This window comes from Neovison vison, chromosome 1, assembly GCF_020171115.1.
Source record: "Neovison vison isolate M4711 chromosome 1, ASM_NN_V1, whole genome shotgun sequence".
NCBI classification, from domain to species: Eukaryota; Metazoa; Chordata; class Mammalia; order Carnivora; family Mustelidae; genus Neogale; species Neogale vison.
In genome coordinates, this window is record NC_058091.1 from 304,889,987 (window position 1) to 305,178,344 (window position 288,358).

The window sequence follows — 288,358 nt, forward strand, 5'->3', positions numbered from 1 at the left end:
TAAGTCCTTAAGTGTTAAAGATTTTTGCAGAGCTGAAAAAGAATAAGAACTCAGGCAATGACATCCTCAGTATCAATGACATCTTAGTATCTTAGGTCATTAATGCCCTTTAAGAGAACACCTATGTAGAAAATTTGGGTTTAGAAAACATATTACAAAGCATAGGAGAGAAAATTGGAGTAGAAGAAGTGATACGCATTGTTATTATTTTAGAATATTTTCTCTACACTTTTTTTCCTCTCTTACAAACAAATGTTTTGCTTTTAAGAATTATATAAATATATATATAATATATATAAATGTATATATATAAACATATATAAAGATATGTTTATGTCACTAAAAATTCTTTGAAAATACTATTTTGGGTGCATCTAGGTAGCTCAGTCAGTTGAGCATCTGAATCTTGATTTCAGCTCAGGTCATGATCTCAAGCTTGTGTGTAAGCCCTGCCTTAGGATTACACACTGAGCTCTCTCTCTCCCTCTGCCCTTTCCCTCCCCCACCACTCAAGTACACTCTCCATCTCTAAAAACAAAAAGAAAAAGAAAATACTGAATTTGGGTAAATTGGAAGGGGAGGTGAACCATGAGAGACTATGGACTCTGAAAAACAATCTGAGGGGTTTGAAGTGGCAGGGGGGTGGGAGGTTGGGGTACCAGGTGGTGGGTATTATAGAGGGCACGGCTTGCATGGAGCACTGGGTGTGGTGAAAAAATAATGAATAATGTTTTTCTGAAAATAAATAAATTGAAAAAAAAAAGAAAAAAGAAAATACTATTTTGTTTGCAAATATGGTATCTCTTTATATATGTGTTAAAAAAAAACTCATTGCAATATTTCCATATGGTAGGAAATTTAGATTCTTTTTGTCCCATTAATGTGTAAAATACTGTCATATGTATCATATTAAAAATAATAGTATTTAATAATATTTCTATCATTTCTTTAGGAAATATCCCTGGAAAAGAAATTTGATCCAAGTTCATGAATTTGCAGAAGATTCAACACATATTGTAAAATTTCTGAGCCAATTTAAACCCCTACCAGTAGAAGGCTGCAAGCATCACCTTGTTATTTCCATGCATTTTCAACTTCAAATGTTGGATTATTTGACATATAAAAATCAAACTTATTTTTTGTAACTCATTTTGATTACATTTCTTTCTAAATTTTATATAAGTATTTATTTATTGGCTTTTAAAATTTCTTTTTTGCTAATTGTCTGTGTTTTTTATCCATTTCTTCACTGAAGAGTAAGGAAATGTTTTTCAATGATTAATAAAATAAACTGTGTGTATATGAGAGATATCCACTCATCATATTTTGAATCAGTGTATTTATCTCTATTACACAATTCCAACATTCAGTAGCTCACAACAAGCATTTGTTTCCTGCATGTAATTGTGCACATAAGCTGTCTCTGCTGAGCTCAGCTGTGACTGGCTGGACCTGTTCTAGGCTGAAAGATGGACTCAAACATGCTCCGCTTGTCTCTGCATTTTCTTTGGACCCATGGCGACACAAGAGGTCTTCTCAAGACAAATGAGAGGAATGCAAAAGATAGAGACAACCAATGCAAGCACATTTAAAGATCTTTGCCACCTCCCTCCAAACCTTTGGCTAAGTGTACTGATTAGTTATTGTTGCAATAATGTTGAATAACAAATAACCCAGGACTCGGTGGCTCACCTATTCCTTGTATGTTGGGCTGCTGGCAGGTTATGATGCTGTTCATTTCACATCTGCTAGCATCCTATTGGCAAAGTGAACTTATAAGCAAGCTCAATATTAATGAGGCAAGGAAATATACTCTGTGTACTCCAGTGAGAGGTACTACAAAGTCACATGGCAAAGTGTATGTATATTTAATTCTGTAATGAGAATGGAATGAAAAATTGGGAGGATCTGATCTGCCACATCAAGATTTTTGAATTTGTGTTTGGGGTTCCAATTCTTGAGTGTTAACATTTTAATGAAGTCAATCTATTATAATTTCTTTCATGAATTCATCCATAAAGTTTAGCATGAATATGTTTAAATGAAATGTTTCCTCTAATATTCTAAAAAAGAAGGTTATGCATTTAATTTCTCTTTAAAATAGTATTTACTAAATGTAGAAGCATATAGAAATTTCCAAGTTGGTGGGTATTTTTATTAATTTCTGGTGTTAATGCAGTCAACATATACTGTTGAGTCAGAGTAAGAGCATGTAGCATATATAATTTATGCAATGTGGAATTAGTTCCTATTAAGGTTTTATTTGTAGAGTATTATATGAGAAAATTATAACTTTATTATACATATTTGATAAAAGTAAGTGATTCCCACAGAATAAAATGTTAGATCTATGCTTATCTCTTTCACTCTTTAAATAGCTTTATTCAAATCTCATATTCATTTGAGTCCCTTGATCTTCTCTAGAAAACTTTTTGTTTTATCAGTTTTGTCATTGTAATGTATTTTTATTTATATTTTTATGCTACATTTACTACACTAATAATTTTTAACTATTACTTCTTTGTTTCGTTTATCACTTGAGGGAACATTTTGAGTCTTCTAAATTTCGCTTAGACATCTACTTTGAAATTAATCCTTCTCCCTGATTTCTTCTAACTGCTTATGCCTGAAATGATCTACACTGCAGACTGCTTGAGCAGTGTCCCCTTGGCCCCTTTTCTAATGTGCCTTCCTATAAGTGGATTCATTCATGCAAAACTTGGAAAAATGGCAATAAGCCAAACGAGACTCCAGCTATGTAGGAAATCGGCTCTTCTGAAATGCAAGGCGAGAAAGAGTTCCATCCTTATGGTTTACCATAAGGGAATGTCTGCAGCATCTTAGGAGTATACACTGTGGAGCAGTGACGTTGTCTCCAGAAGAGTCTTGAAATTTTGTTGGGTTTCCACAGGTCGTGTTTGCAACTGGGTAAATGTTGCTGGGTATAAAATTCTTGAGTCACAACATGCTTCCTTTAATCCTCTGTAGATGTTGCTCTATCATCCTTAACATTCGGGGCTGCCAAGAAAAATCACGAGCCCAGTTTCCTGTTGGGAAACAGGAAGTCCCTTTTAGGGAAGTCACTCTTTCAAAGTGAGTGGGTACCAGCTGGATGGTCACAGGATTCTTTTTCTTTATTTTGAAGATTAATTCTAGGGAACATGAGATAAGGTGGTACAAGCTAGGGTGCCAATGCCACAACTTGGAATTCAAACAGTTTGGTTTTTAAGTAAAGTTACATTTTTCATCTAGTCTCTATAGCTTGTCTTCTGGGCAGGGAAGGTATTATTATTTAAAACTTCATTTTGGAATACAGAATTGCTTGGGTGTTGCCAGGCAATCTCCCTATCATTTGTCTTGCTCACCCTCATGATCCTAATGATTTGTTTTTACTCTTAGGTACTGTTTATAAAAGAGATTTGTATGGGGTTTGTCTAGTTGCAGAATCGATTTCATCATACAGATTGCATATTTTCAGTGTCAGACAACACCTTTATTCCCATTTAATATCTTTCACTCATGTGGCTCATTTGAAATTTCTAGTAATATCATGGGATCAGTATAATTATCTGTATATTACTGATGAGAAAATTAAGGACATTAAGGACATCAGGACATTAAGGCTCAGAAAATTAAGGCTAAGTAACTTGCCAAAATTTGCTTCTGTGTGCCCTCCATCTCCCATAGTGCCATATAGCTCAGTGTCACCAGTGTGACATCAGGTAAGCCATCTCATTCGTGGACACTTGATTGGTCTGATTCATATAGTTAAGCAAATAAATAAGCAAATAAAACCCGTAGAGCCATCCGCCACTTACTGCCTGACAAAGGAAAGATATTCAAACACTTTTGCAGAGGTCTATATTTCCCTAGGAACTAAGGTAAAAAAAAACATGGATGCCTTTTTGAGGGACGCCAAATGATAGATAGCAACTTTAAACAGCAGATATGTAAAACAGGCAGAAATTCTGATCAACTGCTTGCTTCTCAATTTGTCATTTTCACAAGCTGTGCACAGAATTACTTAGTTTTTACTCAGTCTGAACACTTATTGAGGAGTCCAAGTATTTACTTTGAGTGATTTATGGAGTCATTTATGGATAGTACTTGGAATATCTGGAAAATAACTTCTTAAATATCCAGATTATTATGTGAGTAACTACAGAAGTTGATTGACCCTCTCGTGATGGATTTTTCTAGTGTATTTATAGTGTCTGTGGTTAAAGGATACTCTATGCTTTCAATGTCATAGGTAGTAGAGGAAAATTTCCATGGCTCTTAAATTATAGGTGTTCAGTGTCTGTTCTCATTCCCCGTAGGCCCACCCAACTCACATCAGCAGCAGTACCAGCACCTGAAGGAATTTGTTAAATAGTTGAAGTTTAAAATCACAAAGTAGAACATTGCATTAGTAGATCTCAGTCCATGATAACAATTATTCCTCTTTTATGTGGGAAATCCGATGTCAAAAGCAGAATAAAAGTAAAAATTGCCATTTTCTCTCACAAAATTAAAAGGATGTTTTAACTGGTCTACACCCCTTGCAAAGATGCCACAGACAAAATCCCCTCAAATGGTGCATTGGCTTTGGCTGTCTTAGCATCTCTAGTTCAAATGAGGTGTCTGTATGAGGCAATCCTATTCATCTGCTGAAATGTTTTCTAAACATGAAGTATGATTATATTATTTTGACATTTTCTCAGCAATATGTTTAGCATACATACAAGTGAGGGAATATTTTTAAGTCAATTCTCATAAGTTATATCACTAATAACATTTTTTTCCACATTTAGCGTATCTGGAGAGTATCAGCTCCAACATACTTCGTCTACTGAAATAATAAATAAAGCTCACCCCAACGTAACCATGCTGTGCTAACCAAACATTTTGACTCCTCTAGTTTATTCTGCATTAGATTTCCTCTCTTAGAGTTAGAAATCTTTTTCTTTCCTCTTCCAATGGCGAAGTCTTGATTGTAGAACTTGTTTGGATCCTTTGCCTGTCAGTCTACTCTCAAATTTCTGACTTCCTGAATTAAAATTGCATTTTAAAAAGTTCTCAGAGAAATGTGTCCCTCTCCGATACCTCCTCTTGTGCACAAAAATGAGACAGGCTTTTTTGCCTAGTCCTTGATTTATACGGAAGGAACAGGAAGAGTTTAGACTCAATGGCACCATCTATTGGAGTTTCCTTGTATGCTATTTTGTGCTGGTCTGTTTTTTTTCCATAGGGAGGGACTGTTACAGTACAAATTTCTGGTATCCAGTTTGGAAACAGATGCAAACTGGAATGGAAATATTAAATAATCCATTGACAAATTTTAAGATGTCTTAGAAGGGAGGCAAGCAAGAATTTTGCTTCTGTGCTCTTGGCCATGGAATGAGTATCTGGGTCCCCTCAAAATTCATATGTTGAAATCTTACCCCCAATGTTATGGTGTTAGGAGGAGAGGTCTTTGGGAGGTTGAGTAGGTGATGAGGGTGGAGTCCTCCTGAATGAGATTGGTGCCCTCAAAAAGAGGTTCCAGCGAGATCCTTAGCCCGCTTTTACCAGGTAAGGGTAAGATAAGAAGTCTGCAACCCAGTAGAGGGCCCTCCCCCCACCAGGCTGGCACCCTGATCTCAGACTTCTGGCCTCCAGAACTGTGAGAAATAAATGTCTGTTGTTTTGGGGCCACCCAGTTTATAGTGTTTTACAAAACACTAATTGACTAAGACTAGTATCTTCCCAGGATGGGCATGTCACCAGCATGTCTTAGCACCTCCTCATGTATGCTACAGAGACTGAATCCCAGATGAGTGCAACTGGAGGGATTCCTTCTTACACAAACACCCGCTAACAAGATGGAGGCTCAACCTCAGGCATGGCATGCTGAGAATACTGAGATCCTCATTCTCTCGCCCCAGCTTATTCGTAGAGTGACGGTCCAATGCCTGGAGAGGCAAGCCAGGAATCCCAGAGGCCCCTCCACTTATCCAGCACCTTGGTCTTCATGCAAGATTCTGAGAGAAGTGGGCAACAACCCCTGCCCTCAGATTAGAGCCCTGGCTCAGAAATTTTGCCTGAAGCGAACAACAGCCATAGAACAGAATGTTCCAGAAATGTCCCCAAATGAACTGACCTTTTTGGAACAGAGTATGAGAAAGTTCAAGCCTCATAGTGCTTTCCAGCAATGGTGACTTGGGTGCTAAACAATTAAGACGAGGTTGGTAGCTTCATAAAAGTTATAAGCTAAACCATAGGCCTGTTGGTTGGTCAGTGAGAAGCAGGGAAGGAGGCAGCTAAGAAGAGCACTCTTAGGGTCAGACATAGACTTAAAAACTATTTAATTGGATCAGTCTGTGGAGCAATGTATTCTCCAGGGCATGGCCAAAAACAAAAGGGCAATCATCTGGAATTTAGTAGAGCTTAACAGCTGGGTGCAATCAGGGAAAGAAAGTCAGTGAGAGCTTGGCTAAACCCACTGTCCTCAGTGGGTGTGTGCATGCCCCAAGGCTGCACTTGGGAGCAAAGACATCAGAAGCTTCCATTGCAAAGTAAATAGAATTCACTAGAATAGTCCAGCCAGTCACTAAACAGATATTAAATCTCATGGTTTTTAGTAGATCCTGTTGGAATTTTTTATATAAAAATAGGACTTCTACAAAGAGATTATTTTACTTATTTGTACATAAATAGACAAAAAGTAGAGAAGCATGCAGTTGTCTCAGTAGGAGAGAAAACACTTGACAGAATATTTCACTCACAGTAAAAGTCTTAGCAATGAAATGACACAGAAATGAAGTTCTACAACCCAATGAAGAGATCTATAAAATCTGTGGTGTACATCATAATTAATGGTAAAATATTAAACTTCCCCCTCAGATGAGGAGCAAAGCCACTGCAATATAACAACTACAAAAACAAAGATACAAATGAGAAAAGAAAAAGTAAAACCATTATTATTTTTCTTCACAAATAACCTTCTGGTTTATGTGAAAATCCTAAAGGATCTAAAAATTTAACTACTAGACATAAAACTTAGCAAGGTCATAGAGTAGAAGGCTAATATACAAATGTTAATTGTGCTTTCATATACCAGCAAAAAATAACTAGAAAATTAATTTTAAAGTACCATTTAAAAGAGCATCAGGAAGGTTTCCAGGAGTACTAGGTGTCATGCACAGATTCCACAAAGGTTTTTTGCTGGGGTAGCAGGAAGCTAGTGTCTCGTAACCTGCAGGACCAGGCAGGGCTGGAGGGGTTGGTGGTAACATCTGCCAGCGCACCCCAGCAAGGAACATTTACCCTTGGAGAAGTTTCTGTGAGTCACGCGCTTGGAGGGCTTTTTGAACCCCAGCTCCCAGTGGAACAAGACCATTGACAAGAATTTGGGGACAGAAATATACTGTTGTTTTGAGTAGTAAATAAGGAAGTGATGAATAATTTATATTTTGCCCACCCATGCAGAAATGCAAGGACGCAGACCAGCTCACCATGGCTAGGCTCACACTGCCTCTTTGTCTTATTGGTCTTCCCTAGCTTCTTTTGCAAATTTCAAAACCGTCCTTAGTTGCTCCACCTGGACAGAAAAGTCAAACTGTCAACTTAAGCACAAAGCTGCAACCTCTATTGTTACCACCAAACCTGCTTGATCTTTCTATGTCATGTGTTAGCCCCATTCAGCATCATACATTTAATCACTGAGGGTACTTAAGTGTTCAACATCAGAGTCTTGATTTGGAAAGATAAATTAAGTTGGAGAGTGAGGAGACATTTCAAATATTAATACAGGTTCATTTATATGTACATGACTTATTTTCACCATTTCTGTCAAGTTCATTTTTGATGGGTTAGTATGAAGCATATATATGATATATATATATAATGTACAAATTATACATATGAGATATATATACACATATACATATATATGAGATATATATATGTACAAATGGTATATATATGTGTGTGTGTATATATATATCTATATATCTCATTTTGTTAGTGGAAAAGGTGGAATTACATCAATGTAGAATTACATTTCAAAATTTAAACACTGTCCAACAAGTAAACTTTTTCTTAAAATTTATTTGAATGCAAGTGACACAGAAATCTTGGAATAAAACAGTAGGATTTTGCTGCCTCATCAAAAAAATATAACAACAAAAATATAATAGTTAGAAATAAATTTAGCAAAAAAATACATGCTATCTTTACTGAAAATAACAAAACATTGCTAAGGGAAATAAAGAAGGTTTAAATGAATAGAGAGACAAATCCATGTTCATAGATTGGAAAATAATATTGTTCAGATGTCATTGTCCTGAAATTGATTTATAGAGTCCATCAATTTCATGGTACAATTTAACAAGCAGATTAAGAAATTTTTATAGAAATGGAAAGGACCTAAAATAGGAAAAAATTATCTTAAAAAGACAAGAACACAATTGCAGGACTTACGCCTACTTGATTTAAAGACTTGACCTTAAAGCTAAAGGAAGAATGACTTTAGCAAGCTGATAGATCGATAGGGCAGAATAGAGTCCAGAAATATATAGATCCACATATATAAAATGAATTGACTTTCAAGAATAATGTGAAATCTGCTAAGTGGGGAAAGAAATTTTTCAATAAATAATGTTGGAACAATTGGATGATTACATGGACAAACGATTAAGGTCAAGTCCCACCTCACACCATTCAAAAAATTAAGATCAAAAATGGGCCTAACCTTTAAAACAAAAACTATAAAATTTCTCAGAGAAAACACCGAAATATATCTTCATGATCTTGGAGTAGGCAAAGATTTCTAGGAGACCCAAAAAGCACAAATCATAATATGGAAAAATGGATAAATTGCACTTCATCAAAAGTTAATGCTTTTACTTTTTAAGAAATACTAGGAAGATAATGAAAAGACAAGACATCTTTTGGATGGAAATTTATCTCTATCTATGTATCATTTATCATCTGTCCATCTACTCACCTATTTATCTGAAAAAGGACTTGTATGTATCCAGAAATTATTAAAAAAAAAAACTCTTGCAACTCAATAATAAAAAGCCAGTTACAGATACAGAGTATAGAATCTATACCCTCTGTAGCTTCTAATGTACTTGAGAAGGACTCACCACAATGGTGCTGCTGTTTCATGAAAGCGATGAAATGCTAACAGGCAAGAAGCCAGCTGAAAAATTAGAGGCTACTGTAGCTATTTGAATGCCTAAAGGTACTTTTCTTCAATTATTTTTAAAGTGTGAATGATGTCCCCAAGGATGTAAGGAGTATTACAGAACAAATATTTAGAAAATGAACCACAATCCCTTCCAGCAAAATTCCAAATTTGCCAGGAATGAAGCAGTAGAAATGGAAGTGGAACAGAAAAAGCTGAGGCACTTGTGTTCTAGGACCAGCCCCATTGCTATTTTACTGTGTAAATTTGGCCCAAAAAAGCTTCCCTGAGCCTCATTTTCCTTGTGTAAAACATTGAATTTAGAGAGTAGAGCCCCTAATATTCCTTCCACATCTAAAATCCTGTGGTTTCTTCATCCACCTGTTTATTTCATTTATTTGCCTACCATTTTTTGTTGGTATCGACAATCAACACTTGCTAAGCACCATTCATACATAGATGAATAAAATAATCTTTACATTTACTGAACTCAATTGAAGAGATGCACCTAAGTAACTAAAGACATTGTACGCTGCTAAAGGGATTCAGATCCAAGCAGGAGCTACAAGTATTGATATGTTGAGAAGAAGCAAACAGCCCCACATGGACGCACAGGGGTGTGTGCCTGTCCATAGGGCCATAGAGCATCATTGGAAGGCAGTAGTGGCCAATGGTGATGGGATCTGCCAAAGAGCCTGGAATTTATTTTCTAAAGTCTTTTGAGAATATGCAATGTTTCTTTTTTCCTTATTTTTTTTAAACAAATGCCTATTACTAAAAAATTGTTTAGAAATAGACTACATTGATTATAAATTGTTTGTTAGTTTTTTTTAACCACTATCTTCTTTAAAACATTATTTTGAAATTTTTTTCCATAATGAATCTACCTCATTTTGGAATACTTTGTTTCTATCCTAGAATTAACTCTTTTTCATTCTTTTAAATCTGCATGGTCTCCCTCAAAGAACATTGACACACCATTCAAAATACAAAGTCTTTCCAGGCAGCTTGACTAACGGACATGGAGGAGAGTTAGTTTGTGTAACTAAAAGAAAAAATAAATACAGTCTTCACTGATGAAAGTAGCTGTCACTCTTATTTTCTTCCCCTTCTGTAACACAGAAGAAGATGGAGTTCAAGTGAGATAGAAAAAAAATTAAAATAATGTTTTCAAAATGCATATGGTTGGATCTGCAATGAGTTTCACACAACTAAACCTGTTCTTCTATTCCCATTTATGTTGGCAAACTCACAGTCAGTTAAACTGGCAGAAAATTCAGCAGTGTAATATTTTGGGACACCAACATAATAAATATGAGTTGGCTGAATATTCAAGCAAGCCAGTTAAATCTCGGCTGTTTCTATTTTGGCTGAACCCCTTGAGCTGTATTTTACAACATATATTTACAAATATTCCATCTATGAACTCTCTTTGTAGTTTTAGACAATGCTGCAGATAAACACTGATTTAGGCATGCATTTTATGAGAATATATTTTCAATGTTCACATTGCAGTCTTATAAAGTCTTCATAGTAGTCAGGCCAAATATAGGAGTAAAGATACAGTCCATGCATCCATCCAAACTTGTTGAGAAAGATAGAGACTACTCTGGTATTTTAAGCATCAAGGGAGTATAACACAGGGGATTAAAGTCTTACACAAATACTGCAAAATCTAAGAAGCTAAAAATAGCCTTCAACAATCAGAAAGTAGAAGAATTCCAATAAACCTCTACCAATGATCAATGCTGCTTATAGCATTGCCAAAGGATACCTAAAAGCCACTGGCAAAACCCCATATCTGCCATCTGCAGATGTCCAGCTGCTCCTGGAGAATAATAGCTACTATACACACCTTCCATTCCCAGATCTTGCACAAATGCTTTTCATTGGCAGAATATAAACCAAATCCCTATTGGCCAGTAAATCTGATCAGTGCAGCTTCCAACCTGTCTTGCCCCATATCACATGATAGAGTTTAAAAGAATAGGGATTGTCCTGCAAATCAAGACACAATACCTAGTTTGGTTCTCCATACATACATCTTTGAAATCCCAAACAACAATATTATGCTTTTGATTGTCCCGTTGCAACTATCCTTCAGTTTAATGAAGATATGTTCTCCTTCTCCCTCAAATTGCAAGACTCAAAAACCCAAGTGTTACTCTACCCATCACTGGATATTCATTCATTTTCAGGTAAGTCAACAATACTTATTTGATATCCTGTAATTTCCAGAGTAAGGTATAAATTTAAGCAACATCAATACTTACATAAACTAGGAAAGGAAGGTGATAACTAATTTGGCTCATATAATATGCACACAATAGAACAAGGAAGAATATAAGCATAGTTGCTATTGTTCTTTCTTCAACAGATCATAAAGTTATAAATGTTTGGAACTTCCTTCTTTTATTATGCATTCCATATTCACTTTTCCCATAGGTAGCCGCTCAGGTGGATGTGGGATTTTGCCTCTCAGAACAACCCTAAACCTCATTCCTGAGTCATCCAAGCCACTAGTAGTTTTGCCTCTATGAGGTAGATATGATTTTCCATAAACAGTATTAGAAGTATTAAAAGGCACACTCAGACAATGTCTGCATTTTCTGCATGCTTCTGCCTCTCTAGTGGTACTCCTTTGATAATCAAGATGAGTCACCTCAGTCCATACAGTATTTCCCTTTTTTTGTCATTATTTCAATGGCATTGGAAATTCAATATGGCCAGGTTACACTCTGAACTTCAAGTTCAGCATGAACGCTGGTAGAAACTCACCTTTTTGGGAACTAAGATATCAGAATCTTCAGAGTCCAAGATTATGGGGACAGGAAGCATAACTTTTTTTTTTTTTTAAAGATTTTATGTATTTATTTGACAGAGAGAAATCACAAGTAGATGGAGAGGCAGGCAGAGAGAGAGAGGGAAGCAGGCTCCCTGCTGAGCAGAGAGCCCGATGCGGGACTCGATCCCAGGACCCTGAGATCATGACCCGAGCCGAAAGCAGCGGCTCAACCCACCGAGCCACCCAGGCGCCCCAGGAAGCATAACTTTTGAGAGAAGCTTGTTAGATGGAAAGAAAAAAAAAAAAAAAACAAGGAGAATCAAGCCCACTTCCACACTTTGTTTCTAAGACCAGTGATTTCCTATCAGAAGAAAAAACATCGTATGTTCATTGGTTTAGGCATTTGGTTTAGCTTCTGCAAGGTATTGTCTTCCAACCTGCATAAAACTGAGCTTTCAATAGGCTCTTCAATTTTCCTATCAGGCTACCTTCTATAATTATAAAACTAATTCCTTGGTCAGAGGTGGTAAATTCATTATCACCATAAAAGTGAATAAGGTAATCATTAAATATGTAGATGATAGAGCAGTCCTAGCACTAAGAGTAGGGAAGCTAATCCATGATAAGAAAAAATACCTATTCCAGGGAGGACACATCACTATCCCCTCCATGCCGAAAGAGTTCTAATGTAATGAACCTGATGTCAGATGGTTGGTTAGTTGTTCTGGAAAATGGGAAATATGAGAAAACTCATATAAGGGGTTTACTCATCTCTCTCTCTCTCATTGGCAGGTTGAACAATCAGCAGTGATTGTAGCCAGATCACACTTGTTTAGAGGAAACCCACGTTTTTTATCCTAGTCATAACCTCAATCCTATTGTGTGGCTATTTATTTATGGGCCCATAGAGAAAGCACTGAGGTGTCTGGGGAAAGACACTGGTTGACATTTACAGAAAATAACCTTTGATTGTCACTGTTAGGGAAAATAAATATTTATGTACTCTCTGTGCCTTCTAAGAGCTCCATTCTTCTCCTTTCCTGCCGCCTACTTGCTAGAAGAACCCCTTCCAAAACCTTGACCATCTGGCCAAATTGCTAGACATTGCCCATGAATTAATATAGAACTTTATCTCTGGTCACTTTCCTCTCCTACACAGTAAAAAACAAGATGCTTGGAGTTCCACTGAACGTATTTTTCTCCCATTGCCCTTCAGGACACCTCCCAAAGGAGCTATGAGGTTGCGGCAGTCCAAATGTGACTAGCACCAGCATATCATGTGGAACCAACTTAAACCAAGAGCAATTGTTTTCTTCCTCAGTCAACTAGTTAGAGGAAGTTCCCCAGGAGGATGAAGTGTGTGTGGAGGGAGAGGTAGTAATACATGAGGAATGGTTTCATAAGAATCTGAGTCATCTGCTCATTCAGTTTATTGGCCTTCAGAGTCGGTACTTAAGACTGACCTTGTATGTATGCCACTTCCTCTTGAAGAAAAGTGCTTCCTTACTGGTCCATCATTCTATGCATTCTGTAATATATCAGGTTATCTTGATATATCAAATAAAACATTTCATGGTTGTGTGGCAACATGGTGTCCCATTCTCAGGTAATTAGTCCCAGATAATCAGGCTCAAGAGCAAACCATCAGCTATTTCTGAAAAGAAGAAAGTTATGTGAAAAAAAGGGTGTGGCTCCAATCTAAAACCTTAGGGATCTTCACAGTGAATATCTTATGAGAGCCTGCCAGTGAGTCCATGTAACATTCCCATCTGCTTCATAGACAATTCAAGCTCCAATGGGTCTATGGGTCATGAGGCACAGTTGGCAGAATGGCCTGGAAAAGTTAGCAGTCTTAAGAAATGTTTAATAAATGAGTCAGACCAGCATACTTAAATATAGTATGGGTTTCAAATGAAACAAGGCTTCCAGATATTTAATTTATCTTTTAGGGGTAGGGAATAAATAGTTCAGTAACTTGTTTCTCACATTGAATGTGATATCTCAACCAGGCTGGACCACAAATTCATTGAGATGGCAGGTCACTGAACTGCAATGATTTTGTCTCCAATTGTCTGTTAAACGTGTGTCTCAGCAAAGCTTCTAGTGTTCTGTTTACATCTTGTCCATCAGATTTTATCAGCATGATATCAATATAGTGGACAATACCAATGTTTGTGGGGCAGTGACACAATCAAGTTACATAATCTAATCCTTGATTAGAAACTAGAAAATTGGCATAGCTCTAAGATAAATCAGTTATACTGTTCAGGCGGAAAGAAAATAACCACTATTATTATCCAGTTCCACTGGGACAACTGGGAGACAGACTTGGGCCAAAACCTCACTGACCTCCATAAGCCTCCTCTCTGACTGGTGGGACAGACTTGAATTTCAGTTTCCCACTTCATCTCAAGGCAACTGTACAATAAATCTACAAAAATCCAGATACCTACATTTCTCCAGTGCATAGTCAGTATGTTCCAAAGCCAAATGTTTTTTTAGGAAGGCTAGAATGCACACTTGGCGTAAATACATATAGAGGGTCATAGGGTCTTCGCTTAAGTGAACACAGCCTTCCTTCACTCAAAGCATTGTCAGTCCTTGGATGGATTCAGCTCTGAGAATGAATGGGGGTGCAATGGGGTGGACATCTCCACCCACTGTGTTGAATTAAGACCTAGACTTTTTTGGATTATATATTTCAAGTAATTCTTTAGCAGGGTTCCTATGTTTTTCAGCCTTATAGGAACCGTTATCAATTAGCCACTGCCAAAAAGTTCTACAAACCAAACCATTCTGATTACCAACCCTGATTACCAATTGTGCAGCCCATTTCAGCAACTTTCCCACTAGTTCCTGGTACTTGAGTACAGTGAGTGGCTTCTACTAATTTAGTGTGCTCTGAATCCTTTCTAAAGTGTATCACCCACCATCATCCCTGACTTATAGAGAGCAGTCACTAAGATGCTCAGAGGTTGCTTTTGTTCTCCTCATCAATATATTGTTTTCAAAGTCTCTAGGAAATTAGTATTCTCTGGATTATGGGACATGTGGTAAGGAAACTAATGAACTGATTATGCATGATAAATTTATTTCAACATTCCTATCTCTTTAAGTCATTGGATTCCTTCTTCTCCATTATGTCAAGGAAGTTCTGAGGTCTCAAATTCATTTAGTGGAAGACAGTTCTGCATCTAGGTTTCAATCAGGCAAACAGTGAAATTGTGAGAGTCATCTTCAGCTGCTTGAGCCACATAGTAAATCCAGAAACTCGGGTGGGTGCAAAGATATCAGAAAATTTGACCTATTTCAGTGTTGGGTTTTTTACTCTCTGGTCTCCAGTCATTAACATCCATTTCTCACAAGTATTGTCTGAATTTCTCTTGATAAAAATTAGCAAAAATCTTAAGAGACCATACTCTTGATAATCATACTCTCTCCTGTTCAGTCTGAATTTTCCCTTCAACTCTCTCCTGTTCAGTCTGAATTTGCCCTTCAACTCCTGCCACTGGGCTTTAATTATGGGCCAGTGACAAGAAGAGGTATTGAAAACATACTGTGAGGAGAATCGGTGTCTCTTAAATGTGAGGGTCTAAAGTGAAGTCATTGCAGGACCATCTAGCAAGGGGAACAATGGAAGAATTATCTAAGCAGTGGCTGCGGCTTTGGAAAGGGAGGCTCAGTGATACCAGGGAATCAAAATATTCAAAGTCACTGGAATCCATCCAAAAGCTACTATTTCAGTTTTCAGGATCCCACCCTTGCCTACTCCCTAATTTTCACATGGAACCTGGTAAAATAGTGAAATCAATTGTTTGATTTCTGCAACCTACAGGATCAAATGTTGAGCCTGGCTTTTGGATACCTTGGTCCTATAACTGTAAGAACTAAGACATATTTTAGGTCAATATAGAAGCTCTCTGCTTCTCTGAACCATAAACTTGTCATTATCTGACTCATTCCAAAGTCTGTAAAATCATCATTTCCGCCATTAACATTTTATTGGAATAGTCACTAGGTCATCCACTGTCTTTCCTTTTAATAGCCACATAGTTGTAAGTATCTTGAGATGTTACTTTAAGCAAATGTTTTGTCTATGTGTGCTGTGAACTACTAATAACCTATTTTTCATTGGCAATGAGATCATTACTGCCTTCAAATCTAACTCAGTCAAATCATCAATCCCAGATTCTCATCGATGAGTTCTGTATCTGGTCAAACTTTGATACCAAATTCTGCATCCAAGAGCATCATCAGGAATATGGAACCCACTGTTGATATGGGTAAGGGCTAGACGCTTGCATAGTCTTTGGGAAACCTGGAGGAGTAAAAATCAAGGAAACTGCTCTGAGCAAGAAAAGATCAGAAGTACTGGGATCCCAGAAAACAGGCACTGAATGAGCTTAGATGCCCATGACATGGAAGTAGGTGATTCTTTTTTTTTTTTTAAAGATTTTATTTATTTATTTCACACAGAGAGATCACAAGTAGACAGAGAGGCAGGCAGAGAGGGAGAGAGAGAGAGAGGGAAGCAGACTCCCTGCTGAGCAGAGAGTCCAATGCGGGACTGGATCCCAGGACCCTGAGATCATGACCTGAGCCGAAGGCAGCAGCTTAACCCACTGAGCCACCCAGGCACCCTGGAAGTAGGTGATTCTAAAAGGTCACCAAGAAGCCATTGGCAACCACCCATAGCCAATTGTCACTATAGAATAGAAGCTTCTTGTCTACATCCCAAATCTCACTGAGAACCTCTCAAGGACAGAATCTAAATAAGACCCAGGTGGCAAGGAAGTCTAGGGCTTTCCACTCCTGCATTAGGCAGTACTGAATTTTGACATTTAAGTATATCACACAATGACCATGGAGAGAAAATTAAATCTCAAAGGTTGGACTTCTTTTAATTGTCTCAAACCAAATGAACCAATCATAGTCAAATGTAAAATTCAGTTCTACTAATTCTAGATGGATGAATTTGGTCAATATTCTTAATCTTTAAACTTTCATTTCCTCCTCTATAATTGGGGTTAATTATAACAAATTTTCTTAGTTTTGTTGAAAAGATTTAATATGCATATAAAGAGACTGAAATAAATGTAGGCAATCATTATTAAATAATATGGCATGATAGTATTTCTTTTGTTTATATGATTTCTTTGTGTGTAAATTCATGTGTATATGTATCATTTTTTGTGTTTCAATAAAAAAGCACTACTTTTGAGGTAGAGATACCTTTATTTAAATGATATAGGCAGAAAAACTAAAATATAAATAAAAAAACCTCTGGCACAGTGAGATTAAATATCATATATATAACAATGTAGTTGAACTCAGGCCTTCCTGCCCTTTCAGTACCTTATTTTATTTACAAATATAGATTTGCGATGATATCAGCACTATAATTTTGTGCCTAGTTTATATACATTCCTAAATTAAACTAAAATCATTAATTTTGAATGTTCTACCTTAGAAAAATGATACCATATGGAATCTCAAAACATGATTTATGTTAGTTTGAAAGCCAGAAATTAAGTAGACATTAACTTTGATAATTCCAATTCAAGATGTGATATTTATTCCAACTCAAATCTCTTAAGGGATTCATTCTAGAGTTTAACGGGCAAGTCACATAGTATCTTCAGGCTATGTTACTGAAATCAAGATTGATAGGTAATTTTTTTTTACCTCTATAAAGAAGGCTTTATCTGATGTTAAATGGCTTGTTTTATTGGGAAACTTCCTATTTTATTACCCATCTGATAATCTGAATTAGTCATCACTGAGTTGTAAACAGAATTGCACACTTCATAACTTCTTTTTCTTTTTTCTCCTGTTTAAAGTTTTTCCAATTATAGTAGTGGTCTAGAATGAAAAATGAGCAAATGTGTGCATGTGACTGATTGCATAATAAACTTTTACAGTCTGCTCTTTAATTATTCCTCTTTCCTATTCTCAGCTTATTATCTTCTAGTTACATGTTCCAAACATTGATTAGGGAAGCTATTTTTTAGTGTAATGGATTTTTTTTAAGTTAAGTAAGAGGCAACAAAATACAAAATACATTTATTGTTTTCTGAAGGCAACACTTTGAATAAAGGAAATGTCACTTACAGATGTATAAATTGCCCCTTATTATCCTACTTCACAAGTGTTGTATTCTTTTTACAATGACATCAGACAGGAACGTGTATTAGAAACATATCTATCATTATGAAATGCCAGATAAAGTTGTACAGACATGAAAGATGTAACTCTGCAATTGGTTTGTCCCAGGATCATATCTAGATATGATGTCTAGATGTATGTCATCAATGAGTTAAAAGGGACATATATCTTATAAGAACGTAATGGTATCTGACAAAGAGAACTGTTCATTTTAAGGTGATCACAGGGGAAGACAGGAAAAGAATGAAACAAGACGAAACCAGAGAGGGAGAAAAACCATGAGACTCATAATCATAGGGAAAAAAAACTGAAGGTTGCTGGATGGGAGGGGAGCAAAGGGATGGGGTAACTTGGTGATGGACACTGTAGAGGGCATGTGTTGTAATGAACACTGGGTATTATATAAGACTGATGAATCACAAACCTGTACCCCTGAAACAAAGAATACATTACATGTTAATTAATTGTATTTAAATTTTAAAAAGTTGCTAACACACACAAAGATAAAAATTATCCCTAAGAATATCAGAATCTCTGTCCTTACACATCAGTAGAAAACAAAACAGATGTGCCTTGAAATAAGGGAAGAGTCATTTGACTTTGGCAATGATTTTTCTAACAATGCCAAGTTGACTGCATCTTGTTTCTCCAATTAATCAACATGCTCTGGTTTATAGATACTTTTTTTTTCTCCTTAGTATAGCCTAAATCAGAGAGCCATTCTTGAGCCAAAGTAGAGGCCACTTTGTGCTTTTCTCCAGCTCCTTAGCCCTATTAGTTTAAAAATAACAAAAAAGGCAGCCTTCATGTTGGAGGAGAGAGAGACAAATTATAAAAGGGACTTTTAAAGAGGCATCTCAAAGAGGGGAGTGGCAGTTCTATCCCATCCTCAGCAATGATAGAGATGGGGATTCTTATTGTCAAGGTAACTGACCCCAACTGTCACAACAGGTAAGTTGGAGAAGCTTAACACGTGAAAGGTTCATTTTTTGCTTGTACAAAGTCCAGTATATGTCCAGTGGCCCATCCTGTCCCCATACCATACTGATCCTCCCAAGTCACATGGCAAAGAAAGAGAGAGATGAAGAAATCTTGAGGGATGTATTGATGGGGCCAGTTTAGAAATTACATACCCCATATCTATCCATATCCCAAGCGCCAAAATTAAGTCCAACCACAAGAGAGGCTGGGAAATGTGGAGGAGCAGAGGGCTATTTGGCGATCCCCGAGAAAAACAAAAATGTCAATCATTAATTATCTCTTTCTCATGCCTAAGAATGAATATTATAAAATTAGTATGGTCTCCTTCTTTCTCTCAACCTCAACCTCTCTCTTCCTCTCTCTCTCTCTCTATCTTTTCTCTATTTCTATCTCTATCTCTTTTGAATAATCAGGTATCAGATAATGATAAAAAAAATTTTGCTTTGGATTTTCTCTTGGGAGCTCTTATTCCCACCAAGTTCTTTTTCCCATTCTAGAGGTAGGTGGATGGAATTCCTCAAGTGTTTCACAGACTTCAGTCAGCCACTATGAATTACATGTGCTCTCTGTGTATCTGTATACCTGCCACCACTGTTATCCAGAACGTCCTTACACCTAGCAACAATGCCACTAGCTCGCCAGTGCCTTCTGGCACAAGACTGCCCAGCTTCATCTCTCCATAGCTGCTAAAAGACTGCCATTTCTTCAGGAAACTTCTGTGCCAGGCAAGGAAACTGAGCTGCTGGGTATATTAACTTTTCTTCCATAGCAATAGTATGAGAATGTGGCTCACTATAACCTTGGGCTATTTCTTTTTTTTTTTAATTTTTTTTTCTTCACATTTTTTTTTCTCCCCTAATTTATTTATTTTCAGAAAAACAGTATTCATTATTTTTTCACCACACCCAGTGCTCCATGCAAGCCGTGCCCTCTATAATACCCACCACCTGGTACCCCAACCTCCCACCCCCCCGCCACTTCAAACCCCTCAGACTGTTTTTCAGAGTCCATAGTCTCTCATGGTTCACCTCCCCTTCCAATTTACCCAAATTCCCTACTCCTCTCTAACGCCCCTTGTCCTCCATGCTATTGGTTATGCTCCACAAAGAGTGAAACCATATGATAATTGACTCTCTCTGCTTGACTTATTTCACTCAGCATAATCTCATCCTTTCTGATGGAGGCATAATACTCCATAGTGTATATGGACCACATCTTCCTTATCCATTCATCCGTTGAAGGGCATCTTGGTTCTTTCCATAGTTTGGCGGCTGTGGCCATTGCTGCTATAAACATTGGGGTACAGATGGCCCTTCTTTTCACGACATCTGTGTCTTTGGGGTAAATACCCAGGAGTGCAATTGCAGGGTCGTAGGGAAGCTCTATTTTTAATTTCTTGAGGAATCTCCACACTGTTCTCCAAAGAGGCTGCACCAACTTGCATTCCCACCAACAGTGTAAGAGGGTTCCCCTTTCTCCACATCCTCTCCAACACATGTTGTTTCCTGTTTTGTTAATTTTGGCCATTCTAACTGGTGTAAGGTGATATCTCAATGTGGTTTTAATTTGAATCTCCCTGAGGGCTAATGATGTTGCTAAGATTCTCAACAAGATCCTAGCCAACAGGATCCAACAGCACATTAAAAAGATTATCCACCATGATCAGGTGGGATTCATCCCTGGGCTACAAGGATGGTTCAACATTCGCAAATCAATCAATGTGATACAACAAATTAATATGAGAAGAGAGAAGAACCACATGGTCCTCTCAATTGATGCAGAAAAAGCATTTGACAAAATCCAACATCCGTTCCTGATTAAAACGCTTCAAAGTATAGGGATAGAGGGAACATTCCTGAACCTCATCAAATCTATCTATGAAAGACCCACAGCAAATATCATCCTCAATGGGAAAAAGCTTGCAGCCTTCCCATTGAGATCAGGAACAAGACAAGGATGCCCACTTTCACCACTCTTGTTCAACATAGTATTAGAAGTCCTAGCAACAGCAATCAGACAACAGAGAGAAATAAAAGGTATCCAAATTGGTAATGAAGAAGTCAAACTCTCTCTCTTCGCAGATGACATGATTCTTTATATGGAAAACCCAAAAGACTCCACCCCCAAACTACTAGAACTCATACAGCAATTCAGCAACATGGCAGGATACAAAGTCAATGTGCAGAAATCAGTGGCTTTCTTATACACTAACAATGAAAATACAGAAAGGGAAATTAGAGAATCGATTCCATTTACTATAGCACCAAGAACCATAAGATACCTGGGAATAAACCTAACTAAAGAGGTAAAGGATCTGTACTCGAGGAACTACAGAACACTCATGAAAGAAATTGAAGAAGACACAAATAGATGGAAGACCATTCCATGCTCTTGGATCGGAAGAATAAACATTGTTAAAATGTCTATACTGCCTAGAGCAATCTATACTTTTAATGCCATTCCGATCAAAATTCCACCGGCATTCTTCAAAGAGCTGGAGCAAATAATCCTAAAATTTCTATGGAATTAGAAGAGACCCCGAATCGCTAAGGAAATGTTGAAAAACAAAAATAAAGCTGGCGGCATCACCTTACCTGATTTCAAGCTTTATTACAAAGCTGTGATCACCAAGACAACATGGTACTGGCATAAAAACAGACACATAGACCAGTGGAACAGAGTAGAGAGCCCAGATATGGACCCTCAACTCTATGGTCAATTAATCTTTGACAAAACAGGAAAAAATATACAGTGGAAAAAAGACAGTCTCTTCAATAAATGGTGCTGGGAAAACTGGACAGCTATATGTAGAAGAATGAAACTCGACCATTCTCTTACACTGTACACAAAGATCAACTCAAAATGGATAAAAGACCTCAACGTGAGACAGGAATCCATCAGAATCTTAGAGGAGAACATAGGCAGTAATCTCTTTGATATCAGCCACAGCAACTTCTTTCAAGATACGTCTCCAAAGGCAATGGATACAAAAGCGAAAATAAACTTCTGGGACTTCATCAAAATCAAAACCTTCTGCACAGCAAAGGAAACAGTCAAAAAAACAAAGAGGCAACCCACGGAATGGGAGAAGATATTTGCAAATGACAGTACAGACAAAAGGTTGATATCCAGGATCTATAATGAACTCCTCAAACTCAACCCACACGAAACAGACAAACACATCAAAAAATGGGCAGAAGATATGAACAGACACTTCTCCAATCAAGAAATACAAATGGCTATCAGACACATGAAAAAATGCTCATCATCATTTTTTATTGTTTTTAAAGATTTTTTTTTATTTATTTATTTGACAGACAGAGATCACAAGTAGGCAGAGAGGCAGGCAGAGAGAGAGAAGGGGGAAGCAGGCTCCCTGCCGAGCAGAGAGCCCGATGCGGGGCTCGATCCCAGGACCCTGAGATCATGACCCGAGCCAAAGGCAGAGGCTTCAACCCACTGAGCCACCCAGGCGTCCCCCTTGTCCTATTTCGATGGCTGTTTAATTTCAGATGCCAAGCCTGGGTAAGAATAAGGAATTAATTTTGTCCTCTTTGTCCCTCTATGACATGAGAGGTAGAACACTGTCTTTGTCTGTTTCTGCTCTCTTCCCCGTCTTATAAGTCAACTCAAGTACTCTCAAGAACCCAATCTTTTTCATGTTCACTTATCAACCACTTCTTAAAGAATTTGATAGCAAATTTATCTCAAATTTTGTATTTCCGAGGGAATTTGCTATGGCTTCAAAATTTAAGTTCTTACTGAATTTATAGCATGGCCTAAGACTTTTAGTTTAAGTTTACTAGGAAGTATTAATTTCTGCCATGTTAAGAAGAGATTTCCAGAAAAGAGCCTCTTGATAATACTCAAAATATTATTTTCCATCTTCTTGTCCTTTATTTTAGCTTCTCCTAGCTCTAGGTGGACTAATTACATAAGGGAGAATAGTATGGAAGAAGTACAGTTTTAAAACATTTGTTTAATAAAGCCCTCACCTGTAGGACTGACATTTAATTCTCAGTTTATCTCCATTATCTTGGAATTAGTCAATCATTTTCACTTGATGGTAAAATCCGTAAGGATAGGAACAATATTCTCTTTATTTTCCTATGACCCAACAGAACTTAATGGTGTTCCATTGTTGGGTCCCCCCAAAAAATGGGTACCCCAATAATGGGTCCATGATTAAAGGCGCGAGACTGATACAAAGCTAAAGTCAAGCAAAGTTTTATTTCATGCCAAGCATCAAGAATCAGACTGAACGTTCGGGGACGCACCTATTACAAGAGAGGGCGACCCCTCCCTGCTTTCCAGACTAACTTTTATAGAGCAAAGGCCATGTGGTTGGACCTGGCCACACACGGTAGCCAATGAGATTGCAATACACTAAGAAAGCTGCACAGTCATGCTGGGTCACACAGGGGTGGCCAATTAAATTACAATTCACCTCAGTAAGCATTTGAACCAGCCTATCCCTTATTCAGAATTGGCGCCCAAAAGGTGCCCAAAGGGTGGGGCCCATACTCCTTGGTAGCTAGGAGACAGTATGCACCCCCACTGATTGAATGTCTCCACCTGACCTGACCCACCCTTGTATTTGGGTGGTTACCTGGGACTGGTTTCCCTGACTTGCTTTTAAGTAAGTTCCCCTGGGGGGCGTGGGGGAGCAAGGTCAATTTAAGTTTTACTGCACAAACAACAACAGGGCAGTTCAACCAGGGTGGAGCCGCTTTGGCTAAATAGGCCCTTACACCATGCAAATAATGGAAATTAGGTAAAAAAATAGAAATAATTTTTAAAATTTCTCAACTGTTGACTATCTTCATGCTTCTCATATCCTTAGAGAGATTTAGTAGCATTACATGTGACAGAAAACAAATATTTCTGACCTTGGGAGTGAAGGTCTTGTTTGTACTGTTTCCTGTTGTATCCCTATTACTCAGAGCAGTGGCTGGCACATAATTCCCAATGGTTGAAAAAGTAAATAAGAGATAATGGTTCACTGTTGAATAAAGATGCTAGTAAAACCATTTCATTTTGGTTGAAGAAGATATTAACATTGCAGCTAGCTATTTGCAATCCTCTGAGTCATGTTTTACATAGTATCTTGATCTACATTTATTTTTAAAAAATAAGAATGACATGAAGTTTAAAGACTTGTATAATTTTCCCAGACAGATATTTAGGAAAACTTACAATATTGATATATAATCTTTATTTCTTTCTTGATTTATATTTAGAAAGAAACTACTTCTAAATTTTTGTTTGCTTACTTCGAACCTGAAGACAAAGGGATTGGGCTTAGTCACCCTCTAACAGGAGTAAGAAATCACTCAGTACTTCTAGAGGAATAGAGAATATTTCCAAAGCAAATAATTAAGCAGTCTTCCACAAATCAGACCTTGCATCTACAAATATAATATGCAAAATCAAGCAACACGCACCATTTAATCATTTTACATATAAAAAAGTGGAGCACAAGAAATTTCTGCAACTTACTCAGGCTCTGTTTCCAAGCTTCCAATTGATGCTCTCTTGGCAGTTCCATAGATGAGTCATTTGGTCATCCGTTCTGATAACCCCAGAGCTCCCGCAGGGTCCTGAATTTTCAACAGCCCCTAGGCACAGCACACCCAGCTCCTAGCCAGAGCCTTGCCTGGGATAAGAACTCAGTAAATGACTTTTACTTGAATTGAGCTGCTATGATTATGAGCTCATTAATTATATGGTTAACTTCCATTTTCCTTCCTTTCCCTTCTGCCCAGACTTTCTGCAGAGAAGAATCAAGGAAGGATGTTCACTTTATCCAGACAAATATATATGTGTAAGGATCACATGTATTTTACAAATGTAAAATAGAGTGGAAGAAGGAGGAACAGTTCCCTTTTCATCATTCAGAGATTTTAGCAGTATAATGTTTCATAGTGTAATGAATAACAGAATTGATCCCAAGTGGAATTAAAATGGTTTAGATTTCAGAAAGACAAAAGAGTTCTCAAATTATTTTTCTTCTGGGCCTGTCCATCAACTATAGTTCAATTTATCCCTCCTAGTTAATTTTTAAAATCAGAATGATAAACCAGTGTAGATCCAGAAGTTTTCTTAAACTCCCTCTCCCTAAACCTGTTATCTAATCTGTCCCCAGAGTGTGTAAATCCTACTCTTTAATGTCTCTTAAGCTTTTTTCCACTACCACTGCCTAATCTCAGAACCTTACCAAATCTAGTTGTTTTCTTATTCTTTTTCCTGAATCCAGTTTTGTTTCTGCTCATTCCAGCCTCAAATCTATACCCAGAATATTTTATCTAGAATCTGAATCAACCATGTCACTCTTCTGCTTAAATATCTCAGTGTCCCCAAAGAAACTGTGCAGTGAGTGCCCTCTTAAGATATTATTTCAGAGAAGATCCCATAAGCCCTGGATAGTGATCTTAGCTGACACTCTGTGGACAGGAAAGGTGAATTCAAAATTGGTACGATTTAGGAAAAAACTTGCAGTGCCCCAAGATCAAGGCTTAGTGAAATAAATTGGATATATCCCAGAGATGGGATACTATACTGCTATTAAAAACCATTTTGAAGATGAATACTGAATGATCTATGGAAATATTTTTAAGATAGTCTTGTGAGAACAAAAGCAGGTTATTATTTCAAATTACCTCTAAATTGAATTTGTGAGCTTGGCAGTACACCACTTGGTAATAGGTCTTAAGAAGAGGAGGAAGTTTTCTGAATTGAGAAACTGGGTCATTATAAGTGCCATTTTGCTGAGAAAAAGAAGAGAGAGAGGAGGAGTAAGTGTCTAAGGAAATGTTAAGTTCCATCACAGAACCACTGACATTTCTTTTTAAAAGTTTGAAGTGTGTCGAGAAAGACGATAGCTATCATTTTCTTTAAAGCAATTATATCCCTTGCCTTTGGAGACATTTGGGACTTCAAGATAAAAAGCTTCTGCATGACAAAGGAAATAGTCAACAGAACAAAGAGGCAACCCACATAATGGGAGGAGATATTTGCAAATGACACTACAAAGGGCTGATATCCAAAATCTATAAAGAACTTCTCAAACTCAACACTCAAAAAACAGATAATCGAGTCAAAAAATGGACAGAAGACATGGGCATACACTTCCTCAAAGAAGACATACAATGGCTAACAAGAAAAGTGTTCATCATCATTAGCCATCAGGGAAATTCAAATCAAAACCACATTGAGATACCACCTTTTACCAGTTAGAATGGCAAAAATTGACAAGGCAAGAAACAACAAATGTTGGAGAAGTTGTGGAGAATGGGGAACCCTCTTACACTGTTGGTGGGAATGCAAATTAGTGCAGTCACTTTGTGGAGGTTCTTCAATGCATTAAAAATAAAGCTACCCTATGACCCAGCAATTGCACTACTAGGTATCTATTCCAAAGATATAGATGTAATGAAAAGAGCAGCCATATGCACTCCAATGTTCATATCAGCAATGTCTACAATAACCAAAATGTGGGAAGAGCCAAGATGACTTTCAGCAGATGAATGGATAAAGAAGATATGATCCATATACACAAGGGAATATTATTTAGCCATCAGAAAGGATGAATACCCAACTTTTCCATCAAGTTGGATGGGACCAGAGGAGATTATGCTGAGTGAAATAAGTCAGACAGAGAAATAAGCAGGTTTCACTTATTTGTGGAACGCAAGGAATAGCATGGAAAACATTGGGAGAAAGGAATAATGAAGAAGGAGAAATTGCAGTGGGAAATGAACCATGAGAGACTATGAACTTCAGGAAACAAACGGAGAGTTTTAGATGGGAGGCGGGTGGGGGGACGGGTGAGCCTGGTGGTGGGTATTAAGGGGGGCACAGATTGCATGGAGTGCTGGGGGTTATACACAAACAATGAATTATGGTACACTACATCAAAAACTAATGATGACTTTATGGTGACTAATATAACACAATTAAAAAAATAATAAAGCTATTATATCATTCAAAGGGCTAAAGCCACTAGCATCTTAGCTATTGAAACTGGGCAGAATTCAAGCAGACTGGATCAGACAATCTGGGTTCCTGTGAACTGCCCTAGTTCAAGCCCAGCTATGCTCCTTTTTCATTTCCTGGCCTTGGGCTACTTCTATTTCATTAACCAGCCTGCATCTCATTGTCATCTACACAAAGAAGGTGATAATAGTACCTCCTTAGTAATTGCTCTTGCAAAGAGTTTAGATCAGTGTTTCTCTCAACAAGGGCTATATGGTCTGCAGGGTCATTTGGCAATGTCTGGATACATTTTTGGTTCTCACAACTGGGATGGGGCATGTACTGGTATTTAGTGGACAGAAGCCCAGGCATGGTGCCAAACACCCTACAATGCAAACGACAGTCCTCTCACTCCATGTCAACAGTCCCAAGGTTGAGAAATCCCAGTTTAGACAGAAGCTATCATATAATATTAGCTCAAATGATATTAGTTATTATTCTTACATTCTCAGACTCTGTACCTCTGGATTTATTTCTTCTCTATTGACATTATCAAACATTATTGGCAGAATTCTTATAAATGTGAGTGCTGTTTTTGAAATAGTCTTCAGTTTGGGTCAGCAAATAATATCATTTTTCTTCCTACATATAATCACTGCCACCTCTCTGGGAGAAAACATAAAATCCCATCCTATTACTATATGCATGCAGCTCAGTGTCCAGAATCTGTGGGTAACAGGCAGATCTACCCATCAGTCCTACCCAGATGTGGCACTGATTTGTCTGCTCCTCTATAAACTAAACAGGCAAATTATCTACCTCCTCAACCACATGTTGCATGTCTGAAACCTAACTCAGTGCTTCTCAAACTGCCTTTGAGGAGGGACTGGATTTGCTTGCTTGTTTGTTAGTTTTCCCCCTAATCCATCGTGGACTAATGCTTTAAAATTTGTGTGTGTGTGTGTGTGTGTGTGTTTTCCAATTTATTTATTTTCAGAAAAACAGTATTCATTATTTTTTCACCACACCCAGTGCTCCATGCAAGCCGTGCCCTCTATAATACCCACCACCTGGTACCCCAACCTCCCACCCCCCCCCGCCACTTCAAACCCCTCAGATTGTTTTTCAGAATCCATAGTCTCTCAAGGTTCACCTCCCCTTCCAATTTACCCAAATTCCCTACTCCTCTCTAACGCCCCTTGTCCTCCATGCTATTTGTTATGCTCCACAAATAAGTGAAACCATATGGTAATTGACTCGCTCTGCTTGACTTATTTCACTCAGCATAATCTCTTCCAGTCCCGTCCATGTTGCTACAAAAGTTGGGTATTTATCCTTTCTGATGGAGGCATCATACTCCATAGTGTATATGGACCACATCTTCCTTATCCATTCATCCGTTGAAGGGCATCTTGGTTCTTTCCATAGTTTGGCGACCGTGGCCATTGCTGTTATAAACATTGGGGTACAGATGGCCCTTCTTTTCACGACATCTGTATCTTTGGGGTAAATACCCAGGAGTGCAATTGCAGGGTCATAAATTTTTAATTTAAGTGGATTACTGGAAAAAATAAAATTAAAAAATACATGCAAAATACAAATCTTTATCTCTTATTAGATTCAACACTCAGAAAATTACATTTCAGTTTATAAAATGATAATAAACTTAGCACAAAGAAACCAAAAATCTAATAAAGTATACCCTTCATTCATTGAAAGTGCATGCATGGGAGATTAATATAGGTCATTACTATGACCCTGGCTGTAAGTAAAACAGTAATACCCATATTAAACACTTTTATGCAGACTGAACACTGCTATAACAATATATATAGTTTTATTTATTTTTTTAAAAGATGTTATTTATTTGACAAGAGAGCAAGAGAGAACAAGCAGAGCAAGCAGCAGAGGGAGTGAAAGAGGGAGAGGCAGACTCCCTGCTGAGCAAGGAGTCCACTTGGGGCTGAATCCCAGGACCCCAGGATCATGGCCTGAGCTGAAGGCAGACACATAATTCACTGAACCAGCCAGGCATCCCATAATAATATATATAGTTTTAAATGTGTAAAATGAGTTTGTGTCTGGTTTGTTAATTCACATAATCTAAGTTGGATTGAAGACAGCACCTCTTGGGATAACGTGTATCTAAATCATTTTGTGATACGTTTTAATGACTCGTGAGAGGGGAATCCTTTTCATAGTGGTATGTTGTTGGAAGCAGAAAAGTTCTTGTAGCATATTCAGCAAGCTCAAGATATTGTTTCACTTTTATCCAAAATAAAATAAGTAATGTCATATTTTCAATTCATCAATAACCAGTTTTAATAATTTATCTAGTATACCAGAGACAGCAAGTGACACTTAAATTATCTTTTGGTAAAAAAAAAAAAAAATGGGCTTTTCATGTATGTATTTTCTTTTGATGGAAGGCAAAATTTTAAATGTCTGTGACTCAGGCAATGCTCAACATGTGGCCTCCAAAGTCAATGAGGAGGAAGAAGAGAGATTTGTGTGTGGAAGGATTATGGGCCAGATTTGTAAAGCCATACAGCAATTGCTCATATCTGTTGTTGAGAAAGAATCACATCACCTCACCATAGAAGCATTATTAGAAACTGCATTATTCAGACCCACTATTAGAAGTAGTCTGATCATAGGGAGATCCAAATGCTCTCCCAAATCAAAATGGGAAGTCCAAAAAGGCTTCCTGAAGGAGTTTGCATCTGAAGGAATTTGTTGCTGATTGTTATGGACCGAAAAAGTCTCCCCATCCAAAGTCATATGTTGAAGACTTAAGTCCCAATTTTGACTTTATTAGGAGATGGGACCATGGAGAAGGGATTGGGATTAGGTGAGATCATGAGGGTAAAGCCCTCATGATGGGATTAGTGCCCTTTTAGGAAAAGGAAGAGACCAGAGCCCTTCCTCTCAATGCCAGGTGAGGACACAGGGAAAAGGAGCCTCTCTGTAAACCAGGAAGATGTTCTCACTGAGAACAGAATCCATAGACCCCTTAATCTTGGACTTCCAGGCTCTGAAACTGAGAAGCAAGTACCCACTGTTTAAGTTACAGACTGGCGGTCCTTTGTGATGGCAGCCCAGACTAGGACCTGGCCAGGTGAAGGAAATGGGGAAGGCGGTATCAGGTGCGGTGTGAGGAACAAGTATCGCCTGTAGCCTTGAGCTCTGAGAATTCCTTTCCACAGCCACAAATATCCTGAGAATCAAATGATAAAATGCTTTTAAGAGTTCTCAGGAAGCAGAAGGCATAGACGGTTAATTAAGAGACTGGTGTTGCCTGTATCATCCCCTGTGCAGTCAACATTCTGGTTCTCCTTGTACCCCAAAGCAAATTGCATTTCCCCCCTGTGGGAATAAATTTGACTGACAACTAGGAAACTGGGCAACCAACTGCTTTATCCTAAAACTGAGTGCATCCCATTGCAAACTAGTCATATATTCTAGCCAAATGTCATTAAGCCAGTGTCCTAATTGAGGGGGTCCTAAGGCTGCCGACAAGATTAAGACTCCTATCTTTTTTATCTAGGGTGTTTATGTAACTTTGCAGGTACAAATGTCTCAGCTGTCTCTGGTAAGCAGCCTGTGGTTTACTGGGTGACGTTGGCAGTTTTTCCGCCAAGAGGTAACAGCTGAACATTGACCATATCAAGATAAATCATGAGCCTGTCAAACCTCCTGAGAACGGCAAACAGTTTAAATACCTCTAAACTCTACTTGACATTTTTTCTTTCACCTAAGTTTCTATTGGCCTTTCTTCTAACACTATTTCCAATGCTAGAAACCATTTTCTCTTAGGTGAATTTGTAAGAAAAATGAGAAAACCCTGCAAGATAGATTTGAACTAATACAGGGAGATTGTTAAATACTTTCTATGTTAGAAAGAAAAGGTTTTTCCAAAAATTTAGAGTTTTCTGAAATTTATAAAATTTTCGTCACCACATTGAAATTATAACTATCAAGAAGTAAAAAATGGATTACAAAGTTCCTGAACAACTGTTTTCTCAGAATACATAAATAGATTCAATATTGTTTTTGAGTTTTCAGAGTGATTGTTTAATCAGGTCACATTAAGAGAGCAAAATATATTTAACTACAAAGATAGTGGAATCTCTTTATAGTTTAGTATTTAGGGTAGACCATTAATTCTCAGTAATTCCCTTTGGAATTGACGTCCAAAAAGCCATATTTGAGTGGGCTTTGATATTAGACACTTAGCAAAATCTTTTTATGCTTCTGTCCATGAACCAACATCAAATACAGCTTCCCAAGAGAGAAGTCTGCAAAAGATAGTGCTCATATTACTGTGTTTCCTACTGTAAACACAAGAATTTCAATTTTAGTATATGGAATTCACCAAGACTGGGAATATTTACATTGATAATATTTATAGCTTGCCTAAACCTAGAACTTCATGAAAAGGAATAACGGGATCCATTGAAAATGACCAAACTTATATTCTGTGAAAACCACAATTAGTTTTTAAAATGTAGTTCCAAGGGAGAAATGTCTGTTTATGTCTTCTGCCCATTTCTTGACTGGATTTTTTTTTGGGGTGTTGCGTTTCATAAGTTCTTTATAGATCTTGGATACTAGCCCTTTATTTGATATGTCATTTGCAAATTCTTCTTCCATTTTATAGGTTGACTTTTAGTTTTGCTAACTGTTTCCTTTGCTGTGCAGAACCTTTTTATCTTGTTGAACTCCCAGTAGTTCATTTTTGCTTTTGTTTCCCTTGCCTTTAGAGATGTGTCTAGCAAAATGTTGCTATTGCCAAGGTTGAAGAAGTTGCTGCCTCTGTTCTCCTTAAGGATTTTGATGTATTTAGGTCTTTCATCCATTCTGAGTTTATCTTTGTATATGGTGTAAGAGGATGGTCCACGTTCATTCTTCTACATATGGCTGTCCAATTTTCCAGCACCATTTATTGAAAAACTGTACTTTTTCCACTAGATATTCTTTCCTGCTTTGTCAAAGATTAGTTGGCCATAGAGTTGAGAATCCATTTCTAGGTTCTCTATTCTGTTCCATTGATCCATTTCACTGTTTTGTTGTTGTTGTTGTTGTTTATTTGTTTGTTTGTTTTTGTTTGTGTTTTTTTGCCAGTACCATACTCTCTTGATGATTACAGCTTTTTTTTTCCAATTTATTTATTTTCAGAAAAAACAGTCTGATTACAGCTTTGTAATATAGCTTGAAGTCTGGCATTGTGATGCCACCACCTTTGGTTTTCCTTTTCAACATTCCTCTGGCTATTCAGGGTCTTTTCTGGTTCCATAAAAATTTTAGAATTATTTGTTCCAGCTCTGTGAAAAATGTTGATGGTATTTTGATAGAGATTGCCCTGAATGTATAGATTGCTCTGGGTAGTATAAACATTTTAACAATATTTATTCTTCTAATCCATGAACATGGAATGTTTTCCCATTTCTTTGTGTCTTCCCCAGTTTCTTTCATAAGTTTTCTGTAGCATGGGCAGAAGCCATAAACAGATATTTCTCCAAAGAAAACATACAAATGGCCAACAGACACATGAAAAAATGTTCCACATCACTTGGCATCAGGGAAATATAATTCAAAAGCACAATGAGATACCACCTCACACCAGTCAGAATGGCCAAAATTAACAAGATGGGAAGCAACAAATATTGGCAAGGATGCAGAGAAAGGGAATCCTCTTTACACTGTTGGTAGGAATGCAAACTGGTACAAACACTCTGGAAAATGATATGAGGGTTCCTCAAGAAGTTAAAGAGCTACCTTATAACCCAGAAATTGCATTACTAGGTATTTACTACAAAGATATAGATGTAGTGATCCAAAATGGGCATCTGCACCCCAATGTTCATAGCAGCAATGTCCACAACAGCCAAACTGCAGAAAGAACCAAGATGTCCAATGGCAGATGAATGGATAAAGAAGATGTAGTGTGTGTGTATGTGTGTGTGTGTGTGTATACATAAATATATACACGTAGTATGTGTGTTGTGTGTATATATATACACAACACAAACATTGGATAATTACTCAGCCATCAGAAAGAATGAATACTTACGATTCACACTGATGCAGATGAAACTGGACAGCATTATGCTGAGCAAAATTAATCAATCAGAGAGACATTTAACATATGATTTCACTCATATGTAGAATATAGGAAACAGGGCAGAGAACCATAGGGAAAGGGAGGGAAAAGAGAACAGGAAGAAATCAGAGAGAGAGAAAAACCATGAGAGACTCTTAACTATAGGAAACAAATTGAGGTTGCTGGAAGGGAGGTGGGTGGGGGAATGGGGTAATTGGATGATGGGCATTAAGGGGGTCATGTGATGTGATAAGTACTGGGTGTTATATGAAACTGATAAATTATTGAACACTACATATGAAACTAATGATCAGTTGGTTAATTTAATTTAAATTTAAAAAAGAAGAAAAAAATAAATGTAGTTCCAAGGGATGTTGACATTTTGAAACATTAACTAAATTATTGCTGATTGCTGATATTTCCTCTCCTCCTCAGCCCTTCCTGTATTCAGATGAGTAGGTACTCAGCACCATTGTGTTCCAGAAGGGGAGCTGCAGCAGGAAGCAAGAAAATATGAGAAGGAGGTTCTGGATTCAGAAGTTCCACATGCAGATAAAGACACAAATAGTAGATTTAAGAGAATATCCATTGCAGAAAAGTACATTTTCTACTATATGCTTTCCCCTCCCCACCTACTACAAACTAAGAATATCTTCAGAATCCTTGAGCATAGGTGATCTAGAGGAGCAGCAATAACATGCTTGTGGATCTTTAAGGAGGAGCAAGGACTCTGCCTATCACCTTAACTCTCCAGTTGTCCAGAGCAGAAGGGGATCACATGGCCACTCCCAGACAGATCAGAGCAGGCACAAGACCCTGTGGTAACTAACAATGGCCATAGAGGCATCTAAGCAGATGAGATCCTAGATAAACATGGGGTATCCATGGCCCAAGTTGGAGCATGAACAGCTGAAAATTCCTAAGGGGGACCCTGGATATAGCCTCTCAGATGACGTCCAGTGCTGTAGGATACTTAAAACACTCCTGAAAAAAACAGAGAGAAGGGTAATGCTGAGGGACCGGAACTGGGCTTGAGAAGTGCATTAGCAGTATCTTTGGATGGACCTCCAAGGACTGGACAGGACAGTAGTGCAGGGCAGATACTAGGGCAGTGATATAGGTGGGAAACTCCCCTCATTCCCCTCCCCCCTGGTCTAATGAAAAACACAACACAGTCCCCTCAGTACATAGACATATGTTTGGGGAAAAGGAAGTAGAGGCAGTGAGATAAACTTGAGTTGCCTGAGATTAAATGTCCACAATCTGATGCAATGGAGGTTCCACACAGAATTAAATTCATTTTAAAAAATAATTAAAAAATGATGTAATAAACTACCTGAGTTTATGATCTGAAATATATAACTAGCTACTTTAGAATATATTTATAAGTCTTCTGAACTCATAGTTTCTCTTCATGATGGGGCATAGTATAACTTTTATCAGGGCTAAAAAAAAAAAAAAACCATGTTGGTTGAGTCTGGACCTTATTCAAAGTGCCCTGGGGAGTTCTCGTCACACATGAGATGGGATAGGATGGCCATAGCTAGCTTTGAGCATGTGTTACTAAATCTTAGTAAATATATTCCAACATACATTCAAAGTACACCACTTAAAGACTGAATCTTTGCCAGCTGATTCAGTGGAAGGCTTTGCTTTCATCCAAAATTCTATGCAAAATCCTAGTCTGGCTCTGTTTCCTCATTGCATTTCTCTCTGATCTCAAGGTTCTGTGTCTGCCAGCAGCTTCATTCAGCCTCTTTGTGGAAACCAGTTCTCTCTCTCTCTCTCTCTGGCAGCTGTGTTCTCTCTATAGGATCATCAGTCTTCCTCAGGCTGTGGTGATAGGATGGGTTTTTAAACTCTTTTGGCAGAAAGAGTCACTTCCTGCCTGGGGAGAAAGATGAAAGTGAACCCCACACTGTGCAGAAACATGGACACCATGACACTTCCCGCATGGTCCAGCTCCCACCACCCCCACCACACTCACTCAGAGCTGAACTGCCGTGGCCTTTCTTGACCTGAACCATCTGAGCTACATCCACTTCTCAGCTCAAGTCACATCCACCCCAGGACAGGCAATTTCCAAATATTCAGAGGCTAAGCTTTATAGTATGAAAACTTGACATTAGTTACTGCATTTCCTACTATTATTTGAATATGCTTTAATATGACACCCCCAGTAACTGAAATGTGTGCACCATACATTAAAAAGCAGCTGTCATAAAAGCTCTAGCAAAATCATTCCTGTGGCTATGTTACAGAAAAGGTGTTGTTAGAGTCATTGGTTATTGGAATGCAAAGGAAGATCCCTGTTTCTGGTTGGTTTCCATGACTTGATTTTAAGAAAACACAAACACACTTCCTAGAGGAAGTTCAGAATTTGTCTTCTGGAATGGCCACATATAGAAAACAGGCCATGGAAGGTCCTTGACATGATTTCAATAGAGTCCTAAGGAGAAATAAGGACACCGAAGTCTTATGCCAGAGTCACCCATGCAGACCTTTCTCCTGCTTTCTTATATACCTGCTGCCCACAGGGATTTGGGGATTATTGCTAAATACTTTCACTTTTTTGGAGATTTTAATCAATTCTTCCCAAAGCCAGGAACTTGTGGGTAACGTGAAGATCACTAGCTCTCTTTATTCAGGCTGACAGAGGTGAGAACTCTAGATATGAAGGATTAAACCTTTCACCAGTAGACATGATGAGTCACACTGACAGTGGGAACATCCCACACTACCGGACTGCAGATGTCCCTAACCACTACCTGTCATTCCTTAATGAGATCCCTTGATGATATGGGAGAACCAAGGAGACAGATTCATGACCCTAAAAAGAAGATGGTTTCCATAGAAGGTTTCCCATCCATGCAGACTCAATTCCTTTCCTAGGCTCCGAACTCAAGAAGACAAGGATAAGAGGGAAAATGCAGACAGAACTAAAGCCAGATTCAGAGGTAGGCAGGTAGGCAGTTGCTGGAACCAACCCTTCTCAGGGAACCTGAGACTGCAAGGAAATGCCACTAATCTCTAGACAAGATCCAGTTCCCTTTGAGAGCTATACAACTGAGGGACAAGGGCTGAACTGGTCTGGACTGTAGACAAGAAATTGGGTGTACCAAAAGTTTTCCTTATTCTCCCATGGACAGTTTATCTGTTGCAAATAAGCATTAATAATTATGCATTTTTGTTTCATTTAAAATTCACTGATATATTCAACTCTGGATTCAGCCCGCACAGAGTACTCATGTGCCCATCCCAGCCATCACCTTAGACATCATCTTCATCCAAAATGTTAATATTTCAATCATCATAAGTTCTCTTGTTCTTTGTTTCATTTTATTTTTAAAAGTATTACCTCAAAATATAGTTTATTTTGATAACTGAGTTTTCTTGCATCCTTTTAAGTCTTGCAACTGTGTTAGTTTCATAGGGCTGCTCTCCCAAATTGCCACAAACTGGGCAGCTTAAAACAATAGACACATATTCTCTCACAGTTCTGGAGGCCAGGAGTCTGTAACCATGGTGTCGGCAGAGCCTCCCTCTGAGACCTCTAGGAGAGAATCCTTCCTTGTTTCCTCCAGGTTCTGACACCTCCATGTGTTCCTTGGCTTGTGACAGCATCCCTGCAATCTTCACCTCTTTATACACATAGTCTGGGTCTCAGATCTCTCGGTAAAGACACCTCTCTTGGATTTAGGACCCACTCTAAATCCAAGATGATTTCATCTGGAGGTCTGACATTTACAGAGACCCTGTGTTCAAATAAGATCACATTTATAGGTTCCAGGGGTTAAGACTTGGACATATCAGGGTGCCTGGGTGGCTCAGTGGGTTAAGCCTATGCCTTTGGCTCAGATCATGATCTCAGGATCTGGGATGGAACCCTGCATTGGGCTCTCTGCTCAGCAGCAGGGAGCCTGCTTCCCCTCTCTCTCTGCCTGCCTCTCTGCCGACTTGGATCTCTGTCGGTCAAATAAATAAGTAAAATCTTTAAAAAATTAAAAAAAAAGACTTGGACATATCTTTTCGGGGGCCATTACTCAACCCTCTATAGCACCCAAGACAAGTGCTTCACCTGCCTCACCCAACTTTCAACCCCACCGCAAAGATGTGTGTCCCTTATGGATTCTCTCTCACCGTGAGAGGGTCACAGCTGGCCCTTTAAAAGGAATATGGAATGTGTGGACGGGACAATGAAGAATGGTGAGCAACACCCTCACAAGAGTGGGGATTCTGTGCAGACCATCCCATCTATGCAGACAGAATGGCGAGGAAGAAAGAATTGACGCTTTTTTGAATAAGTTCTTCTTAAGTCTTAAAAGTAAGTTGTAGAGATGTCATCAAACTTCTGTCGTAATAAAACATACCTTTGGGTTTGTTTCACCTAATTTTATTTGTCCCTTGACTTATTTTCTTATTTATTTACTATATGTGTGTATACATAAATGTGTATATATACATACATGTGTATATATACATTTATATATACAAATTTATATTTAATGAAGTAATGGCTTTTTTTTTAATACCACAGCTGCATGGCTCTTACAAACTGAAATTCTTAGAGCATGATCTTCTTCCCATTATCGTGGGAAAGAGTGCACTACTTTAAAAACACACATACAAACACTTCTTGAAGCCATATGGAGGTTTTATTCAAACAAATAGAAGCTTGGTTTTCTACCAGTTTCCCACCAGGCACTTGTTAGCATCAGAAAGATCTTTGCCCCACAGAAGGACTTATTAGCATGACCTCCTCTGAGTAAAAGTTTTCCCCATTCCTTGCATTGGATTTTAAATATACACATTGTTCATTATCAGCACAATGACATCAAGGCCCTATAAAATGTAAATATGCACCATAATCAATTCTGATGTGAAACATTCATTTTTTTACCTATGATACAATTTCAGATGAATCTGTATATGTATTTCTATAATATTAGACAAACCATGAGCGTTATTTCAGAAAAGTGTATAAATTCAGTGTATTTGGGTAAACTCACATTTAATACATTTAAACTTTGGCACCATGTGAGCAAATTATTTGCAGACTGGTAGACAGGATGAATAATCTGACACCATATGGAGACTATCTATGAACCACAGCAATTTCTACACTGTTGATCATGTCTAAGATAAACAAAGTAACCAAAGTGAATTTTTACTTTTTCATTATTTTCTTGGTATTCTTAAAGAATTAAATTCAACTGAGTAAACTTTAAAGATCGTACTGGCATTATTTAATGATTCATGAATCAGGTAGCTTCCCCTTTAGCAGATAGAAAGTTGAAAATAAAGCTACCCTATGGTCCAGCAATTGCACTATTAGGGATTTACCCCAAGGATACAAATGTAGTGATCCAAAGGGGCACCTGCACCCAGTGTTTATAGTATTGTATATATACAATAGCCAAACAATGGAAAAAGCCAGATGTCCATCAACAGATGAATGGAGAGATATACATATGTGTGTATATACATATATACATATATACATATATGTATATACATACATATACACATGCACACACACACATACACACACACAATGGAACACTTCTCAGTCATCAAAAAAGAAATCTTGGCATATGCAATGGCACTGGTGGAATTATAGGGTGTTATGCTAAGCATAAGTCAATCATAGAAAGACAATTATCGTAAGATCTCACTCATATGTGGAATTTAAGAAATGAAACAGAAGATCATATAGAAAGGGAGGGAAAATAAGACAAAATCAGAGAGGGAGACAAATCATAAGAGACTCTTAATCATAGGAAACAAATGGAGGGTTGTTGGAGGGGAGGTGGGTGTGGAGAAGGGGAAACTGGGTAATGAACATTAAGGAGGGCACATAATGTAATGGGCACTGGGTATTATATAAGTCTGATGAATCACTGGACTTCACCTCTGAAACCAGTAATACACCATATGTTATTTTATTGAATTTAAATTTAAAAATAATATTTTTTTTAAAAAAGAAAGGAACTCCAAGGAGCTATACAAAGTGAGAGGCTTTTATTGACAGAAGGGAAGGAGACAAATATGTTATACTAGCAAAGAATGATTGGTTGGGGCAAGGTCACCTTCCTGTAGGGAATGGCCTGGGTCTAGTAAGGCAGATTACCTTACTAGTGCTGACCAGTTAATTCCAGGCTGACCAGTTTAAGATTTCATTCCTGGGAATGAAATATAATTAGGTTAGATATTACATGTCAGTCTGTTGGTGTGGAACTTAGCTAAGTGACTCCATTTGTGGCACTTGTCTTTTTTTTTTCCCCCACAGTATATTATATCTAATATTTAAACTGTGAGTAGCAGTTTTCTAAGAGATCCCCTTACATGCATCTTATTATTCATTAATTAAGGGGGAGTTATTTGCATTTGTCCTTTTGTGAATTTAACACAAAACATGCTTTCTGCTTTCTATGTTCCAACTGGTATTTCATAAAGAAAAGGGTTAAACAAAACTTTAAGTGAATAGTGAATTTTTCTGATACAATGTAAGTCAGAGAACCCCGCATGAGGGAACAGGATGTGAAGGTATCATGAAGCAGGGTTGAAGGCAGAGGGTATCATGAGATTGGGCAGATGAGTAGGGCACTTAAGGAGAATGAACATTTAGATTTAGTAAGTTTTCTTTCAGATCCCTCCCACTACCTAGACCCTCAGAGCTGTGGATGGGAGGAGAGGTTGTCAGTGACAACTAAAAGAGCTTCTAGGTTATAATGCAGCAAGTACGAGTTATTGAACCACCGAGATATCTTTTGAGTCTGTCTTCTCCCAATTCAATGCTATATCATATCTTACACTTGATTGTGTTTTTTGTTTGTATGTTTTTGTTGTTTTTTGTTTTGTTATTTTGTTTTGTTTTTGCCTCTGTTTTTCAAATTTAATTTAATTTAATTATTTACACTGAATTAATGACCATATAGTGTATTATTGGTTTCAGAGGTAGAGTTCAGTGATCATCAGTTACATAGAACACCCCGTGCTCATTACAGAAAGTGCCCTCCTTTTTTTTTAAATTGTGTTATGTTAGTCACCATACAGTATGGTTCCACTCTGCCTAATTGTTGACTTCTCAATTTATCCCAAGGAGAAGGGGGTACACACAAGTGTGTTCACTTGATTGTTTTAATATTAGCCTAACTGCTCCATACTCTGTGTGCTAACCTCATCAAACTTGGACTTAACACTTTGCCAGAAATATTCTTCTACAACACACATCTGACCATGTCCTGCCACTGATGAAAATGGCTCCCAATAGAGTAAATTTCTAATTCCACAGCAGGGCTCATGGACTCATTCACCATCTGACTCAACCTACTTTTCCAGTCAGCCTCTTACTTCTTGGGACAGTTTGAGAAGCCAACAATTTGGTGGAGTGGAACAATAATAATTCATAAGTAGTGATGAGAAGTGAGAGGGAAGAGCCTTCCTTGGGACCTCAACGCACCTGGAGGGCAGAAGAACACCAGCATTATATGCCTGCTTCAGGATTTGGGGGTCTTGCAGTGGGAAGCAGCCAGTTGGGCCAGGTCTCACTTGGGTCTGGGATTTTTCCTAGAAAATATTTAACCCCTTCAAAGGCTTTTCCCAGATTTCAATGACACACCCATGCATTATCACTTTTTAAAAACTCTGTCTTTGGAAAAGATTGCAAATGTCAAATGGTTCTTCCCATGGGAATAAAAATTTTATATTGATCGACTAAACTCCCAAAATTTACGGGCATGGACAGACATAGCCATGGAGATGAACTGAGATGTAACTAATATGATTCAGGAACTCAGAGGACCTTTTAAAGCTTTGGGTTTTTAATAAGAAATTCACTGACTACAGGAAACTGGACCTCAGTGTCTCCTCTCCTTGACATATACCCAAAGCCCTGCCAAGGAGAGGGAAAGAATGGGTATAATGAAAGGAATGTGTTCTGTAAGGAAAGGTGAATGTGACCTGGAGAGCAGGGGACATGCCAGGCTTGCAGTTCCTGGGGCACAGATGAGAGATAGCAGCACAGAGTAGGTTAGTACTGCTGGTCTGGGCAAGGACGGAAGGTGCCAGAGGACAGCACACTGTCTTCACCTCTCCCAGCTCTTTTCCAAGGGAGGTCCCACTTTACAGAAGGAGACGGTATGCAGTATTGAACTGGCCCTGTGCCTCCGAAACCCTAAAAATCAGACTCACAGCTTAACCCTCTCCCTAACTGCCCCAAATCTTAGGAGATGAGGGACCACTTGAAAGCTGTCATTGGCACCTTCTGGTTCTCTGTGAGTGGATACTCTTTCTCATGAATGCCATGTAATCACTTACCCCAATCTCAGTGGCTTATGACACAGCATTTTCGCTTCTTGATCTGAGGCCTGGGGATTGCAGAAGTGGCTTTGCTTGGAGACAAAGTTCAGCTAGGTTTGGCCACAGATGAGAATCACATTTGTCCCACTTGTCTCCTGCTGAGAACCAGTGGCTAGCAGAGTTAAGCCCTTCTAAAAGTGATCTCAGGAGTATGCAAGGGAGAAACACACAACACTTCTTTAATACCTCTGTTCACATTGCTTTTGCTCACATTCATTGGCCAAAGCGAGACCCCTGGTCAAGCCCAAAGTTGGAGGTGGGAGGATAGGAAATACATTCTGCCCCATGGGAAGGTGTAGCGTAACTGCCTGACATTAAACTTTTTCAATGCCAAGACATCCATTTCAGAGACATTTTACCAGCTGAATGACACAGCTGTTAGTAAAACAGCTACATAAGAAGCCAAGATGCTCTCCCACCATGAAGTTCCCCTTTTAGAAAGCCCTTGATGGGACTCCTGGAAGGCTCAGTTTGTTAAACCACTGACTCTTGATTTTGGCCCAACGTGGGGCTCTGTGCTGGGCGTGGAGCCTGCTTAAAGTTCACTCTCTCCCTCTGCAGCCCCCCCAAAAGCCCTGGGTCACCTAAGTAACTGATCACTTGAGTAACCCTCTTTTCTCTTCTCACACCCTAATTCCTCTTCTAAAAGTTTTAATTTACCAATAGAGTGAACCTGTGAAAATTTAGACATCCCACCCTCGACCTCAATAAACGTAGAGCCCAAAGTCCATGCTTTCTCTCCTCTTACCTGAGACCTCTATGTGTGACCCTTGGGTGTGTGGTATATCCTCCAGGACTTGGGTATAATAGATGTTTTTCTTCTTTCAAAGTTCGCTGAGAGTTGCTACCAAAGTGCATCTTGCAAACATGTTAAGAGGACAAGGGCTGATCTAACCACAACATTGGTTCCCATCTGGGAAATGTCTTTGGGGGCTGCCAGAAGTAGTAGGGCCCTGTCCAGTGCCCCAGGCATTCCTGGCCAATAGCATCACCATCCATAGGCTTAGACCAACACAAAGCAGAGGGTGAGGTTAGTGAAGAGGTATGGAACAATACTCCATTCTATCCTGCCATGGGAGGCTACAACCCTTGTAATTACTTGAGTTGCCATTGTGACTAAATGCCACAGGCATTGGCTCTCCCAGTGTCCTGCCCTATACCTGCACTGCATCCCATGTCACCACAATGATATATTACCGTGATGTTCCCACATGCCATAGATTACCAGTGTTCAATTTCCCCCCAGCAACAAGGTTATTCAAGCCCTCATCCAATAAGAGTTACCAAATCCCAGAAACACATTTTGAGGATCTATTTCCTGAAACTACTCCTGGTACCAATTACACTGTCAGATACAGAATATAATGTTATACCTGGTTTATGTTCATAATACTTCATGAGAGATCACACTGAATATCCAGTTTTTATACATCCCATTGATAGGAAAGAATTGATATTTTAAAAAATACACCTAAGCCTTCTATAAATCTTACTATTCAAAAACTACATTAAAAAAAATTCTTGGCATTATTCCCTTCTCAGGATCTTTGTAACAGGTACTGAAAATCCCCACGATGGTTAAGAGTTTTAAAGACACAAGGCTTCTATTATGCAAATTCTATAGATTTAGTGCTGGGCAGCAATTGTGTCCGCAAGGACCTGAGAAATGGAATATATATAAAAGCATAGTAATAATTGAAAAAAATGGTCTATTAATGTCAGTTGTAATGGAGACTCACAAATCTCCCAGGAAATGTTATTGATATATCATCTTTATGAAAAGAAACAATAGGAGATACAGGAGACTTTATTGGAGAAAATGAAGATGTAGGGAGAAAAAAATTGCAAAAGCACTAATGGAGATCCTAATCACTCTTTGCTTTAGGGGGAAAAAAAGGTGAAAATAAAATCTACGCTCTAAAAAGTCCTTTGAATTGTTACCAATTAATTTATTTTATATGATATCTTTGACTTTTTAAAATATAAAATAGAGGTGTCTCTTATCTATAACCCTAAAGCATAAAAATCCATGCAAAGTGTGCTTTCTCACATTAAGCAGCTACTAATCTAAGTATTTGTTTCCTACCCGAAGAGGTATACTTGGAGTGACAACAGAGATTATTTGCTAATGAAAATGTGATTACATTTGGTGATGAGGAGATGCCAGAATCCATCAGTGTTTAATTCACCGGTGTTCGTTCCTACAGACTGGACACCTTGAAATTCTTCAAAACACACACATGGCAAACAAAAGATATTCTGTTATCATCCGTATGGTGGAAAACTCATTATTTGCACCTGCTGCTGAAATGTCTCTCTTTTCAGGAAAAGGATTTAGAAAGGGTTTTGGAGCATGAATCCAGTGCTAACCAGCGCTGACAGGCAGGGAGAGCAGAAGCCTTCTGCTCCACAGGACTGTGCTGCCCCACGGACTGCTTCATGGTCCTGTTCCACTCCAACTCCACCTGCAGGTACAGATGGAAGAAACACACTCCTGGGGCTGGGTGAGCAATGGCGCCATAGATGTGGATACACTTCTGCAAGTGGGTAGGAGTACAAACAATGCCTGGGATAACCATGTGTGATTACGGTGATTATGGGCAACTTTTCGCTTTCCTCCCGACAAATATTTCTTCTGCGGGATCCAGCTATAAAACTCCTAGAAGGGAAATGACTTACATAGCAGGTCTATTTGCACTCCAGAGTCTTTATTTTCTGTATCCCAACTTGGCTTTCATTTTGAACCTCCCTTCATCAGGATGGCAAGAAACAGATCCATCTTCCTTAGAGTTAATTTGGATGACTCTGTGCTCTGGTTTGCTTATGTCCTGGCTTAGGCTGGTTATTCCAGGGTAATTCTCCATACTCTCAAATATAGCCTAGTGTCCATATGTGGTCACCCTGGTAAATCACCTCCTCAATCCCCAGGTCAACTCAAACTTGTATAGGCTCACAGGCCTTAGTGTAGGAAGAGGGGACAGGGGTCTGACCACTAAATTACATAGTTTAATTGTGTAGACAATCAGGCCTGCGGTCAGAGACTTTCTGTCACCTCTCTGCTATGTTTGGGAAGTGACATCTTTCCAAATCTGTCCCTATTTTTATGCAGAGATGCTGACATCCTTCTCTAGGATCTGATTTCTTCCTTAACACAATGCCAGAAGGTTGAACCCTTGTCCATGTGAGAGGCAAACTGATAGTCATGTTCCCCCAACTGTAGCATAGACCTAGTAACTGCTTCTAATACATGTGATACAACCAAAATGATGGGATGTGAATTCTGATGTTAAGTAGCAAATAGATTCTGGCTTCTGTGTTGTTCAACCTCTCCCATGGAAGCCAGCTGCCATGTTGTGAGCTTCCCAGTGGAAAAGCCCATCTGGTAAGGAACAACCAGAGAAGACCTGAGGTCTTTAGTTCAATAGCCCACAGGGAGCCGAATCCTTGCAATAATCACATGAGTGAGGTTGGAAGCAAATCCCTCCCAGGTCAAGACATGAGGTAACTGCAGCCATGACCAATACTTTGATGGAAAACTTATGAGAAGCTCTGAGCAGAGGACCCAGTATAAGTGAATTTAAATCCTGACCACAGAAACTATAGGATAGTAAGTCTTTATTGGTTTAAGCTGCTAAATTTTGTGATAATTTATTATATAATAATATATAAATAATATAGCCTTTTCAGTTTTGAGGCCCAAGGTACCTGTCTAAGATCTTACTGATGCCAGGAATGAGGGAGCAAATCCTTCCTTGTCATAGCAGTGTCTAATTTTCTGTATTCGGATACTTTGATTAAATGGGGCCTTGCTGACCATGTAGGAACTTTTCCTCCCAGGGTGAGCCAATAGCTAGGGATAGTAAGCAACTCACCAAGTATGCTTTTCAAACACAAACTGATAAATCCAGAGCTCAGCCACCTCACCTACGAGACTTTTCACCTACTAGGGCTTGTCCACCTGCCCTAATCACCCAACGGCCAGGTACCAAATAACTAGGGGCAGCCACTATGCCCCAGAACCCAAGAAAATTATTCAAACTAACCAGTCCAAATCTTGCTTTTCCTGCCTTACCTGTTCCTCCCTGCAGAAACCACAGGAAAGACTCTTACCCTGTTTCTCCCACTCTCTCTGACGCCCAACTGACCCCATGGTTTGGTGTGTCTTTTCTCCTTGGTAACTATGAGTAATAAACTATCCGTTCAATGGCAGCTGTCTCCTGGTCTGTTGGTTTTACCATACCTCAGATTAGCCATTAATTCACTAATATTTTACAATACCTCCTTGGGATGCCTAGGTGGCGGGCACAGTCAGTTAAGGGTCTGACTCTTGATTTCAGCTCAGGTGGTGATCTCAGTGTCCTGAGATCGAACCCCAGGTGGGGCTCTGCTCTCAGCAGGAAGTCTGTTGGCAATTCTCTCCCTCTACCCTTCCTCATCCCACCCTACCCCCACTCTCTCTCCTTCTCTAAAAATATATAAATAAATCTTTAAAACACTCCTTTGTCCTTCCCTCCAATCAGGGGTACCTTTTATAGCTTTGTAGGTTAAAATGAAACTTCACGTTCATTGTTGTTTCTGGTCAAACATTTGGTCTGAATACCATAACACTTGTGTTTACTTAGCCCAAGAACTACATGCCAGAGGTCATAGGTCTTTCTTACTCTTAGTCCTGTCTATAGGCCTCATCTTCTTTTATGTAAAGTGTGTGTGTGTGGGGGGGGGAATATTGTGTGAAAAATACAAAGATTAGTACCATAAAATATTCTATTCTGCTATGGTTGTGCAGTTGCTCTTAGGAGTGTGAAGCCCCCCAAAAATTCTGGACAGGGAATGGACATATGATGAACTTTTAGGGTCCATGAGAAAGAAAATGATGACTTACAGGAAGAAAGCTTTAGCTTAAGGTGACATTAAGGATTACATGGCAAAGAAGATCATCAAAAGTTCGGTAAATTGATCACAATGCTCAAATGGTGGAAATTTTACATGTAGACTTTTTTTTTTTTTTTTTTAAGGAATAGCTTCCCCTATGCTCCTGCTCTAGGAAGAATTCTGTTATTAAAAGTAAACTCTGTCACTAATGTTGATTTCTGAATATGAAAAAGTTTAAAAAAAAGTTTTAGGTATAAAATTAGAAAAAAAGAAACAAAAAAAGCTATTTTAAGTATATGTGTGTTTTTCCATCCCTCCCCACTCTGGTAAACTTATATTGAGTAGTTCATTTAATAGAAGACTTCTTGAAAACCACAGTCCATGTGCTAAGCTTTGTTTGACATGGGTCACTAATGTGGAAGGCTTTGATACCTTATGCTGAAAGTACAGCAGTCAATTAATTCTATGAGTGTGAACTTGGCATCATATTCAATTTACCCTTAGGGGAAAGCTGCCAGTTTTCCAAATACTGGTTTCTAAATAAAATAAAATATTTATATCTCACTTGATGTGAAAGAATGTTGCTTTGATTCATGGAGCATGAGTTGAAAATTCTATTTTCAACCTCTTGTTTCCCCTAAGAGAATCCTAGGCAACCTCCTTATCAAATATAGCTTTCAGGGTATAATAACCAAAATAATAGCCTGCTAAAGATGTGCATGGTCTTAATCCCCAGAGCCTATGAATATGTTATATTCCGTGACAAAGGGGAATTAAGATTGTTAATAAACTGACCTTAAAATAGAGAGATTATCTTGGAATATCCAGGTGGGTCAAATGTAGTCACAATTATCCTTCATGATAGAGCTGGAAGGCCAAGGAAGAATCAGCATCAGAGTGATGCCTGAGAAAGAGACTCAACTGGCCTTTGCTAGCTTTGAAAATGGAAGTAGGTCACCAGGCAAGGAAAGCAGACAGACTATAAAAACTGAAAAAGGCAAGAAGTGGGTTTTCCTCTAGAGCCTCCAGAAGGAACACAGCCCTGCCAGTGTTTGATTGTAGCCCCATAAAAAAACCAGGATTGAATATCTGAACTTCAAAACTGTAAAATAATAAATTTGTGTTGTTTTAAGGAAATAAATTTTTGCTAACTTTTTACAGTAGCAATAGGAAACTAAAGCACTGGTTTACTTCTGACATTTTATAGTTGAACTTTAGAGTAACTTAATTTTGGATTTTTCATGTAGTGTTCTTATTTTAGAAAAATGTATATTTGATGGAGTTCTTATTTTAGAAAAATGTATATTTGATGGAGTTCTTATTTTAGATAAATGCATATTTGATGAAGTTCTTATTTTAGATAAATATATATTCTATATCACAATGGAGCAAAATTAAGAACGCCTATGATTTTACAGCATCTACATATGGTAAATATTCAAAAGAATCATTGAGAAAATTTAGACATGTTTTGTCTTATAAAAATACTGTCAAGTAAAAGTATGATGAATAGAAGTAAAAAGAGAGTAGTCATGAAAATATTTGAGCTGAAATATTTATAGACTTCACTGTGGAAAATATGTGAACTGATAATTCCTACTTTTGCAACTTTGCCTGAATTACCAGGTATCTTAACACTTGAAGGGAAAGAGTTCTTTAGCAATATTATGGTCTGCAGAAAATTGTCAATTGACTCTACCAAGATTTGTATATTTTTTAATCATAAAGTACAACCTTAAAGAAGATGGTATACTATTTTATAGGAAAAAATAAGACTATATTGAAATTTAAAATTCTTTAGAAAAATACCAGTAACATGGCATTAGAAAGAGAAGGTTGAGAAAACTGATTGAAGGATGAAAATGTATTCTAGGATTGACTATACTACTCATGTTTCTTGAAATCTTCAGATGTGATCATCTGAATGAATTTCCTTTTAATATAATGTGATGGTTCTAAGTTATTTTTTTCTTTTAATAGTTTTATTTTAAAGAACTGTTTTGGGGGTACCCAGTTGGCCAAGTCAGTTAAGTGTCGGACTCTTGATTTCTATTCAGGTCATGATCTCAGGGTCCTGGGATTGATCCCCGTGTTAGGCTCTGTGTTCAGCATGGAGTCTGTTTGAAATTCTTTCTCCCTCTCCCTCTCCTACTCCCACTCTCTCTAAAATAAATAAATGAATAGTTTTATAATGAACAAAGAAAAAAAAAGATTCAAACCAAGAAACGGACTCTTAATTATAAAGAACAAATGGATGGGTCCCAGAGGGAAAGTGGGTGGGTGTGGGTGAAATAGGCGACGGGGATTAAAGAGTGCATTTATTTTAAATATGGTTTTGTAAGTAGGGCCACCAATATAATGAAATCAACTTGCAGCTCAATAAATAAATACTTCAGAAAGTTACTATATATAAATTATTTTAATCTCCCCTTTTAATTCACAAAACATCTGTGTGAGTTACACAATCATGCAATTATTAAGATTAGTAATTATAACTTCTTATTTTTTTTTTAATTAGTGACCAAGTCCTGTCATTTGGAATTGGTGTGATAAACATGTATTTCATGATTGGATCCTAATAAGCTATGATATTCTATCATTCAAAAGAAAAGTTTCAGTTGCTAAAACACATACTTTGTATTTTGCAGTTGAAATAACTAAACTACCAGGATGTTTCCCCTCTATTCAAAAACAAAACAAAACAAAACAAAAACCAACCTCAAATATTTTCCTGTTCCTCATTTCACACTTTTCACCCAAATCGACATTCTGTCTCTAGGTCTTGAGGTTCAGAGTGCTTCATAATCATGACGTTTTTGCAAAAATACCAATTCCTTGGGCCTTACCTTGGAGGCTTCTGATTAAGTATGTTTGAACTGGTACCTAGGAATCTGCATTTCTCATGGCCCCTTAGATGATACTTTTTTTTTAAGATTTATTTTTCAGAGACACAGAGAGAGACCACAAGCTGGGGAGGAGCAGTGGCAGAGGGAGAAGCAGACTCTCCACTGAGCCAGGAGTCCAATGAGGGACTCAATCCCAGGACCCTGGTATCATAACCCAAGCCCAAGGGAGACACTTAACCAACTGGGCCACCCAGACATCCTGACCCCCTTAGATGATTCTGATGCCCTTCTATCATTGGAGGACAAGTGGACCACAATTGGAAGAATTGGTTCGAATTCTGGTTCAACATGGCTGCAAGAGTGATTCTTCCAAAATCACAGTGGTATCTCCCTGCCCACTGGATGTAGCCCCATGTCCTTTGTGTACAAGGACCTTGTACAACGTGTACAATGAGATGCCTACCGACTGGCTCTCTCTGCCTCCTCTGCACCTGTGTTGAGCCTCCATCTGCTAGGATGAAGGGCATAGTGGAGGACTGCTTGCATCTGTGCAGGGCGGGCACACGGCCTTCAGTCCACCCGGGATAGAGCAGAACTTAGCAAGCTCCCAAAGCTCTCTCATATTCTGAAAATTCCTTCTAAATCCCTGGCTGGTCTACCTGAATATTGCTTGCCTGGCATGTGCTCACACTCTAAAAGGAACAGAGCTGCTGGCCTTCTCTGTTGCCTTGCCACTGAGTTACTCCTCTAACTGACAATATTCCATTCCAGGTGAATGACTTTCTGCAGGGACAGTTAAGCTGGTGGGTCTGATGGTTGCCCTGCCTGCCCTGGATGAACTACCACACTGGAGAACTGGGGGGTGTTTGCAACAGCCTTGAGAATGAGGCCCGAGGCTCACAGTGTTCTTAATCAAGTTGCAGTAGCTTTTGTGAAATTAATCCTTGTCAATTTGTTGCATGCTTTTGATCAGATTTTAGAGTGCTAGACATGGTTGGTTGTGCCCATTATGCACAGCTTTACAGTCGCTTTGGGGAAGAGGATCTGCACGCCCAGAGTCAGGACCAAGCCCACAACAGAGTCAGCACCACCCCATGGATGCTTCATAAAGGTTTTCACTCACACACACACACACACGCACACACACGCACACACACGGCACGTACGCATACGCTCTGCCCTTCTGGGTATATGACTGTATGATACTATTGATCGCCAGTGAAGTATGTGTTTAGAATTTGTTGCCCTGAGTAGAGGGGTTGGGCCACACAGGAACATTCACTCTCTTCTCCTTTGACCACCAGAACCCACATCACATGGTGGCTGACCAGTGAGAAACATTGTCCCTTTACATGTCTAATTTTCTAGTATAAATTTTTTTTTAATCTGACATAGAGATAGAGAGTACAAGTAGGCAGAGCAGTAGGCAGAGGGAGAGGGAGAAGCAGGCTTTCTGCTGAGCAGAGAGTCCGATGCAGGGCTCGATCCCAGGACCCTGAGATCACGACCAGAGCCAAAGGTGGCCACTTAACCGACTGAGCCACCCAGGTGACTCGAGTATAAAATTTAAAGGCCCCCTGTCCCTCTGTCTCATTTTAATTGGCGACACATTCTTTTTTAAAAAGATTTAATTCATTTAATTATTTGAGAGAGAGTGAGGCAGGGGAGTCTCAACCAGACTCTGCAAAGAGCAAATAGCCAGATGCAGGCATGGAGCCCCTCAAGGGGCTTGATCCCATGATCTGAGATCATGACCAAAGCCAAAACCAAGGGTTGGATGCACAGCTGACTGAGCTACCCAGGCGCCACAATCAGTGACACATTCTAAATGCCTGAGCAAAACATGCCTCCAGCTCACGTGTGAGTCGAAGAGCATTGAAGCCGGACCTGCTCCTCGAGTAACAGAACCCACTGCCATCCTGCGGGAGCTTCCAGGGTACTTTAGAAATATTTTCCCTCCAAAAAATTTCACAAGCTCACACTGAAAACATTCTAAGAAATTTCAACAACAGAAAAAGATAAAGGACTGTTTAGATATAAAATACTCAAATCGTTTTCATGTATTGTCTAAGCTGATGTGATTAGCTCATGAGAATTACTCCGAACCCGTGCCAGCACATAACAGGCTTTCTACATAGGGATAGTTGGAAAGAGAAAGAAAAACTACATACAGCTGTTCCAAGGCCGGGAAATATTGTGCAGCCCTGACAGCAGCTGTTTGCATGCCAAATAGTTCCAGCAATTTCTAATTAAATCCAGCTCTGCAGAAATTTTATGATCTGCATCACATGATTTCTGTCTGTATCTGGCTTTCTCTTCACAGTTTTGAAAGCTCCTCCAGCAAAGTCTGCCTATTTTCTTCATCTTAAAAGACTAATTAATCTAGAGGAGAAATAGCATTTTATTCTCTGAGGTTAGCACACCCACAGTACCCAACTGCCAGCATTGTAAACAAGGAGGATTCCCAAATTCTTCATGCTAAGAAATGAGCACTGGGTTGAAACCTGCTTGTGCACCCGCTTCCTGCAGCCCCTCTGTAGAGTCTCCATAGCTACTAAATGAAGGACACATACATGTGTGCTTTTTCGACTTTCACTCATGACTCTCTAAGAACCCTAAATTATAATAATGCATTGGCATAACACTTTGTAAAGCTCTTTCATGTATATTATCTCATTTGTAACTTAAAACAACCACGCGAAATAGGCCAGGCAGTTTAACATCGCCATGTTACAAATTATTTAAGTCTCAAAGACTAAGGGATTCCTCGTAAGTGTTAAGGTCACAGGCGAGTCATTGCTAGGAAAGAACTGAGCAGTACTTTCCAGCCCAAGGCCTTTGCTTCTCCCACTTGGCCCACCACCTCCCTCACATCATCAGCTGGTTAGGCATATCAATCTGTTCCTAAATTCAAAAGTGCCATTTTTCCCAAGAGTGTTTATTTATTTGGCAGGAAAATTATCTTATTTTTGGTAACCTTTAGTGATTACAATGAACATTTTTCCATCTCTCCACAGACTGTAACATGTAGATTAACTCTGCATGAGGCTGACGGAAATGGAAGCATGAGACAGATCTGAGTGTTCATTAGTGAATAGTAAATATACTTAAAATTACGTATTCTTGCCTGAATTGTACAACATCCTCATCTCTCTGGGACACAATTCCCAGAAATCAATCATAATGTACATTTGCAAGATCCCTGAGACCAAAGACTAAAAAGAATTTATTTCGCACTGAACTAAAAATCTGGCCATGAATAGGCTTCCATTAAGGTAAACAAAATAACATCCTATGGTCCTTTTACACATGTATTCTATTATTCTGTTTCCATGTGATACCACATTCCTAGACTACTGGTAAGTGTCTGAGGGACCTGAGAACATTTTGTCCCATTATTAATGAGATCAACCAACATGAAAATATTTAATGGGACCAAATTTGGTGGAAGTACTTGACTGCCACTTTACTTGATTATTTTTTGAGTTTATTAGTGAGAGCAATAATGCTAGTTTTTGCAATAGACAAACCCCCAAATCTGTGATGTAATACAAAAATGTCTACTTCTCATTCACACAAAGTGTGGTGGAGTTTGAGCAGCTCTGGCTGGTTGGTTCTGGGAATTCGATCCCAGAGATATGAAAAGCTTGTACAATTCAGGCAAGAATACTTCATTCTAACTATACTTAGTATTCTCCCAAATAACTCATGCATTTGGTTGAACTGCTCTCATAGGATGTTTTTAAGCACCAGACCTGGGAAGAGCAAACACCCCTTCCATGCACATTACACTGGCCAGTTTCATAGCGCTAACCCCATAGCAAAAGATTCTGAGGAATGTAGTCTTCTTGTATTCACATGAAAAGGCAATGCTATGGGAAACACAAACTATCATCTCTGTCCACCCTAATAGATAAATTTTTATGCAACAAGGCTTTCTCTGCAACCAGATCATTCCAGAAGCACCAAATGTCTATTTTGGAAAAATAATCTAAAAATAGGAAATTTACGGTCCTCTCAACAAGAAAGATTACTAATTGAAAGATGTTTTTTTTGTTGAAGACTACTCTCAAAGCCTGAAAGTGTCCTACGGTGTGTGTGTGTGTAATCATTTCTATTATTTCTGCTGATGTAAAGCTAAGGTGTATAATTCAGATGCAGATGACTACCTTGGAATCACAATAGTCTAGGAAAGTCTGGAGTCCCACAAATAACTCAAGTTTGACATCATCCAAATGCATTAAATGGTCCAAGAAATTCTATCCCTTTTAGCGTTGTTCACGCTCTTTTGTAGAACAGTGACAGTGAATACACTTGGGTTCCGACAGCATATGCAGTTCTATATCTTTCAATGCTTTTCTCAGGATTGAGCAGGAAAGTTTATCAGTGTGATCATGCCTGATTTTCTTTGTCCTTTTGTCCATTTTGATGCTTTTCTTTAGAGTCTATGCTGTCATCTCTCTATAAACTTTAGAACCCTTGATCTTATGAATTTGGTTTCTCCAAATCTTAGGAAATCAAGCTGCACAGGTTAGTTCCTAACCTGATACAGTCAAATTATTTTTAAAAAATTATTTTGTTCTTGATCTTGAAGAAGACACAGCCAGGACTAGCTGTCTGTATCCTGCCCTGTGCTATTCTTATTTCCATAAAAAATCCTGAGACCTAGAATAGTTTTATTAACCTCCCAGAACACATCTAAGAGAGAACTATGGATAAAACATGGGACACTGAATTCCCAATCATATGTATTATTCCGTTTTGTAGTTTAGCTGTTTAACTTTTAAAATTTAGGTGCATTATGCTCTTTAAGAAGACAATATGCATTTAGAGTTTGAAGTAAATTAAATCAGTCCTGTCAGTTCTCAACAGCTCTGTTCACATGTTTACTACACATATTTCTTTCCCCAAGAGTGGAACAATGTATGTGAACCTAATAGAAACAGAATTTCAGTTTCTTATAAAGCACAGTTCATACCATGTTGACACAGACAATATCAAATTTTCTCTAATCTCCAAAATGTTTCATATTCTGGGGCATGTAAGCATGTTAAGACACAGTTTTCTGCCAATACCAGAGGGTTGAACATTTCATGTTCTAAGTAGAATGAGTTCTCTATGAAGACAACACAGTGTACCATTGGGGATTTTGAATTTATCACAGACAAAATGAAAATGGTCACTAAAGTGGGTGTCTGCATCTGTTTCCTTACTTTCCAAAGAGTATCAGTTTTGGCTTAGAAAAATATACATTGGAAACCGAAGACTCTGTTAGGTCACTTAACCACTCATATATTTTCACATACTTTAGAGATTATTGTATATTTTAAAGAAATAAAGAGAACTCTCACAAGCAGCAGAAAGAAAATTGATGTCCAAATTTCTTTTTCATGATTGTTCAGTTTGATTTAGAGTATATCAAGAATTAACACAATAATATAAATGCAGGGCAGGGAAGTATTCTCTAAGCCATTTGCACGGAACACTTAATACTGTTATAACATCTTGAGTCACAGTAGTGTTCTACAGACTAGAGCTTGGGAAAGTTACAATGGGAACTGAAGCCCCCCCTTTGGATTTTCTAGAACATATATCCTGGCTATGTCCATGCAAGTGTTGAAGGACTTCAGCAATAAGTGGAAAAAATCAGAACCAGTCAGTTCAATGTGGAAGAGCTGTGTTAACACAACAAAAATTTACTGAAGATACTACAATATGGTTATCATGTGCATATAAAGGTAAGTACCTAATAATTATGAAAATCATCTAATGGAGACAAAAATCAAACTTTAAAAAGTAACAAAATGGTTATATGCAAAATAATGTCTCTTAGATACACCTCCCATTTTTTCATTTTATAAATAACTGAAGAGTCTTCCATGTAAGTCTGGTATTGGACCAGTCACCAAGGGCACAGCAGTGAGAAGACACCTGAAATCCCTCCTACACAATGGTTTTAGAGACCCTTCGTAGTGTGATCTGAGCATCATTTTTTAAATTATTATTTTAATTAACATATAATGTATTATTTGCCCCAGGGGTACAGGTCGGTGAATTGTCAGGCTTAAATATTTCACAGCACTCACCATATCACATACCCTCCCCAATGTCCATAATCCAACCACCCTATCCATATCCCCCCATGCCCTAGCAACCCTCAGTTTGTTTTGTGAGATTAAGAGTCTCTTATGGTTTGTCTCCCTCCTGACCCCATCTTGTCCCACTGATGTATATCAGTCCTACTTGGGTTTACCACAATAGAGAGGCAATGTAGATAACCACAATAGGAAAATACCAGAAATATGTTAAAACTGAACATTTCCTACTAAAAAGCTACAGATAGAATTCAGTATGTGATGATTAAATACTTTATTCTGAAATCTTTTTAAATATAAGTGTGGTACTTTCTTAAGCAATTACTGCAGTTAGAGCCAACAATGACATTTTTATCTCAAGTTTCTGTTGAGTTTACAAAACAACTTTTTGCAGGTTTCCTCTAGACACTTTCCATCCCAAGAAACCACGAGGTTATTATGCTTAGGAAATGTCACAGTATCCCCCCACACACACTATAAAGGAACTGCATTACTATATTATCTCCAGGCAGAGTCGAGCATTTTCCAAACAAAACATGAGCTAATCTAAAAGTCTTTATTCAATATGTAAACTTTCCATGTTTTCCAGGCTTGCCAGGTTAAAGATGGGGCCAAGAAGATTATAACATTAATGGAATGTAACTTACTTTTGTACTGTAGGAAACTGCCATCCTTTTCATCAAGCCCAAGGGTGGGGTGTGGTGGGGAAAAAGGATGAAGTTGGATTGAGCTCTCCTTTTTCCTTCTAGTTTGTACCACTCCCTTTTGTCCATTCTACATTTCAGTCTTTGGTACCAAGGAATGGAGGGGGAGCAGAGTGCAGCAGTGGTAAGGGAGAGAGAAGTCGGCTTGCATCTGGAGCGTACAACATGTCTCTTGTTGTCTCTTGTACAACATGTGAGCATGTGCAAGATTGCCTGCGTGTGCACGTGCCAAGGCAAGGTGGAGACAGAAAAGAGAAAGAACTTTAGAAGAGGAAAGGTGACATAGCCTTTCTTCTTACCTCCACTAATGTCTTCATTTATAGTGAAAACTAATAGTTCATAGTCTGCTGACCCCTGGCCATGTGTCTCCATCTGTGTGTTTGCCTTACTGGTTCAGTGACTGATGCTCCCTTGAGCAAACTCACATGACACCTGTTTTCTGTTATAGGACCTCTACCATCCTCTGTATTCTACTCTCCCCTCCCGTGGTAGAGGTTGCAACCTAGTGGCTCTTGGACCAATTCTTGTATGCAGATGGTTTGGTTTTTTTTTTGGTGGGGGGGAGAAGATTGGGGGTTTGTCTTTTCTTTCCCTCTTAAATGTAGACCAAAATAAAATTCAGGATATTTTATATAATGTCCAAGATTTTGGCTCCTTTTAAAGAACTGGAACATCTCATAAACCTGGCCTCGATATTTCTATAAGGTACAACCTGCTGGGCCTGAGGAGCCTGGGAGCTCCAATTCCAACTAAATCCCACCACTCATGTAACATCTGCAGATGTGCTTAAAGTAGGCCAGCTTCACTCATGTAAACCACCTGCTTGACCCCTGGAGGCACGAACCACTCATCTCAGTGGAAACTGAAACTCAGCATATACAGATGACCTAATCAAGATAATTCCTCCATCCCTGCTGACTTAGGTTCTCTTCAAAGCTCATCCAGCCGGAATGCTCTGGTCCTATGTCCCCAGCAGTCTCTGGCCCTCAACCCATCAAATATTTCTTCTTTACTGTTTCTTCACCATTTTCCTCATCACTGATTCTCTTGTATCCACACGGAAGATAGTTTTAACCATCACAAAGGAAAGGTAAAGCATAATCCTTTACATTTTGTCTCACTCAAGCTATTTCCCTTCCCATTAGGGAAAAAAAAAAAAAGTCATGCAAGAAAAAGTGTTCCTTGTTCTTTGCACTGTATCACCCACCATTCACTTTTCAAAGGACTATAACGTAGCCGCAGCAGACTTGGAAACTACATGCATTAACATCATCATCGGCCTCCTATCTCCCAATCCCACAATCTTCATTCCTCATATATTAACCTTCCTGCAGCACCTGCCACTGATGACTACTGACTCTATCTGGAAACTCTGTTCTTTCCTAGTTTCCATAACAGGACTGTCTCTGTGTTTTTATTTTCATTTTCAAATTCTCACGGCCCAACGTCATTGAAGATTGAAAACATTTTTCATTTTTTTGAACATAAAATGCTAAGTGCTTTGTAGCCTTCAAACATTATATACCTAATTCTTTCAATTCCCCTTTGAGTCAGACCTAATAACACCACACCCATATTTCAGGTGATAAAATATCCTTAAAGTGGTTGAATATGTTTTACAGGGTCATTCATCTGACAGAAACAGAGTTGGAACTCAAATCCTGGTCTTTCTTACAATAAACTCCCTGCTCTTAAGTACTTCTTTGTCCTGCCTCCCCTTTCTCAAGCTTCTTGGTGAGTCCTTGGTTCACACTTCAATTTTTTCCTCATTGTACACATTTCCATGTGCAATTCCCATGATGTCCATGGGTTCACCAATACCTTTCTTGTTGATGTTCTCAAATAATGGGCCTCTCCTTCAGGTCTTCCCTCCAAGGATTGAATCCATTTATTAGGCCCATGTTCTGTATTTAGTTTCATCTTAACATATATAATGGTTTCCTTCAGCTTCTATATGACCATTTTCTTATGAGGCAATAAAATCCTTGAGAGATCCATGTCTTCACTTCTCACATTCCCTCTGCCCAACCCAGTGCCTGGTCCATAGGTGTTTAATGAGTGTTAAACAACGAGTGAATGAAAGGACATCCAACAGCTGTCTAAACATCTCAACTTAGAACATCCACAATCTCCTCCCTTACCTTGTCTGCATTTCCAACTCAGTATGTTTCAAACTTTACTCTTGACTCCTCCAATTCTGTCACTGTCTTATAAATTCTCTAAGAGTATGCTACTAATATCCACTCACTCATTTTAAGCCAAAATCCTGAATATCAACCAGTTTCTTGTCTTTCTCTTTATAATTAATTAAAATATCTAGTTAATTTTCCTCCCAAATTTATCTCCAATCCACCACCGACACCCAGACATATTCATGGTGTAGGCTTTATCATCCCATTTAGGACAATTGCAATGGCTTATGCACTGGCTTCCCAGCTTCTTCCAGTCCATTCTGCACGATGTTACAGGATCATTCACTTTCTCTTTCTCTTTCAGTTTCTGTGCACTCTGTTGTTTACCCTCCTCAAAGTTTTTTACTCTCCTCATGTCCCACACAATAAAGCATACCTCCTTAATTAGGCATGTAATGTTCTCTATGATCTGACCTTTGCTTATTTGTCCATCCATCCATCACACTTCTTGCACATTGCATTTGGCTGTTGTGAGCCAACAGTAGTTCTTGGCTCCTCCCCTTCTTCCTGGAACTCTCTTGCTTCTTATCCTCCTAGAAGATGTTTCATGTTTTAAAAAATCGCAGTTCAGGATGGCGTGCTCTGAGCAGCCCTTCTTATTTTCTGGCACAGATTTAGGTACTCTTTATAACTGCTCTTTCACCATTGTACATACATTTCCATTTTAGTGATGATTATACTATAAAGTAATGATTTCTTTGCCTATTTCTTCATGAGATTGGTAGAATGCTAAATGTTAATTTTCTGTAAGTATGCAGTTTTATGATGAACTTATTCTCATTAATTGTTACTATAATTATGTGGTATGGGTAGTGATCCCTTTCTTATTTGGAGAGATAATAAAATTGATGAAATTCACAGAAGCAAGTACTGGAACCCAGATCTTGTGGTCCTTAATCTCATACACTTTTCATCAGATCATGCCATATTTTTTTTTTAACGTCACACCAAGTTTGAAGCAGTAAGTAATCAGACTAGTGTTACATCTTAAACATTAAGAGATAAGTGTACTGGAGAGGATGTGTGTGTGTGTGTGTGTGTGTGTGTGTACATATTTATATATAAAGCTAGTGGAGAATTTATTTATCATCACTTTCACCCATGCAAACAGCAGTCCACAGAGTAAACTTGATTGATTAACAACATGCATTCCACTGTATATAATTACAAGTTGTGTGATTATTGTCAAGTAAGTGACATTGTAGCTTTAGAACAGAAAGAAAACACATTAAATTCCTACTGAATCAATCTCAATCTCTCTCTTCATTGTAAGGTTATATACATGTATTAGAACAAGGGAATTTGGGTAAATTGGAAGGGGAGGTGAACCATGAGAGACTATGGACTCTGAAAAACAGTCTGAGGGGTTTGAAGTGGCGGGGGGGGTGGGAGGTTGGGGTACCAGGTGGTGGGTATTATAGAGGGCACGGCTTGCATGGAGCACTGGGTGTGGTGAAAAAATAATGAATACTGTTTTTCTGAAAATAAATAAATTGGAAAAAAAATGAAAAAAAAAAAAGAACAAAGGTAATGGAAGGCACCTTGCCTTTTTTCTCAAGAGAACCATCTGGCACGATTTAATAAAGAGAGAGAGAGAGAGAAAGAAAGAAAGAAAGTGCAAAAGTAACAGAGATTTTATTCAAAAGCATACTCTTTCAGTTAATTTTTATATTTCCTCATCGAATTTTGTCTTGTTTGCTTTTATGTTGATTGGATGTTTTTTCTTAGCCCATGGTTCCCTGTACCCAAGTCTTCATTATTATTTTTTTTCATGAGGTCGAGATGAATAAGGACGATTTAGGATTTAAATATGTTAGTTTCCTCTACTGGAAAGGCTGAAAATACTCAGCTTTTCATGGCTACTAGCAAAAATAACCATGTGACATTGTTCTGGACAATTGCATGTTCATGAAGTCAGTGGAGGGGACTTCCAAGAAAGATTTTAAAAAGGAAAAGACTTTGTAGCTACGGCCCATTTTCCCTCTTCATCTTCTTCCTTTCCCGTTTTGCTGTTTGCTCTGGGGCACAGCTACCGTCTCGCAACAGCAAAAACAAATGCTTCTTAAAACAATGGCAAAGTAAAGAAGTAGAAGGAGCCTAGGCTCTTGGTGACATGTAAACAGCTACTAATCAACCCTGTGTTCATCTAGCTAAAATGTATTATCACATGAAGAAGTTGGTTTTCTATTCTTGAAGATGAGGTCATTCCTGATACAAATGTCTTGGGCAAGAAGCACTCTTCAACTCAACTGATTAGGAGAGGATGTGTTTCAGGACTCATCACAAAAGCATCAACTTTAAACTACTCTGAAAAATAAAGTAGTAGAACTAGAAGAACCCAAAGAGTCATTGAAACCACTTTAACATTTAGGAAATTAGAACTTAGAATGGCTTAGGAATTTGTTCAAGATCACTCTGCTGTTGAAGCTTGGCTTAGGATCAGGGCCTGGTATCCTGAATTCCACTCTGGATGCTTCATTGTATCTCTGAAATTGAAGAGAACATTTACATGTGAGACCCCCGAAATCCTAATTAAAGCCTTGCACAGACTTGTCAGTAGCATACTTTGACAGATTCAAGGTTGCAAAGTAGATGTTAAGGAACTTCAGGAGAAAACTTAGAGTTATTAAGGGGTGAAAAATAAGCCACATGAGAAAAATTGCAAGTGATCTCAATATATTTAAAGCCAATGAAAAAATGAGGCAGAATTTAATCATCTAAAGTAGAAAATAAGCTGTATTAGAACTTGGGTCTCCTCTTTTGTTTGCTCTGCCATTCATAGTACCTACAACAATTCCAGGCATGTACATCATGTTCAGTAATTTGCTAATTAAATGAAATAATTAATAAAGGAATGGTGAATAATCATATATAATTCTCATAAAACTAAGGAAATGATCTTTTTAACATATTAAAGATTTAAGCTAGTTATAAAAGAAGACATTTACAGCTGTGAGTGATTACATATGTTGACCATGAGAAGATCATAGGAAAGAGAAAGGGAAGATTAACCACTAAGGAACAATAATTAGGCCACTGATTTCTCAATAATAGCAATGGAAGTTAGGACAAAGTGGATTGATATCTAAAATGTTGTGAACAAATAACCATTAACTGAGAATTTCATACATGAATAACCTATCATTCAAGAACAAAGACAAAAATAAAGATATTTTCAAGTGAAAAAACAAAAACAAAAGAATATACCATTGTATACAGTGCAGTCAAAGAAGTACATCAGGAACAAATAATATTATCTCCAGAGGGAAGGTGGAGACCTGCTAAGGAGAAGAGAGAAAAGAAAATGACAAACATATGGTTAGATCTAAAAAAATACTGATGATTGCAAACAATAATAACATTTGATCTTAGAAATTTTAAGAGATTGAAATAATTCATTGGGTAAAAACAACTTTTAAGAGACCTGGTTAGTTTAAAGTTGTTCTAAGTTCCTTGCATTATGTGGGAAGAAAATAAAGATAATGATTAACTTGAGACTGTGTTAAATCAATTATTCATGTTAGTATTTTAAGGTAACCACTAAGATGATATAAATGATATAATATAGCATATAACCTCTAGGAAAATATGGAGAAAAAATTAATTAAAAAATAAATCAATTGAAAAGGCAAGAAAAGAGAAAAACAAAACGTATGTGTTTTAATAGACAAACTTAATACATAAAGACAAAGACAGTTGAGGTCAAGGCATAGGAAAAAGATACATCAGGCAAAACCGAGGAAAAGAAAATCAGTTTGCTATATTAGTAAAAGACTAAATAGACTTGATGCCAAAAAGCACAATTAGGGAGAAAGAGTGACCACAAAGATATAATGTGAATATACATATATTATTGTATGTACTTAATTACCTAAGCTCAAGAAATATACAAAAACTGAGAAACTCACATGGATAGATGATACCAGCTAGATGGGAGAATTAAACAGATGTCTCGGCAATTAGTAGATAAAACAGATAAAACTGAATACAGATATATAGGAATGGAACAATAATATAAGGAAACAGCAGAAAAAAGAAAATACTTGAACAAAAATGTAGCCCTTATTGGAGAATGCACACACTTCTTAAGCACGCATGGAACTTTCATGAAAACTGACCACATACTCAGCCATAAATCAATGCTAATGAATGTAAATTTCTCACTGATCACATTCTTAGACAATGATGAAATTAAATTAGAAATTAACATGAAACATAAAATTAACATAACTCTACCTCCATGCTTGAAAAACTTAACAACACAATACCGAATGACTCATGACTCAAAAACATTATAATGGAAGTGTTAAGATATGTAAAACACTGTAATATGATTATACAACACAAAACACTTGTGGGATAGACCTAAGCTGTTAAGTAAAATGTATATTCTTAAATGCTGATATTTGATTTAGAAAAAAAAAAAAAAAAGTCTGAAGGGCACCTGGGTGGTTCAGTTGGTTAATTGTCTTCCTTAGGCTCAAGTCAGGATCCCAGGGTCCTGGGATTGAGCCCCATGTCGGGCTTCTTACTCAATAGGGAGTCTGCTTCTTTCTTTCCCTCTGCCTCTCTCCCTTGCTTGTGCCCTCACTTTCTCTCAGATAAATAATATCTGTAGTAAGAAGTTAAGCATTCAAAACTTGGAGATGTTAGAAAACAGAATGAATCCAAGGAACTTAGAAGGAAGGAAGGACTAAAGATAGGAGAAATCTTTTAAATGAAAAATCAAGGGGCGCCCGGGTGGCTCAGTGGGTTAAGCCTCTGCCTTTGGCTAAGGTCATGATCCCAGGGTCCTGGGATCAAGCCCCACATGGGGCTCTCTGCTCAGTGGGGAGCCTGCTTCCCTCTCTCTCTCTGCCTGCCTCTCTGCCTACTTGTGATCTATGTCTATCAAATGAATAAATAAAATCTTTAAAAAAATCAATAGAGACAATCAATAAGGCCATAGGTTCTCTGAAAAGACTAAGAAAATAGTAAAATTTCTGGTAAGATTCACAAAATAAAGAGAAGTTACAAATAAATAGTTCAAATAAAAGGTGGCAGATAGATACTATATAGTGTAGTTTAACATAAGGAAAATATCATATATATTGGTTTATATATTTGAATACTTGAATAAAAATATACAAATTGGAAAATATAACTTATCAAAACTGAATCAAGAAAAAAAGAAAACCTGAGTGACTTTAGCATACTTAAATAAATTAAATCTATAGTAAGAAATATACCCATCAGAATACCGCCAGGCCCAGAAGAAAGCAAGTTCTGTCAAACATTCAACAAGGAAACAATCCAATTTAAAAACAAAACAAAACCTCTTCCAAAGAACAGAAAATTAGAGAATGCTCCTCTTATTCAGTGAGGTTTATATCACGTTGACACCAAAACTAGATAAGAAAAGCATAGGGGTAGCCTCAGTAACTCAGGGGGTTAAGCCACTGACTCTTGATTTTGGCTTATGTCATGAGCTCAGGGTCATGAGATCGAGCCCCCCAACCTGTTCCACAATGACATACAGCCTGCTTAAGATTCTCTCCTTCTCCCTTGTCTCTTCCCAGAGGCCCATGCTTGCTTTCCCCTCCCCCAAAAAACCCATCAACTACCAAATTACAGACTGAGTCAAAATTATGAACACAATATCAGAAGCTATATCAACTACAAGTTATAAAATGAATATTGTTACTCGTAACACAACCAAGAGGCAGAAAAGCAGGGAAGCCCGCAGCCAAGGCTGTCCCCTGTGCCTGGATGTGGGGCAAGGGGGTACTTGTAGCAGGGAGGCTAGTGAGCAGAACTTGGAGTATTAAAAAAACAAACAAACAAAACTTGCCTTCAGGACACATGCATAGTCAGGGTACACATAGAAACTAAAATTAAAAAGTGATCTTTATAATATATTTGAAGATAGTAATTGCTATGGAAAAATCAAGCAGGAAATTTATATAGCCTTCAGGACATAAGGAAGAACAGCCCCAAAGATCCTGAGGTAATAGCATACCCTTGTGTTTTTAATGTGACCAGTGCAGAGGGGGTGCAGCTAAAAATAAGTAGGAGATAAGATCAGTAAAGGGTAGAGTCATGGAAGCCCTTGAGGGACCTGAAGGTCCTTGGCTTTTATTTGGAGTGAGGTTTCCATATAAACTACTGTTAATCACTTGTTCTTTGTCTGCCCAATGGCATTTCAATCTACAGTTTATTTCTCCTTTCTTTTAGGGGAAAGTTTCCTGTATTAAAGCTCTATATGCTTTTTCCCCCCTGTTCCATTGGTTCAGAACCCTAATTAAAGAAAACAATGATTCCTGTATTAATACCAATCCATAAGATTTTATTGATTATCTTTTTTTTTTTTTTTTTTTTTCCAATGCTCTGGATGACTGTTGGTCTGGCTGTTGCTTAAACCTATGCAGAGCCATCCCGGGCTACCACTTTCAGAAATTTTTACCACAAAGTTACATATTTTTTCTGGTTCGTCTGCTACTAATAAATCCTGGCTGTGTTTTTTTTTTAACCTTTTAAGATTTATTTTTACAGACATTGCGAAAATATTTGTGATCCTGAATTATTTTGCCAGCTTTGCCCAGATATTTCTTCTTAATTAATTTTTACCAAAAATATTTAGCCCAGGAATAACACAGATATCCTGCCAAATAACTAGCATGCGTATTACCAGATAATCCAGTGATTATTAAAGATGGGACCTTCACAATTACATTTACTACCACTACCATGATAGCAGAATTTGAGTGATAAGGAATATAGGAATCCTTCCAAATGCCTTGAAGCCAGAAGAGGGGGGAATCATGTTCTCCCAGAAATCTGCATCTTTCCTACTTTTTCAGAAGAAGCTGTTATGCTTAGGACCAAGGATGTGCATTTTCTGGGCTCCTGTAATTCACCAAAGAGTTAGCTAACTATTTAGCTGATAGACTCTACCGCCATCTTCTCTCTCTTCCTCAATTGTAGTGTCTTGACACCCAGAAGACATTTGTTGTGACAATAATTCTCATTTCTAGGAAGTGTAATATGACAACAGTCATTGTCTATTGATCTCAGCTAGTTGATGGCCTCTAAGACTCTTCGTTTAGTCGGTTGCTTAGTTTCTCAAAGATTTCTCTGAGCAGTTTATGAGAAGAGACAAAATAGGAATGTTTAGGAGGCTGCCTTGAAGCAAAGAGGTGTTTATTGAATTTAATTTATTACATATTATTTCTCAACATCACTCTAAAACATTGAAGTCTTTTCCATAGGGTTTTGGACTGCATCTCCATTTGTCAGCCCTCTTGGTTAATAAGGAGTCTCTAGGTGTCTTGCTCCGAGCACGTTCATCTTGATTGTGAGTCAGCTGAACTTACATTATTTGGTGAATGTCTACCAAGTGTTCTTGGCATCATTGGTCATCTTTCCACGATAAGCGTTGCAAAATGGGCAATTTCCTATTCAGAAATATACTGCAAGAACTCCAATTCTACATGCTCAATATAGCTTCAAGTTATATGCTAAGTGACAGGGCTAACACCTCTCCACAGCACATCTGATAGAGGGCTGGGTGGAGATCAGAAGTGCAAATCACACTAGGTTCCAGGGAGCTCTGGACGGTGCCATTCAAGGTGGAAGGATTTGCTTCTCTGGTAAGCAGTAGAAGGCTCCTCTGTGGATTAAGACCTTTAGTTTCTCTTAAAGGATGAATGGATATTACAAGTCCCAAGGATTCAATAAAACCTTTATAGCTTTCGTATAGTAGAGTGTCCATCAGCCAATTTTGTGATTTTACTGTGTTTGTCTTTTGCAGAAATCCATGTGAAACCTCAAATGTTCCTTTTACGAGTTCTTTTGTTACACACATATGTTTCTGGTTAAATTAGTGGTGGTTAAATCTGGAAAAGATATCTGTAATTAGAGTCTGATTTTTGAAGTTCAAAAAAAGGGGGGTTAGCACATTTTCTATCAACTTTTCTCACAAACAACTTGCTCTACCTTCAAGGACAGTGGCTCAACGCAACTGCTCCCAGGATCCTCCAGAAGGCAAATTTCCACTTACTGCTGTATTTTTAGAAAAAGAGGAGACTTCTAGCTGTGTTTCTTTCCTCAAAATTCAAGTGGATACTCTATGTAATAATTCATATCACTTTTATGGTGTGTTAGCTTCCAAAAGCCACACACATAACCAAATGTGATCCTCAAACCAGTAATTTCACTCATGAAGGATAAATATTATAATTATTTTCCTCATTTATTTTAAAAGAAAGAGAACTAGAAAAATTATGCCTTTTGTCCAACCAAGAGAGAGAAAGTGAAAAACCACCTCTTTATGTAGAAAACTACATACCATGGGGGCCTGCATTATTCTTTTGTCCAAGTAAAGGACCCAGCTGCTTTATAGGCTGTGCCACATGCTTATCCACCGAGAAGGAAGGTGATAAAGAAGAAGGAGAATCGAGGGAAATCCTTTGTCAAGTCTAAAAGAGTCTTGCCACAGTTTCTTCTCAGATTCCCAAACTAACCATCCTGCCATTTCTTCCCATCACCATAGCTCACCTAAGATTGATGAAGGAGTAAATGGATATCTTCAGTCATAAGCAAAAATAAAAAGTATTATTCCCTACTTCTTTACCCTCAGCATGCCCTTTACATTTAATTCCTCAATTGCAAAGTAATATTTGAATAATAAAAAATTAAATACACCCATGGGAACATTTTATTCTATGATTATATTTCCAAAAGTTAAACATGGCTATTGAAAACACTGACACCGCTTTTTAAAAAAATATGCAAAGTTGGGATCTGGTTGCCATTTTTATGAAATTAAATCAAAATTTTAAAGCAAATGGAATATTACTCTATTAGATTTATGCTGTAAGCTGAGATGAGCTATGAGGATAATAAAAATTCACACTAGGATAAATAAAAAATTCTAGAAAAATTCTCAAAGCAAAGCTTTCAGAAATCCCCTAAGATGTCAGAGTTGTTTTTCTGATGAAATGTGGGACCTATTTAAGGACTTAATTTCATATTGCTTATATATATATACATACATACATACATATGGTTTAAAGGAGAATTTCTCAGTCTCATCACTATTGGCATTTGGGCTGGATAATTCTTTGTTGTAGGATGTTGAGCATTGTCCCCAGTCTCTACACACTGAATGTCATAACACTCCCCCCCTCCAAAACCTATAATTATGACAATAAAAAATGCTTTCAGATATTACCAATGTCCCCCTGGAGACAAAAGTCATATCCAGTTGAGATCACTGGCTTAAAGAATATAAAAATACAGTAGTTCTAATATTCACTAATTCTAGTAATCTAATATAGAGTTAAGTATTGAATTCACACAACTATTAAATGAACCTCTGATAAATTCTAGGTGGTATAGGGCTTATAATGATGAGTATAACATTGTGTACAGTTCTAAAAACATACAACTGAATAGGCAAGAAGAATCAAGTATATGAACAATAGTAACAAATGCAAAATATGGTAAATGACATAAACATATTTTTTCTGCCACTCCACAAAAATAAAATAACTGTTCCTGCCTAGAAAGAGAGTTGACCATATAAAGAAAAGTTGTCAAGGACAATAAACAATAGTCTATTTACAAAATGCTATGATCTATGAAATACATGCTCACGCTTTTTTCCCCGTTTATTCCTCACACACTTATTAGGTGATTAAATCTCTTTTAAAGAAAAGTTATTACTTGTAGAGCATAAGGAATAGCATGGAGGACATTGGGAGAAGGAGAGGAAAAGTGAGTTGGGGGAAATCGGAGGGGAGATGAAGCATGAGAGACTGTGGACTCTGAGAAACAATCAGGACTTTGGAGGGGAGCAGGGTGAGGGGTTGGGTGAACCTGGTGGTGGGTATTAAGGAGGGCACATATTGTATGGAATACTGGGTATGGTCCATAAACAATGAATCTTGGAACACTTAAAAAAAAATAAATTGAAAAAAAAAAGCTATTTGTCTCATGCATGCTCACACAATAGGTAAGTGGTCAAGCCAGGACTCTGACTGAATGTAAATCCCGTCTTCCTGTGGTTACAAATGAGATACCTCAGCATCTTCTATAGTGTTATAAAGAGGTATGGACCAACATCTTTGGCATGAAAGAAGATTGAGAGAAGACAATTCCAAGTCACCCTGGGTCTTATTGGACAGGTAGGTTTTAATCAGACTGAGAAAAGTGAGGTCTTTCCAAGTGAATGAACTGGCAAGGAGTTAAAAATAATTTTGGCATGATGCCTGATGAAGAGGAAGAGCTTGTAGAAGACAAAGTTGGCCAAGTAGACTGGAGTCAGAGCTGAAAGTTCTTGCATGACAATCTAAAAGTTTTTACTTCATGTTATAACATTTTTAGGTGACTGAAAGCCACTCAGATCTTCAAGCATGACAGTGATACCATTTCCCTTCTAAAAAGTAAGGCTATTGCCAGTTTGGAGGAGGTTTGGGGAAGAAAGAAGTTAGGGAGACAGGCATGTGTAAGAGACAATTTCATTGTCCTGATGTCAGGTGGTGAGTGGTCATGAGGATAAGAGAAAATGGACCAGGAAGCCATTTAAGAAGCAGACTCGACAAGGGATTTCGGGGAACAATGAGCATGGAGAATAAAGGTATGAAAGAAGAAATTAAGGGGCACCTGGGTGGTACAGTTAGTTGAGTGACTGACTCTTGGTTTCAACCCAGGTCATAATCTCAGGATCTTGGGATCAAGCTGCACACAGGGCTCTGTGCTGGGCACGGAGCCTGCTTGAGATTTTTCTCTCTCCCTCTCCCTCCCCACCCCACCCCACCCCACATTTGTGCGCTCTTTTTATCTCTCTAAATGAAGAAAAAGGAGGAGAAAGAGGAAGATATTAAGGCAACATGATCCCATTTTCCAGGGCAGTGAAAGTATGAGGAGAAACACATTTGGAGAGGGCAGATGGAAGGGCAAGGAAAAACTAGTTAGAAACTTTTAAGTAGAAGGTGCTGAGGGATAAGCAAGTTAAGGTTTGCTTTGTGAAATGGGAATGTGGGTCTTGAGCTCAAAGGAAGGGCCAGGTATGGAAAGAGAGATTGGGAGCAAGTGCAGAGAGGGGAAGTTGAGTCATGAGAGTTCAAGTGCTATATGGGAAAAACAGACCTGACATCAGCTTCCGGAGGATTCCATCACTGCAGGTGAAATGAGACAAGGAAAGCTGAGAAGGAACAGGTGGAGAGCCACAACCCCGCCATGAGAAAGTCAGTGGGGTGAGGAGGGATGGGAGAAAACTGCCAAAGATAGGACGCAAGAGCATGGGAAAATGGAGAAATGCTGATTAACATGGGGTCTCAGAATGTGTCATTGGATTATCACTTCCCCTTGTCTCTCCTCCAAGCTTTGCCAAAAAGAGCTAGGTTTCTTCTGTAAAATCGCATTACTTTTCTGCAACACTGCTGCTGAATCTCTGGAACAGCAGCAGTCCAAAGCCTGGAACTTTCTCCATTTTGCAGGAGCTGTTTGCTTCCTCCGGAAGGGTGCAGGAGGGGGCAGGAAGAAAGAAAAGGGAAAAAAAAAAAAACAAAAAAACCTGAAAAGCCACTTTCTCTTTGACCTGCCATGAATGGATAGGCACATGTTCAAAGTTTAAAACTATTTAGCCACTAAGATCTATCTTAGAGAGAAATAAAATACAAACCTTTTGAAAAACCTCTTTCTGGTTTGTGTTAAGGTTTTTTTTTCCTTCCCCCAGAATGAATGTGTTGGTAGAAAAGTGAAAGCAGAAGTCAGATGATAATGGATGGAGAGTCAGATGATAATGAACAGGGGATGAGGAAGCAGACAGTTTTGAGGAGTTTGTGAGTGGAAGAAAGGAGGAAGAATATAAGCCAGTAGCTATAAAGTGTGGGAGACTAGATGAGGTGCGTGCTCATTAAGGCAAGGAGAAAAAGTGGCAGAATGACATAAATGGTCATGCCCAAAAAAAAGAAAGAAAAAGAAACTTCTTAGAAACAGAAGCATCTCTAACACAGTTCAAAGCTCCGAGTTCAGAATGTACCCCTGTCAGACACACTGACAACTCTGACCCAGTTCCTATTTAACTAACTTTACTAAATTTGTTGACCTACGTGGATGATTTTCTCCCGCTTTGGACTATATCCCAGGGTCAAAAGACTGACCACCTCCTATTTTCTCGATCGAGCATTCACGAAAGAAAATACTTAAGTATTTTGTCCTGTCTACATAACCAAGTTTAAGCCTTTTAGATTGAGATCTACTTTGTAGAAATAAAATAAATAAAATCCCTGGGCCACTCTAAGTTCTCCAAGGAATTGCTTTTCCTAGCATGTGTCAATCGAGTGGCTTTTTAAAATGGATTTCAACAACCTTCTCCAAAGAACTATAGATGATCTGTTTGCCAAGTCACAATCAGCACAGTGTTGAGGAAATGAGTAGCTTTATCTTATAAAATTAAAAAAAATCTTTCTTTGAGGAGTAATAGAAATTGGGCCCAAGAGTGAAGGAAATATGCAGATTCAACAAATCCACTGAGAATGTAGGGCTCAGTTTTCTCTGCTTACTCATTCACAGATTCCCTAATTTGCTCAATCTTTGGGTTTGGGTTTATCTGTGGGGTTACCTACAATATTCATAAAGCACATCACTGGTGTTTATGAGAGAGAGAGAGAGAGAGAGATTTGTTTTCCCTTCTATTGTACCATCAACTTGGCTCCAAGTCTCAAAATTTAAAACTTTATTTACCCATTGTGTGCTATATTTTTCTATTCATGTAACATAGAAGATTAAAGACAGAACCTGTGGGAAATGAGAAAATTAATCTTACTTGAAAAACAGTGAATTAAAAAAAACACTGCTGAGCATTTGTAATGTGCAAAAACCTGTCCAGAACAATGAAACAAAAGCAGACAGAACTGAACTCTTGAGAGATGTGGGTAATGTAATGAAAATAGCTGAAAATCGATGGAGGGTGGAAACAGAAGAATCATACAGAGCTTAACCTTCTGTCAAAACATGCTAAATTCAGTATGTCCCAACAACAAGCCTACGGGACAGCAGTTTATGGTCTATTGCCTTTTAACAGTTTATCGTGTGGAGTTCATTCAACAAGCACCAGCTGACTCCCCACCAAACATACTCCAGTTGCTTTGGGGGATTCAAAATAAGAATATGGCGGAGGGGGAGGGGATGCCTTCGAAGATCTTCCATGCGGGTTGCACACACTTTAGGATCATCTGAATTGCTGTGCTAGTTCTTCTGGCATTAAGTGAGTGTTTCAAACCCTTTTATGTTATTCATATAGGTATTACAGAAAATCACTCATCAGCAAACCCACAACATAGTGGGATCTTCAACAGGAAGGATGAGATGGTGTTTGTTCTGTCCAAGGGCATATTTGATGAATATATGAAAATTGAATGAATGAACAATTGAATAAACATGATATACAAAGTATTGAAGGGAATCAAAGATCATTCAAAAATCGAAACTAGATATAAACTGTTTTCAAAAAACCAAATGACCCAGGGGCACCTGGGTGGCTCAGTTGGTAAAGTGTCTGCCTTTGGCTTGGGTCATGGTCTCAGGGTCCTGAGGTTGAGCCCTGCATCGGGCTCCCTGGTCAGCAGGGACTCTGCTTCTCCCTTTCCCTCTGCCCTACCCCTCCGAGCTTATGCTCTCTCTACATGTCTCTCAAATAAATAAAATCTTTAAAAATATAAAACACCTAAACAACCCAATTAAAAAATGGACAGAGATCCCAAATAGACATTTGTCCAAAGAAGACAGATGCCCAACAGACATATGAAAGTATGCTTAACATCACTAATCATCAGGAAAGTCAGATCAAAACAATAATGAGATATCACTTTACACCTATGAAAATGGCTAAAATAAAAAAGACAAGAAATACTAAGTGTTGGTGAGGATGTAAAGGAAAAGGAATCCTCACACACTGTTGGTGGGAGTGCAAATTTGTACAACTGCTGTAGAAAACATAGAGGTTCCTCAACAAATTAAAAATAGAAATACCATATATACCATATGATCGTGCAATTCCACTACTGAGTTTCCTGAAAACACTAATCCAAAGGACATTTGCACCCTTATGTTTATTGCAGCATTATTTACAATAACCAAGATGTGGAAACAACCTAGAATTCTACACACAGGTGAATGGATAAGGAGGAAGTGGTGTGTGTGTCTGGCATATTATGCAGTCATTAAAAAAAAAAAAAGATGAGGTCGTGTCATTTACAACAACGTGGATGGACCTAGAGGATATTATGCTAAGTGAAATAACTCAGACTGAAAGAGACAAATATCAAGTGATTTCACTCATATGTAGACTCTATTAAAAAAAAAAAAGAAAGAAAACAAACAAACAAGTATATAAACAGAAAGCAGAATCAGACCTGTAAATACAGAGAACAAACTGGTGATTGCTGGGGGTGGGGTGGTGAGGGGCTTGGTAAAATGGGTACAGAAGAGTGGGAGATATAGGCTCCCAGTTATGGAATGAATAAGCCCTGTGAATAAAAGGCACAGCACAGTATAGTCAATGATACTGTGGTAGAGTGACAGATGGTAACTACACTTGTGTGAGCATAGAATAAGTTTAATTTTTTAAAAGGATTTTAATTATTTATTTGAGAGAGAGTGTGTGTGTACACAGAGAAAGACGCAGCTCCCTGCTGAGCAGAGAGCCCAATGTGGGACTTGATCCCTGAGATCCTGACCTGAGACAAAGGCAGATACTTAAACAACTGAGCCACCCAGGTACCCATAGAATGTTTAAACTTGTGGGATCACTATGTTGTGCACCTGAAACTAATGTAATATTCTGTGCTAACTGTGCTCAAATTAAAAAAAAAATTTAACTAGTATTAGAAATTCTAAGCCTGAAATTAATAATTAAGCATTTTTTAAATTACAGCTGGGAAAAAAACTGAAATTAGCTGGGTAAATAAAATCTTGCTACTAATAAACTTTCCTTAAGCCAAATAATACATGCTTAACAAGTAACTTTACATGCATTCTTCTTCCCATATTATATTATGTAACCATCTAGAGGGTCCTCAGCTCCCCTTAGCACACATTTGTGTGTGTGTATGTATGAATGTCCAGAATTGCAAAATCAACAGAGCTGTAGATGTGTTTAAAGATAGCTAAAGAATCTATGGTTTCTGGAAATCACTGCAGTGGTATAGAACATTATTTTGTATAATTTTTTTTATCATTATGTTCAATTAGCCAGCATACAGTACATGATTACTTTTTGATATAGTGTTCAATGACTCATTGTGTATAACACCCAGTGCTCATCACATCACTTGCCATCCCCAATACCCATCACCCAGCTACCCTCTCCACTAACCCCCTCCCTTCTGTAACCCTCAGTTTGTTTCCCAGAGTCCACAGTATCTCATGGTTTCTCTCCCTCTCTGGTTTCACTTCCTTCACCTATGGTCCTCTGCACTATTCCTTATGTTCCACACATGAGTGGAACTATATGATAATTGTTTTTCTCTGCTTGACTTATTTCACTCAGCATAATGCCGTCTAGTTCCATCCATGTCGATGTAAATGGTAGGTATTCATCCTTTCTGATGGCTGAGTAATATTATTGTATATATGAACCACATCTTCTTTATCCATTCATCTGTGGAAGGACATCTCTGCTCCTTCTACAGTTTGGGTATTGTGGACATTGCTAGTCAACATTGGAGTCCACATGCCTCTTCTTTTCACTACATCTACATCTTTGAGGTGAATACCTAGTAATGCAATTGCTGGTTCATAGGGTAGCTCTATTTTTAATGCCTTGAGGAACCTCCATACTATTTTCCAGAGTCTGTACCACCTTGCATTCCCACCAATAGTGTAGAAGGATTCCCCTTTTTCTACATCCTTGCCAACATTTGTTGTTCCCTGTCTTGTTAATTTTAGCCATTCTGACTGGTGTGAGGTGGTATCTCATGTGGTCTTGATTTGTATTTCCCTGATGACTAGTGATGTGGAGCATTTTTTTCATGTGTTTGTAGCCATGGAGAAGAAGTATCTGTATCTGTTCATGAATTCCGCCCATTTCTTGACTGGATTATTTGTTTTTTGGGTGTTGACTCAACAATTTTTCCAAAATGTTGATTGATAGAGTTTGGTTTAAATACATTTAATTATTTATTGCGATTTAAAAACATCTAATCTTGCTAACTTAACCATTCTCTTTCATTGAGCTGTGGGGCTTTGCTCACCTTGGTTTGAATTTTCTTCAGAAAACAGGCTCTAAGCTATTGGTGGTTCACTAGGTTGTACAGACAAGAGGTCAGAAAGTTGGATCTGATATTTCTAGACTTTTCAGACTTCACCCCTGGATCTCAATTCCACATCTCAAGCAAAACTCCTTGATCAGCTGAGTGCTCCTTCACCTTTCCCACTGCCAAATATACTACCTCCAGAGGCCAGGAAACCACAGGTATCAAAATAGTGCTATGGCCGAGAACATAATTGGGTCAGCAGGGGCTGGGAGCAGCCACTCCTCATCCCCAGCAGTGAGGAGAGAGATCAAAGACCATGCAACATCCAAGTAAAGTTTCCCACCAGGGTGTTTCCTGCACATAGCCTTCTTGTTTTAAAATAACTCACCTGGGACCTGTAAAATAGCACTGCTTTTCCTACAAGTGCTTCTCTGAATATGAGAGGGAAAAGCACTGATCTTCAAAGAAAAAAAAAAAAAAACCAGGAAACATTCTATAGAGTATCTGGACGAGTATTGCTAGAAAACTATGAAGGTTTGTCAATTAAAGATAAATTGTCTTTAACAGACACACTTTCGGCAGTTAGTAGGGTTTGGGAGTCATGTTATGAAGACTTTTGGGGGGAAGCAGACATGTGTTTGGATTACTAGTATTATAAGTCTTCCTTATCCCCTATCTCCAGGAACATGCCTGGGCTAAGGAGGAGGGAAAGATTGAGTATACCAGTACTCCGATGTATGTTTGCCCAGGCGACTGTGGTTAGTCCACGTCTGGGTCTTCTGATATCCCCGGGTTTTAAGACACTAGCTCACTCTGAAGCACAGATTCATTTTCTTATGTGTTGCTTTTTTCAAACCTTAAGTTAAGAATGTAAGATTGAAAGAAAGAATTAGTTTCAGTCAGGAGTGAAACACACCCTACTAAAGGTCACTGACTTCCTTTTACAAAATGGAATAGACAGTCTTACCCATTTCTGCAAGGAAATTGGTATTTATTTTTTCACTGACGTGTTCCCTGTGTGTTTAGCTATTGCAGTGATAACTGTGCTCACCATTGAAAAGGGTTTGCTCTTTCGGAAATCAAAATAAAACAGTTCTTTAAGAGGTGGGTTAGGTTCATATGTCTTGTCCTGAAACTGACACTCCCAACACTTCCTATCTGCAAACATCTGCATGCATTTAGGGTCCTTTTCAAACAAAGAGGTTTCTGATTATAATCCTGGATTTTTGTTGCCATGATTGATGCAAAAGGATATTTATTTTTACCCATTTAGTAGTTTAAAAAAATACTTCTAAAGAAAACTCTATTTGTGATTTATAATGTGCTTCACTATGACTAATCTGTAGCATTTAAAAATTTCTATTTTAAAAGCTCATTAAAAAGAAATTATTCATTGTACTACTTTTACCCCTTACTCTAGCCACTCTTTTTATCTAAGATAATAAGTATTAGTGAGAAGAAAATCTCAGTCAGGATGTGGATCAAGATTACCCCCATATATATTTATACATAGTACTTCTTTAGAAAGGGTCTTTGTAGCAGGAATATATTTAAGTGTCAGTGTTACATTTGGCAGGTTGTTCTTTTTGTTCCAATTTGTGTCCCTTTACTTTCCTTTAGGTCACATAGGGACTCAGCATAAGAACTTGATTAGAATTTAAATTAACCCATGCTTATTAGCCTGTTTCAAAGGCAATAAACTCTCCTTTTTGTCCCTAAACATGATAAGTCATTTGATGATGGTCCCACAACACAGATGGTAACCATAAAATCATGTGCGAGACTTCCTTAAATTATAGAAGAAAGTAGTTCCACAAGTTTGTCATGATACCTTCTTACTAAGTACCCTTGAAGAATAGGAAATGGAAGACTAAAAATAGAAATAAAAGTTTAAAAATGAATCCATCAATTTTCAAATGGGCTACTTTGCAAGTGTCAGTTTTTGCAAAATCCATGAATCTAAGAGAAAGAGAAGACTAACTGTCCAAAACCAGGAGAAACACAAGACATGTAACAATTAATTAGTGATTGCCATTTCTAATGAGCCTAGGTCCAGTCATTTTATAAGTCTTAGCAGAGGAAAACTAATCTGTAGTAAGGAAACTTCAAGATCAAGAGCTTAACTGCTTAGATGTTCCATTAGTTAACAACCCACGATGCTGTCTTCCTTTTCTGACATTCTTTTGCAGACTTATGGCGTTCTCAGTTCCCTGTCACAAAAGCAAATTTAATTAGTGTCTATCCTTTCTCAGAGGTGGATAAGAGCATCAGAGGTGGCAAAAAAAAAAAAAATTAATTCCTGAACCTAACCACCTCTAGTGATTTGACATGAAAGGAAATTGGTCATTAAAAACCAATTTCTTAGGGCAAAAGGCCTCTGCTGAAACAGCTTCCCTTTCTGGGTCACCTCAATTAAAATTTAATTCCTCTGCAATATACCTAGTAGGCGATAATCCACTCCAGTTTGTAAATTGACATAAATCTGAACCGATGGTCCTACTTCCTGTGTTCAGAAAAAGGTCAGGGGGACAATTACAATAGCAGCCAACTTTGTCTAATCTTTCCATCTTTGGCAGGAAGTTTGAAATAAATGTTGATTGGGAAAATATAATGTCCAAAATGTAGACTTCCAAGACTAACATGTAGTCTAAAGAAAGTCTTTTGGAAATGGGTTGCCTCTATCCAATCAGTTCTCAGAGTCTCCTATGAGAATGAGTATCAACAACTCAAAGTGGGAGTCACAGTGTCTTACTAATGTGCTGGACACCCATTCTAGTTTCTAGCCCATTTGAGAGGACACTTTGTCAAAAACACACATCAGTTCTCAGGTACCACATATTTTGTTCCAAGTTCCTATTGTATCTTAAAACGTGGTGGGTAACAGTTAATATCAGCAAGATAGTGGACTAGGAAGTTTCAGACATTTGTCCTTAGACATAGCTAATAAGCCATTAGAAATGGACTAAAATAATTTCATAGGAGCTCTGGAAATCAGTTGAAAACCAACAGAAACCAAGAAAGTACTCAATCAAGAAAAAGCCACATTCAGAATAGGGGAAAATTTCAAGGTATTTTACTTGTCTTTGTCCCACCTCTTCCTTGGCAAGGCAGAGCACAGTTTGGAGGAAGCAGTGGCTTGTTTCCCAGTTACTGTCTACAGAATGGAAGGAGCAGAGCAGAGTGAATTTGCAATGTTCTGGTCTAACTCAGCCTGCCTGAGGGATTATTTTCTGAGTCCCTAACTTGAGTTCAGATTGCCCAAAAGCAGTTGAGATCCCAACCTAAGACAGGGTGTGGAAATCATCCATCACAGCTTGTGAAAATGTCAAGAAGACCACCAACCCACCGATGTCTGTGGTAAAAGGTTTCTGATTTAATAATTACATAGAACAGCTAAGGCACCAAGGAAAGACAGGACCGAGATTCTAAGGGAAATCAAGACACTTAAAAGAAACTGTATATGGTAGAATTGGAAAAAAGCACACAAAAATGCACAAGCCAAGGGAAGAGGCACACCATGAAAAAGCTTAAGAAGACAAGTTGGGGTAAATTGGAAGGGGAGGTGAACCTTGAGAGACTATGGACTCTGAAAAACAATCTGAGGGTTTTGAAGGAGTGGGGGGCGGGAGGTCGGGGTACCAGGTGGTGGATATTATAGAGGGCACGGATTGCATGGAGCACTGGGTGTGGTGCAAAAATAATGAATACTGTTATGCTGAAAATAAATAAAAAATAAAACATATATATGGATATACAAATAAAAGAAGCTTCACTAACTCCTCAGAGTTTAATAATCGTATTAAAACTGCTGAATGTCAAAAGACCAACAGAATCTTAAAAACAAGAGAAAGATCACATACAAGGAATCCTCAATTGCATTATCAGCAGATTTCTCAGCAGAAATCTTATAGGCCAGAAGACAAGGGGAATGATATATTTAAAGAGCTGAAAGAAAAACCGCAAGATATTATGTCACATCCATTACAATGGCTATTATAAAAGAAACAAAATAACAAATGTTGGCAAGAACGTGGAGAAATTAGAATCTTTGTACATTGTGGGAATGTGCAATGATGTAGCTGTAATGAAAAATAGTTTGGGAGTTCCTCAAAGAGCTGAAAACAGAATTACCATATGATGTACCAGTCCTGTACCCAAAGGAATTAAAAGCAGGAACTCAAACAGATATTTGTACACACATATTCATTGTAGCATTATTCGCAATAGCCCAATAATGGAAACCATCCAGTATCTACCAACAGATGAATGGATAAAAAAATGTCGTGTATACATATAATGGCACATTATTCAGCCATAAAAATAGGGTTTTGACATACTCTATGACATGGATGAACTTTAAAAACATTATGTTAAGTAAAATAAGCCAGATACAAAGGAATAAACACAGTATAATTGCTCTTATATGAGATCCTGAAAATAGGCAAATTCACAGAGATAGGAAATAACCAGAAATGAGGGGAAGGAGAAAGGAGAGTTAATACTTAATGATTACAGAGTTTCTGTTTGAGGTAATGAAAAGTTTGTGAAAATAGATAGTAGTGATATTTTCACAACATTGTAAATATGAATATAACTAATTCTACTTATACTAAAGGTTACACATGCCCTAAAGGTCTTGTCCTAGAAGGATGCCAACAGCAAACCCACTATGACAGAGCCTAAAACCAAGTCCTAACTCCATTTGCAAAGAGAGGGAATTAAAGTTTGAGTTGCCAAATAGAGAGCCTTGTAAAAGAACTTTTTTTTTTTTTTATAAATCTTCCCTAATAAAGCAGAACACTAAGCCTATCCAAGTTCAAGGTTAATCAAGCAATGATTCATCCACCCAAGAGAACAAAAATCAGTGCTCTTAGAGGATAATAATGGATCTGAAGTTCTACAGTGTACCATCCACACTGTCTACTATACAACAAAAATTTCTAATTGTGCAAAAAAGTGGAAAACGTAAGTGTGAGTCATTTTAAAGAAAAAAGCAACCAACAAAATCGAAGGCAGAAATGGACCAGATATTGAATTAACAGACAAAACTTGGAAGCACCTATTCTAATTATGTTTTATTTTTATTTTTTATTGTTATTTTAGTCAACATACAGTACAACACTAGTTTTTGATATATGTTTTAAAAATTCAAAGAAATGAAGAAAACAAAGTCTTATGAGTCAACAAATAAAGAATCTCAGCTAGGAAATAGAAATTATGAAGAAGAACCAAGTGGAAATACTAGAACAGAGAAATTAAACAAAAATTCAAAATTTGCTAGATGGACTCTACAGCAGATTGGAGACAGCAGAAGAGTCAATGAACTTGGAGACACAAATAGAAATCATGCCATCTGAAAGAAAGGAACAGCACCATAGGACCTGCAGAACAGTATCTATGATAAGGACAAAGATGCACTACCCAGAGCCCCTTTCAGGGAAGATCTTCCAATCCAGCTATAGGGAATATAGCCAGCATACATTCTCCAGCTATTATCTACTTCAGAGCCTACATTATCTACAAAAATCTATCTTGCCCAATGTCATTTTGGGTACATCTGGTATACCTAACCATCTGGTGACTGAGCAACATCTGCCGTCTAGGCAAAGCAGAGGTATGAGGGCTTGATCATGTAAGCCTACCATGAGCAATATTAACTTCAGAACCTCCTACACTTTAGGCCATTTTGTTGGCCTTCACACCAGATCTTCTTCTGTCCAGGTGAGCTCCTTCTCCCTGCCTTTCACATGAGTCAGCCCCACTAAAGATTTTGCATGTCAATGTCTACTTTCAGAGAATTTCAGCCTGGGAACAATTATACTGACAGTATTCTAGAAAGTAGTTGATAAGATGGGATTTTGAAGGTAAGTCACTCATTGTTCAGATGGCAATAAGGATCCTAAACTGATAGGCAGTGGAGGACAAATAACCTTAAACCCAAGGGGATGATAAATGCTAAATTTATAGCAGTCGTAAATTGGGATGATCTGCTCTTGGGAGACAAATGCATGAGAGGATTCAGTGCATGCATCAGGCTTATCAGGACCTTCAGATTCCCAGAAAAAAATGGGTTTACAATATTGAGATCAGATGGATATTGTCAAGGGACATTGGTGCTCTACAAAAATGTGATCAAAAACTGAGGGATCATACCAGGTAATGAAAGCTTACTATAAAGAAGTTTTTATCTCTTATAGCAGCAGGGCAGAGAACATAGAGGGTCAAGGCCAGGAATTAAGAGGTCAAATGGCCGAAGTTCAAAGAATTTTAAATTCCCAACTAAGGAATCCCTGGTAAACCAAGTTGGGAGCTCTGGTTGTGAAACACATGGGATGGACACATCTGGTGGACACTCACTCCCAAAGATCTGACTCTCATGATTTCTCTGAAAGATCTGAATATTTATGAATTCTCTAGTGTTCTCTAGTAAGAGTTAGCCCTGTATCTAATGGTGAAAATAATGCAAAGACCTCTCCCTTCCACAGGTTTTCCACTCAGAATCTATCCCTACCTCACATACTGACCACTAAGCTTATAAGGTCAAGTCACAGGAAAGCTTAGACAGATAAAGGAATGTACTCAGACAGATAAAGGAATAAAAGGACTATATTTATTTGCTTATTCATTTATTTACTTACTTAAAGATTTATGTATTTATTTGAGAGAAAGAGAGAGAGCCTGTGCAGGAGGCGAGGTGAGAGAGGGAGAGAGAATATCAAGCAGACTCCGCACTGAGCACGAAGCCCAACTACAGGCCTGATCTCACAACCCTGACATCCTGACCTAAGCCAAAACCAAGAGTTAGATGCTTAGCCAACTGAGCCACCCAGTGGCCCAACGACTATATTTAAAGGAGCTGAAGAGCTAGCTTGTTGGTATTGTCAAGAGCTAGAGTGAATATGTATGGGACTGGATTCTTAGGGTGCCAAAAGTGACTATAAGAACTAGGATGGGAAATAGAAGAAGATGGATGTGGCAGTGCTCTCTTGAGATGCTGTATTTTACAACCTGGCAAGGACCAGAGGAGAAGAGGCAACGTTGCAGGAAGAATGACCCTTAGGAGTATGAAAGAAGCAATGGCCCCCACAGAGCAAAGTCAAAATGACAGAATTGCCATAGAAGATGGTAGAATAGGGATTAAGAAGCTCAAGACAGTGGGTATGCTTAAATGTGAGTCCTGAAACCATAAAAATCCTAGAAAAGGGCACAGGCAGTAATTTCTCTTACATTGGCCATAACAACTTCTTACTAACTATGGCTCCTGAAGCCAGGAAAATAAAAGCAAAAATAAACTATTGGGACTTCACCAAAACAAGAAGCTTTTGCACAGTGAAGGAAACAATCAACAAAACTAAAAGACATGGTTTCACTTATTTGTGGAGCATAACAAATATCACAGAGGACAGGGGGTGTTAGATAGGAGAAGGGAGTTGAGGGGAATTGGAAGGGGAAGTGAATCATGAGAGACTATGGACTCTGAAAAACAATCTGAGGGGTCTCAAGGGGCGGGGGGTGGGAGGTTGGGGTACCAGGTGGTGGGTATTATAGAGGGCACGGCTTGCATGGAGCACTGGGTGTGGTGAAAAAATAATGAATACTGTTTTTCTGAAAATAAATTAATTAATTTAATTAAAAAAAAAAGAGGAGAGAAGAATGGGAGAAGATTTTTGAAAATGACATCTCTGATAAAGTGCTAGTGTCCAAAATATATAAAGAACTTATAAAACTCAACCCCAAGAAACCCAAATAATCCAATTAAGAAATGGGCAGAAGACATGCATAGACAGTTTTCCAAAGAAGATATGCAAATGACTGACACGTGAAAAGATACTCATCATCAGGGAGATGCAAATCAAAACTATAATGCTATATTAATTTATACCTGTCAGAATGGCCAAAACCAACAACACAAGAAATAAGAAGTGTTTGTGAGGATGCAGAGAAAGGGGAAGCATCTTGCACTATTGGTAGGAATACAAACTGGTGCAGTCACTATGGAAAACAGTATGGAGGTTCCTCAAAAAACTTAAAACTAGAACTACCTAATGATCCAGAAATCAAGCTACTGGGTATTTATCCAAAGAATATAAGAACACAAATTCGAAGGCATCCTGATATTTATAGCAGCTTTATTTACAATGGCTAAATTATGAAAGCAGCCCAAGTGAGCATAAATTGATGAATGGACAAAGGATATATATGTATATATATATATATGGAAAGAGAGAGAGTTATATAGAGTTATATCTATAAAGGAATATTATTTAGCCATAAAAAAGAGTGAAATCTTGCAATTTGCAATGACATGGTTGGAGCTAGAGAATCTAATGCTTGGTGAAATAAGTCTTTCAGAAAAAGACAAATACCATATGATTTCACTTATATGTGGAATTTAGGAAACAAGACAAACAGGCACAAGAGAAAAAATTAGATAGAGAAAAAGACTGACCAAGAAACAGACTCTTAATTACAGAGAACAAACTGATGGTTTCCAGAGGGGCCAGGGGGGTGGGGAGGGTTAAACAGATGATGGGGTTTAAGGAGCACCCTTGTTGTGATGAGCCTTGGGCAATGCATAAAATCGTTGAATCACTATATTGTATACCCAAAAGCAGTATAACACAGTATAACACTGTATGTTAACTAACTGGAATTAAAATAAAAACTTTAACAATAAAAGAAAGTGAGTATGCTAAATGGATACTTATGATTAGGCTCCAGTGGAAACACCAGGGGATTCACCCCAGGAGAAGAGGAAAAGACAGACACCATAAATGTAGACACAGGGAAAAAAGACAAGTGAGGGCCCAGCAACAAGACAGCCATCTGCAGGCACAGGCCTTAGAAGACACTAAGCCTGACAACACCTTGATCTTGGACTTTCAGCATCCAGAACAGTGAGAAAGTGAATCTCTGTTGCTTAAACGCACCCTGCCCCCCTCCCCCGCACCTGTGGTATTCTGTTACAGCAGCCCTAGCTGACTAATACCATACTCAACTCTGCCCTGGTAGGAATGATGGTAACCTCACTCCTGCAATTCCAATTATGAGCACCTGAGGGACCGACCTCCACCCAATCATAAAATCCCAACCCAGGCCCCAGAGATTGGTTCAGGGTTGAACATTTCTGAACCTGAGCCAAGCCAATCAGGTTGAGTCCCAGAATAGGTGCTGGAACTCTGAGCAAGGGGGCACTCCTTCTTCCTCTGAGGTTGCTTAGCTGGAAGAATGTAAGCCTATAGCTGCTAGGATTCCTGTTGTCCCCTGTGAAGGGCTTTCTGAGAACATAGCCAAGACGGAGAAAGCAGAGCCAGGAGCTGGAGAGAGACGGGTTCCAGACGTCAGTGTGTGAGCATCTGGTTTTGGCCTTGCCTGACATTATCTACCCTAGACTTGGTGTTGTGTCGGCCAACACATCTCCCTTGGTTAAGACACTCGGAGCTGAGTTTCTTTCACTCACAACCAAAAAAATCCTAACACAAGCAGGAGCCTGAGTCTTGTATTACTATGTCAATGTTTGAATATGATTTGATACTCTCTAGAAAAACAGCACTATGTTACTTAAATATTTGTAGCACTTACATGCCTTTAAGTACAACATGTCTTTAATATTTATTGTAATTTTTTCTTTTTTAAATCCCTCATAAAGTACCAAGCATTTTGCCTAAACCCACAGGCTACAACTGTCCCATTTGTGGAAATGCACTGCATTTCAAAAGTGAGGTGTTCAATTTCCAGAATTCCCCTCCAATCACACGTCCAAGTTCATCAGTCTCCAGCAGCAGCTTCATGCAGCTGCTCCCTCTGAGGGGTGTGCAAAAGGCTGTAGCCACCAGGTTTCAGAAAGGAAATGTCAAAAAGGAGCTAAGACTGCCAGATGAAACGATTATCATTTCTCTCCTACTGGTGACATAACCAGCCAGGTGTTACTTCTTAGTAATGCACTGGTGCTCTTTTTTTTATTTTAAAAAAGAGATTTCACTTAGGACTGACTTGAAATGGAGAAGGGATGCATTTTCAGTAAAAAGCTGCAGGATGGCAATTTGATTCGTTTCTCCTCCTCCTTCTCCTGGTAGAATAAACACATTTCTTGAATGAGGTAAGTCCTAGTAGACATCTTTTACCATGAACTTTGTGGCCTTCTGTGAGTGTGTCTGGAGTTTCTTCTGAATAGAGAGCAAACACTCTTAGGGCAATTGAATCCCCTGTTCTTCCCTGAAGGGACCTTTGATGGAGGAGTGCTTCATTTAGAAGGTCTACAGAAGTACAGACTCTCTGAAATAGGGAGTTTGTGTTATTAAATTTTTTATTTGTGCCGAAGTATATCAATCTTAAATACATAAAGGATGCTAACATGACCAGAAAATGTATTACCAGTTGAAGACTGAATCCCATAGGGCCTGGGTCTATACTATTACATTTCAATTCTGCTACGTAATCCAAAACCAAATTCCAAACCCAACCAAGTTAAAAGCCATGCCATTAAACAAAAGAAAGACTGGAATAAAAGAATGGGGATATATCTAATTCATTTATATCCAAAAATCTATTCAAATAACTTCATTTTTACATCTAATATCCATCTCAAACTTCACTTGTCAAAAACTGAACTCGATTTCCTCAGGAGCAAAAATAATCCCCAAACCAAAAACCAAATAACATCCTTCTTCCTTCCTTCTTTCCTTCTTTGATTTCCTACTTCCTTCCTGCATGATTTTTTTCTTTCGTTATAATCCATCAGTAGACATTTATTATAGAAATTATACCCTTCAACGGATGAATGGATAAGGAAGATGTGGTCCATATACACTATGGAGTATTATGCCTCCATCAGAAAGGATGAATACCCAACTTTTGTATCAACATGGATGGGACTGGAAGAGATTATGCTGAGTGAAATAAGTCAAGCAGAGAGAGTCAATTATCATATGGTTTCACTTATTTGTGGAGCATAACAAATAGCATGGAGGACAAGGGGCATTAGAGAGGAGAAGGGAATTTGGGTAAATTGGAAGGGGAGGTGAACCATGAGAGACTATGGACTCTGAAAAACAATCTGAGGGGTTTGAAGTGGTGGGGGGGTGGGAGGTTGGGGTACCAGGTGGTGGGTATTATAGAGGGCACGGCTTGCATGGAGCACTGGGTGTGGTGAAAAAATAATGAATACTGTTTTTTCTGAAAATAAATAAATTGAAAAAAAAAGAAATTATAAGCAAGTATTTCAGACATTGACTTTGGGGGCTTGTGTGCTTGGAAATTTCTTGATACGATGTCAGATCACTTTCCCTTCTGATGTGCCATTTCACACTGTCATTGGCCACACTTGAGAAGACCTCTGTCTCTGCACCCGACAGCAGAGACATTCATCTGTGCTACTTTTATTTTCTCAATAAGCAAAAGTTACCATAACACTTTTAGATTTTCATTTCCTTTATGACCAGTGGGTATAATCTTTCTCCCTAAGAGAGATATTATACAGCCTGCTCTCATCTCTTGGAATCCTATTTTATGATTCATAGGATGATGGAACTGGAAAGAGGTCCACCCTTTCATTTCACAGATGAGAAGATTGAGGCCAGCAAGGCAAAGTGTCTTTATCTAAAACAGTCTCCTACTTTTCAACAAGACAGACTAGAAAGAGGAAGACCTGACTCCAAGACCATCTGTCTATCCATTATCCCAACTCAAAAGAGGTTATTATTTTAAAGTTTAAGAGAAGAGTTTAGAACATATTTGCAGTGCTAGTCGGGGTCCTTACAATGAGCAGATCCTGGAGATGCTGAACAAATGTGGATGGGCCCTTTCTGTAGCAGCGCTGGAAACCCAAGCTCAGAGGGTTTCAGGATCATGCTCAGAGTTCTGGAGTGTAGCCTTTTCAGACACACGTGTTGGTATAAGATTTTCCTCTCCTATAAATATACAGAAGAAATTTTGCCCAGCTCTGTCCCTTGGCTACAGAGCCTAGGACTGCGTGATTAGTAGCACACAAGCAACTCCAACAATGTTACTGCCTTTTTGAAGACCAGCTTCTGGGCTTTGTAATCCCCTCCCTGGGCCCCCCTCCACCCTCCCATCCGCCCCACGGTTACCATTTCTGTAATCCTTCCAGACAGAGGAAGGAATTCTCCACCCAGCGATATGTTCCCGGCTAACTTGGCGTCCACTTTTTTAATGCATTCTCTCACTGATTCTTGCTGGTCTTGAGCAAGGAATGATTTACCATGGCGGCCTCTACCACAGACAAAACAGACCCAGCCTCTGTCTGAAAGAGATTAAGATCTAAATAAACCTGACTGAAGAGGCCCATGTTTCCTCAGGGAGAGGATCTCTAAGAGAGGGATATTATGCAGGGGAATGTGGAGTGAGATTGCACCAGTGTGTGCTGCGGGGTGGGGGTGGGCGGCGCGGGGGTGCTGGGCATACGGCTCCCAGTAGAGAGATCTGGACACAGTGAAGCTCTGTCTTCCCAGAGGTTCAGATTTCTCAAGATCTGCCGATTAACCTTTATCACTTGGTGTTCTGGAAACACCTGGAGAGAGAGAGTTTGAACCATTTCAAAGCCACTTATCCAGGTCAGACAGTCAATTCATGGTCTGTGACACCACTTTTCTGCGGGAGGCAAGAGACCCCAACAGACTCATGTTCTTGTCTGCCTAAGGGATCAGGACTCTGCAGAGGCCTTCCCTGCATGTCCAGGCTGACCTTCGCGGTCCTTCTAGCTGTGGTCCTAGCCCTCCCAGGTTGAATGGATTACTTGCCCTATCCCAAGGTCTCTGGACCAAACCCACCTGCATCTCATTAGTCAAAGAAGGCTGAGCCTCCCACGTCCTCCTTTATCCCTTGGCCTCTGCACCTTCCCGAACCTAACCCATCTTTCTAACCTCCCCTACTTTGGGCCCTTGAATCACATCCTCTGTGTTCTCTGGCATTCACAAACCCCTGTGGATCTTCAATGTCGTTGAAAACTTCCTTCATCTTCTTGCCGCTCTGACAATACTGATTCCTTATCACCTTCTTCGGTAAATACAGTTCCACGGCTCTTTGGGTCCTTCCACAAAACTGCACAGAATGGCTCTTGACTCAAGGCCTGGAGGTGGGGAAAATTTCCTTCATGCTCTCCACGGCTGCTTCCAAATCATCTGACTTCTCCTTCCTTTAAAGCCCCCATTTCCTGGGAAGTCCATATGCTCCAGTTAACTGGCCAGCCTGCCACTCAGGAAACCTCCTCTACCTCACCTCCAGAGATCTCATTCTCTGCCTCCCATTAGTGACCTCACAGTCCTCTGTTGACCTCATCATCTCTGGTAACCACACTATCTTGAAATCTTCAGTCTCCAGCTTCTTCCTCAGTAATAACCCCTTCTTATTATTCCAGCTCATTAGTGAATGCCATCATTCCGTTCTTTTAAACAAAATATAAAACCCACTGACCATTCAATCTTTTCCCTAGTCACATTCATTTGCATATCTTCCCCCCTCCTTTTACCTAATTTAAACTCTGTGGTCCATGATTATAATCTTTTTCTGGCAAGCAGTCTTAACTCCCCTGACCCTGCTCCTTCTAATCAAATTCACCAAGAAAAAACCCCAAACTCTGCTGATTCCTTTCCTGAACCTCAGTAGCTGAATATTAACTAAAGAAACCTTCAAAACTGCACCGTCTGGACTCACTTTAAATGTATTACCACAAATCTCAAGAAGCCATTTGCCATGACTCATCATTCCTACTGCGTTCGTCGCGATGCTTATTTTCTCGCTTCCCAAAATGAGCATTTCTCATTTTCTTCTTCCTTTCTGAACACCCTCTGCCATGTATCCTACCCATGCCTCTCAGCTGATTTCCACCCTCCATATTGTACGGGGAAACTGTAAAACAATAGATGGAAACTTCCTGCTCTCTCCCCGCAAATGTACTCCTCTTGTGTATGTGTGCTTGACTTGTGTTCTCTCGTGTTACAGCAGAAGAAATGTCTCCGCTTCTGTCCCAGGCGCATCCCTCCACACACGCTGTGGGTCCCATCATCTCTCACCTTCCCAAGCACTTCATTTCTGCCCCATCAATGTTTGCCTTGCGCCTGAATAATTCTCAACAGCATACAATCAAACTCTCTAGTATATCTTATCTAAAAACCAGATTCCTTCTTTCTTTACATGCCTTTTCAACTACCTCCTTTTCTACTTACCATTTATCTGCTCCCTTTTAAACAAAACTTCTCGAAAGATGTGTCTTTTGTTACTTTTCTAATTCTACGTCCCCCGTTCTCTCCTCAATCCACTGCAGTACAGCTATCATCTCCCCTCTATCAGTGACATTGCTCATGTCAAGATCACAATAATCCTTTCTCCAAATCCAATGGTTGGCTATCCATCTTCATTTCCTAACATCATAATATTAACATCTTAACATCATGACTTAACATCTCAGCAATATTCATCCGAGTTGACTCCTTTGCCCATGAAATGTTTTCTTTTCACTTCATAACATCGCACTCCCTTAATTTCCTGGTTTCTCTTCTACCCAAACTGTGTCTTCCCTTTCAGTCTTCTTTGATAAGCTCTCTTCGTCTGAAAGATCTAGAGATGCTGCCTTGGGCTAGGTCCTGGCTCTGTAAACTTTTCTTGTCAACCTACCTCGTCCATATAGGTAATACAATCTCCTTTCATTGCTCAAAATGCCATCTATCTGTCAAGGAATCCCAAGTTGGGCTTATATACATTTAAAATAGTCTCTACACAATGGTAAAGCAATGAAAATGTAATAAATTTGGGTAGGCCATGAAGCAATCTTGCCTCTTACTTCTCAGGGATGCTAAATAGAATAATATAATAAGAATAATTGACAATCCAGTACATATATTTTCTACCAACTCAGGGTTATTAATCCAAGACATCTTTGATACTCTATGTGATAATATATATGCAATTGTGTACATATGTGTGTTTGTGTGTGTGAGTGTGTTTATTTCCTCAGAGAATAGTCACAGCTTTTAACAGATTCTCTTTAGAAGTTAGAGTGAGTTTGTTTTCTGAAGCAATTGTTTAAGGACTATTTTATTAATTAGAGCTGATGCCATTGTAAGTGTATTTTTGTGACCACTGTTTATACCAAGTAAAAATTTCCTGAGTCAATTCACTAGATCGAAAACTTACTGTGGTTTAGTGCCTATATTTCATTTTTATGTGCCTATATCTACTAATTATCATTAATTATATAAGCTTGATAAAAAATAGTTATATTACTGTTTAACTAATATCATTCCAATGAATTGAAAATAATTGATTCTACACGATGCTCTTATATCCAGACAACTTAAAATATTTTATTTGTTCTTATATATTTTCAGTAATGGGCTATTATTTTGTTGGTAAGAAACATTTCTTGCTGATATTTTTGCCCAAACTAATTTTAACACTTCAGATAAATGTATTCAAACACTTGCAAAAATATTTCCTAACTGAAATCAGAAAAATGGAAATTAACAATGACACCATTCTTGCTCATAATTGGAATTTGTTTTTTAATCTGATAAATAGTTCATGTTGGCAATGGTACACACAATTAGCCTTATATAATTTTTGTGGGAATGTAAATTGATCTAACCTTTCATGAGAGCAATACAGCAGAGTTAGTCAATACCTAAATGCATAACCCCTTTAACCCAGCAATCATACTTAAAAGTATCTATTATATAGAATTTCTGGCAGATGTACATAAAATGATATATAATTTTTCATGGAGGACATGACACCTGACAGAAACGTGAAGGACAATGAATAAAATTTTGCAGGCTAAGAAGACATGAATGAATGAATAAGTTTCATTTTGCTTTGTTTTTCATTTGGATTAATTGGTATGTTTAAAAGTTTAGAAAATCTAAAAAGAACTGAAAAGATAAAGCAACATGATAAATTCAGGTAATGAAATCAAAAAGCAAATGTATAACTTATTATTAGTCATAAGTTGTAAACACATACGCACACACACGTGCATGACATTCTATTGGTTGAAACAGCCACAACCACAACCTTGACCCAGGTTCAAGGGAATAAGATAAATCTCTATTTCTCCAATCGGGTGCAATGCCAAAGAATTTGGTGTAATATTTTTAAAATCACCACATTTTTTAAATCTCCTCATTTTTCTAGTGGAGGAGACAGACAATAAACAAATACACAATATATCCACAGTAGCTCATTTAATCCTCCCAACAGCTCTGTACTTCTCCTTTTACAGATGTGCAAACAGTTCAGAGAGATTAGTTAACTGGTAAAATGTCACAAGGCCTGTAAATAAAAGTCAGCATCAATCTATTCTTGAAGGAGGATGTGTATGTCAAAACATGGTTCAAATCATCTTGGACAAAAAGGGGCATTGGGTGGCTCATCCCATGGGGTAAGACCAGCCAGAGTTTCAGATAGCAAGAATCAGAGCAGGAATCACCCCTGCAGCTGGTTTTTGCTTCATACTGACCATCAGCTTGATTATCTCCTGAAGCAGACTAGCTTCCCCAAAAGGCTGCTAGCAGCTCCCCGGATACACACCTTACTTTTGCCTCCACTACACTTCTCTCCATCACACATGGAAATTCTAAAAGAAAGACTGACTGGCCAAACCTGTGTCAATGCCCTCCTTTGTATCTTCAGCAGAGGAGGGGTAGTTTGGCAGGCAGGCTACATCACTGGCCAAAGAGGGAGCAGTTCCCCTAAAATAGTTGAGTTGTCCTCAAGAAGGAAGGGATGCTGGGCAATTCAACAATAAGTGCCCTAGTTCCAAAAAGCTAGGAGAGATGCTTTACCCATATGGCACTTCCGTCCAACCTACAGCAGAGACACTGTCAGCTGTTTGCACAATTTTTTCTTCTAAATAAATACTTTGGAAATTTGTGTTTTAAGGCTTTTCCTTTACTGCTTCTGCTAGACTCTGCCAGAGAACTTTCAAAAGCAAGCTTTTTGCTACATATGGGTCTTTTTATTGAAAACAAAATATTTGCATAGAGCATAGAATGTAATAATAGTGCAGCAGTGTTGGGACTTCTTTTGTGGATGGCAGACTTTGGCAGGAGTTAGCAGCTGCTATGGCATTAATTACATATTTTCTTTCAGCTCTGGTGTTTATTGGAATGTGGAAAGTGTTTAGAACCTTGTACAATCACTGTTAACTCCTGCTACAATATGCCTTTAATATCCTGGAGATTGAATCTGGTCTCTTGCTCAGTTGTACCAGACCCATACAAATATTCTAAGGTACCATGAGGTTGGCAGGGTTTTCAAGGTCACAGCAACTGGGAGCCCACTCTTCCCAGTGCAGCATTCTCCTTTTGCATTCCAAAAGTAAAATAAGTCTGATTGGCCTGATCACAAATAAGATCTCTCTGCTATGAAGTTTCCTGAGGCATACACCTTCCAGGAAGTATGTTTCCTTCAAAGTAAAGCCTTGAAGAACAATCTTTCTTTCAAGGACATTCCTTGACCCCCTGGAAATAATTCAGAATTTTGCATCGAAAGTTGTAGTTGCCTAAAATTTAAATAAGGGTTAAATCAAATTATAAATAACTGGATTTTGTACATGATGCCATATTGTGATTTTTATTGCAAAATAAGGATTTTTAAGAAGTAACACAATCTTTGCGGACAATCAGAAATTGACTAAATGTTGCATCACCACTCCCTTATATCAGGGAGATCATATGATAGTTGCAACATGGGGGCTTAAGTGGGTAGGAGAAGAATCCATGAAACAAGATGGGATAGGGAGGGAGACAAACCATAAGTGACTCTTAATCTCACGAAACAAACTGTGGGTTGCTGGGGGGAGGGGGGTTGGGAGAAGGGGGGAAGGTTATGGACATTGGGGAGGGTATGTGCTTTTGGGTAAATTGGAAGGGGAGATGAACCATGAGAGACTATGGACTCTGAAAAACAGTCTGAGGGGTTTGAAGTGGCGGGGGGGTGGGAGGTTGGGGTACCAGGTGGTGGGTATTATAGAGGGCACAGCTTGCATGGAGCACTGGGTGTGGTGAAAAAATAATGAATACTGTTTTTCTGAAAATAAATAAATTGGAAAAAAAATAAATAAATAAAAATAAATAATGATGCAAAAAAAAAAAAAGAAATTGACTAAATGGTGTTAGTTTTGTTCAGCATACACATGGTCAATACATAATCCTTAAACAAACAAATAATTGGTTTACCAAAGGATCCTAATTTTAATATTCTAGATAAGTAAAAGTTTTCTATGCTTTTATTTAAATACAATTAATAACGTTCTTTTTGTCATGAATACTACACTGTCAGTTAAAGAAACACCACTACACTTTTAGAAAGTCTTAGGAATTAATTAAAAATTAAGTTCCTCAAACATAAATACATACATACATACACAAAAAAGAAATGCTACTACTAATAATTAAATGCCTTACCAGGGACCAAAGTAGTGGAAACATTTATACAGAGCATAGAATACAGAGTCTACTTAGCAGGCTTTTTATTGGTCAGCCTTGACTGAGGTATACATTTGATACTACAGATCTGAAATGGTAAATGTCACAGACACTATCCAAATACTTGAAAAGACCTGTTCAGTGTGAAGCAAGGCAAGACTGTATGCCACATGCCATCATTCATTCCTTCCATTCATTCATATGTCTTGGATAACTACTATGTGTACTTAATTCATTTCTTTTTTGTTCTATTGGATCTTCCACCCCTTTTATCCTTTCTTTCTCCTGCCCATTTTTCTCTAAAGAGCACCTTGTTCTCTTAGCCAAAATATTGTGTCAGTGTAGACGCATAGTCAGAGCTCTGCTCTGAATCCTCACTGTCTTACTGAGGATTTCATATCCAAAACCAAGGAAAAGATTTAATTAAGGATCTAGAATCAGTCAGATAAAAATTCCTGAGTGCTCATTCTGAGGTAATTACAACCTTGTCGGATCACCACTAAAACACGTGCTTGGCAAAATAAATAAAGGACATGGGGCAAAATTGTTCCAATTATTCATTTTACATTAGCTTTGGAGGTTTGGTCTTGGTGGTTATGAAACGTTCTTCTCTTGTGTTGTGAAATCCCTCTCCCAACCTAATGGCCATCTCTTTCTTTTCCTTTCTTTTTTCTTTTTCTTTTCTCTCTCTCTCTCTCTCTCTCTCTCTTTCTTTGGGGGGTGGGGGGAGACACCTGTTTAATCTCCTGGCCAAGGTCAGTAATCCCCACTGGCCTCAGCTCTCCAGCGACCTCCCCTGGGCACATGACTCCACTTCAGAAGGTATTGAAAGATCTGTCTCTCCCAATGTTCAGCGTTTCCCCAGTCTTACCTCTGATGACTTTCCCTGCCAATGTGCTTATTTGTTCCCACTTGGAATCCAAGTAGTGACACAATCCTAATTATTTTCAGATGATCTTTAATGATGTCATTTTATTTGAGTCTATGGCAAAGAATAAAAACAAACCATCATATACCCATGCTTGAAATAAGTACCTAATGTGAATAAACTCCCAAATCCCTTTAACTAAAAATTATTTATTTACTGCTATTTTCAATGGTACAGACTTCTCATTTTTCCCTTCACCCCAAGGAGACATTTTCAAAATAGTAGACTTATGTTTGAGTGAGCCAAAAATTCTCTGGAAATGAACCATTCAACCATATGTCATATATTAGATATTTCAGGTAACAAGAACTTGCCTCGTAAGGACATTAGTGTCTCGTGGAATTTGGTCGTTTCCCATTCATGATGAGTTTCCTTTGAAAGAAACTGATTTGCCATGGAATTATGGTTAGTTGAATTAACACAACTATAGCCCTTTATTCAAATCTAATCCAAAACAATAATTTGAAGTATTAAATTCTTAGTAGTTTGGTTTCATCAGACTTCTACCACTTGCTATAAAAGTTTAAAAGTCTCCTAACTATAATTGTTATTCAACATTGTCTGTGTCTGTGTTTCCTGCCAGTGTACTAAAGCAAAAGAGGAAAAAAGTCTTATTGTTAGAAAGTAATTATTATTTGCAAGTAATATGGTTTATCCATCCAGATAACCCAGAAAAATAATGAAAACTACTGGAGCCCCTAAGATCTATTAAGAATTATGTGTTTAATAGAATATAAAAATAACAGATTAATAGCTTTCTTTTATATTCATAATAATTCGATAATATGAAGAAAGCAAATCCATTTATATTAACAACAGTTCATATAAAATGTGTAGAATTAACTTTATGAGAAATGCGCAAGCCTGATATAAAGAAAAGAATTTAAACTTTATGGAAGGTCATAAAAGAAAAATTGAGAAGATAGGAAAACAGATCGTGTTCCAACCTGGATAATCTTTATAACATAAACCTTCCAACTCATCTAAAATGTATTCTATGTATTTAATACCATATCAGTCAAAGTTCCAAAGGGTTTGTTCCATTGGCAAAGTGACCTTAAAGTTCATCGGGAAGATTTAATGCTCAGATTCAGTGGTAACTATAAGTAAATTGGTCTGGGAACATGAGGACAAATTATTAGATTTTAATGGCTCCATCTAGCCCTTTATGTGATAATTACATAAGGAAAAATGTAAATATTACAATGAGGCAGTCAGGAGTATGGGGAGAACAGATGTTTAAGCGTAACTTCACTTTTGGTTCTCAACTTCCATCTCTTTTTTCCTCTAAGTAATCCGTGAATCAGTTTTCAACGAGGTCTACTAGTTTTTGTACTCACACGGAGGATTGCCAAACCAGCCTATTCATAAGTCTCTGTCTTCATTCCCTCAGTACTCCAGAACGTTTCAAGCACTGCTTTTGTAAGCGTGAACAAGAGTGCCGGAATTTGCAGACCTGCAGTTAACCAGCAAATCAAATTTAAATGACTGCATACATAGTTTTTAGGTATTTCAACCATAAAGTTAAGAGAATCTCCCCACTAACAGTGTCATCTTGGGTGTATTTCTAAAACCTCACTAAGCCTCATTTCCTCCTCCATAATGGGCATTATAATATTACCTCTAGAGTTGTGACAATGAAATATGCTCAGGTTATCAATTAAGATATCAGTTTACGGTTTTGTGTTTGGAGACATAAGGTACTAAGTGGAATGAATAAAAGATAGTTTTCTCTCATTCCAAGAAGTTGGACAGATGTTGTGCTTTGAGTTCTGACTTTCTTGTCTCAAGATTTTGAATCACAGAGAGAAAAGAGATATTTCCAAGCATCTCTAACATCCCAGGCCCCTGGATAGTCTCAGCCTCTCAGAGGGTTTAAGCACACAGCATGGAAATGAAATTTGAGAGCCTTCCATAAACTCAGAAGGTGGTTAACAGGGATATTTCAGGTTCACGAATAGTGTGGAACCAGGGCCCGGTTTCTCCAAGTGTCTTGAGGAAGCCTTAGAATCTTAAATAGGAAAAAGGGTTAGGTGTTTTTACCTTCACGAGACTTATATGCTCACACCTGACAGAGCCACTTGCCTTCAAAGAATCCCATGACTTAGAAAACTAAGCGTATCTGAGGCACCTGGGTGGCTCAGTGGGTTAAAGCCTCTGCCTTCGGCTCAGGTCATGATCTCAGGGTCCTGAGATTGAGCCCCACATCAGGCTCTCTCCTTAGCGTGGAGCCTGCTTTCTCCTCTCTCTCTGCCTGCCTCTCTGCCTACTTGTGATCTCTCTGTTAAATAAATAAATAAAATATTTAAAAAAAAAAGAAAGAAAGAAAACTAAGCATATCAAGTGAACTCAAGGCCTGTCTTGACCTTATCTCTGAATATTCTGGCCTTAGCCTCAGGTATGGTCTGAAGGATAGGAACAGCCCCCAGTAAATACAACCAAGAGAGAATTTCCCATCAAAAGAGTGAGCAGGAATGGGGAACTAATTTCGGTATTCTGGTATCAATTTCAAAAACCTCTCAGACACCAGCTGTGTTTGTCCAGAAGTTCAACCCAGTTCTGACACTGTCTTCCCGATATAGCATCAGATTCCATTTAAGGGTTTAATCCTACAAGACCACCCATCCCCTACTTCAGATTCTAATGCCAGTGGCTACCTCTGCTTCTGACCAAGCAGCTACAAACTGGAGGTTCCTATATCCCCCTTTTTGACTTCAGACACCAGTCACAAGTTCAAGTTGTTACCTGAACTTCTGACGGGCTATAAATCAGGGGTTCCCAAGACTCCCTCCTCAGGCTTGATTACTTTGCTGAAGGTTCCAGCTCTAAAGACATGGTTGGTTTCCCTTCCAAACAGCCCCCATCCTTAGTGGGGTCCAAAAGTCACCTTAGTGGGCGCCTGGGTGGCTCAGTGGGTTAAGCCACTGCCTTCGGCTCGGGTCATGATCTCAGGGTCCTGGGATCGAGTCCCGCATCGGGCTTTCTGCTTGGCGGGGAGCCTGCTTCCTCCTCTCTCTCTCTGCCTGCCTCTATGCCTACTTGTGATTTCTGTCTGTCAAATAAATAAATAAAATCTTTAAAAAAAAAAAAAGTCACCTTAGTAACAGAACAAAAGACACCTTTATCACTTTTATTACTTAGGATTCTAAAGGTTTTAGGAACTATGGCCAGAAATGGAAATGCAGACTAAATTCACATGTCTTTTTTTTTTTTAAGATTTTATTTATTCATTAGACAGAGATCACAAGTAGGCAGAGAGGCAGGCAGAGAGAGAGAGGAAGGGAAGCAGGCTCCCCGAGCAGAGAGCCCGATGCGGTGCTCGATCCCAGGACCCTGAGATCATGACCTGAGCCGAAGGCAGAGGCTTTAACCCACTGAGCCACCCAGGTGCCTCTAAATTCACACGTCTTATTATCAGTTGCGATTATCATAGAAACAAATTAAAGTTGATTCGGAGAAAGTTTTTTTAATGTGGACTTTCTTATACCAGAATGGTATGCAATAAAGGTTTCTGCATGTTACTTATAAAAAGATAATGAAAATAAAGTGTTCAGCACCGCAATAGGCATACACGAGTGCCTAGGACATGCCAGTAATAATTACCACATTTTATCATTTGTGTCTCATTCAAAGTATGTCTTCATTCAGTCCAAGCAAGCCCTGGTCTGTTCCTCAGTGTGGCTCCGCTGTTCGGGGAAGGCTGCAACTTCCTAGCTGACACCTGCGCGTACTCACCAGAGTGGCTTGTCTTTACCGCCACCGGGAGCGCGAAGCCTCCGTCTCACTGAAGTGCTGCTGGTACCCATCCTTGACAGTCCCACTCAAAATAAACATCCTCCAAAGAAGGTTCCTTTTTTTACATATTTTATTCATTAATTTGATAGAGAGAGAGAGATCACAAATAGGCAGAGAGGCAGGCGGGGGGGGGGGGGGGGAGCAGACTCCCTGCTGAGCAGAGAGCCTGATGTGAGGCTCGATCCCAGGACCCTGGGATTATGACCTGAGCCGAAGGCAGAGGCTTTAACCCACTGAGGCACCCAGGCGCCCCCAAGGAAGGTTCCTTGGATAATGCTCGATATTGCCCCATCTCTAGAGTTTATTTATATTTGTGGTTATTTATTATCTAGGACTATTTAGTATTTCTGTGGTACATGACAGCAGCAGATGCTGACCGTGCCCCACCCATATCCCTTTATTTCTCACCATCCCCTTACAAACTTTATATTATAAGAGCACATGACTCTACCTGAAGGTGCTCTCTGGTCCACGAAGCATGTTCACCAGCCCATGTGTGGGGCAGGAGGAAGGGTAAAATACCCCAGAAACAAAGCAACCCTCCACCGGGGACATACGGAAGTTGGAGGACAAACACTTCTGACTTCTCACTGTGCTGTGTGGGATGACTCAGCCCATTTACAGTCTGAGGAGCCTGGCAGGAATTGTCTCAGTCTGTCGCAGCCATACCCTGTTCATGAAGACACTCTGGGTTGACATGTTTCCTTTGTCTACCTCACATCCCTTTCTTCTAAAAGTATCTCCTGAGATCATTTCCCCCATGACCTACTTTCATCTAAATTCTCTACAGGCCTGTCCACTAGTGACACTCTAGAAACAACAGGACTCACATTTTCTAATATGCTGCTTGAGAAATAGTGACTTTCATTCCTCAATGATTACTGTGCATTCCAAATGAAAAATTAAAGAACTGAATTGAAGGTTAAGATATTTACTTAAAAAGTAAATATCGCAGATACATGACTTTGCCAGATTCATGACCCATAGCTTCGATGAGCTTGAGATCTTCAGCAAATAAATGTTTTGACTCCTCCCCACAAAAAAATGTTAATGGGTAAGTTGTTGAGATTTTCTATTATTACCTAAGATAATGTCCAGTGGTAGGACATTTATGTGTTGTATAATGTTGAGATACAATTACTTAAAGGTATTACTGAAACATATCAAAAACAAAATTCACTCCTTTCATTAATTCATTCATTTGAGAAATATTTATTTCTTACTTACCATGCCTACTATGTAAAGGCACTGTCGTTGAGTTTCAGCACTGGAAACAAAACAAAACAAAACAATGATCCTGTCCTTTTGGAGCTTATAATTGAGATAAGCAATTTAAAAATAAAATAAAAAAGTAAAGGGTAGAGTACATTAGAAGGTAATAAGTGCTATGAAAATGGAAACTATAGTGCTGAGTAAGGAGTATGGATTTTTACATAAGCTGACCATGTAAGCAGAAAATTAAAGATAAGATGGTTGTGCAGAAATCTGTGAGATGAGTATTTATGGAATCTGTCAGACAAAAATGTTGCTGGAAACCTATTACAAGGCACATTACCAAAGTCTTATCACTAATGCTGCTCTCCATGGCCAAGGTCTTCCCCAGTGGTCCAGGCTCTTTACTGTAAGATGACATCACCTAAGCCACTTAGCAACTTCTTACATTTTGGATTTGAAACTGATAAGCCAATGCTATGCTAGTTCACAAGAACACCTTTTAGCCCAAACACACAAACTTAGCTGATAAACCTTAAACTCAACCTGTGATTTGTAGACAGTAAAATCTACTCGTCTGTCAAGAGTCACCAACTGACAACCTTGATTGCTCCAAAGGGACTCTTGCACCTTCAGATGACACAGAAAATAATTTCCAAAGGATCTCCACATGACCTGGGTCAATAAGAAAACTTTAAAAGAGAGAGAGAGAGAGAGAGAAAAGAAAAAAGGAAAATGAAAACCTTAACTCTTTCCATCTAAGTTTGAATTTGCCCTATATGTTACAGGTCGATCAATGCTATCTGAAAGTAATTTTAGCGTTGGCTATCTTTAAACAGGATAAAGGGACAGCAAATTTGGAAACAGAAATAATGCATTGATATTCTCTTCGGGTACTGATTTAATAATTTTTCTCAATGAATAATCCATCTCTACTCTTGGCCTGTTAGCCCCCTTCCCCTGTTGCTAGCCATTTTACATGGCTAGTTATCTCTCGTCCATTAGGGAAAGTCTATCACTAAGGACAATGCATGGAACAGTAAGCAAGCTCCCCAGGAACTGTTCATGATTCCTCTGCTCCTAACCTCTCTGTTGTGGTCAAAAGTCTCAACTGTGGGGTGAAGAGGAGTCATTGTCCTGAGCTCATTAAAAATGCCCCCTGCTGAAAGTTATGGGCTATATTTTTTCTACTATTACATTTTATTTATTGGAACATAAGGGCATAAGAACAATATGGTCCTTCATCTTTATTTCAAGATACAAAAGACATAGAGGTTTCCAAAAGCTGACCTATCATGTGCCACACAATGCTGAAGGGATATCACTTCATGTGGACTGAAATGTGTAACAATTAAATAGCAAGGGAGTGAAAAACTCCCCGAAGGTTCTGCATATGGCACTAACCTTACTTTTAAAAATTGTCATTTCCCCACCCTCACAGTGGAAAAGACATAGAGACACCCATCCTTCAACTAGTCCCTAGCTTATTTTGCAATGCCAATAATGATAGTAGCATTTTAAGAAGTAATTGTATCTTGGGCTGTGCTCAGAATATTTCCAAAGTATAAGATCACTTTGTCTGGGGGGAAAAGGGTAGCATTATGAAAGCGGGTATGATAGATATAGTACCTATTGTGAAACCAACAGATAAAACATTGCCTAAATTATTGTGATAATATTGAGAATTAAATTCTTGTTAAATATGAAAATCATGTTGATAAATGATGTGAAAGCTGAACCTCTTTAAAATATCAGTTCTCTCTCATAAGATGTGAAACACAATGTATGTATACAAATTTAAGGGTGCAAAGATTTAAAAATCTGAAAACAGATCTTGTACAGATCCAACTTTGAAGTAATATGGTGCCAAAAGAGACACCAAGAAAGATAACTACCGAAGAATATTAAACCCCCTTATTCTTTTTAAAGACTGATTCCTAAAGTCTTTTGTTAAGTTTTTTGTTTTTAATCTTAAAACAATACCTACTTTATTTGTCATGATTCTGTGGTTCAGGAATTCAGGTAGGGCTCAGCTGGGTGGCTCTTCTCCTCCATGCATGTTGCCAGGAGCTTATTCACTTGGCTGTATTTGCTGGTGGTTTGACTGGATTCTGTCATATGTAGGTACGGGCTTTGCTGAGCTGATTCCTCTATCATCCGATCTTGGGTTTTCTGCATTGCCAGCAGCATGTGTGGGTCCCAGGATTCTGGTTGCTGGGAAATGTTTCTGGGAGGCACCATGGAACCTGCTGGAGAAGAGCTTGCCCTTGCCTGGGGTGCATAGGGCACAGGCAGCCAATATGTATCTCTGTAGCCAGGGTCATGTGCCCATCACAGACCCTACATTTTTGATTCCGTTCTTATCAAATGAAATCCTGCCTATAGCCATGAATATACACACTTTCTTAATGAGTTCTGTTTGTATCAAGAATTCTGAAAAAGTGGGATAGGGTGTTTAAGTAGGTACCAGAAAGACAATTTGAGGGGTGCCTGGGTGGCTCAGCGGTTTAAAGCCTCTGCCTTCATCTCAGGTCATGATCCCAGGGTCCTGGGATCAAGCCCCGCATCGGGCTCTCTGCTCTGCAGGGAGCCTGCTTCTCTTCCTCTCGCTCTGCCTGCCTCTCTGCCTACTTGTGATCTCTGTCAAATAAATAAATAAATAATCTTTTAAAAAAAGAAGAAAAAAAGGCAATTCGAAAGACCAAGACCATTAAGAAGAGATTTGTTAGTTAAGTCTGAAGGCTGTGAATACTCACTAGAATTAAAATCTTTTTAGGGTTTATAACCAGGCAGGTATTCCCTTAAATTTGTCTATAAATATCCCCCTTGAATCCAGATGGATTTCAAGGCTTCAATGGTATCTCCCACAAAATGTCAAAATATTACATGCTAATTGACTGTCATGGTACCTACATTGAAATTGGCATCTGTAACTCCAAAAAGCTTTGACTGGCAGAGGAGCTAAGATGCATTCCATCTCTTCTCCATTCGGCAGAAGGAAAAGTTAATAAATCAATGATTCTGCAAGGTAATATGAAGAAAATTGGTATTACCACTTCCAAAGCAAAATTGCTCTTCACGAAGTAACAAGAGAAGTCTTGCTAATACTCTCTAGGTCTATGCCTCAGGTAAGGCAACTATACTTTTGTGGTCTCATCACACTTTACATTCCTGAAGGCAGGAGATGGGGTTAGAACTCTAAGATCCTGTATAGCTTGACTTGACTTTAAAAACTTCAAAATTCTCCTGTTGATCTCAGAAAAGTCAAAGTAATGTCGATATTAACAACCAGGCTTCTCCATAATCTGGTTCACCCGCTGCACCTCCCAGCCATCCATTCTCTTAATGCATTTCAACATGGGACTCAAAAGCACCCAGAAAACTTCCTCACTACCCTGAAACATACTACACTCATTCTTTTATTGTATGGAAAATGATTCCTGTCTAGCTGTCCCAATTCCGCCTAGCTCTGCTAAACAGAATGATGGCTCCAATGCTTGGAGCTATGACTGTGTTACCTGACATGGCGAAAGGGTTTTTGCAGATGTGATTAAATTAATGACTATGAGATGGGGAGATTACCCTGGATTATCTTGGTGGGCCCAATCATAAGGGCCCTTACTAGTGAAAGAGAAGGACAGAAGAAGCAGTGTCAGAGAAACAGAAGTATAGACAGAAACAGAGATAAAAGCAATGTGATTTCTGGCTTTGCTGTTGGAAGGAGGCATGAGCCCTGGAATGCAGGTAGCCTCTAGGAGCTCAAAAAAGCAAGGAGATGAATTCTTGCTTCTCCTGAAGAAGTACAGCCATGTTGACACTTTGGTGTTAGACCTCCAGATCTATGAGAATAAATGTGTGTTTTTAGGCCACTAAATTTGTGGTAATTGGTCACATCAATGGTGGGAAGCTGTACATAAGTCTTTAAGATTAATCTCAGGTCTTGCTTGTTAGAAGTTCTACCCAAATACTCTATCTTATCCTACACAGTTTTCTTTAAAGTTACCTTGAATATCACCTGGTTTTACCATTACACCTTCAGTGTAAGAGGTCTGGTGGCAAAAAAAAATTGCAACCCCATATACAAGGGAGAAGCATGAGCTAAAGATCCGTGTTATACTGATAGAAGACAAGCCATTAAAAATTGGATAAAATAACGGGATTTGTAGCATGAGATTTGAAGAAAGATGTGCCCTTCACTTTCTTCAGTTATGTATTGATGATTTCTTCCCCATACATGTTTGTTTTCTTTCTAGAACTACTCTTACTCAAATGTTAAATCTTTTCAACAGATTCTCTGATTTCCTTATAATTTCTTTCCTATTATCCATCTTTATTTACTTTACTTTCCATCAGAATCCCTCAACCTCATCTTCTAACTCTTCCAAATATCTTTTATTTCTTCTATCTAGTTTTCATTTCCCAAGGTAAATATTTGTCCTCTTTTTTTAATTGGTTTTTGTTTTTGTTTTTACAAGTTTGTTTTACAAGTTTGTTTTGTTTCATAGATGCAACATATTCTCTCGTCTCTCTAAGGATGCTCATGTTAAAGTTGCTTTGGAAGTATTCCTTTATATTTTCTGTTTCTCCAGGTTCTTTTCAATTTCTGTTTGCTTGTTTGAATCTCTATCTTCAGTAGCTTTCTTTAGATGTCTGGTCACAGTTGGTTGTTTGCTTATGTTTCACAGTAGGGAAATGAAAATGTGCTTGGAATCTCTGGACATGTGGATGGAGCTTGTCAAAGTTGAGGATTATTATAGAGTGATCTTAGAGAAACTTTTTTTAGGAAACTACTGACACCAATAAATTTAGTTATTTTTTCTTCTTGTTCTTTCACAATTACACATAATGCATGTGTATATGTGCCATATATAATGTATATGTATACTCTATAATGTCACCTATAAGTATTATAGGCATTATAAGTGTGTGTGTTATTGAATTAAAATATTTTCCTTCAATCCCTGCCTTGACGAGTGTTTTTGTAATCATGAATATGTGTTAAATTTTGCTTATAGTAGCCATGTCCACAACAGTCAAAATATGGAAAGAGTCCAGATGTCCATCAACAGATGAATGGATAAAGAAGATGTGGTATATATACAATAGACTATTACTCAGCCATCAAAAAGAATGAAATCTTGCCATTTACAACAACATGAGTAGAACTAGAGGGTATTATACCAAGCAAAATAAGAGAGTCAGAGTAAAACAAATACCATATGATTTCTTTCATATGTGGAATTTAAGAAACAATACAGGTGAACATAGGGGAAGGGGAGGAAAAATTTAAAAAGAGGAAAACAGAGAGGGAGGCAAACCATAAGAGACTCTTTTGTTTTTTTTAAGATTTCATTTATTTATTTGACAGAGCAAGATCACAAGCAGGCAGAGAGGCAGGCAGAGAGAGAGGAGGAAGCAGGCTCCCTGCTGAGCAGAGAGCCCAATGCGGGGCTCGATCCCAGGACCCTGAGATCATGACCTGAGCCGAAGGCAGTGGCTTAACCCACTGAGCCACCCAGGCGCCCACCATAAGAGACTCTTAACTGTAGGAAATAAACTGAGGGTTTCTGGAGGGGAGGTCGGTGGGAGAATGGGGTAATTGGGTGATGGACATTAAGGAGGGCACTTGATATAATGAGCACTGGGTATTATATGCAACTGGTGAATCACTAAATTCCACTTCTGAAACTAATAATACAGTATATGTTACCTAACTTGGATTTAAATTAAAAGTTTTTTAAAAATTGTAATACTTTCACTGCATGTATAAAACTTTTTTTAAGATTTTATTTATTTATTTATTTGAGAGAGAGAGAGAGAGATTGAGAGCATGAGAGGGGAGAAGGTCAGAAAGAAAAGCAGACTCCCCATGGAGCCAGGAGCCCAATGTGGGACTTGACCCCAGGACTCCAAGATCGTGACCTGAGTTGAAGGCTGTGGTTCATCAATTGAGCCACCCGGGTGCCCTGTATCAACATTTTTATATGTTTTCCTTTCTCTATATTCATTGGTGTGCTAAATTACATTCACTGATTTTCCACATGTTAAACCAACCTTAAATTCCTCAGATAAATCCCATTTGGCCATAATGAATTATTCATTTGATAAAATTGCTGGATTTGACTTCTAAATATTTGAGAATTTTTGAGTCCAAGTTCAAGAGAAAGATTGGATGAAAAACTTAGTTTCTTGTAATGCTGTATCAAGTTTTAGAATCAAGGATACACTGGCCTCATAAAAAAAAGTTGAGGTATGTTCTTTCTTCTCTGTTTTCTGAAATAATTTGTGTAAGATATCTTACACAAATATATCTTACACTTATATGTTAAACAATTGAGAGAATTAATAAAAAATATTATGGACCTGGAAAATTTTTTAGAATCATTTTTAATTAAAAATTCAATTTATTTAATAAACATAGGGCCATCAGAATTTCTATTTCTTCTTGTATTTGTTTTGGAAATTTAGCCATTTTATCTAAGTTGTTGAATTTGTTTGTGCAAAGTTATTTATACTTCAATTATTTTTGTATTGCTTGTAGGATTAGTAGTGAGCTATTCTTCCATTCCTGATATTGGTAATTTATGTATTCTACTTGTTTCATTTAGTCGGTTTTTGTTTTGTTTCAGTGTGTGTGTGTGTGTGTGTGTGTGTGTGTGTGTAGAGTGAATGTAGCTAGGGGACTATAAGTTTTATTATTATTATTGTCATATGAAATGTATTGATTTTTTTCATTGTTTTCTCCTTTATATCTATACTTCTGTTTATTATTTCTTTTTCTTCTATGACTTTGGATTTAATCTCTTTTTTTTTAGGATTTTTTTTTTAATTTATTTGACAGACAGAGATCACAAGTAGGCAGAGAAGCAGGCAAAGAGAGAGGAGGAAGCAGGCTGCCTGCTGAGCAGAGAGCCCAATGTGGGGCTTGATCCCAGGACCCTGGTATCATGACCTGAGCCGAAGGCAGAAGCTTTAACCCACTGAGCTACCTAGGCGCCCCTTATCTCTTATTTTTAAGAAAATAATTTTTATAGCTTTTTGTAATACTTTCTCAAATGTAAATATTTATAGCCATGATTTTGCCTCTAAGAGTGCTTTGGCTGCTTCCCATAAATTCTGATGTGTTGTGTTTAAGGATGATTTAATTTGAAGTATTTTCTCATGCATCTTGTGACTTTTTCTTTAATCCATTAGTTATTGGGAGAAGTGTTGTTTATTTTCCAATGTTTGATAATTTTGTGGATTTTACTACTGAATCCTAACAGTTCTCTTAAGAATAGTATTCTGTATTTTGTAATCCTTAGGTATTTATCAAAATATGCCTTATGATCTGTCAGATGGTTTATTTTGACAGTTGTTACATGCCTATTCAGAAAGGATTATATATTCTATAGCTGCTGGGCATAATTGTTCTAGATAATTGTGCTTTGGGTGTTAGAGTTTTTGAATCAATGTGAATGATTTATTTGTATATGTAATCTTTTTATCATTCAGAATGTGATGATAATATCTTCAATTGTTAATTTGGGACTTTTCTATTTCTTAGTTCTGTAATTTCTACTTCATGTATTTTAAAGCTCTATTATAACATGGGTATGCATTCGGTATTGTTTTATGTTCTTAGTGAATTCATCCTTTTAGCATTAAGAAATGACCCTCTTCACCGCCAGTAATACATTTTGCCTCGAAGTCTACTTCATGTGATGACATAAGGTACATAAGCTTTCACACTTAGAATTTTCATGCTGTATCATTTCTGTTCATGTTCATTGGGAATCGCTTATTAAAAACAGCATGTGGTTGTATATCCCTTTTTCAAAATCTAGTCTGCCAACCTGCCTTCTACATAGAATTTTTAGTACATTTAGATTTAATGCAATTATTAATTGAGTTGCTTAAAGTTATCATCTTGCTATATGTTTTCTAGTCATTTGTTTTATTTGTGTTGTTGCTTAATTATTTTGATCCTCATCTGAATCCTCTTGGATTCATCAAGTCCTTTTAGTATTCCCTTCCATTTCCTCTATTGGCTTTTTACTGATACTTTTACATATATATGTAAAGATTTTTAGTGATTTCTCCAGGGATCATATTATGCATCTTTAATTTACCAGTCAAACTTGACATGATATTATATGACTTTCCATAGAAGAATCTCATCAACAGTATAGCTCCATTCACATCCTCTTCCATCTTTTTGCTATTATTGTCATGTATTTTATTCTTACCCATATCACAACCCCCTCAGTATACCATTAATATGAAGTCAATTGACTTTAAAAGAATTTGAATTGTTCGGTATTTAAAGTAACTATAGTGAGGGTGGGGGTCAGAAAAATAAATAAATAACTGTAGTGAATAGATCAGAAGAAAATAAATAATCTCTGAAAAGTTGGAATTTTAAGTCAAAAATATTTTATTCCTTTTAGTAAGTACAGTTGTAACTGGGAATGTATTAGTAGTAAAACAAAGAGTCCTCCTAAAAGTCACCTTCGTGTAGATCCATTCACATGCCATTTTTTTTACCATTTGGTCTATTGCACAAGTTGGTCTTAGGATATTGTTTTCACTGCAAGTGTAAAGTTTCTATCTAAGGACTTCAGAAAGATGTTCTCTTCCTAAATACAATTTTAGCGCAGTTCGCGATATGTTCTCTCTTTTTTCCTAAGAAGCTTACTGGCCTCATTTCAATGCAATATGTACACACAAGGGGGCAGAGTTAAACTAGCCGTGAGAATCGGATCCTGAGCACGCTGGTTTGCAAGTAGTTCAGATTTCATATTTGATTTACAACAACCATTTCCTATAAGGAATGTTTTTCCTTCCATTGGAACATATTTGACTATTAGAAACAGTTTCATTAATGAGGTCATCGCTGTGCCTTAGAAACAAACGATCCATGTTTACGGGGTCATTCTCGTTCTTGAATGTTTCTCGTTTAAATATTTTCTAAATCTCACTCACCGTTTTTGATCTCTGGGAAGACTGAGCATAGAAGTCAAACATAATGACTTTTTCAATGCAATAAGCAATGAATAAGAACGTAAAGCTTGGTTATTTTCTGTTGAAAATGTGATAAAATTCAAAAGAGAACGAGATCTGAACAAGCTTGGGAGTTGCAGCCACAAGTCAGGATGCTGATTTCTCAAATGTGTGTCTGTTTCTCAAAGGCAAAATCCTTCACATAGCTCCTCTCCTCATCCTATGGGCATTTTTGAGTAGGAGTGTTTGTTCCTGTTCCAGCCAACATGACCCACCTTAAACATTCAACGTATGATCACTGAAGGATCAAAAGTGATGCTCTCTGCTTTAAAATATGCATCCTTCACCTGTTCAAGATGTAAATGGAGGTTTCTGAGAAGAAATCACTGTCTTCGATATTTATTGATAAGACTGAAAAGGAAAATAACTGCAGTAATTCACCAGCTTCAATTCACACAGAGAAAAATGGAAGGAAAGCTAGTCTCCGACTTAGTCCATGTTCTTGATAAAGCTGACTGGAGAGGCTGAGAGGAAAGTCCCACTTGGTAAAGGAGAGTCGAGGAAGAAACCAAGAAAATGGGAAACAACCCAGAAACAGAAAGAGGCAGACGTCAAGACAACTCCCTTGGGTCACAGCTTACCCCTAAGAACAACCTACCGAGCAGCCTGTCATTTATCTCTGGTCTCCTTTTAGAGGATATTTCAGTGAAAATGTATGCAAAAGTGTGACTTTTGCAAAAGTGTCTGATGTTTGCATGATAGGAAAAAACTGGTATTTACTCCTCTTAATTCAAACTTGCATGTGAAATATTTTGCCAGGCACCAGTAACCTGATTTATGAAAGGATCAATATTTTTAAATTTTGAAGATCGTATAAAAAAGTATAATGAACAGAACCCTGAAAGATAAGACAATAAATACATGAAAGCATGCCATTCATTCTATAGCATGTATTTTGTAATTTTAAACATGCTTCCTCTGTTCAAGTGAAATAGGGGAATAATCTCACAGCAGTGACTATTTCCTGTTACTGACTCAAGGGAGACTATTTGAAAGCAAGCCTCACAGTTCTATGTTGTGGGTAGAAGAGCTGAAAATCAACAGGATCCTAAAAGATAGAATAAATGAGGCAGAAGTAGAGGAAGTGCCTGGAGAAAATTCTAATGGAACTAAAAATAAGTGTCATGGCTCCCAATTCCCAATTATCCACCAATTAACAAAGAACATCTCATGTCCCTTTTTTGTGTTTTTTAAAATGTAGCCATAAAGAAAAGTTCCACAATTATTCGATTATTTTAGAATGTTTAATGTTATCATTTTTTAAAAATCCATCCAACTGCTTAAAACAAGCCAGCTGGTTAAAATTCTCAGGGTGCCAAGAAAACACCCATAATGGCTACTTTTTTTTAATCATCTTAGGAAGGTCCCATTTGATATAAAATAATGTATTAGGTCACATTCTTTCAACTTCTGATATTTGGTCTTTAATAACACCTTTTTCTTTTCCTTCCATATCATAAGCTGCTCTCTTCTTTCCATTAATATAGTAATAAGCATGCTAACATTGAGATTTAAGGTATATTCAGATAAGGCATTTGAGGAAATAGTAATATAGACAGGGCTTGAAAATAAGAATTTGTAACAAATAATTCTCATTTTCAGGACTCTGGCACTTCACAGTTCTCATTCAGTTCTCATGCTCATTGTCATTGTAAGGTCAGCAGAAAAAGTATCATGATCTCATTTCATAATGAGAAATTGAGGTAGGGAGAAGTCCAGTGACTTGCCTGAGTTTACATGGCCAGTGGAAGACTAAAGTCTTCAGGCTAGGTTCTCTGACTTTTTTTTTTTTAAATATTTTATTTATTTATCTGTCAGAGAGACAGAGAGAACAAGCAAGGGGAGCAGCAGGCAGAGGGAGAAGCAGGCTCCCTGCTGAGCAAGGACCACCCCCCCTCCAATACAAAACTCAATCCCAGGCCCCTGGGACAATGACCTGAGCTGAAGACAGACGCTTAATCGACTGAGGCACCCAGGTGCCCTGCTGACTTTATATTTTAAAAAATATGACTATAATAACTAGTATTAGTTAGGCTCCTACTGTGTGACAAGCACAATTCTGTAAAACCCTTTATGTGCAGTTACACAATCCTCAAAACAACTCCATTATTTTTTTTCCAATTTATTTATTTTCAGAAAAACAGTATTCATTATTTTTTCACCACACCCAGTGCTCCATGCAAGCCGTGCCCTCTATAATACCCACCACCTGGTACCCCAACCTCCCACCCCCCCCACCACTTCAAACCCCTCAGACTGTTTTTCAGAGTCCATAGTCTCTCATGGTTCACCTCCCCTTCCAATTTACCCAAATTCCCTACTCCTCTCTAATGCCCCTTGTCCTCCATGCTATTTGTTATGCTCCACAAATAAGTGAAACCATATGATAATTGACTCTCTCTGCTTGACTTATTTCACTCAGCATAATCTCTTCCAGTCCCATCCATGTTGCTACAAAAGTTGGGTATTCGTCCTTTCTGATGGAGGCATAATACTCCATAGTGTATATGGACCACATCTTCCTTATCCATTCATCCGTTGAAGGGCATCTTGGTTCTTTCCATAGTTTGGCGACCGTGGCCACTGCTGCTATAAACATTGGGGTACAGATGGCCCTTCTTTTCACGACATCTGTGTCTTTGGGGTAAATACCCAGGAGTGCAATTGCAGGGTCGTAGGGAAGCTCTATTTCTAATTTCTTGAGGAATCTCCACACTGTTCTCCAAAGAGGCTGCACCAACTTGCATTCCCACCAACAGTGTAAGAGGGTTCCCCTTTCTCCACATCCTCTCCAACACATGTTGTTTCCCGTTTTGTTAATTTTGGCCATTCTAACTGGTGTAAGGTGATATCTCAATGTGGTTTTAATTTGAATCTCCCTGAGGGCTAATGATGATGAGCATTTTTTTCATGTTTCTGATAGCCATTTGTATGTCTTGATTGGAGAAGTGTCTGTTCATATCTTCTGCCCATTTTTTGATGTGTTTGTCTGTTTCGTGTGGGTGCAGAAATCAGTGGTTTTCTTATACACTAACAATGAAAATACAGAAAGGGAAATTAGAGAATCGATTCCATTTACTATAGCACCAAGAACCATAAGATACCTGGGAATAAACCTAACTAAAGAGGTAAAGGATCTGTACTTGAGGAACTACAGAACACTCATGAAAGAAATTGAAGAAGACACAAATAGATGGAAGACCATTCCATGCTCTTGGATCGGAAGAATAAACATTGTTAAAATGTCTATACTGCCTAGAGCAATCTATACTTTTAATGCCATTCCGATCAAAATTCCACCGGCATTCTGCAAAGAGCTGGAGCAAATAATCCTAAAATTTGTATGGAATCAGAAGAGACCCCGAATCGCTAAGGAAATGTTGAAAAACAAAAATAAAGCTGGCGGCATCACCTTACCTGATTTCAAGCTTTATTACAAAGCTGTGATCACCAAGACAGCATGGTACTGGCATAAAAACAGACACAGAGACCAGTGGAACAGAGTAGAGAGCCCAGATATGGACCCTCAACTCTATGGTCAATTAATCTTTGACAAAACAGGAAAAAATATACAGTGGAAAAAAGACAGTCTCTTCAATAAATGGTGCTGGGAAAACTGGACAGCTATATGTAGAAGAATGAAACTCGAACATTCTCTTACACCGTACACAAAGATCAACTCAAAATGGATAAAAGACCTCAACATGAGACAGGAATCCATCAGAATCTTAGAGGAGAACATAGGCAGAAATCTCTTTGATATCAGCCACAGCAACTTCTTTCAAGATACGTCTCCAAAGGCAAAGGAAACAAAAGCGAAAATAAACTTCTGGGACTTCATCAAAATCAAAAGCTTCTGCACAGCAAAGGAAACTCCATTATTTTTATCCCCATTTTGTAGAAGAGGAAACTGAGGCATGGGGAGCTGAAGTCATGTGCTAAGTGTTGAAGACAGAGTTTGCTTCTCGTGCTCTGGCCATGCTGCTCTTTGAAGCATTTTAACTGCCCTGTACTGTAGAAAATTTACCTTCTTCCTTTCTTTCCTGATTTTGTGTTCTCTACGTCTAAGCTATCATGGAATGTTTGAGGTTATTGGTACGGGCATTGATTTATCCTCCTTTTCTCGGTTCTCCCTTCTCTCACTTGGGCACTAGGACCCCAACACAGGGAATCCCAGCCCCAGCCAGCTGCAGCCAGCTGTTGTCTGGAGTACTGTCCCCCAAACTCCTCCGGACTTCCACTTTCTCTAGAGTGAAGCTCTAGTTGGCTCCAGAGAAAAGAGGTTAAGAATGTGATTTACAAAATCTATTTCCATTCTCATGTTCACGGAGTATCCTTTTGTAACCCACTCTTTCTGTCTTTGAAAGAAAGGTTGGTTTGTTTTCTTTCTGTTTTGCTCTTTTTTAATAGTGCCGTGGGTACCTTCAAAAGCTACACAATCCCTGTACCAAACAGGAATAGGAAATGTATTTGATGCGGCAAAACGTCACCGAGCACCTAACCAAAAATATTTGAGGATAGCATTTGCAAAAGACAATACAAAACAAGCCAACAGTAAGTTATCTATTCCCAAAATGGAAATAAGAAGATGCCACTAGATAAGACTTTCAAAGTATAACCTTATTTTAATGGCATCCAGAATTAGGTCTGTCGCTAATGAAGTTTAATTTCATTATCTCAAGTGCAAACTTATTTCTGACGTTCAGTATGTGGTGGAGGGTGACAGTCCAGGCTACCATGGAAAGTCAGAGGAAAAAGCCATGTGTGCATAAAATAATTAAAATTAAATTTTATTTTCAGTTATTATATCTTCCAAAGGGATATGGTGAGAAAGAGAACAAGTCACAACCAGTAATTTTTTATTGAGCTACGGTCGACATACAGCATTACAAGTGTCAGGTGTCCTCCAGAGCGATTAGACAACTCTCTACATTATGCGGCTTTTATCGACCAGACTCTTCCAATTAGAGACAGCTTTACATAGGAGACCCTGCATATATTAGAAACAATTTAGAAGTAGAAAAAACTAATTTGAAATTCTGGAATTCTAATTACTTCTCCTTGGGAAAGTTCTTTAATTTTTTGTGGGTCTCCATTTGCTTGTTCGTAATATGTGATACTTGTCTTATCTACCTCAGAAGATGGTTGTGGCTTACTTTGGTTTTCTTTATATATTTACACCTGAGAGATCTTACTAAGTCCATGCTTTCTCTATGCCAACAACTGAAAACTTTATTCTCCCTCCTGGAGTTTTCCCTGTCCTCCAAATACATACATCTGATTTTGTTTGACATCTCCATTTTGATGTCTACTAGGCATCTCAAACTTAAAAATGAAATTCCTGAATGAAGTCCTCCTCCACTTCCTGAATATTATTTATTTTAGAATATAGCCAGTTGTTCAGACCAAAACCACGGAATCGTCCTTGACTCCAGTCTTCTCACACCGAACATTCATCCATCAGCAAATCCTGTTTGTTCAACTTTCAAAATGCACAAAGAGTGTGACCACTTCTCACTAACATCATCTCTAGCCCTCTGGTTTGGGCCACCGGCATCTCCCCTGTGGCATATGGCTTGAGTCTTCTCACTGGTCGGCCCTCCTCTGCCCTCACCAGCTGCATTTGTTTCCTACGAGTGTCAGAACAAGGTACCACAACTAAGTGACTTGAAACAATAGAAATGTATTGGTTTACAGTTCTGAAGGCTTGAAGTCCTAAATCAAGGTGTCCACAGAGCCAAGCACAGAGACTCTGAACAGGATCCCTCCTTTGCCCCTTCCTAGCAAAGCGTGGTTCCCTGCAGTCCTTGGCTTTCCTTGATGAACCTGCCAGCATCACTCCTGTCTCTGCCTGTGTCCTCGCATGGAGTTCTCCCTGTGGCTGTGTCCACATTTCCTTCTTTTTATAAAACAGCAGTCATAAAAGGAGGAGGGCTCAGTTTTCAACATCATCTTAACTTGATGCACACATCATCTTCAAAGATCCTATTTCCAAATAAGGTCATATTCACAGATACTAGGGGTTAGGTGTTCACTATATTTTGGAGGGACACAATTCAACCCATAACACCAACCTTCAGAATATGCTCAAGCCATCAGTGAGAGTGACTCTCAACAACCCAAGCATCCTTCCTTTTCTAGAACCTTCTTAAGGTGTCACCACCTCCCTGAGAGTAAAAATGGAAATCCTCACATAGAGCTGCAAGGACCACACCAAGGCCCCACATGATCTGCCCCTCCCACGCATTTTTAAATCTACTATTGCCCCTCTCCCCTAAGCCTATTGCATCCAGTAGTACTGAATCTTGCTATTTCTCCAAAATGTCAGATACTCACCCAGCCAAGTTAGGGGCATTTGCACTTGCAAGCTTATGTCCAGAATGTTTCTCTTCTGAGTATCGGGGTGGGGGGGCTCATACTCTCACTTCCTTCAGGGTCTACACACAGATGTCCTGAATCACTGAGACCCTCCCTGCCCATCTATAAAAACTAACAGCCTCTCCTTCCATGTTGGAGTGTGACCTCCTGAACACCTTCCTGATTCATTTCCTTTAGCTCTTATCATCACAGCATATTCTCTCTTAACCTATTTGTTTCCCTCACTTGACTCAGAGACAATGCTCTATCCACTTTTATTTCCTTAAAATATAATGGGCAATTTATTTAATAAATATTTGTTGAATGTATAGATAAATGAACTTGAACAAGGAGAAAAATGAGAAATTTTGAAGTTCTTTAGCTTAAAGACTGACTTTCCTGTTGTCATGATAATAAGCAGCCATCAGAATCATTGTCAAAACTACTCAATTGACCAGCGATGGCTTACCTCCTTAAACACATTGCTGCCAGTCAAGCAATCACCAGCAGTCTCCAACCCCTTCTGGAAGAGTTTACCAATCAGGGATGGGTTCATTCCAATAACCACACTCTTAAGTGCCCACCAATCAACACCAGTGACACCTGAGTACTCACATTTCTGGGGATGACATGAACTCACATATGCCTCTGAAAGTCACCAATCCCTGAAGGAGTGACTGTCCTTGACCAGTGTTATTCTCACTTCTGTGGTCAGCAATAATTTTTTTTTTAATTTTGGATATTAAGTGGTGGTCTCATTTGACAAATGTGCATGAGAGAAAATTATACAAGATATCTTTGGGAAAATAAAAGGTGCTTAAGAAATGTTGTTTGACATTTAGCATTATGTTAATATTGTGCCTCAAGAACCATTAATTATTAGAATAAACAGATATCTTGTCTACTTAGTAAATTTTTTGAGAAACTGCACTCTCATCAAGTGATCTTATTTTATTCTACATTTATTACCATTAACTTAATGGTTAACTTAATCAGGCTAGTTATTAATTTAGTCCTTCATCTCTTCAACAACTTAAACAATGCAAGTCTATCTTCCTGCAGCAAGAAATTTCATTGGGTTTCAGTCTCATTTCTTACAAAGCCAACATCACTAAGGTGCATACATTTGAGAAGCATTTATTCTTTTTAATGCTGCAGTCATTGAGTCATTAGTGTGTACCAGGAGCTGTGTTGGGTCATGGCTAAATGCGTTCTCTACTTCAGGGAGCCCAGAATTTAGTGGAAGAAACTGACAGTAGACCAATGGCATAGGGAGTGCACCCATGTGTTCACACTGTGTGCTTGGTAAGTGTGGTGTGCCTTGAGGGATGGGGCCCTGATTGAAGGGAGAGACAGGAAAGCCTCTTTGAGGATGTAACCGGTACATGGCAGAAGGAGGAGTGTAGCGTGACAGTGAAGATCTTTTGGGGGGGTTACTAAAGCACTTTCAAGTAGAGGGATCTAGTTTATACTTACAACATCCAGGTATCAAGAGCAAATTTTTCTCATTTTAAAGACAGTTGACACAAGGAAAGTTAAGCAGGTGAAGACAAGCATCTAGTAAGTGATAGACTTTGAAAAAGATCACAAATCTTGATATCACTTTCCACATGCCCTCCATGTTGCCTTTATAACTAAAAACCAACATAGATTCCTCATCATCTGGGACTGTCTCGTGTTTTTCATTGCCCACATTCATTCTCTGAGAACAAAAAGGTTCCTTATGCTCCAAGCATTAAGTGAATAAAGCATACACAAAAGAATGTGTATGTTCTTCCCCAAAAAGGTATATCCATGTCCCAATCCCAAAAACCTGTGAATTTCACTTTATTTAGAAAAAGAGTCTTGCAGTTGTAGGTAGGTCAATCATTTTGAGAGAAGGATATCATCTCGCATTACCAAGTTGGCCCTAATCAAAAAACAAGTGTCCTCATAAAAGACACACAGAGGACTAGACAGAGATGAAAAGGAGGGATATAGCCATGGGAGCAGGGGTTGGAGTGATGACACCAGAAGCCAAGGAGCATCTGAAGCCATGAGAAGCTGCAAGAGGCAATGAACAGAATCTCCCCCAAGAACCTTGGGAGTGAGCATGGCCTTGTCAACACCTTGATTTCTGACTTCTGGCCTCCAGATCTTCAGAGTAGAGTTCTGTTCTTTGAAGCCACCCAGCTTGTGGTAATGTGTTAAAGTAGCCCTGGGAAGCAAATTTCTGTCTCATCAAGTCATCCCAACAGATTTTATTGGGAATAGACATCTAATTCAGGATGTAACTGTACTCACTTTTCCTTCTGTGTTTCCTCCCATAAGAATCAAAATTTTGCTGTCACTACTAATAATTATAATAGTATCATATAATATATAAAACAGTCATTATTATTGATGTAACATATTTATTAAACAGCAACTCTTCTAAATTCTCAATGCCTTTTACGTCATCTAACTCTTGCGATACTTCCATGGATTAGGTTCTCCTACCAGAGCCACTGAAAAAGTCACCTTTTTATAGTTTGTTAGACTGAATCTCAGTTTAATTGCCATGATGGCACAGTTACTATTTGAGTTCTGTTTTTATTCTTAGCTTTCCTACTACATCACGCTGTCTCCTTAGAAAGGGATCATCTGTTTAATTGCTTTAATTTCTCTTCATCAATGATGGGTATGGGGCCTCTCTTGGTGTCCAACCACTTCTCGTTCTCTCTTTCTGACTCAGTCTCCCTCCTCTTTCCCCTTCCCTCCTTCCTTTCCTCCTTATCCCTTTCTCTGTCTCCCTTCTTTCCTTCCTCCTTTGAATTCTTGCCAGCAGAAGGAATCCGCATCTCCTGACACTCTGTCCATTTGAACTGTTCAGAACTCCCATCACAAGAAATTGGCAGGTGTGATAGAGTCCCAAACTGCTGAGTCCTCTCACGGCCCCAGACTGGGCTTTGTGGAGGAGATTTCCTGGAAGAAATGTCACATCCATTATTTTCATTTTTAGCTTTGGAAAGGTTGCCTGGAGAATGTCACTGAACACCAAATTTAACCTTTCAGTGATACTTGATATGAGAATAAATGAAACTGTCTATAAGCTTAGACCTCCCTAAAATAAAGATGTTGAATAAATCCAGCAAATGTGCCAGAGCCATGTGGGAGTTTTCATTACTAACCTAATGGGTTGCAACCAAAGTGGTCAACTATTCCAACTACACAATTCACAGCTATGATATAGTTATTGAATTTGTGGATGGGATAAATCTGGCTCAAGAATGGCTGGAAAGAGTTTTAGGTGACCCAAAAATGACCCTGGACCTTAAGTGGGCTAGAATAAGATAGCCTGGGACACTCTTATAGTTCCCTGGGGAATTAGCTCAAGTGTGACTCCTCTTCCAGAAAGGCCTTACAGAGCTGTCACACTCTTCTTCACTCCCTCCTGAGGAAGAGTGTGGCCCTCTCCTTAGGGCTGTCTACCATGCTCACCACACTCATCTTGTATGAAGTGTTCTGTTCCTTGGCCTGTCTTTCCTAAAGAACTGCAAGGAGGAGGTGGTCCTTATCTTCCTGATGCCTAACCCCAGGACCACTGTGAGTCCTTCATAAGGTGTGCTCTTTATACAATTCCAACACTTCCAGCTTTGAAAGGACGATCTGGCAGGTGAGCAGGGCAGTATGTTCTCTGGAATAAATACAAGGCCTAGTGGGGCTCATTGTAATCTCTCCCTGTCCTCTTCCATTGGGAAAGAGGAAAAAAGGACAAAAGTGGATATTGGAGATGATGAAAAATGAAAACAAACATCACAGTAAATAATCTGATAATTTCTGACTTTGGAGACCTCCTCAACTTCCATTTGATGCCTGGGGATCATTTTTGACTTGAGGATGCCACAAGCTTTTCTCTTCTCAAAACCAAGTCTTTGGGGATAGTCCATTTCTCACCACCAACAGAGGTACAGAGTGGCTGCCTTGAATATGGACTGGAATCAAAGGTAGAGAAATTCCCCCAAAAGAGAGCTGACCCTGAGAATACCTTTCTATGAAATCTGATTCTTCTGGAGAGAAAGTGCTTATAAGCTACATATTGGAGACTTTGTGCATCAGAGGCAAGCAGAAATTAGGATTCAACGGGGGACACAAAGTCACTGGAACAAAAAGATCACCCTTTCCCGAAGCATTTCACTACAGAAGCGGTTCTCCACCAGGCAATATTTTGGAAATAGGAGGGAGTCTTTAGTTCCAGTGATCTTTGGGGGAGGAGATGCTACTTGGCATTCAGTGGGTGTGGCAAGGACCCTAAAGGGTCTGTGTCTCATGGGACAGTCCTGCACAATAAGATTTGTCGCAAACTGTGCACGATTTTCACAAGTTCTACCAGACCTTTATTGAGGTGAAATTCCTCTTTATTCTAATATCTCTATTTTACCTGTATAGTTGATTCTCTTCATTTGTGGTCATTACATTCTATAAAGCCACCAAGAACACTGAGCTAGTGAAGCCAAACCATGGCTCCTAGGATAAACACAGCCAGGTTCCCTTGAGCCTCTGGTCATAACATTTTCATCAACCCATCAGTGCATACCCTTGTTTTATCTCTGTTTAAAGTCATCTGATTTTATATTTATTGCTGACCTGTTAACATCAAATGCACCACCCACAACACCATAGCACATGCCTCAAAAACTCACCTAACACGTGTACTTTCTCTATAAGGCACATGGCAGCCTCCTTGTGGTTAAGAGCAGCAAACAGCATTTCAGGACTGTGCCTGAGGGCCACTGACAACAGCAAAATCAGCAACAAAAGCAAAAAACTTGGGACTACGTAGACCTAAAAAAGGACACTTTTTTATAGCTGAAGAAGCTAAAGCAAGAAGGCAGAGTTGCTGTCCCACCTTAGCTGGGAATGCGCACATTGGCGACTCAAAGTTTTCAAGGCTGTGCGCATGCTCAGGAAAGACTGCAAAAAGCACTGCAAGTATCCATCTAGGGGCTGAAAATCAATTTTAGCAAGAAACAGAGTCGCAAATAAGGAATCCACAAATAATGAGCCCTGGCTGGCTATGCAAAGTATTTTTGCAGTTTTAAGTTAGATTGAATTTTCCGAAAATGCACAAACTAGGAACACCAAGGGCAAGCTGTGCTTCGGCCTGGCCCTTTACCAAAAGCTATGCAATATTTTGGAACTCCTATCCCTCAGGGCAAAACTGCTAATAACGTTTGAGTCTCCAGAACAACACATCAACATCACTCCGCATTTGCAGCAATGCCATTCATGGGATTTTCTGTGCGAGTGCAAGCCACTGTTCATTTCCTGGTGTCTAGCACAGCTGGAGTGAGCATTTATAGGGAGCAATGTGTAGGATTTCAGTGTATGTCTCTGTCTTTCAGGTTAATTGACTCTGTATTCTATACCCCCAATCAAGACAATGAAACACAATTCATCTAGTCACTATACCTGCCATCTTGTATCTTATTTTATATAGAACTCATTTCTATCCCTTTTTAAATGTAAAAATAGGTAGCTATTTTCAGATTTGAAATGTAATTTTCTTAAAACGTTGTACTCCCTTGTTTTTGTCTTGCTTTGCATCCCACTTCCTTTCTCTGAGTTACCTGATGCCCTCAATTCATTCTTTCAGCAGAGAACTATGGCTTGGGAATGTCTTCATTTAACCCTTGGGCATAAACCACATTTTAAAGGAGCATGGTGGGTCCTGGATGGCTCAGGCAGTTAAGCAGCTGCCCTTGGCTCAGGTCATGGTCCTGGGATTGAGCTCCCCCCCCCCCAAATCAGGCTCCCTGCTCAGCGGGAACCCTGCTTCTCTCTCACCCTCTGTCTGTCCCCCCCCCAGCTCCTGCTCACACACACACACACACACACTCTCTCTCTCTCTCAAATAAATAAATAAAATCTTAAATAAAAAAAAAGTAAAATAAAGGAGGGAGTAGTTGTATTTCAGGTCAAAACATATTTTCCCTCACATTCTGAGCATAATATTCCACTCTTTCATCATCTGTTTTTGCTGTGGAGAAAACCGCCGTCAGTCTGTCTCCCTTTACAGGTCGTCTGTACTTCCTGTCCAGTAAGATTTGCAGATCACTTGTTTTCCCTGGTTGCTCTGAAGAATTTCACCTCATGTTTGTGGTGGATTGATTTTTATTCTTCCTGTTCAGCACTCAGTTTATGCTCTGAATCTGAGACCCATATAGTTTCCTAATTTCTGGAAGTTTCTTTGGCCTTTTATCTTCTAGTAGAGATTCTTCAATCACTATTATAATATATTTATATAATAATTAATCATTACATGCTATTTAATCATATGTGTAATCATTTTTTAAATGATACAATAAGTCTACCTGATTTATTTTAAGGAATCGGCTCAGACAGTTATGGGGGCTGGCAGGTCTGAAATCTGGGCAGGCCCACGGGCCAGCAACTCATCAAGGAAGAGCTGACGTCAGAGTCTTGAGGCAGAATTTCTTCTTCTGTTTGACTAGGAGGTTGTTTTCTTGTCTGTTTTTCTCTCCATCTCTGTGCTCACCCTTTCCCCTAAGGTAATTTTCTTTCTGCCCATCTACTCAAGGTCCTGTCCCAAGGTGACATTAAGGACATTACTGTCCCTGTCCCGGAGCCAGTGATGACTTGGCTCATGTCCTGCTGGTGAGACAGAGTCTATCCCTCCCTCCTTCCCTGGGATGTGGGCCACAGGCAGCCTCCAGCCACAGCTCCCTCACCTTCCCTACAATGGCTTTTCAGCAGGAAACTGGTTCCAGTCTCCCCAGCTCACACAGATGTTTATTTTCCATGAACACACAGGAGGAGAACGAGGGAGGCACCTCTGCGCACTTCCTTACCTAGAGTCAACAGCCCTATCCCCTTGTAGTTCTGTGAGTATGATGGGGTCACCTGAGTTCTTCTCACCTTTGGGTCCAGAGATGTACAACGTGATTTTTGATGGTGGCTATGACTTAGATGTTTTGGTTTTTTTTTTTCCTTTTTCAGTGTTGAGCTCTTGTTGATACACAGAACATGTATATTTAGTTGCTTTTGTTTGGAGAAGAAGAAAGACCCTCAAAGTACACACACATCTGCCGCGCTACTTTGATGAATGTGTTTCACGACCCATTTATTAAAATACCAGTCTGGTCATTGTCTATTTTTCCAGCAGAGCTGGTTTGATTAATATCTTTCTTTATTAAGAAACAGAAACACATTTTCTTGAAGTAATGAGAGTTTGCTGGGACGACACGTGAGCACATTAACGTAACACATGTAGGAAGCACAGAGCCTGCAAGGACCTGAGTGTGTCCCTAAAATTGAAGCAAGACCAGTGCCCCACCACAGCACCGCCACCCACCCCCTCTCCTCTCAGCTCCCCAATTTCTCCATTCGCTCGCTGTCCTTCCTACTTGCTGTTTTCCCTCGGGGATTCTGCCCTCTTCACAGCCTCAACTGCCACAATGCCTTCTGCTTTTATCTGCCCCTTCTGCATCTCCTGAACTCTGCTTTATTCCATTATCTGTTCCTGTCTTTCTTGTCCTACTTCCAAACTTCTCAGAAGCGACATCACTGCCTTGGTAACCTTACCACCAGCTGGGTAGAGGTCCCCTGCAGAGCCACATTCTCAACCACTCCCACTTCTTATGCCCAGACATGCTCCTGGTCCCAGCAGTAGAAGCCAGATCTACAGCTCTTCTAACCTAACACATGGACTCTAGATAGAAAACGGCCTATTGCTTGTTTGCTCAGAAGAGGAGTGTGCATGTGGCAGGCACTTAGAAAAGAAAAAAAAAAAAATTCTGCTGTGCAGAGCTGGTTCCAGCCCCCTCCATCCCCAGGCCGAAATGTCTACAATTATGTTCATGGTAATTGAGGGTTCCTTGCAAATGTCATTATAGGAATCCTTTTATCTATTAGTAAATCCCAATTTTGTGGGTAGTATTTTTTTCTTGTGAAATCATACTCTTGGGAAATGTGCACTTCATAAGACTGCAAAATACACGTAGGTGCTCCTCAAAATAATGAATGCTGCCTCCAGAATGAGATGCATGATTGTGAGAAAAGATGAAAAAAAAATTAAGATTAAAAGTTGTACCTATATATTTCTTCAAGTGCTCTTAGAGCATTTATGTTCTAAACCCAATCTAATTTTCCTTACAGTATTTTAAGCTATTCCATTGAATTTTCTTATCTGTGGGCAAATTCTTATGGGTTAAAATGTAGTGGATACCATTCATATAATAGGCCATTTGTAGTTTTAATTTGGCACTCTACGACAAGCACACAGTTGTCCCAGATAACATTTAGAAACCTAATGCTAATTTCATTCTTCTACATGTGGCTGTCCAATTTTCCAGCACCATTTATTGAAGAGACTGTGCTTTTTCCATCGGGCATTCCTTCTTGCTTTGTTGAAGATTAGTTGACCATAGAGTTGAGAGTCCTTTTATGGGTTTTCTATTCTGTTCCATTGATCTGTGTGTCTGTTTCTGTGCCAGTACCATACTGTCTGATGATTACAGCTTTGTAATAGAGCTTGAAGTCTGGCATTGTGATGCCACCAGCTTTGGTTTTCTTTTTCAGCATTCCTCTGGCTATTTGGGGTCTTTTCTCATTCCTTACAAATTTTAAGATTATTTGTTCCAGCTCTGTGGAAAATGTTGATGGTATTTTGATAGGGACTGCACTGACTGTATAGATTGTTCTGGGTACCATAGACATTTTAACAATATTTATTCTTCTAATCCATGAGTATGGAAGTTTTTTCCATTCTTTGTGTCTTCCTTAATTTCTTTCATAAGTGTTCTGTAGATTAGGAGTACAGATCCTTTATTTCTTTGGTTAGGTTTCCATCTAAGTATCTCATGGGATTTGGTGCAATTGTAAATGGGATCGATTCCTTAATTTTTTTTCTTTTGTCCCTTATTGGTAGAGTATAGAAATGCAACTGATTTCTGTGCATTGGTTTTCTATCCTCCACATTGCTGAATTACTGTATGAGTTCTAGCAATTTCGGGGTGGAGTCTTTTGGTTTTCTACATAAAGTATCATGTCATCTGTGAAGAATGACTTCTTCTTTGCAAATTTCAATGACTTTTATCTCTTTTTGTGTCTGATTTCTGAGGCTAGGACTTCAGGTACTATGTTGAACAACAGTGGTGAGAGTGGGCATCCCTGTCGTGTTCCTGACCTCAGGGGAAAAGTTCTGTTTCTCCCCACTGAGAATGATACTCACTGTGGGCTCTTTGTAGATGGCTTTTATGGTACTGAGGTATGTTCCCTCCATCCCTACACTGTGGGGAGTTTTAGTCAAGAAATGATAAGGTATTTTGTTGAATGTTTTTTTTCTGCATCAGTTGAGAGGATCATATGGTTCTTGTCCTTTCTTTTATTAATGTGATGTATCATGCTGATTTATTTCCAAATGTTGAACCACCCTTGCAGGGGAATGGAAGGAAAACAGAATGGGAAGTCATAAGAGAGAGAGAAAGAGAAACCATGAGAGATTCAACCATAGCAAACAAACTGGGGGTTGCTAGAGGGGATAGGAGTGGTGTATGGGGTAATTGGGTAATGGGCATTACAGAGGGCACATGATGTGATAAGCATTGGGTGTTATAGGAGACTGATAAGTTATTGAACACTACATCTGAAACTAATGATAATGATAAGTTGGCTAATTGAATTTAAATTTTTTTAAAGAGTAACCTTATGCCAACAAATGGTCATAATCGGGGACCTATTTTTCCAATTCCTAATCAAAATCTGAAGACAATTGATGACCATTTATAAGGCATTTAAATTCTCCTTTTTCCTTAAACATACCATGTGCGTAAAAGAAGTCATCATAATGTTGGTGACTCTGCTAAAAACTCCCTCAATGTCCAATGTGATTTTTGCTTATGCTATCCCCTCTGTGGTAAGGTGCTAATAGAAGCAGTTCCCACCTCTTCTCTCTAACGAGATGAGGGAAAGAAACTTAGTCCATATCTTGTATCTGGCCTTTGGCTCAAATTCATGTTCATAAAATCCACATGGAACAAAGCCCAAAGGACCTAAATGGTGCCTGAAAGTGCTTGGAAGGCCTGAGTGTGCCACACAAGGCAAGAACTCCCAGAAATATGGTGGGCTGAGCACTGGATTAAGTTTCCCCATGAAAAATAACTTAAAATGCTGGTGAAAATAACAGTGACCAAAAAACAAAAAACAAAAAGCAAACATTGATGAGCTGCAAGATAGTATGAAAGTCTGCAGCCAAAATCTAAGTGAAAGCTGTAGGCTGTAATAGGAGGCCTGTGCTTTAGCCCCTTCTGCTTGAGGGCATTTGCCAAAATAGGAACTTGAGAGGTGATTTCTAAGTTCTCATTCAGACATGTGGAATAGAGACAAAGTGGGTGGTCTAATAACAAACCTTCCCCTTATAAAGCTGGGACCCCAACGGGTTCCACTTTTGGTTTAAGGATTAACTGGAAGAAAATTTATCACCTCCCTCACTGAAGGCTGCAGGGAAAGTTGCTGTGTTGCTTTGGCAATAAGCAAAGCAGAGGAAAAGAGAAGAAAAGGGAAGAAAGGATAAGAAATGGTAACATCAAGCTGACTTTTGCAGATTTTTTTTCCCGAAACTCAGAAAAGCAAATTCAAGCAGTGCATTTAGTTTAAAGAGTGTCCAGATTGAGATGGCTCCCAGGGACCTGGCAAAGCCTATCTGGAAGATCTTGTCTTCATTCTCGACCTTTAAAATTTTCCCATGATTACTTCTTCAAAAAGGAAACATGAACAAAATCAACAGTTCACAGTAAAAACTATAAGCCAGGTTTGAAAGTATCTGCAAAGGAAAGGAAACTAAAAGAATTACAATGTATACTTTTCAGGAAGCAAATAAAACTTTTAGATAGAAATGGAGAATATAATTGGAAATAAAAAATCAATGGACAGGTTTAATAGCCTATTAGATAGAGCTGAGGAGACACGGAAATTAATGTAAGTGGAAAAATTCAGCCATTATCAGTTGAAATACTGCCCACACTCCATCCTCTCTTCTTTCCTGGAACTCTTAGTATTTGATTTTTATAACTAACAAATACTAACATCCCAATATTCAGAGTTCCCAAAAGAGAGGACAGAGGATGGAACGCAAGAAATATTTGAAGTTTTCCATATATGGTGAAAGATCAAAGCATAGTTTCAAGAATCCAAATAAATCCTAAGCAAGATAAAAAATAAATAAATTGATACCTAGATATAATAGCATGCAACTGAAAAACACAAAAGGCAAAGTATACTCTTAATAGAAGCACAAAGCCAAAGTTCAAGTACAAGAACATCATTTAGACTGACAGATGACTTTTGAACAGCAACAGTGGAAGCTAGTAAAGAGTATAGAATCAGATTTTACCTGTTTATTGCTGGAAAACAAACCACCTCAAAACCTACTGTCTTGAAACAACAATGATCACTGTACTCAAGAATCTGTGGTTTGACAAAGTGTAGCTGGTATATCTTATCTCTGTCCCATCAAACATCAGAAAAGGAGTCTCAACTTGAAGCCAAAGGATCTCTCCCAAGTGTGACTCCCTCACATGGCAGTGAATTCTTGTAATGAGGGATTCCCCACAGGCAGCTTGGGCTTCCTTACAGTATGGTGCTTAGATTCTAAAAGTTAACATCCTGGACGCCTCGGTGGTTCTGTAGATTAAGCGTCTGCCTTTAGCTTAGGTCATGATCTCAGGGTCTTGAGATCAAGCCCCATGTCGGGGTTCCCTGCTTAGCAGGGAGTCGGCTTCTCCCTCTCTCCCTGCCCCTTGCCCCATTCGTGCTTTCCCTCTTGAATAAATAAATAAAAATCTTATAAATACATACATACATACATACATGCTAGCATCCCAAGAGAACAAAGTAAAAGTATATAGGTCATTTTATGACCTATTCTGAAATGTTATATGACAACCATATTCTATCAAATAAGAAAATCACAAACATGTACAGAGTCAAGGAAAAGGGACAAACTTAACCTCCAATGGAAGACTGGCTATGTTCCATAGGAACATATAGGATAAGAGATAATTTTTCAGCCATTTTTAGAACATGCGATTTGTCACAGTCTTCATTTGACACAACAATTCACATCTTTCTCATGGACAAAATATATTCATGTCCTTCCCCAAGATCCTCTAGTTCATCTCACAGGATAAGTCTTGGGCTTGAGGTACAGAATATTCTCCTAAATCACATCTGGGTGTGCATGAGGTTCCTCTAGCGCAGTTCCTCAGGGACAGTTCTTTAAGACTCACTCTGTTCACTCTGAAAACATATGAATTAAAGAGGAAAAAGTATGTCACTAGACACATGCCCAGCATACATTGATGAGACAGGCATAGGATAACCACTTTAGATATTCCTGTTCAAAAATGGTAAAATAGAAGGTACATAGCTGTCACTGACCCATAGTAATTCTGAAATCCAGCTAGGTACATTCAGTCACTTGCTGAGGACTAGGAATCCTAGTCCTTGGGGTTATCCTTCAAAGTTATTGGTTCCTCTTCCTGGGTCATCTTTCTTTTTCTATTAAAAGTAGCAATGTTTGAAGTTGGGTGATTTTCTCAGCCTAATTAACAAAAGCATTGTGGTTAAAAAATTTCTTTTTATTTTATAGTATGTCTGGGTTTCTTTAATCCACTCTGGCAGTATTTATTTTAGAAAATTATCTTTAAAAATATTGTTGGTTTTCTATCAATCTTATTGGAGCTTTCTCTGCCCCAATACAAAGCCACACCCACATAATTCTTCAGTCTAAGCCTTCTCTAGGTCTTTTTGTGGCTGCTGCTGGACAATACTCCCAAGATTCTTTTAAATCCTGTTGTTTAATGGAGAAAATCTGTAAGACAGTCATGCCCTTAAGATCTTAAAGGCCCTAAGAAACATAGAAAGATTCTAAAAGGTATGAAGTTAGATTTGTATGATGTATGTTTAAAAGACTTTATAACTTCACCTTGGATTTACCTTTAGCCTAAGATTCTTTCTTAAGCTACAAATTGATTGAGATCTGGAGAAGCTGAAAATGTTTTGGTTCCTTTTAATTTAACAGCTCACATCTTTAGCTCATGTCTCTCTTCCTGCATTTTGTCATAGGCAGCAAGAGGGAAAAGTTTCAATATTGGGCCTGGAGATCTCCTTATCTAAATCTTTGAGTTTCATTAGGTATATTTACTGTTCGCCATACTCCTACAGATGACAGTATTGCAAAGCTTTTTACCACTCACTACTTCTTAAGGATTTCCTTCCCACCAGCATCCAATGATATTTTTCTCACCGTCATTCAAGCCCTCACTGACAGCCTCTCTTCATACTTCCAACATTCTCCTTGAACTCTTTCAGGCTCTGCTTAACACTCTGCTTAAAGCCTCTCCAGCTTCTACCTGTTACTCAGTCTCAAAGCCAATGTCAAATGTTTTGGGGTTTATGTAAGTATTCTACCTCTAGGTACTAAATCTGTATAGCTACCCCAAAACTTAGTGTCTTGAAACAATAATTACCATATATTTTACTCATGAATCTATTTCATTGCCAAGGCTTGCCAAGGATGACTTGTCCTTGTTCCACACAGAAACAGCTAGACAGACTTAACTGGAGGATGTAGGATCCACTTTCAAGATGACTTATGCAAAGAGGGGACTAGTCCACCTTTCGTTTCAGAATCACTGTATCATGCTTCAGGCTCAGCTGCCACCAAGAAGCACAACAATCACTGATTAAGTACCAAGGAATTCATTCTCTCACACATAACAGTTCTGTTTGGTGGAATGTCGCTACCTCATGTGGTCATTCAGACCCACAGCTTCCTTTTATTTTGTTGTTCTGACACCTCCTAGGGTATTGTCTGTGTGGACAAAGCTGGGAAGATTCTCATCAATAAGCCAGCCAGAAAACAGGGGCAAAGAGCATGAAAGAGGCCTTGTCCAATGCTTCAGGCTCAGACTTAGCTGTGGTACATAGTTATTCTCATGGTTTTTTCTTAAGAATTTAGTAAGATAGGGACACTGGGATGGCCCAGTAGGGTAAACATCTGACTATTGATTTTGGCTCAGGTCATGATCTCAGTTCATGAGATTGAGTCCCACATCAGCTCAGTTCTGAGCTCAGTGGGAAGTCTACTTGAAGAATCTCTCTCTCTCTCTCCTTCTCTCTCTGCCTCTCCCACCGCATTTGAGCTCTATAAATGAACGAATGAATGAATGAATGAATGAATAAAATCCTTTTTTTTTTAAACCCACAAATTAGCCACCTAAAACTACAATGGAAGCATAAATATAAACTGGCTTGGTAGCCAAGTGCCCAGGTAAAACCCTGTGACTGCGGAGGAAACTGAGAAAGGGTTTTTGTTGGCAGTTTTCAGTCATTGTCACAATTCATTAACCTCAAATGGATCCTCAGTGCTGTCCCATAACCCTACTATACATTCTTGGCCCATTTTCTCTCCCAGTCTTTTGGGTCATTTGTCATACCTTCATCTTCTCATCACACATGGCCAGATCCTCCCTCATCACCACTCTCAAGAGTGGGCTTGTTTCCTACTTGTTGAGAAATTTAAGGTAATCTAAAGGAACTTCCTCAGGCTCCCACCATTGCACCTGCACTATCTTCAGGTCTGTCCTAGATCACTAGCATGCATCCCACATGGAAGGTTTGTATTCCCAGTTGGTAAAGCCTGTTCCACTTGTCCACCAGACCTTATGCTCTATCACTTGCTCAAGGACATCAATCCAACAGCGGTCCCTTTCCTCTCTTCCACATCATCACCTTTTACCTCTTCTGGATTGTCACCAAGCATACTGTTTTTTTCTCCCAGAATATCAGTCCTCTCTTGACACCCACTTTCCTCTTCCAACTACCACCAAATTTCCATCCTTTATTTTATTTTCTTTGTATTTATTATTTATTATTAAAGTATAGTTGACATACAATGCTATACAAGTTTCAGGTATACAACATAGTGATTCAACAGTGCCATATATTTTATAGCAAAAAAAAAAAAAAACAAAAAGTTGTACTTACTGTACTTACAACTACCAATTTCTCTCTTGCCATTCTCATTCAAATCAAGTCCTGGCTGGCTATCACATACACTCCACAGAAACTATCTTCTCAGGATCACTAAGCAATTCCACACTACAAAATTCTACAGATTTTCTCATCCCTTATCTTCTGTGACCATCAATATTCTATGATTTACCTGCTAACTCTTTCCGCCCCACAAACAGTTCCTTCACTAGGTTTCTAGGTCTCTACACCAATCTGATTTTCCTAACCTCTCAAACCACACCTTTTTCCTTTCATGTGGCATCCAAATATTCCAATGTCCCAGAGTTCAGTCCTTCACCTTTCTCATTTCTCTCTATTCTCAATCTCTTCCTACCTTCTGAAGGTAAATATCATCTATATGCAAAATCTTTCAGATTTATATCTATAGTCTACATCCCTCCTTTAAAACCCAGATTCATATATCTACGTGCTTATTGGAACTCCACTTAAACATCAATAAGCATCTCAATCTTCACCTATTCAAACCAAGCTTCTAACATTTGCCCTTAATCTGCTCTTTGCCTACTCTCTACTATCTCAGAAAATGACAGCTGCATTCCTCTACTTGTTCTGGCCAAAATATTTTGAGTTACCATTGACTACTAAGAATACTGCTGAATCTACCTTCAAAATAAACAAAGGATCAGTTTGCTTTTCATTATCTCTTTTGCTACCACTTAAGTTCAAGCCACCATGATTTCTTGATAGGATTATTGTGGTATCATTGGATGCCTTGTGTTCACTCTTTAACCACTACACTCTCTTTTCAAGACTGTGGCCAGAATACTCCTACTGAAAGGAGAGTCAAATCATGCAATACCTTTGCTCAAAAGCTGCCCTTGTCTTCCTATCCCCAAATATATTACATGGCTGTTGCATCCCTTTCTTTAGATTACTACTTAATTATTACTTTATTTGTGGGAGCTTACTCTTACTTAGTGAGGACATTTCCTAGATGTCATATCTAAAATGGGATGAGACAAAACCATAAACTGCTTGGATGTCATATTCTCTTTCCCTGCTTTGTTCTTCACCTTAGCACCTAACCATTGCACACCACAGATTGATATTTCTCAAACATTATTATGCCTACAAATTTCCTAGGGAATCTTGTTAAATTGAAAATTCTGATTCAGCAGATTTGGGTGGGACCAGAGATTTTGCTCTTGCAACAAGCTTCCATCTGATGCTAATGCTGCTGGAATGTAGGCCACCCATTGAATAGCCAGATTCCATAGAAATAAAATGTGAGCCACATATGTTGGTTTAAATTTTCTAGTAGCCACATTTAAAACCTAAGTAAGTGAGGTATTCATGATCTAGAGTACTATATTTTAATTTTAGTAACACATTGTAGTTAACCCTATATAACTTTATTATTAGCATTTTACCAAATTACCAATAAAAAAGTATTATTAAGATATCTTACATAATTGCTAATAGTATATCTCCAAAATTTAGTGTACTCACAACGTATCTCAATTTGGACTGGCCATGTTTCAAATGCTTAGTAGTCTCATGTAGCTAGAAGCTACCATAATGGACAGATCTAGACTTGACCTATTGGTACTGCTTTTATGTTTCTTTCCTTCAACAACAACAAAAGCTACCTAAGGACATAACTTCTTGTTCCACTCACTAATCTATCCCCCCTGTGCCTGGAAAAGTGTTTGGCTTTAGTGGGCCTCAAAAATATTTGTTGAATAAACGGATTCATAAGCATCTAGTGTGCTGAGAGAAAATGCTGTGTTAGCTGTTTTATTTTCCAGAATCTCCCAGAGAGAGTAAATGCTAGCCACCCACAGTGATAGTTTGCCTTTTTTGGCCACCATCACTTATCTGACCCATGTCCTTATTCCCTCCCCAAGTAATTTACTTGCAATAGAAGATTTATCTCAGCATCTGCTTTGGGCGAAACCTAAGCCAATACACTGGCCTCAACCTATCAGTTCATTCCTCCTGGATTCAGCTGGACATGGGTCCCTCTTTCTTAGATTCCCTCACACTGCTGGATGAGGGCCATGACTCATTTGCAAAAGAGACGTGAGACTAAGTTTAATGCTCAACATAGCTCCTCATCCAGTTGACATTTCCCCATTCTCCTTTTTCACCCACTCCAGATTCAAAGAAAGCAATTTGTTAGATAGAAATTACCAAAATATTACCCAAGGCCCATTAACATGCCTGGAAAAGTTAAAAGTGAGTAACATCCCAGGAATTCCGAGGAGTGACAAGGCTTCCTTTATGTTTTGCTTTGGTGTTGACAACTGGGAGAAAATGCACACAAAACAGTCCTTACGATAATTCAGCCGAAGGCTAGCTAGGGCTGGACAGTGCCATTTCGTTATAAGTGACAGAAACAAAAAGCCTTTTATTTCGGATTACTTCTCCAAAATCAACATTTTTGAAATGGTGCCCATTCTCATAGCCTCCTTCTCTGAAGCATAAACATTGTAACCACCTCTTTGAATCTTGGGAGTTAGGCCACCAGGTCTGGGTACAAATACTGTAGTCCAGCATTAAATGCTAGATCAGATATCGTCTGGAATCCCAGGGGTCTTTTAGTACAGTATAGCTGTCTGAAGGGGAAGCATTTTTTCCCAACGTAGCGAATTCTGTAGCTCTGAAATTCTGAGTTCTGGATCGGGTTTGTTTTGATAATGCATACCTCAGCTTCTCCAGAGAAAGTTCCTCTCAGTAATGAAATGATGGCTTCAATTAGACTTGGCTCCACCAGTCAAAGCCGGCAATTGTGATTCAATGGGCTGTCGATGTTTTATTCAGCCACCTTTGACATAAATTGTTTTTTGTCTGTGGCTCAGCCCCAGCTCTGTTCCATGGAAGCCATGCGTAAGGGGAAAATGTGCCCCCTGCACAATAGAACCATTGATGCCTTCTGAATGGAATGGTGCCCACAGCCCTCTTTGTACCTGCAGATCCCTCTCTTAAAGGAGAACCCTTCTTCTCACTTTCTCCCTACAGAAGTAAGCCTGCATGTCACTGCAGAGTCTGAGGATAAGCCAGGTGCCCTGGGAATCCTAGGAAAAGACATTGCAAGTTGACTTCTTATGATGGGGCCTGAAATATTAGAAAAGCTCAGAAACAGAGAAGAAAGTGCATCTTAAAATTGTAAGCAATGGGTATCATCCCCCTGCTATTCTTCTAGGAATAAAAAGCCATGACCTGCAGAAATTATTTTAGATAAAAATATGTTTCAATCTCAGGAATGATTCCTCAGTTCATTTTCTCATTTCACAAACCATCTCCCTTACCTCCTTCAAGTCTTTGCTCAGAGTCAGATGTTATTTTCTCAATGAGGTCTATACAGACCATTTGATTTAAAATTGCAAAACCAGTTCTTCCCCCTCCCCATGTTCTCTCTTTTGGTATAATATTTATCACCTTCTAATATTCTATATAATTTATTTATTATGCCTATTATCTACTATATCTAGAGCAAGCTCCATGGGGGAGAGGTATCCCTTTCAGTTCGGTTCAAGCACCTGGAATAGTGTCTGTCCAAATTGGCACTCCTAGATATCCTTGAATATATATGTAAATGCAGTAGTGAGCTGAAGAGTTGAAATGTTGTGGCTATCCATCAAGGGTCTATGGATGCAAGGATAACATCATATTAGATGGTTTAGAATCAGGGCTTGCAAACTCAGATACCTTCAGAGGCCAAGGAGATGCAGTCCACGAGTGACATGGGCCAGGTACAAAACAATAGAAAGGTGGTGGGATTGGGAAGGCTTGGAGAATACCCATTCTTACTAAAGGCATCAAATACAATTTAGAAAAGTTCTCTGCCAAGCAAAACACATCTGCACAGTGTATGAGCTTCCACATTATGATCTCTATAATTCTATGTATTTTCCATCGTACCCATATTTTCTGCAGCCTGCTTTTAATTTTTTCCAAACTTCCTATCTCAGAAAGTCAAAATACTATAAAATCAGACTCAACTCTAATAAAATTGATGTTCCATTTTAAAGTGATCCCATCTCTGGTTCTAATTAAAAAGTTATGAATAAGAGTTGAGTAAAAGACTTAAAATCTATTTCATGCGTACGAAACACCTCCCAGTATCTGCATTATTGTCCATAGAGGTATATATGGAGGCCCAGACTAGTCTAATTTATTTTTTTATTTCTCTCTGAATTGTTGTGTGAACTGGGATTTTTCATTTAACCTCTCCTGATCCCATTTTACTCACCTGTAGAAGAAATACTGTGTACCTCTAATTTCAGGATTCTATTTAGATTTTACTTTCCCTTCTTCCCCTAAGAATATAAAACCTAATTTTTTTTTTTTTTTTTTTTTTTTTAGTTTTTGATGTTGAAGAATGCTGGGTAAGCCAGTTTGTATTAGGCCATTGAATATAGATACAAAAGGTGTGTATTCAACTCTACAGGTTGGCTCTGCTCCACATGTCTCATTATGGCTACCGGGGGATGGCAGTGACAGCAACATAAGATGGCAAGTCCACCAAGCAAGCATTTTGCAAGCCTTCCTCCATATCACAATGAGAGAGATTGTCCCACTAGCCTTAAAGAGTAAGGTGCCTCATGGGAAAGGGCCACCTAACAATGGTCTGAGAGTGGGTCCCATCCAACAGGCAGCAAGAACACTGGGACCCCAGCCCTATAACAACAAGGAGCTGAATTCTGCCATCAACTCATGAGCTTAGAAGAAAAATCTGTGGCTCACGTGAGAATGTAGCCCCAACCAGCACCTTGATTTCAGCCTGTTCACACACTGAGCAGAGGACCCACTTAACCTCCACCTAGACTCCTGACACGGAATCTTTGAGATAATGAATGTGTGTTGTTACAAGCTGCTAAGTTTGTAAGCATTCGTTATTCAACAATTAAGAACATTAATACAAAGGGATATTATGAACTCAATGGAGGTGGCATGGCAACATTTTAGGTCTACCAAAATTAAAGAATAAGTAATTTAAAGAACCTGAATAAAACTTAAATCAAATTCAAAATTGCTTCAAAAATTAGTAACTCAAAAATTAGTGACTTGTAACTCAAAGAACCTTGATGCAAAAAGAAGTAGTAGTTGATAAGTCATACCCCTGATCTCCTTCCACTGGGCCCTCCTATTAGCTATGACTCTTTTCCCCAGCTGTGCTTCTCTGGTCGCTGGCAGTGCACCCTCCCAGCCCCATCCCATGCCCCCTCTCAAAAATACAGTCTCACCAGGTCCTCCTTACTTTCAGATGACATCACCGCCTAATTTCAGCCACATGGAACAATAAAATTCCATTTGTGTTTATGCCACTTTGATTTAGGGTTTCTGTTGCTTAGAATAAAAGAGTCCTAGTGAACAAATTTCTTCCAGCAATCATCCTTTCTCTCCCTATTTCCCTTCACAGTCAATGTCTTGAAAACTTTCCTCTATTTTCTTACCCATTCTTAGCTCAGGGTGTTCTGAAGCCCTCCCTATCACTCCAAAGGAATCACTATTATCAAATTCCTTAAAGACCTTTGTTCTTCACTACTCAAAGCTTATTACACATGAAGTTTCAGTAACATTTAGCATTGTTGGCCACTCTCTTCTCCGGAAATATGCTCCATAGGCTTCTATTTTTCCTTTTTTTTTTCTCCTTTAATAATTCCCTCTTAGTAAACATTTTGGACTTCTTGCTTTCTGCTCTTTCCTGAAATGATGGATCAGAAACTGGAGAGTTATGCTTGATTCCATCCTTTTCCTCATTCCTTGAAACTAAGAATTTATCAAATTCTGTGAAATCCACTTTCAATATATCTCCTGAATTTGCATTTAGATCAACAATTCATAACCTAGGGTCTGCAGATATATAGAATTCAGGGATTCTGTGAATTTAAATGGGGAAAAAAAATCTTTATTTTTGCAAACCTCTAACGGGAATCTAACAATTCCCACAATATCAATGCAGGCAACAAACTATAATAGAATTTGGAGAATTTCTGACATGGTACCAAAAAAATCACATATATCTTCATATCACATTACAGATACTGCAAAGACCTCATAATATCATCTGTGCTTATCCCTACTTTGAAATAACAATGTCACCAGACACTCCACTAAATTCTGCCATCTGATGCATTAATAAAGAAGAATATATATTTTTCTATGAGATATTTATCATTCCTTACTCTTTTGCCAACTGTATCTCAAAAAAGTTATAAACTTATAATCATGTATTATATATTTTATACTTACAAAAATATTCTGAGATTTGGTCCATAAGCTTTTCCAGACTTTCAAGGAGGTTCCTGTAATAAAAAAGCTTAAATATCCCTATTTATTTTCTAAGTGAAGTGGCCACCAGAGGCACACCCCAGCCACCTTCACAGCAGAACTCAATCCATGAATGACCACACTTCTGCTATGGGCCGTAACCTAGAAACTCTACCTGAGATGAGAGATGTCCCCTTCCTACCCTTACTGTCCAGCCAGCCACTTCCCAAAACCCAAGAGACTCACTGATGGCCATGATCATAGCAGGTAAGTGGGTACCTCTCCCGCATCAGATTCACCATGCCACACTCCACCCTTCTGCCTCTGTTTGACTAAAGAGACCAAATCAGTAGTTAATTGAGGTTTTTTGTAGGAAGTACCTGAGAAGCCAGAGTACAATGCCCCTTGAATCCACTTTGCTTTTTGATTCTCTCTGTGTATATTATTTCTCATTCAGACATCTGCAGTCATCCTAGAACTCATGAATTTATGATGCCATTAGTGTTTTGAAAAGCAAGTACATCTTCTCCCAGATGTCATTTTGTATAAAGATTTTTCTTTTTCAATACCAGTTCAAATAAACCAAGTCATGGATCTAATTTGAATGAAGGCACAGACTTCACTTTCTGTCACATGCCAGCTGTTGTGAATAAATATTATGACAGCCTGGACACACAATGTGTCTTGATGCTGGTAGGGTTGAGGCACGCTTCCACCCAAGAAGGCAGTAAAAACCATACTGTTGGCCTACCGCCTTGCTCTTCTCCCCAAACCTCAGTCAAACCATTTAGAAAAGAGACAACAGTTTAATTTATAATCTATCACAGGACCTTAGAATCAAAGAGGAGGGTGTAAATATCTATGATTTAATTCATTTAATTCAAAACCCTGAGATGTACCAAAGCATACCCTGGGGGTTTTCATTTTATCTAGGAGGCCTGAATATGTTATTCTTGCCCCTGAAATCATAGATGGAGTAGCTTGGCCATAAGAACTCATCTTAGAAAGAGAAAAACCTTAGCATAAAGAAATAAATCATCAGATAGAATTGAGAGATCACAAAGTAGGTGTTTTCCTTCAGAACTTCCCTGTCACTCCTTATGTTACAAAATGTAGTCCAAAGTCAATTTCTCCTTTTGAAAAAAAGAGCCATTCAGTCCTGAGACATTAATGTGGGCCAGGTTGTGTCAATTACTCAACACCTATGAAGACAATCCTGCCCAGCCCATACTGGACCTCAGCATCCTTCTCAACACCATGCTCCTGGAGGCTGCCACTCTGATTCAGAGCTAGCAAGGGGGAGAAAACTTAGCTTGTCTTCTCTGTCTTCGGAGTTTGCCAGTAAGAGGAAACTGAAAATGAGAAAAGGTCAAAGAAAGAAACCTCTTCCCCATGACCATCTATCAAAGTCCTGATGGTCCAAAGACCATCTCAATATTTTTCTCTTCCTTCAAGTTTTTCTCGAGGTTCCCAACCTAAGAACTAGTCCCAGATTCTGTAATGTTCTATAATGTTTGGTTCATTCCATTCAATGGGATATATACAACATACTACTCTGTAGAGCCATTATGTGAGCAATTCTATTATCTTTACTTATTTTGTTCATGTAGCCATTTTTCTGGAGCATATATTGTGTGCCAGTTTATCATGTGGGGCTTCAAAATGCAATGATGAAATCCCTGTTGAGTTGCTCACAGATATAAACAATTATTTGAAAAGTGGCGGAAGTACAATTTCTTTTTTAAAAATATATATTTGATACTATCATAACTATATATAATGATACATAAATGATAGAAATTTTAAATCAGAACTAGAGAGGAAGACAAAATGGGGACCTCATTTCATCTGGTCCCTTGAATTTACCTAGATTTATCTATCAAATCATTCTGAATAACTATGTCTTCAAACTTAAAAGTTAGAAAAGAATTACTGGAATTCTACAAATAGAAAAGCAACTGCTTTTTTTCAAGGCAGGAAGTGCAAAGACGTGAATCTGAGAGAATATATTGGAAAATAAATCCCAGGGGGGAGGGAGCCTCTGTAAGCCAGCTACCAGAAAATGATATAGCTGCGGACTACAAAATTGGAATATTTAGAAGTCTGCTCCGGTGTCCCTGCCTGAAAGTTGCTCAGGTGGTGAAGCAGGGCAGAATCCTAGGTGGGACAGTGTAGTCTCAGGATGCCCAGGGTCACAGAAAGAACCTGAACTAGCAGAGATCCCAAGCATTGGAGCAGAGAAACTGGCTAAGGTCAATGAGCTGGGGGTGGGCTCTCAGCTCGGTTTGCCATAAACCATGAACAGCAGCATGATCAGGCAACCTCTCCCATACAGGTCCCTGCAAAGGGCAGAAACACATTGACACTCTGCCTTACCCAGGAAGATTGTCATGGGTGCAGACCACAGGAGCCTGTAGTGGTTGGTCCACACAAAAATGAATATTGCTTTTCCCTTAAGGTTTATTGAAGAGAGGGGGCCCCAATCTTTCAGCTCTAGGGCTGGAGATTGGGGTACCACAATTTTCATTCTCATCCTCTAAAGTGGAGTAGAAAGCCTTCAGGGAACAAAAGCCGCATAGAGCAACCTGAAGCAGCTTACACCGAGCCCCATCCCCTGGCAAAAGGTTGTGCAATTCCCCTTAGGCAAAGACACCTGAAAATTGGCCCAGCAGGCCCCTCCCCCAGAAAACCAGCTGGAACATCATGTGAATACCAAGGTTACAGGGCACACAGAACTGAAAAAATCCAGTGCTAGGGGAAAATATTATATAGAATTTGAGGTTTTCTTCTTGCAATCCTATTACCTTTTTGTTTAAAAATTTCCTTTTCCTTTTCCTTCCTTTTCAACTAGTTTCTTATTTTATCAACCCTTTGTTTTTAAGACTTTTTAAACTGTCATTTTTACATTTACATTTTATAGATATAATCTTAATTTTGGGGCTTCATTTCACTGTATTCAATTTTATTTTAGTATATTTATAAGTTTTGCTTTCTTTGGGATTTAGTGTCTTTTAGCAAACAGACTATAATACACCGAGAAACAAGTGGATCACCCTGTTTTGTCCATCTGGGAGATTATATTCTCTCTTTTTTCCCCCTTTTTTTCTTTTCTTCTTTTCTTTTTTGGCTCCTGACCTCTTAGGATTTGTCTAGTGTGTATTTTCCTTGAGTTGTGGTTGATATTTTTTATTTTGTTCTCCTGTTCATCCATTCTTCTCTGGGAAAAATGACCAGAAGGAGGAATTCACAACAACAACAACATAAAGAATCAGAGGTAATTCTCTATCACAGATCTAATCGAGATGGATAAAAATAAAATGTCAGAGCTGGAATTCAGGATAATGATTATAAAGTTACTACCTGGACTCGAAAAAAGCATAAAAGGCACTAGAGAGTCTCTTAGTGGAGAAATAAAACCTAATCGGGGCAAAATTTAAAATGCTTTAACTGAGATGCAGGGGCTAAAATGGATGGTCTAACAGCTAGGGCAAATGAGACAGAAGAGAGAATCAGTGACATAAAATAAAAGATGATGGAAAGGAAGGAAGCTGAGGAAAAGAGAGAAAAACAACTAATGGACCATGAGGGGAGGCTTTGAGAAATCAGGGATACCATAGAAGGAAACAATATTAGAATTACTGGGGTCCCAGAGGAACAAGAAAGAGAGAGGAGGACAGAAGGTATATTTGAGCAAATCATAGCTGAGAACTTCCCTAATCTGGGAAAGGAAATAGGCATTCAAGTCCAAGAGGTAGAGACCCCTGTCAAAATCAATAAAAATAGACCAACACCCTGACATATAATAGTGAAGCTTGCAAATTTCAGAGATAAAGAGAAAATCCTGAAAGAAGCTCAAGACAAGAACTCTTAACCTACAGGAGTAGGAACATTAGACTGACAGCTGACCTATTCACAGAGACTTAGAAGGCCAGAAAGGGCTGGCATGATATAATCAGGGTACTAAATGAGAAAAGCATGCAGCCAAGAATCTTTATCCAGCAAGGTTGCCATTCAGAATGGAAGAAGAGATAAAGAGCTTCCAGGACAAACAGAAAAAAAAAAAAAAGAAGAAGAATTGATGATTACTAAACCAGCCCTGCAAGAAATATTAAAAGAAATATTATATATATATATATATATATATCTCCTTTAAAAATATATTTAAAAGAAATATGTAAAAGAAATATTAAATATATCTCCTTTAAGCAAAGAGAGAGCCCAAAAGTAGCAAAAAAAAAAGTATACATTCTACAGAAACAGAGACTTTATAGGTAATACAATGACACTAAATTCATTTCTCTCCACAGTTAGTCTGAATATGAATTGGCTAAATGTTCCAACCAAAAGGCATAGGATATCAAAGTGGATAAAAAAGCAAGGCCCATCCATATGCTGTCTAAAAGAGACTCATTTCATACCCAAAGACACCTCCAGATTTAAAGTGAAGGGATGGAGAACCATTTATCATGCTAATGGACATCAAAAGTAACCTAAGGTAGCAATCTTCCTATCAGACAAATCGTATTTTAAAAGACCGTAGTAAGGGATGAAAAGAGACACTATGTCATACATAAAGTGTCCATCCAACAAGAAGATCTAACAATTATAAGTATTTATGTTCCTAACTTGGTAGAACTAATTATCTAAACCAATTAATAACAAAACAAAAGAAACACATTGATAATAATACAATAGTAGTAAGGGGCTTCAGCACCCCACCCCACAGCAATGGAAGGATCATCTAAGCAGAAGATCAACAAGGAAACAAGGGTTTTGAATGACACACTGAACCAGAAGGACTTCACAGATATATACAGAGCATTCCATCCTAAAGCAATAGAGTATACATTCTTCTTTAGTGCACATGGAACATTCTCCAGAATAGATCACATGCTGAGTCACAAATCAGGTATCAATTGATATCAAAAGGTTGGGATAATTCCCTGCATATTTTCAGACCACAATGCTTTGAAACTTGAACTTAACCATAAGAGGAAATTTGGAAGGAACTCAAACACTTGGAAGTTAAAGAGCATCCTCCTAAAGAATGAATGAATGGGTGAACCAGGAAAATAAAGAAGAATTTTAAAAATTCATGGAAGCAAATGAAAATGAAAACATAACTGTTCAAAACCCTTGGGATACAGTAAAGGTGGTCCTTCTTAGGACCTTAGGTCCTTCTATGTACTTAGGGAAGTGCATAGCAATACAAGATTTCTCAAAAAATTAGAAAAAGCTCAAATATACAAGCTAATTTTATGCCTAAAGGACCTGGAGAAAGAACCAAGCAAGAGAATAGAAATAATAAAGATTAGACCTAAAATCAATGATATAGAAACCAAAAGAAGAGAGGAACAGATCAATGAAACCAGAAGCTGGTTCTTTGAAAGAGTTAATATGATGGATAAATCCTTAGCCAGACTTATCAAAAAGAACAAAGGACCCAAGTTAATAAAATCATGAATGAAAGAGGAGAGATCATGACCAACGAAATAGAAACAATTTTAAGAACATATTATGAGCAACTATACGCCAGCAAATTAGGCAATCTGGAAGAAATGGATTTATTCCTGGAAACTTAAAAACCAAACTGAAACAGGAAGAAATAGAAAAACTGAACAAATCCATAACCAGCAAGGAAATTGAAGCAATAACCAATAATCTGCCAACAAAGGAGAGTCCAGGGCTAGATGGCTTCCCAGGGGAATTCTACAAACATTTAAAGAAGAACTAATACATATTCTTCTGAAGCTGTTTCAAAAAACAGAAAGTTGTTCTATGAGGCCAACATTACCTTGATCCCAAACCCAGAAAAAGACCCTGCCATAAAGAGGAATTACAGACCAGTATCTCTTGAAGAACATGGATGCCAGAATTATCACCAAGCAGTACATTAAAATTCACCACAGTGTAGGGATGAAGGGATCATACCTCAACATCATAAAAGCCATCTATGAAAAGCTCACCATGAATATCGTGCTCAATGGGGAAGAACTGAGAACTTTTCCCCTATGGTCAGGAAACATCAAGGATGCTCACTCTCACCACTGTTGTTCAACATAGTACTAGAAGTCCTAGCCTCAGAAATCTCAGACACAAAAAGAGATAAAAGTCATTTATCTCGGCAAAGAGGAAGTCAAACTCTCACTCTTCACAGATGACATTATACTTTATGTAGAAAACCAAAAAGACTCCATTCCAAAATTGCTAGAACTCATACAGTAATTCAGCAATGTGGAGAATAGAAAACCAATGCACAGAAATCAGTTGCATTTCTATACCCCATCAATGAGACAGAAGAAAGAGAAATTAAGGAATCGATCCCATTTACAATGCACCAAAATCCATAAGATACCTAGGAATAAACCTAACCAAAGAGGTAAATTATCTGTACTCCTAATTTACAGAACACTTATGAAAGAAATTGAGGAAGACAAAAAAAAGAAAAAGGAAAAAATCCCATACTCATAGATTGGAAGAACAAATATTATTAAAACGTCTATGCTACCCAGAGCAATCTACACATTCAATGTCATCCCTATCAAAATACCATCAACATTTTTCACAGAGCAGGAACAAATAATCCTAAAATTTGTATGGAATGAGAAAAAAAACCTGAATAGCCAGAAGAATGTTGAAAAAGAAAACCAAAGCTGGTGGCATCACAATGCCAGACTTCAAGCTCTATTACAAAACTGTAATCATCAGAACAGCATGGGTACTGGCACAGAAACAGACACATACACCAGAACAGAATAGAGAGCCCAGATATAGACCCCCAACTCTATGGTCAACTAATCTTCAACAAAGCAGGAAGGAATATCCAATGAAAAAAAAGACAGTCTCTTCCCCTTGCCTCTCCCTACCTGTGGAGGTAAGGTCTCTCCTTGTTGCTCAACCAAGGGTGCTTCCTCACCCCCTTCTTCCTTTGCCAGCACCCTTATCACAGTTTGCAAAGACCCCCTTCATTAATCTCTCCTCAATCAAAAATGAGTCAAAGGACTCTCCCCTTTTGAGTTCTCCAAATATTTCCTGCCAGGACACTGAGACAAATGACATTTGGGAAACATGCTTCCAAACTCAAGCACATCTATGGACTTTTACTGAGTTGACACTCTACCCCACAGGGAAGCACACAACTGCCCAGCAGTTCAGCCAGGAAGCACCATGTAAGCTGCATTTCCTCCTGACTCCAAACTTAACTGTTCAATTTTACAATCTGAGCAATGATTTGTCTTCATGGTGGTAAATGAAAGTATGCTCTATTTCAGTGTTTGAATTTATAACAAACAAAGTGTATGCTCTAATCTCTCTGCATCTGACCCAACTTTAATTAGGTTCCAGAATAGATGCTGCAAGCAGAACCATGACTCAAGAATATGTTAACTGTCCTCCACTACAGAAATTTTCTAGAATTGTATATGTAATTACATTGCCTAGGCTACCCCTTATACTTTTCTCTGCATACTTTTCTTCTAGTTTGTAATCAGACTGAGAATATATAATGACAAAAAAAAATTATTTTCTTCTATTGCCCTATTTTCTCACCTCAAGTTCAAATCGATTATTCAGATTATAATTTAATCTCCTTGTGAATAAGATGAGCATTTAGTTCCTTCTTTCAAACTTTTTGACCATGACCCACATCACAATCTATACACAGAAATTTATGCACAAAAACATATGCATGATATACTACACAAAGTTTCATTAGGCAATAATTTTACCATGTAGAATGAATCCTAAATATTTTATATACTATTCGATTTAGGAATTATGGTAGTTATTGCCCATGAAATGACTGTATGACCCACTAGTGGCTGTGGCATTTGGTTTGAAATGGACAACTTTAAGCCAGTTGAGAGAGAAACAGGACAATGAAATAGACATCAACTAAGACAAATGAAGAGAGCACAGACTCTAGAGTTAGCCAAGTTAAAATGAAACAAAGTGAAAGTTTAATTAGACTTTTGAAAGCTCACTTAAGGCAAATTCTCAATCATTAATCTCTTAAATAATCTTTAATAAATATTAATATTTTATATTTGAAATAAATTAATAACAACTAATAATTTAAGTACATTTTTTAAAGATTTTATTTATTTATTTGACAGACAGAGATCACAAGTAGGCAGAAAGGCAGTCAGGGGCGGGAGGTGGGAAGCAGGCTCCCTGCTGAGCCCGATGCGGGGCTGGATCCCAGGACCCTGAGATCATGACCTGAGCTGAAGGCAGAGGCTTAACACACTGAGTCACCCAGGCACCCCAATTTAAGTAAAATTTTAAGTGAAATTAATTAGATCAAATCAGTATTTTCTATGGTAATATCTCAGTGTAAATAGTTTCGTTGGCACTAAAGTCATACTCTCTTCAGTTGCAATAATAATTATTATAATTATTACTTTTTTACTTATTTTTAAATATACATTTATAAAATATGTATTTATATATTATATTATATTATATTATATATTATTATTTTTATTATATATATTTATTATTTTTATTTATATTATATTTATTTATAAATATTTTTATTATTTTTATTATATATTTTATTATTATTAATATTTTACTTATTATTATTACTTTTTTATTACTTTTATTTCAACCTACATAACAAAACTCATTTTAATATGTGCTCATGGACTATTTTGCCTATTTATTTTGCACTCAGCCAAGTTCCTAAGTATCTATATGAAGTGGAGCTTTTCCAGATATGTAAATGGCTTCCTTTGGTCAGTTACTATATTAATTTATGACAAGCCATGGTTCTCTACCTGTGGTATGAAAGAACAATGCATACTCTCCAAGGGTCTCAAGTCTCTTAACTTGTAGTAATAAAATGTCCTCAAGAGATACACAGATGGATAAAAACATTGGTGAGAATTAAATTGATCTTTATGGATTGTAAGTATACAAAATACTGTGATAGCCCCTGGGGCTTCTCACCATTAGCCTGGCTCTGTCCTTCTGGGCACATGTAGAACCACATTAACTCTACTTGAAGTATGGCCTCGCAACTTGAAGTCTGAGGAGAAAAATTGGTATGTGCAAGTCCAGCTTGGGTAACAGAGGAAGGACAGTGTCAGTGTAGGGGCAGAACCCTCAGACAACTCTCAATGGGGCAAAAAATAAACCTTTGTTCTTTTTGTGTGAAAACTTCTGTGTCTGCCTAGATGCCCCAAAGAAATTTTCTCTTCTGAAGCATTTGAAGTGGTAAGAATTTAATAAAGTAGTTTTTAAAAGAAGTGATTTCACTTAGCCCATCCAAAAATATACAGAAACCCTCTTGAAAAGAATATACCTCTCAGTGCCTGGGTGGCTCAGTCAGTTAAGCATCTGACTCTTGACTTCAGATCAGATCATGATCACAGGGCCCTGGAATCCAGCCCTGCACCTGGCTCCCTGCTCAGAGGGGACTCTGCTTGTCTCCCTCTCCCTCTGCCCCTCCCCTCACTCACAGGCCTGTGCTATTTCTCTCTCTCTCAAATAAATCAAAGAAATATTTAAAAAGAAAAGAACATATCTCATTTAAAGTTTAATTTCCAATGAGAAAGAAAATGTTTATCAGAATATTTCATTTAGGTTTCATAAAGCAAGACTTTCTACCCTGAAGCCATCAAGTTGATCCCTTTTTAGTTGTCTATATTGAAGAAAAATCATTTTGATTTTTCTTCAATATAGACAAGTGAGCATTTGATTCACTTGGAAATGCTTCTGGGTCTTGTCCACTGACCAGCCAGAAGTCAGCAGACAGAGCTCACAAATTACTCTTCTGCTCAGGAAAGCTGGGATTCCTTTGTTTGCTTGGTGTCCCACCATATTAAATGTGTGTCATGCCATATCACATTCAAAGATTTTTTTGAAATGCGTTCTTTGAATGTTTCCACACCAAACCAGATATCAACTTTCAAGCAAAGTTTACAGAGCCAAAACAATTGCAAAGTACCACCACATTAAAAGTTTCATTTAAACAAATGATCTCATCTCAAAGCTAGGAAATGTAATTAGGATTTTCCCTTTCCTAGCAATGAACAAATCATCTTCCAGATTCCAAAGAATATAAAACCTCCAATAGCTATATAAAAAAGAAAAACTATTGACTGTCTATGCTGGATATTTCTTTCCATCAATTCAAAGATGTACTGACAATGGCTAAAAAATGTGTGATCAGTTGTTCAAATCACTTACCAAAATTTGTCTCAATATCTTACACACGTATTATCAAGGGGAAACCTGTCATAGACACTCCTAATCAAAGACTTAGGTGGTACCTGGGGCTCTGGGAAAACAGAAGACATCATATATGCTCCCTCTTCAAAAAAGAAAGGTACAAATGACATGGCAACTCACAAAGTTGTCTAAACTTGTGGCACATATCACTACATTAAATTTATTTACTAGGGGTCATAATTTTGTTATGCTTATAGCATCCAAGACTAAGCTCTTTCATCTTGGAGATAAAAGGCAAAGAGTGATGTATGTTGATGTCTTTATAAAAAGGAAGCAAATTATCTTGATTACATAATGTGCCACATGCCCTTGGTCTTTGTATAACCTCCATGGGAACATTTCAAGCTATGTACATGCATCATTTGTAATTACAAGGAGCTCCTAACAATTGGAAAACCTGGTTGACTCCGAGGATATAGAAAAGCATCTCAAGTGCCTTTCCAAAGGTCTTGGCTCCCACAAAACCCCAAGTGCAATTGGCCAACCACTTTCGCCCTTAACTTTCAAGCTCATGTGTATTTTAAAAGAAATTCAATCCGTATGTTTCTGAATCATGGACACTGAACCCATTAAGATTTTTGTTTGGTAAGAGCTTTCTAAATCCCAAGATGACTTATGAGACTTTTTATAGCCTGTTTACTTTGAAGCAAAGAAGTCACGTTTTGCTGAAAGTAAACAAGACTTAAAAGTAAGGAACTTTGAGACTTAGATAAAACAAGAGTTCAAGAAAGTTTATTCACATCAACCTGTACAAAATTCATTAGTTGATTCCTCCAGTTTACTCCACCCAAAGAAGAAATAATGGTACCTTGGGCCAATAAATTGTTATGTCCATAAACATAGTCTATGGTATTTTACAACAACATAGTTCTTTTACTTAGGGCAATAGTTTGTCTTTCAACAGAATCTCATATTTATTCCTGTTTTAGTGGAAACATTTTCAAAAGTGAGTGTCACTGATTTTGAGTTATGTTTGTGTGATTTGATTTCAGCTTGTTTGTGCGTAAGCTCTTAAGGGGTCTTGGCAAAATCTTCATTATTTCACATGCTGTTAATTTGGAATTTATGATGAGGAGTAAAGTTTACCCACAATTCAACAATGGAAAAGAGTTTGCAAACAAATTTACATATGGGCAAGTAAGTGTTGGATAGACTCTTATTTCACCTATTCATGATTATAAGTTCTTTAAAGTATTCAATGAACCCTCCTTTTCGTACAAAGAATATATACTTATAATAAATATCTTTATGAAGGAAGTTACTAAAATTCTTTAATTGTAAAAATTTCATATATCTAGATCTATTAGCTGTGTGTACTTGGTAGTAACAAAATGTAATATATTTAATTAATCTATCATTTGGGTTGGCCTCTCCTCTCTTATTTGCCTGAAATAGTGATGTATATTTCCTGACATCAATTTTTTTTAAGATTTTATTTATTTATTTGACAGACAGAGATCACATGTAGGCAGAGAGGCAGGCAGAGAGAGAGGGGGAAGCAGGCTACCTGCTGAGCAGAGAGCCCAACACAGGTCTCGATCCCAGGACCGTGGGATCATGACATGAGCTAAAGGCAGAGGCCTTAACCCACTGAGCCACCCAGGCACCCCTCAAATTTTTTAATTCAAACAGATTATCAGGGTCAAGACTGCACCACTTTGTGATTCAACTACATTAGTCCCACCATATCCTGGTTCATAATCCCTTTAACAGACATCCTAGAAGCAACCTCAGTCATGTTCTCTCAAAAGGTTAAGCTTCGAAGATAACAATCGTACATACCTCATGAATTCAGAAGTCTTAAGATAAATTAGTAAATGTTGTGCTCAAGTCATCATGCTAGACACTAAGTTATTATCAACACAAACAAGAAACTGTAATTTTGTCATAGAAGAAACTGATTTTTTTTTAAATGCGGTTAATCCAAACACAGGCTGAGTGGTAAAGGCTTTGAAAAGGCACTAACCTATGCTAAGACAATGGAGAAAGCTGGCCTTGTGAATAGGCCCGAAAGACAAAATCTCTTTTTCTTTCTTTCTTTCTTTCTTTCTATCTTTCTTTCTTTCTTTCTTTCTTTCTTTCTTTCTATGTTCAATTAGCTAACATATAGTACATCATTAATTTTTTATATAGTGTTCAACAATTCATTATGTATAACCCCAGTGCTCGTCACATCATGTGCCCTCCTCAATACCCCCCTCCATTCCTTAATCTCAGTTTGTTTTCTGGAGTCTGGAGTGTCTCATGGTTTGTCTCCCTCTCTAATTTCTTCCCATTCTGTTTTCTCTCCCTTCCCCTATGGTCCTCTGCCCTATTCCTTATATTCTACATATGAATAAAACCATATGATAATTGTCTTTTTCTGCTTGAATCATTTTACTTAGCATAATCCCCTCCAGTTCCATCCATGTCGATGCAAATGGTGGGTGTTCATCCTTTCCGATGGCTGAGTAATATTACACCACATATATGAACCACATCTTCTTAATCCATTCATCTGTTGAAGGACATCTCAGAGAAGGAATCTGCCTGCAGCTAGTGGAAGGAAGGAGATGCCTGGAGCAATTCCCAGCCAAGGAAAGAAGCAGCATAAACAAAGTAAACAAAAAGCAGGAGGGGTGGGGAAACCAAGGAGGTTTGGGGCATCCCAAGTTATCTGATAAGACTAAAGCACAGGTGATGGGAAAAAATTCTCCTAAAGCTAAGTTGGAATTGGATTAAATACATAGTGAGAGACTGCAGGAAAGTATGGTCATGAGTATGGGACAGGAGAATATAAAATTTACCTGATATTCTATTGTCAAAGGATAAGTACAAAGGAAGGAATAAGTGTTTTAACCAGAAAGATAACCTACTGGAAAAGATATAACAAGGAGAATATCTTTCTCCCTCCAGTCATGTGGGTTAGGAGAGAAGTCAAAAGAGTGAAGGGAGGGGAGACAAAGAATATTCTCTCATGAAGAATTCTAACCATAAATAACATAAATAAATACAAGTATGATTATTTGTTCTTACTAAAATACCTTTGAAGTGGGCACTGAGAGAATAAGATATCAAATTAATGTGTCATTGATCTCAATAAAAGGGATAAAATAGATTCTTTTGTCAACTTTAAATCTCTGACAGAGAACAAACTTCAAATTTCAGGGTTCAGTTGCTCTATGGATTTAAAGAAAACACATTTCTCCATTTAACTGAAATGTTAAAGGAAACTTAACTGAACCATACATAAAGGATGCGTGCTCCAACGATGGATGCTAGATGTTTTTATCTGTTAAAATAAAAAAGACTTACCACCATCTAACTTATTATCCCTGACAAAAGAGATCACACAGATAACTGCAAGAACCTATAAGCTTTCAAAACTCCACACAAAAGCCAACACTTGGCATTTCATTCTTTGTTCATTGTAGTTATTCTGATGGTTGTGCTGTAACATCTCTCTGTGCTTTTACTTTGTATGTCCTCAGTGACTAATGAGGTTGAGTGCCTTTTCATTGGCCATTCATATGTCCTCTTTTGTGATGCCTTTTACCCAGTTTTCTACTGATTGTCTGTTTTTATTATTTGTTGCATTCTTCATATATTTTGAACATATGTATTGCAAAGATCTTTTCCTACTCTGGGTTGAATATTCATCCTCTCAGTGACAACCTTTGTAAAGAGAAATTTCTGATTTTCATACAGTCCAATTTACCACTTTTTATTTGACCATGGTACTTTGGGGATTTTTTTGAAAGAAACATTTACCAATGCTGAGGTCGTCATGTTTTTCCTTTAAACGCTTTATTGTTTTGCCTTTAACATGTAGATCTACAAACCATCTGGAATTTACTTTTTTGTATGATGCAAGGTTGAGGTCAAGGATACATTTGTTTTCCGTATCAATATCCAACTGACTCATCCTTTCCTGCTCACCTCACTGCTTAATTTGCCATAAATCAGATGAAAGTATACATCATGGCCTGTTTCTGGACTCTCTTCTCTTTCGTTGGTTGGCTTGTCTCCTTGAATCCCACACCACGACTTCAATTTCCATAGCTGTAGTTCAAGTGCTCCAGTTTTGTTATTCTTTTTCAAGATCTCTCTGCCTATACTTGGCCCTCTGAATTTCCAAATAAATTTTTGTAACCAGCTTGTCAAGTTACACACACACACACACACACACACACACACACACACACTTAAAAGTTCCTACTTGGAGTAGAGTAGCCTGATGTTAAGTTAAGAATCAGTTTGGAGATAGTTGGTGTCTTAATATTGAATCTCCCAGTCCATGCCTTTCTATTTATAAAGTCTTCCTTAATTTCTCTTTGTTTGTTGCTGATGTACAGAAATATAACTGAGATGACTTGATAAATTCACTTGTGAATTCTAACATCTTGTCTGTATAGTCTTTAGAATTTTCTACATTCACAATTGGGTCACTTGGGAATGACAAGTTCACCTCCTCCTTTCCAATGCTAAGATTAGAATAAATAAGCAATAAAAGTAACAGAAAAACTTATATAACAGACAATAGGATATCCCAAACATATTCAAAAGTAACATGTCTTTATGTTCACTTTATTGTTAGCATCCTGAAGTGACAAACAGCCTCTTGCTTCCTGAAGACAAAGTGGGTTTTTTTATTGGGGGGTAGACAAGAGTCACTTGTGTCTGATTCTGAAGTCCCCTTCCCATTATCAAGGCCTCCTGCATGGTCACAGGATTGCCAGATTAGACTTGGGCTTAGAAATTCTTGCTCTTAAGAAATTCACTATCAGGATGCCTCGGTGGCTCCGTTGGTTAAGCCACTGCCTTCAGCTCAGGTCATAATCTGGGAGTCCTGGGATCGAGTCCCACATTGGGCTCCCAGCTCTGTGGGGAGTCTGCTTCTCCCTCTGACCTTTTCCCCTCTCATGCTCTCCTTCTCTCTCAAATAAATAAATAAATAAATAAATTAAATTTGCTATCAGTTAATATAAATAATCAACAGACCAGACGAGATCGGGCGCGTTCAGGGTGGTATGGCCGTAGACAACAGACCAAGAAGTGAGTAGAAGCAGGCAGGAGAACAGGCACAGTGAAGTTGAAGGAGCACCAAGGTACCAGGCACCAGACATGTGTGAAGTTCCCCTTCCCTGCACCTGAGCCTTTGTGGGCTCTCCTTTACTCTGGGCCAGGAAGGAGGAGTAGGGGGGTGGTGATATCCTTCTCTCTAGTGAATGTTGGTCCTAACGAAGTAGGGAATTGAGAAATGGACCGTTTGAACAAGGTAATATGTCTCTTAACAAGTAGACTGTTTCAGTCTTTTGAAAAATACCTTTCTTTGAATATGCAATAGCTATTTCTATTTCATTTTGTGTTTCTATTTCCCTATAAGAGATTAATCTGATCTATAGCAAAAGCCCAAGGGCATAGATGATTTTATTTCTATGCACTTCTGTGGTAATAAAACAAGAGTCAGAAGGAATAAAGAAAATTATTTCTTTTGTATTTCTTCTGTAGTACACACCAGAGTCTCAGGAGGCAGGCTTTAAGAATGTAAGCAAACATTTAAGGCTTCTTTTCACTATCACAGCATTGTATTTATGCCTATGTTGTGCATGGAAAAAAATCCCACATTGACACCCAAGTATGGTTATACACAGTGCAGTACACAGAGGCAGAGGTGATAGAGGTCAGAGACAACAGCTGAGAAACAGAGAAGAACATGGGGAGGTTGAGGTCAAATGCTTCTTAGGTTGGGACTCCTGCAAAGCAATCCCTGAGGGGAAAAAAAATTGTAAGGAGTTATTTGGGGAAATGTACTAGTCAGTGTTCTCCAGAAAAATAAAAGTAATAAGATATTGGTAGATAGAGATATAGATATAGAGAAAGAAGTTTATAATATTATGAGGGTTTAGCCCATGTGATTGTGGAGGCTGAGAAGTCTTACAATCTGCCAACCACAAGCTGGAGCTCCAAGTCAGCCAGTGGTGGAGTTCCAGTCCTAACCAAAGGCCTGGGAACCAGGGGGTAGGGGGCGGGGAGGGGGTTAGACAGTATAATCCCAGCCAAGTCTAAAGGTCCAAGGGAGAAGACAGTTATCCCCACTCAAGCCACAGACAAGTTCTCCCTTCTTCCACCTTTGGTTCTATTCAGGCCCTCAATAAACTGAAGGATGCCTGCTCCAACTGTGAAAGCAATCTTCTTAGTCTACCAATGCAAGTGCTTATCTCCTCTGGAGACACCCTCACAGCCATCCCCAGAAATAGTGTTTTACTACCTATCTGGCACCCTTTAGCCCAGTCAAAGTAACACATGTTGTGCCCAAATTTTGAGAGCCCCCACAGACGACCACCAGAGTCCAGAGTCAAAGCCAAACAGCAAGGGTCGTTTATTATGAGTTTGAACTCGGACCTCAGCGCACTCATTGCCGGTGATGCTAAGAGGTCCCGAGCTCAGGATCACAACACCTTTTATACACTATTTTTGGGGAGGCAGGGACTTAGCATACATCATAGTATCTTGTAACAAATCGCCACATACCACGGGAAAATCAAAAAGGAACTCTATAATATGACTGGCGCGCTACAGAGCAGGAAAAGGCTGGGAACAGATTATTGGTTAGGTCAAAGGGCTGTCATTCTTCAAACTGCTGAGTTGGCGCCGCTAGGGTATGTGTCACCTCAGGATTGACCAGGGTCTTCCTGTCAAGCCGCGGGGCGCCAGATGGTTGTTATCTCTCAGCCCAGAGCTGGATGGGGGGTCCGGGAGCAGTCATTCTGTCACGTCCAATTCCAGGTGGGGGTTTCTCTGGTGTCAGACGGCTGTTATCTCTTGGACCAAAGCCGGGGGAGGGGTCCGGAAGCAGCCATTCTGTCAGGTTCAATTCTGGGTGGGGGGTGTGTGGTTACAGAGTGTCCATAGAAAGTCTGCTGGTATTTTTCCATCTCCTCATGAGTTAGCAAGCGAAGGTACAGAAGCAGAAATAGCGGTAATGGTTATAATTTAGGCATCTCACACATAGAATCAACCATCATAACAGGTAATCCCAGAAAGTGTGGAGGAGTGGGGACATAGGCAGGAAAGGAACAAAGCCAATGCAGGGTAGGTTCATGAGTGGGGACCACAATGGGCAACTGAAACTCAACCCTGACCAAGACCCTCTGAAAGACTGTATGTGTGCACTTTCCCACATGCTAGCCACCAGTCACATGTGACTATTTCCATTTGAATTTAAATTAACTAAAATTTAGAATCAGTTCCTTATTCTCATTAGCCACATTTTAAGTGCTCAGTGGCCACTTGCAACTAATGGCTGCCATATTGGACATGGCAGATGACAGAATCACAGTCACAGTCCTGTTGGACTGGACTGGTATAGACCCCAGCACAGAATTGTCCCATCTAATGGGTAAGGGAGTTGGGGTAATTATCTACCACCTTTCATTGCTTATTGGATAATGGTCATTTGCGGAGCCTTAACTACCTCACCTTCTGGCTTGTGCATCCACCAGAGAACACCATCAGGCAGAGAGATGCACAGGGCAACCTAAGTGTACCAGTATTGCTGGCCAGTAACCTCAAGAATGGCCGCAGGAGTATGTGTGGGGCATGAGGGATCTGCTACAGTTGCATATAAAACAGATGGGAGGCAGAAAACTGAAAACTGCTAAACAAAAAAGGAAAGGAAAAGAAGAAATGGGAGAAAAGAAGGAAGGAAGGAAGGTAGGAAAGAAGGGAGGAAGGGAGGAAGAATTAAGAGCAACTCTCTCGGAAACAGCCCCAGGCAAAGTTAAGGCTCCATTACACAGCTGTCCTGCTGGGAAACCCAATCCTGCACCCAAACACCCCTGCCTGTTCCACTCACAATCAGAATGTTGACCTCACTTAGACTTAGCCCCAGGCCATTGTTTGCTACTTCTTTTTAAAGAGTATTACAAATGGGGCAGAACTTACTGCTTAGAAGGGAAGGCAGCTGATTAACTAGAACAGTGTCAAAGGTTCTGGAAAGAGCACACAATCCTCCCAGCCCCTCCCGCCTCCCCTGGGCCTGCCTGACGCCCCAGGAAAATATTAAACCCTCTCCAAGCAGCCTATCAGACCCCACGAAGGCCACAATAATTTTCACAGCAAACGAAGCCTTCTTTTTCATGACTCCATCATCAGAGATAAAGCTGAGGAGAGGGAATAACATTTAGCAGTTTTCGTGGTTGTATAAAATTCTCTCAAATATTTTCCTGAGAGACCTATTAACGTCATGTCAAGAAAAGGAATTATTCTGTGCCCTGAGTGAGAAGAGGGGGTTACGGTGTGGTTGGTGGGCTGTAGGAGGTGAAGATTAAACAAGAGGCTGCCTGGCAGGTAGGACCTGGGGTGAGGGGCCAAGGTCAACTTCAACAGTGCTGATGAAGTCACTATCAGGCACCTCAAAAAGATGGAACAAGAAGGGGACTTCTCCTGTGCAATATTCTCAAAAATCCATAATCTTATCTCTCCATGAGAGAACTATCAGGCATACACAAGTTGAAGGATATTCTACTAAATCCCTGCATTTTCCAAGACCAACTGCATAATTCCACTTCCGGCTAGCCCTGAAGTGGGAAATGGTCCAGTGAGGGAAACAAGGTGAAAATTACGATACTTACAGGTGGCGACATTACAGGGGTGGGGAAGTGGGGAAGTGGGAAGAGCAGGGAAATATAAAGAAGGGACCAAAAAAAAAAAAATCCCTCTTTGCTTACCTTAAGCTTTCTCGACTATTAAAAATTCCAAAAAAGGCAAAGGTTTCCTTTGCCAGAAGAAAAAGTTAATATATCAAAATAAGTTTACCTCGACAAGATGTAATACAAATGGTGGCACTCAGGCGCATGATGGAGAAATTAATGGCGCCCTGCGTGCCTGAGCCAAACAGAATGGCCCCACATCCAGTGGTAACAGATGGTGCACAGAAATTAACTCTGGCCTAAAGCTTTTCAGATAAGTCCGTTAAAATGAAAGGAACAAAAATGTTGAGATGTGTATGCTTTTAATGTGTAAGTAGTGCACTCTGGCTCGCTGACAAAACAACAAATTGCAGTTTTGTTTAAGCCTCAACAATAAAAATTCTAATTCAGGGACTTTCTTGGTAATTATTTTAAGTGACGCTCTTTAAACACACACAGGCGCACACACGAACACACACGCACACACACCATAGTTTTATGACATGTAACCGAAGAGTTAACAATTGCAAGACTCGACAACTTCAACGAGGGTTCTATAAATGGAAAAAATCCTCCAAACCCGCTAACAATATAACTGGAAATATGGAAAAGTTTACCGAGTTTACAAAAAGAAATCCCTGAATCATAGGAACTAAACAAATAGAGAACACAAACTGCTGACTTAGCATCAGGGGTTTAAGAGGGTGAAGATTAAGACATGCTAGGAAAAGCAATTAAGAAAAGATGGGGAGGAAAAAAACAACATGCAACCAAAACACAGCTGAAAATAAAACTCTACACATGCCACTGTGATAGCATCACATGGAACTCTTGCTAATCCTAAAACATATTCCATGGACCTAATTGCTGTTAAAAATGTGCCACCTCTTCTTTTCTTTCCATTCACTTTTCATCCATTGCCCATCTCCCTACTTCATTATTTAGAACCTTATGATGCATGGTGAGGTACCCAGGGTGTTCGATGTGACTTGTCCTGGTCTCAGCAGAGGATCCTGAGCACGTCTGTAGGCACCGGCCATGCTAAGTTCTTGATCATTGCCTCTCAATTTTAATATGCATAAAAAAAAATCACCTAGTTTCTTGGTATAAAGCAGTTCCTGTGGACTGGGAGTGGAGCTCGTGTTTGCAAGGCTAATAAGCTCCCGGCTAAAGTCAATGCCTGTGGTGCAAGAACGACACTTCAAACATAAGTCTTAAGAGCACCCAGGAGAGATGGGCTAAGACATTAAAACAGCTTTGCAGGAGTGACCTCTTCACTTCCCTCCAGGTTGCATAGCTGAAAACAGAGCATTCCCTGGGTTTTTGAAGAATCCAGCCATGACCACCTTTGCAAATATGCTCTGATTTGCTCCACTTGTTCTGGCTTTCCTGTAAGGAGGGTTTTATGAAAACTCTGTAGACAGCTTGACCCTATCCTCTAGAGCTTGAGATCCAAGGGGATGGCCACTCGATTCCCATTTGCCAAAAGGTGAAAAGGTGGGAGCTGAGAGGTAATGAACTTGGACTGAACTTTCAGGGTTTGCAAAGTTGGAGGGCTCACAATTCCTGATCTCAAAGCTTATTACAAAGAGATAATAATCAAAATAGTGTGGTACTGGGAAAAAGACGGATATATATATATATATATATATATATATATTTAGCAATAGGATAGACTAGAAAGCCCAAAATAAACTCCTGCATGTGTGTTAAATTGATTTTTGATGAGGGTGCCAAGACTATTCACTGGGAAAGGACAATCTTTTCAACAAATGATGTTGAGGGAACAGGATTCCCACCTGCAAAAGAATGAAACTGGACCCTTATTTTACATCAAGTGCAAAAATTAACTCAAAATTGATTGAAGATCTAAATGGAAGTGCTCACTTTATAAAAATTCTTCAAGAAAACACAGGGTGAGGGAAGCTTCATGACAATGGATTTGGCAACTGTTTCTTGGATATGACATCAAAAGCTCAGGCAAATAGGGTTCCTGGGTAGCTCAGTTTGTTAAATGTCCAGCTCTTCATTTCAGCTCAGGTCATGATCTCAGGGTCGTGAGTTTAGAGCTTTGCATGAGATTCTCTCTCTCTCTCCCCCTCTTCTCTTCCCACTGCTCATGCTCTCTCTCTCTGTCTAAATAAAGAAATTTTTTTTGAAAATTAGCTCAAGCAAAAAAAGCAAAAATAGATGAAACTATTTAGACTTAAATACTTTTGCTTATCAAAGGAAATGATCAACAGAGTGAAAAGACAACCCAACATAGAGGAGAAAATATTTGCAAATCATACATCTGATAAGGGACTAATACCCCAAATAGAGAACTCCTGCAACTCAACAATAGCAACCACCAATATAAAACAACCAAATTCGAAGATGGCAAAGGGCTCGAATAGATTTTTCTCCAAAGAAGATATACAAATAGTCAATAAGCATATGAAAAAATGTTCCAAGTCATTAATCTTTAGGGAAATAGCGATCAAAACTGTGAATGAGATACCACCTCACACCTTTTAGGGTGCCCACTATAAAAAAGAATAATATTAACAAGTGTTCTCGAAGAGGTAGCAAAACTGGGACTCCCATGCACTGTTGGGGGGAGTGCAAAATGGGACAGCCACTGTGGAAGATGGGATGGCAGCTCCTCGAAAAAAGAAAAATAGAATTGGTGTATGATCTAGTTATTTCACTTCCGAGTATATACCCCAAATAATTGAAAGTAGGGTCTCGAGAAGATATTTGTACATTCATGTTCATAGCCCCATAGCCACAATAGCCCAAAGTGCTCATTGGGGGATGAATAGATAAACAATAGATAAAAATATCAAACAATAGATTAAAAAAATCAAAAAATAGCGTTGTAATCCATTTGAAAAGCTGTAGTGAGGGTTCTGTCCACCATGTCTTTTTTTCCCGAACCCAGTGTTTCCATGATTGTAAAGAAGAGTGGCAAACAGAAACCAATTCAAGGACTGGCTCTAAAAGCTGTTGGTAATTCTCTTTTGTCATATTCATATTTTGCATGTTGCATGAAATCACTCTAATTTATATAATCAGAAATATATATGTGTGTATATATATATATGTATTTTAAGTAATATAAAAGGATAGATAGTGTCATTTTAATTCAAATACTTACACCCAAAGAGTGGCAGTCATAGCAGACACTGCTTCTCTGCTCTGTACAGTTCAACCTTCTAAACAATGGGAACTAAACCGGGTCCAGGAAGCTTCCAGGGAAAATCAGACATTGTCCCTGCCCCTGCCAAAAATTCCCTGGGTTCGTTACGACGTAGCATATCAGTGAGAAATTTTAAAGGCATCCTAAAGTTTGACCACACTCCCCCAACCATAAAAAATCTGAAAAGCTAATGGATAACAAGCCAACAATTTGATTAAGGGGAAAAAACCATTTTGCTACAGTTTTGAGGGTCAAGGTAAAGGGGTGGAGATGCGAGTTCTAATAAAAACCAGGCACCATAACTTCCCTGAGTGCATTGAGGATCGTGGAGGATAAACACTGGGTCTGGGAGATAGATATCAAATTGTCGGCTTTAATACTGACTGAAAAATGAGCTTGTCCAGTTACTTCCCCCAAATTCATGAGATGCCTTTACAGTCAGGGCCGAAGATCTAGGCCACGAATGTTGCTCTAATGGAGGTCCCTTCACAAGGAACAGAGTAAACAGAAAGGGAGCTCCTCCCTGTGCTCCGGCAACTGGCTGCTGTGATCAGGGGAGCAGAAAACATTATATAAAAATGAGAAAATGGGTGAAGAACCAGACTTGAAGTAGACAATCTTCTCCAAAGTCCTCTTTAGCCTTGAGAAGCCCTAGAGCTGCTGTGGGAACGGCAGGCCAGACCCTCACGTCCAGGAACCTCGGTGGCACAGTTATTTAAATAAGAGTCCCCACTCCTCTTGCCTCACAGAGCTATTTGGAGGGCCCCCAAAATTACGTGCTCAGAAGGGCCTGACACACTGCGACAGCGCTAGGCAAACTGCGTTTTTCCAGTTTTCAGACATAATCTGCTCCCCCGTCTCAGGTCTGCTAAGCACATCATGTCGAAGACCATTATGACATTTTAGTTCCCTCATGCCGACAACGTAAGCCCCTAATTTGCTCTTAAATCTCTGTGTTTGAAACTGCTTATGTTACAGAATCTGCCTTTACAAGGACATTTCCTCCTGGAACAGCAGCCAGGAAACTTCTAAGCAAATAGGACGGTCCTCGTCCAGGTGACCTGAAAACCAAGGCACGAGGCAACGTGGGCAAGCGTGAGTCCCAGCCGGTGGGCTGCTCACGTCCAGCGGGGCGCGCTACTGTAGCTTAAGTGATAAATCATCAACTGGAGAAATATAAACACTGGTTACACAAACAAATTCAATTTAAGGGTCCCTTAATGAACCTTTAACGAGTTGCATGTGGGCTGCGAGTGCCCGGCAGGCTGCCTCAATGTGTTTGCCTTTGGAAAAAAAAAAAAAAAATTAAAAAAGAATCAGTTACCCTGATCTTATGACTCATCTCGTTAGCAAAATGCAATTCCAACAACCGACTTTTAAATTAAAATGCTCTTTCCAGAGGAAGAGGGAGATGCATCTGCCGTTGAGAAAGACACAAACAAACGGAGTAAATGCAGTGTCCTCGATGAGGGAGGAAAGCAACCAAGGAACAGGGGCGTTTCTTCCAATGAGTGAAAATTTATGAAAAATTCAGGATTTTCCATGCATGGTATCATCATCACAGTGCCCCTTTGCCTTTTGTCTCGGTTGGAATTTCTAAATGAGAGGGTTTTCCTCCTCCAACTCCTTCTTCATTGGCAGAGAATTAAACACACTCATACACACACATGAAACATTTTACTTGGGAGGATGTGATTTGTGTAATGAAGACTTGATAAGAAAGCAGGGACAATTATGAGTTTTCCTGCAATGACCCAGATCTACCCACTGCGTTTCCACTGACTGATAATGAGAAGCATGGAGCCTGTGAGCAGTGAGGAATGAGCTTTGTTCCTATCACTGTGGGTACCACATGCTGTCGTGGGTGTTCATTTATTCTGTGACTGGCCTTCCTCACACAGGACTTTTTTGCTCCTCACAAACCAAGGATTCTGACTTCACAGAGACGTAGTTACAGAGCAGGTCCACTGGGATGGGACCAAGTAGCCAACAAATCACCCATCACCTGGCCACGATGAAAGTGGTGGCCAGGATGGAGAGAGCTGGCCAACAGAAAGAAGTACATTGACCTGAGGACGACTCTACATCCTGTATCAGGGCATGCCAAGCACTGCAAATAGTTCTACTTGCTGACTTGACTTTGACTTGTGGAAAATCCTAAGATAATTTGTGTGTGGAAATGGGGGAAGAAAGGACCTCAGTAGAAAATCTAGAAAGGGGGACGCCTGGGTGGCTCAGTTGGTTAAGCAGCTGCCTTCGGCTCAGGTCATGATCCCAGGGTCCTGGGATCGAGTCCCACATCAGGCTCCTTGCTCGGCAGGGAGCCTGCTTCTCCCTCTGACTCTGCCTGCCTCTCTGTCTGCCTGTGCTCACTCGCTCTCTCCCTCTGTCTCTGACAAATAAATAAATAAAATCTTTAAAAAAAAAAGAAAATCTAGAAAGGGCTTAAAACCATGTCTCCCAACGTCACCCAGGCACTTCAAGCCCCTGTCTGACTCTGAAGCTTTGAACAAAATTTGCCACCCACCCTGGTACCTCTTTTCTCGAAACCCTCGTTTGAATCTCTCCTGTGAAATTCTCCCACTGTGCTAGTAAGTCTGGGTTTATTGTCTCCCTGCATAAATGTAAGCCTGTCTATGTAGGCACAACAGTAGAGGTCCTTCCTTGGGGAATTCAACTTGAGTCTTTGTTGCCCCAGTGTCTCCACCTCTATAATGCTTTAATAGTGTTATTATGATGTAGAGCTATTAAGAACTGAATTTGTTCACATAAGCTGTGCACTCAGAATAGTGTCTCACGCAGAGAAAGCATTGTATAAGAATATGAGGGCACCTGGGTGGCTCAATCGGCTTAACAACCAGCTCTTGAACTCAGCTTAGATCTCAATCTCAGGACTGTGAGTTCAAGCCCAGTGTTGAGCACTGCACACGGAGCCTAGAAGAAGACGACGAAGAGAAAGAAAAAGAAGGGGAAAGGGGTGGGGGGAGGGGGCGGAGGAGGAGGAGAAAGAGGAGGAGGAGAAGAAAGAGAAAGAGAAGAAGAAGAAAGAAAGCAAGCATTATATAAGAATCACATATTATGGTACAGATATTTATGCATATATTATCATATATCATATATATCATAATTTCAGCATATATTATCATATCTTAGGCAATGCTATTGGAACCAAAAATAATAACTGACATTTATTGAGCATCTACTATATACCGAGTCCTGTGCTAAACCCTTTACATTTGCCTCATTTAATGGTAGAGGAGGAAAAAAATAATAGGAGGAAAAAAATAATAGGAGGAAAAAAATAAATAGCTTGTGTTGACTGGCTACTATGTGCCAGGAAATTCTTCTTACCCACATCATAATGGAGACAGAACCAATACCTTAACTACAGTCACAGCTGGTATGTGGCCGACTGAGAAATAAAATCAAGTAGACATCATGTTTCTCTTCTTTCCACTAAGCTTTCTTATCATATTGGCATGAAGAATTGCTTTTCTGCAGGATAAAAGCCTAAGGAGACCAATGCTTTTTTGGAAAAAGAAACGTCTAATACAGAATATTAGAATTTTTAGAAGGGAAAATGTATCTGTGCATCCAAGGGGGAGGGCTCCAACTGGCCACTTGCTGGCATTGATGCCTGCTGAGGGGGTTTCTTCAGCTATTCTTAAATACATCTGCACAGTATTTTTAAAGGCAAAGCACCTAGGTTGCCACTGTTGGTCATAGTTCCAAAAGTTCAGCATCTGAGGACAGGTACATTCCTAACATTTGTCTTAACTGCAGACCTGCCACAGATATTTGAATTTAGTCTCCTGAGAATATGATGTTTTAAAAAATCAATGGGGGAAAGATTCCAGTTATGTTGGGAAATCTTCTCCGCCTTGTTCAGATACAACTTAAATGCTTTATAAGTTTCCAGAATAGTTTATGTGAACCTCTGGTTTGTTTTTGATCTTTGTTTTGGGCATCACCTGAGCTAGACAGGTTTTAAATCATAGAATTAAAAGTCTTTTAAATCATAGAATTAAGCAAACTTGCCTCCAGGTAACTTGACCTTCTTCATTTGGGAACCAGCATCAACCCTGGCCACTGGGCCTTGGAAAGAAGTGTAATCATGATAGCTGCCTTGGATCATCAGAAAGAAGAATTTTATTAGCTGTTTTCTGCTTTCACTCATCTTTACTCAAGTTCTCGTCTTCGCTAATCCAGAAATGATTGCAGCTGCGGGAAAGCAGATAGGGGGTCTGAAATGAAACTAGGGAACATGGTTTCATTTCTCTATCCATTTCTTGTTGGGTTTCCCATTCATTCCCAAACAATCCCTCCTGCCTCCCCATGGATCGTGGAGTCAGGACATGGCACTGTTTCTAGGAATTCTCCATTCTTGTCTCCCTTTAGAGCCTTCCCTCCTTGTCTTTACCAAGCAGAGGTCACACAGATTTCTAATAGAAAGAAGTGATAAAGGGCGCCTGGGTGGCTCAGTGGGTTAAAGTCTCTGCCTTTGGCTCAGGTCATGATCCCAGTGTCCTGGGATCGAGCCCCACATCAGGCTCTCTGCTAGGTAGGGAGCCTGCTTCCCCATCTCTTTCCCTCTGCCTGCCTCTCTGCCTGCCTGTGATGTCTCTGTCAAATAAATAAATGAAATCTGAAAAAAAAAAAAAAAAGAGAAGAAGAAGTGATAAAAAGTACCGGGTCAACCTCTACTAGCTCTTCATAAGATACTGGATAACCACAGCTGTGCACTGGAGTCTCCTGAAGAGTTTTGTGAGAATGGAGATGTATAGCTCACCTCAGATACTCTGATTTCATACACCTGAGGAGGCTCCTGGGCACTAGTATTCTGGAAAGCTTGCAAGGAGGTTCTAATGCACAGCTGATAGATCCCAGGGTCCCTGTTTCTTGGAGAGAGTACCTTAGTCAAAATCTCTCTTTTACCTTAAGGTTAAACTCCATGCGAAGTTTCCTTCTGCTGCTACATCTCAGAGTCACCCATGGCATTGCTTCTCTGCAGAGCTCCTCTCACGAAGCTGTTGTCAGAACCGGGTGTCCATTTCTCACCGCTGACTTGGCCCATCATTGTTTGCCGATTACATCTTCCAATATGGGATCTATGCAGAAGAGGTAAGGGGCTAACGGGGCACTTGCTGTAAGCCCCACATAGATGGGCCAAATGTAGACTCCTGGCCTAGTCAACAACTGGATGCATACAGCCAGAAAGACACATGGGCAGGTTGGAAAGAATACCTTAAAAGTGACAACTTTAAACATAAATCTGGTCAGTAAACTGTACCACTTAGAGTGTGCAATGCATTCATTTTCTTATAAATCGTACGATTACTTTTGAAAAACACAATTATAATACATTGTATTTGGGGGGTATATCTGAAGCACCAGTGAGTTAAATTACAAACATTTTAACATAGTTTTGGAGCTCTGCTTTGGCTCTTTTCCATTTTCAATATCTTGGGAGAGGTAAGTGAGGGCCTGCCACAGCTATGGGGTCTCACAGACCTTACCCAGGGGTGAGTCACAGGCCACACTATACACCAGGAGACAGACAACTAAGCCAGCATGTCTTCTTTCCTGTACCCCTTTCTGTCAGAGAATCCACAGAAAGGCCATGACTAGGGTGTGGTAAGAGAGACACAGAGGACCAGTATTTTAAGGGTGCCCTCATTGTCAGGTACCAACCATGCACCATGGACCCGGAAAGTGAGGGCCTCCATAAATATTGTACTGTGGGCAATCAGGTGCTGTCTCAGCCAGAACATTCATGCACACTTATGCCTGCACATGCATCTGAGTACACACACACGTGCACGCACACACACACACACACACACACACACACAGATCCAGCCATCTTTAAACCAAAGGAATAACAAAACTTCTGATGTAAAGTATCCCATTAAAATGCCTCTTGCTCAGGGAACCTGGGTGGCTCAGTTGGCTTAAGTATCCAACTCTTTTTGGTTTCAGCTCAAGCCATGACGTCTAGGTCCTGGAATCAAGCCCCATGTCAGGCTCCTTGCTCAGCTGGGAGTCTGCTTGAGATTCTCCCACTCCCTCTCTCTCTGCCCTTCTGTACACTCACAACTATGTGCTCTCTCTCTCTCTCTCTCATTCCCTTCCTCTCTAATAATAAGTAAATAAATCTTTTTACAAAGTGGTTCATATTCAAAAATATATTTCACCTTTAGAAGACATATTTGATCCATTGATCTTCTACCACAACAATGAAAAAAAAATTTGGACATTAATGATCCTAAACCAGTATTGAAGTACATGGAGGACAGAAACAGAAAACGTGTTGAAAAGACTTGTTTGTATATGACGCCTATTTTTGAGGATATATAAGCAGGAAAGAGGCACAAGGACTTGGCAGCGGACCTACCGGGACTTTTAAATATTACTTCTGTTTTTATTGAAGGGAGTTTTCACAAAAGTTTAAATATACAGCGTTCTTTGAAATGGTGGAGACAATGAGAAAAAGACCAAATCTAATCCATCCAAGTTGAGAACTGTGTTTGTAAAGACCTCAGTGATATGCCTGTGATTAATCCTGAGGCATTTTTTGGTGAAAATATGAACTAGAAGAGATCACCTCTCTGTACTTCCTTAAAAAAAAAAGTCAATAGGTTAATATTATTTACATCAGTTTGCTTTATTGTTTCAGTTCATTCCAAGTTCAAGTTACTTTTCCATTCTGAAAGGACTCCCACACCATTATGTGTATATACAGAAACACACCCCTAATGAGACAGCCCACTTGAACTCAAGAACACTTACTCACTGTAGTGGCTCTCCAAAGAAAGGACTCTTTCTTCTGTAGTGAAAAGGCTGTTGTTCCTTTAAGAGGACATCTGAGGAGAACAGATTGTCACTCTCCTGAATCCGATCAGCTCTTGAGTCTGTCGCATCAGTCAATGAGCCTTGCCCAGCACATAGCTTAAAGGATAAGTCAGTGTAAAGGAGCTGGTCAACGTCACCTCCAGTCCTATGTCAGCCACTTTGCAGAAGACTGATGCTATTGAAGCTACCACAAAAATAAATAGTGTTCTAGGGTTCACTCCTCTACCCTTTCATGAAGAAGAACAGCCCCCTCCGAAAAAAATCAGACTCATTTCTTTTACAAGTGACACAGTGAGGAAAAGAAATTCCATTGTGGGAAAATTTCGCTTATCCAGTGGAATTTCTTACTCTTCAGTTCCTTAACTTTACATTTTTTAAAAATGTGACTTTTGCAGATGAATAAAATGGGATCAAGATAAGGAGGTAGGATAGTTTCACCGCTGATGTTACCTACCACTGATAGTGTCTGATTCCCAGAGTTCAGAACCCCACCTTGCCACCTTACTGCCTAGCTGTCCTAGGGCAGGCTGTTGAGCCTCTCTGCTACTTAAATTCTTCATCTGTGAAATGCAAACAGTAAAAACACTTACCCACAGCCGCTGTAGTAATTAACTATTGACCTTTAGCCTTCTAATGCTTACCAAGTCTGTAGTGCATGTATACCTTAAAGCAAGGGCTCAAATTTTAACTGTAATTATGCTTAATGTTATTAAGAATCCTTACATAAGTTGTCAGGATACAAATTAAGAGGTTCTTAAAAAGATCCTTTACAGTTTGTCAGGATGCAAGATCTTTCAAGAAGTCTTTTGACAAGATCCTTTTGTGGCCATCAGCCCACATTAGAAGGTTAACATTGGCCCCAGGAAGAAGTTGAGAGGATTCAATTCATCAACGCAAAATTAATCTGCAGAAGTTACTGTTCATGTGCATCATAGGTTCCAATTACATGGAAATCTTGTCTATTTAACTCAGAGCCTTCAGTTTCTGTTAACCGTGAAGTGACATGTTTTGCCAGCAACTGACCTATGTGGTTATGAGCAGAACAGTCTGGAACCATCTTTCAAGGCTTTGAGACAAAAGTCACCATTTTCAACGGGAGGATCGCTCTCAAAAAGAGGAGGAAAACAGACTCTTAAGGAACAAGGATGTTTTCGTGTTAATATTCCTCAGGAGAGAAGGAAAAATGGACACCATGTCTAAAAGGGAAACTGTTTCTGTATCACTGACAAGGGGTTCTGTTCAATTGATTGACAGAATCTCTTCCACAGCTACAGACCCCGCCTTGCTACTAAGACTGGCTGCTCCCTTCAGCACTTGAGGGAAATGCTCTGTTACCAAGTCAGCAGACCTAGATCATAGGCTTCCCTTCATCATTTGCCAGTTTGATGGGATTTCAGACAATCGCTCTCTGTCTCTGAGGTGAAGATATCCAGCTCTTAGGACATGGTTAGGTGTCCCACTATTGGAATAAGTATGGCTATCAACAGACATTAAATAGATGTCAATTTTCTCCATACTGGAATCAACTCTAACGAGGCCACTTTAGTGCCACATGCCACAAGCCCCAAACCTATAGTTTCTTCTCAATTTTCCATGACAGTGTGCCCAGCCAGACATTTTTGAAACCATTCTTCTTAGACTTTTGCATCTACAAGCTTGGTGAGCTACAGCCCCTTTTCAGCTCACTGGGCAATAACTATATTAATATCATGGCATCTTCTTTTTTTTTTACATGGCTGACTCGAGATAAGTATGGAAATTCCTTGTGTCAAATTTATTTAAATTATTGGGTTTCTTGTCTTCCTCTGGTGGTTCCCAATGAGTTAGTAGTGGGAAGGTCCTTTATAAATCCAGGATACGCCATCATCAATGTTGTTACGATGATATCAGTTCCCTTCATAAGGCAAATTTGATATATTGAGATACCACACTAACATCATGCTTCACCATTCTCAGCAAGAAGCTCTGTCATAATAATTTCTAGCTTGAGAGAGGCCTTTTCTAGCCAAGCGTCCCATGAAAACAAGACTTGGCAGGGGGAAAAGATGGATTGCTGTGAGTGATTAATAAACCACATATTGCAAATTGATAGTCCAAAGCTGATGTAGAAAATTCCCAAACTAAATGAAATGCCATTTTCATTCTAGTCTGATCTTTATGTCCTTTCTAGAAACATTAAACTTCCAGAATTTATATAAAGTCTGTCCTTTGGCTTAAAAAGAATAACAAGTGTGTCTCTCTAGACCTGTCATAGTCATCGTGGGAACAGACTTAGAAGTTTATCAAACAAGGTGATGCAGCTTCCAGAACAGTAATACATCAACCCAACCGTCACATGTTTAGAATGCAGTAAGTAGCAACCTTCCTTGACTCTGCCCAGGTGAGACCTTACCTGGAGCATGGAGTGAAGAAGCAAAGCACAGGTGAGTAGTGTTGGAGGAAGGCTTAAGAGGACAGTGCCAAGACTGGAAGCCATGACAAGGGGATAGTCGACTTTCACTTCTCTACCACGGCCAAGGTCACCACCGTTCCCTCTGCAGGGTCTTTTGCATCTGCCTCTTGCCTCTGTCTCTGCCCCTTGCATGCCCCAAGTCCCTCTCATCTCTTGCTGTTACTGCAATACCTTTCCCTTCCCTCTGGGCTCTCTTCATGCCAATCCGGCCCCCAGAGAGTGTAACTGTGTCGAGCCCAGGCTCAGCAGCCAGGCTGCTTGGGTGTGGGTTCTGGCTCTGCCACTTGCAGCCATGTGACCTTGAGGAAATTGCTCAAAGTCTCTGTTTCCACCTAAATGGGGGCAATTCTATTGATTCCATGGCCATAGGGAGAAAATACAACGTATTCATACATGAGGAAACAGTAGAGCAGGGAGGGCACACAGCAAGCACCTTTTTACTGACTACTCAGGGAGCTTTCCAGTCCTCTACTTTCCAGTGTTGACAGTGGATCTTAGTGCCCACAGACTGGAGACCAGACCCCTCAGTGCAGCATTCCGGGCTATCAGCTTCCCAGGTTTGTCTTCCATTCTGTGCTTCAGACATGCACACTTTAATCCACATGCATCTGGCCACCCCTCATTGATCAAAAGCTGCCACCCATTTCCCATCTCACTTAAGCTCCCACCACCACCCCTGACTAACTCTCCACTTTTCCCAAAGTGCCTTTTAAATTACTGCCTGTCCTTCAAAGCCTGGATCAAATGAACTGTCATCCAGAAATAGAGTCTTGGTAACCCCATTTGCAAAAATTATCTCACCCGTGACTTTTTCTGTCCCTCTGTCCCTGCATTGCAGACATCATCACATTCCCTCTTGTAGTCCCCAAGCTGTGAAGGGAGGTAGAGGTGTACAGGGGCAGGTCACCAAAAATGTTCCCAGATCACACTCTGGGATGTTTCTGCTCTGATTGGGGAATGTGCCAAGGATTTGCCTCTTTAACTCTCAGGAATAAAAGAAGGCAACAGAAGACGGCCTGTGGAGCTATTCTATGGACTAAAATCGGAAATAGCTCACATCTTAAAAAGAGAAGAAGATGGTGTCATATCTGACAGCATGAGAACCTATGGTTTGAAAGAAGTAGGCAGGTCGTTATCATTAAGTTGCCAACGCAGGACAATTCGTGTTGAATATCCACTCCAAAGAAGACAACTCTGATTCATCTAATATTTGCATTCTGTTGCATTTTATATCCTTCGAATCATAATAAAGGATGTTATCTCACCTAAGCTATTGTCTTGAAATCTTTCTTTCTGAAAGCATTGTTATCACCAGCAATTGTTAAATGCTGAATCCTGAAATCTTGCAAACTCTGGAGTCATTTTAAAGGCAAAATGGGTGTGCTATGGTGAATGCTGCAGAGTGTGTAAACCTGGCGATTCACAGACCTGTACCCCTAGGGCTAATAATACATTCTATGTTATAAAAATAAAAAATTTTAAAAAACAAAGGCAAAATGGGATACCCTGGACAGTTTCTACCCCAATGACCCACAACATTGCAATTTGCTAACATATCAAAAGGAACAGGGACGCCTGGGTGGCTCAGTTGGTTGAGCAGCTGCCTTCAGCTCAGGTCATGATCCCTGCGTCCTGGGATCGAGTCCCACATCAGGCTCCTTGCTCAGCAGGGAGTCTGCTTCTCCCTCTGCCTCTGCCTGCCTGTGCTTGCTTTCTCGCTCTCCCTCTGACAAATAAATAAATAAAATCTTTAAAAAAAAATCATTAAAAGGAACAGATGTTAGAAATTGAGGTAACTTCACGCAACAGTCAAGAAATAGTTGCCTTAAATCATTTCTGAAGTCTTCTGTCTGTTCCTAAGGTTCAAGTTTTACAAAACAATTGGAAAAGATACGATCGGTTATAAAAACTTTGGTTCCGGTCATCACTTTACAGAATGATAAAGTGAGTTCCGACTTGGGGGCCAACTAGCCTATAATCAATGCAAATCTTGGGAATCAAGTCTTGATAACAATAGTGTATCCTGATGCTGGAAGCAAAATACTGGGTTTTGGTATATGTAAGCAAAATAACAGACTCCATGATAATTCATCCACAGTCCACAATTAATCCACAGAGCTTGTAGAAAACTAGAAATCAAAGGTAATCTATAATTTTGAAATAGAAAAATATACCCTAATCTCTAAGGCACATTATGATTGCTTGAGTTCACAGATGCCAGTCCAGGCATGAGCTTGTCTACGCATGTCACTGTAACCTTACACAGTGGGAAGTCAATTTTGTCAGTTGACCTGATAAATGAGCTGAGGCTTAATTCAGTTTGTGGGTTCACCTCGTGAAAGACAAATGTTTGCACTTCATTCAGCCTTGGATAATTCCAAAAGTTATGTTGTTCTAACAAGATAATCCATTAAGCATATTTGCTCAAATGTCTGTCCATTTAGTGGGGAGAATTTATCAGGGGCTTGTCAGAGCAAAAGAACCCAAGTGATGCTTCTCCAGACACTGAGCTTACCCTGCAGATTTGAGAAGGGCCCCTGCCCAAGAGCCCACACCGGAGACAAGCCTACATGCAGATTTATGGAGCAAGGAGACCACACTCGCGTAGAGGGTCCCACGGCAGCTTCCTCACCTTTTCATTTTAGGTTTGGCTTCACCAGTGCTGAACTCTCCTAGACATTTACAGTGATCTACAGTCTCAGATTGAAGCTCATCCAAAGATAACTGCAGAGCCATCAAGTTTTATTTCTATTAGGATCCTCTGGAATTTACTGAGTTTGCAGTGGACCTTGGACAAAAATGACCTTGGTTGGCTTTGCCACAGGCGCATAAGAATCATACATTTCAATCATTATCTCCTCATGGACTACAAAAGCCTAATATTAAAGATTGAGGCTATTAAAGATCATATCCTATATAAAGGTTGTAAGTGAGAAATGTTGTCTTCTTTGATTTTGAAGGTTAATAAGATTGTCGTGGAAACACTCCCAAGTCCATAATTCTATGGGTACACATGGGAAGGAAGCTTACTCACGGGTCCTCGGGTGTAGATTCCATGCCGCAAATGGAGAGTTGAGTGTAGTCTACGTTGCTTAAGCGGTGAATGGAATGGGTCATGGGTTAACAGAGAGGAATGCTGGGTGGAGCCCTTGCATTATTAGTACATGACAGTGTCAACAGCTAGAAGAAAATGATTTAAAAAATAATGTTGAAGGCAGACAAGAAAATACTTTGTAGAGTTCGTGAGATTACCATATAAACTGGTTGAGCTCTAGACAAAGGACAGATCATAGTGTATTTTCCCCAGTACAATTTCCAGGTCTTTGTTTCAAACCTCTTGGATGATGAACACGGCATCAGATCTGCCAACCTTCTGCCACTGATGCCCCTCAGCCTTTCAGCCATGCTCACGTCCTCCTTCCAAGCAAAACAATGTTCTGAAACACTGCCATCTTGTGGCCGCTCCCCGGGAGCGGGTGAGCGCTGGGCGCCTAAACTTACCAATCACCCAAGAGAGGAAACTTTTAAAGATTAAGTTTTCACAAAGGGGCACTTTGGGGATGAGGAAGTTAATACCCTCCAAAATGTAAAGTAATGTGCCCATATAATAACTGAGATTTATGTAAAATATAATTAGGTTTTTTAAAATTATAACCGTATTTCTGGGTGCAAGGTGTGTATGCAACCAAGGCAACATTCTGGCAAAAGCAAAATAGAATAATTTAAAAAAAAAAAAAAAACTGAAAAAAAATAAGGAAGGAGGAGGAGGGGGGAGGAGGAGAAGAATCCAAGCAATGTCAACACTGTCCAAAAGAGTTTTCTGCAATGATTAAAAAAGAGAGAAATAGTGAAACTTACTTCAAGAATACATCTGCACGTAGAGGTCACTTAGAAGGTGATTATTTCTAATCTGTGAGATGAGTTCTGCACAGGTCATTCCAGAAAAGAGGTCGAGATCATGTTTTCCCAAATTTTTATTTTTGGAAAATTGTCAAACCTTACAAAAAGAAAAAAAATGGCATCATGAAATGCCTATATTCCCATTCTTTCGATTCACCAACTGATAACATTCCCCCCGTCTTTATTTCTGTATTTCAATTAGAATGACTGACAGCAAATTGCTGTCATCATTAGCTCTCACCTTGAAATACTTTAGCATTCATATCCCAAGAAAAAGTGCCTTTTTCTCTATAACCACAACATCAGTGTCACACTTAAGAAATTTAATGAGTCAGTAACATTATGAAATATAGAGGCCATATTTCAATTATTTTCAATTGTCCCACAAAATATCTTCTATACCTTGTCTCTTTACTGATCCAAGGCCCACTCAAAGTTCACATAAAGCATTTGATTACTATGTGTCTTTGGTCTCTTTGCAGGTTGGACAGACTCTCCCCATCGCCATTGTCATTGTTCATGACCTTGATCTGACTGTTCCATTTCTGACATTCTGGATATGTTCATGTATTTTGACTTCAGAGGACAAAGTCAGTTGATGTGAACCTTTCTCATATCTGCCTTCATTTTTATTAGATATAAATGTATTTCTCTTTCCTGTGGTCTCCTAGGATGAGAACTGGAGTCCCTCTGGATTCCAAGGTATAACTCATTATACCACAAAATATCTCATTAAGCAACTTGCGTACGTAAAATCTCAAGGGAGAGACACAGAGGTTCTGGGCTTTTCAGGGGGTCTGGGATGGGAGAAGTACAGTTGTGCTGATGACTGGCAGTCATTCTCAGGCTCCATTATCCTGGGACCCACATCCACATAAGCGGAAATTAAAAGCTCATGCCTTCATTTTCACACCCGTGTTCACAAATACTTTTATCAAAACGTGTCTTTAAGGAAAAGAATAATGACATGGTCAAAAATATTCTAAAACTTATCAAATGTCAAAAATGATCCCACCCTATTTTATATTCTTTCCTACTTCTCAGTCACAATCATTGGCAGCTGAGAGGGAACGTTCTTTGCTGCGCAAGTGGGGTCATATTGTCCATCATTGTGCAAATGTTCATTTGCTGTCAGCCCGGTATCCGGTGCGCCCACTTGAACTCTGTCAGGTTTGGCTCTGCGTTCATTTGCATAACTGTTTGAGAAACTGAGGACCTGGTAAGCTTCTTCAGTTATTTTATGAGCACCTTAGTCTGCCATATAGAATTTACCTTCAAGAAACTACCCAATCCCACTCGTATCTGGGTTCCTCCTTCTCCCTGATGCTGTCCCCTTTCCAACACACCGCTGCCCAGTCCTCCTTGCTTGCTCCTGTGAAAATCTGATACCCAGTTCTGGGAGGAAGGGCCAGGGTGGCCCAAGGGGCACCCTGCTTAAACTAGGGGGGGTAGCACCTGATTGTCCAGTGCGACCTGGGCCAAGAGCTGGACTCTCCCAGGCTTGGCACTGAATTCTTTCACAATGTCTGATTGCCAGCTAACTATAACCTGATTGCTGATCACCTCTCTTTTCCATGGAACTAAATTTCACAAGGGCACTAAACCATTTCCTCACATCAAGAGGAGTGCCTATAAACTAATCAGGGAGCAACACACACACTGAACAACTCTGATTCTGGAGTCAGCCATGCCTGAAATTCCAGCTCAACCAACCCCTAGGAGGTTAATCTGGGAAAAGTTACTTATATCTCTACATTTCAATTTTCTCATGTGTAAAATACTGATGAAATGTACCCTATAGGAAGCTTCTAAATCTTAGTGAGATCATGTATATGAAGTGCTTTATTTTTCAAGCTCCTTCAAGCACCCCAATCCCACATTTAATATGTGATATCAGGGCGTACTAACCATTGCTAAGATGATTCATGGGACTCACAGATTCTGCTGATTAGTGAATTACTGTCGGGGAGAATAAATTGAAGAATTAGTTAAGACCCTTTGGGAATTTGAAGGTAGTGGTGCAGAAATTCTTTACGGATGATAAAAACTGTTACTTAGTAATAAAAATTAAAAGCCATAATAAAGGGCATCGCACACGCATTGTCTAGGAGCATTTCGCAGAGGCTTTTGCCAAGGAAGGGGAAAGTTTAGCGACCTGGTTCCACCTCGCAGGATAAAGGACTACTTGGCCAGCCGCGGCAGGATTTCCTGACTCTGCTTGGCTGAACATTGGGCCTCAACTGAGAGAAGCACGTAGATCTATGTCCTGGCCAAAATGAAGAGATAAATTCTCTTTGTCTCTCTCTCCCTTTGTGTCTCTCTTTCTAGGTCTCTCTGGATTTTTCCAGAAGAAGTGAATTTGGCTCAATCAGCCAGGCTGGGTGCATGAGCTCGCACTAGGTAGGGAAGGCAATGTGACAGTCACTTGGACACTTGGCAAGCTCACTGAGCCCCCTCTTGCTCCTCCCTTGAGTTCACACTGGTGACCTTGTCAACCCACCCCTTCAAGTCATCGCAACAAGCTGGGGGGAGTGTGGACAGGAAACATGGCTCTTATTCTGCTCATAGGCCACTCTCATTCTGGGTGTGGGATATTTTCACTAACTCATTGGGGTTGGACCCCTTTCCTAAATTTCTCCTTGGGATGGTTCAGTGTTTTGCGTCATCTGACTAGAGATCCGTCCTGTCACTCTGAACTTCATCTTCCTTCCTTCCAGAAGGAGAATGAGAACCAATCCTATAACTAGAACGCTTACTGTGTGCCAGAGACTGTCTAAATGCTTGTATAGTAAATTATGAATCCACATGGCAATGCTACAAAGTAGGTACCATTATGACCCATAGTCTGCATATAAGAAAAACACTGAGGGGCGCCTGAGGGGCTCCGCCAGTTTTAAGCATCCTAACTCTTGATGTCAGCTCAGGTCATGCTATCAGGGTCATGGGATCAAGCCCCAAGTCAAGCTCTGCACTCAGCAAGGAGTCTGCTTGAGAATTCTCTCTTTCCCTCTCCCTCTGCCCTTCCTCCCTCTCAAATAAATAAATAAATAAATCTTAAAAGAAAGAAAAGAAAAAAGAAGAGCAGAAAGGGAAAGAAGGAAAAGGAAAAAGAAAAAGAAAAACGTCCAGAGAAGTTAAGCTGTTTGCTGAGGTCACAGAGCCATGAAGGCAAAGCTGGGAATTGACTCCAAGTAGTGAAGCCAGCAATGTAACACAACCCCTTGCTATCTCCAAGATTCATTCACTCACTCCACACGCAGTTATCACTTAGGGCTGTGTACCCAGGTATATAAATTCTACTTCTGCAACTTTATGGGTTTAATTTATAACGCTTGCCACAGCACTTTATTATAAGAAGGTGCATGAACGTATTTAACACGGAGCATATTTTAATATTAGTAAAACTCCACTGCTGTCCCTTGTCCTTTTGATGTTCATTATCTACACTGAGCCATAATAGAAAGTTCGTTCCTCATCTATTTCCAGAACTGTTAGACTGAGGCCTCTTTTATCTCTTTGCTATAAATTACTAACTACGGTGTTCTGGGGTTTTCTTTTAGTGAAAGCTGAGAAAGCTGTTACCCAAAATATGAAAATGTACATTTCAAATATCTTCAAAAATATCCCACACCCCTTGACTTTCTTGATGAGAAGAGCTAGTGACCTATTCATCATCTCATTAAGAAGTAATAAGCATCAGTATCTTGGCAGTAGGTAAAGATGAGAGAAGATAAATCAGATTTTGCTTTTTTTTTTCTTAAAAAAAAAAAAAAAGGTGGGTCAAGATAGTAGGATAATAGTTCACATCTATCCTTAGAGCAGAAGCTCCAGACATTGAAATCAAGAGTGTGTTTATACCACTGATGACAGACTCAAATAATGAAAATGAGATATTTAAAATTACTCCATATTTAAAATCATTTACACATAAGGCATCAGACGTGCTGGTTGCAATGGTTCACCATCACGTTTCTAAAAAGAAAACATGACTGCTTCTAGAATATAAATTAATCCAAATTAGCAGTAAATTCACAGCCTCTGTTTCTATGACCACCACTTAGAGAGGCACGGCTTATCGATTGTATTTTCTGATTGCTTTCTTAAAATACAACTTTACCAACCTCTTTATTATTTGTATACACTCCAAAGAGCACTTGTCCTAAGTCCTCTTGTCTTGGTTAAACACTGACTTGACTGATATTTTAAGCATTTACACTGGTTGGCCAATAATTTTTAAAAGGTGGTCCCACGTGTCCCCCTCCCCCACAGGTCATTTCTGGCAAGTGTGCAATTATGAATCTACAAATCAGGTGATAATTCTCTAACAGTGACACAGTCACGAAAACAACTTTCCAGGAACTAAAACTTCAACCCACTCACCACTTAAAGCTTCCCCTCTGCAGGGGAATTCAAAACCAGATCCACAAACCGTGTGACTCTGGGAACCTCATCTAACCTTCCTGAGAGTCTCAGCACCTCCTCGATGTTATAGGGACAAAACCAGAACCATTTCACAGCAGCAGGATGAGGACGAAATCGCTAAGTCATGCAAGTCCTTAGCACAATATTGAAGAAGCGTCCAATTTTGCCGGCCATGATCGTCATCGTCCCGTTGTCATCCAAAGATAAAATATATTATTTTGCTTTTGTATCCTCAATATGACTTGTCTGCATCACTCTTCACGTGTACTAATAAAGAAAGCAAAGACCAAAATAAAATAAAATAAAATAATGTGAGAACCTAAAAATCTGAGAAAGTGACTATTGTCCGCAAGCTTCAGTCCAAAGAGGGTAGGGTCGGCCCAACCTCGTCGCTTTGCTAAGTCCTCCTGTGCTGGGCACTTGGCGTTCTCTTTCTGTACTTATAAGTCCCCTATGAGGCAGGGCTATCATATCCTCTGCACGGCTGGGGTTGGTCACAGTCCAGAGAAATGCCCAGACCCTCCTGAGAGAAACCTGTTCCTGAGGTACGAGGTACTTCCTTGCTCAGAGGTGATTTTGTACTGCACCCCTGACCCCACACTCTGATCCCGTCTGGCTTAGGCAGCGATGGAGGTCTCACCAGTGGCAAATATTCCTTCCTGTCCCTGACACCAGGGACACGGGCTGGGGGTGGCTGGCTAATAGGATCAGACTTTGCTTGGGGATCTTGGACTCAAGATTCAGAAAGTTGGTCAGCAGATGGCAGTAGGAGCAGAAAAAACGAGTTCCCAAAATGGCAGAGTACTAGAAAAACAACCACGTGCTTGCCGCTGAGGAGGAAACAAATAGCCCACCTTTCCCCAGATGGCCCTAGGGACATGCCTTATCCTGAGAGGGAGAACAGAATGGTTCCCAGGCATCGCTGGGGCCCTGCTGAAGCTGGGCACCGTGAGACCGTTATAATGAATGACTAAGAGAAGAGGTGACAGTGAAAATAGAGGTCAATGTCATGGTGCCAAGTTAGCAGTAAATACAAGAACCTTAACCATGCTCCAAGAGAAGAAAGATTTGAAAGAGAGAGAGAAAGAAGGGAGGGGGCGAGAGGGAACGAGGGAGGCAGGAGGGACGGAGGAAGGAAGAGAGGGAGGGAGGGAGGGAGGGAAAAAGGAAGGATGGATGGAAAAGAGGGAGGAAGGAAAAGAAATACTGGTGTGATTCGGTTTTCCTTTTAAGCTACTTTCTCAGGACTGAAAGCAGCTAGAAGACTTAATCTTCACAGAAAAAGCCAAGCTGACGTTCCCCCGTGTCGTGTTCCTCATCGCCAACAAGAACCCAGTCTGCAGAGACAACGGTGATGTTAGCAAATTGATTCAGCAACCACCGCAGGCCATGTTTTTCTTTTTCAGTTGCCTTTACAATGAACAATGTTTCTTTCCAATGGAACTGCTGAGTGGATGCCGTTTCTAAGAACGGTCTGTCCCATCCGGGTCTCTCATGGGTCACGCACAGATGTCAGTCCTAGACCTACCAGTCAGCTGACAAGCATCTACATATATGTTACTCCGGACACGTTGGGACTGCTTTCTCCCTAAAGAAAAGAACAGACATAAGAAGGGAAAAAAATACACATATATGTGTGTACACACACACACATACGTAGGTAGAGGGAGGAAAGATGTAGTTATAAAAGTTCACAGGATGGGAGCACCTAGGTGATCAGTCGTTAAGCATCTGCCTTTGGCTCAGGTCATGATCCCAGGGTCCTGGGATTGAGCCCCGCAACCGGGCTCCCTGTTCAGCAGGAAGTCTGCTTCTCCCTCTCCCTCTACCCCTACATCTGTTCCCCCCCCCTTTCTCTGTGTCTCTTGCTGTCAAATAAATAAAATCTCTTAAAAAAAAAGTTTGCAGGATGTAAATATTCTTTTATATCTATATCCGTCTATGTATGTGTGTATATATCATGTATGTCTATGTATGTATGTATATACGTATGTGGATATGTATAGCTACATGTATAGATAGAAACACACACATACAGTTTATTACTGATCAGGTCACTGGAACTTAGACTAAACTTCTATTTTTTATTTTATTTTATTTTATTTAGAGCAGGGAAGAGAAAGCGGGGCAGGGAGGGGCAGAGGGAGAGGAAGAAGGAGAGAGAGAATCTCAAGCAGACTCCCTAACACAGGACTAGATCTCACAACCCCGAGATCATGACCCCAGCTGAAATCAGAAGTCAGACGCTTAACCAACTAAGCCACCCGAGGGCCCCACTTAGACTAAACTTTTAAATGAAACTACATGCAATTTTTGAAACAGGCACCAAGATAATAACATATTTATGGCCCAAATTCTAATCTAGACGTTTTGACTTTTAAATATCACCAGCCCATACATTTCTGTCCTGACGCTCTCTGCCACATCGAATTATCATTTATGTAAGCATTTGATAAGCACTCATTAACTCTCTGACTCTCAAAAAAAAAAAAAAATGGTGTCTATTTCAGTTCATTCCATTCGAATTTCTGACCTGGAGAGCACAGGAAATTGCAGAGTTGCACAACCACTAATCAGATCGGTTTCTTTTCCAAGATTGCCAGCCGGGCTTCAGAAGAAGGAGCTGCATGAGTGTGTGTTACATGAGCGTGAGGCCCGGCTGGTAGATTTCCTTCATTGTGATTGCATGCCAGAATGTCACACAGTTCTTGACTTAGCAAAGGATGCCAAGGCTAATAAACGGGTCTCTTTGTAAGCTCTCAAAGGATACAACTGCTGGCATTTGAAACGCACCATGAAAGCCATTTCACTTGAGATAACACAGAAGAAGCAGTCTTCCACCAGAAACATGTCCTCTTCCCTAATTACGGCCCCAGAAATTCAAATCAGCCACCGTAGAGAATCATATTAAAATTCCTACATTATTCCTGACCTCAAGGAGACAGGGAGGTTAAAAGTGCTCAAGGCCAGCAATAGTCAAGCTCGAATGCAACTTAATAAAATCATGACCTGCTTTGATATAGCATTTGGCACATCCTCTCATTAAAACTGACATGTAGGGTCCTTAATGCTTCCAAGGGGTATAAAATTCCTAGGTTAGAAAGTCAAAGTAGCAACAACAGTCGAAGCAGAAATATGATGAGAGACGAAGCATTGGAATTCCAAGTAGTCAACGTAACAATGGTATTCCGTGCATGTCCTGCAAGCAACAAAGATATTCTATGCATGTCCTGCAAACATAACAGTGGTATTCTATGCATGTCCTGCAAGCAACAAAGATATTCTATGCATGTCCTGCAAACGTAATAGTGGTATTCTATGCATGTCCTGCAAGCAACAAAGATATTCTATGCATGTCCTGCAAACATAACAGTGGTATTCTATGCATGTCCTGCAAACAACAAAGATATTCTATGCATGTCCTGCAAACATAACAGTGGTATTCTATGCATGTCCTGCAAGCAACAAAGATATTCTATGCATGTCCTGCAAACGTAATAGTGGTATTCTATGCATACGCCCATGTGCCAAACGCTAAGCCACCCACCTTCCAATCAAGCTGCCCCTTTCAAGAGTTGGAGACCAATCCAATCCCACCCCTACGCACATTGCCCACATTTCTTAATTCCAGACTAACTGCAGCTTTTCACAGGAATCTCATTGATTTGACAACCAAGGCAACCTAACCATATATTAGTCAGAGATTACTGTTTGGTTCCCTATTGCTATGGAGATCGTACACTGGCCTCATTTCTTATCATCAGGGCTGACTTATCACCATTTCCAGTTCTTTTCTTTCTTTATGGGTAGATAAATTGGATTTACAATTCTTATCAAAAATTTCAGGGCATACATAATATGCAACCTCTTCCTCTTTCCTTTTTTCTTCATACTATAATTTATCATTTTAGTGACTTAATCCAACTCTTTCTCAATAGCTAGATCAACTATTGGCAAGCTGAAATTCATCAAGAGGGGATAAAAATATCATGCTTTCCTGTGAACCTTACAAATAATTCTCTGGAAGGGCATCTGGATGGCTCAGTTGGTTAAGTGGCCAACTCTTGATGTTGGCTCAGGTCATGACCTCAGGATCCTGGGCTCGAGCCCCCATCATACCCCTTACTTAGCAGGGAGTCTGCTTGAGGATTCTCTCTCTCTCCCTCTGCCCCTCTTCCAACCCACCCCCTGCTCATGTGCCCTCTGTCTCTCTCTTTCTCTCTCTCTCTCCAAAATAAATAAATAAATATTTTTAAAATAATACTAATTCTCTGGAGAGCCCTTCATTGGCTGTGGTAAAGATCTGGATCAGTATTTATGATGACAGTATCTTTCAAGGGGGTCTAAAACACAAAATACAAAATTTAGGTTAAACTCTATCTCTCCTTTCATATAGTTACATGCCCTTGGGAGGGATCTCCATCATAGAGGCAACAGGGCTCCACTTGGCTCAGGATCTCAGAATATTTTACTGCCTTTGCAATGCCTGGGACACCTTGGGACAGGACTGTGACTCACCTTATGCCTGGATTTATGGGGAGGAAAGGCCATGAAAATTCTATAGATAAGATTGCCCACTCCAGCCCAAGATCACAATATTTTTTCCTGATTCTTCTCAATTCATTCCTTCCCTTAAACATAACCATTTATACCCAAGAGGAAAAAGTGTATAAAAGACTTTTGATAATCATGTTTTTGTGGCCTTATTTCCTTTCTACATCATGGGCTTAAATGCACCTGTCAGCCACTCTGCATTTCCATGATTTATTTCAAGTATGTGCTTTGAAGTTGCTGATTTATCTAAAATTTACATTTCAGATAGAGGGGATTGGGGACCTACGAGGGGGATATTTGGAGAGGTGCCCAAGAGACTGTCTTTTGACTACACAAAAGCTTTGAAAGGTCCCAGTACTCCAGCTGCACCTGAGATGAAGCACGTCAGGATCTCTGGGGGCGAGATGCAAGCATTATGAGTATTTAGTAAAACTCCATGTGCATAAGAGATGAAAACTCGTGCTGTAAAGTAACCAGGAGTCCCTTGTCCCGCTTCTTCTCCAGCCTCAGACACCTCCAGGCAGGGGTTTCTCCCAAATCCTCTTGCTTTCCGACAGCAGCGAAAGAACAAGTCCAGTCCCGACCCCCAAAAAACACGAGGCTTTGCTCCCGTCCCGGGGAGCTGGCCTTATGGGAAGACCGTCCTGGGTCAGCAGATGTTAAGCTTTTGGGGTCTTTATTGATGTGTAGCCTTTCTCTGAGTCACACGTGAAGCAGGGTTTTTCTTTGCTGGAAGGCTCATCTTTAGGGACTCAAGAGTCACTTCACAATATTCAAATTTGACAACAGCCGTGGGCTTCATGTCTAATTTATCAGGGACAACTCCCTCAACCTGGAGAGATGAACACAATGGGTAGAGAACCTGCCAACATTTTGGTAACCAGGGCTTCTGAACACCACAGGAAGGCCTGGGAGCTTGTGCCCAGCCCTGGGCACCTGCAGCTGGGGTTTGACCCTGATCACAAGGGCTGCAAAACCCCAGCCAGCCAGCATTGGACAGAGAGAAACAGTGGACTCCATAGGATAGCCAAAAGGATCAGTGAGCAGTCCTCAAAGACTTCTTGGATGGATGGAAGAAATGGTAAAACTGTGGGAGACTGGGGATATTGTAACATTGGGAACAAAAGCCAGAAAAACATACTGAGGTCCCTTCTCGCTGCTTCTCCAGGCTGATATCTGAAAACCAGGGGCAGTATCAGGGGCTGATATGCTCTGGATATAGTCTCTTCCTATTTGGACTAAGTGTCAGAGAAGAAGACAGCTTTGTCTCCCCTTCCCAGCTACCTGCTTTTCCCATGGTTCTCATTAACCTTTTTTCCACCTCCTTGTGATGTTTTTCCTGGGAAGCTCATCATCTCCCAAGACTTCATCTATGGTGATAACTCCTAACTGTATGTGTTTGGCCCAGACCTCTCCTCTGAGCTGCAGTCATGTACCCACAAATCTACCTGACATCTGAGCTCTACCTGAATCAATGGGATCCTGAGGACATAGTTGTAGGACAAGCAACTGAGAATCACCTCCCCCTACCCTGCCCCAAACCGCCTCACCCCACTCACTGGATGGAAGACTGGGTGACCTGTAGCTTCAAGCATCAGGAGGGAAATTTGGTAGTGTGGCATCACAGGTGGATATGAATGAAAAGAGGGCAGGGTTCTGAAGGTCAGACTTGGGAGCAAGATTTATAGGATGAGCAACCTGATTGGTGATAGGCTGGGCAGTATGTCCAAGAGGCAAGACAGAGATGTACAGGGACTAGGTCTTCCCAGTGAACTGCCAAGTGAAAATCCTTCAAACAAGGTCCTCTGTTTCCAGTTTTCCGTTCTAGTTCACTATGGAAGAGAACACTTTCTCACAAGTTCATCCCTCTGCTTCTGATAATTTCTTCCCTAAGTACGTTGTTCTCTTGAGATTTTCTAAGACTTTGGCCCTTATTAGTTTATTCAACAGAAGAACTAATTAAGAACAATTAATCAAGCACCTTGTGGTGACAAGTGCCAAGGACATAATGGTGAATATGAAATAGACGTGGACCATGAGTTTGTGGTGTTTAAAGGATACTATGAAGAGCTAGACAATAATTTTATATATAAAAACACACACTCACAAAATGATTACAGTGGTTACAGACTCTGTGGTGAACAAATAGGTTGTGGTAATTAAGGACACTAGGGGAACCTGGTTTAGATGGGGCAATCGTGAGAGGCCTCCTTGACATTTGAGGAGAATGTGAAGGGCAGATGGGAGTGGTCCAGGCAGAGGACAATCATTGCTAAGGTGCCTAGGTGAGAAAGGGCTTGAATGCTGGCAGAACAAGCAAGGGAGAGGGACATGAGATATGGCTGTAGAAGATCAGGTAAGACCACTCTGATCACATCACGTAGTTTGGACTGTACTCCAATGCTTTTTAGCAAGCCACTCGAGTGTTCCCAAAGGCATGGAAAGACACAACTAAAGTTTTAAAACATTACTGTAGCTGGAAGTGGAGAATAAATAAGAGTGTGGCAGGAAGCCCCTCAGAAGGCTGTTGGAAGCGGTGACAACGCAAAGAACAGAGGAGGAAAAAAACAGGGAAAAATGAAAGTATGTTGGTGGATGCAGAATCAGAAGTATTTGTGGATGGATTTGTCTGATCAAAAGAAGAAAAGATGAAGATTGAGTCTGAGATTTTGGCTAAGACATTGGGGGGATGCCAGAACCAATCCCAAGATGAGAAATTAGAGAAGAGAGAGATTTCTGGGGCACTAGAAATCAAGTGTTCCTCTCAAACATTAACACTGTGATGCTCATGGAACAGAACTTTCAAGTAGAGATGTGAAGTTGACATGTGGGTACATGACGCTGACACTCAGAGGAGAGGTCTCGGCCAAATGTACAAAAGTGGAGCTGTCCAGAACATGAAGCAGTGAGAAAAGACCCTAATGGCTGGGCTTCCCCACAGCATGGCGGTCTCAGGATAGTCTCCTGATAGGGCAGCTAGCTTCCCCAGCAAAAGAGGTTCTAGGAGACTCGGCAGAAGACTGAAGATTTCTTCTGACCTCACATCAGAAGTTACAAACCTTCCCTCCCACCATGAACTGTAAAACTACACTTTGATCAGATTATTTCCCCCAGTTTTTCTCTGTAGGCTACTTAAATTTTTCCAAATCTTCCAGACTCCAGGTTGAAGCTGGGGTATTTATACAGGGTTCATATTGAAACCACATTCTAAAATGTGAAGTTTTTATTTCAAAACATATTAACAAAGTAAAATATGAAAAAAGGGCATAATTGTAAGGACCTCCTTTTTGGACAGCTAGCAGAAAAGACAACACTGAAATCACGAGACAATGAATAGGAAGAAAAAAAGCCATTTTTCGAAGCACTGATGTTATTTACCACCAAACACACAAGAGCTAACATGGACCCAGTTCACAACTGGAGTCACGGAATTCCCCAAAGTACTTTCATAAATACAGAAGCTTCCAATCACGTTCCTTCTCCCTTTCTTTTGCCCAAAATCTCATTTCTAAAATTGGCATTCTCTTTCTCTCTTCATATGCCCGTTCTTCAAACCACATCTTCCAAAACAATACACCAAAGCTATAACAGTATTTTTTTGCTTTTAGAGTTTTTTACAAAACTCTATTTCATTAAATTCCTGATTGAGATATCCTACCAGTCTGTCTAGACTGTCACTGCAATTTGATTAAAATATTTGTGCACATACATATATCAGGAATGTGTTAGGGTTATTGAGAAGACAGTATATAATTATGGCAACTTTTTTATAATTAGCATTTTTTCATAGGGAACTTCTGGTCCTGGTCCTAATGATGCCTGTGTCTCACTAGTTCTACACTAAATTTTAGTCCAAGGAATCTTTTTGATGCTACATTGACTAGACTGAAGTCATTTTTTTTTCCTTTTCAAATTGTATCAAAGTACCAAATACCATGAAGATAAATACTGGGTGGTGAGATTGCATTTGAAGAACCAGGAGCAGTGACACCTAGGATGAACTTGAGGTGACTCCCTCTGCATAGCTTCTGGTCCTCCCCCAAGGGCAGCACCTTGGTGTTATGAGTCAACAACAGATGAAAGACATCCCCGAGAAAGAGCAAAGTACTCGAAGCCACATCTAGAGAGCTATCAAGACACATTGGCATTTTTTTTCAACAGTAAGAATAGGTTTTTTTTTTTTCTTATTTTATTTTTTTTAATTTATTTATTTTCAGCATAACAGTATCATTATTTTTTCACCATACCCAGTGCTCCATGCAATCTGTGCCCTCTATAATACCCACCACCTGGTACCCCAACCTCCCACCCCCCCTGCCACTTCAAACCCCTCAGATTGTTTTTCAGAGTCCATAGTCTCTCATGGTTCACCTCCCCTTCCAATTTACCCCAACCTCCTTCTCTCTAACTCCCCATGTCCTCCATGCTTTTTGTTATGCTCCACAAATAAGTGAAACCATATGATAATTGACTCTCTCTGCTTGACTTATTTCACTCAGCATAATCTCTTCCAGTCCCATCCATGCCATGTTGCTACAAAAGTTGGGTGTTCGTCCTTTCTGATGGAGGCATAATACTCCATAGTGTATATGGACCACATCTTCCTTATCCATTCGTCCGTTGAAGGGCATCGTGGTTCTTTCCATAGTTTGGCGACCGTGGCCATTGCTGCTATAAACATTGGGGTACAGATGGCCCTTCTTTTCACTACATCTGTATATTTGGGGTAAATACCCAGGAGTGCAATGGCAGGGTCATAGGGAAGTTCTATTTTTAATTTCTTGAGGAATCGCCACACTGTTCTCCAAAGAGGCTGCACCAACTTGCATTCCCACCAACAGTGGAAGAGGGTTCCCCTTTCTCCACATCCTCTCCAACACATGTTGTTTCCTGTCTTGCTAATTTTGGCCATTCTAACTGGTATAAGGTGATATCTCAATGTAGTTTTAATTTGAATCTCCCTGATGGCTAGTGATGATGAACATTTTTTTCATGTGTCTGATAGCCATTTGTATGTCTTTATTGGAGAAGTGTCTGTTCATATCTTCTGCCCATTTTTTGATATGATTGTCTGTTTTGTGTGTGTTGAGTTTGAGTAGTTCATTATAGATCCTGGATATCAACCTTTTGTCTGCACTGTCATTTGCAAATATCTTCTCCCATTCCATGTGTTGACTCTTTGCTTTCTTGACTGTTTCCTTTGCTGTGCAGAAGCTTTTGATTTTGATGAAGTCCCGAAAGTTCATCTTCGCTTTTGATTCCTTTGCCTTTGGAGACATATCTTGAAAGAAGTTGCTGGGCTGATATCGAAGAGATTACTGCCTATGTTCTCCTCTAGGATTCTGATGGATTCCTGTCTCACATTGAGGTCTTTTATCCATTTTGAGTTTATTTTTGTGTACAGTGTATGAGAATGGTCGAGTTTCATTCTTTCACATATAGCTGCCCAGTTTTCCAGCACCATTTATTGAAGAGACTGTCTTTATTCCACTGTATATTTTTTCCTGTTTTGTTGAAGATTATTGGACCATAGAGTTGAGGGTCCATATCTGGGCTCTCTACTCTGTTCCACTGATCTATGTGTCTGTTTTTATGCCATTACCATGTTGTCTTGGTGATCACAGCTTTGTAGTAAAGCTTGAAATCAGGTAACGTGATGCCCCCAGTTTTATTTTTGTTTTTCAACATTTCCTTAGTGATTCGGGGTCTCTTCTGATTCCATACAAATTTTAGGATTATTTGCTCCAGCTCTTTGAAAAATAGTTTTTGATTTAAATGAAAGTCATAATAAAACAATTCTTTCAGTTTGGGAGAGAAATGTTTGAAATCCTCTCAACTATTGAAATGTCAAAGTTTCATCAACATCTAGATAGTTCAGAATTAGACATACTATGGATATTTATTGAGTCTTCTAGAGTTCTGTAGAGTTCTATAAAATAGAACATTCTGTAGAATATTCTGACTAATACATGTCCAAAAAACTTCCTTGCTAAATTGTTGTGGTCATACTCTTTGGCAGACTTCACAGATAGGATATCCACAGGCCAGATCCAGCCTTCATGGGTGTCTTATCTGACCTGCACCATGTTAGAAACAATTGAGAGATTTCATCCCAAAGGATTCATTCCTGTATTCAGCAAATACTTACTGAGTACCTTCATTTGCCAAGCTCAGTACCAGAGGCTAAAAAATACTATAATGAAAAAAGACGTGATCCTTGTTCTTGTGAGTAGTACAATCAAGAAAGGGAGACAGATAATCCAATAAGCAGTAAAAGAAAGTATGGTCAACATTATGACAAAGTAAATGGCACTGCTTTATGTGCAAAATACTGAGTACTGATTGAGTGTTTATGATGCAGTAGGAACGGGATCGTGCACTGTACCACATGCCATCATCACAGCGATCCTGGGAAGGACGACAATCCTATCATCTCCTTATTTCAGAGGAGCATTCTGAAGTCCAAAAAGCTTTGGGAATTTGTCCAGTCTCATAAAAAGTTACCTTTTGAATTCAATACTTTGATTTATCTCTTCTGGATTATACTCTCAAGTCATTTATTTCAGGAAAGGACCACAGATAGTTTCATTGCAACAACAATGAATTATTTATATCCTAGTGGGGATATTAAGCTATTTCTAATATGTTTTTCTTATTTTAATCCATGAATAGAGCATTCATAATATAATGTAATGGAGATAGACTTCAAAGTCAGTTAGCCTTCAATTGGTATTTGAATTCTGTCACTTTCTAGTTTTGTGGCCATGGCAGACAGAATGTTGGTCCATGTGACCGTCACCCTGTGTGTTATAACCATAATTATGTTAAGCTGCATGCCAAAACAGATTTTGCAGATGTAATTAAAGTTCAAAGCCAGTTGACCTTAACATACAGAAATTGTCTTGGGCTTGCCTCAGTCTCACTGGTTTACTGCGTACCTGATATTTGCTAGGCACTGCCTTGGGCATTTAATGGTAAATTCTGATGATGATTAAATCTTAATGAGAAAGGCACTTTGGGGGCACCTGAATGGCTCAGTGGGTTAAGCCTCTGCCTTCAGCCCAGGTCATGAACTCAGGGTCCTGGGATGGAGCCCCGCATTCAGCTTTAGGCTCAGCGGGGAGCCTGCTTCCCCCTCTCTCCCTGTCTGCCTCTCTGCCTACTTGTGATCTCTCTCTCTCTCTCTCTCTCTGTCAAACAAATAAATAAAATCTTTTAAAAAAAAAAGAAAGGCACTTTGATAATGTAAAATTACTTGTAAATATTAATGCCAAAATTTGAGTTTCATAACCCATGATTCTCTATTTTCTGACCAACACCAAGATGGACCCAGCCAAAGTCCATTCTCTATGTGCCCACTGGGCATCAATGTGCATGATCCTACCTGAACCCATCCCATCTTGTTTCTCTGGATGCAGGAAACTTTTTCTTAATGCTTCTTCTCACTCTGATGCCATTCATTTACACATCTCTGATCTGGTGCCCTGGGACTATGGTGTTGTAAGACAATGTTATAAGCACCAAAAAAACACCTCATGGTTATGAGCTATGTATATTTATATTTTGCATTGTAATTTAGCAGTAAATAGCATCTAGTCCTTTTGGGGAAAGGGATTAACTATATTAATCATCAATTAACTTTCTATTCCAAGTTAAAAAAATGAGTTATACATGTAGAAATAGACCAAATACACTATATTTTTTAAAATAGGACATCTACCAAGTTATAAAATAGTCTCTGCCTTAAGGAAAGCAAGGACAAAAATGAAAGCTTTTGCACAGCATAGGAAACAGTCAACAAAACCAAAAGACAAATGACAGAATGGGAGAGGATGTTTGCAAATGACATATCAGATAAAGGGCTTGCATCCAAAATCTATAAAGAACTTATCAAACTCAATACCCAAAGAACAAATAACCCAATCAAGCAATGGTCAGAAGAACTGAAATGACATTTCTGCAAAGAAGACATGGCCAACAGACACATGAAAGTGTCCAACATCACTTGACATCAGGGAAATACAAATCAAAACCACAGTGAGGTACCACCTCACACCAGTCAGAATGGCTAAAATTAACTGGTCAGGAAAGGACAGATGTTGGTGAGGATGTGGAGAAAGGGAAGCCCTCCTACACTGTTGGTTGGAATGCAAGCTGGTGCAGCCACTCTGGAAAACAGAATGGAGAGTCCTCAGAAAGTTGAAAATAGAGCTACTCTATGACCCAGCAATCACACTACTGGGTATTTACCCTAAAGATACAGATGTAGTGAACCCAAAGGGCGCGTGCACCTAAATGTTTATAGCAACAATGTCTACAATAGCCAAACTATGGAAAGAATCTAGATTCCATCAACAGATGAATGGAGAAAGATGTGAGATAGATACACACACACACACATATACATACAATGGAATACTATGCAGCCATCAAAAAACCCAAAATCTTGTCATTTGCAACAATGTGGATGGAACTAGAGGGTATTATGCTAAGCGAAATAACTCAATCAGAGAAAGACAATTATCATACGATCTCTCCAGTATGAGGAATTTGAGAGGCAGGGTGGGAGGTTGTGGGAGGAAAGGAGGGAAAAAATGAAACAAGATGTAATCAGGGAGGGAAACAAACCATAAGAAACTCAGGAAGCAAACTGAGGGTTGCTGGAGGGGAGGAGGGTGGGAGGGATGGGGTGGCTGGGTGATGGACATTGTGGAGGGTATGTGCTATGGTGAGTGCTGTGAATTGTGTAAGACTGATGATTCATAGACCTGTACTCCTGAAGCAAATGATGTATTACATGTTAATTTTTTAAAAAAGAGAAAGAAAGTGGTTTCTGCCTTAAGTTCTATGTTATTTTGAGTAAACCATATGTCATTGTTTTCAATATGTCATTGTTCACTGTTAAACTTCATTAATAGGTCAATTACTGAAAAGTTGATTATAAAGTAAATTTTCAGAACCGAACTTTGTTCTTATAGCAATTTCTATATAAAGTAACATTGTGTACTCACCTATTTTGTAAATTCAAAATACACTTAAGGTTTTGTGTTCTTATTTCAATGTACATATAACAAGGCAACTTAGGAGGGAAATTCAACGTGTTTTATAGTTGAATTCATCCACCCATCTGTCCATCCATCCATCCACCCTTCACTTTTAATTATCAGGAGCATTAGGAGGTATCAAGCTATGATCTAGGCAAGGCAGTGTTCCCATTTTCTGCCTCCAAAAGAGTTTCCAATCCATTAGGGAGAGAAGAGAGTCTTGAATAATCGTGGTACAAGGATACAACACAGACCTTGTATAGGTCATCTCCCAGGACTGAGTAAAGAACGCTCCCACCCTCGAAGAAGGCTTGGAGGCAAATTCACTACATAGCAATGGAAAGATAATCAGACCATAATGTCCTCCTGTCGTTCATTCTTCAAGTGACTTCGGGCAGAAGAGTTCCCCTCTGTGGGCTCTTGTGTTTTAGAAAATGAAGGGAACTTTCCAGGTAAAACAAGAATGGTCACTTGCTGCCCCACGTCCCCATGGATAGTCCACTTGTTGCCCCTTGGCCCCCACCCAACTGAGAGGTCAGGAACAAGAAAGAAAGTACTGAGAAACTTGAGAGGAATCTGGCTTTGGGTCTCTTTCTCTCTCCAACCGAGAGCCAAGAAATGGGGAGATTTGCAGAGAAGGGAAAAACAATGTGGGAACTTCCTCAGGAGACCTCAGCAATGATACGGGGAGTAAAACTGAGGCTTTCTTGATTTTCAGATCCGTGGTCACATGAATTCAGAACAAAAATAATCTCATCTAGTCTTGTCTTTATGTCTGAAGAAATCTACTCAACACCTAACATAGCTGGAATTGTGCTTCCCAGAATTCATAAAACTATACACTTGTACCGTGCTCTGCTGTCTCCTCAACATACATTTAATGAGTAGAAACTCATCTACACAGCATTTGAACTCAAATCTCTTCCCCTATGTGGAAGATCAGTCACTTCCTTACCCCTTTCCTAAATCTAGAAGGTGCCTCTCACATCTATACTCTGCAATCTGAGAATCTAAGAAATATAAATGCCAGATGGCTTGTAAGACATATAAACATTACTTTCAACTTCAAATAAAATGATTTTTCAGAAGGCTTTAACACTTTTGGCTAATTCTTCATTTTAATCCCTCTAAAATTATCCACAAATCCTGAAGTTCAGGGCCACTTAAAAGGAAAACTAGGAATTTCAAATAGAGGAGGCAAGACACCAACACCCATCACATCAAGACTATGTACAACAGGGGCTTGAGAACATGAACTTGGAAGCCAGACTGTGTGTGTCCACAGCCCACACTCAAGAAGAGGGGAATTCGAGCTCACTTGTTGCAGGGAAGCATCTCAAAGAGTTTGTGGACATATTTTTTAAAGTACCACACTACCTGACAGGATTATGGTCAAGAGTAAATGAATCAATACATGTAATACATTTAGAACACGTAATGAGAGCTTGATAAATGCCAGCACTTATCACAGTTTTTATTATTCATGGTGTGCTCACTGGGTTCCAGGCACTGTGATCTGTCAAGGAGAGACAGAGGCAGAATGAAACTTATGACAGTCCGACTCTGGAGCCAGTGTCCAAATCAAGGATGGAGCCACACATGGGGGAGAAGAAAGAACACAGGAAGCAAAGACAGAGATCTAAGTGGTCAACCCCAAATCCCACCTTCCTACAGGACTTGCCTTACTGTTTACATCAGAACAAATTGCTGTTGTTGATATTTACTTCCAAAATCATACTCGCTGATCAATCCTTAAACACTGGCTGCCATATTTTACATACTTGTTTAATCGTTATCTAAACTGTGACCAGGCGGCCACTTTTGGTTATGTAAATGGCTCCAGGGAAATCTATTTGGTTAGTCCAAATTTCATAGCACCTACATTTAATGTATACATTCCAAGTGTCTGATGGTTCCTTTACTTCCTGGACACTAAATGGAAAGCACAAATGGTAGAGTAGCCTGTGGTGGCATGTCACTGTCACTTGGTAATATTACTTTCATCATTTATAAAGAGTTAGACAATATTAGCTGGAAAATAAAATATAGTAGCTCCTTGCTAAGTGTGCGCCTTAAGCATATTTTCATTTCTTTGAGAATATTTAGTTTGGAAACGATAAAGAACCACAGAAATTTTTAATAAATTAAGAAAAATTCCTTAGTGGAGTTTTTGTTAATTATGGGAACTCACACACTGCTAATTCCTAGCCATCTATCTTTGGACAGACTCTTTAAATTTCTTGTTGGAGTCAGGATATTTTCTTTGGTTTGACATTAATGATATCTAAAAATTAATTTTTCACCCACAGGAAATATTAGTCTTTCATTTGAGAGTCAATAATATTATTTTTCTCAGATATATCATCTGTGAGTCAGCCAGCTCTGAAACTCAAGATTCATAAATTATAAAATCATGAAGTTGAAGTCATCTTAGGACCTTCAAGCCCTGTCCTTATATGGATAAGGGTGCTGAATCCTTGAGAGGTGAAAAGAATTGCCTGGAGTCACACAACGTAAAGGGCAGATCCAAACCTAGGTCCTCTCCTTCCCAGTTCCCTTATTTTTCGGCTACATTATTGCTGGACTTAGAAATGAATTCCAATTGTTATTTCAAATAAATAGAATTATGAATTGAATTTTAATTATGAGTCAGTCATCAAAACAGAAAAGAATCAGAAGCTGCTATGTTCTTTCCCTTTGTCTCTAATGTGTGTTTCTATGTTTGACCTGGTGGACTTGATTACCCTGTGTTTGTAGCCCTGAGGGAGGATTTCTCACTTTTTCTGTTCCTAAGCCTTACAAGTTAGGAGTTAAGAAAGTTGTATATTCTCGAGTAAAGGTCTTTCGCTTACACGTCAGCCATTTAATTAAAGCACCAGGTTGGCCTAAAAATGATTTGTGTTTTATAACTTGGCTCTCCACAATTTGCTTCTTGCTCACCAAAAGATGATCAGAGCTCCTCCTGTGGTTGGCTGCCGCTCAAATACATCTGAAGACAGCAGAGGATTTTGTAGCCTCATACCCATGCTCTTCACACTGTTGACCTGCCCAGGGAACACCATGAATAGCACTTATTAATCTTGTTGAAAGAATTTTGGCTTTAAACGTACAACGTGCACTTAAGGGAAATTCAGCTTTCACCTCTGTGTGCCCTTCTTGGCATTTCATCTCAGTATCTTAAAAGGGGGAGAGGGTTTCTTACAAAGGAGAGCAATTTTCTTGTTTTACATCAGCTTATTGAGTTTCTTTCTGGAAATTGTTGCCCAAATGTTTCCCATTAGTTGATTCCCATTTCTCAGTTAATCACCCAGTCAACAGAGCCTTAACGACAGTTTTTTTCATATTTCAGTATGTCTTAGACTTTCTAGAGCAGCGACTTCTTTGTATGCCTTGGAGATAATTCCTGTAATTAAAAAATATTGCATTCTTACAAAGCCATAGCCAACTAGTACTTATTCAGACACAAGGCTATGTCTCTGCCCTGTAGCTATTTAAATGTTAAATTGATCACCATGGATTTAATAAGAAGCCTGCAGTAGATAGATTCTCCAAGAGAGGAATGAAGGGGAAATTCCCAGAATTCAAATATTGGCTTGGAGAAGGTAATAAATTAGGTTATTGGTAAAGCAAAAGAAGTGGCATCTAGTTGCAAAACTCACAGATATAGAAGTATCATTTTCTTAAAAAGTCATTACAACTGTTCTCCTCAGATACCATTTACCCCATCGTGCCCCAAATGAGAAATGGGGGAGACTAGCATGGGGAGATCACACTCTTAATCAAGGCTGGTAACGATGCAATGAGATGAAAGAAAACCAATGAAATGGGCTTCCATACCCTGATTTCCTGGAGTGACTGGAATTCAACCTCATTTATGTTGACATTCATTCATATCATGTATGAGATTCTAGGGGGCTAATGGCACCAGAAGACGTGGGGGGATGCTCCAGGCTTCAGCCTGGGTGGCTTACATTCCAATGCCAAGCGTGAGCATGCCAGCTCTTCACTGCATTTCTAAGACTGTGGTTTTTCCCCTTCCTAAAGCCATCTTGCTTAACCCCCATGTGTCCTTCAGTTAATGCATCTCCTCTTCAGGAACCCCTGGCTCCCAACAGAACTTGTTTTTTATCAGATTTATTGAGATATAACTCACGTATCATATAATTCATCCATTTAAAGCATACAAGTCCATGGTTTTCAGTACATTCACAGATATGTGAAAACACCACCTTGGCCAATTTTAATCACCCCAATAAAAAACTTTGTACCCACTGGCAGTAACTCCCACACTGATCCCCACTCACCAGCCTACCCCCACTCTCTGAAGATTTTCTTATTCTGGCCTTTTGTGTAAAGGGAAACATACAATAGATGGTGTTTGTGACTGGCTCCCTTTCACTTAGCATATTATTTTCATGGTCCATCCATGCTATGGCATATTTAAGAGCTTTGTTCCTTTTCATTGCAGAATGCTATTCCCTTGTGCGGACATACCACGTCTTATTTATCCCTTCATCGGCTGATGGACATTTGGGCGGTTTCCATTTTTGGACTATCATACTAATGCTGCCATGAACATCCACATACAAGTTTTTGTGTGGACATTGTGTTTTCACTCTTCTTGGATATACACCTAAGAGTTGTGTATACAACTTCACGTATAACATCTTAGGAAATTGCCAGACTGTTCCAAAGTGGATGTGCACCATTTCCCATTTCCACCATCAGTGCAAGAAGGATCTAATTTCCCCACATCCTTGTCAACACTTCCTTATATATTGTCTGTCTTGTTTATTTGAGCCATCCTGCTGCTTGTGAAGTAGTATGTCATGTGGTTTTGGTTTTCTTCTCCCTAATGACTAATGCTGAGACTATTTTTAGGTGCCTAAACTTTTTAAAAGCCTCAGTAAGGTCCATTGCCTTCTAAGTGAAGCTCTTCCCAGCACCAGCTTTTAAACCCCACAGCCCTCTCCCCTTTCCAGGCACAAATGCTTCTTGACTCTGGTGTGAGAAAATTTGAATCTTAGGTCTGAAACCACAGTTTATTGAAGAAAGAAGCATGGGGGAAGCACCTGCAAGACAGAGAGAGCCCACGAGGGGCTGTGAAGTAAACCTCCAGAGCAGACACTGAAGTATGGGCTTAACTGGTCAGCCGGAAATATGACCCATGCCCAAAAGGGATGTCACAGGAGGACCCTTTAGATTCTGTTTTCTCTTGGCCTGGCCCCTGGCTAAGAAAGGGACAAGGACAACTGCTTCTCAGCATCTTACTTCACACTGTGTTTAAACTAGGATGTGTGTAAAACAAAACAGAAAAAAAAACGCCTCCTAATAGTCTTAATAGCAAGACAAACATCATCAGAAAATACTTGTGCAAATTAACAGTAAAAATATCCCTGTTATGAAAGTCATACAGATGAAAAGTACAGCCTAGGACATACAGTCAATAATATTATAACGACATTGTGTGGTGACTGATGGTTTATGATACTTACTGTGGTGAGCGCTGAGTAACGTACAGAATTGTCAAATCACAATTGTTGTGCACCTGAAACTAATATAATGCCTTATATCAACTGTACTTCAACAATAAAAAATGTTAAATATGTAATAAATATATTATATGTAAAATATATTGTATATAAATATAATAAATATTTTTATATATGCTCAAAACAGGATAAAAAGTCCTCAGTGATACAATAATTTGATTGAGACCTATTCAGAAAATCTTGAGGGGAAGAAAAGAGAATCTCAGAGGGAATGAGGAAGGAAATGCTGGATCTTTGTTGTCTTTGCTGCTTTATATCTGCAAAGAGAACACCTTTCTAGAACGGGCTCATGTGAAGAGAAAACCTTATAACGCCTCTGCCCAGAATATCTTAAATAACAGTCATTTAGCTCAAAAGCTTTTTAAAAAAAAATAAGATTGTATTTATTTGAAAGAGAATGAGCACGAGCTGGGGAAAGGCAGAGGGAGAAGCAGACCCCTTGCTAAGTAGGGATCCCAGCATGGGCCTTGACTCCAGGAGCCTGCGATCATGACCTGAGCCAAAGACAGATGCTTAACCGGCTGAGCCACCCAGGCGTCCCTGCTCAAAAGCTTTTTGTCTTTAGCCAAATGTTTTCTGGGCTGATCTAATTAAGAGGGCTGTATTCGTTTGCTCTGACTGCTATAACCAAGCATAGCATCACACACCAGGCAGTTCAAACAGCAGACGTTTATTTTCTTCTGTGGCCTCTGTCCTCAGGCCGTCGATGGCCAACTTCCTCGAGCAACTTTACAGGGTCTTCTCCCTGCGTGTGTTGTGTGTGTGTGTCCTAATATCCTCTTCCTATAAAGGCACAAGTTTCTGTGGTCTGAATATGCCCCCCCCACCCACAAATGCCTGTGTTGAATGTTAACCCCCAAGATGACAGTATTAACAGGTGGGGTCTGGGGAGGTCATTAGGTCATGCCTGTGGAGCTCTCATGCATGGGATTAGTGTCCTCATAACAGAGGTTCCAGAGAGGTCTTTCATCCCTTCCATCATGTGAGAACACAGAGAAGACCGTCTATGAAGCAGAAGGAGGAGAAGACTCTCACCAGACACCGAATCTGCCAGAACCTTGATTTTGGACTCCCCAGGCTCCAGAACTGTGAGAAATAGCTTGCTGCTGTTTTTCAGCCACCTGGTCTGTGGTCTGTGGTTAAACCAACCCACATGCACTAAAACATCAGTCATGTCCAGTTAGGGCCCACCCATGTACCTCTTATTGCTTTAATTATCTCTGTAAAGTCGCTATCTTCAAATGCGGTCTCATTCGGAGGTACTGAGCGCTAAGATTTCCACACATGAAATTCGGAGGGACACATTTCATTCCATAACAAGACTCATGGAATAAATTAATGAATTTACATAACACTATGGCATTACACAAACCATGTTGATGTTTATTACTTCATTCAATTCTCACAAAAAAAAGGCTGTGATTGAGACACTATTATTTGCAATTTTAATGAAAAAAAGGATAACAATAGGTGCTCAGAGAGACTGAGAACATTTTTCAATTTTACTTACCAAGCCAGATACTTGGTTTTTTTTAACATATTAAAATAGCCCACTACTTAGAGAGTCCATCATTTATTTTAAAATTTAAAACAGGGGTACCTGGGTGGCTCAGAGGGTTAAGCCTCTGCCTTCAGCTCAGGTCATGATCTCAGGGTCCTGGGATCGAGTCCCTGCTGAGCAGAGAGCCTGCTTCCTCCTCTCTCTGCCTGCTTCTCTGCCTACTTGTGATCTCTGTGTGTGTGTCTGAAAAAAAGAAAAAAATTTAAAATAAATTTATTTTATTTATTAGTAAATTTATTATGTTTTCATTACTTAGGAAAAACTGGAAATTTGCTGAATATTCATCAACAATAAAATAATTGGATATATAATAGTTATGCATACTAAGAAATATGTTATACGGCCATTTAAAAAGAAGATGCCGGATATATATGCATTGACTAGCCAAAAGTCCATGATATATGAAAAGAAAAAATAAAGTTATCATAGTAACCATTTGATTCCTGAATAATTTTTATATCAAATAAAGGATAAAATTATATCCATAAAAATCTCATTAAATTATATTCTCAAAAAGGTAAAAGCATAACAAATATAGAGTGAATGTCTGTCCAAAATACATTAACTCACTCATGACCACACCAGAGAAGATAAAGCTAGTTCAGACTTCTGAGAAACAGAATTTTATATATTCACTCAGAAATGCATTTTTTTACAAAAATGACAATAAGTTGTTTAGATACTGAAATGCTTACGGTTTTACTGAATAATAAATGATACTTTCTTTTGTTATCTTTCTACCAGACAGAAATCACCAGCATTGTTGTCAATTCGCTGCAACTTACCCATAACCCTGACAGAGTTGTAGAATATTCTATCAATAATACATCTCTGTCTACATGTCTGAAATATTAACTGCTTCCCAGGTGGACCGTTGGGACCACTGTCAGTAAGGACACCTAATAAGTCCTTCTATTTCCAATTTTTCAATCATTTTTTCCCAGTCTTCCTGGTTCCATTAGATAACTATAAACATTACCCTCTGACATTCCCAGGGACAAAGCCTATAATACAAAACTGATAGGATAAAATTATCTCTATTCTCAACTGTACAAATATAAATTACATATAAAGTGAAAAAAGAGTTTATTTACAAAGCCTACGCCCCTTAACAAAAAGTAAGCAATGCCAAAAAAATAATCAGAATTTTAATTGCTCAAAAGATAAGTTCATACCACTAAATTCCCATGACTTTTATAAACTCAGTCACGACATGCCAAGCATCCTGTTTACCTAGTACTATGCCCTCTTCTAAGAGACAAGAACTAAAAATTATCTTCCAGCATGATTACATTCGAGGGGAAGTCAGAAAAACCACAGAGTCGATTATACTGTAAACTCCACAACAGTTTGCAAATGTGGACAAAGTTCTGATGTTCTTTAAAGAATACTTTTGGCATCAGGGGCTTCTGCGGACAGTTTCTGAAAATATATGAACCTGTTAGGAAGCTTTCAAATGAAAAGTAGGAGAGAACCTAACTTAAAGTAGCCTTAAAAAAATACTTGTTGGATGATGTAAATCAAAATCCAGAGGTGTTGTGGAATTCAAGTACAGTTTAATCAAGGCTCTCTTTCTCTGTGATTGCCTCAGTCCTCTCCCAGCCTTAAAGCCCTCTATGTGTTGGCACCCTGCCCACACTTTCTTCCCTGAAAAGAGAGTTAGTCTCTTCTAAGACATTAGTCTGGTCTTCAAATGACACCACTTCAAAGAATCCTCTATGAACCTCTAATCCAAAGAAGTTTCTTCCTTTCAGCACTATTCAATTAAACTATGTTATTTTCCATCAAAGGATTTATCAGTATCTGAAGTTACCTTATTTGCTGACTTAGCTATTGAACATCATCACAACTGGAATATAAGATCAGCAAGAGCAGAGCTGCTCTGTCTTGTTCACCCATTATCCCCAGACCACAGGAGAGAGCCTGACGTTCAGTAAATGATCACCAAGGATTCACTGAGAGATCGAGCGAAGGAGCTATTACTCATCTTTCAGGAGTCGGTTCAGACCTCTTGTCTCCAGAATCTCAAGACAAAGTTTACATAGATTTGAAGAAATAGAAAGTATAGCTTCCCCCATGTATGATAGCAAAACATGCATGTACTCAGAGTCCACGGTCTCCCATGCTTCGTCTCCCCCTCCAGTTTCCCCCAATTCACTTCTCCTCTCCTTCACCCAATGTCCTCTGCGTTATTCTTTACGGTCCACAAGTAAGTGAGACCATTTGATAATGGACTTTCTCTGCTTGGCTTATTTCACTCAGCATAATCTCCTCCAGTCCCATCCATGTTGATGCAAAAGTTGGGTATTCATCCTTTCTGAAACAAGCAGAGGGTTTTGGGGGTGGGGGGGAATGGGTGAGCCTGGAGGTGAGTATTGCGGAGGGCATGTATTGCATGGAGCACTGGGTGTGGTGCATAAACAGTGAATCTTGGAACACTGAAAAAAAATTAAATTAAGATGTAAAAAAAAAAAAATCCATGTACTGTAGGGAATGGCACCCTCCTTGTCAGAAAGAAAGGGAGAGGGAAAAGGAGACAGAGAGAGGGAGAGAGAAGAAGGAAGGAAGGAAGAGGGAGGAGGGAGGGAGGAAGAAAGAAATCACTATAATGTATTTATGGTTTTTGTGATGGCATGCTACTCTACTTATTTTCTTTTTTTTTTTTTTAAAGAAAGAGAGAGAGCCTGGCAGGAGAGGGGCAGAGGGAGAAGGAGAGAGAATCTTAAGCAGGTTCCATGCCCAGTTGGACACAGAGCTTGATCTCATGACCCTGATATCACGACCTGAGCTGAAATCAAGAGTCCGACGCTTAACCAACTCAGCCACCTAGGCACCCCACAACATGCCACTTTAAAGAATAGCAGCTACAATAAACAATCAATTAGTATTACTATGTTTTTCTTTCTTTATAGAATGTTGAACTTTTTCAAGGTATCCAATAGAATAATTTTAGTACCTCTATGGTTGTTACTTTTTTCCTATTATAAGTCTCCCACCGTACCAATCTTAGTAGTTGTAGTTTTGGCAAGTAGGAACAACTGTGGACTGTCATGGGAAGGCCAGGTTTCATTCAGAGCAGGATGAATACAATCAAAAGACTTTTTCTTAGAGACCTTTATCCTTGAGTTGAATGCTGAACTCCAGATTGTTGAATAAGCAGGCCAGGTTCTTCTGAATTCCTTTCAAGTTCTATAATATTGAGCAGCTATTAAAATCCAAACTTGTTCTTCACCTTTTGCTGCCTGTGGGTTTTAAGATTTTTTTCCCCCTGAGATCAAGGACCAGTGGAAAAATCATCACTGAAATTTTTCATGAGTACAATAGTAACATGCCTCATTCAATTGCTCTTTTCCTACCAAGCAATGAAATGACCATATAATAAGCAGATCCGTTTTCTACCATTCATCAGTACAAAAATCCCCTGTTCTTACTCCTCTTCAAAGGAACATTGTTATGTACGAGCACCTTCTCTCATTCCACTGTCTTTCCCTTATAAATTCCCAGGAGGCAATGCCATTTAACAGAACTCAGTGTGTGATGAAACTACATGATGTCAATGGGCAACAGGAAATGGATTGAGATCAATTTTCCAATCTCTTCTAATTTATTTTTTGTCTAACTCAGTCTTTTCTATTCTTTTTTTTTAATATTTTATTTATCTATTTGACATACAGAGATCACAAGTAGGCAGAGAGAGGGGGGAAGGGAAGCAGGCTCCCCGCTGAGCAGAGACCCCGAAGTGGGGCTTGATCCCAGGACCCTGGGATCATGACCTGAGCCGAAGGCAGAGGCTTCAACCCGCTGAGCCACCCAGGTGCCCCTTTTCTTCTTGACATGATTCTTCATCCTGCTTTTTTCATTGTTATCCAGACCTACTGGCTATAAGGAACAGCTCATCCCCTTAACTCAGCCTTCAGATTCTCCCGCCCCATGTTTTGTTCTCACTGTCCACCTAGTTAACTCTCTGCTCGTTTCTTCTTCTCTAATTGTGGAGTCACTGATATAACCATGACAAACCCATTGAGCCTCTTTTATGGAAGCCTGTTCTCCCTGGGTCCATGTTTTCACTCTCAATATATGGCCTCACCTCTTGCTTTAAGCAGAAACATCAAGATTGTTGGAATGTCAACATCATTTATGTCTTCTCCATCTTTTCATTCACTTGCTTCCTTTCCTGTCATGTGTCATTTCCCACGTGCCACCTTAAGCTGACATGCATCCTTTACACTTGTCTTGTCTCCATCTGAAATGTGTGTGTGTGTGTGTGTGTGTGTGTTTGTGTGTGTGTGTGTAGCCAGATTGCACCTTCAGCAAACAGACAGCAGGACGTAGAACTGAGAATGATGACCAAAGAAGAATTAGGACAGATCAGACTGAAGCCCACCTAGCTGGCATGGGGTCAGTCACTCACTAGCTGCAAGCTTTGAAAACATGGCTTGACCTCTCTGAGCCTCTAAGTATCACTTTCCACATCCTCTTTTTTTTTTTAAGAGGTCACCTCACAAGCAAAGAATTTGTTTTTAAAATAAGACCAGCACTGGGTGTTGTGTGTAAGTGATGAATCACTAAATTCTACATCTGAAACTAGCATTAAATTGTATGTTAACTAACCAAAATTTAAGTAAGAACTTGAAACTACAAACAAGATAATAAAATAAAATAAGACAAACTAGCAATACATTTCTGCCCTACAAATATTCACTCAATCTGAAACATGCTAAGGATTATTTTGATACATGAGACATTACTTCCATTTTCTCCTGTCTCTTAGCATACCAATATGCTTTTTAAAAATATATACAGTGGTTTCCCTAGAGCTTTCTTTGAACATTTCCAACTAATCTATATCTACTTAGATTATATTAGCATGATGTTATTTAATAATAGGTAGTGTGGTAATTTATAACAGAGTATTCCAAATCCCTCCATTTCATCCCTTATAACATTGTTGTTATTCATCTCATGTATTCATTCACAAGATGTAAGTACCCAACACATTGTTGCCATTATTATTTTGAACAAATAGCTATCTATGAGATCAATTGAGAATAAGAAAAAGAAAGGATTATATTTTAGCTTCCTGGATTCCTTCTCTAACCTTTGTCTCTTCTTTATGTACAAGCTTCTCGCCTGTATCATTTTCCTTCCCCCTGAAGAATACCAAATACTGGCAAAGACACAGAGCAACAGGAACTCTCAGTCACTGCTGGTGGAAATGCAAAATGGTACAGTCACGTACAGTTTGGGTGATGGCTTACAAAACTAAACATGGGCTTACCATACAAGGTGGCACCCATGATCCTTGGCATTTACCCAAGCGAGCTGACAATCTGTTCACAGGAAAACCTGCTTACAGTGTTTAGAGCACCCTTACTCATAAATGCCAAAAACTGGAAGCAATCAAGATGCTTTCAAAAGGTAATTGAATAACAAACAAAATTATGTTTAATGTCTCATTGTGCTTTGTCACTTATAATAAGAAATATATATTTAGTCTTTGCCTTTGTTTCTGGCATAGAGCTTCTAAAACTCTTAGAATTTCCTATGTGGTGAGAGTGACAAAAGTGTCTTCTGTCCTTGAGGTAACTTTCGGACCTCACGTAAGGAAAGACACTGGCTGTCAGGGAAACAACTCTAGAGAGGAAGGAAGAAAGACTAGATGTTGAATCAATCACCAATGGCCAGTTATTTGATCAACCAAGCCTGTGTAATAAAGCCTCCATAAAACCCCAAAATGATGGGTTCAGGGAGCTTCCAGTTGTTGAACACACAGAGAAATGGAGAAAGTGATGTCCTCAGGGGTGTAAAAGCTCCATACCCTTTCCCCATACCTTGCCTTGTGTATCTCTTCCATCTGGCTGTTTCTGAATTATATCCTTTTATAATAAACTGATGATCTAGTAACTAAAATGTTTCTCTGAGTTCTGTGAGCTACTCCAGCAAATTAGTTGACCCTGAAGTGGGAAGGGGAGTGGTTACTGGAAGCCTTTGCTTTATAGCCAGTCAGTCAGAAACACAGGTGACAACTTAGGTTGGCATCTTGGGGAGAGGGGAAGTCTTGTAATATTGAACCCTTAACCTGTGGGATCTGATGCTGTCTCTGGGTAGAGAGTATCAGAATTGAGTTGAACTGTAGGACACCCAGTCAGTAATCAGAGGGGGCTTGTTGGATATATGGGGAAAACCTCCCTCTCCAAACTTTGGAATTGGTGACCAGAACTAATACTCATATAAGAAAACTGTTAGCAATAGATACATAAAAGATCACTTTTACAACAATATTTTGCTGCATGAGAAGTTGTTAGCATGTAATCACAAACACAAAGCACAATTAAATGAATAAATATCGCTTCACACTAATTTTTTTCTGTTTTATTTTATTTCTTTTCAGTGCTCCAGCATTCATTGTTTATGCGCCACACCCAGTGCTCCAGGCCTTACCTGCCCTCCATAATACCCACCACCAGGCTCACCCAACCCCCCATCTCCCTCCCCTCCAAAACCCTCAGTTTGTTTTTCAGAGTCCATAGTCTCTATGGTTCACCTCCCCTTCCAATTTCCCCCAACTCCCTTCTCCTCTCCATCTCCCCTTGTCCTCCATGCTATTTGTTATGTTCCACAAATAAGTGAAACCATATGATAATTGACTCTCTATGCTTGACTGATTTCACTCAGCATAATCTCTTCCAGTCCCGTCCATGTTGCTACAAAAGTTGGGTATTCATCCTTTCTGATGGAGGCATAATACTCCATAGTGTATATGGACCACATCTTCCTTATCCATTCGTCTGTTGAAGGGCATCTTGGTTCTTTCCACAGTTTGGTGACTGTGGCCATTGCTGCTATGAACATTGGGGTATGGATGGCCCTTCTTTTCACTACATGAGTATCTTGGGGGTAAATACCCAGGAGTGAAATTGCAGGGTCATAGGGAAGCTCTATTTTTAATTTCTTAAGGAATCTCCACACTGTTTTCCAAAGTGGCTGCACCAACTTGCATTCCCACCAACAGTATCAGAGAGTTCCCCTTTCTCCACATCCTCTCCAACACTTGTTGTTTACTGTCTTGTTAGTTTTAGCCATTCTAACTGGTGTAAGGTGGTATTTCAATGTGGTTTTATTTTGAATCTCCCTGATGGCTAGTGATGATAAACATTTTTTCATGTGTCTGTTAGCCATTTGTATGCCTTCTTTGGAAAAGTGTCTGTTCATGTCTTCCGCCCATTTTTTGACATGATTATTTATTTTATGTGTGTTGAGTTTGAGAAGTTCTTTTTTTTTTTAAGATTTTATTTATTTATTTGATAGAGAGAGATCACAAGTAGATGGAGAGGCAGACAGAGAGAGAGAGAGAGATGGAAGCAGGCTTCCTGCTGAGCAGAGAGCCCGATGCGGGACTCGATCCCAGGACCCTGAGATCATGACCTGAGCCGAAGGCAGTGGCTTAACCCACTGAGCCACCCAGGCGCCCCTAGTTTGAGAAGTTCTTTATAGATCTTGGATATAAGCCCTTTGCCTGTACTGTCATTTGCAAATATCTTCTCCCATTCCGTGGGTTGCCTCTTTGTTTTGTTAACTGTTTCCTTTACTGTGCAGAAGCTTTTGATCTTGATGAAGTCCCAAAAATTCATTTTCGCTTTTGTTTCCTTTGCCTTTGGAGACATATCTTGAAAGAAGTTGCTGTGGCTGATATCAAAGACGTTACTGCCTATGTTCTTCTCTACTTTTAAGCCAGTGGCAACAAGGCACTAAAAGGTGAACCTCGGTGTAATAGAAGAGATTTGATAAAGACCTTTGATGTAGACATTTTCAGATCTGCTTTAGGTTAAAAAGAAAGAATAAGTATAAAATGTATTTTTATCAAACTAAACTTAGAATGGCATCATTTAATATGCTCAAAAGATACATTGAAAACCTGATTGAGGAACTGAGATCTGTCTACAGCCGGATGAAAGAATAAATGTTCAGTATTAAGTCATTGTAATGGCAGCCCTCTGTGGAAAAAATGTCAGTTTGCAACATACTTGACCAAAAAAAAAAAAGACCAGTGAGTATATTAGTGGATACAGGGTCAACTGGAAAAAATGAATCTAAAAGCAAGTGTGAAGCCCAACCAGTGAAGATAAAACTGCTGGGGTGGTGGCTATCAGACCCCAGGCCATTAAGGACAGCAAGTGCATTAGTACTCATTTCATCATTCACTGAGAATAGAGTGCTTGCCTCTTGGTATTCTCATTTTGTTCAGTGGGGTGGTAAAAATGGGCAGTTTGGTAGAACAAACAAGACGAAAAAAAAATGAGTGCTTAAAGCCTTTCTCAATGAAATGGGGAGTGACTTTCAAAACTTACTCTGAAAGGCAGAAAATGGGCTGAGAAAAGTCAGCTGATTGAAAGGAGCTAAGGAAAGCAAAACCAAGATTACATGCAAGGAGGCCAAAAAGAAATAGAGGACGTGCTTCGAGCCTTCAGTCTTGGAGGGGTAAGAATGAGGGAGGGCAAGGGTGAAAAGAGGGCCTGAAATCCAGGAAATTCATTGACTTCAGTACAGGGAGTAATAGTTCCCTCCCTCCCCTTCCTACCTCCAAGCTGGACGAGAGCCAAAGGATGGAGAGCCCCAGAAGCTAGTGCCCAGGGGAAGGTGATATCAAGACACTTGAAATACTTGAAACTGTTAGTCACAGTGATCATTTACAGTTTCCCAAGATGATTCATTTTACCGAGAGCCCTTGAGAAAATTTTAAAGAAGACCATGGTAACACCACCCTGGCGCCTACCTCCAAAAAATGTGCCATCAGTGAGGAGGAGGAACTGCTCAGTGAATGCCAGCCACCCTGCTCCCCAGGTCAGCCTCTTCCTGTCCAATGGACTCATGAACAGAGCACACATGGCAGCATGACGGACTTGCATGGCCTGAAAAATAACGATGGTAATGAGAGTCTCCTCTCAGAGGCCAATCTGGTCACAACCACTACAAGTTCCTGATATTCCAGCAGCCTTGACCTACCCAGGCCTGAGCTATGAGGCCACACTTAAGGGGACACGTCCTTATGGTGTAGCAAATGCACAGCAGTGCTTCTGCCATGGGGTGGGTGTTAGGGGGTGGAAGTGGACTGAGAGCACACACAGTTCCTGTGCTTAGAAATTCACCTTCACCTTCACATCCAGTCACATTTCCCATGGACTGCTCCCAGCCAAAGATTGAGCATGGCACGTTTGTATTAATCATGTGCATGTATAGTCCATCTCATATAAAGATTCTCTTAAATGTAAAGAAAATTAAATTTGAGAATTACATAAGAAAGTAGAACATGAGAACTAAGAGTTAAGACTGTTGGTTCATGTCTTCTGCCCATTTCTTAACGGGATTATTTGGTCTTTTGGTGTTGAGTAACATAAGTTCTTTGTATATTTTGGATATTAACCCCTCATCAGATATATCATTGCAAATATCCTCTCCCATTCAGTCGGTAGCCTTCTTGTTTTGTTGATTGTTTCCTTTACTGTGCCAAAACTTTTTCTTCATTTTCATCTGATTAAAAGTATCAGTGGTAAAATAGAAGATCAAAACATCAACTTTCTTCTGGCAATAGGAGAGCTGCAACTCATGAATCTGAAATTATTCCAGTTTGTGTACTATTAAACCCTGGTACCTCTCAGGGAGGGAGGAACCCATCAAAATGTCCACCAGTATCAGCCTGAAATCATTACTCTTCACCTTTCTGGCAACACTTGGACCTCTCTTTCCAGAGATTTCTCTGATAAAAATTTTTGTAAGACTGTAGGGGGAAAATGTTACTTATATTTACATATTTCAAGTCTGAGCTATTGAATTATCATGACACCAAGAAGCATCAGTGAAATCATCTCAAAGGCATACCCAGTGGATCATTCCACTGTTTTCAATTCAGCCTCACTCTACAACTGATAAATCCAGTACAATAATATTTTATGCATAAATCAGCCACCCAATTAAGCAGGGCTTCAGACAGGAAACACTTGTGTCCATGTCTTTGTTCCTGAGAGTATTTTAAAATATCATTTTTATAATGAGAGAAGTATAGAATGATTTGGATGTGACAGTCACCCATGAATTTTTAAGAATAATCACAACACTTCCAAAGAGTATCTCGGCTGCTGCAGTGGGCATCAAGTCATGCCCCTGATTTCTCAGGGTTCAAGTGCAGGTCTTGCCCTTAGGTATACTTCAGTGAAAAACTGTGAGAAGCAGATATTTATGGAATGTGTCTTGATGTTGTTAGCAACGAGGAGCCATGTAAAGTTCAGAGTAGAAGAGCTCTATTAGCCAGTGAGGAGAAGCAGCTAGAGGAAGGAAATCGTAGAAATGCACTGGTTTTGGTTTAAGATGAATATTCCTTACATAAGGGCATGTTTGTGGAGATAAAGGAAGAAATTAATCTTTTACTGAGATTTCTCATCATTTATTTCTCCTCTATGCCCACTAAGCACCACGGTCTCTGACAAGCTCTTATCAAACTCCACTCCCACCATCAATCCTTTCCTACTACACCCTCCTTAAAAGCCCTCATTCTTCAAAGTCATTACCAAAAAAAAAGCATCAGAGGTATGAAAAGTGAACCCAGAACTCCATTGCTCCAGGCACAATTTCCCCCTGTCTGTCTATATATTGCAGAGCACAAGTGTTAGCAAAGATCGTGGAAATCTTGAATTACTTCTAGGGAATATGATTTTAATCTTCTGAAAAAATTCCCAGGCACCATTGAAGCTAATTTGCCCTAATGACATGTCAAAAACTGAAGAAGTTAGTTTTACCCAATTTTTTTTTCCTTTTTTGAAAAAAAAAATGACAATTTTATCTTTGGAATGAACACAAAGAACTTTCATCATATTCTTTCTGTTCTCCCATCCCTCAAAATGTGCTATGGAAAACACGTAGAGGATGGACAACGATGATGATGATGGTAGGTAGACGATACATACATACATACACACACACCCCGGAGAGAAAGAGAGACGCAGAGAGGCGCTGTACATGTACACACGTACATACAAACTAGGATATGAGGGGAGCGCCTGGGTGGCTCAGACAGGTAAGTGTCTGCCTTTGGCTCAGGTCATGATCCCAGGGTCCTGGGCTCAAACCCCACATTGGGTTCTTTGCTCAGCAGGGAGTCTGCTTCTCCTTCTCCCTCTACCAGTCATTCTACCTGCTTTCTCTCTCTCTTTCTCTCTGTCAAATAAATAAAAATCTTTTAATAAAATAAAATAAACCAGGACATGGGGACTAGAGATAAAATGTGGGTAAATAACCATGCTTATTTGACTCTGGGTAAAATAGAAATGTTTGAATCTTCAATCCTGTGTTATTTAGTGCTGAACAGTTCTTTGGGTTGTCTTAGAGCCATGCTATCCAAGAGATTGGCCGCCAGCCGCATGTAACTATGTAAATTTAAACTGAAATTAATTAAATTAGGTAAAAATTAAAATTCGGTTCCTCACTTGCACAAGCCTCATTTCAAAGGCTCAGTATTCTCACATGTCCAGTGGGAACTGACTGTGACAGCAGATATCCAACACTTCTGTTACTGCAGTTCCTTTGGACAGCTGCTGACTTGCAATTTTTTTTTAAGATTTTGTTAATTTATTTGACAGCAGAGATCACAAGTAGGCAGAGAGGCAGGCAGAGAGAGAGGGGGAAGCAGGCTCCCCGCTGGGCAGAGAGCCCGATGCAGGGCTCAGTCCCAAGATGCTGGGACCACCACCCAGCCGAAGGCAGAGGCTTTAACCCATTGAGCCAACCAGGCACCCCGGTCTTGCAATTTTTTACAAACATATTATTCTATCATTTAAAAAGAGGTTTAATTGGACATACACAGGCTGAAACATTCTTTTCTCAGAAGGAAAATTGCTTTTGTCAAACTCACATAGAAACTTTGAAGATGTTCTACCAACCAATTTTGAATCACCAGGAAATAAAATTATAGAAAGCAGAGTTCAAATCCTTTGGTCTTCAAGTTCAGGTTCTGTCCTATAATCATTGAATCTCCGGTTTGAAATAGAACTTAGAGGTCATCAACCCAATCATCCTTTCCATGTTTTTACCATTGCCTCTTTAAGAACACTACCAAGATGGAATTGAACACATACTTGAAAGCCTTCAATAAAACTTAGCTTTGCCTCCAGGATAAACGAAACCCAAAGAAAATCTAACCAAGGGAGATGCTAAATCAACAACACTAATGATAGGATAATCGATCTTGGGGTGTCTGGGTGGCGCAATCAGTTAAGTGTCTGATTCTTGATTTCAGCTTAGATCGTGATCTCACAGTCACGAGATCGAGTTCTGTATCTGGCTCCGCACTCAGTGGAGTCTGCTTAAGACTCTCTCTCCCTCTGCTCCTCCCACCTGCACCCTCTCTTTCTCTCCCTCTCTCACATAAGAGAATTTAAAAAAGAATCATAGGTCTTAGTCGTTCATGGTTTTTATGTTAAATCGACACTCTGCTGAGGGCAGTAAGACTCTGCCTTTAGCCACTTGTTGAAAAGAGCAGTAATCGCTTCTGCCCAAAATGTCATTTGGCAGCCCTTTAAAAAAAAAAAAAACAGAGCTACTTTTCATAAACCACTTTTGCTTTGACAAAGTACGTGCTTATTCAACAACTGCTCTTACCCTTTGATAATATTTCACCTAGTTCAAGGCCAAGACCCACTCAAGACTCTCAACCCTATTCCCAGTCACTTTTTATGTTGAACTGGAGATTATACTATTTGGGAAGAGAGAGCAGAAGTCTTCCCCTTCCCTGGGCCCACTCCTGGGTGGAATAGAGCTGCACGAATAATGAGGACTGAACTTGACTTGCTTATGATCGCTTCATAATCAAGAGAATCAGTAAAGTATTCACGGATGGGAGCTGAACAGAGTATGAGATATTTTTTTTTATTTTTTTTTTTAGTATGAGATATTTTAAAAGGGGTTAAAGTCATTTTGTCCTTTTATGCTTAGAAAGCCATTAAAAAGATACTATCCGGTTTTCCTAATGGAACTGTCATGGTTTACTTATCTAATGCCAGTAAATCTGCCTTCATCATGGCATAGCAGTCTAGAAAATTTCTGGCTAAGAGAAAAGTGGAACTAAGCCTGTTCTGTGGTTCATAGATAATAATTAATATTTTCAAGTCTGTAAAATAAAAACCGTATAGATTCTTCAAGCCAGCCGCCATAGATTAGTTCAAGAATATAATCCATTTTCCACAAGGTAGCCATGATGGTCCTTTGAAAACATACATTGGCTCATGTTACTCCCCAGTTAAAAGCCAGTCAACTCACTGGAATCCCATCAAAGTCCATTCCATGACTTAGAAGGCCCCCCATGATCTGGTCCCAGGCTATGTCTCCAATTGTGCACTTTGCCTCCTCTCTTCCCTCTGCACCTGATTCCTTGCTGTGCCCTTGCAGGTATTCAGACATGCTCATCACATCTCTGACTCAGGATTTTATCCTTCCTGGTCCCTCTCTCTGGAATGCCTCCCCCAGATAGTCACAGGGCTCCCTCCCACCCTGTTGTAACAGGCTCCATCAACTGTCACCTCATCGGAGAAGCTCATCAGAAGGCCACATACTTTTTTCCATCACCTCCTGATCTTTACCTGGCTTTCCTCATGGGACTTATCCACCCCTTGAAATGTTATTATCATTCTTGTTTTAAAATAAATCCCACAGGGTAGAGATTTTGTCTTGTTCGTTGTTACATGCTAGTAGTCAAATCAGGACCTGGCACGTTTGTAGGTGTTCAACGAGTACGTTTTCACAAATGCAAAAAAATGAGTAAATGAATGAGCACCAGCTGTCAAATGCTTCTGTCTCTGAAAGAGTGCCCAGTACTTCCCCTTTACAATGTTCATAACCCTTTTAATCACTTGACATTTTATTCCCTACTAGATTATGGCTGACTGCATTCACTGCTGTAAACCCCAAACGTTTTCCAAAGTGTTCTTTAAATATGCACTAAGTGAAAGTGCATGAATGAACTGTCTACTTTGATTACCCATAGGATCCATTCTGATGACAGATCTGACTCTCATCCTCAGGCAATAAATGTAGACAAGAAAAATCTCATAGATTCATTAGCATTGCCATGATCTATAGCTAAGAAGCTGGAGTGTGTTGGGATCAATAGTCAAATCAAGTCAGAAAAAGCAGTGCTATTTCAAAAGGGATTGCACTGCGGTGCCCAGGAAAAGTGGCCAGAGTCCAGAGTGCCCTACAGATCTGGAGACCAAACTGGTCACTAGGCCAATGAAGTATGGAGCCAGTTGCACCAGCACAGAGGCTCGGGGGAAATTGTTTATACCAGCACCAATGTAGAAAATATTCTTCATTCATCTCCAATTTACGGAATATAAGTGACCTTAGGAGTATGAGAAATAAGGACACTAGACATGTCCTTTGTGATGGGTACAGTGCCCCTTGCTCTCCTTTTCCCATTCTACTGACCCCTGCTTGGGAGATTGTTCCTGTTCATGATCAAAGCAGCTATAATACACAGTGGACTTTGCAAGACTCTGAAAATAATGAGTTTCTTCTTAGAGGCCAACATGGCTACCCTGACTCCAATTTCCTGATTTTTCAGCAATGTGATAACCAGGCTGGGATAAGACACCACACCTCAGAGGGACAAGTCCTCATGGCAGGTCAAACAGATAGAAGTGTTTAGGCCATGGACAGGTAAACCATTTGGATTTGCCTTTCTCACCTCCTATGCTGTGGCACCATCATCAGCTTCCGGAGACTTTCTACATACGTGGTATTCCACACACCATTTCTTCTGGCCAAGGAACGTTCCCTTTTGGGAACATGTGGGCAAGAAGAGATCCCAAGCAAGACAAAATCCAACATTCCATGTTCGTAGCCCTAATACTATTTCATTACACCAAAACAATCACTTTAAATACTCACAGTCCTGTAAGATGAGCCTGGTATTACCCCATCTTACAAATGGAGGAGCTGAGGATGGAGTATCAGAGGTCATCGTTTGCTCGTAGTGCAGATGAGCTGCGAGTTCAGTTCCGTCTTACTCCCAAGTCTGCGCTATTAACCACCAGAAAATTTAGTAAGTCTCTAGTTCCTGTGACCTCAAGGGCATGAAATATTACCCATTTTGAAAATCCAAGTAAATAACCTGCTTCAACGACTTATGCTCTCCCCATGCCTAAGAAATTATAAATCATTTCTATTATCCATGCTGGAATTTTTACACAACTTATAAAATACAGTCTGATCAGCCCCACACTGTTCTCAACTCAATACATCTTCATTTTACAACCGATTGTTTACGACGTGTTCATGGCAGACCCACTTGAACTCCCTACTTGGTTTAAGCAGAAATAAAGAGGCTTCTATTAAGAAAGGATAAAATGTGTTAAAAATGACTTGCCAACTCAAAATATTGGAGGTGGGGAGGTGAAGAAAGAAGAACAAAATCTTCCCAACCGTGACCTTATGCAAACATTTATTATAAACTCAGTTCAAACTCAGAAGCCATACACAAGGGGTTCAGGTTCAAGGTAAAATAAAGAAGTATTACAACAGAAGGAAGATCAGTACGCTTGTGTTGGAGCCTGAGACCCTACCCCACCAGCTTTTATTGCCCTGGGTAGGCCTTAACCTCTCTGAAGTGCAGATTCTTCAACTGGAACCCTCCATCTTACCAACTGCAACGTAAAGATGTTGTAAGACTCAAAACAATTAACACGAAGCCAACGGCTTCAAACGGGACTCGTGATGACCATACGAATTGGCAGGAGGCTCAGAGAAGAGGATGCTGGTGCAGCAGGAAACGGGAGACATCCCCAGAAGATAAAGCCCCTCCTGACCCGTACAGCTCACACTGGGCCCTCCTGCCTCTGCAGGAGCAAGAGGAGGACTAGGAGCCAAATTTCACTTTGTTCTTGAACCTCAAAATCAGGGTTTATCATTTCCCTGAAAAGGGGATTTTGTTTCTTCCCCATCATTACCTAAAAATATTCCCCTGGGAGGACTGCTACCTCCACCTCTGCCGGATTTTAGACTTCCAGCACCCAGAACAGAGAAACAAGAATGTCTGTAGTTTAAAATCACCAAGTTTGTGGTAATTCGGTACAGGAGTCATGGGAAACTAGTTCAATGTCATTTAAAGCACAGAGACTAGATGAAATCACCAAGCGAGGGGACATGGATAGAAATTAAGAGGTGGGACTGAGCACTGAGGCCCTGTAATTGCAGGGGTGGAAGTAGGGAGTCTAGAAAACAGCAGTATTTGGGGTGGAAACGAGAAGGCAGTTCTGGAGTTATGTGAGAAGGTGGGTTGGCTAATGTGTCGAATGCTAGGGGTTGGCCAAGTAGGATGAGGAAGGCCAGCGGCCCAGTGGATTTAGGAATTTGGAGGCCCCTGGAGAGACCTCTGCAAGAAAGGTTTCAGAGAAGTAAAAGCTGATTAGAGTTGATTTAAGATGGAATTGAAGAGACAAATCAGAGATGGTGTGCATTTGGACAGCTCTCAACATTTTTCTGCTAAACAAAGTTGGGAAATGGAGAGACAGGGAGGTAAGAAATAAGGTCCAGACAAGGTTTTTCAGATGGAATGAGTTCCAACAGCATGCTTGTGTTCTGATGGGAATGATCAAGATAGCAAGCCCTGCCTGCCAACCCCCTCCCAAAAAAAAAAAAATATATATATATAACTTAAGATAGAAATTAGTGGACTGATGTACCAAAAAAGAACTTTCTTTAATTTTTTATACCTCCATACTGCCAACATAATAACTGTTTAGTGAATTTTGTCTTTTATTTTTTTTTAAACTGATTTATTTATTTATTTGAGAGAGAGCGAGCAGGGAGAGGGGCACAGGGCGAAGGAGACAAGTAGACTCCCTGCTGAGCGGTAACCTCAAGGCAGGGCTCCGTCCCAGGACCCTAAGATCATGACCTGAACCGAGATCAAGAGTCAGACACTAAAACAAACTGAACCACCCAGGTGCCCCTGGTGAGTTTTCTTTAAAGTGTTTTATAAAATATCTGGATAGTTTTTTTAAAAAAATGACTTGATCCATTTAACATAAGGTGCCAAAACTTGTTAAATCCCCTGACAAATAAATAACACTGTGGAGACCCACACAATTCTGCTTTTATAAGAGCAAAAAGGCTTCACCCTATTGTACACCTGAAATTAATATAACACTGTATGTCAACTCTACTGGAATGAAAATAAAAACTAAAAAATTTTAAAAAGAAGAAAAAGGCTTTTTATTGCACAGTTCTCCTCCCACTGTCCTGCTGGGTCATTAGTAGGTACATTCTTAGCAAGAGCTGGAATTGAAAAACACCGTCATTTTTACAAGTGGTTATCGAATGTGTCAAGAAGTGAATCTGAATGATGAATTGAAAGCTGTCCATTGGGGAAACAGATTTCCTGACACAGAAAAAGAAGCCAAAAGAGAGCTAAGAAGAGAGCGAGGAAGTTTCAGGTTTCATGGGATTCAACATTACCCAAACCAACAAGGCAGCAAATAATTCAAAGTGTTTAGCAATTTCTAATTTTTTAAAAATCAGAAATAGAGGACATATACAATCCTCAGTTTTTCACTTATATTTTGAAGGCTTGCATGTCTAATAGCACCTCTCTGATGACTTTCACATGAAAGGCAGCTTCTCTGGGCATTAATTTATTTGATCGCCCAGCTTTCCCCACATTCTCTTAGATCACTCTTCATTGTCTTTTGGTCTTTGGATTCTGAGAAAAAGAATATTTTTCTGTTGGAATCTTGGGTAATTTTTTAACCTTTATCAGCCCAATTCAGAATGTGAACCCGGATTTCTTGGGGTGTGTATTTCTCTTCAGGAATTTCACCTGACACGGAGTGAAAACAGGGAAGGAGAATGATCAATTGTTTGTTCTCTCTTTCAAATGGAAGCTACGTTCCAAGGGTTCTGCTGAAGTCCTCTAATTTTTTTTTAAAGATTTTATTTATTTATTTGACAGACAGAGATCACAAGCAGGCAGACAGGCAGGCAGAGAGAGGGAGAGGAGGAAGCAGAGAGCCCGATGCGGGACTCGATCCCAGGACCCTGAGATCACGACCCGAGCCGAAGGCAGCGGCTTAACCCACTGAGCCAGTCCTCTAATTTTTATGTTGAAGTCTCTATTTATAATTTTCTGTCATTATTTTCTCAGCTTGGTCTTTTTCCTCAAGGGCTTCTCGAGGTTATTTTCGGCAACGCCTACTTTATAAGAATTTTAATTTTAATTCTGGAATGATAGGTTGGTTCATTAAAAGTTCCTTTTCTTATCTATTTGCACTTTCACGTTATCCTATTGTTTCTTAAACTCTGGGATGTTTTTCCCTTCCAATGACTCTCTGTTACATAACCTTCCAGGGTCCTTTTGGAGAGAGGATGTTCGGAATTTCTAGTACCTTTTTTCTGTGTCTTAAAATAAATGACTTTTAAGATATTTCTTCTTCCTTGGATTTCTTTGTTTTAGACATGGTCTTTTTCCTCTCTCTATCCATTTATTCATTTATATATTTTGAGAGAGAGAGGGAAAGAGATAGAGATCAAGAGCAGGAGTGGGAGAGGCAGAGGGAGAGAGAGAGAGGGAAGGAGAGAGAGAGGGAGGGAGAGAGAGAAGCCCAAGCAGACTCCCCGCAGAGTATGAAGCCTGATCAGTCGCCAGACCCTGAGATCATGACTTGAACTGAAATCAAGAGCCAGAGGCTTAACCAACTGAGCCACCCACGCACCCCTCTCAGTCCATTTTTTAAATGAGAAATTCAATTTCATTAAAATGCAAAACTTCTCCTCATTATTCTTCAAGACATAATGTAGCTATATAATGGACATTAAGAAGTCTCTAGTAGAGAAACTTAACCAGTCTTTTATTAGGAGGAACATGCGTATTTAACTCGGAAAAAAATTATTCTGTAATTACTAGATGAGAAAAAGAAATTATCCTGACTGCACAGGATAGCATGGTCTCATCTTTGCTCTAAACATAAATATACATTTCTATCATTTATTGAATTAATATTTAGCACTTACTAACCTCCACCAGCAGCTGTAGATGAGACAATGTACCTGCTCCTGGGATGAGTATGTTCTGTTGGGGAACAATGATAAAAGCAAACAGTGTAATCATTTTAAATCACTAAAAATTGAGATGATTCATCTGAAAGAAATAAATAAAATGATCGGGGGTGCCTGGGTGGCTCAGTGAGTTAACCATCTGCCCTTGGCTCAGGTCATGATCCCAGGGTTCTGGGATCAAGCCCTGCATCAGGCTCCCTGCTCAGTGGAGTCTGCTGCTTCTTCTCCCTCTGCCTGCTCCTCTCCTACTTGTGGTTTCTATCTCTTGGTCAAATAAATAAATAAAATCTTATAAATAAATAAATAAATAACATGATCAAATGCAGAGTACAGAAGCCAGCTCACAAAGGGTGAACAGGATGACCTTGCCATGAGCTCACTTCGGGAGAGAACACTCGGGGGAATTTAGAAAGATGACACGGAAATGACCTGTGCCTTAGGGAAGACTCCCCACGTGGAGGGAATAACAAGCGCAAAGTCCAGAAGGTAGGAAAGGATTTGGTGTGTTTGAAAAGTAAGTACAGAAATAGGACCATGTACCTGGCTGGAGCATACTTATGGGGAGAAACGGGAACAAGAGATGCAGACCGGTATCTAAATCCAATCCAGCTCATGTAGGGCTTTGGGGACATTGCTAGGAAATTGAGGGCTGATACAAAGAGCTCAGGAATGAAAGACTTCAGGTGAACAAAAATTAAACCCCAGAGCTTACTTCATTTTTAATTAATATTGTATATTTATAAGTCATAAACTTGGTTCCACTTAAAGCTTTTAAAGAATTTTGTTGTCAACTAGAAAATTTTAATAATCATTTAAGATAGCCAACTGATGTTTGACCCCACAGACAAACTCGATTAATTTACTGCCTTGGAACACCATACAGTACATTAATAAACTTACCATTTGATACTTGCTAATTTTGCAATTGTCTGAGAAATTTTCTTAAGTATACGTGTAATCATAAATATGTTGTAAATACCAGAGTTCTTAGAGTCTCTTAGATGTCCCAATAACTGTATATAAGCTAGTATGATTTCAAATAAATTACAAACCTAAAATAATTACTCATCTTATTTTTAAACTAAAATCACAAGGTTGAGCTATTGACACTCTAATACCCCAGATATTCTTAAACATTACAAACAACCAATGTACACATCTTATCTTAAAATAACTATGAGTTTTTACTTTCTTTACATCTACACTTAATTCTAAACCATCTAACATTAAAGGGGCTTATCCAGTAAGGGAAAAAAATCTGTTACCTCAAACAATTTTTTTCGGGTTTATTGAAATATAATTGACTAATAAAACTGTATATATTTAAGGTGTACAAGATGATGATTAAATGTACATATACACAGTGAAAGGTTCACCACAATCAAATTAATTAACATATCCATCCCCTTATATAGTGACCTCTTTGGCCTGTGTGGTAAGAACACTTAAGATCTGCTCTCTTGGGGCACCTGCGTGGCTCAGTGCGTTAAGCCTCTGCCTTCGGCCCAGGTCGTGATCTCAGGGTCCTGGGATCAAGCCCGGCATTGGGCTCTCTGCTTGGCAGGGAGCCTGCTTCCACCCCCCTGCCTGCCTCTCTGCCTACTTGTGATCTCTCTCTCTCAAATAAATAAACAAAATTATTAAAAAAAAAAAAAAGACTTTAAAATATCTGCTCTCTTATAAAATTTCAGGTGTTCAATACAGTTTTATTAGCAATAGTCACCACACCATACACCAGATTCCCAGAACATACTCATCCTGCGCAACTGCGGCTTTGCACCCTTTGACAAGCATGTCCCCATTTCCTCCAGCCCCAGCCGCCGGCAACCACCACTGCATTCTCTGCTTCTGTGAATTCAACTTCTTTTTCGAATTCCACATGGAGTGAGACTACGTGGTATTTACCAGTCTGTGTCTAGCTTATTTCACTCAGCATAATGTCCTGCCCTCCAAGGTTCGGTCCTGTTGTCACAGACGGTATTCAGCCATAAAAAGGAAGGAAATCCTGCCACCTCAGACAATGCTGAGTTTGCTTTCCCAGGGGACTATTTAGGATTTCGTGACATACTGTGGCTGCTTAACAACCAGACTAAATCTCTTGGTGTTATCATATCCTGAACCACAGACATCCAGGGCAAGTCTTTGTCTTACTCTCATTGCCAAACCACGTTCCATTATGTGGTACTTTTTTTTGTTATCAAGCGCTTCCCAGCATCACCCCATCTGCGCATGACTTGAATCCCGAACCTCCATCCCAGGGGCTTCTCCATTGATTGGATCGACAGATCCGTGTACTGCTTGAATCTGTGCTCACTTCTTGTCCTGTTCTTCCCATCTTTAAAATCACAATCTTTACAGGTACGAAAGTCACATCAGATGAATTCCAGAACGTCTTCATGGCTTTGTCTGCTAAGAGCAGTGAGAAGTCATTGAACGATTTTGAGCACAGGTAGGTTACGAATAGTTTGACATTTTCAGAATATGACTACAACTTTGGGCAAAATGAGTTAGAAATAGGCAAAGTGGATTCAGAGAGACCACTTTTGAGGCTCTTGAAGTATTCCAGGGAAGAGATTATTTTGTGATTCAAGCTAAGTATTGCATCTACCTCAGCATCCTTGACCTGAGAGCCATCTTCCCTAGAAAACCGTCTTCCTCCAGCCAGGGCCATGCCATGGAGGGAGGCATACATGGGAAGGGAAGAATACAGCCGACTGAACCCGTCCCCTGTTCTTGCCTCAGTCACATCACCCTCTGCTCCATGGGGCATTGCACCTAAGAGAGTCAGGAATCCTGCAAAGAAAGAAGCTGAGCCCAAAATAGGATCAGAGTTTCAAATGTTGCCCACTGGATGTCAGAGAAGTTGGATAATTTACGTGTATAAATACAACTGTGTCTCCCAGCTGTGATGGGATAAATGGGAGATAACAGGCAATTCCTTCTGCACACCTACATTTATTCGGTCATTTTATTCGAATCTCTGAAAGGAGGGAGACTTATCATTAATCACATTTTGATATGAAGACACTGAGGCATGGAAAATGTCAAATAGTCCAAGGCAAAATCCAAATAAATAAATATATATATATATATATATTTGTACACACACATGCAGAGGACAGAGCTAGGACTAGAGTTTCTGAAAGTATTTCTTCCTTTAGACATCTACTCATATCTTGGGATTTTTTAGTCAGAAAACTTCTCCTCAAAGCTACATTAGCAGCCAATCTCTAGCTACCAGATTTTTTATATTGTAAAACTAGTATTAAAGGCTTACGAGTGCTTGACACTGTACGTGGAAAACATGAAGCCGGTGGTATTTCTATTTTGTTCATTATTTTGTCCCCTGTGCTCAGCACTCGGTCTGGCATATATTCAATGTTTGACAAATATTTAATCAGATGTTGGTGGTTATGTACATCCCACCTTTTTGCCAGATGAAGTTGGTTTTTGGACATGGGAAATTCAAAATAAGAGTCAGTTCTTGGGCTCAGTTTCTGCATTATGAATGCTAGACTGACAGTCCCAAAGCTCTCTCCACAGGCTCAAGTGTGGTTCTCAAGAGTTGACTCCTATCATTAGATGCTGATCTCGCTGTTTCTCGGGCTTCCTGCCTTTCCCTGACACTTTGTGACTTTTTAAAATTTTTATTATTTTATTTTTTAATTCTCTTTAAATTATTTTATTTTGATTTTGTTCTTATATTCTGCTCTTCTAGTTAGCACGTGGAATTGGTTGGACGTATCACCTTCTGTCCTGTGGAAATTGATGAAGGCCAACCAAATGAACACAAGCAAAGACAATTGAGTGAGAGCTTGCGATTACAAGAAACTATCACTTCTGTTTTGGCAGAAACTCAAAGAAAGGCAAGCAGAGACGTGGGAATGTTTTCTAGTGGAAAACAGATAAGTCTTCAGGTATGCCCTGACTGTAGGCTGTTCATGTGGAAGCTGGAAGAGAGCTTATGGGAAGCAGGGAGCCCTTTGTGATTGGCTAGGGGCCCATAGCTGGCATTCTCCAACTGGTCCTAAATTGGTAGCCAGGACAGACATAGGAAGCTGCAAGTTATTAATCAAATTCCAGCATTTGGGGTCAGTTGGTACAGGTGCTATTGTTGAACTTTCTGAATTGTTGCTAGAGATAGTGGTCTGAATACCTACAAGTTTGATAGAGGTAGCAGACTGGCTTGCTGGGCTGGTTACCATAGAAAATGGGCTGGTTAAAAAAAAAAAAAAAGAAAAGAAAATGGGCTGGTTACCTGTGCTGGTTGGGCAGACCATTGAGTCAGCATTCTGCTTTTATGCAAGGTATTCAGGCTCGTCTATTCCACTTGTCTATTCAGGCTCTTACTACTGTTCCGAATTCTGCTTTTGGGCTGATCAGAGCTGCCTTACCTTCATTGTTCAAATAAGGCTTAGGACATCGGAACTTTTTTTTTTTTTTTAAGATTTTATTTATTTATTTGACAGAGCGAGATCACAAGTAGGCAGAGAGGTAGGCAGAGAGAGAGGAGGAAGCAGGCTCCCTGCTGAGCAGAGAGCCCGATGCGGGACTCGATCCCAGGACCCTGAGATCATGACCTGAGCCGAAGGCAGCGGCTTAACCCACTGAGCCACCCAGGCGCCCAGGACATTGGAACTCTTGACGTAACTTGCATATAACCTCTTTCTTCTCTGAAACCTGATCAGAAAAGAAGGCTGGGTTGAGAAGTAATTTAAATATCAGGAACTCATGATCATTCTACCCCTCTCACTCCTTACTTCAGTCCCCAGAAAAAGCCTGGGCACCTGTACTTTCTCTTTTACCCTTAGGTACTCTACCTGAGGCCGACACATCTACTAGATGGCCGTTCAAGGAAGAAAGGAGGGCTTGCTCTCATTTGCAGGAAGTACGGTCAGCAGATAGCTTTCACTGTCAGCTCCTTCAGGTTCTGCCTCAGCTTCTTAGAACCTCTTCACCCTCTGTCATGCCCTTTGGGGAGCATCCCATGTCCAGGAACTAAGCAAGGGAGGGGTATGAAGATGCTGCCGTTTTGACCTGAGGAAGACAAATTTGATGGGATTGCTCTCCCCAGAGGTCTCTGCCAGATTGGCCAAGACTTCTCAGATTGATGGCTCCATTTCACTGTTTCTTCTGCCCAGTTCCCCACCCCACTCCCTCCGCTTCTTTCATGGCTGCTGATTCCTAATAATGTCTTATACCCTAAACTCCATATGTTTCTGGAGAAACCAATCTGTACCTCTACCTTCATCAACAGATGAAGAATCTGGTCGACATAAATATGAACATGCTCTCTGGTTCACAGCTTCACCCCTCACTTCTTTAAGTCTGGGAGTGAACTCATACACACACATGGGCACTCATTCTCTCTCTCTCTCACACACACACACAAACACACAGCAATCTAAACATCGTGATCAACCTGTTCTCTGATTAATTACGTAGGTAAGCAAGACCTAAAACACAGATGAGCAAGTGGCAACTCAGAGTCCACCACTGGGTCCATGATTTGCAAGGACTGAATTTAAAAGCAGAGAGAAGTCCATCCATGTCTCCTAATGGAAGTAACAGGGCTACTGGGTGCTCTCACAGCTCCCCTGTACCCCTTAATCTGAGGTATGTGTGTAACACTAAACCCAAGACAGTCCAGTCAATAATAGAAGAATAGAGAAGTAGAAGAATAGAAAAAGTCAAAAGAAAGAAAGAAGATCAGATTTAGCAAAGTTGTTACCTTGAGTCATTCCTGATTTACAGTCTAACCCTCTGGCTTGGAGTCTCATCCCACAGCAGGAATTTAGCAGGAATCCTTTGAGTCCTGAGCTGTTTGGGAGCTCGCTGTCTGGGCTTCAGATGGTGCGTGCACAAAACCATTGGCAATCACAGGCTGGGGCTCCAGACAGCTACTGGATTAAGGAGAAAATTTTGTCATTGGTGCTAAATTAAACATGATCCAAATCCTCACATGACTAATATTTTGTACTTTTTTCTCATCAAAAGGTGATTTATTGCGTAGGGGAAATGGATATTGGGAGCAACCAGCAAAGTGAATGAGCATGAGTGTGGGGAAGGAGGAAAATGCACTGCGGCAGCCTCCGTTTCCTAGTGAATCACCCCCTATAGAATTATCACCAGCAATGAGAAAATACATCCATCAAGCAGACAGTTTGCTAGAGAGTCTGTGAACAAAAGCCAAGGAAACAGCCACTGCCTCCTGTTTTCCCAATGTGAAAGCATTCCAAAATCCAAAGAGCTAAGACGAGAGTCCCCAGTTGTTCATTTTACCCTCAAATGAAACCTCATTACTTTGAGTCATTATGTTCCAGTAGCATTATTTCTAGTGCCTCTAAGCTGCAAGACTGTGAATATTTCATCCAACATGAGCAGGCCTGGGATAACTTGTGGTTTGAGGCATTAGAGAATCACAAAAGGCTACCTAAATCACTTGAAGAACATCAAGTCAAATTAGATCAAGATGGCAGACTGAAAGCACAGACAGTTTCCTCTCCTATCCCAAGTCCCCAGACTCATGAGAAATTGTGTGTGTGTGTGTGTGTGTGTGTGTGTGTGTATACAAGAGATCAATTGCTTATCTGCATTGGAAAAAAAAAAAAAAAAGATCTGTCGGTACACTAGGAGTTTGGCTAAATCCTGAAAGACAGAAGGCAAATGAGGTTGGTTTGATAGAGTACACAAAAGCCCAAGACTCAGCCCAGGCTGAGGAAACTGCAAATAATCATAGCAGAGCTGGGTAGCCTCTAAACCCCCAGGTAGCTCTTACAGGTTGCCAGGGAAACCATCAAGGTTGCGGAATCACATTTGAAGCATTCGGAGCAGCCTGGTGGGTCCGCCATCCCTTCACCATACCTCCACTTCAATCAGAAGAAAGCATTTTACCCTCAACTGTAGCAGTTAGTTTGAATGCTCAGGTTGTAGAGGCTGGTTGGTGCCAAGAGGAGCTTCCGACCAATAGAAACAGGACCAGAAGACAGAGTAATCAAATGCTCTACCGGGGAGCCCATCCTATCCCCTTCCAAAACCACTGGGGGCAAACTACAGTAAACAAGCACAGTCACACGTGTAAGGAGCGAATCTCAAATTGTAAAAACGAGTACATGAATAAGAAACAAAAAATATTTAAAGAAAATGAACACTTTGATAGAGAAACACAAAAGTCAGCAAAATAGAAAATGTGTACAATAGAGCAAAAAAAGGAGGGAATTTTAAATGAAGTATAATTTATAACTTCAGAGTCATAAGAAAATTTATCATTGAAATAAAAATGAGTTATTTTGACAATTAGAAATCTTAATAATATAATAATAAGAGAAATAAAATAACATGAATAATAATAGAAATAAATAAATAAATAATAAATAAATTTATTATATAATAAATAATATATAAATAAATATAATAAATAATAAATAAATTAATAATAGAAATAAAATAACATGATTACCAAAATAAAAATTTCATGTAGACCAAATATCAAAATAGGCACCCCTGAGGAATAAGTTATTAAGTTGGCAGACTGAGCTGAAAAATTTGGACTTTAGTACAGGACAAGAAAAAAAAAAGCTATGACATAAAAATCTAAAATATGAGGAATACTTGCAAGAGTGAAAATCCATTGAATAGGAGAAATTCAGTGCAATCTTTATCAAAATTCCAACTGAACTTTTATTAAACTTGACAAGCTAATCATAAAATGAAGAGAAAATGCAGAATAAAAAAGAACAGTGGAGGGAACTTGATCTACCAAATATGAAAACAAGCTATAAAGTTCTGTGAGCTAACACAATATGGTGTTTGTGTGTATCAACTGGGTCTTGATACATGAACAAACACAGATTATTATAAAAAAAAATGGAAAGCTCGTATTGTTTTCTATGTGGAGAGTTAATGTGATAAATCAGAGATTGAACTGCTCTCCTCTTGAGAAAGAGATCTGGCTTCTTATTGGCCTTTGGTAAAGACTGAAGACCTAACCATGGGACATCAGATGACCATGCAACCTGAGTTTCCCATGACACACCAAGTCTTGCCTTTTGATTGGGTCCGAACAGAAGCAATCCATCACCAAATGGAAATGATATTAAGGTAGCTTTGTAATGTGTCAACCCAACTATGCTGAAATCATTCCCAGAATTCCATTTCTTGCACATTTCTGGGTATGCTGGGTCACAAGGGAGATTCTTGAGACATTTGAAAGGCTGCAAAGAAGAAGCAGCTGTTTGTAATATACATACAGTTGTTAGTGATCTATTGATTCACCCTGTTAGCATGAAGCAGCATGAAAATACCCTCTCTAATCCTACATCCTTTTCTAGGTTTTATGAGTTCAGGGCCAGGTATGTGTCTGTGGGTTTTACATGAACCTTTGATAAAGGTTCATCAAAGCCAGGTCTTGGTTTGTCCTCATGGAGTTCCAGCTCATGGCCATCAGGTTTTAGTCTTCTCGTGATCTTTCACTCCTGTCTGCCTGCCCTATGGATTTGCGAGGACAACAGCCTTACAGAGACTGCTTAACCAGCTCCCTCTTGAGTAAACATCATAAACTCCTACTCATTCTTTTCTGGTTGGGCCCTGACTGATACAGGTATTTAAGAGACCAAGCTCAAGCAAATCCGGAAGGAATAAAAAAATTACTTCTGGATTATGAGCAGGCTGCTCAAACTTCTTGAACACCATCTCCAGTTGGAATTGTCTCCTGTCCCTCAACTCATATCGATAGCCTCCTAAGACATTCCTTATGTCCAGCTAACTGAAGAAGAAACACTGACGATATGCTGGCAACACCCAAAGAAGGAAAGCTGCACAGGGATGACACTGAAGGACAAGGTGACGGGCAAGACTCCCCTGAGCAGACGTTTGAACAGGGCACATGCACTAGGACCGAGGTGAGAGATGGTCAGAGATGTGGCTCTACACTCCTTCACAGGCTATTTCTAATGGTTTGGCTGGGTGCTCAAGGACTTGGACTTCAGCAGGGACTTCCAAGTTCGGAAGATTGCTGGCCTCTGACCTCTCATTTTTTCTTCCACTTATGCCCCACACTGCAACCAAAATGACCTTCTTTGAATGAAGGCTGAATTTGTCACTTCTCTTTGTAAAGGACCCCCAGGTCCCCTTCATTTCTCATGTAAAAACCTTCCAGCGTCCTTTGTGATACATCCAGCTCTAAGCCCATACCCACCTTGGCTTAGAGCCAAGACTCCAGGCATATGAAACTTCCTCTGTTCCTCAAACCATACCACACTCCATTTGAGAGGCCTTGCCACACATCTCCCCCAGTATTTGGAACAGTCGCTCCATCTTACCTCTTTTTCCAGTAGCTTCTGTTTGCCCTCCAGTCTCAGAATAAATATGACTTTTTCTAGAAGGACTTCCCTTAGCCTTTCCCTTTTGTAATGGCCCCATGACATCTTTTTTTCATATGAGAGCTGTCACCAACATTTCTTACAATTACCCATTTAATTGTTTATTGGGAAGTAGTGAAGCAAAGAGTTTTAAGAGCATAGTCCAAGTCGGCCTGCCTGGATGTGAATCCCAGCTCTGACTCTTACCAGGTTTCTGACCGCAGGTAAATTACACCAATAATGGTATTCAGTAGAGGTTAGGATTAAGTGAATCCATAATACTTGTAAAGCCCTTGTAACAATGCCAGGCAAAGCAAATGCTCAAGTAAAAACAAGCATTTGCCAAAAGAATAGATAGTTATGTGAATGACTTCTTTGTCACAGTCATAAAGCAAATCAATGTGAAAGCTGGGCTGAGAATCCAAGTCTCCTGTCTTTTCTTGTGTTGTTTTCCCTCCTTATTACTCTGAATCTCAGGCAAAAAAGAGTTTACCCCCAGGAGGGATGTTAATTTGCTTAGATACTCCAAGCCCCAACACAAACCGTATTCACCTTTTTCTGAGCATCAGTTTTTGTTTAATGGTAAGCAATTTAAAATGTTATCCTTACATTGGGGAGTAAAATGTAATATTCACCCAAATTTTGAAAGTAACATAAGACTAGAAATAAAGTGTCTAACTTATGGGCTTGCCTCGTCCCCACTCCCCATCCCTCATTCCAATACTGCCACTCACCAACCAACTAGGCCACCATACTCGGATGGCACCAGCCACCAAACTGTACTTAATACCATTATTGGCAATAATGAAAACACAACAGAATTAACTTCCATGCCCTCTAAAATACTGGGTAGCATTTTAGATATTATTTTAATTGGAATTTGGTCCATATGTACGTGAGGATCATTTGGACTTCCAAACAAAATTTGAAATTACATTTTCTTCCCCATTATTTTTTTTTTAAGATTTTATTTATTTATTTGAGGGAGAATGAGTGAGAGAGAGCATGAGAGAGGAGAAGGTCAGAGGGAGAAGCAGACTTCCCAAGGATCTGGGAGCCCGACGCAGGACCCAATCCTGGAAGTCCGGGATCATGACCTGAGCCGAAGGCAGTTGCTCAACCAACTGAGCCACCCAGATGCCCATTCCCCATTATTTCTGACTGCAAGTTTTTTCAAAGACTATTTACAAAGAGAGGCTAAGCCGCTCAACAATTTTATGTTGCAGCTTCACATTAATTTCAGGCAAACTGATTGTAAGTACTAAGCCTATTGTCAGGGGCAAAACACAGCTGCCCTTATCCATTTCCACACGCAGTCACTGCATTGGCTCTGCAAGGAGGTATACGGGGAATGGAAGAAAGAAGGCAGGATTCTCAATGGCAGTACAGTTGACATCTGGAGTGAAGACTGTTGTGGGGGCTGTCCTGTGCATTGTAGGATGTTTAACAGCATCCCTGGCCTCTCCCCATCAAGTGCCAACAGCCCCTCCTCCCTCTAGTTCGACGACCAGAAGCATCTCCAGACATGACCAAATGTCCCCTGGGGGGCAAAATCACACCCAGTTGCAAACCACCATAATAGAGACAACAGAACCTAGATGACAAAAGACACGGAATGTCTTTTCCAAACAGACACATTCTATTTGGACCCTCCTGTTTAAATTCTGCTTAGAACAATTGCCAACAATAAAATGCAACTCATCCTCAAAACTTCAAGAGTTGTTTTTAACGGCAACAAAGAAAAGGTGCGGGGAATTCTACTATTTTGGGAGCCTCTCTCTATTCTTGGATTTGGATCGAAATTCCATTCCTTTTGAAAGAATTTTCTTGGAAGAATAGCTTACTTTCTCCCCTCCCCCTGCCCCCACATGCCAGAAATTGTTGTAGAGAAGGCCTTTTTCACACTATTACTTTCAAAACGTCTCAAAGAACAGTCTGATTTATCAGTCATTCCCGAGCTGAAAATCATTTTCTTGGCTTTTGCAGCACTGGCCAGGAGTGCCAACCTGCTGGGCATCTAAGTGGTATCTGAAACTGCTCATTAGAGGGACCAGGGCTGATGTAGAGATGCTAAATGCTCACCTGAACTTCAAGAGCTGAACTTATTTCATAAGGATCCAGTGAAGTCCTATTAATAGTTTCCTTATCCAACTCCAACTGAATGTATTGTTAACAATCTTTGTAACCCAAGACTAGAATCCAGTTGTGAGAACAGCTGCCAAAGAAATTCTGCTTGTTTCACCAAAATTATTTGCCCCAAGAAGATGAGCCTTTTTTTTTTTTTCATTGCCAAGAATGTGTGCAGCTATGCTGTGGTCCACCTGGCCCCCAGGGTCTTCCACATTCTGTTTCTATTTTTAGGTATTGCTTCAAACCTGAGGAACTCAACCTTTCCTCAGGGAAAGAAAAGCATCTGTCATGTGGGTATGAAGGGAGGGAGAGGGCCATAATTTATGGCAGAATTATTGTCAGAGTCTTGCTCCGCTAGACGGACTCTCGACTGCCTCTCCATTTCATTCCCCTTGCCATTTCGCATGAAACTGTTTTGTACTTGGTAATCTAGAAGGCAAAACAACAACACACGTGTAAGATTTTTTTTTCAAGAAGATGCTTTAAAAAAACAAAAACAAAACTACCGAGCTTATTCTATCGAATTCATCTGAAGATGACTCCAGGGACTTTTTTTCTTTTCCTCGGATGCTTTTTTTTTTTCCTCATAAAACTCAAATCTTGTTTACCTGTTATTTCACACGTCTTCCCTACATCATAGTCGGATGTGGAGACGCTGACATCGCTACTAATTTTTCTATTTTACAGAAGGGGCAACTATTAAAAAGCCTTGATCGATGGCATAATTCTACCTAGATCTCGGTTCTCCAAACTTTTTCTCCCAGGGCGTTTATCACTTGACTGACACAGTCACTCTCCGTGCTATTGTCTCATCATTATGAACCCATGGCATGTGCTTTCTCAATGGCTCTATCTTCAAAACAAAGAACACCCATCTGAGGCAAGAATTCAAAGGTTATTCTTTGACCGAGCTAACAAAAGCGTATGCCTGTAAATCTTTAGCTAAAAAAAAAACCTAGTGTACAATAGATCAGGACTCAAAATACAAATTACTTTGCCTGCTATCCAATAGGTTGAGTAAATACATGACCATTCAGTTAAAATATGTGATTACGAAGGGAGAAAGTGGTGAGATTGAAATGTAATTTTTCCATGAAAGCCTTATAAAATCTATTTCAGGAAAACTGGTCTTCAGTGGAAGATTATTTGAAAGTCCAGAACAAAAAAAAAAAAAAAAAAGTAGGTTAAAACTGTCCTAATTTATAACCCACTGAATGGCTAGGGCTTTTGTGGGGGAGTTTATTGGTACATTAGGAACTGCAGAGATATAAACGTGCACATGCAATCAGCAGAGAACTGAAAAGTAGAAAATTAAGCAAAGTCTCAAAGCAGTTAGAATCCTTTCTGGGCAAGAATATTGGCTGTTTGAGTCATTCTGACAGCAGGCAAAGAGTAGATAAAGATCTAAGTAGCTACCTCCCTTCAACTCAGCTGTGCAGGTACAATGATTCCATGCAGCAAGAAAAATCCTCAAAATATCACATTGTCTCTCCAAAAAGTGGAAGAAAAGATGCTTTTATATTTTTAGCATTACCATTGTTCTCTCCAGAGGACAGAAACTCACAACAGAGCCATGAACACGCTACACACTGGACATCTCGAAAGTTAGATGGAGGAAGCCATTTAACACAAGGCTCTGGCCACAAAAATGGGAAAGTGACTGAGCCACCACATCGTCTGACTTGAACTTAACGTTGCCAAGAGGTCACAATATTGGCACAGAATACAGAAATTGTTTCCTCGGGCACTCTTCATTCTCAAAATTCTGACTCAAGAACAGTGAGCAAGGAGATGCTGCACAAAACCCTGATTAAAAATGACTTTCCAGGGTGCCTGGGTGGCTCAGTGGGTTAAGCCGCTGCCTTCGGCTCAGGTCATGATCCCAGGGTTCTGGGATCGAGTCCCGCATCAGGCTCTCTGCTCAGTGGGGAGCCTGCTTCCTCCTGGCTCCCTCTCTGCCTGCCTCTCTGCCTGCTTGTGATCTCTCTCTCTCTCTGTCAAATAAATAAAATCTTTAAAAAAAAAATGACTTTCAAAAGACCAAGTCAAAGAAAGTCAAGGGAAAGAGTATGTGGATTTTTGAAAACCTACAAGAGTGACTTGGAAAATATAAATCAGATGACTCAGCAACACAGTTTAGAAAACACACATAAGATCCCTGTTTAAAAAACAAAATGGAGGGGCACCTGGGTGGCTCAGTGGGTTAAGCCTTTTCCTTCAGCTCAGGTCATGACCTCAGGGTCCTGGGATCAAGCCCCACATCCGGCTCCCTGCTCGGTGGGGAGCCTGCTTCCCCCCTCCACACTCTCTCTGCCTGCTTCTCTGCCTACTTATGATCTCTGTCTGTCAAATAAATAAATCGTTAAAAAAATAAATAAATAAAAATTTAAAAATAAAAAATAAATAAATAACAAAATGGAATACTAATAAAAGAATAAAAAATTAAAATAAAAAAAACTAATTTTAAAAGACAATAGGCAGAGGGTGTCCAAGTGATTGGTAGATGTATTTATTTCTTTTCCTGCTTGTCTTACAGAGTGAACTAAGGGGTCCAGTGCCTGTGAAGATCTCACCTCTCCCAGCCAGGATCTCCAAAGGGGAACCAAAGGAGCATAGCCAAAAGGAACATGATGTTAAACAGAAAATTGTAAACACCATGACAGAAACCACAAAAGAAGGGCAAAGATCTATATTTGAGTGGCTTATGGCACTTTTTCCTGCTTCTTGAAAAAAGGGTCCCACCATTTTCACTTTGAACTGAGCCCTGCAACTTAGGTAGCCAACCTTGGCTGAGGATCCCGCCCTAGACAGTGAACAGAGCTCAAGGAACCTCTGAAAGATGAGATTTTCATTCAGGAAGCTGGAAAGGATCCCACCGTAGCTTCATTGCTCTCCCAGAGACTGAATGTTGAAACATACCAGTGAAGACCAGTTCTGACCGTGCATGTCACAAGGGACATGAATAAACCGCCAAGACACAGCTAAAATCCTGATGACCATTTCTGAGGTACCCTCCAAAGGATATCTACTTTAAACCTCTCAAACCAATACATTCTCTTTGCCAAGGATACCGATTTGAGTTGAGCTCCTGCGACTTTGGAATGGAAGCGCCTGAGCTGTATGGAGTTCTGAGGAGAAGGTGACTTCCGGTCTGGTCCCTCACTGCACTGGGATTCCCATCAGCCTCCAGAACGAGGCTTCAGAAGGGAGCTGCCCGTTACCTCAGACCAGGCTGATACCGGGAGGCCCATCCCACATTGACTGAAGATCGTACTCAAAGAAAAATTTCAGTTAATGGGAATTTTGTTCTAAAGTCCCCAGAAAGTAACAAAAATAGGCATGATAGGGGGCCAGTTCCAATGGGAAGATAATCCTAAACAATGGATGAACTTGGAAATTAAAAGGCAAAAGGAGTTTCCGAACAGTCCTTTAGTAGTAATATTTATAGGAAGGGCAAATCCACTCTTAAGGAAGGGTTTGCTCTGAATTTCGTAAATAATTCACAACTTTTGGCAACGGTTTCGAGGCAATTTTGGAAGGAATAGAAAATAGTGAGTCCAGAGAACAAAAATTACAACTGCTTTGCCTGCAAGAGATAGAGATAGGGCTTTACAGTTTGGGTTACAGAATTTGCTTTGAGATCTAAACTGTCTACTGATATTATTCCTATAATAATTCCAAAGTAAGAAATCTATTCTGATTTGATCCCAGAACACCTTTTTGTTTGACAGCAAAACACCCTACTGCAGAGAGCCTGTGGTGTGTCACTTACGTCACGTTCTCCTTTGTTAAAGCTCATACATGCTGGGCTAGGTCCTATGCTAAGTGCTCTCACACACTCAATCCCAGGTAATCTCTACGTCTCTAGGAGATGCACTGTATCACTCTTCCCATTTCACCGAAACTGAGACTCGGGGAAGTTAGATACCTTCTAAAATATTTCAGAGAAAACTAGTAAGTCTGAGACTCACCTAGGTACATCCGAGCGCCTATGGTGTGAATTTTGTGTTACACAATTTCCCACAAGCCAGAGAGGTCTGGGATCCTCACAGCTTCTAGGGAAAAACTTTACTTTTTTTATTTAAGATTTTTTTTTAAGTGACCTCTACACCTAACATGGGACTCGAACTCACAATCTCCAGATCAAGAGTCACGTGCTCTACAGACAGAGCCAGCCAGGCGTCCCTAGGGAAGAGCTCTAAATGAAGGGAAGGATGCTAGACACTGCAGACCAACCCTCCGTGTATGCTGCCAGTTTTTTAATTGATATGCCCTTTTCCTCGACTTATAAATGGATCAGTATTACTATTCTCACTTCATTTTCTTGGCTTCCAGCTCCCAAAAGACAACATCCTTATGAGTTCAAGATAAAAATGTGTTTGATCATACTCAGAGCAGCAAGGGAGGGAAAAAGTTTAAAAATTATTTTAAGAAATTTGTTCTGGAATAATGGTTTTAATAAAGAGCCAAACTATCCGTCTTGAGTACAAAATTTTGCTGTGTGTGTGTGCATGTGTGTGTGCACGCACCAATGTATCGTATACCGAGCATGTCACGTTAAGAGAAACCCTGGACTTTCTACAAATGCCTGAAAACAGTGGAAACATTTCACTGGATCACAGACTAACTGTGGCTCCACATCAAGGATCTACTACAATGACAAGCTTCACACTGTTGTTCCCATAGTCTTTTCCTGGTTTCTTCCAGTTAATGGATGATTTCTAGAAAGCACTAGTAATACTTTCATTTCTGTCCTAATTGAAAACCTTAACTAAAATTGCCACGAGGCATTTTAATTTTTTTTTTTTAATTTTAGAATTTTAAAAAAATGTTTGTCTTCCCAGGGGCTCTGGAACCCTTTGCCACCCTTCCCAGAATGAAATTTAAAAAAAAACAAAAAACAAAACAAAACAAACAAAAAAAACAAGCTTGAACACTAGAGGGCAACATTGTTCCTCATATATATAATCAAAAGAAAAACTAAGGATGTCTAAAATTCCTCAATATTTTCTTCTTCCCTTTAAGACTCTGATACATACAAGTTGATGAATTTGGAGATATGTATATGCTCATGAAACCATAACCATAATCAAAGTAATAGACATACCCATCATTTCCAGAAAATTCCTCCTCCCTTCCCTGTGTGTGTGTGTGTGTGTGTGTGGTTAGAAAGCTTAACCTGAGATTTATCCTCCTCACACAGTTTCAATTGCACAACACAGTATTGTCAACTAGAGGTTTGACATTGTACAGCAGATCTTAGGATTTTCTCATCTTGTGTAACTGAAACTCTAATGCCTGTTGAAAAATATCATCCTGTTCCCCCCACCTACCAGCCTCCATTTTACTGTTTCCATGAACTACTTTAGATACCTCATATAAACTGGAATCAAGCAGTATTTCTGTGATTGGCTTATTTCTCTTAGCAAAATGTCCTCCAGGACCATTCATGTTGTCCCAACTGGCAAAATTTCCTTTTTTTTTTTTTTAAGGCTAGATAAATAAAATTTCATCGTATATACCACATTTTCTTTATCCATCCATCCGTTGATGGACAGTTAGGTTGTTTCCATGTCTTGGCTGTTGTGAATAATGCTGCAATGAATATGGTAGTGAAGTTGTTGCTTTGAGATACTGATTTTAATTCTTAGGGGCATATACCCAGGAGTGGGATTGTTGGATCATAAGGACATTGTATTTATAATTTTTTGAGGAAGCTCTGTACTGTTTTCCAGAGCTGCTTTTTCCAGATACTATGGATGATCTGCCCACGTTCCCAACATTTACCAAAGCTTCTACTTGTCTACTACTTCCCATATCCCCTCATCTATTTAAAGACATTATAATGTTTTTCTCTCACCAACTGTATCAATGTCTTCCTCTTTACTGATTCATCTGCAATGTCAGGAGCTAAGGGGGAAAATGGGGTGCATAAAGATAGTTCAAGTACTTTATGGAAATACAATATATATATGGAAAAGCACACAAATCCTAAGTACGCAGTTTAATGGTTTCTCACAAAGTGAACCCCATGAGCCCTCAGTTCAAAAGAAAGAGCAGGACCTGCCTCTCCAAAGTCCCTCTTGTGCCCCCTTCAAGTCACTACCCACCAATGTTGACCACCATTTTGACTTCTCACTTTTTTCCCTGTTCTATATAGATAGGAAGGTGCAACAAACATTTGTTGGGTCCGGCTTCTTTTGGTCAACGGTATGTGTGAAAGCTTCATTTACATTCCTGTGGGTAGTTATCATGTGTCCGTTCTCAAGGCTGTACGTTATTCTGTTGTACATATTCACTGGAATTTGTTTACCCTTTCCACCTGCAACAGACATGTGAGTTGTTTCCAGGCTAGAATATGGTAAGCAGTGTTGTTATGAACCACTGTGAAGGTGCCTTTTGTGTCCTATGTATGTAACTAGGATTGGAATGGCATATATACATATATATGAAATATACATGAGTGGGAGGGATATACATACATATGATAGATACGAGGTGGCTGAAATATCAGCCCACTTGTCTGCAAAACCAAAGGTCCTGATTGCATGAAAGGGATGTATGAAACACAGTGTGTAAGCTTCATGGACTTAAAGACCATTACAGGCTTCATCTCTCAAATGCACCTATGTATAAATCTGCATCCTGGACCTTCTCCAAAAACTCCAGGCTCTCAGCCCCCATGGCCCCAACTCAACTTTTCTACTTCACCGTCTAATAAGTGTCTCAGATTAACCCATCCAGAGCCACACCTGGTCCCTGGTCCAAATTTGTTCTTCCCCGGTCTACATCATTTCATGGAATAGCAACTCCATAATTCAGATCATGCTCGTCGGAGATCTCTCACCTTCCTCACCTTCCTCACCTCCCTGTCTCTCCCACTCTGGCTTCCAGCTCTTCAGCTTTTTCTTTTAACATCCAGAATTTGACTACTTCTCAACAGTCCCCAGCTAATTAGATGAACTCATTAAAGTCTGTTCACGATTCTGATCCAAACCTCCATCATCTCTCTATTTGGTCTTGCAAAGACCATGTTTTGGCCTTTATGTTTATTTATTTATTTATGTTTTGGCCTTTGACCTCTGACCTCTGTCCCTGATTCTGCCCTTGCCCCTTTGCATCCTGCTCTTCCCATAGGAATCAGAGCAGAGTCATGAGCCTACAAAACATAACGGGGGCTGTGATATTTGCTACGTACTAAGCAATATATATTTGGTCTCCCTCCCAGCTCCTGGCACAGAGTTCCTAAAACCTTTGCAATTTCCTAAGTTATGAGAGTGATAAAGTTGTCTTTCATTACATTAATGCGGTGACTTTGGAGAAAGTCCTAAGTAACCTAAGGATGGAGGCTGCTTGCCAGAGGACCCCACCATGAGATTAGAGGGTTGGAGTTTCCGATCTCACCCTTGACCTGCTGGGAGGCTGGCAGGGAAGAGGAGCTGGAGATAGATTTCTGTTGCCAAAGGCCAATGATTTCATCAATCACGCTTGTGTCATGAAGCCTCCATGAAAACCCAAAAGGGCAAGGTTCAGAGAACTTCTATGTTGGTGAACACATGCAGACATGCCCAGAAAGGGCATGGAAACTCCTTCCGGCCACCCATACCCTGTGTACAGTTCACCTGGCTGTTCGTCTGTTTCCTTTCTAAAATCCCTCTCAGAAACTGCCAAGTGTAAGTCAATGTTTCTCTGAGTTCTGTGAGCCACTCGGGCAAACGAGCCAAACCTGAGGCGATGGGGACCTCGGATCCACAGCCAGACATTCTGCGACACGGGCGATGAGCTGGGCTTACGGTTGGCTCCGGAAGGGAGGGAGTGGGAGCAGAGGGGAGCAGCCTGGGAGGACTGTGGGGTCTGACACCATCTCCAGGCCAGAATTAATTGCTTGGTGCACGGGGAAAAAACCACACAGTTGGAAGTTCACACTGCCATGAACCATCTCGTGTCTTCCAGTCTCACTCCAAGTGAAAGCCAGACTCTCTATACACGACAGCTAGGCCCCAACATCATTCTCTCTCCACCCTTTATGTGTCCTTGCTTCTGACCGTTCTCCCTCTGGCCCCTCTGCTTCCTCACTCGTTCACTGGCCTCCTCGCTGGCCTTCGAACCGTACCGCTTCGGTAGACTGTTTGCATTTATTGTTGTAATGCCTTAAAATAGTCTTTCCCCCAAGTATTAGCATGACTTTCTCCTTCAATTCCTTCAACACTTTATTAAGATGTCTTTTTGAAATGCTTGCCTTTGCCACTCTGTTAAAAATTGCATCCATGATCTATAAACCTCCTCCGTATTTTATGGGGTTTTTTTTTTTTGTTTGGTTGGTAGTTTTGTTGTTGTTGTTTTGTTTTCTTACTTACCTTGTTGGGGTTTTTTAGAATTACTTTTTTCATTTTTTATTTTTTTTTAAGATTCCATTTATTTATTTGACAGATCACAAGTAGGCAGAGAGAGAGGGGGGAAAGCAGTCTCCCCGGTGAACAGAGAGCCCTGATGTGGGGCTTGATCCCAGGACTCTGGGATCATAACCTGAGTGGAAGGCAGAGGCTTTAACCCACTGAGCCACCCAGATGCCCCGAATTGCTTTTTTTTTTTGTAGAAAATATGCCCCCCACACATGCCCATAAATTTGTCTGCTTTCGTTCATTTCATACTTAACTAAGAAAGTTGACCCTTGTACTAAACTATGGATTAAGAAAGGAGCTGCCATATATGAAAAAGACACACATTTGGAAAAATAGTCCTATTTCCCAGGGGCAGTGGGAAATAATGTATCACATTATGTATATTCTACCATAATCCCAACATGTCCAAAGCCAGACTCATTATCTTTTCTGTCTTCTGGGCTGTCTAATTTGGTTGATAGTAAATACTAGGAGACAACAAACTAGGGAGCTAGGAGGCAGTGTACCATCATCATGCTCACCTATTCCATTACAAATGTATCTTTTGGTTGTTTCCCATCCTCACCTGACTCTAGTTCAGTCTGAGCAGGAACCTGATTTGTCTTATCCATTAATGTACCCTCAATGTCTGGTGTCCTATCTGTCATGTAGTAGGAGTCCCATGAATCTTGGTTAGATAAATGTCACTGAGTACATTCTAGACGCTTCCTGCCTCTCATCTCCACTTTCTAAGAGTCTTCAAGCCCCTCATTCTAGTCCTAAATGTCTCTCTAGTGCACCACTGCCCTCCTTCTCCAACAATCTCATCCAGGCCTTGCTCATTCTTTGCATTAATTCTTGCACTAACCTACTAATTAGACTGCAACAACACTTGCCCGGCTCTTGTCCATCCTTCTACACAGCTTTCTAAAGCACGTGCTTGTAACACTTTAAAAGATGCCCCCTCGCCCACAACACAGAGTCTCACCTCCTTTGTAAGTTCCGAAACTTACCTCCTCCCTCATTAGCCCCCATGTCTCCAACTGAGCCAAAGCCTTCATGGTTCCCAGGCTTCGGCAGGCCCTGTCCTGCCTCCACACTCCTACCCTTGCTATGGCGTTAACCTGGAGCCCTCCCGCCCACCTGTCCATGCCTGCTTAATTAACTCCTGCTCATTTGCCACTGTGCCAGGATATGCCTCTCAGACAGCCCACATCCCACAGTGCTAGAACACTCTGTTCATCGCCTTTCCCCACCTGTCCCTCGAGGGCAGGAATTCTGTATGTTTTCTCTTCATATCCCAAGAGCCTTGTTTGGTGCCTCTGTGATGGTGGGTCCTTGGAGAGTATTGACTGAAACATAGTTTGTGAACATGTCTTCATTTATGAGTTTATCTCTTCACCTCACCCCATTCTTAGTTTCCCTTTGTTACTCTGCTTTTAATGCTTATGAAGGGTTGAATTTTTCACAGTGATTTTTAAGAAGTCTTTCTTTCCAAAACTACATCTCAAAACTGTAGGATGGTAACTGGGTTCAAAAACTGAAATCCAAGAGTTGACTGAATTTTCAGTCAGTTTACCAAGACATGAGGTTCCCGGCTTCCCTGACTGGGATGAGGAGTGGACGCAGTGAGGTCTCCTTGTCCAGAATGGCACCTCTCCTCAGACAGTGCTGCCCACCATCCTTGCAAAGGGAGGACTGGCCCCCTTGCCTCTCACTTAGGATGCCTGCTATGAGTTGAACTGCATCTCCCCCAAAACTCATGTTTTGAAGTCCTAACCCCCAATACTTCAGAATGTTACTGTATTCGAGATAGGGTCTTCACAGAGCGATTAGTTAAAATGAAATCATTAGGATGTACCCCAACGTAATATAACCACTGTCATCATAAGAGGTTTTTGGACACAGATGCACGCAGAGGGAAGGTGATGGGAAGGTTAAGAAAGAAGACGGCTGTCTACATGCCAAGAACGGGGGACTCAGGAGAAACTGTTGACATCTTGATCTCAGACTTCCAACCTCCAGAATTCTCTGAATCACCCAGTTTATGGTGCTTTGATAGGGTAACCTTAGCGAACTAACACGCTAACATTCATGGGTCTGTCCTTTCCGTGTGCCTTTCGCAACAGGGGAAACACTGTGCCTGTTTCACAATCCACTTTTTCATGCAATCCTAAGTAAACATCTTTCCATGTCAAGCATTTTTAATAGCCCAACAGCCATTTGGGGTCTCATGAAACATTATACAGTCTTTTCTTAAAGGAGCCATGCCTTGTTTTTTTCCGACATTTTCAAACACACTTGACGGCCAGTGAATCATTTTGGAGTCCCCTGGGGGCCTCATGCCCATCAACCCACTTCCCTAATTTCACCTTTTTTTTTTTTCTTAAGATTTTATTTATTGATTTGTCAGAGACACAGCGAGGGAGGAGGGAGCATAAGCAAGGGGATTATGAGAGGGAGAAGCAGGCTTCCCACGGAGCAGGTGTGGGGCTCAATATGGGGGCTCCATGGGGCTTGACAGGGCTCAATCATAGGACCCTGGGATCGTGAACCGAGCCGAAGCCAGACGCCTAACAACTGAGCCACCCAGAAGCCCTCCCAGTTTCATTTTTTGAGTTAGGAAGGAGGAGAGAGAAAAGAAAAAAAGAGAAGCAGGCCCTTTTTGGAGGATTAATGATTTCCCATTTTCATGGGAAGCACAAATGTGTAAATTCTTCAAATGCCATAGGCCTTAAGTGATTCTATTTTAAAATATTCTGGAAAGAAGAGGAATGGTCCAAAAAGTAGCTTGGAATTCACTTGGAATTGGCTTGCAAATTAAAACCGTATAAGCTGAGATAGAGTTGGTTTATGATGTTAACGTAGCAACCCAGTCTTTTTGTTTTTTACATTTGGGTTTGTTTTCTAAATTAGAATGAAAACATTTTATAAACAGTCTTGTGCCCTGTGTAGGGCTTCAGTGATCAAAGATGTTATACTGAAATGGGTAGGAACTCAAGCTTTGGTGACCGCTGGACCTCCATTCACTCCTTTAACAGACCATGAGGTCTGGACCACCCAGTTGTCCCTCTCAAGTATTTTCCACATCAGATCATCTGTGACATAGCCAGACCAGCAATACCACTCTAGGGTCTTGTGGGGAAGAATAAATGAAATGTAATTTACCTAGTGTGGTGCCTACACATGGTAGATACTAGCAAAGAGATAGAGAGATACTTTGTTTGTTTGTTTGTTTGTTTGTTTTTAAGAACACAATTACATGGGGGACCTGGGTGGTTCAGTCCCTTAAGCATCTGCCTTTAGCTCAGGTCAGGATCCCAGAGTTCTGGCATCTGTGTGACAAATAAGCAAATAAAATCTTAAAAAGAAAAAAGAAGACAGTTACATTACTATATGTATAAGTGGTACATGCAATGCAATATTATAATATAATTACATTATGCATTATAATGCATATATGCATTATACATTATTCATATAATTACTGCATGATTACTATAATTACTATAAATGTTTATCAGGCAGCATTTGTCTGTGCATAAACAAACCCCTTTTTTATTAAGTTTTTTATTTTAATTCTAGTACAGTTAACATACAGTGCTATACTAGCTTCAGGCATACAATACAGTGATTTGACAATTCTATACCTTGCTTAGTGCTCGTCCTGATAAGTGTCCTCCGTAATCCCCATCTCCTGTTTCATTCATTCCCCCCACTCACACCAGTTTGTTCTCTATAGTAGAGTCTCTTTTTGGTTTGTCTCTCTCTCTCTTTCTCTCTTTTTTTCTTTGTTCATGCATTTTGTTTCCTAAATTCTACTTTTGAGTGAAGTCATATGGTATTTGTCTTTTACTGACTGACTTATTTTGTTTATCATTATACTCTCTAGCCCCATTCATGTTGTTGCAAATGGCAAGATTTCATTCTTTTAATGGCTGAGTAATATTCCATTGTATTTACTTTCCACTTCTTTATCCATTAATCTATCAACGGACCCTTGGGTTGCTTCTATATCTTGCCTATTGTAAATAATGCTACTATACACTTAGGGGTGCATGTATCCCTTTAAATTAGTGGGGTTTTTGTTTTTGTTTTTTTTTCAATCTTTTGGGTAAATACCCAGTAGTGCAATTGCTTGATCATAGGGTAGCTCTATTTTTAATTTTCTGAGGACCCTCCATACTGTTTCCCAGAGTGGCTGCACCAGTCTGCATTCCCACCAACAGTGTGCAAGGATTCCGGTTCTCCACATCCTCGCCAACACTAGCTGTCTCTTGGGTTTCGATTTTAGCCATTTGGACAGGAATGAGGTGATACTTCTTTGTGGTTTTGATTTGCATTTTTCTGACGATAAGTGATCTTTTCATGTGTCTTCTGGCCAGATAGCTAGATACCTTTCCCTACTATTGCCCTAGCAACTTTTGTATAAGGAAATCTCACATTCCGAATACAGGATATGTATCCTCAATAAAGCCTGCTGATTTGGGTAATATTTTGTCCTATCCTTCACTGGTTGATTGGTGAAAAGACCTCACAAAAATAAAGTTTGTAAAAACTGAACTCTTGTTTGAACACAGAAGTTAACTTATGCTTTATTGTCAGCAGGATAACATGAAATGACTTTTATAATGTTTCATTTCTACACAAAAGGTACCTTTTTATGAACAAGTCATTTCATTTCAGTTACTCAGACTCATTGACCCCCTCTGTAAATATTACAGAGTTCCAGAAAGTAAATACAAACAGAGGGGCAGAGAGTTACAGAGGTTGATGTTTTGGGCTCTGAGGTCACGGGAACGGAATCACCACAGATAAAGCTGAGCAGACTTCAGCCATCCATGTAGATAATGGGATCTCTTCTTGGTTGGAATGGGCATTTCCTCAGAGTTACATAACATCACCTATTTCCGTATAATTGGGAGGAGCAACAGTTTTAAGGTAATCTCCTCTCATAAAACTTTAGTATTTTAAGAATCAGAATAATCTTAACACACCACTATAATGTAAACCAGCCACATTTTCTAGCTAATTTGATCTTTCCTGAGGAAAAAAATTACACATCACATTTTCTTTGCTCAAGAGATGAAATCATCTTTGTTGCTTTTTTATTTTAACTATGATCTCCTTTCTCAAGTTCACTCCATGGCTTTTCAGTATTCTACCCCGTTCTTCTGCCCCTCATCACACCACCTTTGATTATTAGGTCAAGTTCTTGCCTGTCACCCAGAATCCCCTAACAAACCTGCCAATATACCTGGTCAGTCTGAAACTGCCACCCTCAACTCTGAGACCTCTAATGTATCTTCCACAGAACACCAAAGGCCAGGGCCTTGTGCCAAGACAGCTTTTCCCCTAGAATTATACTGAATAATTCTTGACCACCTTTACTAAATGATTTTCTATGTTCTCTCCTCTTAGAAGGTGATTCAGGGAAAGAGGTGTTAAAGTAGTATTTTCTTTTAACGGTAAGGAAAGAAAAGTCCTTGAAGAAGACAGGCTTTGATTGTTGAGAAATTTCTTCGGGCTTCGCTCCCTCCCTCCCTCCCTGCCTGCCTACCCACATCACTGCAGCAGGCAACTACAAGAATCCACCAGGGCCAAAACACACTGACTAAATGGAACCACAGTGCTTCCTGACATGCAGAACATTCAGCCTTCAGATGATGCAAGATGGTGGTACAAGTTAGTCATGTGCAAACAAGAGTGGTCCATGACTAGCTTTATTTGCCTGGGTTCCAAGTGTCACCACCTACACTGTACCAAGCCTACGATAGCAATGGTGATCTTTGTTCCTTTATTCATTGATACAGCAATCCCTAGGTCCAGCAGGAATAAGGATGAGCAGAACAGTATCCATGGCCATCATCTAACAGACAGGAGGGCAATTCCAAACAACATGGAAAGCCATTGATAAGTATGTGGCATAAAAGTAGGTGGGCAGGGGGTCGGGGGGCGGCGCTTCTAACCCAGAGGGCAGAAGAGGAGGTACTAGCAAAGACGTCCTGGGAAGGGCAATGCCAGAACTGAATCTTATACTCGAAATCTCAGAGATCAAAATATTTTTGCACGGGTAGAAAAACCTTGTGTTTCGAGCAGATTACCTCTCAGCCAGCTCCACAAACACCCTCCATTCCCATTAGAAAATGGGCTCCAGGGCTGTGATGTCTTTATGGAATTACATTCTGTCCATTTTCTTTTACTTCTTCTTCTTCTCATGGGAATGAAACCATAAATCCTGTTCACAAAATAGGTATTTCTCGACTTTTAAAAGTTTGGTTCGGAAAACATCCATTTCCTGCTCCGTTAAATAAGATTCTGGCAGATGCTGGTTCTCACCCTTCTGCCAAAGCCATTATACACGTGGGCTGTGGTGTTTGGACAGACTTTAAATAGGAGTGTTGAATCCCAACGGGTGTGTCCTGATGCGATAATTGCTTTTGGGACAGGTTATTGTGTGCGGTTTCCAGTTCAGGGCTTTCAGCTTAAAATACATTCTGCCTATCGTGCAAATCACTTGGAAAAAAAATCCTTGGTGAACTGCCTATAAAATTCCTAGCACAGGCTAAGTCATATCCTCAAGTATTTCATTTTTCCATTGGACCCAACTTTAGAGACTTTAATTAAAGGCAAATTTTATTACTTTCATTCTAAGGGTGGAGACTGGGAGACGTTAGCACAAAATGAATCATGTGGAGCTGCAGAAGGGGTTAGCTGCAGAATCTTCTGGTAGATGCTAGTTGGGATGTCAAGTCATTCAATATGACTACCGCTTACATTTCCTTTCAGTAAGATCTTTTTCCGTGTTTGTGATACAATGCAACAAGTCTGTAAAAGTGGATGCAGAAAAGAAAATGCAAACCATTGAGATGGAGGTCAGGACTGTCCTATCATCATCTTTAATTGATCAGTGCATTTTACATGAAAAGCATCTTAATTTTTTTATCCTTCTGAGCACACCGCTAAGCTGTCCTTCAAGATAGCGTCCTGGGGGTCATACACCAAGCCTACCCCTGGTCCCTGTAAGGATATTCTAGGGTGATATTGATCCCAATAAGCTGCTTTTGTGCAAATAAGTCGCTCTATTAACTTATTTTTAATGTATTGCCCATACCCGTGACTATTCATCAAGAAATGGGCTATCAACTTGAGCAAGAGTCAGATCGGAATATCCTTTGACTGTTGAGGGTTGAGAAAGTTTTTCTTGGCATATGTTAACTGCTGAAGACAATTAATTAAAAATAAGTTAGTAGGCCAATATCTTTGTGGGAGGGTTGCCCAACGATCAAATGTAATCCTTGATAATCCTGGTCTTTGCCATGGCCCGGCAATAGGTACGTTCCCCAAGGCAAGGAAACACTCCCCAGGTGATAGAAGTGTGGTTGCCTCCCAGCAGGAAGCCCTCCTCTTCTTAACACCTGTTTCATTGACTCACCATGTGGGCACGGGTGCCTGAGTCCCAGCAAGCTGCTGCTTTCTAGCCTTTGAGGAGGACAAACTTCATGTGGTAGGAAAACTAATAAACCCACATGCCAGCTTTCCTGCTTTCCCCGGTTATTGATCAGACACCCCCTGAATGCCAGGCTCTGTGCCACACCCCAGGAAGAGGCAAGTGCACACAATGGACACAACCTCATGGAGCTTATAGTCTAGTGGGAGAGGCAACCAACACATGTGGGAACGTATGGAGGACTATGAGAACGCATAAGGAAGGAATCCCAAAATAGGCGGGAAAATTAGAAATTAGGCACCTACTGATCTTAGAACTGGCTTTCAAGCTTGTCTATACATTGAAATCACCAGGAGAGCTTCAAAAAAAAAAAATTTTTTTTCCTGGGTTTCACTTCTGGAGATTCTGATGGAACCAGTTTGGGGTAAAGCATGGGAATCAAGATTCTTTTAAAGCCCCCAAGGTAATTCTAATGCACAGCAAAACTTGGGAACACGAGTCTAGGGATAAATGGGAGTGAGTCCGTAGAGGCTCATCCCAGCGGAGGGAATAAAATAGGTAGAGACCCTGGGGTCTGGAGAGCTTAGTGCACACTGGAACCAAAGTGTCCGGCGTGTCAGGAGGAGGCTGGGAGGGGTCGGAGATGGAGTTGAAGGTGAGTGGAGAAGTCCGCTGCATCTAGCCCACCCGTGGCCCTTGTAAGTCAAGTTGCAGATTCTGCACTTTTTAGTAAGAGCAGTGGGAAGCCACTGGATGGCTTTAGACAAGGAAGGGACGTTATCCCCCATGACTGGTGTTCGTAAGACCATCTCTGACTGCTGGGCAGACAGTGTGTTAGAGGTGATAAGACACGAGGATATTAACACAAGTCCCTCTGTACATTCAAGTTGCACAAAGCTGCAGAAAGAAGCCAAAAAGAAAACAGGAACAGGTCCGTGGTCATGTCAAGCAAAGCTCAAAGGAGTCATGCTCTCCCAGCTGATTCTGGACAGTGGGAAGAATCAGATTTTCTTTTAAACAAGGCCGTGAAGGCCAACTCCCTCCCGTTACACTGACGTCCTGTCTTCTATCATCCAGATCTAAGTTCTGCCTTCTGCCATCCCCTCCTTCCACCTCCTAAGACTGCGCTGAACAAGCAGACAGGAGGGCATGAACAGAGAAGAAAGAGCTCCAAGGGAAGAGATTTCTCCACCATCCCATGGTGATTGCCTGCAGTGCCCCTAGAAAAGATCATGAAAACCGGGTACCTCCTGCAAGGGCTGGAAGGTTGCCCTGAGAGGAGAAAGGAGTCGTTCCCAAATCTTCATGACCCGCCGTCGCCATACAGGCTGGAAGAGCTACTTGACCACTGTATGAACTTGTCTGGACTCCATGTGTGAACGAACTTGCCAACGGCAGCAACTCCATGTGGTATGAAGGAGCCGCTCCCTCTTTCCACAGTAAGGGACAGATTAGGAATGAAATTACGCTACTTTCCGTTCTATCCCAGATTTGCTATTGAACTCTAAAACAAAGCCTTTTTTTTTTTATTTTATTTTTCCAGTGTTCCAAGATTCATTGTTTACGGTTCTTTCCACCCACAGAATGGGTGCTCTGATACCCTAGGAAGGAGGTGGAGAACTCCAAACACTGTGTGAGTTCAGCCTTTAAGGCAGTTCAAGTCGAAATCTACAATGTCTTTTTTTTTTTAATTAAAATGGAAATCTAGTAAGTGCTCTTCGATAGCTTCCACGACCCGGACTCTACACACACATCTCACCGAACACCACCAACGCCCCCGTGAGCAAGGCCTTCATTCTACCATTTTATAGAAGCAGCAGCTCAGGTTGGGAGAGGCTACTGTACCCGGCCCCAGGACACGGGAGGGGCTGGCCTGCGGCTGGAACGCAGCTCTAGTCTGACTCTGGAGCGCCCGTTCTCAACCCGCATGCCCTACTGCTTCCCCACTGGATGCTTTCTCCGCCTGGGAAAACGCCTGAGCTCCACCGACCTGCAGTATCCTGTCACAGGGACATCCGATGGCGCCAATATGACAAGGTCTGAAAATTCAATGTCCGTTTTTTGTCCTCTATACCAGAGGTCGAATCCGGGCCAGTTACTGAAGCTCCCCATGCCTGTTTTGGGCCCTGTAAAATGAGAATAACAAGAATAATATTTACCTCATAGAGTCTTGTGAAGATTGAAAAAGATGATTATAGAATAAGCATCTAGTACAGGCGCGCCTGGGTGGCTCAGTCAGTTAAGTGGCCAACTCTTCATTTCGGCTCAGGTCGTGATCTCAGGGTTGGTAAGCCAAGCCCCCCCATCAAGCTCCACACTCAGATCCGAATTATCAGCTTGAGATGTTCCCTCCCACTCCCTCTGCCCCTCCTCCTGCACGTTGTCTCTCTCTCTCTCAAAAAAAAAGCATTTATTACAAACTTATTATGCAGTTAGTGCTCAATAAACGTTACTCGTGATTATTATTGCTATCATTACACTAGGTTTGCACACCTCCCTGTCTTTTCACCCCACTTATGCAGAACCTTTCACTTTCTCGTGGAAATTGGCCACAAATTGAGATAGAAGACTACAGAGTTCCTTGCTTGGCCTTAATTTGATGGAGATGAGGAGGGGTGTGGCAAGGGGGGGGGCACTGCCCTGGCCATCACCACTAGATGGTGCTAATATATTACAACCCGCCGCACAGCTTTTCACATAAATTTCACAATTTAAAAAAAAAAAAAAAAAGTGTCTAAGGACTGGCAGGCGCCACGGTATTTTTTTTCTAAATGCCGCCTATTATTCTACTTCTGACACAAGGGCTCAACAGTGCTACTTACATTAGCCCATGATGCACTACCCTGAGAAAAAAGGCTGGGATTGTCTTCCAACTGCTTTATTTTAGATATGAGATAACTGAAATAGCTGTCTTTTGATATCATAACTTGGGTCAAGCCATCAGCAGAGGACATTTCCATTTTTTCGCGAAATGTGAAATGTAATGAGTTCTTGGTGTAAAAGAGTAACTCCCTGTAAACCGAGATCAGTGAAAGAAGGTGAGACGAAAGTCATCGCGTTGTTTCCTTGTTAAGAAAAATCACATGCCCTCCCTCCCGGAATTAAAGCGTCCTCACAGAATATCACCTCACAGTCGCGGTGGTGGACTTCCCCTGCCTGGTTTCCGAGGCACACGCTAGCCTTTTCTCACATTTTTGTATCAACAATACCCAGTTTCGCCCACAGATGGAAGCCACGAACTCAAGTTTAGGCTTGCCCCCATGAAAGGGTCATTCAAGGATCCCTCTGGGTTGCCACATGGCCTCGGTGATGAAAGACTGTTGTCATTGCTCCCTGGGAACCACAGGTGGGAAGAGTTTTTGGAATCCTCTGTCTCCATCAACAGAGGAAGGACTCAGCTTCCCTGAGTTGCACGCCCTGCTTGCCCAAGTGAAAATCTCTCTCTTCACAACCATCAGCAGCAGCTTCCAAAGTGTTCACCTATCCCTCGCTCACACTTATTCCAAACGATGAGGCAAGAGCTCTTTGCCAAAAGGAAAATATGGGGTTATTTTCTGTTCTCACGGCCAAAAATAATTTCAAAGGAGCCTTCCTTTAATTTCCTGTTTTAATTTCCATGTGGACAAATAAACAGCCCCTGAGAGCTCTAGCATTGGGGATTCCAGAGACAAAGGAGAAAGCCTGGGCTGTGCAGCCCTGGCTTGAACGGGTACGTCCCGTGACTGGAACACCTCTCGTGTTTTATCCGTCAGCCCACAGACTTTTGCATGTGTCTTTCCTATCGGTCCCCACACCAGTACAGTGGGAAGACAAGACAGGCAATTGCTATGGCCCCTCTCAATGCATAAGATTGGACTTGCCCAGGATTGAAAACTGGCTAGTGGTGCAGCTAGGACTCAAACCCAGGCCTTCCATATCACTTTGGTTTTCATTATCACACATAACATGCAACCTGCATGTTATCTCCTGCTCGGTTGATATTTATCGACTGCCTTCAGCTCTTCAGGGGTAGATGGAGTCTCTGTCCAACTAAATTTTAAGTTTAAAGATAATGACTATGTCTAACAAACCTGATGTTCCCACAAAGCCTTAAACGTGAAATAAATAATGATTGGTTAGGTCTTTATTGTGTGAAGAATGAGAGTAATAAAGGTATTTTACTTATATACCCTTAAATCTAAATAAAATTGTATGTTTAGATGATCCTTTTGTAGAAGGGAAAAACACATCAGGATTGAAAAACAGACAATTTTTTCAAATTCATTTTAAGTGGGAAAAATATGACAATTCAAGGCAGACTCATTTCCTATTCTATATCCATTGTGGGTTTAGGTTATAATTTTGATGACAGCAAAGGGACTGGGGTGTTCTTCTGTTTTCCTTTGCTAAATGACATGATTTGGGTACAAGTAAAATTGTGTTTCTGTGGGTTCGCCTCCATATTTACTCTCTGCCTGACTCCCATTTTCCAGTGCTTCATAGTCTGGAGAGGAAGTGTGGTCTAGTGGTCAGAAAAACAGAGTCGTGGTTTCTATTCCAGTCTTGTTCCTTGACTCATCAAAAGATCTTAGGAAAGTCACTGAAGCATTATGAGCCTCAGTTTATCCACTTTTTTCCAACATCATAGAGTTGTTGCTCAGAAAAAATCAGATCATCTAACTCTGAAATAAGAAATTTTTTGACTCTAAAAATAAATAATACCATCGAAATACAAAACTTCATGAAATTGGTAATAATGGCCAGAAGAAATAATGACAGAAGAAGAAGAGAATTATATAATTGATTTTATCAACTGAAAGGAGGTACCAAAGATTGCTCTAGTAAGTCTAAGTTTAGCTGGTTATGGGTTACCACCAGAGATAGTCTGGAAAACAATTTATGACGGGAATAAACTCAAAGAACCAAGAATCTAGGGGAGAGTAGTGTCAGGAATCACAAGGTCTTTCTCCTTGTCTCCAGGAGGAAAAAGTAACTGAGGAGAAGCACTCAGATTTCAGTTAGGGCTCATACTCTTAGGCATACCAATAAACCTTCTGAGAGCTCCCATCTGATCAGGATACAAATCCAAGATCGACTTCAGATCTAGTTTCTCTCCACCCTTCATTTTCTCCATGTTATCCTACTTCAAGTAGAAAAGATAATAGTAGTTATACCTTGTTGAGTTAAAAGGGGAATTCAGAATTCTTTCTGAAAAAAAAAAATCGAAGTCACCCAATCACTTACACATAGAGAATCAACTTTATTTCTGCACATGGCCTATTGGCTCGCTTATTGACTCTGGCATTCTCGGTCACCAAGAGCCACCCAAGGAAACAGAACAGGGTTGCCTTCAGAACTTCAATGTTGGCTCAAAGATTGGTGTCATTGCCTTAGGGATTTCTGTCACCTTCATAAAATAGAGCCTGAAGAACCAATAGTTTACCATAATTCTGACACTACACTTAATCATAATAGTTATGATTATTATAAGAATAACAACTATTTATTCAGCTTAATAATTGCTAGGCACAATTCTCTACATGACCTTATTTACCTCTCCCCTGAATCTAATAAGGTAAGAATTGATATTCTCATTTTATAAATGAAGAAATTCAGACTCAGGGGCACCTGGGTGGCTCAGTGGGTTAAAGCCTCTGCCTTCAGCTCAGGTCATGATCCCGGGGTCCTGGGATCGAGCCCCGCATCGGGCTCTCTGCTCAGCAGGGAGCCTGCTTCCTCCTATCTCTCTGCCTGCTTCTCTGCCTGCTTCTCTGCCTGCTTGTGATGTGTCTGTCAAATAAATAAAATCTTAAAAAAAAAAAAAGAAATTCAGACTCAGAAACAAAGTATCTTGCCTGAACCCAAAGAGTGAGGAATACAACCCAAAGCTGTCTGACTCCAAGGTCATGAGCTTGACCACTTAGGTGGGCAGTCTTCCTCCAACAGGTCAAAAAGGAGCTTTCCCTAAGAGGTGTTAGGGGAGAAGCAAAGGGCTTGACACCAGAAGTAGAGAAGCAGAGAGTACTTTTTCTAAGGCCTGTAGAGATTGGTTGGCTTCGATTTTCTGCTGGAGGCCACCAGTTGGTCAAAATGGTCTCCTTGCTTAAAAAGCAGGTAAAAGGGTAGGGCCAACTCCTGTCTGTATGCCTGCCGGTTAAACACAGCAAAGTGTTCCTGGGTTGGGGAGGAGAAATGAAGAAAATAATGATCCAGGATATCAAGACTCTCAGGAGACAGACTGGGGGAAAAGAAGAGGAAAAGAAGATATTCAGAACCAGTGCACGTGTCCCTCAGTTATAACCCATCGTCTCACAGACCATGAACTAGAACCTGCTGAGGATTAGCCACAACAACACATCCCTGCAGGAAAGAACCAGAGGAAATAGCACACACAATCTAGTGAGTCAAAGACCCAAAAGGAAAAAACCCCATCATGGTGGATGGCTCAGCCCAGCCATATGTGGATTTAACATAAGCTGGACCATGTGACTCTAAAAATCCCTAAGAGCTGGAAGAACTGATCAGTAAATTAAAAGGCCAGTAAGGTCCAAGTATTTCTTTTCTTTATTTCCAATTTAAGATACAAACTTTGAGTGAGGATAGAGAATATGAGAGGGAAACATTGATTGGGTGAGGCTGCCAAAAGTATAAAACTCCAAGAAGACTTGCTTTGGAGCAAGATGGAAGACGTTCTTGGACATGTCCACCCTTTAGGACCCCTGTCACAGTGAATGAGCACTTAGATGAAAGAGCTGAATGTTAATTTACATTATTCCTTTAATTTCCATATTCTTCAAGCCATGGCAGGTTATTCATTTATTTCCACAATAGAATTCTCACTCTGAGGTCTCTGTCTCACACCTGCGCATGCACAGAGCATACTCCCAAGGAGTATTAAATTTGTAGTTAGTCAGTAGTGGTAAATTAGAGAAGAGAGGTAAAGCAGCTGAAAATAGCAGTGGTATTTATGGGATTTGAAGTAAGCAGAAACAGGGTTTAATGTACAGAAATTCTACCCATACCAACAAAATGAAAGGAAATAATGTACAACAGATAATGTGAGTATGGAATATTTAATTAGAAAATTTCCAGGAAATGTGTGCCTTGATTTAGAAACTATCATGCATTACCACATTCTTTGTTCCTCCCAATGCCATGCACATAGTAACACTTAGTAAACATTTCTTCAAAAGGTGAAATTAGGAATGATACTCTAGATCAACATCCATCAATATAGTACATCAAGGGCGCCTGGGTGGCTCAGTGGATTAAGCCGCTGCCTTTGGCTCAGGTCATGATCTCAGGGTCCTGGGATCGAGTCCCACATTGGGCTCTCTGCTCAGCAGGGAGCCTGCTTCCTCCTCTCTCTCTCTCTCTCTCTCTGCCTGCCTCTCTGCCTACTTGTGATCTCTCTCTGTCAAATAAATAAATAAAATCTTTAAAAAAAAATATAGTACATCAATATCTATAGTCCAGTCCTCAAAGAACATATCATTTTATAGCAAAACAAGGAACCTGAGAATAAGAATATGCAGCTCTTATCAAGTCAATGATATTTTTTCAAATATCAACTTACCTATTTATAAAATGGGGATCCAAATGTATTCTGTAAGTATAAAATAGTAAAGTAAAATATAAAATAGGCAAAGCATACACATTTCTGAGAACAAATTGGTTATCTCACTTGGGACAAAACTCAGGTCTTTTCAATGGCCCCAAGAGATGGGATTGGGTCTCCTTCATGTCTCTGTCCACACCTCCTCCTCACTCTCTCCACCCCAGCCACACCAATAAAAGGGTCTTTACCCTTGCTGTGGTCTCCTCTACCTGGAATGCTGTCCCCCCAGGTATATGCATAACAATTACCTCTTTTCTTCAAGTCTTTGCTCAAATGTACCTTCTCAGTGATATCTTCTCTGGAAACCCCATATATATTTGCAACACCATCCTAATCACTGCATTCTCCAGCTTGGCCTGATGTCCCACAAAGCAGAGCTTGAAAAAGGCTTACATACGGGGATATATTTGAAAATGTGATACCAGAAAGCAAAAAGAGAGGACCAGATGAGTGAAAAAGACAAGGGGTAGAGCCATCAAGGATATAAAATCTTTTTTTTTATTATTATTATTTCCCTTCCTTCCTTCCTTCCTTCCTTCCTTCATTTATTTTAAGTAAGCTCCACACCCAGTCTGGAGCCCAACATGGGGCTTTAACTCCTAACTCTGAGATCAAGACCTGAGCCAGCATCAAGAGTCAGACATTTAATTGACTGAGCTACCTAAGTGCCCCAAAGGTCTGCAATCTAGCTGACTGTCTCCATGAAATGATTGACCCTTCTAGCCGCCTTCAAAGGAAACTTAGGAAATGTGTGTCTGAACTCTATCTGTAAGGAACAAAAACAAGAAGCATTTATAGATGCTCCCCTTGTGCCCACAGAGTGCTTCAGGCTCAGCATCAGAGAAACCCCAGAGCTCTGTGCCACTTTGTGAAAAAGCTAACCAGAGACTTCCAAGACTGGTCTCAAAGGCAGCAGCCAGAGTCCTGAGGACAGCTGTGAACACTTGAAGAAGTGCAGGAAAAGAACCCCATCACCCTTCCCTACTCTGTTTCTCCACTGCTCTTCTAGAATCAAAATGCTGTTTTACATCTGTATTAAACCATCTCTCTTTGCTACCATGTAAGCACTGTAAGGTCAGGAATTATTACAGGTTTAGTTTGCTGCTGTGTCCCCAGTCCCCAGAAGCATGTCAACTCTGTGCTGAGCGTGGAGTTTGCTTAGGATTCTCCACCTCTGCTCCTCTCGCTCACTCACTCTTTGTCAAAAACAACAACAACAACAAAAAACAAAAAACAAAACAAAACTTTCAGGAGAAACACTTTTAGCATTTTAATTTCTCTACTTTTCTATCCAACTTCATCCAACCATATGCCATTTGGAGATGGCCAAAGTTGGCCACAAAATCTATTTCCCGTTGCTCAACACTTCATTACTTCCAGCAAATATAGCATCAGCCTTAACTGGCTCAGCTTACATTTAAAATATATGTGTTTAATTTATATTTATATTTAAGCATTTTTATTTTTATATACACGGACACAAATTTTATCTTATTTTCTCTTTTAATTTACAAATTAATTTTTCTTGTTACTCTTTCTTATTCCCACACCAGTTCTCATTTCCGAACCCCTTCCTCCACATGCAACATATTTAAGATGACCCAAAATATACTCGGTTAAATCATCCCATGGGTATTCAGTAATTCAGGCACTGACCTCTTTGTGTTAATGCAAATAAAGATAGTGGTGTCTGTGAGAAAATCCAAATTTGCCATAGACAGATTATTCTAACTCAAAAAGATTTCTTTGTTACGAGCATAACCTACTGGTGTTTTAAATGACTGTAGACTGCTAATTATTTAAGAGATTTCTGACTGGGTTCCTGGTCACCCTAATCCCTTCTTTGTGCTCACATTAACATAAAGCCCTACTTTATTTGACTGAGTTCTCTAGACCCCACTAAGCGTGAGTAGGGTTTCATGATGTTTGTCTTAAGATGAAATAGTCCTCATTATTCATAAATTCCATGGTTGCAAATTCACCTACTAGATAAAATTTGCTTGTAAGCCCAAAATCAATAAATGGCAAGTTCCTTTTACAGTCATTCACAGCCATGTGCAAAGCAGCCAAAAATATCAGTGACATAATGCACATGTTCCCGGCTAAGGTCTAATGAGGTGACACTCCGCCTTCTCATTTCAACTCTCACATTGCAAACAAGCCCTCTCTGTATAAGAGTGTCCTTTCCGAGATTTATTTAGTGCCACATTTTTCACATTTTTGTTCTTATTGTTTGTGATTTCATTGTTTAAAATGCCCCAAGCACAGTGCTGAAGTGGCATCTGGTGTTTCTCAGCTCGAGAAGGTTGTGATGTGCCTTATGGAGAAAATATGTGTGTTAGACCAGCTTCCTCCAGGTATGAGCTAACGTGCTACAAGCCCAGTGCTAATGAATCAACAATATATATTAACTAAGCTGTCTTGAAACAGAAAACAGTGTTATGTGTTGTTGACCAAATGTTGTGACCAGGGGCTTGCAGGAACCTAACCCTGTATTTACTCTAGGAACAACGGTTCAATAGTCGTTAACTCGATGTTTGGTGACTTTATAGAATGTAACAAATCACAAATGATGAGAAGCAACAGCACAAGATGTTCCACAAGCACCAAACAGAAATCTCCCCTGCTACGAAGAACCATCAGTCCTATGTCACATCCCCACAGCCCTCACTGCTCTATGGGAAAGATTGCCCAGGCAGTGCTGGGAACCCTGAGGTCTGCTGTGGGACTGCAGACATGCAGATGAGCAAGAAGTACAAGTACATCCAGGCCCTGAAACTGCTCTCAGCCAGTAATGCCTGGGGACATCTGACAGGCAACAGTCTGTTGGGGTCACCCTGAGGCATGCTCTGCGCTGCTTCTGAGAGTTCTGCAGAGGAACCAGGCTCCAGCTGCCTGTAGATAACTGAATTGATAGTGCAGTGTTTAGTGGTTTCAGGCCCTTCCTTCTTACTTACTGCAACCATCTCCCAAATAAACTACTTGTACTTTGTTTCAAGGTCTGCCACATAGGAACCCAAACCAAGACATGCCATGATCCCAAAGCTGTCAAAAGCATCTCAATGGAGGTGACATAACAGCAAAGTCACTACCACTACAATGATACCCCACACGAAGTAAGGTATTTATATGACTAAGAAACATACATAATGCCCACGGCACAAAGGGGCCATTATCACAGAGTTCAAAAAACCCCATTCTAGAGCTGTTAAGCAAGCCAATCCCTTTGTGACCCTCTGGAGCTTCTGGAGAATCTATGGCAAGAGAGCTCCTGGCAGCACTTCGCACACTTTATGTGCTCAAAATTGGTTGTTCAGTGAATGAGCATACAGTAGACTTTTAACATCATCTTATAAGTAATGCAAAACCTGTGTGGTTTTGAGCAATGAAATAGCAATACAAATTGTGTTGCAGAGAAATTTATCTGACATTAGCATAGAGGATGGGGAGGAAGGGAGATAAACTCGTGTGTTCCAGTTAAATGAGAGAATGAGGCATATATAGAGAGAAAGCTATTTTAATCTAAGTATATTTAAAAGCAAGAGATCAAATTCAAAATGGAGAGCAAGTGGAGAGGGGAGGAAAGGAGAGATAAAAGAGCAAGATGGAGAACCCGAGTCACACAAGGAGCTGAGGAGACATCCACCCCCACCAACAATATGTAACCCTTAGACCCCCACCACGGAAATAGCGCTACAGAACAAAGGCTCAGTCAGAGCCACAAGTTCAAGCTTCCCCAGGCTGTCGATAACACACACAGCACCAGACAGCATCCTGTGTAGGGGGCAAACCACGGGCAGGAAGCAGCCTCTGTCTTTATGCTTTCCTAAGATATTTATACACTCCTCTGTGGCCAGCAAACATAACTGGTGTAACTTGGATGAAATTTTAATTATACAGGATTTTAATGATTTAAGTTGCTGTGGGTGAAGAGGGGAAGCCAATAAGAAGGGAGCAAAGGTTCAACTAAGTACAGCTGCCTGTTTCCCCTCAGCCCTGTAGAAAAAACCAGCATTCCGGAGGAAGGTCTCAAGGTTCACTGATGAAGGTAGGAAAGAGCCACATAATTCTAGCTATTGGCTATGGGCACTGGCTCTGTCACTACTCAGTCTCGCCACAACATGTCAACGAGTTTATAGATCTGGAGTTGATAATCTTGCTATAAAAAGGATTTGGGGTAACTGGGATCTCCATACTCACGTTGTTCTTTATCTACCACTTTCTTCTAGACTTTTCTTCCTTCTCCCCATTTCTGCTTTATATTCTTCTGAACTAGCTTGTCCACACTCTTCTCCACTGCCAAGAGCTGCACCAGAAGGAGACCACGCTGTTCTTTTTTTTCTTTTTTTTTTAAGATTTTATGTATTTATTTGACCGAGAGAGATCACAAGTAGGCAGAGAGTCAGGCAGAGAGAGAGGAAGGGAAGCAGGCCCCGCGATGAGCAGAGAGCCCGATGTGGGACTCAATCCCAGGACCCTGAGACCATGACCTGAGCCAAAGGCAGAGGCTAAACCCACTGAGCCACACAGGCATCCCGAGACCACTCTGTTCTGCCCAGAATATGTTCATCCTTATCTGGAAAACAGTGAGAAGATCGGCTCAGTTGGCTTCCGTGTGGAGTCCCAGAAGGGACCTCAATGGAACTTGTATCCAATATTTACATTATTGACACATGATAGGCCCCGGTTGGAATGATGTCAGCACTTGCTCCAGTGATTCTTACCAATATGCCCATTTTTTTATTATTATTACATAATCCTGTTCAACAGGCCTACCACATCAAACTGCTCTAGGGAACTTAGCAAGATGGCTGAGTTAGCCACACAGTAATAAAACGTGTGTTTCATTCATTCAACCATTTACAAAGAACTAACTACTGTGCTAGATCCCCTGAATGATAAGTATCCCTGAGGTTTGAACCCCAGGTTGTTGCTAATTTGGCAAGAAGCGAGGTGTGTGCTCAACCTGCAAGAGAACAGAGCAAAGCATCCTGACAGATAGGGTAAGATAGCTCTCAGCTGGGAGCTCAGGGAAGCTTCACAGACCGCATTTGAGCTTGGCATTGGAGGACTGATAGGATTTCCATGTGGAAAGACAAGGAATTCCAGGTGAAATGAACAGAGGCAAGAATGAATAGGTGGAATGAACAGAGGTGGAAATGTAGAAGGTTGTGAGGAAGGAATTCAGAGGCAGGAAGTATTTCATTTTGGCAACAACATATTTATCTTAAGGGAGTTAAAGCTAAAAGAGTTAAATTAAGTCTTAAACTGTTTTTGGGGGGGTTTTTGTGTTTTTTTTTTTTTTACACGCAGTGGGGAGACAATGAGTGTCAGAGCACCTGTTTTAACCCCTCACTTCAAAAAGTAGAACCCCACACCTAAAGACACGATATGAGTCTCTCCAAGATCCCACAGCAAGTTAGAGCCGGCTCTAAGGCCCCTCACTGCGCGGCGATTTCACCATCCGGACTGAGCCTCAGGACAAATCATCTGGCAGCAGAATCAAAAACAGATGACAGAGGTGAACCACTGTGGGCACGGGAGCTGTGAGGAGGCCTTTGCAGGTTCCAGGAAAGGAATACTGGGCACCTGGACCACGCTGTTGGCAATGAGAATGTGAAGGAAGGTACACGTCCAAGAGTAATTGTGGAGGAAGGATTTACAGGACAAGATGACTGTTTGGCTGTGTGGGCTGTGGCAGGGGGAGGTGGAAGAGTTGATTCCAAGGTTTCAAGCCCGAGTGACTAGGAGTCCCATTTATGGAAAAAGGAAATCGCCCACTCTTTCCTTAGTTCCTGGCAGTGCACCTTCCTCTCCACCCCTCTGCTGCCAAGAGTTCTCCTTCAGAGTTTTTCCTGGCCCCCAAGTCAAGGCTTCTGGACGGAGAAGAGCTCTTGCTCCATCCACAACCTGGGATGACATTGACACTGTTGAGCGCCCCCCCCCCTTTTTGCTAGTCTCTCTGTTCTTGGATTTCTTGTCTCCATGGGCTTTTATGACTAACTTGTCCATTTTTCTTCAGCCCACTAAATAGAATTGTTTTCTAAGTTTATATTCTTTTTTCGTTTTATAGTAGTAACATAGGACAGACCCTCATTCAAATCAGTTCAAGTAAAAAAGGGAATTTCTTGGTTCCTGAAAAGAAAAAGCTTGAAGGTATATGTGGCTTCAGGTGCAACTGGATCCATGGGTCTAAACTATCTCACTCTGTCTCTCTCACTCCTCTTTCCTCTCGCTCTCTTCTCTCTCTCTCTCTCTCTGTGTGTGTATGAATACACACACACACACACACACACACACACACACATATGCATACACAAAATCAGTTCTGCTTCTCTTTCTGTTGGCTTCATTCCTAGGCAGACTCCACTGGTAAGACGACCACCAGCAGCTCTACAGCCTCCAAGTTCATCTGCTTTGGTGGAAGGAAATGTTCCAATGGTTCCAGCACAAGTGCTGGGATTCCATCCAGAGAGATGGAATATGCGGATTGGTCAGGACCCAGGTGGCAAGTGGCCGGGGTTAGTCTCTCCAAGTCTCATGAACTAAGAGCTGGAAAGGAGGTCCTGAAAAAGAAACTCAGAAGGAAATCACATAATCATGGTTACCAGAGAAGGGGAGTCGAAACAGTCTGGGCGGGGGGGAATGATTTTTTTGTTGTTCTTTGTGTCTATTCACATCCTAAGTATGTAGGTCTGCTTTTTCTTTGTATTTCCAGACACCTTCCTAGATATTTTCTCTTAAACATCTTACTTCTACTGCCAACTCTATAATTCAGAGGTGAATGTTTCTCCTACTAGATTTCCTATTTATCTGTACAGTGCCCCCATATTCTAAGGCACCTGTGACCATGACTTTGGAGTTATTTATCATTCTTCCCTCTGCTACATCTGACTTTCTCCCCCCAAACACAAGTACGTACATATACACACACACACAAACCCACAAATATGCACATCCAAATCCTCTGATTCTTTCTCTGCATCGTGCTTCGTGTCAGCCGTCTCGCTCTATGTGGTGGATTGTAAAAACGGCCAAATCTTTCACTTTTCTCGATCCACACGCTGCCCAAAGTGATTCTGCACGTCTCCCATCGACAGATGGAGTTTGTTTCCCCACTCAGTGAGTCTGGGTTGAACCTGTAGCTTCCTTTGGTCAATGTGGCTGGTCTTTGTGACTTTGCTTGTGCCTTGGTCCCCTGTCTTCACCATGAGGCCATGTTCAAGCACCAGTCTGCAACAAAGACAACCATCCCAGGGAAGGCCGACACTAGCCAGGCACCAGCCAGCCTCGCAGCTGACACCACATTCTTCAGAGCCAAAAGTAGAAAAGCTGCCAGGCTGAACACAGTCCGACTTGATGGCCCACGCAATCATGAACTAATTAAATGATTGTTATTTTTAGAGTACTAAATTCTGGGTTTCTGTGTTACACAGAAAATGCTAGCTGAGACACCTTCCTTCCTAATAACACAACTTAATTCATGCTTTCCATTTCCATCTTACCTAGGTGGTGAGTTGTTTGAGGTGATCTTTGAATAATTAGTAATAATTATAAAAATAATTAGTTAAGAGTTAGAAAACACTTACTTAGTGCTTGTTCTGTGCCAGACATTGCCTGAACACCTGAACAACTCATTAAAAGTTTCACTGCAGTAAACCCTATCACTGTCCAGATACAGGGATAGCAAAGGACATGTGAGAGGATCACTAGGAAAGATTATTCATCCTGGAAACAGAAGCCAAACAATAAGGGATGTTTGGTCATCCAGGAGGCATCATGGACTTCTATGACCAACTTCTTCCATTATACACCATCTCTGTGTAGCATGAAATCCCGTCAAAGAATGTGATTTTCTTTCCTAGACAACCACACTAAACTCCCCATAACTCTTTACAATACATGAATTCCATGAAAATCAGTGGGAATTACTCATGCATATCTGAGGACCAAAATGATCTTTATTGATTAAAAAACCTACTCAAATAAAATATTACAGTGCTTATAGTACTGTGCTAATTAGTATTAGTACCAATACAGTACTGTGTCTTCTTGCAGTGGTTATCAAAGCTACTGTGTTTTACAGACAAATTTACTCAAGAAAATTATCTGCTCTTGGCTCCCCTGGATGGCTCAGTCTATTAAGCTTCTGCCTTTGGCTCAGGTCATGATCCCAGGGTCCTGGGATCGAGCCCTGCATCAGGCTCCCTGCTCCGCAGAGAACCTGCTTCTCCTTTTCCGTCTGCCTCTCCCCCTGAGAGATTATTTATTTGAGAGAGTGCTCTCTCTCTCTCAAATAAATAAATAAATTTTTTTAAAAAAATTATCTACTCTTTAGAGATAGTACTACTGAATAATAAAGATTGCCCTAGCCTCCCAACAATTAATCTGTCATTATCCTCAAAGTAACCCATGTGTAAATGAGTCCTGTGGCAATGCTACCATGGAAAGTTCTCCACTGTAAAGAAGTCACCGCAGTAGTGGTAGAGGGGAGAAGGAAGAGGAAGAGTTGTTTTAGCAATTTTATAAAAATTAAATTAAGAATAACATTTGAGGACTACTTGAGAATCTAACACAGTTTAAGATTAGACTTATTTTTTGGTTAGTCCAATATTTCTAGAAGCTATTTTTGTTTGTTACCTTTTACGCCACTTGTTCCAAGTATAGAGGAGAAGGAAGGGCTGTTTCCTTCTGCTAACAGGTGGGGCTGAAAGGAAACATTTTATAGTCACTCATGATGAGGAGCCCAATTAAGAATTTTATTTTTGTGGAAATAATACTTCAAGGTACGTAGAGGTCAACCTTAACAAGATCATAAAAAAGAAGTAGCCGAATGAGTCTGGCCCTGATTCCCTGCACAAAAGGGCTTGCTGTGCTGACTTAGGATGCCCTATCATAACATGAGGTGGGCATTCTGTGCCCTGGAAAAACATCATTTCCATTTTGTCCTTGGAGCCTGAACTATTTTAAACGTTGTTGCTACTAAAATAAACACAACATCCCATAAACATGTATGAGCACAGGAGTAATGAGAAAACAGAAATGGAGCAAAGACAACCTGATTTTGAGAGCATAAGATGAAACCTGAAGTGGTCTAAGGTCGCAAAGGCATCTAATACATGCCACAAGACCGCCATGGATTTGTCAAGTATCCGGTGAAGATGCTCTTGTTACATGGCTTGTCGGTTCAAATTGTCAGTTCATTTCCTATTATTACTAAGTACAAAATGCAAGAGATGGAAAAAACCTTCATAGTAGGGAAAGCATTAAAAATGACAAAAAAAAAACCTCTCCTAGATCAGGTGAGAAAAAAAAAAGATGATAACAATGGTACGTTCTACTGACTTCCCAGAAAAACTGAAAAGATGTTGTAAACAAAGAGCTTCTGTTTTACTCCAGAATACTTTCAGAGAACATTCCAAGGGGGAAAATGTAATCCTGTTGCCACTTGTTATCTATATCATAATGCTGAGTATTTTTATTTTCTCAAAATCCAACCCTAGGGTGATTTTTTTTAAAAGATTTTATTTATTTATTTGAGAGAGAATGAGTGAGAGAGAGCATGAGAGAGGAGAAGGTCAGAGGGAGAAGCAGACTCCCCAAGGAGCTGGGACCCCGATGCGGGACTCGATCCTGGAAGTCCAGGATCATGACCTGAGCCAAAGGCAGCTAGCTGCTCAACCAACTGAGCCACCCAGGCGCCCCGTAGGGTGATTTTTTAACCCTTTCTTGGTCTCTTAAAGACAAAGCTAAAATGAATGTAGCTTCAAAGGGGTCATAGAAACTTCTTTAATCTTGTATCATAGTGAAAGTACACTGAGGAATCTGATAAGGCAGATCAAACACTTTCCTCCAGTTGCACTCTTGTGATTTCCCCTCTAGAACAGTGCCACTCCATAACCACCTCTTAGTAGTTTAAATGCATTATTCCAACCCACAAAAATAACAGCTGATGAACAGGCTAGTTTTATGCGGCCGCTGAGAAGGCAGTCATAATTTCAAAATTCTAATGGTCCGTACACCCTCAATTTTGTTTATGGGTCAGGAAGGTTTTTTTTTTTTTAAGGTTTATTTATTTATTTTAGAAATTGAAAGAGAGTGTGTGTAGGGTGGGAAGGGGGAGAGGGAGAGAGATAATCTCGGGCAGAATCCGTGCTGAGTGTAGAACCCAATGTGGAGCTTGATTTCACGACCCTGAGATCATGCTGAGCCAAAATCAAGAGTTGGATGCTTAACCAAATGAGCCACCCCGACATCACTATGGCTCAGGAAGTTCTAACCACTTTGAGTTTCCATTCTTCTCCCAAGTTTGGTGAGCATCTTTATGACCATTACTTTGCTCTTTATCGGTAAATTACTTATCTCCATTTCATTAAGGTCTTTTGCTGAGGTTTCGTCTTGTTCTTTCATTTGCAGCATATGTCCCTGTCTTCTCATTTTGCTTGACTAGGTGTTTGTTTTTATGCATTATGCAAAACAGCTACCTCTCCCAGATTTGAAGGAGTGGCCTCGTGTAGTAGATGAAATTTATCATTGAACCCCTTGCCTTAGCTTTAGGTGGTTTCTCAAACCTTTGTGATTGTCTAAGTAGTCTGATACATTCTTGAAAGTCCTACTTGTTGACTGTGTGGCTGCAACTGTTGGTATTCCAAAGAGAGTGACCTCAGTTAGCACGTACTTTCAGGATGATTGGAAACCAGATCCTCAAGCAGCAGTTTTTAATGTATGTAAATGCATAGGTCCTGTGGGACCACAATTGTAGACCCTGCTGACCTCCACACCAGGAGATCTAGAGGTATCCCCTGAGTGACAACTGTGGCTTCAGATTAGTAAGTTCCTTTCTGGGAAGTACCAGTGAGCTGTGGTGAGGCCAAGGCACAAAGACACAAAGGCACAAAGATTATGTCCCCTGGCATCGGTTCCCTGAGAACACCTCTGCAACCTCTACATGTGTAGACGCCTGAAGACTATCCCTCAGGTTGAAGCTTCAAGACAAGTAAATCAACCTTTCTCAGAGCAGACTGGGAAAGTGTTCCAGTCTGCAATCTATGCAGCACCAATGGTATGGTGGCCTGCCCAGAAATGTCTTTTCTATTGCTACAGTCCTGTGGAGTCCAGGAACACAAGCCCCTCTGGCCACCAGAGCCAGGTGACCAAGAGGCATCCATTGTGTGTAATGTGCTCACCTACTAGCTTTAGCAAGGTTGTGGAAAAGTGCTGAGAGAGGGGTACCTCCATGGCATTAGTCAGGCCAGGAAAGAGTTGTAGGGTGAGGGGATGCAAGCCCTATATATAAGCACCTGCCTCCTCTAGCAAGGGAGAGGGAGAGTGTTCTCGCCAGCACCTCCATATCCAAAGAAAGTTCCAGCTGGTCCCTGCCCCTCTGGCAGATGCTTTAAGACTAACGAAGAATCTCCTTCAGACAGATCAAGTCACTTCTCATATTATTGCTTTTGTAATAAGTCCTGGAACAAATGAATCTATGCATGATCTCCCCTCAAAAAGAGTATATCAGATCCACATAGCCCCTTAAGCCCCCTAAGCATAAGTCTCTTGATTTCCAAAGCCACATGTTTTAAGGGCTCTGTCCTTCAAGGGCAGGTCCCAAGGGTTGAGGTGCCAGATGTGCACACAACCCCTCACTCCTTAGGGAGAAACTCAGACCCATGACATCCCTTCCTATAGTTTATGCCACACACTATAGGTAGGGTTTTTGGAGACACTACATCATTGCCTCTCTTACCTGTCTCCATTTTATCTTTCTATCCCTTATTGTAGAGGGAGTTATTCAGCTAGTTTTTAGTTCTTTTTCTGCAGGAATTAATCCACAGGTACCTGTAGATTTGGTGTTTCCATGGGAGGAGGTGAATTCAAGGTCTTCCCACACCACCACCTTGGACTGCCCTGTCCACAGCAGGTAATTTTTGAGGTAGGCCTTGAAGGATGAGAATTTTTTCCAGATGAAGAAAGTAATGTTTACATAGAGAGAAGACAAAGAAAATAAGCATGTGGATGGAAATGCTAATGTAGAAATCGTAGATAACACAATAATCATAAAGAAAATAGTTAAAACATACTAAATTAAAATGATTTTTCCATTAAAGTGAAAAGGACAAAAATAAGGTACAATTCCCATTCCATCAATGACTCCTTATGATATTCCAGGCATGGTCCAAAGTACTTTTTATTTAATTCTCACAGTGATGCTAAGTAGTATACATTATATCCCCATTTTATGGGTAAGAAAGCAAAGTTTCTGAAAAGTTGAAATATCTACATAGCTATGAGAGGACCCCATCCTAGGTCTACGTGATTCCAAACTTATGATCTTAACAACTGTCTTATCTAGGAACAGAAAATGAAGCCTAAATTTGAGTCAAAACCTCATGCTATCACTTAAGTTAAGGAATTGCCATCTGAGAGGCAGCTAAACCCTCAACTTTCTGCAGATTAATACAGTTAAGCTTTATTTTTTTCCTCACGAAAATTCTGAAGTGGATGTTTCTGATCCACAGGACTGTTCTTTACGCAGTAAGTCAGGGACTTACAAACATTCTCTCTTGTGGTTTCATTGTCTTCTCCCTCCAAAGTTGCTCTTGAAAGAGCTGGAGACTTTATGGCTCAGGCCTGTGGGCACTCACCTCACTCCCCCTCTATTGGCTAAAACTCAGTCATGTGACTCTGCCTTGCTGCAAAGGATGACCGTCCCTGTAGCAAGCAAAATCACTCTGTCAGAGAGCCATGAAATCTGCTTTGAGTGTCGAAAGGTTTTAAAGAAATAATGAGCACTACACTCAGGTCATTTAAATAAACAGATTTTTACTTACTTTTCTTCATACCAAAGTAGGAAATTCTTAAAAACATTAGCATATAATCTGAAGAGGAACTCACCAGAAATCATTTCCCATGTTTGTTTTTAAGTAAGGCAGTAAATATTGCATAATGAATTCCACAGTCAAGAGGAGAGTTATAGGCTGAGTAGGCCATTGCCAAAATCAAAAGTGAAAAAAATATTTGGATTTTTCAATAGATGAACTAACCTGTAATTAAGAATTTGTAAAAAGTAAAAACATGATCCACAAGCAAATGATATTAAATATATTCCACGTTTTAGATTTTGACGAGTTAAACCTTTATGCTAACTACCCTCCCTGCCTTTACCTAGGCCTTCCATGTCTGTCTACAGGCACATTACCTCTCCTCCTACAACACACCCCTAGCCACAACTGCCACCCCTGTTATTCTGCAAACATCAGGCATGCTCTCAGCGCAGGGTCTTTGCTCTAAGGAAACAGGCAGAATCATACGGAGGTATGATTGATGGACAGATGCACCTACAAGGGTCATATAGTTGAAAAGTGCTTGATCATGGTATGGAGCTGATTTATAAACCTGATCTGGACAAGGAGAAATCCAAGTCCAAGCTCAAATGGTAGACTTGATAAGAAAGTCGCAGGCCATTACATGGCCCTGAAACAGAAGCTCTACAGATGGATGAAATGAGTTTGGGCTTAGTTATCTTAGAGAAAACAGAACTATTCCCTAATAATTCTCTTGATATATGGAAAGAATATTTTAAGGGAACTACCAAAGCTGAGACTCATTTATACCAAGTATTGTATCAACTCTCAGAAGGAGCAAAGTGGAGACACAGAGACATGGAGGAAGTTATGGCACAGCCCAGGCAAGAGATGATGAAGTCTCAAAGAAAGAACAAGGAAACAGGAGATGTTAGAGTCAGAAGATACTTAAGAAGTCAAGTCAGTCATACATGATGAATGATCCTGTGTATGAGGAAGTATCTAAACCAACTTCCAGATTTTAAGCTCAGATGACTGAGTCAATGGTAAGATCACCAGTTTCCACAGTGAAAACTCAAGAAGGAACTGGAAGGCAACTTGTTGAGTTTAAATGCATGTAGGGCACTCAGAAATAGATGCTAAGAAGGTTCTGCCTGGAGAAGTGGTCCTGTGTTTTCACACTCGCTCATAATTAGTACACTTTGGGGGAACATACCCAAGAAAGCACAACCACATCTTATCTAAGGAAATGAAGTTGAAGTACTGCTAAAAACCCTCAACTTTGTGTATAAAGCAAACCTAAGAAGACTCTGAAAGATGGAGAAGAGAAGAGGAAACTGACTAGGGGCCTTGGGACTTGAGGACAACATGATGTTGAGGTCCTTGGGTTTTCTTTTTGCGTCACATATCCCAGACAGGGTACTGGAGAGGCCAGCAACTCAAAAATGGAAAAAAAAGAAAAAAAAATTATAGACCATAAATCCCTGAGAAAAGTTTGTTCCCTCTTTTCGAAGGACTGGGGAAAAGACAACCTAGCAAGATAGAAAAAGTTGAGACAAGAACCACTTTACCCCAGCTAAACACCACACAAAAAAAATATGGTCCCCACTCTCTTCCATCAGCAAAGGCCAAGCAAGAGCTCAGACTTCCATTATCACCCATTCCCAAGATGACAAACTTATAAAAAGGAATAACAGATTTGTGGTTGCCAGGGGTTAAGAATGGTGTGTGTATTGGGTTTTTTTTGGGGGGGGGCGGGGGTTGGCACCTGGGTGGCTCAGTCATTAAACATCTGCCTTCTGCTCAGGTCATGATCCTAGGGTCCTGCGATCAAGCCCTGCATCAGGCTCCCTGCTCAGCAGGAAGCCTGCTTCTCCCTCTCGACTCCCCCTGCTTCTGTTCCCTCTCTCGCTGTGTCTCTGTCAAATAAATAAATAAAAATCTTAAAAAAAAAAAAAAGAATGGTGTGAGAATGAGAAGTGATTACAAAAGTGTGGCATGAAAGCCATGTTTGTGGTGATGGAAGAGTTCTGTATCTTCATTACACTGGTGGTTATATGAATCTACCCTGACAGAGTGACAAAGATCTATACACACACATCTTGTACCAGTGTCAGTTTGCTGCCTCTGGCACTGCCCGATAGTTATGTAAGAAGTAACTGTTGGGCGGGCCTGGGTGGCTCAGTGGGTTAGGCTTCTGCCTTCAGCTCAGGTCATGATTTCAGGGTTCTGGGATTGAGTCCCGCATTGGGCTCTCTGCTCAGCAGGGAGCCTGCTTCCCTCTATCTCTCTCTCTCTCTGCCTGCCTCTGCGTCTACTTGTGATCTCTGTCAAATAAATAAATAAAATCTTTTTTTTTTTTTTTAAAAAGAAGTAACTGTTGGGAGAAACTGGGTGAAGAGTACCCAGAATCTCTTTACTACCTTTGCAAGTTTCTGAGAAACTATAATTTATTTATATTTACATAAATATTTTTAAATACATTAATTTCTAAGTAAAACGTTTTCCATTTTTAGAGAAACACACACACCAAACAAAATTGATTATAGAAATGGGTTACCACATGATATTTGGTTTTAGTACTTCTTTCAAAGGTGCTTTACCATAGGGATGTCTGAGTTTATTAAAATTTACAGCACTTCAACAGAACTACACTACACTACACTCTGCAAATTCTATCCAGAAGGAGCTAGATATTTCTCATTTTCCACAACATGCTTGGTTACTTGGTTACAGCCCCTGTTTGTATCTCTAGCTCTGTTTCCTAATTCCATTACCTTCTGAAGAGTATCAGTCTCATCTTTGAAATGGGGCTAAGAATATATGGCACCCACATGGTTGTATTTAAAGTCCTTTCCAGGATGCTTGAATGGTTCAGTTGGTTGGGCATCCGATTCCTGATTTCAGCTTTCATGATGATCTCAGGGTCGTGGGATTGAGCCCCACTCAGTGTGGAGTCTGCTTGTCCCTCTTCCTCTGCTTCCCCCCCTACTTCTCTCAAATGAATAAATGAATAAAATCTTTTAAAAAATTAATAAAAGTCCTTTCTTAATACTGAATCCAAAATGGAGAGAGTTCTGTTATCCAATTCTCCCTCAGCTGTGGTACTTTATGGGGAAAAAAAAATACAGTATAGCAACCACCAAGCCAAAAAAAAACAGTGCAGAATTTTGCGTACATTGGGCTGAAGAAAAATTATAGCTGTGTCGCAAATGAACAGCAATGTTATACACGCGCAATGCTCGTTGTTTAAAATGATGGAGCATCGAGTGTCAATACCAGAGCTTACAGTACAGCAAAATGCCACATGCGTGAGTGAAACGTGTAGTCCCAGCATACAAAGACTCCTAAAGGCACCAGAAAGCTACTCTCTTTGCCTTTGCTTCTTGGATTCCATGAGCGACCCCTCTCCCCAGCCTGGAAAGAGAGTCAACAGTTAGGAGGCTGTTTCAGGAACGTTGGCCAACAGTAGTGAACTAAAGCATTCGCGATGGAAAATGAAAGGAGGATATAAGAGATATGCTGATGATGAATTAGAAATCAAGAAAAAGGAAAAAATTAAGAGTGGCCGCAGAGCCCTGGCTTGGGGGACATGGGTGCCACTCAAGGAGATATGAAAAACAAGAGGGGGAGACGGGAGTAAATATAAGAAGTCCATCTGGAGACATATTTAACTCAAGAGTCTGTGGATATGCAGATGTGGAGCTAGAAGAGAGGCCTGTGGCAGAGGACTCAATTTGGGGCTAGTGGCACGCTAACTATAAGCTGTAAACATGGGTGTGTCCTCCCAAGAAGGATACAGAATGAGAAGAGAAGGCAAAGACAGCGCCCTGAGGAAGGCTGAAACACATGGCTGGAAGGAGAGCTTACTGGAAAATCAACTCAAAAGGAGCAAGCAGAGAGAGAGGAGAAAGCAGGGAGAGAGGGAAGTCTTGGAAGCCAAGTGAGGAAAGAGAGTGTCGGGGTTGGGTGACCCATGGATTTGACACATGGATGTCAGTGGTAGTGGCAGGGTCAGGGGTTGGTCCCCAGCCATCTGGGTCACCCGGACACTTGTCAGAAATGCACATTCTCGGACCTATTCCAAAACTACTGAATCAGAAACTCTAAGGAGGAAGCCTCAGAATCTATGCTTTGACAAACTCTCTAGATGATTCTGGGGCCACCAAAGTTTGGGACACACAGATCAGAAGCAAGAGAAGGAATTGTCAATGAGGGGAAGAGAGGGATGGTCAAGGGAGGAATTTGTTTTTCAAAATTAGAGATTTTAAACCTGCTTCTATGCTATGAGGGAAAGAATATTTTTAAAAAGAAGAAATGGTCGCCAAATGGTGGAAAGAACCAAGATGCCCTTCAACAGATGAATGGATAAGGAAGAAGTGGTCCATATATACACTATGGAGTATTATGCCTCCATCAGAAAGGACAAATACCCAACTTTTGTAGCAACATGGACGGGACTGGAAGAGATTATGCTGAGTGAAATAAGTCAAGGAGAGAGTGTCAATTATCATATGGTTTCACTTATTTGTGGAGCATAACAAAAACATGGAGGACATGGGGAGTTAGAGAAAAGGGGTTTGGGGTAAATTGGAAGGGGAGGTGAACCATGAGAGACTATGGACTCTGAAAAACAATCTGAGGGGTTTGAAGGGGTGGGGGGTGGGAGGTCGGGGGTACCAGGTGGTGGGTATTATAGAGGGCACGGATTGCATGGAGCACTGGGTGTGGTGAAAAAATAATGATACTGTTATGCTGAAAATAAATAAATGAAAAAAAAAAGAAGAAGAAGAAGAAACTGGGCATATAGGAAAAGAGAAGTGTCTCAACCAAGTCTTGGAAAAGAGTGGATGGTGACTATTCTGAGATATAAAGACAGAGAAGCGGCCTAAGAATTCTATCCAAGTGCTGGAACCCGCCCTGTCCATTAAGTAAAGCAATGAGGACAAGATACTTCCGTTATGACAGGTCTGCCTCTGACACTTCAACCATCTCCTCCTCCAAGAATCTCTTTCATTTACTGTGTGACTAATAGCTTCAGGATTTAGAGTCTTTTCATTTCATGTGAAACGTAAAGTTTGGGGAGGCCCAACACAGATTAACAGGCGACCTAGACCAGGTCTCTGGACTATTTGGGACATGCAAGCTTACCTCCACCATATTCGGGTATCCTGGCTAAGCTGTTAGGTTCCATACTGGATGTTCTCCATGTTTGGGGCCACACGAGCTACATTTGCTTTAGAGTCAAGACCCAAGAAGGCCAAGAGGAGCAGAATTTTCCTAGGCCAGAGGAAAATGAGAAGAGGATGTCTGGGGCTTTTTCCAGACAAAGTTAAGTAGAAGACACTTGCCCAGTGGCTTCAACAAAAACGATATTCTACCTTCTGGGGTGATTCAAAATGTCAAATACAGACAAAATTTAAAGGGGAGGGGGGAAGAGGTTTGTCTGGTAGGAAAAAAAGGTGGGGGAGGTTGCTGGTTATGACAGTCACTGTTGGTAATGTTGACTTTATTTTTCCTCTGGTCGAGCTGGTCTGCAAAGGCCTGGCGCACCCAGGCAAGAGACGAAGGCAAAACAAGTGTCTGTACGGGAGACCTACAGGGAGATTCAAAGATTTGTAACTTTCATTAACCCCAAGTCTTACTTTCTTTTTTTCAAAAACATGGTGCTAAATCTTTGTGGCTCTAACCCCTGGTTGACAGCCTTTAATAAGGAAGTCCAGACACTGGGAAACCAAAAATAAACAGAACTACGGACCAAATCACATTCTCCTTTGAAAGTTGCTGCTAAAAGCCCAAGAACACCATTAACATCACAGGAAAAGTAGGCAATTAATTTCCTTTCTAGGGGCTTTTAGAATGTGTACCAGAATTGACCACGGAGAGCAAATGAATGCCGCATCAAGACGTTCGTCTAGATCACCAATTAGTCTGCTCAAAGTCCTGTCTGGTAGGAATTGACTACCAGTGTGGATGAGGTGGGAGAGGTGAAGAGAGAGCCCCAATTCGCAGCACCAAGCCATGCACTGTCCACTTCCAACTGAAGGCCGTTTTCTTCTTTCCCACTCCACTCCAGGGAAAGGAAAGTCACATTGGGGGAAAACAAAGAAAGACAGATACTCAAAAGGATCCATCCTGACTGCTGTGGCCAAGAAGCAACAAAGAGTTATAAAACATAAACCTGGTAGCTAACCCCCGAGAATAAGTCAATGCAATTCTTCAAGAAGTGTGTCTTCTAGTTTTCTAGGGTCAGAACCAAGACTATGGATCGAAGAAGATTGCTTTTTATCTGCCCCGGGTTCTCAAAAGATGATGAAAATTCACTGAGAAGCCAGTAAACATGTCCATAGGCTAGAGGAGAAGCAGAGCCAGAGCTCAAGACACTGGGTCTTATCAGTGAAGCAAAACCACTTCCAGAAAGCAGCCAGTGTTCCTGCCACAAACATGGCGGCAGGCGTTAACACTCTGAATGCAGTGGGGAGGGGTTAGCACTTCGAATGCAGGCAAAGGCAGGGTAATGGAGAAAGCTACAGAGTTCTTTTGCACATTTTAGTTGCTTTTTTGGAAACTATAGCCCAGGATAGAAGGGAAGCATAAGACTCTTGGTCTGTCCAAGGAGAAACAATCCAGTGACATCACACTTCAAAATGAGAATTGAACAGAGTAGACATAACCGGGCTCTCCCCTAAAGAAATGGGATCTTTTGAGCCAAAGTAAAACGAGTTAATCACTGGGCTAAATGGTCTTTGGGCACCTGGCCTGAATGGCATTTCTCACATTTGGGTATGCAGGAACTCCCTAGAGGAGCGCCAGAAATACAGCGGCAAGTGTTCAGGTCTCTCCCGGAGAGGGTGTTCTGCGCACATGATGTTATGAGACTGCCATACGGCTGAAGGACATCACATAGTCTGTCCAAACAGGTAGCTCTCATTCCTTTTTGCTCTTAAATTTTTCTGAGTTAGAGCTCTTCTGACTTCAGTGCCATCATCACGGCTCCCATGTAAATCAAATGTCTGCAGAGCACCAAGAAGCAAGACTGACCTGCGGCAAGAGAGACTGGGACTTAGAAGATATTTCAGGCTGAAGAAGGCCCACAGGAGACTTGCAACCCTAGGTCTTCATTTTTGTGAGGCTAATACACTTTTCATTTCTAGGTTCAAAAAGATTCTTCGATTGAATATGTTGACAAGATAGAAGAAAAGAGTGCAGAGCCCCCTCCCCCTATGGAGAGCACAGGAGGTGGCAGTGGATCATTTTAGAGAGAAAAGAGCGCTAACCACCTAAAACAAAAGTCCAGCCACCCATTCACAGGAGTCCGGAAGCCCTCAAATCTGTGGGAAGAGGTGAGTTGTCACACAGACAAACACACATGGCCCCACTGTGCAGGAGATGGAAATGTCACACGAATGAGGATATTTTCATTGTCAATTATGCTAGAGGCAGGAACAAGTTACCCCCTTCAGATTTAGGACCAAGGAGAGAAAACCAGAGTCCCATTGCCTATATTTGAGTAGACCAAAAGAGACTTCAAGAATGAATTTTAAAGTGCCAACAGATAAATATGTATGTTTCAGGTTGCTCAACAAATGATACCCCATAAAATAAGCATCTCACCAGAGGCATAGGAGTGTGCCCCCTGGGTATGGACAAGATGTAATTTATGTGTAAATCCAGAACTTCTTTTGGATCCAATACCAAAGAATTTTTCATTTACAAAGACAACTTTGGTGAGGTATACCCACAGGATACCTGTGGCTCTACATCGTCTGGGTCAGCTGGCTCTCTGCTGGTAATATCTGCACTGGCCAAGGTGTCTGTTTCCTGCTTTCCCAAGTCCTCCCCAGCTGCTGCTCACAGTTCTGCCTGGAGCTGGGCAACACCTCTCCACCTTCCTCCTTTTTGCCTGGGAGCAACATCTCTCAGCTAGTGAAATTACAGATTTTCATCAAAATAACAAGACCCCCAAGTGGAATTTTAATCACATGCACCTTTAATAAACCAACTAAGATCTCCTAAAATGGTGGTCACTAAAATCAAGTAGGAAGGGAAAAACGGAGGGAGTCAAGAATATACAATGGGGAAAGGTCAGTCTCTTTGATAAATCACGTGCAAAAGATTGGACCATTATCTTATGCCATACACAAAAATGAACTCAACATAGATTAGAGATTTGAATGTGAAATCTGAAGCCATTAAACTCCTAGAAGAAAACATAGCCAGTGTCTCCTTGACATAGGTCCCGGTGAATCATTGTTTGAATCAGACACTACACGCACAAGCAACAGAAGCAAAAGTAAACAAGTAGGACTACACCAAACTAAAAAGCTTCGATAAGGCAAAAAGGAACCATCAAAAAAATGAAAAGACAACGTTCTAAATTGGAGAAAATACTTGTAAATCATATATCTGATATAGAGCTAATATTCAAAATACATTAAAAAGTCATATAATTCAATAGCAACATATATACATATATATATGTATCCAACTAAAAAATGGGCAGAAGGTCTGAATAGACATTTTCCCAAAGAATACAGATGACCAACAGGTACATGAAAAGATGCTCAACATCACTCATCACCAGGGAAATGCAAATCAAAACCACAACAAGATATCACCTTACACCTGTCAGAATGGCTAAAATCAAAAATATAAGAAACAACAAATGTTGGTGAGAATCTGGAGAAAAGGGAACACTTTTGTGCTGCTGGTAGAAATGCAAAAGGGTGTAGCCAGGGTGGAAAATATGTATGGAAGTTCCTTAAAAAATTAAAAATAGAACTCTCATATGACCCAGTAATTCCACTTACAGAATATTTATCCACTTCTGGGTATTTATCCAAAGAAAACAAAAACATTAACTCAAAAGGATATATGAACCCCCATGTTCATTGTAGCATTATTTACAATTAGCCAAGGTACAGAAGCAACCCAAGTGCCCATCAATGGGTGAATGGATTAAAAAAATTGTAATATATCTAGTTCTATATCTAGTTTATATGTCTTGATCTATATCTATCTATTTTTCTATCCATCTATTTTTCTATACAAAGGAATGTTATTCAGCCATAAAAAAGGAAAGAAATCTTGCCATTTGTGACACACAGAGGGCCTTCAAGGACATTACACCAAATGAAATCAGTCAGATGAAGAAAGATTAATACTGTGTAATCTCTCTTATAGATTAAACTTAAAAACAAAAGCAAACAAATAAACAGGCTTATAGATACAGAGGACAGATTGGTGGGTTGTTGGGGACCAGGGGTGGAAGGTGAGAGAAATGGGTGGAATGGTTTGGTTTTTATTTTGAATAAATTGAATAAAGTACAGAAACAACACAAACTGACTCTCCAACGGGCATTCAATCCATGACCTTGATTTTGTTTTCCTTTCTGATTGTTTCAGGAGATGAGAGGGTAACACAGTTTGGGGGATGCAGCAGCTGGAAAGCTTTATAACAAAGGACAGTCACCTTAAACTTCCATTTAAGAAGGAAATTTAAAGGTTATTACAGGACCAGTGACCAGGTCCAGTCTGAGCACACCTGAGACCATATGAAACTTGAGGAGCCTAACACATACAAAGCCACCTCCGAACTATCGAGAAGGGAGAAATAAGCCTTTCCGATGTTAATTTTAATATATGTTTCCAGTGCCTTTTTCAGAAAGCTGAAAATTGTCAATAAATATATCTTCAATATATATATTAAATATATATATAAATATATATTAAAAAATATATCTTTATAACTAGTGACACAAACCTAGAGTAGACCTCTTGTCTTGACTTATTCTGTTTATCTTATAAAATATTTTTCAGAAATTTAAATATAAATTTATTTCTTAAGGGGTCACATGTTAGTTTGACTCTTTGGGGTTAGAAAGAAAAGACACAGAGCAGTGGCCCTGAGCACATACAAGGAACCTGCAGAAGCTCTGTTGTGTGTTGACTCCTTTGCCCCAACCTCCCCACATCTCCTGGTATTTTTTACCTTTAACTTCCCTAAGGAGAACCCTTGGGGCACAGGACTGGGAGGATCGATCCTGGTGCTGCAGGTCAGCTGGCCGCGTTGCTGTGTGTGCCCAGTTCCATTGCTAACCAAGGCATGGGTGGTTCAGTGGTAGAATTCTCGCCTGCCATTGCTAACCAAGCCAGGTTGATCCGTGCTACCAAATGGCCCTCATCAAACACTTGCAGCAAACACCTGCAGGCGCGGAGGTCACAATCCGTCAGGAGGAGGTACGCAGGGGAAGTGGAACAGGAATGGAGAAGCTCTTCTTGTTTTTTTGTTTTTTGATTTATTTATTTATTTATTTTCCAATTTATTTATTTTCGAAAAACAGTATTCATTACTTTTTCACCACACCCAGTGCTCCATGCAAGCCGTGCCCTCTATAATACCCACCACCTGGTACCCCAACCTCCCACCCCCCCCCTGCCACTTCAAACCCCTCAGACTGTTTTTCAGAGTCCATAGTCTCTCATGGTTCACCTCCCCTTCCAATTTACCCAAATTCCCTACTCCTCTCTAACGCCCCTTGTCCTCCATGCTATTTGTTATGCTCCACAAATAAGTGAAACCATATGATAATTGACTCTCTCTGCTTGACTTATTTCACTCAGCATAATCTCTTCCAGTCCCGTCCATGTTGCTACAAAAGTTGGGTATTCATCCTTTCTGATGGAGGCATAATAGGATGAATGGATAAGGAAGATGTGGTCCATATACACTATGGAGTATTATGCCTCCATCAGAAGCTATTCTTGTTAAAAAAAATATGTTCCTACAGAAATGGGAACAGCCTTCCCATTTCAGCCTAATAAACATCTACTTTTAACAAGGCAATGGTGTACATGGATAGGTTTGGGAACCACTATTGTATTAAGATAAGGCTTAAGAGAAGGAACATTTTTTCCCTTCACTGACCTATTTTCTTTTTTTCATTATTTGGTTGCTCTTTCATAGTTAAACAACTTTATTTTTATATAAAATGTAAATTAGCCATTTTATATAAAATATAAATTATACAAAATATATCTGGCAACACATATATATTTATCTATACATATAATAAAATACCAGAGACTAAATACACGCACCGACGCTAGCCAGTCCACATGCAAAGATAGAACTTGGGGGGCTCCTGGGGTCTCAGTCAGTTAAACATCTGACTCTCGGCTTCAGCTCAGGTCGGGATCTCATGGTTGTGGGACCGAGCCCCACGTCGGGGTGGAGCTCAGGACAATCTGCTTCTGATCCCTCCTCCCTCTCCTTCCCCTTCTGCCCCTCCCCACTCTCTCTCTCTCTCCCTCTCTCTAAAATGAATAAATAAAATCTTTAAAATAAATAAATACTATATAAATAATATAAAAAATAGACGTGTAAAAATAAATACATAACTAAATAAAATATGTTTTTTAAAAGATAGAATTTGGTCTCACAAGCTGCCACAACGTGTCCACCTGCAATAACCAGCCTAGGAAACCAGGCAGGAGGTGACAGCAGAAAAACCCAAGTTTCTCAGAAATGATGCCTCCAGGCTTGCCCACATTTCACTCACCCCACACAGGCGAACACCCAAACACTCGGCCTTATTCCAGCCTCTGAAGACCACCCAGGGACAAGCAAACTGAGGCCCACAGTTTGCATTTCCAATTTCAAACGATGTTTTACGAATACACTTTCCAAGAAAATGGCTGTGAGAGGCTCAAACACAAACACTCTCGTTCATATTTCATCCTCAATCAAGATGAAAAGGGCTTGGATAAAAAGTTTCCTTTCCATACAGCAGGTTCCAACCACGGGGTTTTACCACCCCAAGTTAAAAGGATGCCCCAGTCTACCAGCGACACAGCTCTCGGGCCCCTGGAAGTTTCTCAGAGCGGGTCCTGCTCCTGTCCACTAGCTGAATGTGCACTGGGAACAGCTGGCCACTTGCCACTTACATAGAATGTGGACAGCATTGCTTTTTATCCACGCAATAAATAATTGCAAAGTTGCTTGGTTTTTTCCTTAAAATTCTCTCACGATAAGTTTATTGTGAAAATAAAAGTCGAAATATTAAAACTTTTCCTTTACCTCTTTTTTAAAAATATTTTATTTATTTATTTGACAGAGATTACAAGTAGGCAGAGAGGCAGGCGGGGCGGGGGGGAAGCAGGCTCCCTGCTGAGCAGAGAGCCCGATGCGGAACTCGATCCCAGGACCCTAAGATCATGACCTGAGCCGAAGGCAGCGGCTTAACCCACTGAGCCACCCAGGTGCCCCTTCCTTTACCTCTTAATACAGTTTGGAGGTCTTAGTAAAAAAGCCAAGGGTTTTACAGGGAGTATCTTTCATGTTCAGGAAACATCAAAGCATCTTAGCATGTGTTTCATAAATTCACAGCAACAGAACTTGCCGTTTTAATTTACATGACATGACATGCAGGCTACCCAGACCTGAGAGGATCAGAAAGCTTTGGGTGGAAGAAGGAGAATTTCTATAATCTCATTCGACAAAATACACTTAAATAAATTAGGTCGTTGTTTCTCTTTCCATGTCACTTTTGCTGGGTTAAAATTTAGTGGCCAATGAATAGAATCTAGACCTAAATTCAAGCTAAGCTTCTTCCCTACCAGATGCATGTCACCTTTGTTCTTGTTGCATTCATTTTGTACATTCCAGCATAATGCATACTTAAAAAGTGTAAAATTGGTGAACAAATCAGAGAAGCTATACGTGTCACACTTAACATTACTCCAGCTTTCAGAAACATGAAGTAAACGTGAACATTTCTATGACAGGCCAAGTGCACATTTTATTCTGTATGTTCTAAAAGGAAGCATCACCTGTGGATAAGGAACCCATACCTACAGAAACATTATCGTTTCGGTATCTGTTGAACTAAACACAGGTTACAAATCCTCAAAAGCCTTTTCCTGCATTCCATTCTCCAGAAGAAAGGTAAAGAGGCAGGGTGATGGACATTCATTTTGTGCAGCATTCATGAAAAATAAGAAAGTTCTGCCTTAAAGTCGGATGTCCTAAGCACACTCCTCCCATCAAAGCATCAGCATCGTGAAAACATAATAGCATAGTCTAGGCTTTCTCTTACACCCCAGGAAGGGCTCCGTTTAGAGGCTGGAGAGCAGACCATGCAGGCCAGGCCTCTCTCGGGGGATAACAAAGCTGATACTGGATACACTCAGTGGGATTTGCAGAAAATTCCTTTTTTTAAAACAGAAGAGAGTTTCTCACAACCAAGGGGAATGGTTAGTCTTGTGTGTCAATGTGACATGGCTAGAGTACCTAGTTACTCGATCAAATGCTAGTTTGGATGAAAGTATTCTGTAGATCCAACACTTAGTCTTTAGCTTTAAGATTACCCTTGATAATGGGAATGGCCCTCATCCAATCTGTGGAAGGCCTGAAGCTCAAAATTGAGGTTGCTCAGGGGAAGAAGAAATTTTACCCGCAGACACAACACCAGCTCCCGGTCAAGTGTTTCAGGGTGACTCTTCCTGATGGCCTGTCCCAGGGCTGTCAGACGTGCCAACCCCCACACTCACTGTCTTTGTTTCTCTGGGAGAACCGTGACTGAGAAACCAACTGACTGGTCTAGGATGGTATCAGTCTAAGCTCATAGAAAAATAAAGGACCTCGTTATATCCTAAATGTTAGTCAGCTGCCAAATCCCAAAACATTGGTTTTATAAACTTTAGAGGACAGAATAGCAGAGCTTTAAAGTGATTTGCTACTCTGTCTTTAAATGTCACACAGATGGGCTTTAGAAAGAATATTCTCTATCATACAACTAGTTAATGCCAATTTCTATCAAGTTGAAAAGACACTTGAAATTGGCACTTGCACCAGTTGGGGATCCACTGCTGTTCAATGGCTGTGGCTTTTCAGGTGGAAAGGAGCACATGTGGAAGATGTTCTCTGAAACGCTACCACAAGCAAAGTCTACTAAAATAAGTACCCTATCGGGGCACCTGGGTGGCTCAGTCCATTCCACATCTGCCTTTGGCTCAGGTCATGATCCCAGAGTCCTGGGAGCCCTGTCTTGGACCCCAGGGAGCCTGTTTCTCCCTCTCCCTCTGCCCCTCCCCACCACTTGTGCATGGCGCTTTCTCTCAAATGAATAACTAAAATCTTTCCAAAATATGAAATAAAATAAGTATGCCGTGATAAATGCTAAAACAAAGCTGGAATTGGTATCAGCCCATTTCCTAAGTTGCAGCTGTTCCAATAATTCCACCTTACCTGTCTTATTTCTATAGCTTTTGGGAGGATTTTATTTTTTTTATCCACATCTAGGAATCTGTGTTCCAAATTTTTCACACAAACTGTCACTGATGAGTCCTACCAGTTCTTTCCCCACCACAAGACTACAAATTTTATTCCTGTTACATTCCTCTCCTGCCAAAATAGGCCCCCCTATGGCTGGGTGGTTTTATTTTGTTCCATCATAAGTGGGTTTAATATAAGCTTGTCCAAAAAAGAGACAGCAGTGACAGTTAAATTAAAAGTGGCACCAATTAATGTATTTAAGGAACACCATACGCAAACAGACAACAAATGAGGAGAGAAACTTTATACATGGAAAGCTTAGCTTAGCTTAGCATAATCAAAATTTTTAAAGATTTTATTTATTTATTTATTTATTTATTTATATGAGAGGGAGAGTGAGAGCATTAGTGAGGGGAAGGGGCAGAGGGAAAGGGAGAAGCAGACTCCTGGATGAGTGGGGAGCTCCATGTGGGTCTCAATCCCAGGACCCCGAGATCTAGGCAAATACTTAACTGACTGGGCCAGCCAGTCACCCCAATAGCCAATTTTTCTAGAAGGGTTGTGTCCCCAACACATTATTAGTGAAACCCCAAAGATCAAAGGAGCATAAATTGGGTCATGTTTCCTACTACCTGACTTCCTCTGGGCTGCAAATGCAGCCTGGGAAATAGTAGCATCGGTGTGAAATAATCAGGAAATGGACTGGTTCACACCCTCTCAGTTCGCCATCTACTGCAGGACTTCCGGTCCATGTAGGATACGAAGACTCTCAAGCCACCAGGCCCCTCTGATTATTGTAGCCATGGAAAGATCACTTGCCTCTGCCCTCTAAACACTGTCAGAGACATAACCAGAATGTCTGCAGACTGTTTCCTCTTTTCCACCTCTTTCCCTCTGCCATACCATACTGTGCCCAATCCTGCTCTTAAGGAAGAACCTGACACCTGCCATTCCCTAGAGTTAGTGTGTTACCTTGGGCTCTCAGAGTTCTGACAAGTTTATATTTGCTCTAACCATGGAATCTGTTCCTTATTGAAGAGATTTCTGGCATCAGTGGTGGGCTGGGGTCAGGGAGGCAGAGAAGCCAACAGAGCTTTAAGCAATTTTATGAAGCTAAGAAGACAAAATGGGATTTTAGGCTACAAATGTGGTCTTAAGAGGTCAAGATCTCTGGGCAGGACCTTGAGATCTTTATATCTATGCCACTCTGACCACTTCTGTTCAAACAACTGGAGGTTTTAGCCAGTATGATTAAGCAAAACTAAACCAAACCAAACCCAAAAAGCTAGGAAAAAATCTGATGAAGATTTTTAAGACATCTACACTGAAAATTACAAACATTGAGAGAAAACTTTAGAACTATGCCATGCTCATGGATTGGAAGACTCAATAAAGATGTCAATTATTCCAAAATAAATCTATATCCCAACAGAGAGTATTGCAAAAATTTATAATTTATGTGGGAATGCAAAGAGCCACAACAAGTTAGAAAAACAAACATGATGACTTACATGAGCAAATATCAACATACATGATAAAGTTATAACAATTAAGAGAGTGTGAATTCAGTGAAGAAAGTGTCATTGATCATTACAAGAGTGACACTTCAGTCTAGCAAAGAAAGAATGGACTTCTTAATAAATTGCACTGGAACAAAATGGAAATCTGTATGTAAAGAAAAAAATCATCTTAAATCCTTACCTCACATCATACATAACAATTAACTCCACATGGATTATAGCCATAAAAGTAGGTAGTAGAAAATGGAGTGGGAAGAGAATATCTTCATGATCTTGGGGTAGGCAAAGAAAAAAAAATTAGAAGACACACAGCAATAACCATAAATAAAATGATGAATAAATTTGACAAAATTTAAAAGAATTTCAGTTTATCAAAATGCACCATTAACAAAGTGAAAAGGCAAACAACATTCTAAGTGGTGTAAGGTGGTATCTCAATGTGGTTTTAATTTGAATCTCCCTGATGGCTAGTGATGATGAACATTTTTTCATGTGTCTGATAGCCATTTGTATGTCTTCATTGGAGAAGTGTCTGTTCATATCTTCTGCCCATTTTTTGATACGATTGTCTGTTTTGTGTGTATTGAGTTTGAGGAGTTCTTTATAGATCCTGGATATCAGCCTTTTGTCTGTACTGTCATTTGCAAATATCTTCTCCCATTCTGTGGGTTGCCTCTTTGTTTTGTTGACAGTTTCCTTTGCTGTGCAGAAGCTTTTGATCTTGATGAAGTCCCAAAAGTTCATTTTCACTTTTGTTTCCTTTGCCTTTGGAGACATATCTTGAAAGAAGTTGCTGTGGCTGATATCAAAGAGGTTACTGCCTATGTTCTCCTCTAGGATTCTGATGGTTTCCTGTCTCACGTTGAGGTCTTTTATCAATTTCAAGTTTACCTTGTGTATGGTGTAAGAGAATGGTCGAGTTTCATTCTTCTACATATAGCTGTCCAGTTTTCCCAGCACCATTTATTGAAGAAACTGTATATTTTTTCCTGTTTTGTCGAAGATTATTTGACCATAGAGTTGAGGGTCCATATCTGGGCTCTCTACTCTGTTCCAATGGTCTATGTGTCTTTTTTTATGCCAGGACCATGTTGTCTTGGTGATCACAGCTTTGTAGTAAAGCTTGAAGTCAGGTATCGTGATGCCCCCAGTTTTATTTTTATTTTTCAACATTTCCTTAGCAATTCAGGGTCTCTTCTGATTCCATGCAAATTTTAGGATTATTTGCTCCAGCTCTTTGAAAAATACTGGTGGAATTTTGATAGGAATGGCATTAAAAGTATAGATTGCTTTAGGCAGTATAGACATTTTAACAATGTTTATTCTTCCAATCCAAGAGCATGGAATGGTCTTCCATCTTTTTGTGTCTTCTTCAATTTCTTTCATAAGCGTTCTGTAGTTCCTTGAGTACAGATCCTCTACCTCTTTGGTTAGGTTTATTCCCAGGTATCTTATGGTTCTTGGTGCTATAGTAAATGGAATCGATTCTCTAATTTCCCTTTCTGTATTTTCATTGTTAGTGTATAAGAAAGCCACTGATTTCTGTACATTGATTTTGTATCCTGCCACATTACTGAATTGCTGTATGAGCTCTAGTAGTTTGGGGGTGGAGTCTTTTGGGTTTTCTATATAAACAATCATGTCATCTGCGAAAGAGAGAGTTTGATTTCATTGTCAATTTGGATACCTTTTGTTTCTCTTTGTTGTCTGATTGCTGTTGCTAGGACTTCTAATACTATGTTGAACAACAGTGGTGAGAGTAGGCACTTCTCCAATGAAGACATACAAATGGCTATCAGAAACATGAAAAATGTTCATCATCACTAGCCCTCAGGGATATTCAAATTAAAACCACATTGAGATACCACCTTACACCAGTTAGAATGGCCAAAATTAGCAAGACAGGAAACAACATGTTTGGAGGGAATGTGGAGAAAGGGGAACCCTCTTACACTGTTGGTGGGAATGCAAGTTGGTACAGCCTCTTTGGAGAACAGTGTGGAGATTCCTCAAGAAATTAAACATAGAGCTTCCCTATGACCCTGCCATTGCACTACTGGGTATTTACCCCAAAGATACAGATGTAGTGAAAATAAGGGCCATCTGTACCCCAATGTTTATAGCAGCAATGGCCACGGTCACCAAACTGTGGAAAGAACCAAGATGCCCTTCAACAGACGAGTGGATAAGGAAGATGTGGTCCATATACACTATGGAAGGTTATGCCTCCATCAGAAAGGATGAATACCCAACTTTTGTAGCAACATGGACGGGACTGGAAGAGATTATGCTGAGTGAAATCAGTCAAGCAGAGAGAGTCAATTATCATATGGTTTCACTTACTTGTGAAATAACATGGAGGACATGGGGAGATGGAGAGGAGAAGGGAGCTGAGGGAAATTGGAAGGGGAGGTGAACCATGAGAGACTATGGACTCTGAAAAAACCTGAGGGTCTTGAAGGGGCGGGGGGTAGGAGGTTGGGGGAACCAGGTGGGGGTTATTGGGGAGGACACATATTGCATGGAGCACTGGTGTGGTATAAAAACAATGAATACTGTTATGCTGAAAAGAAATTTAAAAAAATAATAATTTTTTTTAAAAAGGCAAACAACAGACTAGGGACTTGCAATGCAAATATGCAATGAAAGACTATTATCCAAAATATGTAATAACTCTTGTAAGTCAATGAAAAAAATAAAAAGACCATCCAACAGAAAAATAGGCAATAGACTTGAACAAACAGGCACTTCACAAAATGAACATCCAAATATACATGAAACACATATAAAGGTGCTCATCTTTAGTAATCAGGAAATGCAAATTTAAACCACAATCAAATGCCATTATGTACTCACTAGAATATGAACCAATGAGAATATTAAGCAATTGGATCCCCCTATAGACTGTTAGTAATATAAATTAGTACAATCAATTGAAAATCGTTTGGCATATCCACTAAAGCTGAATATATGTTTCACCTATGACCAATGATTCTACACCTAAGTACATCCCCAAAGGAAAAGAATACATATGTATACCAAAAGAAGTGTACAAGAATGCTCACAGAAGCACTCCATATATTAACCAGAAACTGGAAACAGCTCTAACATCCATCAACAAAAAATGGTTAGTGGTTTATTCCTATAATGGAATGCTATGTGGCAATGAAAATGAACAAACCTGCTACATGTAAGAACATGAATGAATCTCATAGAATGAAGGAAACCAGACACTAAAGAGTTACCTACTGTATAACTTCATTTATATTGAGTTCAAAACCTTGCAAAACCAATAATCCATGATTGAAGTCAGAATATTGACTACTTTTCCCAGGAGAAGGGAATTTACTAGAAAGGGTCCTGAGTAGCATTTCTTTTTATTTTTTTAAGATTTTATTTATTCATTATTTGATAGAGATCACAAATAGGCAGAGAGAGAGGAGGAAGCAAGATCCCTGCTGAGCAGAAAGCCTGATGCAGGGCTCAATCCCAGGACTCCGGGATCACAACCTGAGCCAAAGGCAGAGGCTTAACACACTGAGCCACCCAGGCACCCCGTGAGTAGCATTTCTGAGCTGCCAGTAATGTTCTCTACCTTGGTCTGGATGGCATTTATTTATTTTTTTAAAGATTTTATTTATTTATTTGACAGACAAATCACAAGGAGGCAGAGAGGCAGGCAGGGGGCGGGGAGCAGACTCCCTGCTGAGCAGAGAGCCCGATGTGGGGCTTGATCTCAGGACCCTGAGATCATGACCTGAGCTGAAGGCAGAGGCATTAACCCACTGAGCCACCCAGGGGCCCCTGGATGGCATTTATAATTTCCGTTCATATCTTATGGAAATTAACACATACATTTCTCTATTTTTGTTATACTTTTTTTTTCAATTTATTGAACTCACAACCATGAGATCAAGACCCAAGTTGAGATCAAGAGTTGGACACTTAACAACTGAGCCACCGCGGTGTCCAATTTTTGTTACATTTTAATAAAAAGCTTACTTTTTAATGTACCAAAATGTACATTTACTATTGCATAAAAGAAACAGTAAATGGGGGGTGATAGAAGGACAGTTATTTCTTCAAAAATATATAAGGGCGCACCTGGGTGGCTCAGTTGGTCAAGTGTCCAACTCTTGATTTCAGCTCAGGTCATGATATCAGGGTCATGAGATCTAGCCCTGTATTGGACTCTGGGCTGGACATGGAGCCTGCTTGGAATTCTCTCTCTCCCTTGACCTCTGCCCCTCCTTACCGCTCCCTAAGTATGTGTATGTGTGTGTGTGTGTGCGTGTGCGTGTGCGTGCGTGTGTGTAGGACTCTGTATGTGGTTGAGTTTGCCTGAGATTTAAATTGGAAGCCCTAGAAGACCAGAGGTTGAGACAAAAGCTCAAATGATTCCAAACACATTATACAATTTCTTTGCACATTGAAAATGACCTTGGGTTCTTTATGTCTCATTTCGTTCTTTCCACTCAGTTCTCTAAATGCCCTAAGGAAATCTACATAGTACAATAAAAATCTTGTGCTGTTTGTTCCTGACCCATTGACATCATGTCAAGGCTTGAGCAAAAAAGAGTTAAAACCTTAAACCCAAACCCCCTCCTCACTCTGTCAGTGCCACCAGAGCACCACATAAATGGAAAGAGTAGCCCATAAATGGAAACAAGCATCTTGACCATTTCTCTGAGGAACCCCACAAAGACTCGTTGTGGTATTGAAAAGGGCAAGGCTTCCAGGGCAGAATCCCTCAACAGGAAGGATTTCGGCCTCACCCTGGCTGTTCCAACATAACTCATGTAGATTGCACTGCAGAAATGAGCCCTTCCTCTGGATGAATAATGTTCAGAGGAGCGAGTAAAGAAGGAAATTGTTAGCGGTAAAGCAGGGGTAACACTACTGAATTTAAATTCTGGCTCTGTTTCTAACCAGTTATTTAGTGCTAGCCTCCTCACAGAACCGATCAGCAGATAATGTCTTGGCCAAATAAATAGATGACTAGGTGGTCATTAATCCCCTTCACAGTGAGAACATTCTTTGATACTCTGGCAAATCCTTTAAAGAAATTCAAGTGGGGAAAAAAGAAAAAAAGACCCTATCTTGGATACCTTGGGCTATACCACAGGCTCTAAAGCAGAACTATGTCCTGGTGCCCTCCGGTGGATGGCACATGGCAATGCTGTGTCACACATCCCGGAATATTAACTGGGCGAGTTGTCCAGCGGACATTCTTCATTCATTCCCCGCCAGGGAACTTGTGTTTTGGGAACCTCAACCAGGCAACTGTGCTGGTTAAGCCCATGGCTTTTTTTCTCACATATCTATGAATATAATAGTGCACAGGAACAAACAGAATTCTTAAATGGAGTCAAACACCAGCATAATTCCTTTAATGTAACCGGTCAAATGGCCACAAACAAGAAGGAAATGTTTGCTTCTATTTTCCTCAATGTTTGGACAGAATGTGATTTTTAATCAAAAGCATTTTAAATTGTTCTGAGCAAAATTTAAAGTCTGCATCCAATGAACGTGTTCTAGAAATTAAAATCTCCCTGTTTACTTCTCACTCTATGGGCTCATTAGACAACTTTCAACTTTAATTGTTCTGAGCATGGTGTGGCCAACGTGATTAACAGTTCCCAGTCACTTGGGATCAAGTATGGAATGCCTACTCTCCCATGGTCAGGTTCACAAACCAGCACTTTCTACAATCTACCACATCCTTGAACTTCTTAAAATAGCCCTAGGGCAGAATGCATAGCTATCGAGAATTTACTATGGGCCAAATACTGTTCTAAGCACAAGAAATAAATGATGCTCCCAAATGGACACAACTATTATGGAAATAGCACTCTGGGACAGTCTTAAAAAGTGTGCAATAACCAAAAGTTCTCTATGAAATGTAACTGTGTGAAAGTCTTTTAAAAGCTTTCAGCTTTAAAAAAGGTCTCATTAATTCTGTATGCAAAGAGACAGAGCTTGATCATTCCAAGGCTCTAAATTTCTATTACTATTTAAGGTTGGTTCTCTACGTGAACGGTGGTGGCTATATAATAATTTGAAGGATGCCAGTGAAAAAGCTCAACACACAACGGGAAAGCAATCCTATGTAAAGAATACGCCCTTGCAGTTTGGCTGTTAAACAACTAATGATCACTGAGATTTTGAAATTTTAATATTTTCCTGAAGAAGACAAGATGAGATGTAAATGAAAGCCCAAGTCTGCATCTTCTCGGTCAGTGGGCAAACCCTGGGAGATGGGGCTGCCAGTAAGGAATCTGTGACATTTAGGAAGTCTAAGGCATTTAGAAAAACTAGGTTCAGAAGATAGTTTGATTGATAGAGGAGAAGAATCTTTCTCTTGGATCTTTGACTTGGGTTGAGTTTGTAGGGAAAAATTGATTTAATTTTAATTAATTCCCAGAAATTTTTGTTTACAGATTCTAGAGGGGTCCAGAGAGAGGGGCCAGCTTGCTCACAGACTCATGATTAGTCAACGACACTGGCTGAAAAAAGCAATGTAAGGCTGAATGGAGAGGCCCCGTGAGGAAAACAGGGACAGAGTGTGAGACAATCAGGGACTGAACTGTCAATGCGGAGTGATGACTCATTCTCTTGTGTGGGCCATAAACCCTCTCAAGGGAATTCCAAATATGTTCTATTATTCGAACAAATACAATGCCCACTTTGAGGATGGATGCATTTATTGTTACGATTGTTGAAAACCGATCCAATGACTCAAGTCATATATATCTCTAACCATAAACAACAAAAGGAAAAAACCACTCCAATGAAGTTGTTCTTTTATAAAGATAAAATGCTGTACTTTGAGTTGGACTGAAAGCCTTGCTCTGGAGATGTAGGACCATTTTCAAAGCTGTATACCTTAAAGTCAGCCATCTTTTAAGTAGAATGGGGGTTTTGACCTTTGGAAGAAACAATGCAAGGTCGAACAATAAACAATTCTGCGTAAATAACAGATAGGCTTTGAATAACATGGGGTGAAAACTAACAGTAGTGGCAACTTGATGATCCAAGATACCCGAGAAACATTCCTCAAGAATGTTCTTTTCTTACCCCCATGACACTGACATATCCATTTCTTCATCTGAAGCACTGCTATACCAAAATAAGGATTGGTGAAGATGAGAATTTTGAACAATGCCTTAAATTACAGAATTCTAAATGCAACTTTGTATGATGATTGGTTATAGGTTTAATTAATGCATGTATATTTAATGCTATAATGTTTCTCTGCAGGCAAATCATGTATAGTTGGTTACATGGGTTTCCTTGTCATTTCTGTGAAAAATTGAGGATCAGCACAATCCCCTCTTGTACCAGTATTTTAAAGTACCAATCACTTCAGATAATAATCCCTTTCCTGCAATGAAGAAGCGGTATCTGTGTACATTGGCAAACACTCATTTGAGCCCTAAATGAAAAAAAGAAGACATCTAAAGTTAAACTTCATTATTTTTAGTCAATTTTTAGGAGTCTATTAAATAATATGATCTTGTCATTCTCCGTAACCTACCCTTCTGTGTGACGATTTGATAAATGTCACATCAGTGAGTAAGGTAAAGACACTGAACTATATTTAAAGTGACAGATAAAAGAAGCTGTCAGGTTTGGGATGTGAAGTCAGGTAATCTTTTAGCTCCTGCTTCTATGAATACCTAGAGATCATGTAGTTCTCCTGAGACCATGAAATTGGGAAGAAAGTTTCATGAATATGGGGATTTTCATTTGTACTATCAAATAGAATTCAGGTTTTTGTTTGTCTTAACTGCAGTGTACGTGTATTTTTGTTTGGCCCCTAATGGAATGAAAACATAGAATAAAAATATACCAAATCACCCTTTTCCTCAAATCCTGCTTGTTAAATAGGAAAAGGGTAATGAATTTGGAAGACTATTTTTTTTCCCAATTTATTTATTTTCAGAAAAACAGTATTCATTATTTTTTCACCACACCCAGTGCTCCATGCAAGCTGTGCCCTCTATAATACCCACCACCTGGTACCCCAACCTCCCACCCCCCCGCCACTTCAAACCCCTCAGACTGTTTTTCAGAGTCCATAGTCTCTCATGGTTCACCTCCCCTTCCAATTTACCCAAATTCCCTACTCCTCTCTAACGCCCCTTGTCCTCCATGCTATTGGTTATGCTCCACAAATGAGTGAAACCATATGATAATTGACTCTCTCTGCTTGACTGGAAGACTATTTTTGAAGGAAGCTGACATCAGTTTCTAACCTGCTTGAGCCAGCATATATGCTGAGAGGGGAAAAGATAAGCAAGAAACAATGCCTACTATTAAACTGTCATTTGGTTTGGTTTGGTTTGGTTTGGTTTGTTTGGGTTGGGTTGGGTTGGGTTGGGTTGGGTTGGGTTGAGTTGGGTTGAGTTGGGATGGGTTAGGTTGGGTCGGGTTGGGTGTGGTGTGCTGTGCTGTGGTTTGATAGACTTGTTTCTTATAGAAAAATGAAGAAAATTCACACCCTGGGCTTGGATCCCCTGGGTCTGTAAGCATGGGGCTAGCTTTGTCAGCTAGATGAAGTCTTTACCTGTCCACAGAGGTGCTGGAAAACTCAGACAGAACGCTCGGGCACCTGTTTCAGGATATTACACCAGGAATTTCACTTCCTCATGCCTTCCTGCCGAGGTGTGCTCTGTGAGGAATTAATTTTCCCTGGGCACTAAGTATAAAGCTCAAGAGATGACTGCAGCCAATGAAAGAGATATCTACCACTTTTATCTTTTTTTAATTCCAAAGCATGGTAGGAGAACAGACTCTGCTTTCTCAAAGTATATTAAAAACCAAAAAATAAGAAACATGCCCTGAAATTGAACTTTCAGAAAACATGGTCACAAAAGGATATAATGCAGGCGCTGTTGCCAACAGACCGGGAAGTTAATGACATCACTGACACAAGTTAGGAGCATTTTAAAATCCTCTCTTTTGACAAAGTTAGTCAACCTGGAGTTTATTCTTTTTCTTTCTCGATAACATAATGTTACTGAGGAATAACCCCAGGGTATATAAAAGTGTTCTTGTTAAATTTTTGAGATTAAATGGTAAAAGGTTTTATAAAAGAAGAAAAACTGTTCAACAGGCCTTGCTGCGGAACACTGAGCACTCTCCCTATGAACGTCTTGGAGTCATTACCTTAATTCCACTTAGATAACAATTAGTCATGATTCATGGCTAAATGGTCAGTATTTTTCTAGATGGTTTTTGTGCTTTGTCAGGAGCATGATGAGTTGTCCTTGCCACATCAAATGTTCATTCAAATGTAAGAAAAGGGACAGAAGTCAGTAAAGGAGAAAGCAGAGGCGAAGCTGCTCATGATATTTTAAATGTATTCCAGTCATCCAGGGAAGCAAGTCACAAAACAATTTAGGTAGGTTGTCCAGACTAGGAATTTTCCAGAAGATTATCTCAATTGATATTGGAAGCTTTGGGTTCTCAAATATTTCCTTCAGGGGATTGAATAATAGACATGTTCTACATACTGGCATGGCTTTAATTATAGACACTATAAACAGCTGCCATTGTGAATTTTCAGATGAAGACCCAAAATAAATGAGAATTTAATGTCTTATTCCAGCAAGCTTTCATCAGGAAGAGCACTTTCCATTACATCAAAACATACAGAATGTCTGGCTAATTCTTTTTCCATCAGATGAGAATTGTTGCTTTATCAAGGAACAGCAAGGAATGTTCTCTAACTAGTTACTTGTCCTTTTGACACTGAGCAACAGTATACTAGTCTGGATTA